This window comes from Eurosta solidaginis, chromosome 5, assembly GCF_040869045.1.
Source record: "Eurosta solidaginis isolate ZX-2024a chromosome 5, ASM4086904v1, whole genome shotgun sequence".
NCBI classification, from domain to species: Eukaryota; Metazoa; Arthropoda; class Insecta; order Diptera; family Tephritidae; genus Eurosta; species Eurosta solidaginis.
Window position 1 is genome coordinate 196,641,990 of NC_090323.1, and position 245,957 is coordinate 196,887,946.

The 245,957-nt window shown below is 37.9% G+C and overlaps 3 protein-coding genes and 1 long non-coding RNA gene across 9 annotated transcripts; 3 read left to right on the forward strand and 1 right to left on the reverse strand.

The window, feature by feature from the left end:
- Positions 1 to 13,485: 13,485 nt before the first annotated feature.
- On the forward strand, positions 13,486 to 33,148 carry LOC137254434 (gustatory receptor for sugar taste 64a-like). Of its 4 annotated transcripts, none has more exons than XM_067792093.1 (9): positions 13,486 to 13,832; positions 17,019 to 17,210; positions 17,279 to 17,473; positions 17,540 to 17,715; positions 21,611 to 21,733; positions 21,792 to 21,946; positions 26,748 to 26,910; positions 27,122 to 27,211; positions 33,004 to 33,148. In XM_067792093.1, the coding sequence occupies exons 1-9, from the start codon at positions 13,514 to 13,516 to the stop codon at positions 33,091 to 33,093; spliced, it is 1,503 nt and encodes a 500-aa protein (XP_067648194.1). In that variant the 5' UTR covers positions 13,486 to 13,513; the 3' UTR covers positions 33,094 to 33,148. The 4 variants fall into 4 exon arrangements, 3 of the variants coding, with proteins under 3 accessions (XP_067648194.1, XP_067648195.1, XP_067648196.1); XM_067792094.1 differs by having other exon boundaries at positions 21,795 to 21,946; XR_010953991.1 differs by lacking the exon at positions 33,004 to 33,148 and having other exon boundaries at positions 26,834 to 26,910; positions 27,122 to 27,146.
- A 517-nt stretch (positions 33,149 to 33,665) lies between these two features.
- On the forward strand, positions 33,666 to 82,125 carry Gr64b (Gustatory receptor 64b). The gene is given in 11 exon segments (XM_067787315.1): positions 33,666 to 33,994; positions 34,059 to 34,267; positions 64,946 to 65,006; positions 65,008 to 65,102; positions 73,054 to 73,251; positions 73,310 to 73,470; positions 73,561 to 73,683; positions 74,708 to 74,862; positions 75,371 to 75,536; positions 81,733 to 81,822; positions 81,906 to 82,125. Coding segments are annotated over 10 exon segments (1,335 nt in total). The 5' UTR covers positions 33,666 to 33,994; positions 34,059 to 34,107; the 3' UTR covers positions 82,032 to 82,125.
- On the reverse strand, positions 74,310 to 224,334 carry LOC137252094 (uncharacterized). 3 transcript variants are annotated; one of them, XR_010953447.1, is made up of 7 exons: positions 224,077 to 224,334; positions 223,954 to 223,987; positions 221,800 to 223,802; positions 221,179 to 221,708; positions 221,023 to 221,119; positions 74,694 to 75,851; positions 74,310 to 74,617 (listed from the first exon to the last, which is right to left on the reverse strand). It is a non-coding gene; the product is annotated as an uncharacterized lncRNA (long non-coding RNA). The 3 variants fall into 3 exon arrangements; XR_010953448.1 differs by having other exon boundaries at positions 74,694 to 74,811; positions 75,776 to 75,851; positions 221,179 to 223,802; XR_010953446.1 differs by having other exon boundaries at positions 221,179 to 223,802.
- Positions 105,708 to 147,419, forward strand: LOC137252093 (gustatory receptor for sugar taste 64c-like). Its single transcript, XM_067787316.1, has 9 exons — positions 105,708 to 105,813; positions 105,998 to 106,192; positions 109,583 to 109,780; positions 113,848 to 114,008; positions 117,481 to 117,603; positions 124,985 to 125,139; positions 126,251 to 126,413; positions 133,668 to 133,757; positions 147,223 to 147,419. Exons 1-9 carry the CDS (start codon positions 105,768 to 105,770, stop codon positions 147,316 to 147,318), a joined length of 1,227 nt encoding a protein of 408 aa, XP_067643417.1. The 5' UTR covers positions 105,708 to 105,767; the 3' UTR covers positions 147,319 to 147,419.
- Positions 224,335 to 245,957: the final 21,623 nt, after the last annotated feature.

Here is a 245,957-nt window from a genome sequence, read left to right on the forward strand (position 1 = left end):
TATACTCAGTTGAGCAGAGCTCACAGAGTATATTAAGTTTGATTGGATAACGGTTGGTTGTACATATATAAAGGAATCGAGATAGATATAGACTTCCATATATCAAAATAATCAGGATCGAAAAAAAATTTGATTGAGCCATGTCCGTCCGTCCGTCCGTCCGTCCGTCCGTTAACACGATAACTTGAGTAAATTTTGAGGTATCTTGATGAAATTTGGTATGCAGGTTCCTGAGCACTCATCTCAGATCGCTATTTAAAATGAACGATATCGGACTATAACCACGCCCACTTTTTCGATATCGAAAATTTCGAAAAACCGAAAAAGTGCGATAACTCATTACAAAAGACAGATAAAGCGACAAAACTTGGTAGATGGGTTGACGTTATGACGCAGAATAGAAAATTAGTAAGATTTTGGACAATGGGCGTGGCCCCGCCCACTTTTACAAGAAGGTAATTTAAAAGTTTTGCAAGCTGTAATTTGGCAGTCGTTGAAGATATCATGATGAAATTTGGCAGGAACGTTACTACTATTACTCTATATGTGCTAAATAAAAATTAGCAAAATTGGATTAAGAACACGACCACTTTTTAAAAAAAAATTTTTTTAAATTCAAATTTTAACAAAAAATTTAATATCTTTACTGTATATAAGTAAATTAAGTCAAAATTCAACTCCAGTAATGATATGATGCAACAAAATACAAAAATTAAAGAAAATTTCAAAATGGGCGTGGCTCCGCCCATTTCCATTTAGTTTGTCTAAAATACTTTTATTGCCATAAGTCGAACAAAAATTTACCAATCCTTCTCAAATTTGGTAGGAGCATAGATTCTATGACGGTAACTGTTCTCTGTGAAAATGGGCGAAATCGGTGGAAGCCACGCCCAGTTTTTATACACAGTCCACCGTCTGTCCTTCGGCTCGGCCATTAACACAATAACTTGAGCAAAATCCGATATATCTTTACTAAACTTAGCCCACGTACTTACCTGAGCTCACTTTTTCTTGGTATAAAAAATGGGCGAAATCTGACCATAACCACGCCCACTTTATCGATATCGAAAATTACGAAAAATGAAAAAAATGCCATAATTCTATACCAAATACGAAAAAAGGGATGAAACATGGTAACTGGATTGGTTTGTTGACGCAAAATATAACTTTGGAAAAATCTTTGTAAAATGGGTGTGACACCTACCATATTAAGTAGAAGAAAATGAAAAAGTTCTACAAGGCGAAATCAACAGCCCTTGCAATCTTGGCAGGAATACTGTTAGTGGTATTGCATATATAAATAAATTAGCAGTACCCGACAGATGATTTTCTGGATCACCTGGTCCACATTTTGGTGGATATCACGAGAACGCCTTCACATATACATCTAAGGGCCACTCGCTTTTAAAACCCTCATTAATACCTTTAATTTGATATCCATATCGTACAAAAACATATCAGAGTCACCCCTGTCCCACCCTAATGGCGATATCTCGAAAAGGCGTCCACCTATAGAACTAATGCCCCTCTCTCTTAAAATGCTAGTAACACCTTTCGTTTGATACCCATATCGTACAAACATTCTAGAGTAACCCCTGGCCCACCCTAATGGCGATATCTCGAAAAGGCGTCCACCATAGACCTAGTGTCCACTCCCTCTTAAAATGCTCAGTAACACCTTTCGTTTGATACCCATATCGTACAAACATTCTAGAGTCACCCCTGGCCCACCCTAATGGCAATATCTCGAAAAGGCGTCCACCTATAGACCTAATGCCCACTCCCTCTTAAAATGCTCAGTAACAGCTTTCGTTTGATACCCATATCGTACAAACATTCTAGAGTCACACCTGGCCCACCCTAATGGCGATATTTCGAAAAGGCGTCCACCTATAGAACTAAGGATTACTCCCTTTTAAAATACTCATTACCACCTTTCATTTGATACCCATATCGTACAAACACATTCTAGAGTCACCCTGGCCCACCCTAATGGCGATATCTCGAAAAGGCGTCCACCTATAGACCTAATGTCCACTCCCTCTTAAAATGCTCAGTAACACCTTTCGTTTGATACCCATATCGTACAAACATTCTAGAGTCACCCCTGGCCCACCCTAATGGCGATATCTCGAAAAGGCGTCCACCTATAGACCTAATGTACACTCCCTCTTAAAATGCTCAGTAACACCTTTCGTTTGATACCCATATCGTACAAACATTCTAGAGTCACCCCTGTCCCACCCTAATGGCGATATCTCGAAAAGGCGTCCACCTATAGACCTAATGCCCACTCCCTCTTAAAATGCTCAGTAACACCTTTCGTTTGATACCCATATCGTACAAACATTCTAGAGTCACACCTGGCCCACCCTAATGGCGATATCTCGAAAAGGCGTCCACCTATAGAACTAAGGATTACTCCCTTTTAAAATACTCATTACCACCTTTCATTTGATACCCATATCGTACAAACACATTCTAGAGTCACCCTGGCCCACCCTAATGGCGATATCTCGAAAAGGCGTCCACCTATAGACCTAATGCCCACTCCCTCTTAAAATGCTCAGTAACACCTTTCGTTTGATACCCATATCGTACAAACATTCTAGAGTCACCCTTGGTCCACCTTTATGGCGATATCTCGAAAAGGCGTCCACCTATAGAACTAAGGATTACTCCCTTTTAAAATACTCCTTACCACCTTTCATTTGATACCCATATCGTACAAACACATTCTAGAGTCACCCCTAGCCCACCCTAATGGCGATATCTCGAAAAGGCGTCCACCTATAGACCTAATGCCCACTCCCTCTTAAAGTGCTCAGTAACACCTTTCGTTTGATACCCATATCGTACAAACATTCTAGAGTCACCCCTGGCCCACCCTAATGGCGATATCTCGAAAGGGCGTCCACCTATAGACCTAATGCCCACTCCCTCTTAAAATGCTCAGTAACACCTTTCGTTTGATGCACATATCGTACAAACACATTCTAGAGTCACCGCTGGCCCACCCTAATGACGATATCTCGAAAAGGTGTCCACCTATAGACCTCATGCCCACTCCCTCTTAAAATGCTCAGTAACACCTTTCGTTTGATACCCATACCGTACAAACATTCTAGAGTCACCCCTGGCCCACCCTAATGGCGATATCTCGAAAAGGCGTCCACCTATAGACCTAATGCCCACTCCCTCTTAAAATGCTCAGTAGCACCTTTCATTTGATTCCCATATCGTACAAACACATTCTAGAGACACCCCTGGTCCACCTTTATGGCGATATCTCGAAACGGCGTCCACCTATGGAACTAAGGATCACTCCTTTTCAAAATACTCATTAACAGCTTTCATTTGATACCCATATCGTACAAACACATTATAGAATCACCCCTGGTCCACCTTAATGGGGACATCTCGAAAAGGCGTCCACCGATAGACCTAAGGCCCACTCCCTCTTAAAATGCTCAGTAACACCTTTAATTTGATACCCATATCGTACAAACAAATTCTAGAGTCAGCCCTGGTCTACCTTTATGGCGATATCCCTAAATGGCGTTCATCCATAGAACTATGGCCTATTCTCTCTTAAAATACTCTTTAATACCTTTCATTTGATACACATGTTATACAACCACATTCCAGGGTTACCCCAGATTGATTTTCCATATTTTGTCTCCATAGCTCTCAACTGAGTATGTTATGTTCGGTTACACCCGAACTTAGCCTTCCTTACTTGTAATTTCTAAAATCTAGTTATTAGATAAAATATGAGCAGCCAGGTAAGCAAACATTTTAAAATATGTAAATAATGCAATGTATCACTCGTCTCCAAAAAAGTTTGAAAAACATTGTTGGCAAATGATTTAAGTAATCGAACAGCGATTGAACAGGTGATCGAGGCTCTTAATATTGTGAACGTTTTTTCCAAACCTTCGCCACTTGTATGAATTCACAATGACTACAGTTCAGAATTTTCATTTCAAATTCGTAAAATCACAACTAAAGTGGAAAAAATTACAATTCAAGTTCAGAATTGTAATTTTAAACTAAAATTCAGTAAACTAAATATTTTAGTACAAGTTCAGTTCAGACAATTGCTACTTTGGTTCAGAATATTACAAATCATGTTTAGAAAACTACAAACCCAGTTCTCCGGCCATGCGTATATCAGCTTCAGCATACCCCTAAAGAGGTCAGCAAACTGGACTAAATTCCAGAACCAGGTAGAAACGAAACTGGGACAACCCAAAGAGGTTGCCAATGTGGAAGGACTGGAGGAGTCTAGTGAATTAAAAAAAAAAAAAAAATCCTAAAGAGGACGCTTATGACTGCGTATAACAAAGCTTGCCCTCTAAGAAGATTCAGAGGAAAACAAAGCCGCCATGGTGGAGCAATGAGCTGAGTTTTCTAAAAAGACAGGTAAAAGAAATGTTTAAACTAGCAAAGACCGCGGAAAGCGGAGCGTGCCGGGATCTTCTGAGGATCTACAAGCGTGAAATTTCCAGGGCGAAGAGAATCTCATGGAAAAGTTTCTGTACGGACATAGAGTGCTCCAGCGAAACAGCACGGTTGAGAAAAGTCCTAGCAAGGGGAAATATAGTCCAGGGACTAATAAAGAAAGAGAACGGGGAATGGTCACGTAATAGTAAGGAATCCCTCGAGGTGCTTCTCGATACACATTTCCCTTCGGGAGATGGTTTAGAAGAGCCAGCAGACAGCACTCACACTTCGATCACGGAGCGGGTAGTGTCGGGCTTGGTGAACGATACCAAGATCGAATGGGCAGTGAAGTTTAAATCGCCGGACTCAGATGGTATATTCCCGGCCTTGCTACAAGTTTCAAGTAGGGCGGTCGTGGAATGGCTTAAAATAATATTCGATGGGTGCATAAGACTGAATCATGTACCGCACTCTTGGATAACTGATCGTGTAGCTTTCCTACCAAAGGCGGGGAAGATCGGTCACGTGTATCGCAAAGACTACAGCCCCATTAGCATCTGCTAAAAACCTTTGAGAGGCTGATAGATGTGTGCATAAAGTCCAACGTGGATGAAAAGCTGCTCTCCACAACACCACATGCGTACACCAAAGGCAAGTCGGTAGACACCGCATTGCATAGGGTGGTAATAAGCGTAGAAAAAGCCCTGGAATATAAGAAATATGCTCTAGGAGTTTTCTTAGACATTGCCGGGGCTTTGAATAATGTTTCTAAATGGGCGATTATGGATGGCCTTAACTACATTAAAGTACATTCAGCCTTAACCAGATGGATCAGCTGCATGTTAAATTGCAGGAAGATTACATCACAATGGGGATTGTACGAGGCCACGAAATCAGTGGACAGGGGAACGCCGCAGGGAGGTGTGCTATCACCTCTGCTGTGGACGCTGGTCATCAACCAACTGCTCAAGCGATTTGGTGAGGGACTCGTAAAACTTACGGCTTACGCGGATGAAGTTGCAATTGTCATAAGTGGAAAGTGCCTTCCAACGATTAGCTCTTTGAGGGATCGGGATATTCATACCTGGGCATCAAATGTCGGGTTGAAAGTCAACGCGGATAAGACGAATATGGTCTTGTTTACAAAGAGGTGCAAGGTCCCAAATAGGATCAGGCCTAAGTTATTCAGGGGGACCCTACAGGAGAAACCTTGCACAAAGTATCTAGGAATTATCCTAGAGAGTAAGCTGTCATGGAAGCTTAACGTGGAGGAGAGGGTGAAGAAGGCTTCAACGGCACTTTATGCATGTAAAAGAATGCTGGGGTATACGTGGGGCTTATCGCCCTCTCTTTCGCTTTGGGTTTTTACAGCGATTGTAAGCCCTATCCTATAAAATGGAGTTCTTGTTTGGTGGAAAGCCACACAAAAAACAACATACCTCAAAAAATTAGAGGGGGTATGCAGACCATCAATGCTTACCATTACGGGAGCCCTGAAAACAACCCCGAAAGTTGCATTGCATGCAATTCTGCACCTTCCACCTGTAGACCTGTTAGCAAAGAACATAGCGTTAACAACTGCAACCCGGCTCGGTGCCTCGGGGCAGCTTGAGCGCTGACCATACGGCCATAGTAGTATAGCGTCATCAATCACAAGATGAACAGAATACCTGATTCCCTATCTGCGCTTCGAGGGCGATCTTAACGCCACAATAGAGGTGCACGGTTGGCACAAGGGTCCTCAAATGGCGGACGAGGCGATACATGTGTACACAGATGGTTTCAAAGTAGTGGAAGGAGTAGGGTCTGCGGTATACTATGCTGATCCGGAAATAAACAGATCGTACAGGCTGCCGGATTACTGTAGCGTTTTTCAAGCGGAAATAGCAGCCGTAACCAAAGCAGTAAAAACCCTGGAAGAAAATAGCCCAAGCTGCAACCGTGTTAACTTTTATATTGACAGTCAAGCAGCAATTAAGGCAATAATCTCGCATAGCACAGCATCTAAATGCGTGTTAGAGTGTAAGCAGTCCCTGGAGAGAATTGGGACAGGGAGAAGCATACATCTATACTAGGTCCCAGGGCATATGGGAATAGATGGGAATGAAAAAGCGGATGAACTAGCTATAAAGGGCGCATCCCTTGAAGCTTGCTCCATAGACGTCCCAATTAGACTGGGAGAAGGCGAGAGGTGCACATGATCGACCAAGCAGGAAAGGCGTGGGTTCAAGCGCGGGGCTCTAAAGTGTAGAAGATTATGTGCAGGTCTTACAACCTTAGACTAACAAAGTTGCTTCTATCATTAAAAAGAGAGGACTGTAGACTCATGACGGGTATTCTGACTGGACACTGCCTTCTGGTGTCACATGTCTTTAAATTAGGCTTGGTCAGTGATGGCAGATGTAGGAAGTGCGGGCTGGAGGAGGAAGCGATCGAGCACGTTCTGTGCTCTTGCCCTGCGCGTGCCAGGCTAAGACTCCAGCTATTAGGAGTGATACAGCTGTCAGATTTGAAGCAACAAGTGGCTTAAATCCTAGGAAGCTTCTAGTGTTTGCCAAGAGGACGGAGTTATTTTATAACATAGGTCCTGGTTTTTATAGGGTTTTTCAGTTTGGTCGTTAAAACAAACTTCTGGTAACACTACGGACTTATTCAGTCTATGTGAGGTCCTCATGGACCAGCCAGTTCAACCTAACCTAACATAACAACTCCAGTTCAGAACTTTGGTCTCAATATCATGAAATTGCAACTCAAGATCAAAAATCTCACACTCCAGTTCAGAATTTTCATTCAAATTCAGAAAATTGCAACTAAAGTTAAAAAATCTAATTTTTATTTCAATTTCACAAATTTGTAATTAAAGTGCGGAAAATTTAAATTCAAGTTCAGTATTATATTTCAAGTTCAGAGGATTGCAACATGCTCATAATAATTTAGTTCAAATTCAGAATTATTAAAACCAAGACAATTGCAATCTGAGTTCAGAATATTAAAAATAAAGTTCAGAAAACTACAACTCCAGTTCAGAACTTTGATTTCAAATTCAGAAAATAGCAACTAAACTTCCGAAATCTCAGACTCTAGGTCAGAATTTTCATTTCAAATTTAGAAAATGGCAATTTAAGTTCAGAATTATATTTCAAGTTTCAGAAAATCACAATTCAAGTCCAGAATTCTCATTTCAATTTTAAATCATATTCAGAAAATTACTTATCGAGTTCAGAAAATTACAAGTCAATTTCAGAATCACTAATTTAATTTAGGAAGTTAGAATTCACGGGATGGTGATGAGCAGGCGCTTATCGATGCACATTTTCCATTGGAGGATGCAGCCTCCGAAGCGAGTAGTGTCAAGATTGGTGACCAAAATCAAAATCAGATGGAAGGGAACATTTTATTTTTTAAATCGCCAAGTGCGGGTGAAATATTCGCTGGCATTCTACAAAAGCCAGGTAGAATGATCACAGTGAGGATCAAGATACTCTTTGATGGGCGGATAAGACGAAATATTGTGCCGCATTCCTGCATCCTAGCAGAACGGCTGGCATTATTTCCTCAGTAAAACGTGCATGCACTAAAGGCAAGTCGAGGGTTGCATAGAGTGTTGCTAAATAGAGAAAGACTTCGAAAGCGAAGAGTACGCCTTAGGTGCCACCACATATATTGTTGGGGCTTTCAACAATAACTCGAAATGGGTCACGATGGAGGTTGCCCCCAGAATTTTGAACGTGCGCAAGATTCGAGGAGCTAATCGCGGCTCGGATCATTATCTCGACTCAGCCAAAGATTATCGAAAATAAAGATGTTGCAGGCGCAAACTTCGGTGGAAAGCAGCGGAGCGCAACAAAATTCTAGTAGGTCACTTTCACCACACCAAAAACTTTAACACAATTTTTAACATAATTTAAGCACAGAAATACATTGATTGGAGTTTTAGTGAGTAAAAGTTAAAATTCTGAACACATTAGCTGAATAAAAAGTGTACAAATAATTATTAAATAACAAATACAGACAGTGGTAGTTTAACAAATTCTGCTGTGGTAAGTGGTGAATGTGACCTACTAGAATTTTGTGAAGCTTGCCTCACACGATTTTTCGTCTATGCAATGTCTCTATATTATATCGTTTCTGATTTCGCCCTGCATAACTTTTTCATTTTATTCTACTTAATACGGAAGGTGTCACACCCATTTTACAAAGTTTTTTCTAAAGTTATATTTTGCGTCAATAAACCAATCCAATTACCATGTTTCATCCTTTTTTCATATTTGGTATAGAATTATGGCATTTTTTTTTCATTTTTCGTAATTTTCGATATCGAAAAAGTGGGAGTGGTCATAGTCGGATTTAGGTCATTTTTAATACCAAGATAAAGAGAGTTCAGATAAGTACGTGAACTAAGTTTAGTAAAGATATATCGGTTTTTGCTCAAGTTATCGTGTTAACGGCCGAACGGAAGGACATACGGTCGATTGTGTATAAAAACTGGGTGTGGCTTCAACCGATTTCGCCCATTTTCACAGAAAACAGTTATCGTCATAGAATCTATGCCCCTACCATTTCACAAGGATTGGTAAATTTTTGTTCGACTTATGGCATTAAAAGTATTCTAGACAAATTAAATTAAAAAGTGCGGAACCACGCCCATTTTGAAATTTTCTTTTATTTTTGTATTTTGCTGCACCGTATCATTACTGGAGTTGAATGTTGACATAATTTACTTATATACTGTAAGGATATTAAATTTTTTGTTAAATTTGACTTAAACAAATTTTTTTTTAAAAAGTGGGCGTGTTCGTCATCAGATTTTGCTAATTTTAATTTAGCTCATATATAGGAATCGGAGTAATGCTCTTGCCAAATTTCATCATGGTATCTTAAACGACAGCCAAATTACAGCTTGCAAAACTTTCAAATTACCTTCTATCAAAAGTGGGCGGTGCCACGCCCATTGTCCAAAATTTTACTTATTTTCTATTCTACGTCATAAGGTCAACCCACCTACCAAGTTTCATTGCTTTATCCGTCTTTGGTAATGAATTATCGCACTTTTTCGGTTTTTAGAAGTTTTCGATATCAAAAAAGTGGGCGTGGTTATAGTCCGATTTCGTTCATTTTAAATCGCGATTTGAGATGAGTGCCCAGAACCTACATACCAAATTTCATAAAGATACATCAAAATTTACTCAAGTTATCGTGTTTACGGACGGACGGACATGGCTAAATAAATTTTTTTTTTACCCAGATCATTTTGATATATAGAAGTCTATATCTATCTCGATTAGTTTATGCCGTTACGGATTACCCCTTATGCGAACAAAGTTAATATACTCTGTGAGCTCTGCTCAGCTGAGTATAAAAATTAATGTCCGTTTGTGTGAGGCTTATAGAATCAAAAACTATCCGGTCGATTTTGTTCAAACTTTCACATATGTTGCGTATACTACACGCCAACATGTGGGCATGTGAACGCATAGACAGTGTTTTTACATTATGGGTATCAAATTGAAGCTGTTGATGAGTGCTTTAGTACAGAGTAAGTTTTACACCGCTGGGTGACTAGGGTCTCGAGATATACGCCAAAACATGGACCCGGATACCCCTAGAATGTGTGTGTGTATTATGGATATCAAATGAAAGCTGTTGCTGAGAGCTTTAAAGTAATTTTCGTTGTGATATTCAATTTAGCCGCATCAACCTGACAAAACTGATAAATATGTATGCGAAGCCGAAATAAAGACATGAATTAATAATACCCACATACCTATTTACATACGTCCTATTTGATGTGCCTGAAATTTGGTATATAAATTTGCCTATATTAGTATTTACGATGCCTTTTTTCCGGGAAGTAGACCTGGGATTAGGACTAGGACTGGGACTGAGACTGAGACTGAGACTTGGAGTGGGACTGGGACTGAGACTCGGAATGGGACTGGAACAAAATACATACCACCCTCTGGGACTGGCAATAAGAGATGAAGAAGAATGAGAAAAACTTGAGAGAAGAGAAAAGAGAGAAGGAGACTGAGAAAGAGATAGAATGAGACGAAGATGGAGATGAAGCGAAAAAGACGGAGGGAGGAGTGAATAAAAAGATTAGGAAAAAGTGTAGAGGGGGGAGGGCAGAGTTAGGCGGAAAAAGCTTATTAAAATGTATGCAGATAGACCAAATTTAGAGCAGAACAACGTCTGTCGGGTCTGCTAGTATTTAATAAAAAGAACTATAACTCTTTTCGATGATGAATCGATAGTGCTTCGATAAAAATCAATTATATGCCAATAACAAATTGGTAAAACTCGATATCTTTTTGGTAACAAATCGATAACTCGTAGATGAAAAAATCGATAATTCATCGATAACCTTTGCTATTGATAGCAAATTAAAACACTTCGATAACAAATCGATCACTAGTTTATATGTATCTCGCCGATAACTCACCTACATTTAACACATCTTTCCATTATCCACCCTGTCGGAAAATAAACAAAACAAAATGAGTCCTTCCTTTCATTTCCTTGTTGACCTAGGAATGTTTTTCACTTGATTTTAGGCAAGTAAACAAACATACTACTACACCACCTAATAGATGCTCCGGTAACCTTAATGAAATCATATCAAAACATTGTATACATAGTTAAATGCCGTTGACGCTTTAAATGCCGCCCATTCATTGCCTTTTATTTACAGTGCCGAAAAAAACATATACTTACCGGCACGCATAAATTGTTTGGCAAATAAATAGTAAAACTACTAAAGTACTAAATCCGTTTATTTGCGAAATGTGAGGATGTAGCGAATAGCGAAGTTTAGACATGCGCGGATGTGAATGCGAATATCAAGAAATTTTAGATATCGTCGGCAAAACCAGGCGCTGAATGAGGTGGGCATCACTCAGCACTAGTTTTTATGAACCCATTTTTCAATGAAGCTTTTAATTCGAGGACGAGGTACATATTTTGAATTTTGAAGTCTTCGTTCGTGCACCTTGCATAATGTGATGTGGTAATCAGCTCGTGTGAGTTATGAAAGAAAGGGCGAGCGCTTCGAAATATCACTCCGGCTAACTCGGCTTAAGGGCTGATCGAGTTTGAAGCGGCGACTGTTCACCAGGATGTTCAGTCGACAAGCAAAGGCACCGAATTGTCTACCCAGGCTTAGCGCTGGGACTAGCTTTAAGCCACCTTCCAGCGAGAGAATGTAACAACCATCGAAACTCTTCTCTAAAGTAATAACGACCACGTCATAATTCGTTGGACTCTTTCAAAGAAAGGTAAAAAAACACTGAAATTATCGTAACACAGGAAACACGATGGAAGAGGCGATGGCCGTGAGAAAGAGAGTCTGCCGCCAAGGCTAAGCTTTATCTAATTCTACTCCAAAATATTAACAAAAGCTAATTGGCTGTATCCGGATCGAAGTGGTAGGAGAAGCAGTGGCACTAAGAATGTTTGACATACGACTAGCTGCTCATAATTCAGACGGCTGATGATCATTCCACTCGGTTCTTATACCTGCTCATCGAGAGCAACTTCAACCAGAAGATGTAACCGTGGCAGAAACATTATCGCTCACTACATATCGCCGTTCTAACAGGGCTTCGATATATCGTTAAGAATATAGCGAGGCACCGGAAAACAGCGGTTAACCCACCGAACCATTCAAATGCGGCGGCGATGACCAGCAGCTCTGCCCAATTCATATGAAAGTTGATGTCATAAACCGCTTATTTTGCCGATTTTATTTTTTTGCTTAATTGGCACTTAACCGTCTAGGTAAACATTTATGGCGGTCCAACTAAAAAGCTATCTGGCGTCATTGGTTACATCAATCTAAAATGTTTTCCAAATGGTGCTTCCAGCGGAGTGGGGCTTGCCCTCTATCTTTGCTTCCATAGGCGAGTTCCGATAGGAATACATTCTTGGCCAGAGCATCATCTTTCCCAAATGTCCCAAATGAGCGAACTGAATGGACCTTTTTAGAACGGTTTCATACCTAGTAAGTGCACTACCGACCATATTTTCACGATATGTCAAAGCCTGGAAAGATCCCTTGTTAAAATGATCCACCATTTTTGAAATTGCCTCTGCTTAAAAGAGTTAGCCTGGTCCACTCCATAACCTTTGCCATCGGTAGCCAGGTTCCGATATTCGTTCTTGCAGGAAGTCTTCGTTTTTTTCTTGCGGAAGCGTTTGCCCACTATTATCGGTACATTCGACCGCAACGTGCCTTTAGAGCCGCGTACATTTTTACTATGTTATTCTCATCTCTGGCTTTGCTGATTGCTACCCACAAATGTCTGATGGGACTGCACGATAAATGCTTAGGAATTCCAGCACATGAGTTCTCTCTTAGCTGCAAGGACTAGGAAGAGATAAAATATGTATAAATCCCATTTTCTACTCAAGACTCATATGCAAAGTTTGCCAAAGTAATTCATCGTGTATTTAGAGGAGTCAACCGGCCTGAGTACCTGAGAAGGAGGGGGGGGGGGGGGCTAAGAAGTTCGATGTGGTCAAATGAAGTCTTTCCAACAACGAGGTTAGTAGCTAATATAAATCTCTTAGTCCGTTCTTTGCGCTGCTTTATACTGCTAGATGTCGGCAGGGTGATTGCATTGCCGCTTATTGAGCTGTTTACTGCGACATCTAGCAATTGACATCAGTAAGAATCCCGGATTAATTGATTCGTGCTATGGCAGCGAACTGTTGTGCTGTGAGTGGAGCTGTGATTGGGCGGTACGAGGCGCTTCAGATATGGCCCCACTGCGAAAGCAGTTGATTTGTGAATACGAATATTCGTAACATCACTTCTATGTACATATTCACGTGAGTGTGGTAGGTCTAAATTGTAAACTCTACAAATACAGATAGATAAACAAAATTACGCCTCCTTTTACCGCTATTAAACTAAACTAATATGAACTACAAAATTGGCTATTTTACGTTCGCATTTCTACCTCCATTAGAGTAACAGGGTTTGGTTGTTTTGGTTGGTCTTTACGGTTTCTTTAGAAAATTAAAAAGTTTCTTGTGAATCACATTTTTAAGATACAAAACAATAAAAATGCTTAATCGTAATAAACTGCGCGAAATTTTAATGAAATATCAAATGGGTATGCCAAGAAATGATGTCGGTCAAACAGTGGGAAAATTTGATAAAGATCGTGATCCTAAAGCGAGTACGATTTTGAAAAGTCCAAATGAAAAATTGGTTGTAGAAAATATCGAAGATACAAATAATGTAGTGAAAGCAGTGGAGTTGATTGGACGTCGTACACCAATCGAATATTTTACTTATAATGAGGAGGATTTTAAATATATTAAACCGAAAGAGCACACGGACTACAGTAAATTGGATATATTTCATCGTGCTATTAGTCCCAGTGAGTAGTTTTGATTCTTTTTTGTAATTTGGTATGAAATAAAGGCGCGAAGTCAGTTATGAAGTGTAACGCTGATATAAGAAAATGGAAAAATAGTTAAGCTTTCGACGCAGTTGGAAGAGTCCTTGACTCTTCTAAAACAAAGCAATTTGTGTCGGTGTCTTTTCAGTTGCAACGATTACTGTCTGTGACTATGACTGTAAAGTGTGATATGCAATGTTCCACCGGTAGATCTCTTTATCAAGGAAACTGCATCTCAAAGGGGCCCTAAGGCTTCGGGAGTTGGGCCTTTGGAGGTAGCGTACATACGGCACGGCCGTATCCTGCTCAATATTAACGACTCCCGAATCTTGTCAAAAACGGACTACATATGTCCAAGGAAAGTCTTCGACACAAACTACACAATTCTCTTCCCCACAAGGAAAGATTAGAAAGATGGGGGGATCACTCAGAGATTTGGCATCTCGGTTTTCACGGACGGATATAAAATGGCTTGCGGAGTTGATGCGAGAGTATTTGCGACTATCCCGCCCACGTCCTAATGTATGCGGCTTCCCGACTCGGCAAGTGTGTTTCAAGCTAAGATTTTCGCTATCCGAGAGGCGTGGAAAGCGTTAATGGATATCAAAGGTAACGGTAAGAGGGTAGGCATTTTCTCCGATAGTCAGGCGGCTCTTGGGGCCCTCGGGTCAGAGACGATATCATCTGACCTGGTTGTGCAGTGTAGGGAGAGCGCCATGATTCTGGCGAGCCGGCAGATCGTTACCCTGATATGGGTGCCGGGGCATCGAAACATACAGGGTAACGAGATGGCGGATGAGCTGCCACGGCGTGGAGCGACTCTTGATGTCTCAGGAGCGAAGGAGGTCCTTGCACCCCTGGGACACATCAAGTGTCGCATCTCCCAGCACTCGTTGGGTGAGGCCAACAATAGGTGGAATCGGTTGCGGAGCTGTAGAGTTTTCAAGAGCATCTGGCCACTATTTAACGAAAAACGATCTGTAGCTGTACTTAATATGAACAGCAGGAGTAGTTGTGGTGCCCACGGGGCATTGGACAATTGGGGTACATGAGGCACGGATGGGACTGGAACACAATACCCCCTGTCGCAGCTGCAAGCGTCCGGAGGCGGAGGAAACGGTTGAGCATCTGCTGCGTGGATGCCCAGCACACTGTCGAAGCAGAATACAGTTTCTTGGAAAGCTCTTTTTCGAAAGCCTCCCAGAATTCAAGGATGTTAGGCTGGGAGAGCTTCTCAAATTCATAAACTCCACGGAATAGACATAGGTGAACGGGTTTTTCCCTGAGGTGTGTAAAAATGTTTATTAGCAATCTTACAACACCCTTCCATTGGTTAATTCACGAGTTTGTGGTATCAAAACGGCGTATGAGCGCTTATTGGAGTCAATTGGGACTCGCCACTCCAACCGACCAACCAACAATGACTGCAAAGTAATAGAAAAGCAATTTGATCAAGGTCAACCCCAATCATAGCTACGTAAGAATAAATCCGAGATGCTTGCTATTATTTACTGCTAGATGTCGCGGCTTTGTAAATACCCTTCCGAAATCTAGCAGTAAATAGCAACACAAAGAACGAACTAGTAGATTAAGATACTAACCTCGTTGTGTTTCCTTTGGCTCTTTCATTCAATTCTAACTAACACTAAATAGTCACAGATCTCTTCAGGAGAAGGCCCAACAGAACTGTATACACTTCATATAGGTTCTCATCTGTAACTGCCCATCGTTATGTGATGCCAGACCGTGCTCCCTGGGTGATCCCTTTCTGGATAATGTATGCCCGGTTGTGGAGTGAAACACCAGAGACTTGGTAGTCGTTATCAGATCCTCGAATTAGATAATGGTGTATTTTTGTGGTGCCACAACGGGGCCTCCTGACACTGGCCTACATATGTGTGCCTCTGCGACAGCCACATCAACCCAACCTAACCTCGTTGTGTGAAATACTTCACTAGACCACATCGCAATTTCTAGGGCATCCCGACTCCTTCTATCGTGAGGCACTCGAAATCGATTGAGCTTCGCCTGCTAAATACGTGTGTGTACATATTCATATTTGTGACAGTATTCACCTCTTGTAGATGAGGTTGATTCTTGAATTGGAAAAGCAGCTGAAATAGCTTTTCTAAATAAAAGATGAATTAATTTTGCAAACTTTTCATGTGAGTCTTTGCACTTTTAATCATAATCTTCTTCTTCTTGTAGTAATAATGAGACTCGCCAAAAGTTTTTGGGGAGTTTTATTGATGTTGGTGGTTCTTTGCTGGATATTAATCTGGAACGTTCCTACCATCTCGAAAACGATTTCATATGCCCAAGTTGAACCTTCTGGAGTACACAACCTTTCCTTCTTTGAGAGGTCAGAGGCTCCCCTGCTAAACAAACAGGGTTCACCACGTGTAGATGAGTTTGACAATTGGGTTTGAGAAGCTGTAAATTACGCTGACAACACAACCCCTCAAATACCTCACACTTTCTATCTTTTCCTAGGCCCTGCAGCCAGGAGAGAAGTCATTTGTTGTGATTACTTTACCGTGCCGTACCTATGAGCAAACGTGTACTGAAAGTTTTAAATTAGTAGAAGGAAGTTGCTTAGTGGTGGGATCTGTTACAAATGGGGCTAAGATAGTTGTTCTAAACCTCCAAACAGCAAAGGTTAACATATGTATTCCATGTGTGGTGAAGTTGGGGAACGTGCTAAAATTGCAGTCTCTGAACATGAATACATTTACTGGCATGGGATTGGAGGGTAGATCGAGTACTTCGATTCAAAGGAGAAGGTCATAGGTCGCGAACCAGTTAAGCGAGCGCTGGGCTGACTCCACCTTATTAAGGGTGTCGGATGACCAAATTCGAAATTGCCTAAGGCCCATCTCTCAGCGGTGAAGGGAAATCCCTGCATTGCGGCTACATAAAGTGGAAATCCCTTACTGTGTTATATGCATGAAGGGATGTGGAGTTATCAAATCACTTCAAGCTTAATTTCTCAGCTTTTGTAAGGACAACGTGTAAATATCTCGGTAGGGATGTATACGATTCACCGGGGGATTGTTCGGTGTTCAAGTGAGGTGTTAGACAGTTTGTCACAAAATTCGTTATAGGTATTATAAAACTTCTACGTTCACTTATGAATTACTAAGTTCAATGATAATTTTTCCTTAGTTCTCATTGTAGGCCAATGCTTCTCGCTGTTGCCAGTTTTGGGTGTTGGGCACCCGAATCCGCGTCACTTACACTTCTCATTCAAATCCATACCAGTACTCATCACGTTGATATTTTTAATAGCCAGCTCTAGTCTTAATCTTGCAACAATGAAGTATTTAGCAAAAATTGGCGTAAACGCAAAGAACTTAGGTAAGTTCTTAAGTATTAATACATTTTTTACACTATTCAAATAAATATTTTCGCTCCATTGTAACTAGTGGGCGTGGTCTTTTTTACATGCGTACAATCATCAACAATACTCTTTTTTGCCTTGGCTCCACGTTGGCCCCGTCTTATACGCTACTGGACACGTACAGAAATGATTTTCGTACGTAAACCATACGAGATGCCGAAGCGACATTTATCTTCGCGAGTTCGTCGTGCTGCATTTGCCATAATTATATTATCAGCAAGTTTGTTCCATAGTTTATACTAATATTGAGTAAGTTTAATTTCTTTTTTTCTCTTCCTAAATGTAGCGGAACATATGCTTTATCTTATCTCAGCGGTAATCAGTCAATATCGTAAAGCGAGTTTCTGTGCCTCAGTTAATAACGAAACGTACCATTTCACATTCAATGATTTTACCTATAAAAACTATGATTACGTCTTTGAGGTGTATCCCAATACTAAATTTGTTGGTGGTTTAATTTTGGTAAGTGAAAATACGTTTATTTTTTGTAAGTTCACACATATATTTGTTTTTATAACCCGATTTCCAATCGGTTTCTTAATCTTTTTGGTTTCTATATCATTCCTTCATCCTTGGTTATAGTTTCATGTTTAAAGTTATCGTTTCTTTATCTTCGAATATTGTATTTTCTGTCATCATTTCGTTATCTTTTTTATCCTTTGCTATCGATTTTTATCCTTCGTTATCTTTTCTTTATCATTTGTTTTCGGTCGGTTATTAAATCGTGATCGTATCTTTGCCACTCTCGCATTGTTAAGTTTTGGTTTCTTTATTATTTCATTATCATTTGATTATCTTTTCTAATTATTCTACCTTTCCTAACGTTTTGTTATCATATCGTCGTCGTTTCTTTTTTAGTTTTATCTCCAGTCTCGTAATTAATTTGTTTTTGGTTAGACCACAGTTCTTTATCGTCAGTTTTGTTATATTTGATTATTGTTCCTTTAGTATTTGTACTGCGAGCGCTTATTTATTATCCTTCTCGTTTATCTATTGCTTCGTTGTTCTTCATTTGAATCTCGTTTTTTAATATTTTAAAAATGTCTTTGTTATTTTCTTTATTGCTTCTTTACTGTACCCTCATCATTTCGATTCGTTGTTTATCCGTCGTTATAGTTTTGTTATCTTGTTATTATCGTTTATTTATCTTTGATATCGTTTTTAATCTTTCGTGATCTTGTTATCACTTATTTATCTTTCGATTTCGTTTTTATCCTTCTTTATCTTGGTATTATAGTTTCGTTTTCCTTGGGCATATTTTCTTTATCCTTCGGTTTATGTTCTCTATCTAGTGATTGTTTATTTGACCATTTTTTATTGCTTGGTTTTGGTTTTATTATTATTTCCTCATTATTTGATTAAATAAATAAAAATAAATGTAAGGCGCGATAACCTCCGAAGAGATCTAAGGCCGAGCTTCTCTTCCAATTTGCGTCGTGCTCCTCTTGATTTTTCCCTACAAATTGGCCGGACGGGACCTACATGTTTTATGCCGACTCCGAACGGCATCTGCAAGGCAGATGAGTTTTCACTGAGAGCTTTTCATGGCAGAAATATAATCGGAGCGCTTGCCAGACACTGCCGAGGGGCGACCCCGCTTAGAAAAATTTTCTTCTAATTGAAAAATCTTATTTCTAAAATTTTGATGTTGCTTTGCCCGGGAGTTGAACCCAGGGCATACGGTGTGATAGGCGGAGCACGCTACCATCTTGATTATCTTTTATTATTTTCATACTCTTATTAAAGTCTTCTTGTCATTTCTTTTTCGTTATATATTCACAACCATTTCGCTATCTTTTGATTATTACTGTATTGTTATATTTGATTTATTGTTTCTGCATCATTACGTTGTAGTTGGGTTATTGTTTCGCGAGCGCTTTATCCTTATTGTTTATATATTGTTTTGTCATCCTTTCGGAAGCGTCTTCCTATACCTTTTTTTTTTAACAATTCTTCAGTTCGTAAGCATTAACACAGACTTATTATCGCTCCGCTTCATTTGTTGTCGTCATGTAATGTTATGATTTTATCGTAATTTCATGACTGTTATCAATTTTCTATTTCTTCTTATAGCTTTGTAGTTATTTCGTTGTCCTGGATTATCATTTCTCTTTCGTTCACCATTTTTCATCTCTTAATCATCATTGTGTTACTTTCGTTATTGTTTATTTATTGTACCTTCATTTGTCAAAGTATTATTTTGTTCCTTGTATTCGTTATTTTGCTGTCTGTTTATCGCTTTTTTTTGGTTCCTTCATCACTTTAGTTATGCCATTGTTACTTTGTTGTTTCACCATCCTACTTTCGTGACCGCTTCTATATTGTTTCGATGGTACTTGGAGCTCCTTAGATGGCAAATTTCAAGTATTTTATTCTGAACTAGCTAATGCCCGTTACTTCGTATGCGAGGAGTTCCAAGTTCCATTATTTTTATTTTTGCAGTTAAAATTGGGTACCAAATATCAATAAAAAAGATTTCGTCACTACAGACGAAAAAAGACTCACAAACATAGTCGGATTATTGGGCAGAAAGAAATCGCGTATAATGTGAAAAGTTTGTCTGAAAATATCCGGAGTACGTCTTTCTTCGCCTGTAGCGACGATTTTAATTGGGCTGCTTAAAATCATTTATATTATGAACATGAACAAAATTTTACGTTTTACCAATACTTCGAATACAAACTATAAACAAATTTACAAAGCTATATTGAAAACTAAAGAATTTCTTTTCAGATAACATTCTAGGGTTACCTCTGGCCCACACTGATGTAGGTGAATATTTTTCGAAGAAAGTAAGATATTGAAATATAAGATATCATTAGTTAATACCCCCGTCAATAACTTTTTTCACAACTATTTGGAGAAAATACATCCAGGGATACCCCTGGTCCACTTTTTTGTCTATATCTCGGAAAGGGGTTTGGATATCGAAATCAGTTAAACTCTTTGAAAGCCTATGTCAGGAGATTTCATTTGATATCCATATCGTGCGAACACATTCTAAGGTTACCTGGGTCCATATTTCGGAGTCTAGATCCTAGTGACCCACCAGACTAAAATGTACCCTAAACTTTAAGTTAGAGCTCTAGTTTCTCAACAGACAAACATTTTAAAATCTGTTGTTTTGAACTCAGTTGCTCTAATAATGGACCTGGCATCAATTTTTCATTTTTACCTTCAATGTACAGACATCGACCTGTTCCAGTTTTGTTATATGTAGAGATTTGTCATCTTGTAATTATCATTTCGCGATTTTCGTTGTCGATACTTTTTTATCCCTATCTTTGGACTGTAGCTGATGTGTTGTTATTCTTTTGTTTCTTTGATTATAATGTCTTTATCAATTTAATTACATTTTTTTATCATGTTTAATTTTTCTTTTTGTTAAGTTATCTTTTCTTTATATTTTATTTATCACCCTATTATAGCCTAGTTTGTTTGTTTAATTCATTGCTTTCATTATCTTGTTGTTTCTTATTCTTATGTTGTCGTTTCATCATAGTTCATTTCATTATCGTTTCTTAACAGTGCATTTATCCTTTCTTTATATTGCTACGAATTTTAGGGATTATTGTTTATTCTGCACCTTCTGTTATCGCTCGAATCGATGAATTGTCCAATAAATAACTCAAATATTCAGCTTAGCAAAATGTTCTTTATTTCCAACACTACTGTGGTAGTAGTACTTCACAATTAAATTACTTGCGTACTTCACTTACAGCGTTTTAAAATCAAACTGGTTCACCATCACTTAAATTGCGGCGCTTCTACATATATTTTCCGCCAGCTTTGTTTACCTATTTCTTTGTTACTATGTTTCTTGAACACTTACTTGTTTATTTCTCGTTTAAGTGCTGATTATATGTATCTAAAATTACGTCTGAGCTCTTATGGGCTCTCACCGTTGTCTTCTATGTATATCTGTGTAGATGGCTTAGTAATATGCGCTATTCATTGGTTCATATATGTGTGTGTGGCTGATTTCTCTTTCAGCGTCATAGTGACGTATCGAAACTGCCAATATTCGTCACAATATTTTAGTTATCACCTCGGTATGATTCATTGTCCTATTGTGTCTCATTATAATCGTCTTATTATTGTTTATGATCTAAGTCGAGCTATGGCTTCTTTACTTTCGTCTCAGTTGCCCCATAATTTCGTTGTTATACCTTCATCATTATCATTTCGATACCGTTTCATATCATTTTATTATTGAGCTTCTTTAGTAACATTTCTTTTTAAATTAACCTTTCGTTTTCCTGGCATTACCGTTACATATTCTTAAGGTTTTCGTCATAAGCTCTTATCGTATTATTATAAAGTAATCAAGTAAACCCATATTCTTTCTCTACTTCAGGTAATAAATTTCTTTTGTACATTCGTGTGGAATTTCATGGATATTTTCATAATGATGGTTGGTAAGGGCATCGCTTATCGTTTCGAACAAATTAAGATGCGTATTAATAAGCTGTTGGATAAGGTAAAATCTTTTGTTAAAATTTGTTTATTCTTTCATAATATTTCCTCTATTCGCTCAGGAGATACCTGAAGCAGTTTTTATGGATATACGTGATCATTATATAAAACTTATTGAGCTACTGGAATATGTGGATGAGGATTTGTCGGGAATTATTCTGTTGTCCTGTGCCAATAATTTATATTTTGTTTGCTATCAATTGCTGAATATTTTCAAGTAAGTACTATTTTCGTGCAAATGTAAAAGATTGGAATCATCTGTAAGTTAGAATGTAAGAGATTGAATGCGAGGATACAATAGACAAGTCGCAGTATACTATCTCAAACAATTATATTCTTATCTAACCTGGGTTTTTTAAACATAAAAATAGGAAAAGTTGTGATCTTAACTGATTTAACTGGGATTTAGTCCATACAGTTCAGAGGTAAATCAATTAGGTAACCAGATCGAAGCAACATGGGTAGTCCACATTCTTCTTCTGCAATAACAGACGAGAAAATGAGAGACGATTAGTTAGTAATTTGATGATCTGTCTAAAAGAAACATCCCATGGTGTTTCTACAGGCGTTCCTCCTGAAAGTCTGCAATATCGTTCGTTAGGTTTTCTTTAATTCTGTCCATCAGAATGACAACCATTCGGCTGATTGCCTTAAGTTGCCAGTAAAGCTTCTGTGGCAAGTGGCGACTTGCTCTCGTAGGAACTGGAACCAACCGAAATTCCAACAAGGACGGTTATTTCAACATATCTTTCATTAATTTTCCACACGCTTAGGCATTTTGGTCTAACGTTTTAACAATTTTCAAACTTTTTTCATCTACATTTAAAAACTATAATTTTACTGTTCTCAAAATTTATAAAACAAAAAAGGTTAAAAAAAACCTCTGGTATTCAACCAGAATCCAAGAGTTTACACTTTTTGGTGAAAATCTAAAAATAAAAAAGTAGTGAGTTGTGAGTATCCAGAATCAGTGTCATTTTTCTTTCACGACCCTCGGAGATTCGTTTTGTTTTCGTAATTTCTTATCAAATTTGGTTTCGTTCGAGAACAAAAATGACTCTGATGACGGCGCAATGTCGGAACTGGTTTGTGTGTAAGCCAAATTTGACAACAGATGACGGAAAATCGTTCCAATATTCATCAATTCCCTATTGGAAAATCAAAAAAAAAAAAAAAAGAACGAATCTCCCAGGGGTTGATGTTAAACCAGATTAGATGTAACCTTATCAGAAACAAATATTTTCCGAATTTTTGAGAACAGCTCGTTATCGATAGTAAATTATTATCGTCGTTGTTATTGTTGTTGTAGCGATAAGGACACTGCCGGAAGGGAGTATTATGGAGTTGATGGTCCTTTGCCGGATGCAGATCCGGTACGTTCCGGTACCAAGCCCGTTCTTCTCGGGAACGATTTGTTAAGACCACATGCGATGCTCTAGGCCATACCGCCTTCCCACCCCCTAGATCCATGAGGAGTTCGGAGTCGCCAGAGCCTCGGCTGTTAATGAAATAGGATTCGCCACGGATAGGTGAGGTTGACAATTGGGTTTGGAGAAGCTATGTATTGCGCTGGCAACCTGAAAGGGCTGCGCTACACAAACCCCTTGAATCCGGTATTTTAGTCGCCTCTTACGACAGGAATACCTACCGCGGGTATATTGTAGCACCCTAACCCGCTGGGGTTATTATCGTCGTATTATCAGTTTGTTATCTGCTTATTATGGCTGAATAATTATCGTCTTCCTATCTTCTTGTTTTCTACGGGATAAAAATTGAAGTTTTGTCAGCGTCCGTTTCACAACAAACTGACGAGTCATTGCCTACAAACCGAAAAGATGCCGATAATCAATTGGTAAAGCAACGATTACAAATCGATAACTTTTAAACACTAAATCGTTAGTTTGTCGATAACATATTGATAGTTTTTCAATAACAAGTCCATAACTTTTCGATAACAAATTGGTAGTCTACAACAACAAATCGATAACTTTTTATTCAAAAATCGATTACGTATCGATAACTTTTAGGCAAATTTTTAATAACAAATCGATCACTTTTTGTTAAACAAGTGGTAGCACATCAATAAGAAATCCAAAACTTTTCGAAGTGATAGTGCAGTATGCAGAGAGGAATTCTGATTTGGAGAACGTGAACTCAAAACCTAACGATATTTTTTCTTTAACTGCTTGTGAATACTTCTCTGGTTTAAAATTTAAACCAAGCTCTGTGCACTCGTATTCATAAGAACGGGTATAACCTTGATTCTAAAGCAAATTTGGTATAGTAAAAAAAGGTTTCAACTTTAGGCTAAAACTTTTAACCGTATGGTTTCGTGCCAGTCAGAAATCAGAATAAGAACTTCTCCAACGGAGATATCTTTAAAATAAGAAATATTCCAACTTAAAGGTAATGAATTTTCATGAAATAAGAAGTTCTTCTTTGAACTAAGTGTATAATTTATCCTGAGGAGCTTTGCTGTTTTCATGGCGGCTTCACTTCAGTAAAAATATAGTTGTGGCATTTTTCTCGAAATGCCTATAAGGTTAAACGGAAATTTCCGAATTGGCCAATAAGACAGAAACGAAAAGGCCGTTAGTTGAAGTAGTCACAAGGTCAATTGATCTTATAGCCATTTGAAGATGTCATACGGTCAATTGATGGTATGACCGTTGATATTATGCCACTCCAACTTCCATAGCTGATCATCAAGGCTACTTCCATCGCCAATAGGTAAAAGGGTATGTTGTGCATCCATCGCAGTGAAGACCAGAGCGCCGCTTATGCAGAGCTTTATACTCCGTTCGACTTGGTTAAGCTGTGTGAGCTATGTAGATTCCTTAAAAGCAGGCCCGATGCTTCATGAGCCACTGTTACCTCTAGGTTGGGCTAAGTTGAGTGGTAGCTATCCCTTTGACAACATGAAGGTCTGTTGTGGTACTACATAATATAACGGTGTCATAACCTATAACTGCTCAAAGGATAGTTGCATGGCAACGATACAGTTTTGAATAACAGCAGTCTTAGTAAATCCAGTAAATTAGGTAGACTGCCTCCCATCTACTTCCGGTCACAAGGAGGTGTTTGTCCAACATTTGATGAGGTGACCCGAATCTCATCTTTACTGGAGCAAAACACAGCGGGGCTTCGATATTCCTACACCTGATTAGCTTCTTGACGACAATGGCTCCCAGGTACTTGACTTTGGGCCCAATCCTAGTTTTGTGCTTCCAAATTTTTGTGATAAAAGACTGGGAATTTTGTACTTCCTTGTCAAGCCAGACTTATATATCATTGTCTTCTATTTGAAGTTGTTCCTTTTTGACGATTTTCAAGTAGAACTTAATAACGATTTTCATTCGAAATTTCTCCTGCCTTCTGTTTCTTCTCCATGTGGCGATAAGCAGACCCCCGAAGGTTTTGAGGTGTTTAATCGGTTTATGGTCCTTCGCCGAATATTCACACGGTACGTCCCATAAAATAGTATCCATGAGGTACTAGAGCAAGTTTAACCTTCTACGTCATTCGGATATTTATCCGGTACGTCCCATAAAATAACATCAATATGGCACTAAACTACGTTGAACTTTGTACATCATCCAACCCCCTCCTTGCGAGAGAAGGAAAGAGCCTCGCCTGCTAATAAACAGCATTCAGCACGAGTAGGAGAAGTTGGCAGTTAGGTTAGAGAAGCTTTGAATTGCGTTGGCAATCCCTTGAAAAGATGCGCTGCACTGCCGCTTGAATTCCAATTTCTCCTGCCCTAACAATCCATTCGCATACACTATGGCACAAGTAGCTTTGCATAAATTACTTTTTATACTCAGCGTGCTTTGCACACAGAGTATATTAACTTTGATTGGATAACGGTTGGTTGTACAGTTATAAAGGAATGGAGATATAGACTTCTATATATCAAAATCATCAGTATCGAAACAAAATTTTATTGAGCCATGTCAGTCCGTCCGTCTGCCCGTTAGCACGATAACTTGAGAAATATTGAGATATCTTCACCAAATTTGGTACACGAGCTTATCTGGACCGAGAATATATTGGTATTGAAAACGAGCGAAATCGGATGATAACCACGCCCACTTTTTATATATTGTAACGAATTTACTGTAATTCTGCTTATTTGCAACCGTCTGCTAACGTTCGAATCACTAAACTGTTGAATAAATAACTCCAATATTCGATAATGCAAAATAGTCTTTATTAGACTACTACAAAATAACACTTATACTTCGCAACTGATAGCTTGCTTAAATCAAACTGATTGTCGCGCCTCAACTGTTGCTGCTTTTTATACTGTTTGGTTTCCTCGTTGACATGTTTCTAGGTGCTTATAGTTCTAGAATTTACCATTTAGTTATCAGCTATAAAATTACCAGCTATAACTACGTTTATAGCTTCTCATATGCGCGTGTATATGTGAGTGATACTTGCACAAATTTTTACCTACTTTTGGGAGTATCTCAGATATATGCCTGTGGTTGTGCGTTGCTCTCCGCTGCTTGTATGGACAATTTTCTATGTTTCGGGAGCCATAACTCGAAGAAAAATTAACGGATCGTAATAAAATTGGTTACATAAATTTTCCCTATAGTAGAGAATATTTCTAGTAAAAATGGACGGGATCGGTTAAAGACCACGGCAACTCCGCTATAAAACAAGTTTAAAAGGGTCGCAGACTATAATAATAAGCTATAACTTAGCAACAAATAGTTTTGAATCAATGATATTTCACTTATCGAGTTTTATTGTAAGAGGAAATGGGTAGATATTTTTTTTTTAACGGTCGGTGCCACGTGTTATGTAGAAAAGTAATTTATCTGATATAAAATGTGCAATTGAAGCTCACGCTAAGTATATAGTGTTTGATTACACCCGAACCTAGACACCTTTACTTGTTTTTATCAAAGATTTTTTTCTCTACGATTTTCTTTACTCATGCTTCCTTGCGCCTTCTGGATTTGCGCTGCTATGGGCTATTTGTGTACACATCGACACCAACTCACCAGTAAATTACGATGGCCAATTAATTACGTTTACTTTTGGTTTTCGCTACTTTTCTTAATCGGGCGTACAGCTTTCGTTTTTCTTACAGCTGCATCCATTAATGATGAAGCAAAAGATGCCCTGAATGTATTGAGGCGAGTACCGGCAACAACTTGGTGTGTCGAGGTGAGCTTATCTACTTGACAATTACTTATGTAAGCAAAATTTACTCAGCAGTAACTCTGTTGAACTTACGGCAAACGTCAAAGTATTTAATTGTTGATGCTGAAAATTAATTTGGTGAAATTTATTTAGATCTAAATATATTCTTCAGTTAGTAGCAATTTTGTGTATTTACCGTTAACTTTTTACCTCGATTTTCTTCTATTCACAAAAGGTTGAACGTTTAATATTTCAAATGACAACATCGACGGTGGCATTGTCTGGTAAGAAATTCTACTTCCTTACCAGGCGGCTGTTATTTGGGGTGAGTATGATTGAAAGATGTGATTAGAGGCGATAAAGGGGGTCAAAAAGTTTCATCATTTTTCAGCTCATATAAAATAAGTTCTAATTAACATAAGTTATAGGTGGGGGATTTGTGTAGGTGGTCAGAGGATGTGTTACATAGTATTTTGCAACAATTTCAGGCTCATTTTTGAAGGCGGAATTATTTCAATAGCAAACGATTATTCAATAGCTTTAACGTGAGTACCTGTCGATGTACAGTGGTTGGTTCCATAGGCCAAAAATAAAAAAATCAAAGTGAAAAATTTGTCATCAAATGTGTCGTTATATCTCATATTAGAACAGCCTTTTAAAAGGTATATTTTTTTTTGTTTTGTTCGATCTGTACTCCTTAAGAATAGCTTCAAAAATGAGGTTATGGTATTAGTTGGTTTTTGTAGTATGAGCAAGTTAAAAATAAAGTGCAAGTTTAAGCTATTTAAAAATACATAAAATATCATTGTATTGAAATAGGTAGAAATTCATATTGAAGTCAAAGACATTTACTTGATTTTGAAATAACTTTATTGTCTTTAGCCTGTTGTGTTTTTTTTTTTGTTATTTAAAATTTCACCATTGCTTTTATTAGTGTTTATTTGCACTAATATTTCAATTTCGGCTAAAGTTTTAGTTGGGTTTCTCACCAATTCTCACGTTGGGACTTATATATTATTATTGCCCAAAGTTTTAAGATTCTAAAGTGTTAATATCAGGAGCCACTTTCTTTCACTAAGTATGTTTTGCGACAGTTTTCTGATAGCGTCACCCTGATAATTTATTGTCGTATGTTATATGTGCTCACATGTAACATACGACATTATTTTATTCAGTCGACGATATGCAAATGTAAACTTTGTTGTGTGTTTGTTGTTTTGTTATTGTTATGTATGCAAGATCCTTTAATAACTGTAATTTCTTTATTTAATCCTATTAAACATTTTATTTGCGATAGAAATTTAAAAATATCAAACGATTTCTTTCTTTGTTTTTTTGTATGCATGCGGTGAAAGTGGGTGGTTCGGGTCGGTATGGAGCTATAACTCCCAATTTTATGAAAAAACAAGTAAGGAAGGTTAAGTTTGGGTGTAACCGAACATTACATACTCAGTTGAGAGCTATGGTGACAACATAAGGGAGAATAACCATGTAGGAAAATGAACCGAGGGAAACCCTGGAATGTGTTTGTATGACATGCGTATCAAATGAAAGGCATTAAAGAGTATTTTATGAGGGAGTGGGCCATAGTTCTATAGGTGGACGCCATTTAGGGATATAGCCATAAAGGTGGATCAGGGTTGACTCTAGAATGCGTTTGTACGATATGGGTATCAAATGAAAGGTGTTAATGAGTATTTTAAAAGGGAGTAAGCCTTAGTTCCATAGGTGGACGCCGTTTCGAGATATCGCCATAAAGGTGGACCAGGGGTGACCCTAGAATTTGTTTGTACAATATGGGCATCAAACGAATGGTGTTAATGAGTATTTTAAAAAGGAGTGGGCCTTAGTTCTATAGATGGATGCCGTTTCGAAATATCGCCATAAAAGTGGACCAGGGGTGACTCTAGAATGTGTTTGTACGATATGGGTATCAAATTAAAGGTATTAATGAGGGTTTTAAAAGGGAGTGGTGGTTATTGTATAGGTGGTCGTCTTTTCGAGATATCGCCATAAAGGTGGACCAGGGGTGAATCTAGAATGCGTTTGTACGATATGGGTATCAAATGAAAGGTGTTAACGAGTATTTTAAAAGGGAGTAATCCTTAGTTCCATAGGTGGACGCCGTTTCGAGATATCGCCATAAAGGTGGACCAGGGGTGACCCTAGAATTTGTTTGTACAATATGGGCATCAAACGAAAGGTGTTAATGAGTATTTTAACAGGGAGTGGGCCTTAGTTCTATAGGTAGACGCCGTTTCGAAATATCGCCACAATGGTGGACCAGGGGTGACTCCAGAATGTGTTTGTACGATATGGGTATCAAATTAAAGGTATTAATGAGGGTTTTAAAAGGGAGTGGTGGTTGTTGTATAGGTGGTTGCATTTTCGAGATATCGCCATAAAGGTGGACCAGGGGTGACCCTAGAATTTGTTTGTACAATATGGGTATCAAAAGAAAGGTGTTAATGAGTATTTTAAAAGGGAGTAATCCTTAGTTCCATAGGTGGACGCCGTTTCGAGATATCGCCATAAAGGTGGAGCAGGGGTGACCCTAGAATTTGTTTGTACAATATGGGTATCAAAAGAAAGGTGTTAATGAGTTTTTTAAAAGGGAGTAATCCTTAGTTCCATAGGTGGACGCCGTTTCGAGATATCGCCATAAAGGTGGGCCAGGGGTGACTCTAGAATTCGTTTGTGCAATATGGGTATCAAACGCAAGGAGTTAATGAGTATTTTAAAAGGGAGTGGGCCTTAGTTCTATAGGTGGACGCCTTTTCGAGGTATCGCAATAAAGGTGGACCAGGGGTGATTCTAGACTTTGTTTGTGCGATATGGGTATCAAATGAAAGGTGTTAATGAGTATTTTTAAAAGGGAGTGGGCCTTCGTTCTATAGGTGTTCACCTTTTCGAGATATAGCCATAAAGGTGGACCAGGGGTGACTTTAGAATATGTTTGTACGATATGGGTATCAAATGAAAGGTGTTAATGAGTATTTTAAAAGGGCTTGGGGCTTAGTTCTATAGGTGGATGCCTTTTCGAGATATCGCCATAAAGGTGGACCAGGGGTGACTCTAGAATGTGTTTGTACGATATTGGTATCAAATTAAAGGTATTAATGAGAGTTTTAAAAGGGAGTGGTGGTAGTTGTATTTGTGAAGGCGTTTTCCAGATATCGACCAAAATGTGGACCAGGGTGACCCAGAACATTATCTGTTGGATACCGCTAATTTATTTATATATGTAATACCTGCCAAGATTTTAAGGGTTTTTTATTTCGCCCTGCAGAACTTTTTCATTTTCTTCTACATAATATGGTAGGTGTCACAACCATTTTATAAAGTTTTTTCTAAAGTTATATTTGGCGTCAATAAAACAATCCAATTACCTTACCATGTTTCATCCCTTTTTTCGTATTTGGTATAGAATTAAGGCATTTTTTTCATTTTTCGTAATTTTCGATATCGAAAAAGTGGGCGTGGTCACAGTCGGATTTCGTTCATTTTTCATACCAACATAAAGTGAGTTCAAGTAAGCACGTGAATTTACAATGGAAACCGAAAAAGACGGAGGAATCAACTATCTAGACCTCACGATAAATATTGATAAAGAAGCCAAAAGATTTAACTATGACATATATAGAAAGTCAACGGCTACCGACACAATAATACACAATACCTCAAATCACCCTCAACATCATAAAAATGCAGCATTAAGGCACTTGGTACATAGACTTGAAAGAACACCTCTTACACAAGAGGCATATAAGAGAGAACTTGAGGTCATATATAATATCGCTGCAAACAACGGATATAAAAAAGCACTAGTAGATAAGCTCAGAAGGACAAATGGAGAACCAAAAAGAAATAATGAAAAAGAAAATAATAGCTGGACGACTATGACATATACTGGAAAAGCAACATATAAATTGGCAAATTTCTTTAAAAAATACAACATTAACACAGCATTCAAAACATCGAACAATCTAGGGCGAAAACTAAGAACTAACATTAACTCAGAGGATCCGTTTAGCAGCCACGGCGTATACAAGCTTACCTGCGGATGCCAGCATAGTTACATAGCACAAACAGGACGGCAAATAAGTACGAGGTTCAGAGAACATATTAGAGATTACAACAAAAAAATACGGAATCCAAACATTATACCCGAGTCTAACTTCGCGAATCACATGGTCGAGAATGAATGTTCCCCAGCAAACATCAATAAAACAGTTAGGGTTCTTCACATACAAGAAAAGGGCCGACGTCTCAACGTACTCGAAAACATGGAAATCTACAAACAGAAAACATTCGACGGTAGAATAATAAACGAACAGATAAACACCATTTCTGACACAATATTCGAGCCTTTAAAACTTGTTTACAGGAAACAACTTAATCACACAGGTACAACAGACAAACGCACAACAACAAATAAACCCAAAACAATTAACACACGAAAACAAAAAACCGACAAAGAAGGTCAAACGACTAAAATCACAGATTTCTACCTACCCCAGTCAGCCACACAAATCGATTAGTAAACCACCCTCGGTTCTGAACGAACACACAGCACATACACATAACTAAATATACACAAGCATCAATTTGACAATACCTGCTCATATACCTACGAACTATAAATACAGGACAAATGACAACAACAGATCAGAACGAAAATCGACACTGATGATGGCACAACGCCGAAACCGGTTTGTCTCAAAACCAAATTTGACAAGGGATGACGGAAAATCGTTCCAATATACATCACGTGAACTAAGTTTAGTAAAGATATATCGATTTTTGCTCAAGTTATCGTGTTAACGGCCATGCGGAAGGACAGACGGACGACTGTGTATAAAAACTGGGCGTGGCATCAACCGATTCCGCCCATTTTCACAGAAAACAGTTAACGTCATAAAATCTATGCCCCTACCAAATTTCGAAAGGATTGGTTAATTTTTGTTCGACTTATGGCGTTAAAAGTATCCTAGACAAATTAAATGAAAAAGGGCGGAGCCACGCCCATTTTGAAATTTTCTTTTATTTTTGTATTTTGTTGCACCACATCATTACCGGAGTTGAATGTTGACGTAATTTACTTATATACTGTAAAGATATTAAATTTTTTGTTAAAATTTTACTTAAAAAAAATTTTTTTTTTAAAAGTGGGCGTGTACCTTCTCCGATTTTGGTAATTTTTATTAAGCGTACATACAGTAATAGGAGTAACGTTCCTGCCAAATTTCATTATGATATCTTCAACGACTGCCAAATTACAGCTTGCAAAAGTTTTAAATTACCGTCTTTTAAAAGTGGGCGGTGCCACGCCCCTTGTCCAAAATTTTACTAATTTCTATTCTGCGTCATAAGCTAAACTCATCTACCAAGTTTCGTCGCTTTATCTGTCTTTTGTAATGAATTATCGCACTTTTTCGGTTTTTCGAAATTTTCGATATCGAAAAAGTGGGCGTGGTTATAGTCCGATATCGTTCATTTTAAATAGCGATCTGAGATGAGTGCTCAGGAACCTACATACCAAATTTCATCAAGATACCTCAAAATTTACTCAAGTTATCGTGTTAACGGACGGACGGACGGACGGTGGACATGGCTCAATCAAATTTTTTTTCGATCCTGATTATTTTGATATATGGAAGTCTATATCTATCTCGATTCCTTTATATATGTACAACCAACCGTTATCCAATCAAACTTAATATACTCTGTGAGCTCTGCTCAACTGAGTATAATAATTCTGACATAATTGTAAAGCCGTGACCAAAGTTTTACGTTGATATCTCTACTGGAAGTATTTTTGGCCACCAACTCCATATAAGACCGACCATTGTGCACTGTGCGATGGAAGACTCAACCCCACGGTGTCAAACACGAATCTAATTGCAAATTGCTCGTAATCGGGTGTTTCAATCACAAAATCTTATCTTAGTATGATAGAGAATCTTCTTTCTGATTAGTTTGATATTTCTCTACGGGGTATCTAAAGAAATAGATTTTTGTGCAAATGCTTACACTTATCACTCAACCACATCTACAGAGCTCACTTCTAAGTAATTATGACCATGCATGTGTTTTATTGTTGTTTTTCCTCTGCAGATGGCAGGCACCATTGTTACCTACGAATTGGTGTTGCTACAATTCGATGAACCTAACCGATCTAAGGGCTTACCAGATTTGTGTACTTAGAGGTGAAAGCAACTAAAGTGTTACATGCAAATGGTGTGAACTATGGTAACATAATACATGTTTACATAAATTTTATGCAAAATGAAATAAACTACAAAAGAACTTGTACATATGTATATATATTTAACATAGTAGGTACATGTATAAAAACGTATTAGTATATATAGCTGCGAAATAGTAGATAGTAACAATTTTTGTTAAATTTCGTCAGCGAATTCAACTTTTTTATTTTCGATAATTTGAAAAAGAAAAAAGTTCTTTCAAACTTTGCAAATCAATCTCAAACATATTTTCGAAAAAGTTCGAAAATTCGAGCAAATTATTCGAAAATTTCGAACTTTTTATTTGAGGTTCTCTGAATTTTTTGAGTATGCAGTTTTATAGCCCAATTAATTTAAGACTGACAAAGTACAAGTTATAGGCCTCTCAAAAGTCGCATTGAATTTTGACACTTTTTTCGAAAAAGTGATTACGAGAAAAATCTTAAACAATCTTGGGTTAAGTAATTGTCAAAAATCAATGCAAATTTTGAAAGACTTATTACTGTGGGGAACTGTATGCCCAAAGAAAATAAAAATAATAAGTAGGGGGAGAAAGGGAGCGTTCTGGGAACGCTCTCTGAAGACGATCTTCTGGCGACGCCAACTAACTCCTGGGGGAGCTGAACCTGGCGGAGCTGGGTGAGGATGGGTCGTCAATCCTCGGAAGGCGAGTCTCATCCCAATGATCAGGGTGGCTCAAATTAACCTGCAGCACTCAAAAGTCGCCTCATATAACCTGCTGGTCCTCCTCAGGGAGAAGGACATTGATGTCTGCCTAGTGCAGGAACCATGGGTCTTGCGGTCACAGGTGATTGGCCTAAAGAGCCGAAACTATAACCTTTATTACACACATGGAGAAGGTAAACCGAGGGCCTGTATCCTCGTTAGGAATACTATTAATGCTTTCTTTTGACCTAATTTCAGTAGTTACGACGTTGCTGTGGTCAAGGTCGAGTCAAGAAGCGGCCGAAGCATGACGGTCGCCTCGGCTTATATGGCTCACGATCAGCCCGCTCTTCCAGAGGAGGTAACGCAAATGGTAGCACAAACAGCCAAGAAGGAGACTGCCATGATGGGCTGCGACGCCAACGCAAGGCATGCGGTTTGGGGGAGCAGCGAGATAAACGAACGGGGTGAGTATCTGTTTGAATTTATATTAGCTAACAACCTTTACGTATGTAACAAGGGCAGCTCTCCCACCTTTAGTTTTCCAAGTACGGCTATCTACCCGGGGTGGGAGGAAGTCCTTGATATAACACTAAAATCTGACTCCCGGGAGCTTACGGTTAGAAACTGGGAGGTGTCGAAAAAACTTTCCCTGTCGGATCACCGGTTGATCCTTTTCAACATAGAGTGGGAAAAAGAAATGATTCAGCCGCACAGAAACCCTCAACGGACGTTCTGGAGCCTATTTGACAAGATAGGAAGTGATAGGCTCTATAGAAGTAGGACGCCTATTCAATCTACAGACAGTCTTGACGATCGAGTCTGGTCTCTGGAGAAAAGTTTTCAGGTGGCCTTTAAAGTCGCCTGTCCAATTTCGAGGAGCGAAAAACCTTCCCACCGTGATGGGACAAAAATCTCAGCGAGCTGAGGTTAAAGCTGAGGAGGGTCTTCAACGACTGTCACTTCAGGAACGATTTCCAGGAGTACAGGACGGCTCTGAGGGAGTATAAGAAAGCCATATGGACAGCAAAATCAAGCTCGTGGCCAGAACACTTCGATTCGATTGAGTCCACGAAGGACTCAGCCAGGCTGGGAAAGATTCTTGCTAAGAGTCATTCAAACAAGACATTTGTCAAGCGCGCCGATGGAACATGGGCAGGATCGGCGGCTGAGACTCTAAACATCCTTGAAGATGCTCACTTCCCGGATGGATCGGGGGAGGGAGTACGCGATACAGAGACGGCACATCAGGAAGTACCTGCTGGCCTCATAGACAACCTTTTAGCGGAGAAGAAAATTGCATGTGCAATAGATAGCTTCTCTCCATATAAATCACCGGGCATGGATGGTATTCTACCTATTATGCTGCAGAAGACTCAGAAATTTTTGGTTAAGGAACTAAAAGAGATCCCGAGGTGGTTTCATCCCTAAGGCCGGCAGAAGGGGGCATGAAGTAGCCAAAGACTTTCGGCCAATAAGGCTACTAGATGTACATATACGGGAGCTCCTAGGCGAGGCTCCACTTTTCACGGCACAGCACGCATACTTGAGAGGGAAATCCACAGAAACCGCGCTACATGAGGTAGTTCGAACGGTGGAAAACTCCCCTCATCACAAGCAGTTCACTCTGGCTGCGTTTGTTGATGGGGAAGGCGCGTTTAACAATGTAAGAGCCGAAGCGATTCAGGCTGCAGGTGGGCACAGGGATGTGGCCTGAGATTAAATCCCGACAAGACGGACCTGCTTCTCTTCACGAGGAAGTACAAGCCACCTGCTTTCAGAATACCATTTTAATGGCCAGCAACTAACCCTGTCATCGAGTACCAAGTATCTGGGACTAACAATTGACAGCAAGTTGAATTGGAAAGTATGCATCGAAAAGCGGGTACGGAAGGCCTGCATCGCCTTCTATGCCTGCAAATGAATGTTTGGTAAGAAATGGGGACTCAAGCCAAGCATGGTACTTTGGATGTACGAGGTGGTGGTGCTACCGGTGCTTACCTATGGTTCCATAGTCTGGTGGGAAGCTCTAAATAAGAGCTACAATTTCATCAGCCTGCAAAAAGGTACCGGACGCACTTGCCCCACAGCTGCTTTAGACCCCATTTTGCACCTGCTTCCGATCGACTTGCATATACTTTGCACATCGTCACAAACCGCAATGAGACTCAGAGAGTCTGGGTGTTGGAAGGATACTAAGGAAGGGCATAGTAGTATCCTAAAGAAACTTCCGGATGGTACATGTAGTACCGAGACAGATTACTACCCTCGCAAACTGAAGTTTGAGTACGATTGTAATACCGCCATTCCAAGCAGGAACGAGTGGAAGAGAAACCCGGGCATAAGGGTCGACGGAATCCAAATCTACACTGACGGCTCCAAGATGGAATCGGGAGTTGGGCCGGAATCTTCTCTGAGTCCCTAGATTTATCTGCATCATTCAGACTCCCATCGCATTGCAGCGTGTTTCAAGCAGAAATCCTCGCGATTTGGCAAGCCTGCAAATCACTGGAGGGCTTGAATGTAGCTGGTAAAGTTTGCATCCTGTCGGATAGCCAAGCAGCGATAAAAGCGTTTTCCTCGCCACACATTAACTTAAAATTAGTGTGGGCTTGTAAGCGACTCATATCCCAGTTATCCACCAATCTAGAACTACGCGTTTTCTGGGTCCCGGGTAACGAGAAGGCCGACGAACTAGCACGGGCGACCAGGGTCGCAGCCATTTCACCTACCTACCTACTAGATAAAATTCGAAACTTTCGCATGACTATCTGAAATTTTCGAAATTTTTCGAAAATATTTAAATTTTTATTTGGCTATAAAACTGCATACTCAAAAACATACAAAGAGCTCAAGTAAGGTGTTCGAAATTTTCGAATACTTTTCTCGAATTTTCGAATTTCTCCGAAAACATATTTAAAATTTGTTTGCATAGTTTCAGTTACAAAATTAATTTTTCTAGATATATATTGAATGGGCTTTAAAAATACCAGCTTAAAAAAATTCGGGGAACTCCAGATAAAATTCAAAACTTTCGCATGAATATCTCAAATTTTCGAAAATTTCCGAAAACATTTTAAAATCTGTTTGGCTATAAAACTGCATAGTCAAAAACATTCCGAGATCTCCAAATGAGAAGTTCGAAATTTCCGACTAATTTTCTCGAATTTTTCCGAAAACATTTTTCAGATTGGTTTGCATAGTTTCAGTTACAAATTTAAAATAATTTTTTTCTTTATATAATATTCATGCGAAAGTTTCGAACTTTTTTCTGGAGTTCCCTGAATTTTTTTAAAGTAAGCCGTTTTAAAGCCCAATCAATATAATATAAAACTGCTTACTTTAAAAAAATTCAGGGAACTCCAGATAAAATTCGAAACTTTCGCATGAATATCTCAAATTTTCGAAAATTTCCGAAAACATTTAAATTTTTTTGGCTATAAAACTGCATACACCAAAAACATGCCAAGATCTCCAAGTAAGATGTTCGAAATTTTCGAATAATTTTCTCGAATTTTTCCGAATTTTTGAGATTGGGTTGCATAGTTTCAGTTACAAAATTAATAGAATATTTTTCTTGATATATAGAAAATCAATACTAAATGGTATAATGGTGTGAGGATGATAGCGTGCGACAACATCGAGAGCTTGCAGTGGTTCCAAACCTCCAAAGGCAAAGCACGAACGCGCGGTTTGAGGTGGTGAATAAAGCACAAATCCCCACGGTACCAAAAGTTAAGGTATGGATACCATGCATGATGAAGTCGGAGGATACACTGCGCCTTCTGCAGAATCAGAATCCGAACATACCAACACAGGATTGGAAGATACTTAATGTATCTCGGCCTACGGAGGAAGGTCAGTTCTACTTCTTCCAAATAAACAAGCAGGCGGAGGATATATTGTACACGCAGCTGGGCAAAATGCCCTTTGGCACAGGCAAAGTCCCGAGGATAAAAATCCTAACACGCTAGAGGTGAGCGAAGTCGAAAGGGACCTCAAAAGCCTAAGAGAAAAAAGCCAGGCGGACGTAGCCGAGGTCACCGCGAATGTGTTAGAAGAATATTAGCCGTAACCAAAGCAGTAGAAACCCTGGAAGAGAATAGCTTAAGCTACAACAGTGTTAACTTTTATATTGGCAGTCAAGGCAATAATCTCGCATGCACAGCATCTAAATTGCATGTTAGAGTGTAAGCAGTCCCTGGAGAGAATCGGGACAGGGAGAAGCATACATCTATATTGGGTCCCACGGCATATGGGAATAGATGGGAATGAAAAATCGGTTGAACTAGCTAAAAAGGGCGCATCCCTCAAAGCTTGCTCCGTTGACGTCCCAATTAGACTGGGCGAGATTAAGCGAAGGCGAGAGGTGGAAATGATCGACTAAGCGGGAAAGGCGTGGGTTCAAGCGCGGGGCTGTAAAGTGTCGAAGATTATGTGTAGGTCTTACAACCTTAGACTAACAAAGTTGCTTCTATCATTAAAAAGAGAGGACTGTAGATTCACGACGGGTATTCTGACTGGACACTGCCTTCTGGCGTCACATGCCTTTAAATTAGGCTTGGTCAGTGATAGCAGATGTAGGAAGTGCAGGTTGGAGGAGGAAACGATCGAGAACGCTCTGTGCCCGCGCCCCGCACTTGCCAGACTAAGACTCCAGCTATTAGGAGTGACACAGCTGTCAGATCTAGAAGCAGCAAGTGGCTTAAGTCCTAGGAAGCTTCTAGTATTTGCCAAGAGGACGGAGTTATTTTATAACATAGGTCCTGGTTTTTGATAGGGTTTTTCAGTTTGGTCGTTAAAACAAACTTCCGGTAACACTACGGACTCAATCAGTCAATGTGAGATCCTCATGGACCAGCCAGTTCAAACTAACCTGACCAAATTTGATAAAAATTGCCAATACTATTTTTCTGTTGGTTGCTGTTCAAACATCTCTTTCAAAAATAGACATACTTTGACCGATAAGCTTTCCTCATTAACTTACTTAATATTCTGGTTTTTGGTTTTTATATGAATGAAAAGTTCTATTAAAAGTTACGTATGTAGTTGGACATTAGGGTGGGTCGATTTGTATGGACGAAAGTTAACCGATATCGCGCCATCGATTTTTCGATAGATTTTGGGCTCAGGAAAAAAAGTTCCGCTACGCATACCCAAAAAAATAATTTTCGAGCTCGAAAGCGTAGTGGAACTTTTTTTTCCTGAGCCCAAATCCTATCGAAAAATCGATGGCGCGATATCGGTTAATAAATCGACCCACCTTAATGGACATACATATGCGTACATATATATATGTATGCTAATGTAAGTATAAATAACATACCATTTAAGAAATCACATATGAAAGCAACTTCTTAAGCGTTGGTGCAAAAAGTTTTTATTCAGAGTGGCATGGGAGGGAGAAGGAGTGTAGCTTTGCAAAAGTCTTGTATTTGTGTACGATATTATTTTTGTAAAGTTTTGTTTGAAAAACAAAAATGTTATGAAGAAAAAAAGAAAATATAAGTCAACCAAGCCCATAGAGCTATAATTACCTTCGATTTGTTAACGAGAAGTTAAAGATTATTTATGGAAAAGTTATAGATATGCTGTAAAAAAATTATCGATTTGCTGTTGAAAAGTTGTTAATTTGTTGTAGGAGTGTTACCAATTTTTCTATTAGCGATGGAGAAATTTATCTATTTGTTTTCAAAAAGTTGCCAATTCGATATCGAAAAGCCATAATTTTCTTAACGATTTGTCACCGACGACTCACCAATTAGTTTCCTGCGTGTTATCGAATCGTTACTGAAGAGTTGTATATTTCTTATCAAAAGTTACCGATTTGTTATGAAAATTTAAAATTTTCTTATCGAAATTTTATCAATTTGTCATCGATGACTCATCAACTTGTTGTGTGCTTGCTATCGACTAATGTTAAAAAAAGTTATTTTCTAAGCGGAATTATACCGATTTGTTATCGTGGTGCTATGCATTTGCCATGAGCTAACAATGAACTCGTTATCACCGTGGTATAGATTTGTTATCGTAAAGTTGTCGATTCGTTATCAAAAAGGTAAATATTTGTTAAAAAACCTGCTGAGACGATTTTGAAAAGTTATCACTTTCTTATTAACGTTAACCATTTCTCATCGACGACTTATTGGTTTGTTATGGGATAGATGCCGAAAAAACTTCAATTTTAAATAGATGACACATTTGTAAACCGTCGATAACAAGCCGATTAGTCGGTCAGCCGATAAGTTGGTGATAATAATTTGATTAAAAGTCGATAATAAAGCAATATATTGTAAAGTTACCTCTTCAATATTCTTCAATTCCTAACCGTGTTCTAGTTAACTAAAAAGATAAGTCTTATAGACCTACACTTACATATATATTCACACATTGGACTTCAGGAGTACTTGGTACTCACGCCTCTTTTTCATTGGTTTCCCTTTTTTCAATTTTCTGCCAAATATGACTTTTTGTTTGCAAGTAGAGATGAAAAATATCGAATGATTCATAGCTGCCAACGAAGCAAGCGCATGCCCACCCACTAAAAAGCTTTCCCTATTTGATCCCGTTGTCCACCCGATTCCGCTTCACATTAATTTGGCTAACCCTTTACTGGAGGGGTGTTTGTCAGTTTTGGCGCCATCGCGAGTATATGGAGAAGGTGTATGACCACGTCCGTATCCAACAACTTAAACAGGCGCGATCAGTATCGTTCTCCATCTTCCACGTTGTTTATATTCCCAGCGGGTCTTGCCACAGGCTAAACGTTTTCTCCTTCCTTAATTGGCTCTTTTTTGCTTGCTTCCTATAGTCTTCTTCATTTCAGTGCTAAAAGATGGATGAGAAATTTTTACGGTGATCAAATGTACGGCGGCGATTCCTTAAAACGGAATTATCGGAACTTCTGTGTGAATGCTGTTGAAGTTTACAGAGGTGCTCGTCTTAATTGTGATTTGTCCTCAGATTGGATCTGCACAGAGTTATAACACATAGCGCATCCGACAAAGAATATATCATCCGAAGGATTCAATGAGTTCTTAAGCGTAATATAGAGCATTCTAGCTTCACAGCTTCTCCAACCCAATTGCCAATCTCACTTAATCCAGGCAAATCCAGTCAAAAATATGAATGTCTCATACAAATATTAAGCAGGCGAGGCAATAGCGACCCCCCATCCTTCACGGAACTAGTGGTGGTTGTTTGGGATGAACTAGAAGCTTCAGCAAGGTGATATCACGTCGTGATCGAAATAGTCGGGATAGTACCTTAATGGTGTTAGTAATCGGAAGTACGGAGTCTTTAGCTGTCAAAGATGCATAACAGCAATAACACACCTCAAAACCTGTGGGGAGTATCTTTATAGTTAAAACTACAGCAAACATTTATCGCCCGCCATTCCAAGATTGGAAATATCACCGAAGCTGACTGTAGAACGTCATACGGCAGTAAAAATATTCCTGTGGTGGTATGTTTGGGACTTTCATTGACCGACAGCCTTCTGAGGCTCACAAAAGGAACAAACCCCTAAGGTCACTTATGATAATACGTTGTAACGTATTGTGATTTGCATTCGTTGCTTTACGTTCATGATAATGAGGAGGGCAGGCCGCATGAGTAACTGTTGACATTTTTTTGAAGCTCCTCCCAATTTTGGTTTTTGCTGTTCATGATAGCGGCTGTGAACTGCTTTTATCTTTTTCATATGACTCGCTTTGACAATGACTTGTCCCAAAATTTTTTTTTTTTTATATACTCCCTCTAAGCAGGGTTGGTTTCGCCTTATAGCTGCTATTTCTTCTGTCGCCCAGTAAACGAAATTTTTGCGCACCCTCCAGCAATTGGTGCTGCCATGTTAAGTTGCTTTTCATTCTCCTTGCGAGTGCTTCTAATTGAGACCGCCCCAAACATAACTCGTAGACCTACTTAGAAGGCGTTGGAGTCGTGTAGCACTTCCCATTACTATGACACTAAATTTTCAAATATTATTGCAGATGCCACCATGATAACTGGTATTGTTTCTTTGCACTTGGTTTGGTGTGCCGGAGTTTATAAATGTTTGTTCCAGTCTGGCCGCCACGTGCAGCACTCGCTTTCGACTTGGGCTAGTCGCTGGCATTTATAACTCAATAATTTGTACATATCACATTCAACTAGTAAGCACTCGCTGGGTGTCAGCTAACAGCTTATGAATGCAGCTTCGCTGGCATTAGGTGCGGGTGTGGCCGGTGAAGCATTACCCTTTTTTGGCAGGCAGTTCGAAAACACTCTATTTGAAAATTCAGCTTTGAATCACAATTAGGCCGAAGAAGGTCCTATTTTCTAAACTTTTAATAAACAACCTCTCTTAACTGTAAATTTATTGAATCTATGCTGAGATCGGGCATTATTCAATAAGTATAAGAGATGAGAGTATTCGCAAGAGAATTGACAAATATTTATGTACCTGTGATTTTGTCACAGTGCACTATGGTCTGGCAAGAACTGTTTGCTGGCCAAAACTCGAGGAGTTATCCGATTGTTTTGAAAATTAGTATACATGGTGTTTCGAAGTTTTTAATTTCGAATCTGATGTCAGAATTTTAAAATTCAAAATGGTGGATCCAATATGGCGACCAATTTTATTAATATATCCGTTTTATTCAAAATTTTGTACAAAGCCAGGGATTTCGAAGTCTCTGATCACGAATATTTCAATTTCAATTTCAATTTCAATATGATGTCAGAATTTCATCTTTCACGCAACTAGATTAGGATGATTCGAATTTTTTTTTTTAATTTACAAGTTATTTTCAAAGAACACAGAACGATAAAAGAAACGAACATGATGTTTTCCATGTTTTCTGTTAACCATTAACTTAAGTCATTTTAAGCACAGCCATTAGTTTCCTAGTAACAATAATAACACTGTCTTATAGAGTTTTGAAAAGTTCAAATACTCAGTTTTGAGATCATACTACCTTTATTGAAAAAGATTGTGAAAATTATGAAAAAAATTTAATATTATCAGATGTGCTTCAATTATGGAGGGAATACTTCTCTGCTCTCCTAAATGGAGGCATCAATTCTCCGCGCAGAGATGAAGAACCCGATCCCGCAATCGATGATGATGGAATATATGTCCCCCCGCCCGATTATGACGAAGTGAGAATAGCAATAACCAGATTGAAAAACAACAAGGCCGTGGGCGCTGATGGATTGCCTGCGGAGCTATTCAAGTACGGCGGCGAGGAGTTGGTAAGGCGATGCAGCAGCTTCTTAGCAAAATATGGGCGGACGAGTGCATGCCCAACGGTTGGAATCTAAGTGTTCTTTGCCCAGTCCACAAGAAGGGGGATACTGCAAAATGCACCAACTATCGTGGAATCAGCCTTCTTAATATCGCATATAAGGTCCTTTCAAGTGTATTGTGCGAAAGATTGAAGCCCACCGTGAACCGGCTTATTGGACCTTATCAGTGCGGCTTCAGACCTGGTAAATCTACCATCGACCAGATTTTCACAATGCGCCAAATCTTGGAAAAAACCCGTGAAAAGAGAATCGACACACATCACCTCTTCGTGGACTTTAAAGCCGCCTTCGACAGCACAAAAGGGAGCTGCCTATATGCCGCTATGTCTGAATTTGGTTTCCCCGCAAAACTTATACGGCTGTGCAAAATGACGTTGAGCAACACCATCAGCTCAGTCAGAATTGGGAAGGACCTCTCCGAGCCCTATCGTGCGATTTATTTAATTTGATGCTGGAGAAAAATATACTAGCTGCAGAACTTAACCGCACTGGAACAATATACTATAAAAGCCTGCAATTACTGGCATATGCTGATGACATTGATATCATCGGCCTAAACACCCGCGCTGTTAGTTCTGCTTACTCCAAACTGGAAAAAGAAGCGGTAAAGATGGATTTGATGGTGATTGAGGACAAAACGAAGTACCTGCTGTCAGCGAGCAAAGAGTCAGCGCATACGCGCCTTGACAACCAAGCTACTGTTGGCAGCCATAATTTCGAAATAGTAAAAGACTTCGTTTATTTGGGAACCAGCATCAACACTAGCAACAACATCAGCACTGAAATCCTGCGAAGAATGAATCTTGCCAATAAATGCTACTTTGGACTAGGTAGGCAATTGAAAAGTAAAGTCCTCTTTCGGCGAACGAAAATCATACTCTACAAGTCACTTATCGTACCCGTCCTGCTATATTGGGCAGAAGCATGGACCATGACAACAACAGATGAAGCGGCTTTGGGAGTGTTCGAGAGAAAAGTTCTTCGAAAGATTTATGGACCTCTACGCGTTGGCGATGGCGAGTACCGAAGAAGATTTAATGATGAGCTGTACGAGCTATACGCAGACATCAACATAGTCCAGCGAATTAAAACGCAGCGGCTGCGCTGGCTAGGCCATGTTATGCGAATGAATGATGATGCTCCGGCCAGGAAAGTGTTTCTATCGGAACCCGCCTATGGAAGCAGAGGTAGAGGGCGGCCCCCACTCCGTTGGAAGGACCAGGTGGAAAACGATTTAAACTCCCTTGGTGTGACCAATTGGCGCCGGTTGGCGGAGCGAAGGAGCGACTGGCGCGCCTTGTTGGACGGCCGTAACCGTTTAGACGGTTAAGCGCCAATTAAGTAAGTAAAGTAAGTTTCAAATAAAACTTGTTTGGTTAGACAAAAATTTCGAGATTATTTGTTTGGATTATATTTGCACAATATTGTTTTAATTTATTCAAAATTACAAACATATTACAATAGAGAAATATTAGTTATAGTAACAAAAATATTACTGTAACATTTTAAATGAGTTTCCATATCTAATTTTCTAACTCTAAGCTATATAGAAGTGCATCGAAGCTTGGATCGATATCGAAATTCTCTAGATCCCGCCCGTCTTCGTCTTGCTCGTCTTCATTACTTGGTAAATAGCAATCCGCACTGCTCAGCAAGGATCTTACATCTGCTGGAAGTTACATACGTGCCTTTTTTTGATCCGTCTGGAAAAACACGCTCGAAATCAGTGGATCTGACGTATCCAAGGCTCTGCAAAATACGTCCCCAAGGTTATTAACTCTGCTGTTTTTTCGAGCATGGTGCATCTTATCGAATTTATAAAGTGTGTGTCTACTCTCTGATGCATCTTCCCCAAAATATCCAACTGGAAGTATTATGTTCCTAATAATTTGTTTCGAGTGAATAAGGACTTTGTGTACGGTAGCTGTCATCGGACACCAAGGATATTTTTGATACATGATTTCTGCTGTTCGGAAACAGAAAAGCTCAAAATTGTTTAAGTATAGCGGAAGTTGGCATGATAAGCATGTCAGCATTATGTGTAAATTATATATAAGCTCTTTGTCAGCACCAGTGTTTTCTGCAAATATTTCATTATTCAAAAAAGCACGTCGTGATGTGTTCCCGTCGTTTGTATTTCCAAACACTCCAACTATCAACATGCAGTTCAAGTTTTTCCCAAAACAAGTCTTGAATTTTCTTTTTGTTTTCTTCAACTATGCGCTTATCTGCTTCATTGCGAATTTGCCACTTTTTTACATCTTTTTTATAACTAAGATGAACAACGAATTCAAAAAACCTTATCCAGGAATGTGAAGAACTTATTCCATATCTAAATTGCCGGTATTTGGTTTGAACTTATCTGACGAGGGGTCTGTTATTTTAAAAAAATTTGCACTGCATATCGGACAAGTTTGAGTTGACTTGGTTTCAGTTAATATATTTAAAATTTTCCATCAATTGCTGTCAAATAAAACTTGCAATTTATTTGGAGTTTTTTCTGAGCATCTATTGTAATTAGGAGAGATTCCGTTTCTTCGATTTCTTTCTTAATATTTTTAACTTCATTCAAGATAACCTCTCTTGTGTCTTTTATATATTCTAGTTTTAGTGGTCGGCAGAATCTAGTGGATTGTGGTGTTCGATTGCACCATAAAATGTTTCCAGCTGCATCTTTTAAATATAATGAAAGCTAAGGCTAAGCTAAGGCTTCATTTCCAGACATCGGAATGGGAGATCTTTCGTTCAATTTATTTTCAGCAAATTTTCTGAGTTTGGAAACATTTGTGGGATTTTGACAAACTGCCCTCAAAGTAGCATCTAAATCAATATTACCTCTTTTTACCGCAGGCGTAGAAGTAGCATGAAGCATTAAACCTAGGTTGTTTTCTTGACTTTCAGCTAGCTTCGAAGCCTGTCTTCTTTGGGATCGGTATTATGATTGTTCATTGAAAGCAAGTGGCTTGCGGCCCATTCTTGATATGGGGCTTAAAGAAAATGATTTCGGTTTTTTATTATAGCTGTGAAGCCATTCGGCGTTTTTCCTCAAAATATGTTCGGGCTTTCTGTAACATTTCTCCCATCTTTCACTCATTTGCAGGCATATTAATCTTGATTTTTCCCTAAGGTATCTGTCATATTCTCCAGTTCTACTTTCCTTAATTATGTTTTTTAACAGAAAGTTGAAAACAGCGGTGTTTTCTTATCATTTTTCACTGCTTCTTTCCAAACATCGAAAAGCACGGAAACACGCACGTAGAAGTTTTCTAAGAAAAAGAGCTTTTATTAAAAAAACGCAAAAAAGCGCAACGTAATAGTCAGCCCTCAAACTCAAAATTGAATGCATTTTATGCTCAAAGATGTTTTAGGTCAGACAACCTCAGACTTTTTTTTATAGCTCTTCCTTAACTAGGGGTATTATCATCAAAATTAGAGCTCTTTTTAAAGGGATTTTATTTTTAATCTAGCAATCAATAGTAATTGTTTTTTCCTTTAGTCACAAACACTTACCTTCGTTATTGACCTCCATTCACTTTTTTTTAAATATGTGCACTATCCGAGGAATTATTAAACTTTTAACCACGAGGAAGCTGAAAAGGAACTATTAATTATAACTTTCATGAACATGAAATGGTATATTAACTTTGGTCCGATTTTTGTAACGTTGAGAAACATAGAAGATAGACTCACCATTAAGTATACCGAATTGATCAGGGCGACAAACTGAGTTGATATAGCCATGTCCGTCTGTCGGTCCGTCTGTCTGTTTGAACGCAAACTAGTCCCTCAAATTTTGAGATATCTCAACGAAATTTGGCACAAGCATGTATTTTTGTATTATATTAGACATTTGTCGGATCCGGTAGGATCGGACCACTATAACATATATCTCCCATACAACCGATCGTTCAGATAAGACGATTTTGGTTATTCCTGCCGCAATTTAGAAAGTATAAACGTGAAACTCGGTGATATATATTCTAATATATCATAGAAGATATCCTGAAAAAATCACTTTGATCGGAGCTATATATAGTTATATCCCATACAACCGATCGCTCAGATAGAAAGATTTTTGGCCATTTCTCCCTTAATTTTGAAAGTAGAAACGTGAAACTAGGTGATATATATTTTAATATATCATAGAAGATTTTTTGAAAAAATCACTTTGATCGGAGCTATATATAGTATATATCCCATACAACCGATCGGTCAGATAGAAAGCTTTTAGCAATTTCTCCCTTAATTTCCAATATAAAAACGTTAAACTGGATGATATTTATTCTAATATATCATAGAAGATTTCCTGTAAAAATTATTTTGATCGGAGCTATATATAATATTTATCACATACAACCGATCGTTCAGATAGAACGATTTTTAGCAATTTCTCCCTTAATTTCCAATATAAAAACGTTAAACTTGGTGATATTTATTCTTAGATATCATAAAAGATTTCCTGAAAAAATCACTTTGATCTGAGCTATATGTATATAGTATATAGAGTAACTTCGGGTATTATGGAATACCTATTTCTTTTTATGTCATAACTCATAAAATACATACCGGGGGCTTTTAAAATTTCGTACACAGTATCGCTAAAATATGGGCTACAACGATATTTTACAATTAGTTCACTAAAGCATATGAAAAAAAATCTTGAGGGAAAATTTGAAAAAAGTCGTAAAGTGTCACTTTGAAAAACTTGCGGGTAATTTGGTATATAGGTTCGTTTAAAATGTTATACTATACCATATTACCAGCCTAATGTTACAATTAAAAAATAAATTACATAAATAATAATACAATTAAAAAGCAAAATATAATGGAAACAATTTTATTAAGAACATGAAATGCATTTACAAATAAAGCCCCCTTGGCATCATATTAATTTCAAAAACGCCTTTAAGGCTAACAAAAAACAAAATTCATTAAAAAAAAAAATATAAAAATTTACTTGGCATCTAGGTCAAAAACAAATGATGTAAAGAACGACAAAGTAGGTAACTATTTGCTTTATATACAGGAGTGGCAAAGAAATATGGCACTTCTTTTCGGAATGCATATGTCGTGAGCCCAGATTACTTCGCACTGCAAACATGAAGTCCATGTTTGAACTTCAGTATGGTCTTCCCAGCTTTTATTGCAGTAATTACACAAACTGCCTTTTGAGGGAGGAACATCATAGAACTCTTCCTTTCCATCCGATTCTTCTAGAACTACATTTTGATCGGAGTCGGTATTAGATTCCCGCCGTTTATTTTTATGAGGAAACACTTTCTTAGGCTCAACTGGTTTAGTTTTTTTGGAGGAGTTTCGTTTGGTTATTTTCGACAAGCTACTTTGTAGCTCGGCTTTATACGGATACGTGGTTAAAACTGTTGGCTTAGACTTCCTTCCTCTATTGCTTACGATTCGTCGTAATTTTGGCGGAGGAGAAATCTCCCAAAGTGTAATGTATTTTGCAGCTGCTTGCAAAGAAATATCGCCGGTAAACAAATTAATTGTTGGGGGAAGTTTGTGGAAATAAAATACTTACCTATATTCACAGTTTTCGTACAATCAGTTGATGAAAAAATACGTGGTGATAATCCGGTGCTAGTAGTGGCCACGTTGTCATTTAATGTGGGCAACAAACTCTGAGTTTCAGGCATAGCATTTTCCTTATCGATTTTCAGGACTGAGACAGATTCTGCCTGCACATTTTCCATTTCGGCTGCTATAAAATCAGCTTCAGAAAAAATATGTTTATCCAACGGAAAGATTCCAGTGCTTCTAAATCCACTGATAGCTATTTGACCACTTTGAACTCGCAAATATGCTTTTGTAAACAGTCCGACCAAATCATATAGTGTCACTTTGCGTCCTTGATCTCGAGTAAAACGCCTTACTTCGTCACTATAATATACTTTAAGTGGGCCCATGAAAGTTTTGTCCAATGGCTGCAATTTATGTGTAGAGTGAGGCGGCAAGGATAATATAACAACTCCGTTATCACGGGCTAGATCAAGTAATTCGATATTTCGCGTGTGGGAATAATGCCCATCTAAAATAAGTAGAATAGGTTCTTCTTTTTTTGGCTTTGTAAACTCCAAAAAATGTTTGAACCAATTTGTGAAGATCGGTATTTGCACCCAACCAGAGAGATGGCATGACGATTTCGCTCCGGGTGGTGCATCCTTCATAAGGAGTGGATGATTGTTCTTTCTTGGGAAAATAAAATAAGGCGGAACAAAAGAGCCACAAGCGCTGATGCACGTAATGACAGTTATAAGAGATCCGCGTTCTGCGGAAGTCATAGCGCCTATTTGCCTTTTTCCTTTTTGTGCAATAACTTTTGGCTGCCGAGACTGCACAACTGACAGACCCGTTTCATCCACATTCCAAATGCGTGTTGCTGAAAAGTTATGTTTAACATACTCATTTTCTAACAAGTTGTAAAACGAAGCCACATTTTCGCGAGTGAATCCTTTTGCTCGATCAAAAGAAGTGCCGGTTGGAGCTCGCAAGCTTAGTGTTTCACTATGCCGTTTACAAAATCCATACAGCCAGTCCTTTCCTGCGCATTTTTTCAAGATACTAAATTTATTTGGAATGTTGTTTTTCATTGCAATTTGGTATTCCAGCGATCGCAGGTCGAATCTTGTTAGCCCCCAAAATCGAGACTCCATCTCTAAAGAGTATCTTACAAGTTCGCTTTCGATTTCTTGGGTGAAAACTGGTTTTCTGCCAAGCTTTGCCGAAAGAAGCTCCTCAACCGGCTTTTGGCTTCTGGCCACGCGTTGCAGTGTAGTGTGTGGGACTTCAAACCTTTTTGATGCCAACAAAATCCCCATTTCGGCATTTCTCACCGCTGCAATGGCCATCCGCATATTTTCTGCAGTCCATAGCCTTCGTACACCCTTTTTTGGCATTCCTGCTGTAAAATTCCACCACTAACTTAACATACTGATCTACGGAACATAGGGAGGGAAATATGGTACACTATACCATATTATCCCGTCACGAGTGTACCATATTATACTCCTCTTTCATTTACACAAATTTTAGACTTTTTTATAATAAAAACTTTATCTAGTTTATAACTCACCTTTTCAAAATAAAATATTGGTTGTATATTATCGATTTAAAAGATATTTGTACTTATCCGTATATTGTTGCGGAATAAAAAACCGTTTCTACTACAATGTCTTAAAAAGTCGTACATGTGCAACCACGTGTTTTCAAGAACTGAAAGAGAACTGGGCAGCTGTCAGCGCTGTAATTTTTTTTCATTTTATTTTTCGTAATTTACCAGCTGTTTTCGTAGCCGGCGTTGCCACAGTGCAAATAGCTCATAAGATAGAGAGGTGTACCATATTAGCCGCCTATACCATAATACCCGAAGTTACTCTACCTATCCCATACAACCGATCGTTCAGATAAAAACATTTTTGGCCATTTCTCCCTTAGTTTCCAATTGAAAAAACGTGAAACTGGGTGATATATATTCTAATATATCATAGAAGATTTCCTGTAAAAATCACAGCCGAAGACAGTCCCGTCCTTACTTGTTTTTTTTTTTTTTTGTTTTTCGAAATGCGAAATTTGACAGCTGAAATGTTTACTGCCAAATATTTAAAGAAAAAACTAAGTATGCACTTTCTTAGTCTGAAGTATTATTTTTGTGAGGGTATAAAAAAAAATTATTTTGGATACTTTAGAAAATGACCTTTGGCCAGCAAACCCCGGTCGCCAGACCATAGTGCAGTGACTGAAATATTACAGTAAATCGCAGTGACCGCTTTCAATAAATCGCGGTGGCTGACTGACTGACCTCAACTGCGACTCATTGTAAATAAAACCTACAAATTATGGTAGTCACAGAAGCAGACTACAGCTCTCGCCACAGAAGCAATTAACTGCGATATTCTGAGTCTGTGATTTGTAAGTATTAGTAACTTACGCACACGCATGTCACGGATTCATTGTTTTTTATTTTTTTAGCAGTCAATTGATGGGCTGAGTTTGAGTCTGTGATAATGATTATTAGACCATGTTGCTCTTCTATATCACTGTACAGTCAAAGTTACTAACACAAAAATCGCTGAGACTGAGAAGTCATGTTGCACCACATCACGTTGCTCCTCGAAAATCGTGCCAACTGTACATTTTATTTCGAAAAAGCAGCTAATACATGGTTATATTCCACTCAGCAGACTGCTAAAATTTGAGTTAAAAACGTATTTGTGCAGTAAAGCCGAGATTTTCCTACAGGGTAACAATGAAGCGCATGCTGTTGCTATGGTTCATTGTCATAGCTGTTATTGTGATTTTGGTTATTGTTGTCATGTTTATCTGTGATTGCCACACGATTTAATTAGCAAATATGGCAAGTGGGTAACGCCTCACACTAAATTGCAACCGCATTCACACACATGCAAAACGTACTCACTCACACACATGTTTAGTTGTATTCCTAGATAGAATTGAACATCTAGTTGACAATCGCAAAAGTACACATGCTTGCATACCCTCAAATGCAAGGACAAATGTGTGTAGATATTTATTTGCAGGTGGGTATGTAGATTGAACTCGTTACGCCCCCTAACTAGTCATGCATACGTACATACATACATACATAATTACTATGCACACCACATTCTACTTCTTACACATACATATAAGTATTTGTAGGAATAAGAGTAACTTAGGGATAGGTTCGTAAGCAACTACGTGTGAATTTACATGCCACGTGAAGAAAAGAACACTTTAAATTGTTTACCAACATAGTTTAAGCTTTAACTAAGACCACCGATGGGAACATTGTGATGCCTTTAATGGTAAGTAGCCCCTACTTTATCAGCTATTGCGGATTGAAACACTTCGTGAAATTAACAAATTTAACCAACACCCTTATTCTTTGAAAAAAAAAAAAAACCGCTGAACAAGGTCAACCAGCCGCTTTCTACTTAAAGCTGGGCTGTGGCACAAAAGATGCTGCTCGCTTTTCTTCTCCTCAATACATCAGAGGCCGAGACAATAACTTTAAGAGTGTCCACTCTAGCGGCGTGAGTACTTATCAAACAGCGACCGGAAGTAACCCTAACTAGGGACGATAGATCTGGCTTATTTAAGGTCAAAAAATTGTTAGTGCGTTTATATTAGGAAAGCCAAACCAACCATGATGACTCGCATGTAGGAAGCGCTGACCAGAACATATTTGCCTGGCTTAAGATGCTCTTCTTCGCACGAAAATTAACACAGACCATTGATAAACCAGCTGCCTTCAATGTCACATCTAATTGAAAGACTTGAAGTAACCAGGAGCCGACTTTATGTTGTCGACACATGAGCCCAAAGCCTTTAGCTCTTCAGGTAAATCCAACATTTCCGCTTGATATACGCTACGATGGTGGAGAAGGCGAAAGGAGATCTCTAGTCGAAGGTGCGGTGATCAGGCTTCCATCTTCGCGTGAAGCGTGAGTACTGGCATTGCAACTCGGGCGTTGTAGCTGAAAATCGTAGCATGACCACTTCCTCTATTTTTTCTTACTGTCGATTTCTTTAATTTGCAGACCTGTGATAACGGGTATTTACTTCGCTACCAAATCCTGTTGTTGAAGCTACAGGATAGTGCTGAGTACCTTCGTCGGAGTAGAGGCATGGGCGCCACTAATGCAGAGCTCCAAACTCCCCTCAACTTTTTGTAAGCGTTTGAATTTCGTGAGTTTTATAACTGCCGGCCACCAAAACAGAACACCTTACAGAAGAATTGAGGGGTACAATGGCTATATAGATCCAATGTATTACTTTGAGAGGAAAACGCCACAAGACAAAAAGTTCCTCATACCTCCATATTGCGGTTGCGTAATTTAGCCTTAGAGAGCTAAGAGTTTTAACCCTTAACTATGGCTCCCAAGGCCTTCGGGGAGTGTCCTTATGGCTACAAGAACAACAACAATCCTGACTGTCTGAAGGACGGAGCCCAAGCAAGTGGAGAATGTTTCAGATATCAAACACTAAGTCCAAGTGTAATCGGGGTAGGTAGTGAAGGTCTGCTGAAACGCACTGGGCAAGGCGAGCTTTATAAGTATAACACACAGCGCAGGCTGGTATAGGCGGATCTCTTAGAACTATACAAATCTTTGATCATAATACAGCGCACTCAATGTTCATTTCCACTACCATAAAACTAAAAACATTTTCGGCTACTCCTAAAAGCTTAGTGCAATTTGTCTTTGGCTTTGAATGTGAAGCTCAATATATATAACCATGCAATGGGCTACGGACGTTCTTACTTCAGGCATTTCATAACTCTTACAAACTTCGACTCCCGTGCCGTTGGCTGCACCTGGCGCAAGCTTCACCTCAGATATTCCTTAAAAGATGAACGGAGAAACGAACTAATCAGCAGCAGTGTTCGGCCGATGTAAGCATCAGGGTTTCTTTCCAGAGAAAGTTACTGCGATGAAAAATGTTGTAGATGGGATGCTATCCAGTTTTACTACAATTTAAAATCTTAACAAGAACTCAGCTAGCCTAGCGGTCATTAAAGCCTTGAGTTCAACTGTGGTGTGTCCGACTATGCGTCGAGCAATTTAGTATTAACAACCTTCACCCCAGTCATTCTTTCATACTTCGGTCGCGACTCACTTGGATCTCCCGAGGATTTATCCAAGGTTGAGATCGGTATCATTCGGAACTTTATCGTTGCTACCCAACGATTCTCTAAGTAGCTAGATCTACGCCACCGTTATTTTTATAGTATGTTGTATCACAACGGACCTCCGTGTTGTCCAAGTGAGCTTTTCTTATCAGGGCAGCTACCACCTAACCTAACCTAACCTAGTATTGACATCGCCGGGTACCGCGATATCGCAGTACCTAGGACAACTGTCACGCTGAATGAAGCAAGCTATAAGACATTTGGCGTTTCAGTGATCAGCGTAGTCTTGTTTTAAGTTCATGGCCCTCGAGGGAGCTAAAAATATGCTGGTCGGCGGTCTGGCGAAATTAAAATAAAAAAAAAAAAAAAAATGTCTGGCGAAATTGTATAATCAAAATTTGAACCTTGTTATTTCTAAATAACATTCCCCTGCCCAGTTGGCCATCACACAACCTAACTTAAAGTGATGAGATGACAAAATGGTAAGACAACTCCGTCTTATGTAGTATCTAGAGGGACAAGAGGCGTCTAGCAGTTGTAAGTAGAAGATTTTTCTCATAAATTGAAGAAAGCAGGTGGAGTTTGAGTCGATTTCTTTGAGATGTGACTCGCTTGCTACATAGCCGAAATCATGATGAAGACTGTACCACTGGTTCGTATATATTATACTGAAAAGCGAATTGCATATAACCTTCAGTACTGGTATTAGACAACCTGAATAGCATCCACCTCTTGCCAAGAATATTCCTTTTTAATATTCCAAAATTGCTTTTCGTCTTTGATTTTTTTAAGAAGTTAATCTAATTAGAAGCATTGAGTTCGACAGACTGAAAAGTGAAATTTGGAAATTTATTTAGCATATCAAGAACGAATTGTCTTAAATGGGAGCGACAGTTGGCGTTCATATCACTGTTAGAAAAATAAATAACAATTATAATAATTAGCAAGACCTCTAAATACTCCTCCCATTTTCGTTAAATATCTGATATTATCTAGTGGCCCTAGTGTATGGCTGTTTTTCGTATCCAATTTCACTTGCAATTAAAATAGTCAGCAATTTTGAAAAGTAGCAGTTACCAACTGAGCAACAATACAGGTCCTTGTATGGAAGTACTTTTGTTTATTTGCACATACTTCAGAAGTACCCAGCAAAAAATGTGGTTAGCTTGTTTTAAGAAAATAGAAATACCGCGGCAGCGCTATGTAATCCGTTAACAGAGCAACCTCAAAAATATTAGTAAAATAAATGTCAATATAGAAGTGAATTACACATCGTTTAATGATGCCTTATTTAAGCTTTATAATTGGTTATGACGCGAACGGCCAAAATCAGTTCTGGAGCAGCAGTGATACAAATACGAGAGGTGAGTCGATCTTTGACTACTTACTTACTATAAACGTGTTTGTAAGTAAATAAAAAAATTTAAAAAAAGTTTTAAGTTTATCGTTTTAATTGAAACAATACTTACATTAAGTAATAATAATACTAAAAGCTAGGAAATAATTAGGTAGGTCCTATGTAGGTAATAGTCATCACACTCCTCATCAATCTAGGGCGTTGATCAGACAATTAAATAAAAGCGTTGGACGCGAGATATTTCTAAAAGTGTGAGGCGTAGCAAAACCTGATTAAGGTTCAGTTGGTCTTACTTATGCCTATCAATTGAAATTTGACGCTTCCAACGCTTTTATTTATTTGTCTGATCAACACCCTAGATTGATGAAGAGTGTGATGACTATTACCTACATAGAACCTACCTAATTATTAGCTTTTAATATTACGAGCCTGAAACGTGTGCTTCTTGCGCAACCAATATAAAAGTCTCTTATCAAATATCAACAGAAATCAGCTGTTCTATTACCTTACAGCTTGCGCTGCCATCTAGAGTATAATATCAACTGCCATCAATCAATTAAAACTTACAGCTTGCCTGTCATCTAGCGCACAAGAGCAACGTCCGGTAATGCAGTGCAAATATTCACAATAGTGCCATAGTACAAATAGATTTCTTTGTGTGCTCACAATCGTTTATTTTTAACAAATTATTTTAATAAAATATAGCTAAACAGAAGCACTACGACCAAAATTGCCCAAAGCTCGCTAATAGTCCGAATCTCCATCTTTACAACCAAAACTTTATTTATAGATTTGGATTCCATATAAGAGCGAAAAAGGTACCCGTACATAAAAACAGCAATTAGAAATAATATATGTGACACTGTCTTTTTTTAGTCATAAGCCACCCTTTCATAGACCGGGTAACATATATGCTTATTACTTAATCTAAGTATTGCTTTCAATAAAACCGATAAACTAAAAATTTTTTTTTTTATTATTTTATTTTCAAGTTTTTAGTCATTATTTAATTCCCTATTATTTCTCATTTTATTTAGTGACTCATTATTACAAGGATTGTTTCCTAACAATTTGTTATAATCTAAGTCATCAATACATAATCCTTCCAAAGACTTTACTCGACTCAGCGCCACGTATGCTTGTCCCTCCTTGAACGCCAAAGTAATTTGATGTCACATCTACCAGACTATATGTAATATTTGTTTCAAATATGAGCCAAATCGGACCACAAATATGATTTTTTTGAATATTTCGATCCCTATCGGCGATTTTTTCATAGGTCGCTTTCTATTCATGTATGCATTATGTGTTCCCAATATGAAATAAATCGGACCACAAATATGATTTTTTTGAATATTTTGACCCTGCGTCACCTAGCGGTGATTTTTTTTATAGGTCACTTTCTATACATGCATGCATTATGTGTTCCAAATATGAACCAAATCGGACCACCAATACGATTTTTTGAAATATTTCGATCCATGCGCCACCTATCGGATCTTTTTTTTTTCTTATAATTGCATTGCCATCGGGTTCTGAACTATATTCCAAGTTTGTAGCTTATCGGGAAGTTACTTAAATTTTAAATACAAAATTCGTAAACCACGGCCGGCCGATCGGCAGTTCGCTCGCTACACAGAGTCAAGCTAAATAAAACTGTTTTAAAAACAACCAGCCAACGTTTAGGAATATAATTAGAGAAGAAGCTTTAGATGTCACCTTGGCCACAGATACTATCACAACCAGAATCGATAACTGAAGAGTATCAGACCACAGTAGGATACTCTTCACCATTGATTTTGAAGTGCAAGTCCCCCGTCCGTTTAATATGTAGAAGTAAATTGAAGTATCGTTAGGGCGGTTAATCTGCTAACAAATATTGGGCCACCCACTTTAATGCAGCTTTAAGAAAAAAAAAATACTGCTTTATGAAGGCAAAAAATGAATCATGGGGAAAATACCTTGAGATTGTGGAGAAAAGAAATGAGGCTAAGGCGAATTCAGTACCAGGTGTTGTTATCCGAACAGCTGATTGCTTCTTCTTGATTATTTTCTATACAACGCCTTGTACTACAATATGCCAGTTAATTGAAATCAATGAAAATTTTCTTTTGACTTGACATTATTCTGCACGACGAATTAGTTGAATTCGCTTTGCCAGCACCTGGTATGAATTCGCCTTGAATGAGGCGTTAGTACTTCGCACCATATTATCTGGGCCAAACCTAGTCCCAAGTAGCATAAAGAAGACTGATGGCTTATAGACCGTCTCCAGCCAGGAAACCTTGGAGACAAAGAGATGGAGGTCACAAACATCGTAGACAAGGATAAAATAATTAGCGCTATCATATCATTTGAACCTTTCAAATCGCCGAGACCGAATGGAGGTATATCAGCCATGTAGCAAGTCGCGGGCGACAAATTGATACCGCATTTACATGTTGCCGAAGCCAGGAGAAGCGTACGAGTGGTGTACATCGTCTCTTCTATGCGTACTAGTAGTTAATAAAATTCTACAATTCTCAGGGCACAAGGAACGAGGGTAGTCGCATATTTCGACGACTTAGTGACTGTGATCACAAGTAAATTCCTGTTAGTGATTAGCGAGCTCATGGATAAGGCACTTTCCGGCACTGCACTATAGGCAGAGCAACACGGGTTGGGTGTTAAGTGAACAAAACCGAACTTTTCCCCTCCACAAGAAAAAGAAAAATTCCCCCTCTAACTTAACGGCAAACTAAACGGTACAACCATAAATCCACCTTATGAAGCCAAATCTCTTAGAGTGATTCCTGACTTCAAATTAAGCCCGAAAAGGAACGTTGATGTGAGATGATGGCAGCGTACTACATATCTAAAAGGACTTTCGGGGGAACTGGGGATAGTAATCGCCCATCACATGTGGCATGTAAAACAGAGTAACTCGACTGTTACTAACTCCTGTCTGTTGGAAGTCGCTAGACAAAAGGAGCAATCAACAGCGAGTTGGGAAGGTGCAAAGGCTGGCATGCTTGCGATTATCAGGTGCATTAAGCAGCGCATCTCAGGATGGGGTAAAAGTGATTTTTCACCTGATGCCTCTACAAGTGTTCGTGTAGGGTTTGGCCGCGGAAATTAACCCAATACGGGCACGCGATAATATTAGATGACATGACAAGAGGACAATTAAAAGGGATCGCAACTGCGCTAATATCCGACAACGATCACATCACAGCTGTTGCTGGCTTCCAGGTGCAGAACATAAGATATTCTTCTAGGGAGAAAATGGCTGCTACTAAATACCGATTGTTACTAAGTTGCTAATACAGCAGAGGTGTTCATAAAAGTTTAGTAGTGCTTTGGAAATCTATTCGTCCTTCACATACATACCGAGTGAGCTCAGCGACTGAGATTCAACAGAGCAAGCCATACATCAGTGTTCGCTTGTACTTCGAAAAATTTATAGGGTGAATTCGAAGCTCTGTTGGCGTTTGCCCTTTACTCTACAGGTTTGAAAACAAAACTAAGCTTAAAAATATTATTATTAGGCCTGGAAGCACTGTGACCTTTGTGCAGATCTATTGTGCATGACCTTTCAGCGTAATTTTGTTTGTCGGGTGGTTTTAATGTATTTAGGTACTTCTTCAGGCTTTTTATTCCATATTACATCGCGACTAAGAGTCACACCACCTAGATGGGAGAGCCTCTGCCTTGCCAGAGCGACGCATTCGCAGAGAATGTGAACCGCCGTTTCATCCTCCAGCTCAAAGAAATGACAAATTTGAGTATCGGATAGATTTAACTTACTTAGTGATATCGTAGACTACATGCTCCCGTATAGTACCCAGTGAGAGTTCGTAGCTCCTCCCGGCTGATACTTTCGTTGCCGGAAGTATAAATAATTTGAGCTGTCTTTGCCCTGGGTAGTCATCACAGTAATTCATCCACTAGCTTATGATTTCCCTAGTGTGTGCTGTTGTGAACCCACAGAAGGGCTCTGGACCATAAAATGCTGCTGTACCACCCTGCTTGGCTAATCTCTATTTTCATTACCTTCATCTCCCTGATGTCCGGGTACCCATCCTAACAAAACCTTGTCTTTGGCTCCCAAGTCATCAAGGATTTCAGTGCAGTCATCCACTAGCTTAGATGTAATTGTGGAGGATTGCAAGACACGCAGGGCCGCCTGGCTGTTTTCTTGAAGTTAGGCCAATATATGTCAGCTCCCGTTCTTCCGTCTTTGAATTTCGATACACCTGTGAACCAGACTTCTGAGTCAGGGTTATAAATAAATAAATGAATAAACATTTTGACCAAACGAATTAGGCTAATATAAGGAGCACGGATTTTTTGTTGGGTTCTTACACACAATATTTATACATTTTCATATCTACGATTATAATTTACGATAAATGCCTTAACCTTCCCCCTAAAAATTGTGGCATTTACATTTGTGTACTCTGCACTCGTAAGTAGTGATTGGGAATCGCACGCATTCAGTCCTTTGGTATGTCGCAGGTGCAGGATCAAACATTTCACAAATGTATCTCTAAAGGTATGTAAACATGTATGTGAGTGTGTGCGTATGTGTTGAACAAAGTCTCTAACAATTGAACATAATTTTATATGGTTTTGGGAAAGTGCTCCTATTCTATATACCGAGATTCATTAAAGTTGGTTTGGCTATAGAAAATTTTCCATAAAAGTTTTAAATTATGTTTAACCCAAAAGCTCTTGTAATTCATTATTTTTGGTTTACTCTCTACTTTTAATTGATCACGAAAAGTGTTGGTGCTTTTAGCGCGAACATAAAATTACTGGGTACTAAATGTAGGATATAGGGCACGTGTCTATAAAGTTGGGGAGTTTTAATTGGTGATACGCGTTAAATTTATGAACTTGCCAAAAAAAATTGTGTACTTCATTACATTAATGTAAAATGTGGCGCGGCTTTGTCTAAATTTAGGAAAGTGCGTATACGTAAATGTTTGAGTCGTGGGAAACAGCCGGATTGAATGTAATGATAAGCTTGAATGGAAGCTTTATTTGCAAAGATTAACTCAAAAGAGTATAGTGCATCTCTTAAGCAGGTCTTTCCATCGACCAAGGGAGATAAGCCAAAGTAATATCTGTGCAACGGTTTTTTTGAGTTATCATTCCGGATTCGATACATTAACCAACCCACTTCCATTGCAGCTATGGTCGGAAAAAGACTCGATCAGAGTCAGTATCGCAAACTTTTCTAGAAAGTACAGCTGTCTCCTAAAGTCTTCCTGAGAAGAAAGGGGGTGGTGGAAAAGTAACGTCGGTCTCATGGAAGACTAAAACATTTCATTATTTTTGTGGCAAACTAACACAATTAATCACTTAGTTGGAAAGACTAGCACTGTTCCACAGTGGTTGGTCTTATATGGAGTTGGTGGCCAAAAATACTTCCGGTAGAGATATCAACGTGAAACTTTGGTCACGGCTTTACAAATATGTGAGAATTATTTTTTCAATAAAATTGGTGCGGGTGATAGCTTCATACCGCCCCACAACCACCCACTTTCACCGCATGCATACAAAAAGTAAGTAGATGTGGGTGCAAAAGTGGTAAGATGTGTCTATCGCAAAAACAATGTTTAATAGGATTAAATAAAGATATTAAAGTTATTAAAAGATCTTGCATACATAACAATAACAAAACCATAAACACACACAAAAGTTTACATTTGCATATCGTCGACTGGATAAAATAATGTCGTATGTTACATGTGAGTACATACGACATAAGACAATAATTTATCAGATTGACGCTATCAGAAAACAGTCGCAAAAGATAGTTAGTGGCAGAAAATGGCAGCTGATATTAACACTTTAGAATCCTGAAACTATAACTAATAACAAGATATAAGTCCCAATATGAGGATCGGTGAGGAACCCAACTAAAACTTTAGCTGAAATTGAAATATTTGTGCAAATAGACACTAATAAAGGCACTGGTGAAATTTTAAATAACAAAAAAAAAAAAAAAAAAGACAACAAGCTAAAGACACTAAAATTATTTCAAAATGAAGTAAATAACTCTGACTTCTATATTCATTTTTATTTATTTCAATAGAATGATATTTTATGTATTTTTAAATAACCTAAAGTTGCACTTTATTTTTAACGTGCTCACAAGTGCAAAAACCAACTGATACCATAACCTCAATTTTGAAGCTATTCTTAAAGAGTACAGTTCGCATACAACAGAAACAACTATACCTTTTAAAAGGCGGTTCTAATAAGAGATACCAACGACACATTTGGTGACAAAATTTTCACTTTGATTTTTTTATTTTTTGCCTAACGCGATTGAAGCTGTCTAATCAATTTGAACCAATGCCTAATAAGTCACGCCAGCAATCCCTGTTTCGCGATAACTTATGCTAATTGAGAGCACCAAGCGAGATCAAATCTCTCTCCACCTTACTCTCCCAAATCAGTGGCGATCTCTCCCTTTCTCTTCTTGCAATAGAAATACCTTATTGGCCGGAACGTTTTCATTCATTCACATAACACGACCTGGTCAGCCGAGACTTTGGGCTTTTTTCTCTGCATTATCTTCATATCTGCGTTAAACTCACACAACTAATTATTATACCTTATGTGATACTCGTCGTTTGCAACATGGACGGTACCATAAATCTTCTGGAGAACTTTTCTCTCGAACACTCCAAGAACCATCTCATTTTCTCTCGACGCCGTCCATGATTCCGTGCCATACATCAGGACAGATATGGGAGCGACTTGCAGAGTGTGATTTTACGGAAGACTTTACATTTCAGTTGCGTTCTCAGTCCAAAGTAGAGCTTGTTGTCAATAGGGATTCTTCGTTTGATTTCTAAGTATTACGGAATAAACTTGAGGCAATTCCCTTACTCCACTATATCACATATGTTTGATGACACTCCACCCAGGAGTCGAGTACCCAAAGCCCGGTCATCGTTATGTTGATGTCCTGCCACTGCTGAGTACAACCAAATGGAATTTATTTTCCTGGTTGTTGCCCTAAACCTTCAAAATAGCAAATATATCCCTCAGATCATCTTTAGTTTAGTTCTATCTGATCCCTGAACATGGGAGGTTTAAGTGGCGGGTCCGTTGAGATAAACTGTATGAGTCCGCAGTGTTACCAGAAGTTTGTTTAACGACCAAAACCCTATCTAAAGCAGCACCTATGTTATATAATAACTCCGTCCTCTTGGCAAATACCAGAAGCTCTCTAGGGTCTATGCCACTTGCTGCTTCTAGATCTGACAGCTGTATCACTGCTAATAGCTGGAGTTTTAGCCTGACAGGCGCAGGGCACGAGTACAAAACGTGCTCTGACTGACCAAGCATAATTTAAACGCATGTGATGCAGTGTCTAGTTAGAATACTCGCCATGAGTCTACAGTCTTCCCTTTTTTTAATGATAGAAGCAACTTTTTTAGTCCAAGGTTGTAATATTTACAGTTTGCAGGCCCGCGGTTAGGCCAACACCTTTCCCGCTTGGTCGATCATGTGCACCTCTCGCCATCTCTTAATCTTGCCCAACCTAATTGGGACGTTTACGCAGCATGCGTATAAGCAGAAGTTTCCTGAACGTATAATACGGCATTGGCGGTGTTCGCGGTTCAGATCGAAACATAACCGATGTTGTCCATATGTTAATAAGTTCTGACTGTTCTACACGCACGGATGTCGGCTGCTTTGAATAAAGCTTATTTCACTGGTATGACAGTTTGGCCTTTACCTCTACATGCTCCATACCCAGGAACATGGCCATGCTCATGTGGGTTATGCAGGTAACATTTTGACCTTTTGGTGCAATCTTAGTCTTTAAGCCCATTTCGCCACATTTTCTTTGTTTGGTACTTTATAATCAACCTTTCGGTGTCCAAAGCCGGTGTCTAAAGCGTCGTAGTAATTTTGCTCGAAGAATAGTAAGTAATAATGTCAATTATGATTTGATGATAATAATGATACTTATGGTAGTCATCATGTTTTCGATGTCAAGGCAATGCATGGGGAGAAACGTACAGGAAAGGAAAACAAATGAAAAAACAGAAAAGAAAAGGAAAGGAAATGAAATGAAGGGAAAGGAAAGGAATTGAAAGGAAAGGTAAGGAAAGAAAAGAAAGGAAATGAAAGGAAAGGACAGGAAAAAAGGAAAGAAAAGAAAAGGAAAGATAAGAAAAGAAAACGAATGGAAAGGAAAGCAAAGGAAAGGAAAGGAAAGAAACGGAAAGATAAGAAAAGAAAAGGAATGGAATGTAAAGGAAAGGAAAGGAAAGAAAAGAAAATAAAAGAAAAAAAAGAATAGAAAAGAAAATAAAAGAAAAGATAAGATAAGAAAAGAAAAGGAATGGAGAGAAAAAGAAAGGAAAGTAAAAGAAAACGAAGCAAGCGAGAGGGAATGAAAGGTAATGGAAGGGAGAGAAAAGATAGATAAGAAGTCAAAATCGAAGCCGAAACCTGACGGCGGGTTATCAATTTGTTATCAAAGTGTTGACAGTTTGTTATCGATGGAGGACACGTGTGTATTATAGACAAGGTATAGATGAGTTATCGAAGTGTTATCAATTTGCTATCGATAACAAAGGTGCTCAATGAGTTACTGATTTTGTGTTTCGATTTAAGTTATTGATTTGACTCCAATTTTAAATAGGAGTGTTACCAATATGTGTTTAGCATATTATCGAGTATCTTCGGGTTTGTTATGAAAGGGATCTGATAAAACTACACTATAAAATCGAGGACAGATCTGTAACGCGGCTATACCAAGCGGATAAAAAAACGTGAATGTTTTATATTGGCAAACATTTTGGCAAAACTAACGTCTTCCTTAAGGAAGAGTGAATGGCATATCTTTTAAACGGTATATTTATAGCCCTTGAACCATTTCAATTACGCGTGGAGTATGCGATAAGTACGAGCAATTGTATTTCTGACATAAACGGATCTCGATATCTATACCCTGGCTAAAGTAAATTCATCTCTTTCTGTAAAAGGGAGGAAACTTCAGTGGGATCACTCTGGCATATTTGATTCGATATTCGAAGGGCGTCATAAATGAGTGTATGTATCACAATGCCGTAGCTAAGGCTGCGAGCTAGATATAAACACATTGGATAGATTTTCTGCGATCTCTTTTCAAAATTGGTTTGCAGATAAATTGGTTTCGACTTTGCGCCATTATCGTTCTCATTGCTCGTTCTAACTAGGTTTGAGATGCCTACATGTAAATCATTTCAGAAATACAGCTAAAAGTCTACGATAAAACCAGTTCCAAGGAAGTTGCAGCTACACCGCTGATCTTCGTTAATGGAAATGCTGACAATGCAAACATTTTGTTGTTCCCAAACTTCTAATATTGACCCCGAGTACCTGCTTGAACAAGTCAATTTACCCACACACTTCCTTTGCGGTTAAGAAGTTGTTGAATCAATAAAAGGATGCTGGATTTTTAAGCAGATAGTTATGTTGCAAATTTGTGTAGCAAAATGGATGGTAACATCACTGGCGGATACATGCGTTTTCTGTAAGTAGCCAATGACTTGGCGATAACAAGCGGTTATGGATAAGAAACCGACGAAACACTTCTTAGAGAGTCTGAACTTATTCCTTTCTGGTAAAGTTGCCTCTGTTATGATATAAATTTAACTCAGAGGTGCGGTATAGTTAACTTAAAAACATTAGATGTGGCTTCTTGGTAGGCCGATGTTTTGGTTTTATGTTCCTCGTATATGTCCTTTAACCATGGTTTTTTAAATTTTTGCCATTGGCTAGTTATATGAAACAAAGTAGCTTAAGGCTTTCTTTTAATTAAAGTTTTTGTTATTTTTCATATTCTTTCTACTCCAGTGCTCTTCGTATCACAATTCTTCGGCTTATTACCTGTATCGAATATATTAGCTAATGATGTCTCTCTATTCGGGAGCAGTAATATTGTTAAATATTTGTGAATTTGTGACAGTTGGCTTTTTGATATTCACATCAGGAATAAGTTTTCATTCTTCAGGTAATTTGTAATTTGTTTATAGAAAAAAACTTTATTTCGTTTATCGCTTAAATATTAATCGTATTCGTATAGCCCTACTTCTGCCACACATATCCCATAGTATGTAGGTTAGGGTGAGCCGATTTGTACGGACGAAAGTTAACCGTTATCGTGCCGTCGATTTTTCGATAGGATTTGGGCTCAGGAAAAAAAGTTCCTCTACGCATACCCAAAAAAATAATTTTCGAGCCTGCGAAATTTCATTTTTATACTCAGTTGAGCAGAGCTCACAGAGTATATTAAGTTTGATTGGATAACGGTTGGTTGTACATATATAAAGGAATCGAGATAGATATAGACTTCCATATATCAAAATAATCAGGATCGAAAAAAGATTTGATTGAGCCATGTCCGTCCGTCCGTCCGTTAACACGATAACTTGAGTAAATTTTGAGGTATTTTGATGAAATTTGGTACGTAGGTTCCTGAGCACTCATCTCAGATCGCTGTTTAAAATGAACGATATCGGACTATAACCACGCCCACTTTTTCGATATCGAAAATTTCGAAAAACCGAAAAAGTGCGATAATTCATTACAAAAGACAGCTAAAGCGACGAAACTTGGTAGGTGAGTTGAAATTATGACGCAGAATAGAAAATTAGTAAAATTTTGGACAATGGGCGTGGCACCGCCCACTTTTAAAAGAAGGTAATTTAAAAGTTTTGCAAGCTGTAATTTGGCAGTCGTTGAAGGTATCATGATGAAATTTGGCAGGAACGTTACTACTATTACTATATGTACGCTTAATAAAAATTAGCAAAATTTTTTTAAAGTAAAATTTTTACAAAAAATTTAATATCTTTACAGTATATAAGTAAATTATGTCAACATTCAACTCCAGTAATGATATGGTGCAACAAAATACAAAAATAAAAGAAAATTTCAAAATGGGCGTGGCTCCGCCCTTTTTCATTTAATTTGTCTAGGATACTTTTAACGCCATAAGTCGAACAAAAATTAACCAATCCTTTTGAAATTTGGTAGGGGCATAGATTTTATGACGTAAACTGTTTTCTGTGAAAATGGGCGAAATCGTTTGATGCCACGCCCAGTTTTTATACACAGTCGTCCGTCTGTCCTTCCGCATGGCCGTTAACACTATAACTTGAGCAAAAATCGACATATCTTTAATGAACTTAGTTCACGTGCTTACTGAACTCACTTTATCTTGGTATAAAAAATAAACGAAATCCGACTATGACCACGCCCACTTTTTCGATATCGAAAATTACGAAAAAAGAAAAAAATGCCATAATTCTATACCAAATACGAAAAAAGGGATGAAACATGGTAAGGTAATTGGATTGTTTTATTGACGCGAAATATAACTTTAGAAAAAACTTTATAAAATGGTTGTGAACCTACCATATTAAGTAGAAGAAAATGAAAAAGTTCTGCAGGGCGAAATAAAAAACCCTTAAAATCTTGGCAGGTATTACATATATAAATAAATTAGCGGTATCCAACAGATGATGTTCTGGGTCACCCTGGTCTACATTTTGGTCGATATCTGGAAAACGCCTTCACACCACTCCCTTTTAAAACTCTCATTAATACCTTTAATTTGATACCTTTATCGTACAAACTCATTCTAGAGTCACCCCTGGTCCACCTTTATGGCGATATCTCGAAAAGGCGTCCACCTATACAACAACCACCACTCCCTTTCGAAACCCTCATTAATACCTTTAATTTGATACCCATATCATACAAACGCATTCTAGAGTCACCACTGGTCCACCTTTATGGCGATATTTCGAAACGGCGTCCACCTATAGAACTAAGGCCAACTCCCTTTTAAAATACTCATTAACACCTTTCGTTTGATACCCATATTGTACAAACAAATTCTAGGGTCACCCCTGGTCCACCTTTATGGCGATATCTCGAAACGGCGTCCACCTATGGAACTAAGGATTACCCCTTTTAAAATACTCATTAACACCTTTATTTTGATACTCATATTGTACAAACAAATTCTAGGGCCACCCCTGCTCCACCTTTATGGCGATATCTCGAAACGGCGTCCACCTATGGAACTAAGGATTACTCCCTTTTAAAATACTCGTTAACACCTTTCTTTTGATACCCATATTGTACAAACAAATTCTAGGGTCACCCCTGGTCCACCTTTATGGCGATATCTCGAAAATACGACCACCTATACAACAACCACCACTCCCTTTTAAAACTCCCATTAATACCTTTAATTTGATACCCATATCGTACAAACACATTCTAGAGTCACCCCTGGTCCACCTTTATGGCGATATTTCGAAACGGCGTCCACCTATAGAACTAAGGCCCACTCCCTTTTAAAATACTCATTAACACCTTTCGTTTGATGCCCATATTGTACAAACAAATTCTAGGGTCACCCCTGGTCCACCTTTATGGCGATATCTCGAAACGGCGTCCGCCTATGGAACTAAGGATTACTCACTTTTAAAATACTCATTAACACATTTCTTTTGATACCCATATTGTACAAACAAATTCTAGGGTCACCCCTGGTCCACCTTTATGGCGATATCTCGAAATGGCGTCCACCTATACAACAACCACCACTCCCTTTCAAAACCCTCATTAATACCTTTAATTTGATACCCATATCGTACAAACACATTCTAGAGTCACCACTGGTCCACCTTTATGGCGATATTTCGAAACGGCGTCCACCTATAGAACTAAGGCCCACTCCCTTTTAAAATACCCATTAACACCTTTCGTTTGATACCCATATTGTACAAACAAATTCTAGGGTCACCCCTGGTCCACCTTTATGGCGATATCTCCAAAAAACCACCACCTATACAACAACCACCACTTCCTTTTAAAACTCTCATTAACACCTTTCGTTTTATGCCCATATTGTACAAACAATTTCTAGGGTCACCCCTGGCCCACCTTTATGGCGATATCTCGAAACGGCGTCCACCTATGGAACTAAGGATTACTCACTTTCAAAACCCTCATTAATACCTTTAATTTGATACCCATATCGTACAAACACATTCTAGAGTCACCCCTGGTCCACCTTTATGGCGATATCTCGAAAATACGACCACCTATACAAAAACCACCACTCCCTTTTAAAACTCTCATTAACACCTTTCGTTTGATGCCCATATTGTACAAACAAATTCTAGGGTCACCCCTGGTCCACCTTTGTGGCGATATCTCGAAACGGCGTCCACCTATGGAACTAAGGATTACTCCCTTTTAAAATACTCAATAGCACCTTTCATTTGATACCCATAACGTACAAACGCATTCTAGAGTCGACCCTGATCCACCTTTATGGCTATATCCCTAAATGGCGTCCACCTATAGAACTATGGCCCACTCCCTCATAAAATACTCTTTAATGCCTTTCATTTGATACACATGTCATACAAACACATTCCAGGGTTACCCTCGGTTCATTTTCCTACATGGTTATTTTCCCTTATGTTGCCACCATAGCTCTCAACTGAGTATGTAATGTTCGGTTACACCCGAACTTAACCTTCCTTACTTGTTTTGACTTTGATTTTTACGGTTTTTTTTATGACGTACTAAAAAACTGTCATATGTATACTCTGTCCGACCCAAAAATGTCCGCTAAAAACGTTGGCGATAACAATTTTTTGAAAAAAAAAAATATTTTTTTTTTAATTTTTCAATGCAATGAGAATTTTTTAGATCATGCAAGAAACCTTAAAAATCAGAGTCGAAAAAAAGTTAAAAAAATTTAATTTCGCAGGCTCGAATATTAGAGTATGTCGTTGAACGAGTAGGACGTGTTTCGCTTTGCTCCGAGTTTTTTCACTTTTCGCTGTGTTTTCCTCGCAATAAAATTACCACTTGTGCTATACAAACGTGGGCGTATTAATTTGTTTTAATTTTCTTAACATTATTGCTGTTCATTTTGTCCAATTGTGCCAACCATGACACCGATGCAACCACAACGAAGGAATCCAGCGCGTAAAGCAAATGCATCTCCTACAATACCACCGGCAACAACAAACAACATGCAAGGGAAAATGGATGAGCTGAGAGTGTCAATTGTCGAAGAGCTGACTGCAATTATAAAAAACTCAGAGGAAAGGGTAATGCAAAGAATCAGCGAGTTAACAGGTGAGATAACCAACATGAAGCTATCAGTGAGTGCAATCGAAGCAAGATTAACTGCAGTAGAGAGCTCTTTCTCCAATAATAATATCGTGCTCAATGAACTTGCTGAAGTTCGTAGTCAAATATTTGAGCTACAGAATAGCGCAGTCGCCACTGACGTCGTTATCAGTGGTATTCCCCAAACGAATGATGAAAATTTTCCTGAGATCTTTGGTAAGCTATGCAGAGTAGCGCAACACAAAACACCCCCGCTGCGTGATGTATTTAGAATACGGAGCAGTAAAGAAAAACAGCAAAACAATAAAAGCGCGCCAATTATAGTCAATCTGTTTTCTTCCAACGACCGAACTAAGCTCTTAAACACAATGGTTGCTCTGTATAAATCCCGCAAGAGGCCTCTCACACTCGCCGATATTGACGTGTCACTTACATGGAAGTGACACGCGAAGTAATGTCTTTTGCATCTGAGCTTCGGAGAAAGAAATTGATAACCTCAGCGTTCCCTATCAGAGGCAAGGTATACATAAGACGTAAGCCAAATTAAGAGCCGCAGCTAGTATGCACAAGAGCAGATGTGAACACTCTTTTGAGCACAAGCAAATAAATATTGGCTTGCTATAAGTAATATCTCCCACATTCTTCAGCTTATTTATAGTTATTGTCATTTTTATTATTTATCATAATTTTAATATTAGCTTTAAAATTTAGAGTAATGGCTTTGTATTCTCTGCATTTACTTTTTACATATTCACGCTATCAATCTGTCTCTATTCTCAATTCGCTTCTTAATCTCCTTATGCCTTCGTTTGCTTGAGTTTCATAAGGTATGTAAGCTTGTTCGCTGTCAAAGCGCAGTGTCAATGTTGTTCTGAGCTGTAACAGCGAGTTTCGGCATATTTTTGAGTCATCAGAAATAGATGTTGTGTGCGTTTCTGAGACTTGGTTCTCTCAGTGGCACAGTGATGCAGTGTTCTGCGTTGACGGATATAAACTTTTTCGTGCAGATAGAATCGGGCATGGTGGTGGGGTTGCTGTATTTGTTAAACATGGATTATGTTGTAAAACTGTTTGTACATCTGAACCCTTAACTTCTATAGAGTACATTTTTGTTGAAATAAATTCCCATCATGACAAAATACTAATAGGTTGTGTGTACAGGCCAAACAAATACGTTGCTTTTGATAACTTTTTAGAAGAAATTCACGACTGTACCTTAAATTATAATAATATTGTAGTTGTTGGAGATTTCAATAGTGACCTGCTTCGTGAAAACAAATTTTCTTTAGCTATGCAAACCCTTGCACTTTTCCCAGTAAATACCATAACGCCAACACATTTCACTCATACTAGCAGTACTCTTTTAGATATATTTTATGTTAATGAACTATCGAATATTCAACTCTACGACCAGCTTTCAGTCCCAAACTTCTCCAATCATGACCTAATTTTTATATCATTTGACTTCGACCGCACATGTGAAGCAGTTGCCTATTCATACCCGGATTTCATGCATATTAATCATGTGCAACTCGAAGAAGCTGTTGATAGTATTCCTTGGGAAACTGTTTATATTTTAAATACTGCCCACGAGCAGATCCGTTTTCTTCAAAATAATATCGCTTCACTTTTTGACCAACATGTGCCTATTGTAGTGAAACACTCAAAAAATCGTAAACGGCCTTGGTTCAACAACTACATAAAGAGGCTTATCCAAAAGCGCAACATAGCTTATCGGAAATGGAAACGATTTAAATGTACTGTAACATACAATGTTTTCAAGGGTCGCAGAAAAGAAGTTACCAAGGCTATAAAGCTGCAAAAGCTGAAATACTATGAGTATCAGTTTAGTACAGCAATAGGGTCGAAGAAGACTTGGAAATACATTCGGGATATTGGCATCGGTAGCAAATGTAACGATATCTTTGAAAATGTAGACGTAAATAAATTAAATGAGCAATTTGTTCAATCACCTAGCTGTGACAGTAACTTATGCCATGAAAGGTATGGCGATTATTTGTGTGGTGCGATACCCGAATTCTCTTTTTCGAACGTTGATGACTGTGCAGTCGTTGAGTCTGTCCTTGGTGTAAAGTCCAATGCTACTGGTCTAGACGGAATTCATCCAAAATTTTTTAAATGTCTACTCCCTAAAATTTTACCGTTTGTTACCTATGTTTTTAATACTATATTGACCAAGTCCGTGTTCCCTGATTGTTGGAAAGTTGCGAAGATCATTCCGATGAAGAAACTCAACGGAGAGTACAGACCCATCGCTATATTGCCATTCCTGTCCAAAGTCCTTGAACGTATAATGCATAACCAGATAAACTCATTTCTGACCCGAAACTCACTTTTAAATCGTAACCCGTCTGGCTTTAGAAGCCGTAGAGGCTGTACCACTGCTTTAATTAAAGTCTCTGATGACATCAGGCTAAACATTAACAACAACCTTGTTACTTTTCTAACGCTCCTGGACCACTCCAAAGCATTCGACACTGTAAACCACAATCTTCTTACTCTAAAGTTAAAAAACTTCCTCCTACTTTACATTTAATAAACTCCTACCTCAGTGAGCGATCGCAAGCTCTCCAAGGGTGTTCCTCAAGGCTCGATTCTTGGCCCGTTATTGTTTGTGTTGTATGTTAATGACCTTCAACGTGTGTTGAGGTATTGTGATATTCATGTTTACGCAGACGATGTGCAATTATATGTCAGTTCTCCTTTTTAGCTGTTAATAGTTGTATTAGTTATCTTAACACTGACTTAGAATATGTAAACAAGTGGACAAGTGATAATGGCCTACTTTTAAACCCAAATAAATCACAGTGCATAGTAATCTATAAGAAAATCATATCGCTTGATAGTTTCAATAAAGAAAAATTAAATAACTCAGTCGTAGGCTATGTAAACACCGCAAAAAATCTTGGAATGATTTTTGATAGGAATTTTACATGGAATAACCACATTTATAGAGCAATAGGTAAGGTTTATGGCATGCTTCGCTCACTTTGGACTACCCAACACTTTACCCCAGTGAAAATTCGACTGCTGTTAGCTAAAACATATCTGTTACCCAACTTATTGTATGGATGTGAACTTTATGCCAATTGCGATAGCTTGTGTCGTAGTAAACTAAATCTCCTCTATAATAATATAGCCAGATATGTGTATAGTGTTGGTCGTTACGAGCACATCTCCATTTTCGCCAAGCGGATTTTTCTATTAAATTCGATAACCTGTTACAATTAAAGTGCCTAACACTGCTTCATAAGATCATCGCATCTCGAGAACCTGAACATCTCATGGACCGTTTAAATTTAACAGATCACCTCGATCGTTCAACTTAACTACTATGAAGTACAATTGCCTAGTTACTGAACGTCAATTTTTTGTCTACGCTGTTCGCCTTTGGAACGCTCTGCCCCAAAAACTTAAAGCCATACAAAATGCGCTGCGCTTCAAGAATGAGCTCATAAACTATTTTCATCAATAACAAGGCAATGTGCACTTTCTCTTACATTCTTCTTCTTTGCATTTTATTACATCCTCAGACTTGTTATTCTCTGTTAAACAAACCTGTTAAGCATATTCACTTGTCAAGTTTATTTTTTAATGTTATTTTTAAGTTAGTTTTAAGCTCAAACACTGTAAATTAACCTAAGGTTGTATGTTTGATTAATGATAAATAAATAAATAAATAAATATGCGAAGTGAAACTTGTTTTCCTGAGCGCAAATCCTATCGAAGAATCGACCCACTCTAATGTAGGTAATTCATTCTTGTCCTCTCAACAGGTACACTTTCTTTATTTGTCGTTTGTATGCTGGAACATTTTTATTTTTGGCGTTTGGCTATAAAATGGCCATCCATCATGCGTGCATGGCGTCAAACAGAAGAAATCTTTCTACGTCCACCCTATCGTAATTATGCCACATATAATATAAAGGCACGGATTTATGGTTTAACTTCAATAGTTATGTTTTGTGCATTTGGTAAGATGTGTCAGTACAGTGATGGCGAATAATTAAATGATTTACTCTATTCCTTTAGCGGAACATTGCTTTCTTGTATTTAATTCATTTCATAAAAGTAATTTGGAACGTGTTCAATGCAAATATAACATTAGTTTTTGGGAGAGCCTTTATAGGCGTGAGAGACCACATTTGAGCACCGTTGTGCCATATAGCCCTTGGTATTTGCCGGTGGTGGAGGTGAGAGGGCTTTTGAGCTTCGTTGTAGTTTTTGTTGTATATTAATTATGTTTTTATTTTAATTTTTTTTTTTCAATTTGCTATTCCCAGTGGATTAATTTAACTTTAGCTTATCCAAGATCTTTTACTGATGCTTTTATAATAATCGTGAGTATTGGATTGGCTACAAGGTTTAATCAACTTTATTTGCGTATTGAGGCGGTTCATAATAAGGTAAGACTCATGAAAGACGCATTTTATAAATCAACTCTGTTATATACGTTTTTATATTAGAAGTCCTTGTTGCTGTTGTTGTTGTGGTGATAAGGACACTCCCCGAAGCTTTTGGGGAGTGTTATCGATGTTGATGCTCCTTTGCCGGATGTGGATCCGATACGTTCTGTGCACCATTGAGTTACTAGTCCGCCCATCTCAGGAACGATTTAGTATGACCACGTGAGGCCATCCCAAGTTCAGCTCATGCCTGACTTCTAATATTTTTACGTTCCTCAAGCCAAACATTTAATTTTTAATTAGAATTGACTCTAGTTATAAAGAAATTTTTCAATGGCTGCCGAAATACGGCGGGAGGCGGGGGGTGTTTTTCAGTAGTAACTTTTTTGTTTTGCTGAACTATATACGATTGTTTTTTTAAAATACGTCTAAGAGACGTATCGTTATCTTTTACGTGACTACAAATTTTATTTGTAATTTTTGCCTAAAATGGTAATTTTAGCTAATATTTTTTTAAGTATAGTTTAAAATAGTTAACTCATTCAATTGAGGTACTAAAAATGTATTTTATTTTAATTTTTTTGCTATAAACTGAGGTCCTTCGAAAAAGACTGATTTTTGTAAGGACAAGTCCAAGACAAGTCAAACTTAATTTTTTATTATTAATATATTAAAAAAACAATATTTTTCTTTAAAAATTATTTAAAACAAGTGAATATATATCAAATAATTAAAAAAATATAAGTTTTTTTTATATCTTCAGCGTCCATATACTTGAACACGTCTCTCTCAGACGTACGTTATCTTTCTAGGGTAAAAAAAATATCGCTATCTTTCAAGGGTTACTTGAATGCCGAGAAGCGTGAGAGCGATGCGAGTATATCGACATCCGGGAAACTCGCGAGAAGCTTAGTTCCTCGATTTCTCGTTAGCTCTAAAAAATAAGCATCATAAAAACAAAAAAAAAATATATATATTTATAAAACTGCAGTAAATCAAAAATACTGTACCTTTATACTTTTAGGTCCTTCCAATGTTCTTTTGGACTGAAGTGCGTGAGCATTTTCTTGATTTATTGCGCGTCATGCGCTTGATTAACAACAATATAGCACCACTCATAGTGCTGGCCTGCAGTAATAATATGTATTTTATATGCTTTCAGCTATTCAACAGTTTTCAGTAAGTAAATATTTTTAATATAAAATCTCTGGGTTATTACTTGCATAATTTATTTACAAATATGCACGTTGTCTTATCAAAAATCAACTAATTACATGCAAATATCGGTATCACCTGAAAAGACGGGTACCGGTGCGTATACGTAACTTTTTTTTTATAATTTTGACTGCTGAGTGGAATATCACCTTATTTCGGATGCCGTTTCAAAAATACCCTTTTTCAAAATTTGTTTCAAAAACGATCTATCTCTTCAGTTCAACATACCCAATTTTGGCATAAAGTCAATAGATTTTGACGTTAGATGTGAAGTTTTTGGAAAAAATACGGATATAGGGTGTTTTTAAAAAGTTTTCTGAGATGGGGCGTTTTGGGTTTTGGAAGCGGCAGCAGAGATAGGGTAATATTCCGCACATAAATCGTTTTGGTATAAAAGTGTTACATACATACAAACACACAGAGGAAGCTAATATAAAATAAAAGCGTATTGAAAATCTTTTTCTAATTCCAGAAATATTGGCGTAGATACTATTGCTGTTTCCGCTTTTTGGTATTCTCTCTTCTTCGCGATATTCCGGACAATATTGACACTTTTTATGGCCTCCTCTGTTAACGATTACAGTAGACGAATATTGGCGACATTGCGTAGTGTGCCAAGTTCATCGTGGTGTGTTGAGGTGAGCTTAAAGTCATGGCAAATAAAAGAAGCTTAGATTTTTGAACTTTTGCCCAAATTAAGTTTACTTTTGCTTTAAAAAGTGATCAGCGTTGCCATGGGTGATTAAAAAAAAACATAAATGTAAGGCGCGATAACCTCCGAAGAGATATTAGGCCGAGCTTCATATACAATTTTCGTCGTGCAAGGCAGAGGACGCCTCCACCAAAGCCATATCTTGTACATCTTTTTCCCAATTACCTTTTGCTGAATATATTTATACTTCAGTACGCTCATATCCTTTTCCATTTGAATTCCCACTCCTGCGATGATCGATCTGTTGAGAAACAGAGAGATTTTTTTTATTAAATACACCACCAACTATCAACTCGTATTGGACGTTATGCTTGGTTTTCATTAGATTATCTGGTCAACATGGTTAACATCAAACAATGCCTCAAATTGACAGGACGATTATTTGCTGCCAAATTTTCATAACCAACGACGAATAGTAATGGAAGGTGTCAAACTGGCGATATATAATTTACCACATCACTATCCGAAGATTATAAAACAAGGCATGAGTACCAAGTACTCGTGAAGTTCGGTGTGTACTTCAACATACAGGCGTGCGTCTAGAAAACTCATGTTTTTAGGTTAACTAGAGCTCGCCCAGGATTTAAAGTTAAACCACGACAAAATTAACTTTACCAAACACAAATAATTTCCGGCCTTCTGAGGAGAGTTTCGTCAGCTTCTAGTCTATAACAGCCGACAGCGAATTTTTATCGCCGAGCTATCGCCTTGCTATAGGCTTGTTGTAGCTAAGTCATCGGCTTCTTATTGGTTTCTTATCGACATGCTATCGATGGGTTACAGGTTTCCTAACGGTTCCTGAGTCGTCGAAAGCAAATCGATCCAAACCGATAACATATTGATAATACTCGGATAAGAAATCAACACCTTTATGTATAGAAATCGATATCTTTTGATAAGTTTTCGATAAAAAATCGATATATTTTCTATAATTTTTCGATAACAAGCCGATGCTTTTTTGATGAAAATATTGATTATTTTTCGATAAATTATGTCAAACTTTTCGATGGTAAATCTTTGTGAAAATATATCGATAATTTTTCATTAAAAATCTATATACCTTTGAAGACCGATACATTTTCGACAGCATATCGATAGCTTTCTGATAGCGAATCGATAACTTGTCGACAACTTTTTGGTAACATATCGATAACGTTTTGGTAACATATCGCTAACTAAATAATCGATAGCTTTTCGTATGTAAATCGATAACGCTTGCAAAAAAAGGTCGACAACTTGTTGGCAATCTTGTGCTATAGATAGAAAATCTATAAAACTTCTATAACAAATCGATACTTCGTCTATACCTCGATCGATAAGCCATCGATAACACATCGTTAACACATCTATATACATTTAATAATACGCCCGCCGCTTTCGGTTCTGGCTTCGGCCTTGGATTTGGTTTCGACTTCTAATCTTTGCTTTCCTCTTCCTCCTTTCTCATTTCCTTTAATTTCCTTGCCTTGGCTTTGCAAACGTGAGGATAACCATAAGCATCGTTATTATCATCCACATCGTTATCGACATTACCAAATATTCTACTATTATTTTTCTTCCTCATATCTGTATCAAATCTTATGCACTAGACCTACACTATAGACTACAGACTATAGACTACGCCTACACCGCACTCTATGCCGCTTCTAAGAACTACACTTAGGCATACGCTTCCAGTCTGGTTGGTTGTTGTTTACATATCAATAAATAGTCCCCTAACTTCTGAATTATCTAAGAAAAAAAGTTTTCACCAGTTGATTTCCGAAAATGTTAGCCTGCGATAAAACTAGGAACGAGCAGACATTTCAAGAGCAAATCGGCCATTTCATATCTTTGAGGATCAAGATCAAGATTTTTTTCTCAGTGAATTCTAAGTTCAGAAAAAAGATGAACTAATACTAAGACTTCTTAAGGGACTATGTAGAAAAAACTACCATTCTTTTATTCTCACTTGCTGGCCTAACTTCGTATAGTGAGCCGGTTTGATAGAAATCTCGATATTTTTTGCCATTTACCTCACGCTTCATGGTAAAAACGGACGGAAAATGTATCCGTCTACGTAGGCTGGGCAGTTTTGATAGAAATCGCGACACCTGCAATCAAGTTTTGCTTAGAGGTAGCCAAGTATTCAAGGAGGTATTAAGAAGATTTGTTAAGTTTCCAAATCTTCAATTAAAGATGTTTGTGCTAAAATATGATGATTTTGAATCAACTTCCTCTGACAACCCTAATTCCATCCCATGTAAGGAAAACTTTATTCTATAAATCAGCCTCAATATTTTGGCTTCAGTTATTTCTACTATTATTATATAAGTGGTGTTTTTTTATATGTATATACATCTATATTTGCGGGTAAAACAAAAAAGTTTATCATCGCTTAGATAATGTTTCGGAGACCCATTTAGCGGCAATTATTGAAGACTCACGGCAGTGGTAAATAACTCGCTGCAAAACGGGTTTTACCGAATAGCGGATACATGCACCTATGTTGCTCCCCTGCAAAAATCGCGAGTACTCCATGCATGCATGTTGTATGGAGTACTCGCTATAGACCAAGCGATTGCTCCAAAATTAACCACAATTCATACAAAAAATATGGTTCAATTAACATTGCGATGTCCTAGGACTGGACCATATACTCCAGCTCAGCATTATATGAGAGTAATCCATGGAGTACTCCAGTATGACACAAGTGGACCACATGATCCAACGATTTTTGCAGGGTCATAGAAGTGGATAATAGTTTAGAGATAAAATGGAGAGACACATTTCAGTTTATAATCTATATATATATAAATCAAATTCTGTGTGTGTGTGTGTACCCTCAGCAAACGTTACTCATACGCCATGTACGTTCTTAAGTGCAGAACTTTTGTTTGGTCATAGCATTGAATTCGCAAAAAGTTAAAGCGATTGCATTGAGTGTTTCAAAAGTTTTTATTAAATTTAAGCATTCCATTGTATGAGATGATAGACAACAAGTAAGGAAGGCTAAGTTCGGGTGTAACCGAACATTACATACTCAGCTGAGAGCTTTGGAGACAAAATTGTCTTTTTCATGGAAACATACAAATGGTAATACTAAAAATTATAATCCAATTTCGTTCATTTTAAATAGCAATCTGAGATGATGAGTGCCCAGGAACTTATACACCAAATTTCATTAAGATACCTCAAAATTTACTCAAGTTATCGTGTTCACGGACAGATGGACGGACGGACATGGCTTAATGAATTTCTTTTTCACCCTGATATTTTTGATATATGGAAGTCTAAATTTATCTCGATTAGTTTATACCGTTACGGAATACCGTTATGCGAACAAAATTAGAATGCTCTGCTCATCTGAGTATAATCATAGCTGCGTTGGTTTCGTAAGGTTTCGTAGATGGTTTATAAGTAGGTTTTATTCCATATTACATACGTTTGGGAAATATCGACCAAATTGTAGACCAAGGGTGACGTTTTTCGGAACGATTTTCCTTCATCCTTTGTCAAATAAGCGAAAATCAGCATGTAGGAAAATGAACCTAGGGTAACCGTGAAATGTGTTTGTACGATATGGGTATCAACTGAAAGGTGTTAATGAGTATTTTAAAAGGGAGTTGGCCTTAGTTCTATAGGTGTACGCCTTTTCGAGATATCGCCATAAAGGTGTACCAGGGGTGACTCTAGAATGTGTTTGTACAATATGGATATCAAATTAAAGGTATTAAGGGGGGTTTTAAAGGGAGTGGCCCTTACTTGTATATGTGTAGGCGTTTTCGAGATATCGACTAAAGTGTTGACCAGGGTGACCCAGAACATCATCTGTCGGGTACCGCTAATTTATTTATATATGTAATACCACGAACAGTATTCCTGCCATAATTCCAAGGGCTTTTGATTTCGCCCTGCAGAACTTTTTCATATTCTTCTACTTAATATGGCAGATGTCACACCCATTTTACATAGTTTTTTCTAAAGTTTTATTTTGCCTCAAAAAACCAATCAAATCACAATGCTTCATCCCTTTTTTCGTATTTGGTATAGAATTATGGCATTTTTTCAATTTTGCGAAATTTTCGATATCGAAAAAGTGGGCGTGGTCATAGTCGGATTTTTAGTACCAATATAAAGTGAGTTCAGATAACTATGTCAACTAATTTTAGTAAAGATATATCGATATTTGCTCAAGTTATCATGTCAACGGCCGAGCGGAAAGACAGACGGTCGACTGTATATAAAAACTGGGCGCGGCTTCAAGTGATTTCGCCCATTTTCGTCATAGAAGCTATGCCCTTATTAAATTTCACAAGGATAAGGTAAATTTTTGTTCGACTTATGGCATTAAAAGTATTCTGGACAAATTAAATGAAAAAGGGCGGAGCCACGCCCATTTTGAAATTTTCTTTTATTTTTGTAGTTTGTTGCATCATATCATTACGGGTGTTGAATGTTTACATAATTTACTTATATACTGTAAAGATATTAAATTTTTTGTTAAAATTTGACTTCAAAAAATTTTTTTTTTAAAAAGTGGGCGTGTTCGTCATACGATTTTGCTAATTTTTATTTAGAGTATATATAGTTGGCGGCCACCGTGGTGTGATGGTAGCGTGCTCCGCCTACCACACCGGATGCCCCGGGTTCAAACCCCGGGCAAAGCAACACCAAAAATTTTAGAAATAAGGTCTTTCAATTAGAAGAAAATTTTTCTAAGCTGGGTCGCCCCTCGGGAGTGTTTGGCAAGCGCTCCGGGTGTATTTCTGCCATAAAAAGCTCTCAGTGAAAACTCATCTGCCTTGCAGATGCCGTTCGGAGTCGGCATAAAACATGTAGGTCCCGTCCGGATAATTTGTAGGGAAAAGCAAGAGGAGCACACGCAAATTGGAAGAGAAGCTCGGCCTTAGATCTCTTCGGAGGTTATCGCGCCTAACATTTATTTTATTTTACATATAGTAATAGGAGTAACGTTCTTGCCAAATTTCATCAAAATACCTTCAACGACTGCCAAATTACAGCTTGAAAACTTTTAAATTACCTTCTTTTAAAAGTGGGCGGTGCCACGCCCATTGTCCAAAATTTTACTAATTTTCTATTCTGCGTCATAAGTTCAACCCACCTACCAAGCTTCATCGCTTTATCCGTCTTTGGTATTGAATTACACTTTTTCGGTTTTTAGAAAATGTCGATATCGAAAAAGTGGGCGTGGTTATAGTTCGATTTCGTTCATTTTGAATAGCGATCTGAGATGAGTGCCCAGGAATTTACAAACCAAAGTTCATTAAGATACCTCAAAATTTACTCAAGTTATCGTGTTTACGGACGGACGGACGGACATGGCTAAATGAATTTCTTTTTGCTTCCAGATCATTTTGATATATAGAAGTCTATATCTATCTTCATTAGTTTATGCCGTTACGGGGTGCCGTTATGCGAACAAAATTAATATACTCTGTGAGCATTAAGTTATGAGATTTTGAGTATGAATTTTGTGTGACAAAATAAAATTTGAAAAATAAAGAAAAGAATGATGAATTAGAGGAATGAGGGATCTAAGAAAAAAGAAGGAGAGAGTTAGAGGGTGTAAAAAAAGAAGAGGGAGAGATAAGGTAATTATAAAGGGTAAGAATGAGAAAAATTGGGTGATGCGTTTTGAAGAAGATCAATAAAATCTTATGTACTGATTGCTTGACTTTGAGTAACGGGAAGGAATACGTTAAAATACACCTTCTTATTTAGATTAGTATCCGCCCACACGAGCAACGCCAGGTACCCTGCTAGTACATACTAAAATTTAGCAGTACTAATTTTTCACACTTGGCAATCCATTTAAAGTTTAAGTGCATATGTATATGGGGTATTCCATAACTTTTTTTGAGTTGGATGAAAAAATTTGAAAAAATTCTGAAAAACGTCTTTCGTAAGCTAGAAAAAGAAGAAAAACTTTCAGCCAATTCTAAAGAGGTCGCGTTCAAAATTGGTTGAAATGGGATGGAATACCCCATATACATGTAAAAAAACACAGCTGTTGTAAAATGTACATTCCTTTTGTGAATTTATCTATAGAGTTATTTGTGTGTGTATCTGTCTTATTCCTTGTGGTTAAAATATATGCAATTTGCACAAATCTTTGGCAGGCACAACGGTTCAGTGAACAATTGGCCTTCGATATAACAGCTTGGTCGGGCTGCGGTTTCTTCTTTATAACGAGAAAACTTATTTTAGCGGTAAATGCGTTGAGTGATTGAAATTTGTCTATTTTTGTTTGGTAATAAATTTTTTATTATTATTATTTCTGATTTAATTACAGATGGCTAGCACAATTTTTACTTATGAAGTTATGGTCGCCGATGTAATTAATAAAGGCGCAATTCAGCAAGTAACCAACTATTGCAAGCAAATTGAGTACGAGATGGACAAGGACGGAATTCTTTGAAGAATTGTGGAATATAAAATATTTATGACTGTATTTAAAATATATTTTGTGTAAATATGCTGTTAATTCATACAAACCAATGAAGCCAAGTTGAATGAAAGGTGTTAAGCTAAATTGGAAGTTGTACTGTGAGCAATATTTTCTGTCACTAAAAACCCTGAATATGTTACTTTAGGGCTTTTGGACTTAGGCAGACAGCATAATGCTACCTTCGTATGGGATGGTGTTTCAGGCAGGGCTGAGCAAGTAAAAAATCTAAAAAGACAAGAGCTCTTTGGGTGAGTGCTTGTGAGAAAACTTGGAAGCTTGTAACGAATCTTCAAGACTTGTAGAAATTCTGTCAATTTTGAGTATTTGAGGGATGTTGGTGTTGGTTGCGCGCTAAGCAGGGAGGAACTATTGAATGTTTTCAAAAAGACTCTTGCTATCGCAGGAACTGCGAAGAATGGAAAGCCCGTACGGTAGCACTAAAAGAAATTGTATCTGCCTAATGTTGTACAAAACGTCATCGATTTTCATATGAATACAGACAAACGAATCGTTCTCTGCACCACCGGTGACAGTCTTTATGAAATTCCCTGAGAGAAAGCTCATTTTCAAGTCCCAAAAGTCTTTGGCGCACATAAAATTAGTATTCTCGCCAACTCTTAAGATTTTTTTAGATTTTCGTGTGCTGGTTGATTGTTGCCTTTGTTTCAAAGGCGGATAATAGCTATCAAGTCTCTGTCAAGTACCATGGACCAACCATTTCGCCGTCGCTTCTTCTAAAGCGGCTTACTTACTTACTTGATTGGCACTTAACTGGCGCCAGTTGTTTTTCGCTCTGCTAACTAGGGCCAGTTGGTCACACCAAGGGAATTTAAAACTTTTTCCCACCTAAAACGTCTGCACCATATAGCAAGACGGGAACGATATGTGACTTGTAGAACATGATTTTGGTTTGCCGAGAGAAGACTATGCTTTATTGGAAAGCGTGATTCTTTGCTGGATTTCAGAGCTGATATTGTTGCTAGTGTTGATGCTGGTTCCCAAATAAATGAAGTCTTTTACTATTTCAAAATTATAGCTGTCAACAGTAGCGTGGTTGCCAAGGTGCGTATGCGCTGACTCTTTACTCGATGACAGCAGGTACTTCGTTTTGTCCTCATTCAAATCCATCTTTTCCATCTTTTTCGCTTCTTTTTCCAGTTTGGAGCAAGCAGAACTTATGGCGCGAGTGTTTCGGCCGATGATATCAATGTCATCACGCACGCTTTTATAGAATATTGTTCCAGAGCGGTTAAGTTCTGCAGCTACATAGTATAATTTTCTCCATCATCAAATAAAAGAAATCGCACGATAGTGGTCACCCTGTCTGAAACCTCGTTTAGTTTCCAACGTCTCGGAGAGGTCTTTCCCAGCTCTTAGTGAGCGGATGGTGTTACTCAACGTCATTCTGCACAGCCGTATAAGTTTTGCGGGGAAATCAAATTCAGACATAGTGGCATATAAGCAGATCCTTTTCGTGCTGCCAAATGCGGCTTTGAAATTGACGAAGAGTTTATGTTTGTCAATTCTTTTTCCGCGGATTTTATCCAAGTTTGCAGAATACCCAATCGTCGCGCATGCACTCCAAATTATTTTGCGTAGAAGCTGATGAAATCGCCTTACCAGCTCCTCGTCGACGTATTTGAATAGCTCCGCAGGCAATTAATCAGGGCCTGCGGCTTTGTTGTTTTTTAATATTGTTATTGCTTTTCTAACTTCTTCATAATCTACTTTTCGTCAAATGAGATGACATCTGTTTAACCCGATAGTGTGAGAGTAGCCATGGAGCTCACGTAGCACGCACACCTACCGGAAGTATTGGTAAATGTTGTTCCAGGTATTGGGAATGGCGCGGGTCGTGGGAAGCTAAGTCTTAGTGGGTAGCCCTTCAAAAGAGAAGGGGAGTCCCATACTTGAAAAATCTAGCAGTGAGGCTGTAAATTTTCCGGTCTTCCTCCTTCCACGAAAAAAAAAAAAAAAAAGCTTCTCAGCAAACGAGAAGATGGATGCCCTGCCCATTAGGTTTAGTAGCCCATGAGCTCACGTACGGAAATAATATTAAATGCAGTGCCAGGCATCGGTAACTGCGCGGGCCGTGAGAGTCAAGGTTTTAATGGGTGCCCGTTCGAGGGAGGAAGGCAGTCCTACACTCGGAGAGTCTCGCAGTAAGGTTTCATATATTTCCAGGTCAGTGCATAAAGCGTTTTCTCCTTCCACGCAAAAAAAAAAAAAGAAAAATTCAAAAGTTTTTGTAAGTAAATAAACTACGTCTTCTTTTAAATATTTTAAGAGCAAATTTCTTTGAAAATAGCACACCCTTTGAAAGATAAATTTTCTTTACGGGAATATTGTGGAGTTTCCAAACCTTCAATTCACTTCACTTAGGTTAGATTGCGTTGAACTGGCTGATCAATAAAAACCTCAGATAGATTCAATGTGTCCACAGTGTTAACAGAATTTCTTTGACGACCAAACGCAAGAACCCCAATCAGGTGCCAGGACATATGTTATAAAATAACTCCGTTCTCTTAGCAAAAACTAGAAGTTTTCTCAGAACTAGCTTAATTGCTGTCTCGAGATCTGGCAACTCTGCCGCCCCTAATAGATGGAACCTTCACCTGGCGAGCCCAGGGTACAATGGATTGGGACGTCTATTGTCTTTTGATCGAGTGTTGCAACCTTCTTTGCCAACTCTTCGTCCTTTTCGGTACCTTCTATCCTTTTATGACCGAGAACACAGTATAGGTATATGGTCCGGCCTCAGCGAAGTCTATCCAATGCTTCTTTGCATTCCAGAAGACTTCTTGATGAAGTACTGCATGAGATTATTTCCTTAAGCGCCGCCTGACTATCAATATATATGTATATTGACACGAATGCAACTTAAGCACGCTTCCTCCAAAATGTCTGCTGCTTTCTTCACGCCTATAATTTCTGCTTGAAAGACGCTGCAGTAATCTGGCAGCCTGTACGATCTAAGTATTTCTGGATCGACGCAGTAAACAGCACACCCTACCCCTTCCATTAATTTGGAAACATCCGTATATACGTGTATAGTGTTTTCTGGCATTTCTACACCCTGACGCCAACCCTCTGGCTCAATTGATCTCTTTCGAAGCTCAGGCCTGGGACCATATATTCCCCTTGGCCGATTTGAGCTGGCGCTATACTGCTATGGCCATATGTTCTGTACTCAAGCCTTCTTTCCATGAATCTGTTATTTTTCGAGATATCGCTAAATATGTTGTACGCAAAATAAAATGAAACACTTAAGCCTATGCAAAAACAATTTTTTCAAAAAGATTGGTATTATATTTAAAATTGTTAGTCGATTTTATTTTTGTTGCCTCATTTTTGAGTGAGTACTAAAAGAATAACAAATTGTTGTTGGTAGAGTCCCAACTTGATCTAATCCCACGATTCTTCTTCTTCCTATAGTTCAATCGAGAAGCAAGTATTGTCGTACATATCTTCACTATCGTCGGAACATATTCCATCTAATTCTTGTAATGCCTGACTTGATGTTGTATGCTTATCATCGCCAAACTCATTAGGAGGAGATTTCAAAAGTGCAACTAATTCAGGTGAAAATGTTTGTTTTTTTGTTGAATAAATCCTCTTTGACAAGTAGATACTAGATAAAAGGAGATCAGATGAATCCATAGCTCTATCAAAGACATCTCTTATATTATTTTCCCAGCTATTTTTTCTGCCATGCGACATGCGATCACTTTTATAGTATTTGTTTTGTCCTAGGCAGCCTAGTGGTACACTAGATGATTGCATAATTTGAGCGGCGTGAACCAAAATTTTGTGTAACGTGGCTGACATAGGATACCAGTCGTATTTTTCCATCTAAATTTCGAATGTTCTCTTACAAAAGCAAACAAAATACAATATCCATTCCTAGCCAGTGATTTTCATACGCGATCATATTTTGTAATCTTCGTCCATTTTTTTCCATTTTTGGGTTGCATGTGAGCAGAAACTCTTAATTAAACGGTTTTATTTAGGTTGACTTGACAGGGTGCACGGCCGGCCGTTGTGAACGAATTTTGTAATTAAAATTAAGTAACTTCCCCATATGCTACAAGCTTGAAACTTAGAATATAGTTCAGAACCCGATGACACAATGCAATAATACGAAAAAAATCGTCGCTAGGTGGCGCAAGGATCGAGATATTCACAAAAATCGTATATGTGGTTCGATTAGGCTCATATTTGGAACACATAATACATACAAGAAAAGGGCGTTGATCAGAAAATCAACTAAAAGCGTTGGACGCGTAAAATTTTTATTGATAGTCATATATAAGACCAAGTGAACCTTAATCAGGTTATGCTACGCCTCGCATTTTTAGAAATTTCTTGCGCCCAACGCTTTTATTTAATTGCCAGATCAACGCCCTAGATTTGTGAGGAGTGTGATTACTAGTACCTAGGACCTACCTAATTATTTTCTAGCTTTTAGTATCTATATATTAATACGCTAGCAAAAGTTCCATACAAACAATTGACAGGCGGTTTCGCATAGTTAGCATACGTAAAATCATATAAAAGTTATATGAATCAATTCGTATGAATCGGCCGCAGTGCATGGGCCTATTTTTGTTAACAAATATTACTTTATTTGTTTATAATTAATAGAAAAAGGTTTTTTTAAATTCGAAAATCTGTGCAAATATCGAAATTGCCATCTGTAGGACGCATTGTTTCGTCTAAATATGTACATATTCGTACGCGCCAAACGGTGAGAGAACTACTGCCTCACTCATTTTCAGTTCAAATAAAATATTGTTTCCAATTGTTGCCACTTACCTATGTTGGTCTGTACAAAAATCCTTTTAAAATTGTTCCAAAATAGCTGTTAGCGCACAAAAAAACTTTAAATAGAAGTAATAACTTAACCGGCCTATTTTTTTGGACAAATTTTACTTACACGTAAATGCATCGGTCTTTATTTAACAGATTCTTTGTTTTTTTTTTAATTTAATGTTGCTTTCAAAAAAACATGAAATCACAAATAATGAGTCAACTTTTGTTCAAACTCACTAAATTTATTTATTTATAACAATTAACTGCAAATTTGCCCGAAAATATTTTTGCATTTCCATTATTATATTATTTATTATTTAAATGCAAGTTGACTGAATCGGAAAATTTCACGTTGTATATTAAACGGAAAAAAAACAAGTAAGGAAGGTTAAGTTCGGGTGTAACCGAACATTACATACTCAGTTGAGAGCTATGGTGACAACATAAGGGAAAATAACCATGTAGGAAAATGAACCGAGGGAAAACCTGGAATATGTTTGTATGACATGCGTATCAAATGAAGGGCATTAAAGAGTATTTTATGAGGGAGTGGGCCATAGTTCTATAGGTGGACGCCATTTAGGGATATAGCCATAAAGGTGGATCAGGGTTGACTCTAGAATGCGTTTGTACGATATGGGTATCAAATGAAAGGTGTTAATGAGTATTTTAAAATGGAGTAATCCTTAGTTCCATAGGTGGACGCCCTTTCGAGATATCGCCACAAAGGTGGACCAGGGGTGACTCTAGAATGTGTTTGTACGATATGGGTATCAAATTAAAGGTATTAATGAGGGTTTTAAAAGGGAGTGGTGGTTGTTGTATAGGTGGTCGCCTTTTCGAGATATCGCCATAAAGGTGGACCAGGGGTGACTCTAGAATGCGTTTGTACGATATGGGTATCAAATGAAAGGTGTTAATGAGTATTTTAAAAGGGAGTGGGCCTTAGTTCTATAGGTGTTCGCCTTTTCGAGATATCGCCATAAAGGTGGATCAGGGGTGACTTTAGAATATGTTTGTACGATGTGGGTATCAAATGAAAGGTTTTAATGAGTATTTTAAAAGGGCGTGGGACTTAGTTCTATAGGTGGACGCCTTTTCGAGATATCGCCATAAAGGTGGACCAGGGGTGACTCTAGAATAAGTTTGTACGATATGGGTATCAAATTAAAGGTATTAATGAGAGTTTTAAAAGTGAGTGGTGGTAGTTGTATATGTGAAGGCATTTTCCAGATATCGACCAAAATGTGGACCAGGGTGACCCAGAACATCATCTGTTGGATACCGCTAATTTGTTTATATATGTAGTACCTGCCAAGATTTTAAGGGTTTTTTATTTCGCCCTGCAGAACTTTTTTAATTTTCTTCTAGTTAATATGGTAGGTGTCACAACCATTTTATAAAGTTTTTTCTAAAGTTATATTTCGCGTCAATAAAACAATCCAATTACCTTACCATGTTTCATCCCTTTTTTCGTATTTGGTATAGAATTATGGCATTTTTTTCATTTTTCGTAAATTTCGATATCGAAAAAGTGGGCGTGGTCATAGTCGGATTTCGTTCATTTTTCATACCAAGATAAAGTGAGTTCAAGTAAGCACGTGAACTAAGTTCATTAAAGATATGCCGATTTTTGCTCAAGTTATCATGTTAACGGCCATGCGGAAGGACAGACGGACGACTGTGTATAAAAACTGGGCGTGGCATCAACCGATTTCGCCCATTTTCACAGAAAACAGTTAACGTTATAAAATCTATGCCCAAAAGGATTGGTTAGTTTTTGTTCGAATTATGGCGTTAAAAGTATCCTAGACAAGTGAAATGAAAAAGGGCGGAGCCACGCCCATTTTGAAATTTTCTTTTATTTTTGTATTTTGTTGCACTATATCATTACTGGAGTTGAATGTTGACATAATTTACTTATATACTGTAAAGATATTAAATTTTTTGTTAAAATTTTACTTTAAAAAAATTTTTTTTTAAAAGTAGGCGTGGTCCTTCTCCGATTTTGCAAATTTTTATTGAGCGTACATATAGTAATAGCAGTAACGTTCCTGCCAAAGTTCATCATGATATCTTCAACGACTGCCAAATTACAGCTTGCAAAACTTCTAAATTACCTTCTTTTAAAAGTGGGCGGTGCCACGCCCATTGTCCAAAATTTTACTAATTTTCTATTCTGCGTCATAATTTCAACTCATCTACCAAGTTTCGTCGTTTTATCTGTCTTTTGTAATGAATTATCGCACTTTTTCGGTTTTTCGAAATTTTCGATATCGAAAAAGTGGGCGTGGTTATAGTCCGATATCGTTCATTTTAAATAGCGATCTGAGATGAGTGCTCAGGAATCTACATACCAAATTTCATCAAGATACCTCAAAATTGACTCAAGTTATCGTTTAAACGGACGGACGGACATGGCTCAATCAAATTTTTTTTCGATCCTGATTATTTTGATACATGGAAGTCTATATCTATCTCGATTCCTTTATATATGTACAACCAACCGTTATCCAATCAAACTTAATATACTCTGTGAGCTCTGCTCAACTGAGTATAAAAACGTCCCTTGGTTTTATGTGAAAATGTCAACCGGCATCATGGCGGCCGTATTGCATAGGCAGTATATTACCCACTATATTTATTATTAGGCCAACTTTATTGGATTATATATCCATTAATCGGATGCTTAGATCCCATAACCCTAATTTGTTTATGTCGCTTAAAGTTATGAAATTAATTTCATCTTAGTAAATATGTTTGCGTGAGCAATTTCAATGTTTTTGTTTGTTTTTTTTTTCTTTCTAATTTATTCTGCCTTGTTATATCTTAGTATTATGTCGTTCACAGACAATATTTTATGGTAGATATGGTCATATATATTCATGAAAAGGAGTGTTTACAAATTTAATACAAATTAATTACGTACATAGATCTCAATGGGAATCCCAACATTAAATATCCGGCAATTGGAATCTTCATATTTCCACAATGATAACATTAAAACCCGGAAAAAAGTCTAAATGCAGTTATTGCGTTTTTATATGGAACGGTTTATTCACTTCACTTAATTTTTTCGCTCTTTAAGTACTTTATTTTTTTCTTTCATTAAAATTTTTTTTAGTAAACTCTGCCTTCTTTCTCATTGCATAATTGTTTTATATTTTTATTTTACTTTTTATGAAGGTGTCCTCTATTCTACTCGAAATTTTTGTTTTGTGCCACACTTACATATTACATATGTATTTATACAAAATTAAACTCGGTATAGCGCCAATTGCATACCTAACGGGTGGCGTGAAATAGGCTAAATTCCTTTAGCACATTTCTTCGTTTTTAACTAAAAGTTCGTGTTGTTTGAATTATGACACTATTGAAGTAAATGGGCGATATATGTATATGGGTGATATAGGCCTACTGGGGAACCGAGCACCCAAAACTAACTGCGGTAGCCCGCCAACGGTGACCTTCCGGGTGGTGTGGAAAAACCTATTTTTCAATTCAATTTCAAGTAATTTCACCATAATTCTATGTCAATTTCATTTGATTTTACATAATTTTTATATTTTTTGTTTAAGGAGCTCCATACCAAAACGTTATTATTACATGTGAAAAGTTTGTAGAAAATTTAAGAAAATATAATCAAAAAGTATAATGTCTTAGCTCAAATTCAAAATTTTAATGAAAAAATTAAGTAAGTTAGACCAGTTTCCAATACTTGATGCATAGACTGAGTTGAAAAAAATACAAGTTGGTCGAATTTCGACCACAGGCGTACTAGTAATACTAAAAGCTAGTAAATAATTAGGTAGGTCCTAGGTACTAGTAATCACACTCCTCATCAATCTAAGGCGTTGATCAGAAAATTAAATAAAAGCGTTGGACGTGGACCTACCTAATTATCTTCTAGCTTTTAGTATTATTATTACTTCATGTAAGTATTGTTTTCAATAAAACCGTTTAACTTAAAAATTTTTTAAAAATTATTTTTTTTAAATTTATTTCTTTCACCTTCTCCTCGTTAAGTCGACTATTGAATTTTCGCATAATCCAGTCGAAAACAGTTTTTTGTTGCTTATTATTTTCCACCCACACATTAAACATATCTCCGTTTTTGATCATGATATGCTCTGAAAATGTTTGATAAGTCAGCGATTAGCAAACTCTTGCAAAAGATATATACCGAATTAAAGGAAAAACAACACAATTTTCTCACAATTAATTTTCATATCACACCCAGTCGGACCCCATAACTTCTACTTTACGAAACCCGAGCAACATTTTTAAACCCACATAATTTTAACCAGCACATAATTGCTGCGAAATTTTAAATATATGTTGTTAGTATTGTTTTTGCACTTATACAAATTGTTATACACATCTTCACGATTATTTTCCATTTAAAAAAAAAAACAGATTTATCTGTAATACTTTTCCTTTCGCACAATTTTTGGCTTAACTAATTTTTGCACAATAAAAATCGCAAAATTGACGTTCAAATAACGGTTAAATTCAGCTGGTTACCTCTTGTACTAGAGTTGCCAGAGACCAAAAAAGCATGTATTCGCAATATAAGGTTTATTCCCTATTCAGAGAAAATATAATTTGCCAAAAATTCGAAACTAAAAAAAATTACTTTTCTATATTTGCGCGTAAAACATAAAAAGTTTATCATCACTGAGATAATGTTTAGGAGGCCCATTTAGGGGCAGTTATTGAAGACTCACGGCAGTGGTAAATAACTCGCTGTCATTTTTCATTTCATTTTGCATTTCAGTTTATAATCTATATATATAAAAATCAAATTCTGTGTGTGTGTGTGTTCCCTATGGATACGTATTTGCCACACTTCAATCATCACCAAATAAAACATATAGGTTGCTTCGATCAAGACGAAGTTTTTCCAGAATTTCAGAACTAAAAATTTTAAATTTAAATTATTTTTGTTTTTTAATTTCACGTGCGCCACTGAGTGGCGAGAAATTTTGTATGCCAGCAAAAGTTACTCATACGCCATGTACGTACTTAAGTGCAAAATTTTTGTTTGTTCATAGCATTGAATTCACAAAAAGTTAAAGCGATTTCATTGAGTGATTTAAAAGTTTTTTTTTAATTAAAATAATTGATTAAGTTATGAGATTTTGAGTGCGAATTGTGTGTGACAAAATAAAATTTGAAAATAAAACAAAGATTGATAAATTAGAGGAATGAGGGATCTAAGAAAAAAGAAGGAGAGAAGTAGAGGGTGTAAAAAATGAAGAGGGAGATATAAGGAAATTTTAAAGGGTAAGAATGAGAAAAATTGGGAGATACATTTTAAAGAAGATCAATAAAATCTTGTACACTGATTGCTTGACTTTGAGTAACGGGAAGGAATACGTTAAAATACACTTTCTTATTCAGATTAGTATCCGCTCAACTTGAGCAACGCCAGGTACCCTGCTAGTACATACTAAAATTTAGTAGTACTGTAACGAATATTAGCAACACTAAGGAGTACTGTGATCTCTAAGCCGATGCTAAGCAGTGACGTGAATGCACATCAATAATTCAATCATTATGTCTACACATATGTACGTACACGCAGCAGAGAAGCAACGCACAAACACATGCAGATATCTTATCTGAGATATGCAATTATAATTGTGGAAGTGTCGCGCATATGAGAGCTATACACGTACATCTGTAGCTATAATTATAACAGATAACCAGCTAGTAGATTTTAGAACAGAAGCGTCTAGAAGATGCAACGAGGAAGTCAAAGAGTATAAAAGGCCTCAACAGTAGAGTTTGATTTAAGCGTTCCATCTGTCGAGTAGTAGCAGTGTTATTTTTTGAAAGTACTTTAATAAAGGCCATTTTGCATTATAAAATATTGGATTCATTTATTCAACAGTTTAGTGATTCGAACTTAGTGGAAGGTTGCAAATAAGAGGATTTGCAGTAAATTCGTTACAGTACTAATTTTTCACACTTGTAAAAAAACACTGTTGTAAAATGTACATTCCTTTTGTGTATTTATCTATAGAGTTATGTATGTGTGTATTTGTCTTATTCCTTGTGGTTAAAATATATGCAATTTGCATAAATATTTTACGGTTCAGTGAACAATTGGCCTTCGATATAACAGCTTGGTCGGGTTGCGGTTTCTTCTTTATAACGAGAAAATTTATTTTAGCGGTAAATGCGTTGAGTGATTGAAATTTATCTATTTTTGTTTGGTAATAAATTTTTTATTATTATTATTTCTGATTTAATTACAGATGGCTAGCACAATTTTTACTTATGAAGTTATGGTCACCGATGTAATTAATAAAGGCGCAATTCAGCAAGTAACCAACTATTGCAAGCAAATTGAGTACGAGATGGACAAGGACGGAATTCTTTGAAGAATTGTGGAATATAAAATATTTATGACTGTATTTAAAATATATTTTGTGTAAATATACTGCTAGTTCATATAAACCAATGAAACCAATTGAATGAAAGATATTACCTAAATTGGCAGTTGTACTGGGAGCACTATTTTCTGCCACTAAAAACCCTGTGTATGTTACTTGAAGACTTTGCACCTTCGGCAGACAGCATAAAGCTATTTTCGTGCTGGAAGGTCTTTCAGCCAGGGATGAGTAACTCAAAAATCTGAAAAGTCAAGAGCTCTTTGGGTGAGTGCTTCTGAGAAAACTTTGAAGCTTGTATCGAATCTCCGAAATGAATCTGATGAAATGAAATATTGCTTCTTTTGGGTATTTGAGGGATGTTGATGGTGACAGCGCGCTAAGCAGCGAGGAAATTCTGAATCTTTCCATAAAGACACGTGGCATTGCAGGGACTACGAGGCTTGGAAAGCTCGTATGTGGTAGCACTAAAATAAATTGTATCTGCCTAATGTAGTACAAAATGTCATCGATTTTCATGTGAATACACACACATGAATTGTGACTCGTAGAGCATGATTTTCTTTTTCCTAGAGAGGACTTAACTTATCGCCGCTTCTTTTTCCAGTTTGGAGTAAGCAGAACTTACGGCGCAGGTGTTCAGGTCAATGTGTACAATATAGTTCCAGCTTGTATAATTTTCTCCAGCATCAAGTTAAAGAAATCGCACAATAGGGGATCACCCTGTCTGAAACTTTATTTAGTTTCGAACGGCTCGGAGACGTGTTTGTTGTTGTAGCAGTGGCTCGGGGAGGTCCAATTCCGACTGGGATGATGGTGTTAAACAACATCATTATGAACAGCTGCATAAGTTTTGCGGGGCAACCAAATTCAGACATAGCGGCATATAGGCAGCTTCTGTTCGTGCTGTCGAAGGTGACTTTAGAGTAGACGAAGAGGTGATATGTGTCAATTATTTTTCACGGGGTTTTTCCAAGATTTGGCGCATCGTCAAAATGGTCGATGGTAGATTGACCAGGTTTGAAGCCGCACTGATTAGCTGATTCACGATGTGCTTCAATTTGTTGCACAACACACTTGATAAGACCTTATATGCGATTATAGGCTGATCCCGCGGTAGTTGGTGAAGTTTGCATGATCCTAATTCTTGAGGACTGGGTAAAGAAAATTTAGTTTCCAATGCGACCTACCATCTCCTCCCCATAGTATTTTAGTAGCTCCGCAGGTTATCTATCAGCGCCCGCGGATTTTTTGTTGTTTCATCTTGTTATTGCTATTCTAACTTCATTATAATCGGATGGGGCATTAATTATATATACTTTTCGGCAAATGAGAAGACGAGTGATGATTGGTGTGATAATAGCCACGGCTGTTCAACGGAATTGCGTGGGCTATGGGAGTTTAATTCTAGTGGGTAGCTCTTCAAAGGGGAGGGGAGTCCTATACTAGGAGAACCTCGCGCTTTAAATATTGTAACGATTTTACTTGCAAATCCTCTTATTTGTTCTTTTGCTAGGTTCGTATCGCTAAACTGTTGAATAAATAACTCCAATATGGAATAATGGAAAAATGGCCTTTATTAAAATACTTCACAATAACACTCAAACTGTGCAACGAATAGCTTAATAACCAAACTGACTTTCAAAATAATACTGCTATTGCTCGCTAGTTATCGTCTTAGTCGTAACTGCTTGACAGCTCAAATCAAACTGAATTACAGCGCCTCTATGTCTGTCGCCTTTTATACTCTTTGATTTTAACATTCGCATCTTCTAGTCGCTTCCATAATCTACTAGTCCAGCAGCTCTCAAACTTCTCAGCTGTAACTACAATTGCACAATTTTATAGTTTTTCTCATTGCATACTTATAGGAGTATCTCAGATATATGCATGTATTTGTGCATTGACTCTCCGCTGCTCGTATACGTACATGGTACATATATGTAGACGCAGTTATTGTTTCGTTTATGTAGATACATGATGATTGAATTATTGATGTGCATTCACGTCACTGCTTAGCATCGGCTTAGAGCTGGCAGCACTCCTTAGTTTTGCTAATATTCGTAACACTGCCCTCCACCTAAGTCTGATCGTCCCGATCAGACAAATCTCTCGATCTAAACGCTGCTAGCATCGCCAAATGTACCACTCTTCTACTCCGTGGTTTCTCAATGCTTTGTATGCGGTATATGGTATCACTGATCTTCTTCACAACCTTGTACGGGCCTTCCCAACTGCAACGAAATTTGGATGGAACACTTTTCTACTGCTGAAACCTTTTTCCAAACTGAAGTTAATTGGCACATCCTGGTTCTTATAATGCACAATCCTTTTCTGCATGTCGATCCTGATACCATAGTCAACTAGGAAATCCACTCCCAAATGACTTCACGAACGATCTCTGCCACAACGAGTTTGTGTAGAACCATGACCTCCCCAATTAAGACTTCACATACCACTTTTCCCTGGACTTGGTTGTACTCGCCAGTAATCGTACGCAATCTTGCTCCAGGTAATGGCTTTACTTTCCTGTTGACCAAATCAGATCGGATCAAGGAATGAGATGCGCCCGTATCTACAGTCAGTACACGAACCTTGCCATCCACATTTCCTTTGACGGTAAGACTGCTCGATTTCCTTCCAGTTTATGAGATAGGTATCACACTACATTCCATAGCTGGGGCAAGTCCTCGATTTTTACATTTGAGTCGCTCTTGTTTATCTCCTCCAGCTTTGCGTTTACGACCAGCCAAATTGGAACTACCAAGACCGGTTCTGCTATGACGTGCAATGTGACTTGGCACTTGAAACACTTCATAACTCCGGCATTATTTTGTTGTAATCCCTTCAGTGCTTCCCAAATTGTGTCTACCCAATCGGGCCTTTCCACTTCCACACGATGAGCTTTGTATGCGGGCTTACTCAAAAGTGACGCTGTTTCCTAAGTCAGTGCATGGGATACCGTTTCAGCAAATCTTGACTTTGGGTTCGCGTATGTGGCTCGCTTCGTTTCGACGTCCCATATGCCGTTACTAAAGCTCTGAGTCTTTAACCTTTCTGTGTATTCCACAGGTGCGTCCGCATTTGCGAGATGAGCCAACCTTTCAACATCCGAGGCAAACTCCTGCAAAGTCTCATTCGCTCTTTGGTGACGGTTTTGCAACTCAATTTGGAATATCTGCTTCCTATGCTCGCTTCCATAACGTCTCTCGACAGCGGCCATCCATGCTTCATAGTTGTTCCGCTCTCCTTCGGGAATCGTCTGTAGGATTTCGGCTGCTGGCCCTTTCAATGCCACGAACAGAGCTGCAAATTTATCTTCAGCATTCCAGTTGTTCGCTGCCGACGTCTTCTCAAATTGGAGCTTAAATACCTGGAATGGAACAGAACCATCACTCAAACACTCAAACTGTGCAACGAATAGCTTAATAACCAAACTGACTTTCAAAATAATACTGCTATTGCTCGCTAGGTATCGTTGTTGTTGTTGTTGTAGCAGTGCTTCGCCCCACCCAACAGACGCGACCGATCACAAACTGTCATCAATATCCTCTAACGGGAGTCCAAGGAAACTTGCTGTTTCAACAGGGGTGGACCATAGGGAAAGGGGTGTTAGAGGCGTTGGTTCCACATTACAATTAAAGAGATGGTTGGTGTCATGTGGGGACACATTGCAAGCGGGGCATACATTTTGTATGTCGGGGTTGTTTCTCGATAGGGAAGAGTTTAACCTGTTGCTGTATCCAAATCGAAGTTTAGCTAGAGTGACGCGCGCGGAGATTGCTTTCCTCAACAGCGAGCTTTGAGTATTTGTCTTTAAGAATGAATTATTAAATGCCGGATTTCTTCATGATGCTTACAATAACTTCTTAAGCCCCTGAGAGGAGGTGCCTTTTCAATCAGATATCTATTGAGGTGTCTATGCTTCTGGGTATTCAACAGAAACTGTTTGTTGAGCACTTCATTTCTCTCCCTAATGGGGAGCACTCCCACCTCACTGCATAGGCGGTGATCTGAGGCATAAGAAGATAAGCATGCAAGCGGCCGGCCAATTGTTTTATGAGTGGTAATGAGCATCTTTTTGTCTCTACTCGAAATGCTGCCGGCAAGAGATTTGAGGATTTTATTATGGCTCTGGGTTTTAGGTACAAATGTTGTGAATGCTCACCAAAATGTACATCCTTATCGATCGTCATAACCTGTATTTTTGGGTGTAAGACAGTCAGTAACGTAATGCCATCGACGTGGTATCGCTCGTTGGTATCGTCTTAGTCGTAACTGCTTGACAGCTCAAATCAAACTGAATTACAGCGCCTCTACATCTGTCGCCTTTTATACTCTTTGATTTAACATTCGCATCTTCTATTCGCTTCCAGAATCTACTAGTCCAGCAGCTCTCAAACTTCTCAGCTGTAACTACAATTGCACAATTTTATAGTTTTTCTCATTGCATACTTATAGGAGTATCTCAGATATATGCATGTATTTGTGCATTGACTCTCCGCTGCTCGTATACGTACATGGTACATATATGTAGACGCAGTTATTGTTTCGTTTATGTAGATACATGATGATTGAATTATTGATGTGCATTCACGTCACTGCTTAGCATCGGCTTAGAGCTGGCAGCACTCCTTAGTTTTGCTAATATTCGTAACAATATTCTATTCAGGCCATAAAGCATTTGCTCCTTCCAAGAAAAAAAAGCTCCTTACCAAACGAGAAGAAGGGTGCCAAACAAATTAGCGTGAAAGCAGCCTTGGAGCTCACGTAGCGAAATAATGTTAAATGCGGTTCCAGGCGTGGGGAACCGCGCGGGCCGTGAGAGGTAAAGCTTGAATGGGTACCCGGCGAGGGAGGAAGGAAGTCCCACACACGGAGAGTCTCGCAGTGAGGCTTCAAATATTTCCAGGTCAGTGCATAAAGCATTTCCTCCTTCCACGCAAAAAATAAAAAAAAAAAATTTCAAAGTTTATGTAAGCAAATAAACTACGTCTTTGTTTTAAATATTTTAAGAGCAAATTTCTTTGAAAACAGCACACCCTTTGAAAAATAAATTTTCTATACGGAAACATTGTGGAGTTTCACAAACCTTCAATTCACTTCACTTAGTTTGATTGCGTCGAACTGGCTGGTCAATAAGACTTCAGATAGATTCAATGTGTCCACAGTGTTACCAGAATTTGTTTGACGACCAAACGCAAGAACACCAATCAGGTGCCAGGACATATGTTATAAAATAACTCCGTCCTCGTGGCAAAAACTAGAAGTTTTCTTAATTGCTGTTTCGAGATCTGGCAACTCTGCCGCCCCTAATAGATGGAGCCTTCACCTGGCGAGCGCAGGGTACAATGGATTGGGAAGTCTATTGTCTTTTGATCGAGTGTTGCACCCTTCTTTGCCAACCCTTCGGCCTTTTCGGTACCTTCTATCCCTTTATGACCGAGAACACAGTATAGGTGTATGGTCCGTCCACAGCGAAGTCTATCCAATGCTTCTTTCCATTCCAGAAGACTTCTTGATGAAGTACTGCATGAGATTATTTCCTTAAGCGCCGCCTGTCTATCAATATATATGTGTATTGACGCGAGTGCAACTTAAGCACGCTTCTTTCAAAATTTCTGCTGCTTTCTTCACGGCTATAATTTCTGTTTGAAAGACGCTGCAGTAATCTGGCAGCCTGTACGATCTAATTATTTCTGGATCGACACAGTAAACAGCAGACCCTACCCCTTCCATTAATTTGGAAACATCTGTATATACGTGTATAGTGTTTTCTGGCATTTCGACACCCTGACACCAACCCTCTGGCTCAATTGATCTCTTTCGAAGCTCAGGCCTGGGACCACATATTCCACTTGCCCGATATTAGCAGGAGCTATACTGATATGGCCATATGTTCTGTACTCAAGCCTTCTTGCAGTTGCTAACGCGATGTTTTTGGGCACTAGGTCTGGAGGCGGAATGTGTAGAATGGCGTGCAATTCACATCACCTGGTATGAATATAAATTTTGCGCTAAATGCAATTCCTACAAAAAAGGTAGAAAGAAACTCAGCGCAAACATTGCTTTGACTACTTCAAAGGGTCACATACTTAATCAATTTAACATTAAAAAAATATTATCAACATCAAAGATCTAACTGTAGCAGCAGTTTGCTAAATATGACATTGCACTATGGCTTAAATGAACATGTTCTGCGGCCAAAGATCAACCAAAGGAGATAGAAGCTTGAAAATTTGCACACAAACATCTTGCATCCCCCTAAAACTCTGACAAAAAATGGGCGGGATTTTATCACTGCCACGCCTTTTATTTTTAAATCAGACTTGCGAGTAGGTATATTATTTAAGAACTTTTTTAACCTACATATTTCGTGAGTACTAAAAGCATAGCAAATTGTTGTTTTTGTGTGTCAGGTAGAGTCCTCCCACCTTGATTTAATCCCACGATTCTTCTTCGTCCTATAGTTCAATCGAGAAGCAAGTATTGTCGTCCATATCTTCATTATCGTCGGAACGTATTCCATCTAATTCTTGTAATGCCTGACTTGATGTTGTAGGCTTATCATCGTCAAACTCATTAGGAGGAGATTTCAAAAGTGCAACTAATTCAGGTGGAAATGTTTGTTTTTTTGTTGAATAAATCCTCTTTGACAAGTACATACTAGATAAAAGGGGATCAGATGAATCCATAGCTCTATCAAAGACATATCTTATATTATTTTCCCTGCTATTTTTTCTGCCATGCGACATGCGATCACTTTTATAGTATTTGTTTTCTCCTAGGCAACCTAGTGGTACACTAGATGATTGCATAATTTGAGCGGCGTGAACCAAAATTTTGTGTAACGTAGCTGACATAGGATACCAGTCGTATTTATCCATCTAAACTTCGAATGTTCTCTTACAAAAGCAAACAAAATACAATATCCATTTCTAGCCAGTGACTTTCGTACGTGATCATATTTTGTAAACTTCGTCCATTTTTCTTCCGTTTTTGGGTTGCATGTGAGCAGAAACTCTTAACTAAACGGTTTTTTTAGGTTGATTTGACAGGCTGCACGGCTGCACGGCCGGCCGTTGTGAACGAATTTTGTAATTAAAATTTAAGTAACTTCCCGATAAGCTACAAGTTTGAAACTTAGAATATACTTCAGAACCCGATGACAATGCAATAATACGAAAAAAATCGGCGCTAGGTGGCGCAAGGATCGAGATATTCACAAAAATCGTAATTGTGGTTCGATTTGGCTCATATTTGGAACACATAATACATACAAGAATACAAAGCGACCTATGAAAAAAATCGCCGCTAGGTTGCGCAATGATCGCGATATTCAAAAAAATCGTATTTGTGGTCCGATTTAGTCCATATTTGGAACACATAATACATACAAGAAAAAAATCGCCGCTATGTGGCGCAATGATCGAGATATTCACAAAAATCGTATTTGTGGTTCGATTTGGCTCATATTTGGAACACATAATACATACAAGAATAGAAAAGACCTATGAAAAAATCGCCGCTATGTGGCGCAATGATCGAGATATTCACAAAAATCGTATTTGTGGTCCGATTTGGTCCAAATTTGGAACACATAATACATACAAGAATACAAAGCGACCTATGAAAAAAATCTCCGCTAGGTGGCGCAATGATCGAGATACTAAAAAAAAATCGTATTTGTGGTCCGATTTGGTCCATATTTGGAACACATAATACATACAAGAAGAGAAAGCGGCCTATAAAAAAATCGCCGCTATGTGGCGCAATGATCGAGATATTCACAAAAATCGTATTTGTGGTCCGATTTGGTCCATTTTGGAACACATAATATATAAAAGAATAGAAAGCGACCTATGAAAAAAAATCGCCGCTATGTGGCGCAATGATCGAGATATTCACAAAAATCGTATTTGTGGTCCGATTTGGTCCATATTTGGAACACATAATACATAAATAAAAAAATAGAAAGCGACCTATGAAAAAAAATCGCCGCTATGTGGCGCAATGATTGAGATATTCACAAAAATCGTATTTGCGCTCCGATTTGGTCCATATTTGGAACAAATATTACATACAGTCCGGTAGAAGTGACATCAAAATATTTTGGAGTTGGAGGAGGGACAAGCATACGTGGCGCAGACGCGAGTAACGTCTTTGGAAGGATTATGTATTGAGGACTTAGATTGTAACAAATTTTCAGGAAAGACTCCTTGTAATAATGAGTCACTAAATGAACTAAATAGAATGAGAAATAATAGGCAATTAAATAAAGACTAAAAACTTGAAAATAAAATAATTAAAAAAAATTTTTAAATTAAACCGTTTTATTGAAAACAATACTTACGTGAAATAATCTATCTTTTATATATATAAAATTCAAATTATGTATGTATGTATGTAGGTATAGATCGGGTTGCATCCTAAACGGATGGACCGATCACAACCAAATTTGCACAACCCACTTGAAACCTTCCACGGATGGTCATAGACTAAAAATAATTGCGATATATAAAAGAGGCGTAGCACCTGCCATACAAATGCAATCTTTGATACTGCATAACTGAAGGTATTCATGCTAGAATATTGAAATTCAGTAAGGAGTTATATGGGGTCATTCCCTAACACCACCAAGAAAATATGAGGTGAGGGAGAAGGGGGCGTGGCACCTCCCATACAAATTGAATATATCATACCTTATATTTCTTGATGTAGTAATGGTAGGATAATAAAAATTTGAAAGGAGATATATGACGTTAAGTTCTAACACCTCCAGTAAAATGTGGAATTGGGGAAAAGCAGGCGTGGCACCTTCCATAAAAATGAGATTTTTGAGACCTATGGCTGCCGTATAAACTTAGGTTATTTTAACAGCTAAAATTTAACGACAGACTTAAGTTTGGCTGTTATTCCGTTTGGACGTTTAGTAATCTGCCGCCGTTAAAATTTTTTTGTTAATTTCTGTCTGTCTACATCTTCTATATCTATCTATATAAAATTCAAACAAACGGTACTACTTATTAATCCATTGACACAGTCGTGGATGAATCGCAAGCTGTGCATTTTCCGGTTGAGTTTTTTAACTCCTTGGAGCCACCAGCAATGTCTCCTCATCGACTGATCTTTGAAAAAGGGTTCATAATATTGTAATTTGTATCCTCCGCGCTTATACAATGCTACAAAACTTATGGTCACAAAACTTCCAATACCATTGAAGCAATGATTTCATCGGGAAATTTCGAAAACAATAAAGTTTTCATACCAAGGATTCAATTAATACCGACAGATATGCCTTTAAATTTCCAACGCCTCAAATTTCCTATTAGGTTGGCTTTCGCAATGTCTATCAATAAAGCTCAAGGACATTCATTAGCTGTAGTAGGAGTCAATCTTACGAACTCATGTTTCACCCATGGCCTATTATAGGTAGCCTGCTCATCAAAAAACCTTTTTATTTATACTTCAAATAATTTACAAAAAATATTCTATATCCTATGATTTCAGCAGTACCTAAATTCGCAAGTACACATCCTTAAAATAACTTCAAAATTTGTGCTATTTATTTAGCATATTTTTATAGAAACGTGGGGTGGAACCCACGGGAATAAGCTAGTAATAATACTAAAAGCTAGAAAATAATTAGGTAGGTCCTAAATACTAGTAATCACACTCCACATCAATTATATTATGGAGGGAACACTTCTCTGCTCTCCTAAATGGAGGCAGCGATTCACCGCGCAGCGATGACGAACCCGATCCCGCAATCGATGATGATGGAATATATGTCCCCCCGCCCGATTATGACGAAGTTAGAATAACAATAACCAGATTGAAAAACAACAAGGCCGTGGGTGCTGATGGATTTCTCGCGGAGCTATTCAAGTACGGCGGCGAGGAGTTGGTAAGGCGCATTCAACAGCATCTTAGCAAAATATGGGCGGGCGAGTGCATGCCCGACGATTGGAATCTAAGTGTTCTTTGCCCAGTCCACAAGAAGAGGGATACTGCAAAATGCACCAAATAAATAAGAAAAAAAAATGCAAAATGCACCAACTATCGTGGAATCAGCGTTCTTAATATCGCATATAAGGTAATTTCAAGTGTCTTGTGCGAAAGATTGAAGCCCACCGTGAACCGGCTGATTGGACCTTATCAGTGCGGCTTCAGACATGGTAAATCTACCATCGACCAGATTTTCACAATGCGCCAAATCTTGGAAAAAACCCGTGAAAAGAGAATCGACACATATCACCCCTTCGTCGACTTTAAAGCCGCCTTCGACAGCACGAAAAGGACCTGCTATGTCTGAATTTGGTTTACCCGCAAAACTTATACGGCTGTGCAAAATGACGTTGAGCAACACCATCAGCTCAGTCAGAATTGGGAAGGACCTTTCCGAGCCGTTCGAAACTAATCGAGGTTTCAGACAGGGTGCGATTTCTTTAATTTTATGCTGGAGAAAATTATACTAGCTGCAGAACTTAACCGCACTGGAACAATATTCTATAAAAGTGTGCAGTTAATGGCATATGCTGATGACATTGATATCATCGGCCTAAACACCCGCGCTGTTACTTTTGCTTACTCCAAACAAGAAAAAGAAGCGGTAAAGATGTGTTTGATGGTGAATGAGGACAAAACGAAGTACCTGCTGTCATCGAGCAAAGAGTCAGCGCATATGCGCCTTGGCAACCACGCTACTGTTGGCAGCCATAATTTCGAAATAGTAAAAGACTTCGTTTATTTGGGAACCAGCATCAACACTAGCAACAACATCAGCACTGAAATCCAGCGAATAATCAATCTTGCCAATAAATGCTACTTTGGACTAGGTAGGCAATTGAAAAGTAAAGTCCTCTCTCGGCGAACGAAAATCATACTCTACAAGTCACTTATCGTACCCGTCCGGCTATATGGGGCAGAAGCATTGACCATGACAACAGCAGATGAAGCGGCTTTGGGAGTGTTCGAGAGAAAAGTTCTTCGAAAGATTTATGGACCTCTACGCGTTGGCGATGGCGAGTACCGAAGAAGATTTAATGATGAGCTGTACGAGCTATACGCAGACATCAACATAGTCCAGCGAATTAAAACGCAGCGGTTGCGCTGGCTAGGCCATGTTATGCGAATGAAAGATGATGCTCCGGCCAAGAAAGCGTTTCTATCGGAACTCGCTTATGGAAGCAGTGGTAGAGGGCGGCCCCCACTCCGTTGGAAGGACCAGATGGAAAACGATTTAAACTCCCTTGGTGTGACCAATTGGCGCCGGTTGGCGGAGCAAAGGAGCGACTGGCGCGCCTTGTTGGACGGCCATAACCGTTTTGACGGTTAAGCGCCAATTAAGTAAGTAAGTAAGTAAGACCTACCTAATTATTTTCTAGCTTTTATTGTTATTATTATTTCATGGAAGTATTATTTTCAATAAAACCGTTTAACTTAAAAAATTTGTTTAAATTCTCCTCGTTAAGTCGACTATTGAATTTTCGCATAATCCAATCGAAAACAGCTTTTTGTTGCTTATTATTTTCCACCCACACATTAAACATATCTCCGTTTTTGATCTTGATATGCTCTGAAAATGTTTGATAAGTCGGCGATTAGCAAACTCTTGCAAAAGGTATGTACACCAAATTAAAGGAAAAACAATACGCTTTTCTCTCAATTAATTTCTATATCGCACCCAGTCGGACCCCACAACTTCTACTTTATGAAACCCGAGCAACATTTTTAAACCCACATAATTTCAACTAGCACATAATTACTGCGAAATTTTAAATATATGTTGTTAGTATTGTTTTCGCACTTATACATATTGTTATACACACCTTCACGATTATTTTCGATTTTAAAAAACGGATTTATCTGTAAAACTTTTCCTTTCGCAGAATTTTAGGCTTAACTAATTTTCGCACAATAAAAATCGCAAAATTGACGTTCAAATAACGGTTAACTTCAGCTGGTTACCTCTTGTACTAGAGTACCAGAGAGCGAAAAAAGCATGTTTTCGTAATATAAGGTTTATTCCCTATTCAGAGAAAATATAATATACCAAAAATCGGAAACTAAAAAAATTGATTTTTGGCCGCAGAACATGGTCACTTAAGCCACAGTGCGTGCATTGGTTGGATTTTTGTGTTTTTTTTGCGCGTTGCATTTTTTCATATTCCCTGTTGCTATTCTGATTGAAATCAGAATGAAATCGTTAGTTTGCTATATTTACAAGAGTAATAAAAAAACAAAAACAAAAAAATTTTAATGCACACCTTAAACATGTTTTGCATGATAATTTTTCTTTTTTTCATTCAGCGAATACAACGGAGTTGTGAAGAATGTAAAAACTTTTACAGCTTGAAACTTTTAACGATTTAAGGGCATTGAATATTTTGAAGTGTTGCAAGTCGTGTCAATGCAGAAAATGGAATTACAAGAATATTTGAAACAGCAAAAGCAAGCGAAAAGTAAGCTTGAGGAGGGAGAATTGCGGAAAGAAATGCGTGTAGAGAATTTTAATACGATGCATCATGCATTGGCGCCGTGTAAGTATGCAAATATGTAAATATGTATGCACACGGTTGAGTCGCAGCAGCTTGCAAACATGTGGCAGCCTTGCTTGTACGTGCCTGCTTTTGCACGCTCGCAGATTCCCAGCACATTTGTTTAGTTATTTTGAAACAATTTGTTTACGAATTTAATATTATACTTTTTTTTCGTTTTTTACAGTTATGATTATCTCGCAAATCCTGGCTGCTTTACCTGTTTCTGGAGTTTGGCTCAAATCGAGTATTGACAAGGTGCACTTTAGCTGGTGCACTCTAACTGTATTCCTTTCACTCACATTGATTGGATTCTCCCTAATGGATGTGGTGCTATCAACGAAGGTTGTGGTGGAAATGGGTCTGAAGCTGTATACAGTGGGTAAATGAAAATAGGTGGTCGCATGCTTAGAGCTTGAGCATCTGCTCGGACTCGATTTTTTTTTATTCCAAATCTTGAATATTTGGGTTTGTAATGTAAACGAGTCCCATAAAATGCTCTTTGTTTTATGCATGGGGTACATTTGCTCCAGAGTGTAGGTATAGAGATATCATTTTATATCTCTAGCTTGGAGAGTACTCTGAACTGGGATATGTAGGCTGCCGAACAGTCGTACAAATTAGGAAGGACTTACTTTTTGATCTGAATCTACTTCTAGTACATTATTTCTCAAACAGAGTGGGATTCCCACTACCAGGAATATGACCGTTGGGCACCAGCCAATAGAAACACTCACTTATTCAACGAAATATCTGGAAGTGAGGTTAGACACCAAACTAAACTTCTGAGACAGCGAAAGAGCTGCGCGCACAATAGAGAATTTGAGTAGAGGAATGGCAAGCACAGGGGGTTCAAAACCATGCACAAGGAAGCCGCTTACATCAGCCTCGGGTTCTAGACTCTTAAACGGTGCAGTAATCTGGGCGAACGTAATGAAATACCGGAAGAACCGAGTCGCCCTCACCTCGGTCCAACGTAGAGGGGCGCTGCGAAAAGTTTCGACTTATCGCACGGTCTCGGCTGTAGCTGTCCTGGTCGTTGCGAGAACCATACCGATATATATTTTCGCTGAGGAGAGAAAACCAATATACAACAACGGATCGTAAACGAGTAGAGCTAATGTTGCCATGCAGGCGCGAGAATAATCGATTTGACGGTGGCAAGAACAGTTGAGCAACAGCATCGTAGAAAAGTGGACTAGGGAACTAATCCCTGAACTGAATCCGTGGTTGGAACGACCACACGGAGAGATACACTTTTACCTGACCCAGTTTTTAACCAGATACGCTTACTTCCCCAAATACCTGCACAGAATGGGCAAGGTTGATAACCCGAGCTGCCTGTACTGTGGGAAAATAGACAATGTACGCCTCAACTTCTTCGAATGAGGGCACTTTTCCGATCAGCGAAGAGTTGTAGAAAGGGTACTTGGCGACCTATCTCCAGGCAGTGTGATCAATAACATGACCTTCCAAAGAGACAGATGGGATACGGTCAGAATATATATATGTGAGTCACATCAGTATCAGTAAAAGAGAAGACGGATGCCTAGCTCATTAGCGTGAGAGTAGCCACAGAGCTCACGTAGCACGCACCCGTAACCGAACTAAAGATAAACGTAGTTCCAGGTACGGGGGTTTGGGCGAGCCGTGGGAGGTAAGGTTTTATTGGGTAGCCTTCATGGAAGAAGGGAGTCTTACATTCGGAGAGTCTCGCAGTGAGGCTTAAATATCCCAGTCAGTGCATAAAGCATTTCATCCTTCCACGAAACACAAAAACAAAAAAAAGTTGAAAAGCCAGCCTGCCAATACTGTGAAGATATGGTGACATATGTCCACCTTAATTTCGCTGAATAATGGATTGGAGTAGAAGAGATACTTGTCAACCTATACGTGAGCACTATCACTCATAAATGACCAGCGGAAGATGCATATGGAGCATGGACTAAAGATATGCGAGGAAGGTATTTTAAAAAATGGGATGGCTACTTAACATATTAGCGCTAGCCGTGAGAGGTACGATTTAATATGGCCTTATACGGAGGTATAATGTAACGGTTAGTGCATTTCTCTCAATACATACTTTTTTTTGGGTATTATTTTAGCCTTTTTAGGCCTATTAGTCAAAGTCAAGCTATTACTTCTTACCCTTACACGTTTCGGTGCTATTTCACACCTACCTAAAGGAGTATTATAAATTTAAAAATACAAGAAGCATATTTTGCAAGGGACAAAAGGTTAAAAACAAATCATCCCGAACTTCATTGTAAAAATGAAAAGATATTCCATTCGTCCTAGAAGTAAAAACACGTGACCAACGGATTCCTGGCAGCCGTGTTAAGTTCGTAGGCTATTGCACGGATCAAGAGATTAGCGTGACAGTTGATTTGGCGAACAGATAATTTTTACAAAAATATAATATGATGGCACTGCGAAGACACTGTAGTATTCGGGAAGAGTATTTTGCCAGCATACATGATAATCTGGCCGAATAATGCCTCCGAAACCTTCCCAGTCAATTAACTATTCACTTCATTCCTCGATTGAATGAGTATGAGCGGTTAACCGAGCAGCAGCCGGGTAAAAGTCGGCACATAAACGCTTTTTCTTCCATGAATAGAGTCGGAGCCAGTCAGAGTAATGAAGATGCTGTGATTCACAAGTTTATATTTCTCGTTTGGAGGCTTTTTTGTGTCGCACGAGTACGAAGTTAACCGGAGTTAGCCGCGGTATCGGGTTTACTGCCAACTTTTTTCAGTTTTACATTGCCTCCATCCTTTTGACCGTGAACGAAATTTTAAGTTGTTTGCACCATACCAAAGAATCTCATAGAAAAGCATTGGCTTGATCACTTTATCATAGGGCTAATGAATTAAACTTGATGAGCGCACTTAGAGTTTGCCAAAATGCCTCTGTTGTTGTTATTGTTGTACCGACAAAGACACTCTCCGAAGGTTAGCAGCAAAATGTCTTCAAGGTTTTCGGTGTAATGTCCTCCACCAATCAAGCTTTCACAACAGTTTGCTATCAAGAATAGTCCAAAAATACTTTACCCTCTCCGACAGCATCAGCTGTACTTCCAAAATTTAAGTCTAAAGGCAAAGATATTGTACCTTGTAGAAAATAGAGCCAGCTTTTTTCCACCACAGTTGTCGCTTAATTCGTATGATATGGTCGGTACAGCCGCATATATACTCCTTTTAACGTCTTTCAAAGCATTCAAATACTTTTCTTTGGCAAGTTTAGGTTAGGTCATCAGCATAGGCCATCGCTTGGCAGTTTCCATCCTCTAGGCCCTGAAGAGGGTCGTTCGCAATCACAGGTCAAAGTAAGAGAGAAAGAGTAAACCTTGACGCTTTCTCTCTCATACCTTTTTCAGGGCAGTTGTTTGGTTTTACCCCTGTATTGCATCTGACATCCAGCACTCTACTAATAAATTCGACCAGAACCGAGTGTCCTTTTTGTGCATCTGTTGGTAAGTCGTTGTGGAAGGTTCTTCCGATGTTAAGAGAGACACAAATCCTTGGCTCTCGAGTAACCCCTCTATCAGTTTGTAGACCTGCCCATAATAGGCAAGTCAAGATGCCGAAAACTGCTTCTGGTGTAAAGCCTGCTGTTGTTGTTGTTATCTCAAAAACCGATCAATTGTAATGACTGGAAATTGGTTGAATCAAACAAATCCTTCAATATTTAGGAATATGTACCAAGAAATTGAATAAAATTTACAATTTGCATATAACGACCTTTTTATTTATTTTATATTTCATCGTAGGTTTTTTTAGTTTCAGCATCATGTCTGCCTTTAGCGTTAGTAGCTTTCTACAACTTGCACGTAAATGGCCAAACATGATTAAGCATATGCACCGCAGCGAGCAGGCTTTTCTGAAGAAATCCTACGGCAATAGAGAATCGCTGAAATATACACAAAATGTGCGCACTTTTGGTGCAATATTGCTTATTGGTGCCGCAGGTAAGTTAATACATACAAATATACCTCCACCTACACACCCAATATTGAGTTTGTGTATATCCTGTGTAGCGAAACTATATTTACACATTCGGTATGTAGTTTAAGGTATACTTCTAAGTTTTAGCAGCTACTTCTAAATATAGCCCAGCATATGGTAATAAAATTTTCCGGAGAATTAAGTTCAAGCACCGTGGAGAATTGCTGCTGATGAAGTTCACGTTGGATATGTATGTACGTTAGGCCGGGTCGATTTGTGGGGAAGCAGAAAAATCGCCCATTGCTCTGTGAAAATCATATTCTAGGGATCAAAATAAAAAACTTTGCCGAAGGAACCATACCTCTAAAACGAATTCTGATGTCCCCCCTTTGGGTCGTAGGAGCAAATTTTGAAAACTCCCACTTTGAAATGCCTATGTTTTTTCTTTTTGGAGTTTATTTTTCTCTTTAGAAGTTTATTTTGTAAGAACATATGTAAATGAAAAAATGAATTTAGCTTAGTAATAGAAAAGAAATTAAAAAAAAATTATTAGAAATTAGCGTTTTTACAACCCCCTTTTAAAACCAAGGCATCACTGTGATGCATTTGCATGTCGTAAACATAGTTGTGTGGGTTTTTTATTCAACCGTTTTAAAAAATGAAGGTATCACTGTGACACAATTGCAGATCGTAAAATTGCTTGTGTTGTTTTTTTTAAGCCACCACAAGACACAGCAGGTAGAATTGAAATTACCTCTACCCAAAAGTTCGATCCAAAGGGGGGGGGGGACATCAGAATACTTTTAGAGGTATGATTCCCTCGGGAAAGTTTCTTATTTTGATCCCTAGAATACGATTTTCACAGAGCACTGAGCGATTTTTAAATCGACCCGCCCTAATGTACGTGTACGTGTATGTAAGAACATTAGACTAGGGTGAAAAGAAAAGTAGCAAAAATGTTATATTAAAATGTGATTGGCACAAATTTTTTTGTATTTTAGCATAATACCAAAAATCAGGATAGAATTCGAGACGGAAACAGAAACTGAGATATTATCCCGAACGAAAACTATGATCAAGGCCGGGACCGAACCCGTTATGAGCTTAACTGAATTCAAAGTGCTGAACGAAACGTGATTCGATACTAAAATCGTTTTCAGATCACACAAAGCCGGAACGGAAATCGGATCTGAAACCGGTTTAGAAACTGAGACCAAAATCGGATTTAGTCCAACAACTTTAACAGGAACCGGCTTGGAAACATTCCAAAGCAAGATCTTGTCTAAAAACGGAAACCGGAACCGGATTAGAAACTGAGACCAAACCCGGATTTTGTCTAATAACTTTAACCGGAACCGATTTAGAAACATTCAAATGCAAGATCTGGACTAAAAACTGAAACCGGAAGCGGATTTGAAACTGTGACCGAAACCTGATTTAGTCCAACAACTTTAACCGGAACCCATTTAGAAACCGTCCAAAACCAGATCTGGTCTAGAAACTGAAATCGGAGCCAGATTATTCTCCGAGACCGAGATCGGATTTAGTCTAACAACTTTAGCCGAAACTGATTTAGAAACAGTCCAAAGCCAGATCTGGTATAAAAACTGAAACCGGATCACAAACTGAGACCGAAACCGGATTTAGTCTAACAACTTTAACCGAATCCGTTTTAGAAATAGCCTGAAAGCAGATCTGTTTTAAAAACTGAAACTAGGACCGGATTAGAAAGTGAGAACGAAACCAGATTTAGTTTAAAAACTTTAGCCGAAATTGAATTAGAAACTGAGACTCAAACCCGATCTAGTCTTAAAACTGGAAAAAGCACCGAACTAGAAACTGGGCCCGGAATCGAATCTGGTATAAAAACTATAACCGGCACCGATTAGAAAGTGGGCGAAACCCGATCTATTTTAAAAGTTGAAGCCCAAGCCGAATAATGGGCTGAGGCTGAAACCGGATCTAGTCTTAAAACTGGAAACAGCACCGAACTAGAAACTGAGCCCGGAATTGAATCTGCTCTAAAAACTATAACCGGGACCGATTAGAAAGTGGGCGAAACCCGATCTATTTTAAAAGTTGAAGCCTAAGCCGAATAATTGGTGAGGCTGAAACCGGATCTGGTAAAATAATAGAAACTGGAGCGGAAGTGGAAACTGAGACAGAAACCAGATCTGGGTTAAAAACTGAAACCGGAACGGAATTAGATTTTGAGACCGGACCCGGAATTGGCCTAAAAACTTTAACAGGAACCACTTTAGGAACCGGATTTGGTCCAAAAACGGGAACCCGAACTTAATTAGAAACTCAGAACGAAGCCGGCTTTTGTCTAAAAACTGGAACCGGAACCGGAACCGAATTAGAACCTGAGACCGGAACCAGATCTGGTTTAAAAACTGGAACCATAACGGAATTAGAATTTGCGCCCGAAAAGGGATTTGGTCTAAAAGCTGGAGTCGGAACTAAATTAGAATCTCAGACCGAAACCGGGTTCGGTCTACAAACTGGAACTAGAACTGAGTTAGAAACTCAGACCGAAACTGGATCTGATATTAAAACTTGAACCGGAACCGAATTAGCAAACTGAGACCGAAACTGGATCTAGTATAAGAACTGGAACTGGAACCGAATTAGAAATTAAGAACAAAGCCGGATTTCTCTAAAAACTGAAATTGGAACCGGATTAGAAACTGAGACTAAAATCGGATCTGGCCTAAAAACTGGTCAGCAACTGAAATGGAAACGGAATCAAAACTGAGAACAAAATCGAATCTGGAACTATATAACATTGAAGTCGAAGCAGAACCGAAGTTCGAACAGCTGGTACAAAGGCCGGAAACGAGTCCAAGTCCAAGTCGAAACCAAAAACTAAACGCTAAACTGATACTGGCACTAGAATAAAAACTAAGGCAGGGACCGATAAAGCGACCGACAAATGGACCGAAATCAAAGTATTAATGGGATTCGATTTGCCAAGCAATCGGAATTGAACTGAAATGCTTAATTGAAATAAGCAGCAACCTTGCTCAAACCTGTTACTTTTTCTCCCGGCAGTTAAAGGGTTGAGAATATTACCGTGGTAGGCATGCCTGCCGTTAGAGTCGACTAAAGTCCATAAGCGAAGGTTTTAGTGGTGAAAAGAAGAATATTTCCAGGGCAGTAAAATTGTAATCAGAAGGAGCTAGTCTCTGAGCGTACCGGACTACATATGTATGTGTAACACACCCCAAGCCTTCGGGTAGTATTTTTGCATTCAAAACAACAACAACGTGCTACTTTTAACGAATTTCAGAAGACTACAAATAAGAGCGACTTGATTTCCAGAACAAAACAGGAAATCCGCATGCTTTGTAGATCATTCTGTGTAGCATCGTTTAAGATGGGTTAACATCAATTTCATCCTCGCGAGTTTTAGGGCGAAGTTCATGCATTTGCCAGATTTAATAAATTTTTATTTATGCAAACTTGTAAGTATCTTAAGCAAAGTTGTTGAAGAGGTTCTGTAGAGCCCCCAGCGGGTTAGGGGACTTCGAATATACCCGCGGCAGATATGCCTGCCGTAAGAGGCGACTAAAATAACAAACTGATTCAAGAGGTTGTGTAGCGCAACACTCTCAGAGCGCAATTTATAGCTTCTCCAACCCAATTGTCAACCTCACCTACCCGTGGCGAATCCTGTTTCTTTAACAGCCGAGGCTACAGCGACCCTAAATTCCTCTTGGATCTAGGGGGTGAGAGAACGGGTTGGCCTTGAAGGTTCCATGTGGTCATGCTAAATAGTTTCCGAGATGGTCGGGCTAGTATCTTAATGGTGCTTGTTACCGGAACGTACAGGAGCTGTATCCGACAGAGAACCATCAACATCGATAACGCTCCCCAAAAAAACAACAACAACGACATGTCTATGCGATTTTTTGGTGAAAAGTCGATCCGCCCTAGTACACACGATACTTCATTGTTTATTTCGCTGCCTTCAAAAGGAAAAGGTTTAAATGTATATTTGGAAACACGCTGCAACTTTTTTCACAGGAATATTATCTCAACTTTTTTTTACCTCGCTTTTTTAAAACTTTTTACTATTCATTTTCAGTGGAGCATTCTGTTTATATTGGCACCGCAATTTACAACAACGACATGCAAATAAAAAAATGCAATTTATCAGTGGATTTTTGGAAAAATTATTTCTTGCGTGAACGTTTGCAGATTTTTTCAATATTCAACTATAACATTTGGTTGATTCCATTAGTTGAGGTTGGTATTTTTACATTTAATCGCTTTACAGTTAATTTATTTTTATCGCATAAACACAAAAGGTTTTTATTCATATAATGTTGGCGCATATACATATGGGACATTCTAAAACAAAAGACCAGCTGAAAGCTAATTTTGCCCGAAACATTGTTAGCTTATATTGAGAAATTTAGATAAAGTCATAAGCTTTTTGAAACACAGCAATGCGTAGATTATAGACGGATCATTGATCATAGAGCTTATGCTTTCTTCTCCAACACAAGCGAAGTGTTTTGAGACCCGTGAAGTCGAGAACTCGGCTTATCGCGAGATTTTAAGTCTCACGAGCATCTCGACATTCCATATAGTCGCTGTATTAGTTGTATTCCATTTCGAAAGGCTTTGTTTTTTAGACAGCGGTGCGTAGGTTATAGATTGCGTTGATCCCCATTCGAAATAAGAAAATTGCAAAATCTGGTCCCTAAATTTGAAATTTGAGATCTACTCTCTACGCTAAAGTTTTCATCTCATACACAAGCGAGAGTTTCGAGACTCGAGAAATCTAGAGCTCGGCTTCTCGTTTCTCGAATGGCTCGTAAATGTGGCGAGCTTCTCGACATTGAATTTAGGTGCTGTATTGACAGTATTGGCGGCCACCGTGGTGTGATGGGTAGTGTGCTCCGCCTATCACACCGTATGCCCTGGGTTCAACTCCCGGGCAAAGCAACATCAAAATTTTAGAAATAAGATTTTTCAATTAGAAGAAAATTTTTCTAAGCGCGGTCGCCCCTCGGCAGTGTTTGGCAAGCACTTCGGGTGTATTTCTGCCATGAAAAGCTCTCAGTGAAAACTCATCTGCTTTGCAGATGCCGTTCGGAGTCGGCAAAAAACATGTAGGTCCCGTCCGGCCAATTTGTAGGGAAAATCAAGAGGAGCACGACGCAAATTGGAAGAGAAGCTCGGCCTTAGATCTCTTCGGAGGTTATCGCGCCTTACATTTATTTTTTTATTGACAGTATTTATGCACTCTGTCTTTCCTTGTGGTTTTTTTTTTGTTTATATGCCTTTCCAATAATATTTTATTTTTTATTGTAACTTGGGTTATTTAATGCCCGATTGTGTGGCTGTATTTTGATAGTTCAAAACAATATTAACAAGTAAGGAGGCTGAGTTAGGGTGTAACCGAACATTACATACTCAGCTGACAAGCTTTGGAGACAAAATAAGGAAAAATCACAATGTAGGAAAATGAACCTAGGGTAAACCTGGAATGTGTTTGTGTGACATGGGTTTCAAATGGAAGATATTAAAGAGTATTTTAAGAGGGAGTGGGCCATAGTTCTATAGATGGATGCCTTTTCGAGATATCGAGATATGGGTATCAAATGAATGGTGTTTATGAGTATTTTCAAAGGGAGTGGGCCTTAGCTGTATAGGTGGACGCCTTTTCAAGATATCGCTATAAAGGTGAACCAGGGGTGACTCTAGAATGTGTTTTTACGATATGGGTATCAAATTAAAAGTATTAATGAGGGTTTTAAAAGGGAGTGGCCCTTAGTTGCATATATGAGGGCGTTTTCGAGATATTGAACAAAATGTGGACCAGGGTGACCCAGAACATCATCTGTCGGGTACCGCTAATTTATTTATATATCTCATACCACGAACAGTATTCCTGCCAACATTTCAAGAGTTTTTATTTCGCCCTGCATAACTTTTTCATTTCATTATACTTAATATGGTAGGTGTCACACCCATTTTACAAAGTTTTTTTCTAAAGTTATATTTTCCGTCAAATAAACCAATCGAATTACCATGTTGCATCTCTTTTTTCATATTTGGTACAGAATTTTTCCTAATTTTCGATATCCAAAAAGATGGATTGGTCATAGTCGGATTTCGGCCAATTTTTATACCAAGATAAAGTGAGTCCAGATAAATACGTATACTGAGTTTAGTAAAGATATATCGATTTTTAATCAAGTTATCGTGTTAACGGCTGAGCGAAAGGACGGACGGTCGACTGTGTATAAAAACTGGGCGTGGCTTCAACCGATTTCGCCCATTTTCACAGAAAACAGTTATCGTCATAGAGTCTATGCACCTACCAAATTTCACAAGGATTGGTCAATTTTTGTTCGACTTATCGCCTTAAAAGTATTCTAGACAAATTAAATGAAAAAGGGCGGAGCCACGCCCATTTTGAAATTTTCTTTATTTTTGTATTTTGTTGCACCATATCATTACTGGAGTTGAACGTTGACATAATTTACTTATATACAGTAAAGATATTCAATTTTTTGGTAAATTTTGACTTTAACATTTTGTTTTAAGTCGGTGTGTTCGTCATCCGATTTAGCTAACTTTTATTTAACACACAGGAGTAACGTTCCTGCCAAATTTCATCATGATATCTTCAACGGCTGCCAAATTACAGCTTGCAAAACTTTTCAATTACCTTCTTTTAAAAGTGGGCGGCACCACGCCCATTGTCCAAAATTTTACTAATTTTCTATTCTGCGTCATAAGATCAACACACGTACCAAGTTTCATCGCTTTATCCGTCTTTTGGACTTTTTCGGGTTTTCGAAATTTTCGATATCGAAAAAGTGGGCGTGGTTATAGTCCGATTGCGTTAATTTTAAATAGCGATCTGAGATGAGTGCCCAGGAACTTACATACCAAATTTCATCACGATACCTAACAATTTCCTCCAGTTATCGTGTTTACGGGCGGACGGACGGACATGGCTAAATTAATTTCTTTTTTCGCCCAGTTCATTTTGATATATAGAAGTCTATATCTATCTCGATTAGTTTATGCCGTTATGCGAACAAAGTTAATATACTCTGTGAGCTCTGCTCAGCTGAGTATAAAATTTTTTTTGAGATTTTCTCAACATACGTTTCTAGTAAGGCGACAACGTATGCAATGCTTTTTTATATGTTTCGGGACCAGTCAATCCTTTACTCAAACCTGATAAACATTGTTATGTTTTTCTCTATCAAACTACTTGTCTTTCCTCTGTCTAACCTTCTTCCTTTCTTATTTCCTTTCCCCTCTTAATTTTTTAGTTTACATTAATTGGCACATTAAATTTTCCTGTGCCTTTCAGTATTCCCTAAATGTTTCTGCTCTTGCTCTTATCTCAGTCTAACTCTAACTATTACTCTTAATCGTCCTGTTAACCGCTATTTACTACTTTGTCTCAAAGCATTACCTTTATTCTTATTTTTACTTTCACTCTCCATCTTCCTCTTGTTCTCTTTACTGTTCCGACTTCCCTCCAACTTCCTCTACTCTTTCTTACCATTTTCTCTGTTTTCTCTTCTATTATCTTTCGTGTCCCCGTCTCCAACATTACCAAAGCAGTAAAAAAGTAGCAAAATAGTACCAACATTTTTCCCTTCCTACTAATTTCTATATTATTGAAATATATTTCGTACAGCTTATGAATTATTATTTATTAACATAACTTTTAACTTCTTTTCAGTGGATTACAATTGCAACAACATTTGCCTGGAATTATGTGGATATATTCCTAAGCTTGATTTTTCGGTGTTTTGCAATACGTTTTCGTCAAATGCATTGGCGGATTAAACGACACGTCAAAGAGGTAAATTTTCGAAACAAAACAAGTAAGGAAGGCTAAGTTCGGGTGTAACCGAACATTACATACTCAGCTAAGAGCTTTGGAGACAAAATAAGGGAAAATTACAATTTAGGAAAATGAACCTAGGGTAACCCTGGAATGTGTTTGTATGACATGGGTATCAAATGGAAGGTATTAAGGAGTATTTTAAAAGGGAGTGGGCCACAGATCTATAGGTGGACGCCTTTTCGAGATATCGCCATAAAGGTGGACAGGGGTGACTCTAGAATGTGTTTGTATGATATGGGTGTCAAATGAAAGGTGTTAATAAGTATTTTAAAAGGCAGTGTTACTTAGTTTTGTAGGTGGACGCCTTTTCGAGACATCGCCATAAAGGTGGACCAGGGGTGACTCTAGAATGTGTTTCAACGTTATGGGTATCAAATTAAAGATATTAATGAGGGTTTTAAAAGGGAGTGGCCCCTTAGTTGTATATGTGAAGGCATTTTCGAGATATCGACCAAAAGACCAGAGTGATGCAGAATATCATCTGTCGGGTACCGCTAATTTATTTATACATGTAATAACACGAACAGTATTCCTGCCAAGATTCCAAGGGCTTTTAATTTCGCTCTGCAGAACTTTTTCATTTTCTTCTACCTAATTTGGTAGGTGTCACACCTATTTTACAAAGTTTTTTCTAAAGTAATATTTTGCATCAATAAACCAATCCAATTACCATGTTTCATCCCATTTTTCATATTTGATATAGACTTATGGCGTATTTTCATGTTTCGTAATTTTCGATATCGAAAAAGTGGGCGTGGTCATAGTCCGATTTCGGCCATTTTTTACACCAATATAAAGAGAGTTCAGATAAGTACGTGAATTAATTTTAGTAAAGTTATATCGATTTTTGCCCAAGTTATCGTGTTAACGGCCGAGCGGGCAGACGAACGGACGGACATGGCTAAATGAATTTCTTTTTTCGCCCAGATCATTTTGATATATAGAAATCTATATCTATCTCGATTAGTTTATGCCGTTACGGACTACCGTTATGCGAACAAAGTTAATATACTCTGTGAGCTCTGCTCAGCTGAGTATAAAAATACCACATACAGTAACGAACACATAAATAGCAGTGCCAGTTATTTTTAAACGTCGCCAATTTAACACTCCTTTTTTATTTTGGTTAATTTAAGAAAAAACTTCCATGAAAATTGTGATACCATGCCCACCATTCTCGAAATATTTTTTAAAAATTCTTAAAATTCGAAAAAGGTACAAGTTAGCGACCTCGCAAAAATCGTATTGATTATTGATAGCCGTGTGTACATAGAAGTCCACGTAAATGGGGAACCCTTCTGACTGCTATTCAACAAGGAATGCCCTCAGTTCAAGCAGCTTAAGGCCAAGTATTCTCTGGGTAGCCACCGAATATCCGTTTGGTGGTGAGCTAATATGAGAAGGACAGAGTGGTATGATGGTAGTGTGCTTCGCTTACCACCCCGACGATCCTTGGTTCCCGCTCTGGACAAAGCAACATCAAAATTTTAGAAACAAGTTTTTTTAAATAGAAGAAACAGTTTTTAAGCGAATACGCACCTCGGCACTTTGGGTGCATTTCTGTCACGAAAAGCTCTCAGTGAAAACTCATCAAAAAAATGGGAAGAGAAGCTCGTCCTAAAATATCTTCGGAGGTTATTGTGCCTTATATTTATTTTTAAACGGTTTTATTTAGCTTGAGTTGACAGGCAAGGCATTTGTGGTCCGATTTGGCTCATAATTGGAACACATAATACATGCAAGAATAGAAATCGACCCGTTGAAAAAAATCGCCGCTAGGTGGCGCATGGATCGAGATATTCACAAAAATCTTATTTGTGGCCCGATTTGGCTCATATTTGGAACACATAATACATGCAAGAATAAAAAGCGACTTATGAAAAAAATCGCCGCTAGGTGGCGCAATGATCGAGATATTCACAAAAATCGTATTTGTGGTCCGACTTGGCTCATGCTTGGAACGCATAATACATACAAGAATAGAAAGCGACCTATCAAAAAAAATCGCCGCTAGGTGGCGCAAGGATCGAGATATTCACAAAAATCGTATTTGTGGTCCGATTTGATTTGGTCCATATTTGGAACACATAATACATACATGAATAGAAAGCGACCTATGATGCCTGATTTGGCTCATATTTGGAACAAATATTGCATACAGAGGTTTTAGGGACATAGAGGTTTTTAGGGACTTACAGGCGCTGGCATATAGCTCGAAAGGGTGGAAAAGAGCAATAATGATTTCCATTAGAGAAAATTAAAGAACATGCCCTAACGCGAATGTCATATTGCAGGACGTTTACATGCTAAGATCGTCAGAAACCATCACGTATTAGCTAAGCACTGAAAGTTCAGTGGCCCATAGGAGTGTGGATAGACGCTCTTCTTTGTACGCGGATTGACACAATCTTAATTAGGGCCATGGCGATGCTAAGGACAAGAAATTGTCGACCCTCTTTCGGTGATTAGTAGTGAAATATATATTACGATATCTATCAAACAATGCAATTCAGGTTAACACGAGTAACTCACGTGATTTTTACAGAAGAGAACTTTAAAGGCAATATAGTCCGGTATAGGACTACTATCAATTCTAGTAATCTAGTACAACAGCCGTTGTGTCGCCTCCGAAAGAGTAACCTCCAGTAGAATAAGAACATTGGTTTTCGATGAAGTGCTGTTGCAGAGTATAACCGAAGCCAAGCACGTCGGCTGACAGTGCAATATGTTTCTACACATTGCTTGGGATGACGACCAAAGGTTATAAAATCGACTGGGTTGGAGTCAAAGCACAGGGCGACATGGAAAGGCATTGTTGGGGAATAAAATATATCGCTAGAAGGGAAGTACAGCGACCTTGAAGCTTTACTTAATAGGAGAATAGCTGGAACCGGCTTAGTAATAATTAAACCCAAAAAAGATTGTTCAAAGGTTAAGGTCCTGTCAACCCTATTTTGATGCCTATTAGTGCACAGTCACTATGAGACCATGAAACCTGCTGTCAGATTGGCGGAGTGGAGCATGTGGGTAGACTGAATATCAGTTGAATCATGATGGCGGTTACTCCATTATCTATATATATAAAATTCAAATTATGTATGTAGGTATAGACCGAGTTGCGTTTTAAACGGATCGTCCACTCACAACCAAATTTACACAACCCACTAGGAACCTTCCAAGGATGGTCACAGGCTAAAAATAATATCGATATATAAAAGGGGTGCGGCACCTCCCATCCAAAATAATATTTGGTAATACATAACTCTGAAGGTATTCATGATAGAACATTGAAATTCATTAAGGAGTTATATGAGGTCAATCCCTAACACTCCCAAGAAAATGTGGGGTGGGGGATAAGGGGGCGTGGCACCTCCCGTATAAATGGAATTTATCATACTGCATATCTCTGGATGTAGTAATGGTAGGATAATGAAAATTGGTAAGGAGCTATTGGAGGTTAAGTTCTAACACCTCCAGTAAAATGTGGAATCGGGGAAAAGGGGGCGTGGCACCTTCCCTACAAATGTAATTTTTAAGAACTATGGCTGCCGCACAAACTTAGATTATTATAACAGCTAAAGTTTGACTACAGAGTTGTTTGGCTGTTATTCCTTTTGGTTGTTTAGTAATCTTCCGCCGTTAAAACTTTTTTGTTACCAAAGTCTATGCACATCTTCAATCTATATATATATATAATTAAAATTATGAATGTTTGTATGTAGGTATAAATGGGGTTGAGCCCTAAACGGATCGGCCGATCACAACTAAATTTGAATCACCCACTAGAAACCTTCCAAAGATGGTCATAGGCTAAACATAACTTCAATATAAAGAAAGGGAGTGGCACCTACCATACAAATGGGATGTTTGATAAAGCATAACTCTGGAAATATTCTAAGAACATTGAAATCCAGTAAATAGTTAAATTGGATCAATCCCTAACACCACTAGGAAAAGAAGGGGTGAGTAAGAAGGGGCGTGGCACCTCCCATACAAAGGAGTAATGGAAATTGGTAAGGAGCTATATGATGTTAAGTCCTTACAGCGCCAGTAATATGTGGAATTGAAAAAAAAAACAAGACAAATGGGACTTTCAGAACTATGGCTGCCTTAAAAACTTAAGTTATTTCAACACGTAAAGTATGATTGCAGATTTGGGTTTGGCTGTTATTCCTTTAGTATTCTTTTATGTTATCTTTAGGGTTGGTATTTTTGGAGACACCTGGAGGAAGCGGAAAAGACATTTCTGTTTAATTTGATATTAATTGATGTAAGAGCAAAAAGAGAAATCACTGTAGCAGTTGCTTTCTCAGATACCGCGCATACCCTTTGTGTGGTGGACGTACAACTCCGCATTTAAATGACCACTGTCTGCAAACATCTGATACACTGATATGCAACATAAGCAAAGGTCAGGCCAAAGTGAGGGTGTGCAATTTGTGCACCATGACTCATAAACAGTCGCTGCAAGTTTAGACCGAACCCTTAAGAATTTAAGGTGTAATGGTCATCACAAAGGTGGCGCTTTCCTGTTAATTGCTGGAACAGCTGCAGTTGAAGTAAATGCGTGCTTTTTCGTCTATAGACGGCTTTACGTACAACAATTTACTCTCTTTAGAAATATGAGAGGGCATTTTGGCGGAAACACTTCAGCAGCAGCTTATGCTAACTAACTTCTTGAAACTAATTATAGCAAAATTCCTATTTCTTTATTAACAGGTTTGATTTCTTTTCCTGCAAGCTTTTAGAAATTATGATATCACCTGAAGCTTTAATAGCTAATGTTTCTTCCAAATATTGAAACTATCTTTACAAACCATAATTGGCTTTGAGAAAAGGCATTTTAGGCACCTCATTATATTAACACAGTCGTGGAAGAGTCCCAAGCTGTGCATATCCGATTGAGTTTATTAGCTCTTTTGAGCTATCAGAAACATCTCCTCATCGATTGATCCTTAAAAAAAGGGCCCATAATATCATAATATTTATGCTTCGTTATTTCACTTCCTCACGCTTATGTAACGGGAAGGACAAGGCTTTTCATCATAAAACTTTTACGAATGTCATTGAAGTAATTCATTTTATCGGAAAATTTCGAAAACAAAAAAGTTTAAAACCAAGGATTCCATTGATACCAATAAATTTGTATTTTCAATTTTAAATGCCTCAAATTTCCTATTCAATGAAGCTCAAGGACGATCATTAGCTACGAATCAAGGGATTGATGAGCGCAATACAAACTTTTATAGCTTCTAAGCTTCTGCAACTCAATTGTCAACCTCACCTACGCGAGGGGAATCCTGATACAAATATGAATATATCATACAACAACAGACATTAGCTGTAGCAGAAGTCAAACTTACCAACTCATGCTTTCCCATGGCCAGTTACGCGTAGCTTGCATATTTTTATAGAAACGTGGGGTAAAACCCATGGACATAAGCTAGTAAATAATAAAATCATTCAGTGGAATGAGAGCAGTTGCTTTGAATAAAGTACTGTCGACGAGTGTGACTGACGCAAAGCTCCTCGGAGCAAGGCAATAATTATTTGAAGATGCATCACTGGCAAAACCTCAGGGTATAGCCTCAAGATCATGGGTACGATATACAGAATAAAAATTAGATTTAGAGTATTTCTGGTTACAGTGCTTAAGTCGCAGACCAATCTTGGACGATTTGCAATGCGCACGTAGGCAACTAAATAAATAAATAAATGTAAGGCGCGATAACCTCCGAAGAGATCTAAGGCCGAGCTTCTTCTCTTCCAACTTGCGTCGTGCTCCTCTTGCTTTTCCCTACAAATTGGCCGGACGGGACCTACATGTTTTATGCCGACTTTGAACGGCATCTGCAAGGCAGATGAGTTTTCACTGAGAGCTTTTCATGGCAGAAATACACCCGGAGCGCTTGCCAAACACTACCGAGGGGCGACCCCGCTTAGAAAAATTTTCTTCTAATTGAAAAACCTTATTTCTTTAGAAATTTTAATTTTGATGTTGTTTTGCCCGGGGTGTGAACCCAGGGCATACGGTGTGGTAGGCGGAGCACGCTACCATCACACCACGGTGACCGCCACGTAGACAACTAATATTAGTAGAATAGACAGTCAGGCACACACTGGCGAGAACGTTTCACAGTAACAAAGTAATTCAGTCCCGCAACAAAGAGAAATCGAGAGGGATGCGAGGATATTAACAAGATAATTAGAGTTGAAAAAAAAGATTTTAAATAAAGTGGGAAGGCTTAGATATAGGTGGCGATTCTACGGTTGAGAGTTTCTATGGGGAACATAGCATCGGATTCTTGCTTCGATTACAGTTTCGAAGTATAGTTCAGGTGGAGGTATTCGCCATAAGTTTTCGCGCGGAGATAAACCTACAACGTGGATACAACAATGAAATCATCGTGGTACTAAAGGCTGGTTTTCTACTGTGCGGAGAGACAGAATTGCCTCTTGGCTACATGCACCATTCGGCTAGCTTGGACTCCGAATGCAGCCGGGTGTATGCAAATAAGCAAGCAGTCGACATGAAGAGAAAGGCAAGTCCTGCAAGGTTCATAAGACCTGTACCCTTTATAGAAATAGCAACTTGGACAATACAGAAAAAGCTCAGTATAAAACAAAGTAATACAAAGTTATGATAAATATGTCCGGAAGCAACATGACAATGATCACAGTGGTACTTATAGCTCACCGCAGACTCAAAAGCGACATGCATAAACTAAGACATCTCTTTGATGAAATTTCAGCGCTTATTTCTCTCGCATACGATGCCATTGAAAGTAGGCGCATATAGTCCTAAAAATCGATTACCATAGAGAATCTACTCTAACTCTACAGGCCTTTAAGTCGCAGTGTTTTATCTAAAAGTTATTATATTTAACCGTATTTATTCAGGCATGCTTAACCAACGAAACGATATCATTTCGTTACGATAATCAACGTTAATAAACGAAACGAAGTCATTTCGTTTCGTTTATTAACGTTAAGATCGTCAAATTAACGAAATGATTTCGTTTCGTTTTCTGCCATATCAAAACGAAATCAAATCGTTTATGTTGATTATTAATTTCAAACTATGCTGGCAAAGCTGATTGATGGCGGAGTCATTAAAGGTGAAAGCATTATCCAAGCTGATTGCAACTTTTCTCATGAATTTTGACGTTAACGTTAACGAAAGCTTTTCGTTTCGGTTAAAAACGAGATACAATTTATCTTGATAATTTCTTTATCGATAATATTTCGAAGTGTTTCAACGGAAACGGTGGAAATTTTTTGATAAACGATTAGCTTAACGTTAAGGTGCATCCCTGTATTTATTTCTTTCTCTTAGTACATGCGACCGGATTTCTGGCGTGAGGTGCGTTACGATTTTATGGCTTTAGTCGATGTGCTACGTCTTTTTGATGATGGTCTATCAATGCTGATACTCGTGTCCTGCTGTAATAATCTCTATTTTATATGCGTGCAAATATTTCACAGCTTCACGTAAGTCTTGGTCTGTCCATTAAAATATTTGATATCCTTACGTTTTTTTACTTACTTTTTTGAAGCAATTGTGGATAAATCATAATTCTGATTTACGCTAGAAAAATTTCCGTTAAAAAGTTTTTTAGCTTTTGACCTTTTTAATGATATTTCATAATTTCTGCATATCTTCACACATAGCAGTAACATTATTATGGCTTTCATGTCTTGCAAATAATGAACAAAAAGGTTAGACAGACGAAATCACTAATGCCGATAACGATTTTAATGCAAGCCAATTTCAATTTTGATACATGAGAGTATCGAGAATCGAGTTATAACTGATTTAAGATTTGGAGTCCAAGTTGACTGTCATGTTGTTGAGATGGATGCAGGGACGGAAAATAATTATTTTTTTTTTAAAATCCGGAAATAATTTTTATCTTGATCCAAACATATTAAAAGTCCAAAATTAATAGTTTTGCAAGGAATTATATTATAAAAGGAATAACAGTTTTGGCGCTTGGCTGGATGTGCTTTCTTTCACTACGAATGTGCGAGCTTAGTATGGTTTCGCAAAAGTCCTTAAAGCCTTGTTCATCTCTTCGGAATGTTAGGCAAAAAACAAGATATAGTCGCAAAGTGCACATAATACTTTTAAAGGACCTCCTTTAAGCTTTTTTTTTTAAATAACTAAAGCTTTGAAAGTTTCTTTATCATCATTAATTGACGCTTAAGCGACTCTGACCTTTTCGTAACAAGTCATGATAGCTAACCCTAATTCGCAACCAAACACTCGGAGTGTTTGCCAAACACTGCCGAGGGGCGACTCCACTTAGAAAATTTTTCTTCTAATTGAAAAACCTTATTTCTAAAATTTTGATATTGTTTTGCCCGGGGTGTGAACCCAGGGCATACAGTGTGGTAGGCGGAGCACGCTACTATCATACCAGGGTGGCCGTTTACAAATTAGTTCCTTAACCTGCATTAATACTGCCGTCTGTTTGGGATTTAAAGTAATTTTATAATACTTTTAAATCTTATTCCTTATTTTCGCTGCAACAGCTTTACTGAGCAATAAATAACATTTTATTTATTACTTTTTTCTTCGACTCCCCCTGCTTGTCAATAGGACTCGTGATAACTTTGCCAAAGAGATTTATTTTTGGTTTTCATTACTTTTCGTATTGGTGCGTATTCTAACGATGATGCTTTTAACTGGCGCTGTGCATGATGAAGCAAATCAAATAATGTCGACAATGTATGAAATACCAACGAAGTTTTGGTGCGTTGAAGTGAGTAAGAACTTTTGCCTTGACTATTTTATAAATTTTTATACCCAGCTGTGCTTGTACACAGGATATTATAACCTTGATTGGATAGCGGTTGGTTATACAGGTATAAATGAGGCGATATAGACTTTCATATATCAAAATCATCAGTATAGAAAAACAGTTTTGTTAGGCCATGTCCGCCCGTCCGTCTGTCCGTCCGTTAACACGATAACTTCAGCAAATCTTCAACAAATTCGGTATATGGGCTTATCTGGACCCATAATAGATTGATATTGAAAATGCACGGAATCAGACGATAAAAACTTCCACTTTTTCAATATCGAAAATGTAGAAGAATGGAAAAAATTAGATAATTCAAAAACTATAGCGGTATTCATTATGAAATTTGATAGGTTGATTGGTTTTATGACGCAAAATATAAATTCCAAAAAATTTTGGAATATGGGCGAGTAGGTAATTATTTTCATATTCTTTGAATTTAAAAATTCAATATCTTTATTTTTATACTCAGCTGAGCAGAGCTCACAGAGTATATTAACTTTGTTCGCATAACGGTAATCCGTAACGGCATAAACTAATCGAGATAGATATAGACTTCTATATATCAAAATGATCTGAGCAAAAAAAGAAATTCAGATAGCCATGTCGGTCCGTCCGTCCGTCCGTCCGTAAACACTACAACTTGAGTAAATTTTGAGGTATCTTGATACCTGGGTACCCATCTCAGATCACTATTTAAAATGAACGAAATCGGACCATAACCACGCCCACTTTTTCGATATCGAAAATTTCGAAAAACCGAAAAAGTGCTATAATTCATTACCAAAGACGGCTAAAGCGATGAAACTTGGTAGGTGCGTTGACCTTATGACACAGAATAGAAAATTAGTAAAATTTTGGACAATAGGAGTGGCACCGCCCACTTTTAAAAGAAGGTAATTTCAAAGTTTTGCAAGCTGTAATTTGGCAGTCGTTGAAGATATCATGATGAAATTTGGCAGGGACGTTACTCCTATTACTATATGTGTGCTAAGAAAAAATTAGCAAAATCGGATTACGAACACGCCCACTTAAAAAAAAATTTTTTTTAAAGTCAAATTTTAACAAAAAATTTAATATCTTTACAGTATATAAGTAAATTATGTCGACATTAAACTCCAGTAATGATATGGTGCAAAAAATTACAAAACTAAAAGAAAATTTCAAAATGGGCGTGGCTCCGCCATTTTTCATTTAATTCGTCTAGAATACTTTTAATGCCATAAATCGAACAAAAATTTACCAATCCTTTTGAAATTTGGTAGGTGCATAGATTCTATGACGATAACTGTTTTCTGTGAAAATGGGCGAAATCGGTTGAAGCCACGCCCAGTTTTTATACACAGTCGTCCGTCTGTCCTTCCGCTCGGCCGTTAACACTATAACTTGAGCAAAAATCGACATATCTCTACTAAACTCAGTTCACGTACTTATCTGAACTCACTTTGTATTGGTATAAAAAATGGCCGAAATCGGACTATGACCACCAATTTTTCGATATCGAAAATTACGAAATATGAAAAAAGAGATGAAACATGGTAATTGGATTGGTTTATAGACGCAAAATAAAACTTTAGAAAAAACTTTGTAAAATGGGTTTGACAGCTACCATATTAAGTAGAAGAAAATGACAAAAGTTCTGCAGGGCGAAATCAAACGCCTTTGGAATCTTGGCAGAAATACTGTTCGTGGTATTACATATATAAATAAATTAGCGGTACCCGACAGATGATGTTCTGGGTCACCCTGGTCCACATTTTGATTGATATCTCGAAAACGCCTTCACATATACAACTACCACCACTCCCTTTTAAAACTCTCATTAATACCTTTAATTTGATACCCATATCGTACAAACACATTCTAGAGTCACCCCTGGTCCACTCTTATGGCGATGTCTCAAAAAGGTGTCCACCTATAGAAGTAAGGCCCACTACGTTTTGAATAATCATTAACACCCATATCGTACAAACACATCCTAGAGTCACTTCTGGTCCACCTTTATGGAGATATCTCGAAAAGGCGTCCACCTATAGAACTATCGCGCACTCCCTTTTAAAATACTCTTTAATACCTTCCATTTGATACCCATGTCATACAAACACATTCCACGGTTACCCTAGGTTCATTTTCCTACATGGTGATTTTCCCTTATTTTGTCTCCAAAGCTCTCAGCTGAGTATGTAATATTCGGTTACACCCGAACTTAGCCTTCCTTACTTGTTTTAAATTGTAATTGTTCCAAATTTTTATTTCTATATTTCTATCTTTTGATATTACATATATAAAAGTAATCAAAAATTTTCTTTTTGATGCAATAATTTAAAAAATAACTTTAATATATAATTTCTAATTTTAAAAAAGTTGGCACGTGTTAATTATAATTATAAACCCTACAGGGCGTAGCACCACCTACAGTTAGAAGAAGATAATTTGGAAGTTTAAAAACCCGTAAATCAAGAGCCGTTAAAGATATTCCTTATTATTTTATTTACTAATATTATAGTTTAAGACCATCAGAACCTCTTAGTAGACTATTTAGAGATGTATCTTAACTAACAGATATTTAATAATCAAATTATTTTATTCAATAGCAGTTTAAACCTAAATTTATTTGACGAACAATCAATTTCTATAGAATACAGGAAATTAAACTCACACATTTCCCTAGCAATTGGAGAAATAGAAGAATAAATCGTTCTGAATCTATCCAACCAGAAAAAATAGTGACATCGAAGGGTTCGCGATGGTATAATGAACCGTATGCATTCTAAAAGATAGGGCGAGTCAGCCGCCATTGATGATATCGTATAAAGATGTCAGTGATAGCATTGATCTTCTGCTAACTAATGATTTCAGGTTAATAAAAAGACACCTAGAACTGTATGTTGGAACAGGATCGTGAAAACGCAAAGACCGGAGAGCAAATCGCGAAAAAATATTTTTTTAAATACCCCTCAAGTCGGCCTATATGGCAAGCATTGTACGGCCTCCAAATGAATAAAGCACATTCTAGTTTAGACCGCACTAGGGTTGTAAATAATAGTTTTAAAATATAAGGAACACTAAAACTCATACTGAAGCGACGAATGAACGCGAGTGTGGAATAAGACTTCGCAATGACATAATTAATCTGACTGTGAAATAGAAACTTAGCATAAAAGACTAGATTAAGATCCCGTATTTTATCAACAACCCTCAGCGTAGAGTCCCCATTATGATTAGAAGCAGGAAGAACATTTTGATTTTCAGCAAAGGTAATACTAAAATATTTACTTATATTTAAAAGCAGATGATTCTCGATACACTAGTCTATTACGTTATCAAGATCCGCTTGGAGCATAGTGGACTCAGATTGAGTCGTGTTTGATTCAAAAATCTTCAAGTCATCAGCATACAGAAAGAATTTAGCATACCTGAAACAATGACGTATGTCATTAATAAAGATAACAAATAATAGGGGTACCAACACACTCACTTGGGGTACACCAGAGATGGCAGTAAACGACCATGAATAGATACTATCCACCACAAAATACAACTACGATCTGCAAAGTAAGACCTCACCCAACATAGTATACTATAATGGAAGCCCAAACCAACAATTTGGATATCAGTAATAAATAGTTCACTTTGTCACAAGCCTTCGAAATGATGATAATACCTAACGGATTAATACCCTCCAAAGGCCGCCCGACCAGCGCGAGGAGCGCATTCGTATAACGCACGTATTTTTTTGTTTTTCGCGAGTTGTTGATAGGCGGAGGTTGGTTAAGCATCGAGATCTAAAACTGCACAACTACAGAATAAAAATCATAAGCTGAGTACTATACATAACAGTTAGAAATTATAAATATAGATACTACATTGCTAAATAAGTGAACATTTTTAGATTATCTGATTTTTTTTTGTTACGAGTAAAGATTGGATAAGACACTTTTCTTTGTGGTAAAAAGAAATACCGGTATATATAGTATTATTTTTATACTCAGTTGAGCAGAGCTCACAGAGTATATTAAGTTTGATTGGATAACGGTTGGTTGTACATATATAAAGGAATCGAGATAGATATAGACTTCCATATATCAAAATAATCAGGATCGAAAAAAAATTTGATTGAGCCATGTCCGTCCGCCCGTTAACACGATAACTTGAGTAAATTTTGAGGTATCTTGATGAAATTTGGTATGTAGGTTCCTGAGCACTCATCTCAGATCGCTATTTAAAATGAACGATATCGGACTATAACCACGCCCACTTTTTCGATATCGAAAATTTCGAAAAACCGAAAAAGTGCGATAATTCATTACAAAAGACTGATAAAGCGACGAAACTTGGTAGATGAGTTGAACGTATGACGCAAAATAGAAAATTAGTAAAATTTTGGACAATGGGCGTGGCACCGCCCACTTTTAAAAGAAGGTAATTTAAAATTTTTGCAAGCTGTAATTTGGCAGTCGTTGAAGATATCATGATGAAATTTGGCAGGAACGTTACACTTATTACTATATGTACGCTTAATAAAAATTAGCAAAATCGGATAAGGACCACGCCCACTTTTAAAAAAAAATTTTTTTTTAAAGTAAAATTTTAGCAAAAAATTTAATATCTTTACAGTATATAAGTAAATTATGTCAAGATTCAACTCCAGTAATGATATGGTGCAACAAAATACAAAAATAAAAGAAAATTTAAAAATGGGCGTGGCTCCGCCCTTTTTCATTTAATTTGTCTAGGATACTTTTAACGCCATAAGTCGAACAAAAATTAACCAATCCTTTTGAAATTTGGTAGGGGCATAGATTTTATGGCGTTTACTGTTTTCTGTGAAAATGGGCGAAATCGGTTGATGCCACGCCCAGTTTTTATACACAGTCATCCGTCTGTCCTTCCGCATGGCCGTTAACACGATAACTTGAGCAAAAATCGATATATCTTTACTAAACTCAATTCACGTACTTATCTGAACTCACTTTATCTTGGTATGAAAAGTGAACGAAATCCGACTATGACCACGCCCACTTTTTCGATATCGAAAATTACGACAATTGAAAAAAATGCCATAATTCTATACCAAATACGCAAAAAGGGATGAAACATGGTAAGGTAATTGGATTATTTTATTGACGCGAAATATAACTTTATAAAAAACTTTATAAAATGGTTGTGACACCTACCATATTAAGTAGAAGAAAATGAAAAGTTCTGCAGGGCGAAATAAAAGACCCTTAAAATCTTGGCAGGTATTACATATATAAATAAATTAGCGGTATCCAACAGATAATGTTCTGGGTCACCCTGGTCCACATTTTGGTCGATATCTGGAAAACGCCTTCACATATACAACTATCACCACTCCCTTTTAAAACTCTCATTAATACCTTTAATTTGATACCCATATCGTACAAACTCATTCTAGAGTCACACCTGGTCCACCTTTATGGCGATATCTCGAAAAGGGGTCCACCTATAGAACTAAGCCCCACGCCCTTTTAAAATAATCATTAACACCTTTCAATTGATACCCATATCATACAAACGAATTCTAGAGTCACCCCTGGCCCACCTTTATGGCAATATCTCGAAACGGCGTCCACCTATAGAACTAAGGCCCACTCCCTTTTAAAATGCTCATTAACACCTTTCATTTGATACCCATATCGTACAAACGCATTCTAGAGTCACCCCTGGTCCACCTTTATGGCTATATCCCTAAATGGCGTCCACCTATAGAACTATGGCCCACTCCCTTATAAAATACTCTTTAATGCCTTTCATTTGATACACATGTCATACAAACACATTCCAGGGTTTCCCTCGGTTCATTTTCCTACATGGTTATTTTCCCTTATGTTGTCACCATAGCTCTCAACTGAGTATGTAATGTTCGGTTACACCCGAACTTAACCTTCCTTACTTGTTATTATTATTATTACTAGGTCTGGTAGCACTGCGACCTTTGTACAGATCTGTTGTGCATGACCTTTCACCCTAATTTTGTATGTGGAGTATTTTGATGTATCTAAGTACCTCCTCGGGCTTTCTACTCCATATCACACAGGGATTACTCACACCACTTTGATGGGAGAGCCTCTGCCTAGCCAGAACGACGCATTCGCAGAAAATGTGAACCGGCATTTTAAATTTGAGTATCGGATAGATTTAACTTACATAGGTGATATCCCAGACCACAGTGTCCCGTATAGTACCCAGTGAGATTTCTTAGGTCCTCCCTGCTTAGATTAATGAGTTTGGCTGATAGTTTCGTTGCCGGAAGTATAAACAATTTGGCGTGGGCTCTGGACCATATAATACGCCTATAGTACCGTGCTTTGTTAGGTAATCTGCATGTTTATTACTTTCATGTCCCTGATGTCCGGGAACCCATCATAAAAAACCTTGTTTTTGGCTCCCAGGTCATTAAAGATTTCAGTGCAATCATCCACTAGCTTATATGTAACTGTGTAAAACTGCAAGGCACGCAGGGCTATATGTCCGTCTGACATAATGTAGACGCTCTGCGCAGACATTCTCTACCACAGACTTCTATTGCATAGATTTCTGCCTGAAATATGGTGGGGTAGCATTCCATATAGATAGTAAATTAAATAATACAGAATTCAAAAAATACTGCTAGATTAGTTACAGTTGATCTGCCAGGCACAAAACAATGCTGATTAGCTGAAATGAAGGCCTTTACTGCGAAGAATATTTTATCCTTGACTACAATTTCAAACAATTACGAGACAGTGGAAAGTTTGGAAATGGGACGGTAGTTAGCAACAGTGCTTTTATTACCACTCTTAAATATTACACGGAAATATGGCAGAGACACTATCCTTGCCAAATTAGATAGACTGAGTGAAGATAATCAAAATCGATTAAAGGCCACGCCCACTTTTCCTAAAGGTCTAACCTTATCTTAGTTTCGCGTTTCAAATGCACAGCTGGGTATGTAATGTTCGGTTTCACCCGAACTTAGACTTTCTTACTTATTTTTTTATTTTTTATCATACATATTTGATGGAGCTGCGCTTCACTGTTGAGTGTGGCGGATGTGGAAGTTTTTTTTTGCATATTTCCTGTGTCAAAGCTAATATCATAATCCGGATTTATATTTAAGATAAATTTTGGCAAAAAAAAAAGAACAAAAATAATGTATTCGTTTCGTTTTTGTTTTATTTTTATTTAATCACATCCATAAAATTTTAATAGCTCAAACGTTTAAATGAAATCATCGTTCATGATTTGATTGCCTTTAGTGGCAAAAGCTTTTTCTTTTTGACGCGACGTCTCACATTTGCGGTGAGTTTCATATTATCATATTATTATTATATATACTTACACATATGTATATTAGGCACAAAATAATATTTGCATAACCACTCAGTAAAATGGCTTAAGTGAAGGCAAGATAAATAGAGATTATATTCTGATTTGGCATTTGTGTTAGAAAATTATTACAATTGACTTTCAATCCATAATATTAAAATGAGTTTCTGAATGTATTGCTAGGCGAAAAAATCAAAAACGGTTGGACCGAATACTTGAAATACGAGGTAGGTTCCAACAGAGGGAAAAGTGGACCCGGTAAGAAAACCAGACGCCGACTTATTCTAAATAAAATAGTGTGTGGTACGATCTGCCTGTAATTTGGTAAAGGGGTACTTTCCGTTGGATTGGAAAATTGGTAGGAAAGGAGATATTATTAGTCAATCAGTTGCGCTCCACCTTTATATTTTTACTGCTCATAAATATTTTTGCAATTTCTATGTCAAAATTTAAAAATCAAAGTTTAGCAAGAATATGTCTTTATATAAGGAGACATTTTCGTTAATTTTTGTCCATTTATATAAAAGAAGTGCTTACAATTTTTTATTTTATTTTTATTTTCTCCTTTTCTTAAATTTTCTCTGTGTCTTAACCTATCTGTTAAGTTTTACGCTTGTAGCTCAATGAAAAAATTCCTTCCGTTTTGTACGATTTTTATAAATATCTCAGTCAGTGCACTCCCTAGCGAAACTTTTTGTACCGTGTAATCGGCTGTCAACGACCTCTGAATTAAGCTCTAAATTTTTTGGCTATAGCTCATCGAGAAGTTACTTAAAACTCGGTTTCAAATTTCCAAATTATTTTTTTCTCCTTTTCTTCCCTTGTCACGGTGTCTTAACCAGTCCCTGAGGGTTCATGTTCGGAGACTGGGATCAAATATAGAAAGATGAGGTTAGAGGCAAGAAGTATTTTTTTTTGCGAAAGTAACAATACAATAAATAGTTCTCTTACTGGAAGAGTAATAATAGAGCAGGGAGGAATATTATCAGGCAGGAGAATAGGTCAGTTATCTATGTTTATCTTATTTATGAAAATTAGAGCGATTATAAAAATTAAAAAAAAAATAAAATAAATGTAAGGCGTGATAACCTCCGAAGAGATCTAAGGCCGAGCTTCTCTTCCAATTTGCGTCGTGCTCCTCTTGATTTTCCCTACAAATTGGCCGGACGGGACCTACGTGCTTAATGCCGACTCCGAACGGCATGTGCAAGGCAGGTGAGTTTTCACTGAGAGCTTTTCATGGCAGAAATACACCCGGAGCGCTTGCCAAACACTGCCGAGGGGCGACCCCGCTTAGAAATATTTTCTTCTAATTGAAAAGCCTTATTTCTAAAATTTTGATATTGCTTTGCCCGCGGTGTGAACCCAGGGCATACGGTGTGGTAGGAGGAGCACGCTACCATCACACCACGGTGGCCGCGTTAGTTTTATATAGTTTCGTAAAAGTCTATACAAGCAAAGATATTAAAGCCGGTCAGCCAGGTGAAGCATGTATTCGATATTTGGTAAAGAAATTTCATATATGAGGCAAAAGCGGTGGGTGAGGGAACGGGAGATGTAGTGGGAGTGGGACTAGAACTGGAAGTGGTAATGGGAATGCGAAGTTTAGTGGAAGTACGAGTGGGTGTGGTAGTGAGAATTGATTGTGATTGGAGGTGGGATTGTGGAGTGGGAGGAAGACAAATGGAACAAGGAATGGACAGGAAAAAGAATGGGATAGATAGTGAAGACGGGAAACGAGGCTCAATTTTTATATGTAGGCAAACCAATTTTCGGGCAGAACAAAGTCTGCGAGGTACTGATGTTCACAACTAAACGATTTTGTTGCTATTACAGCATACTTTCAACGAAATTCAGAGAAATATTCGACTGAAGTGTTATCAGACGGGCCCGTGAGTATCAAGTGCTCATGAAGTTGGATATATAAACATATTGGTATATGAACGTCTAGAAAATTTATGTTTTTAAATAAACCAGGGCTTTCTCAGGGGTTGAAGTAAAAGCGTAACAAAGGTTACTTCACCAGAAATAAATAATTTCCTGCTGTTTCCGAAGAGCTTCGTCGACTTGTTGTGGGTAACAAGCGATATCGACAAATTATTGTTTTACTATCGAAACTATCGTGGAGTTATCGGTTTGTTATCGGCATGTTAACATTGAGTCATCGGTCTCGGATAATTTTCTTAACATAACAATCCAAGGGGTCGTTGATAGTCATTAATAGCCATTCGATAATACGTCGATAACAAATAAAAAGATTTTCGTTAGTAAATAAAAAGTTTTTCCAAACAAATCGATAGCTTTAGGACAACAGCTCGATACATTCTGGAAAAAAATTTGTAAGCTTTTCGATAATTTATTGAGAACTCCCCGATAACCAATTGATTTCTTTCCATAAAAAAATCAATAAATTTTTGTTAAATAAAAGAAAGTTTTTCGATGAAGAAACGATAACAACCCGATAACTCCCCTATAAATAAATCTGTAGCTCATCGATAACTTTTGTTGTCCTTCGCAAAGTTTTCCCACATCGATGACAATTTGATAACTCGCCTATGCCTCGTAGATATCAAATCGAAAACACATTGATACTAAGAAGATAACCCGCTCTTTATATATACATACACATATCCTTAACACATCGATAACATATTGTGACGAATATTACCATCTCTAAGCTGTTACTAAGTAAATGCACAACAACAAAAACATTAAAGCAAGCTACATAAACACATTAGTCATCATTTACCCACATATGTACATACAAGGCAAAGGAGAGATAACTCACACACAGGTGTAGTAATCAGTCGAAGTAGTACTCACATATACACATGCATATGGCTATGCGAGAGGCTATAAACTACAAATACACACGCATATAGCTGGTAACCAAGTAGAAAATTCTAGAAGAAGAAACGTCTAGACATTTGGGCAGAGAATATAAAAGCAGCACAACCTGAGTAGTCAGTAATCAGTTTGATTTAAGCACACTATTGGTTGTGAAGTTAAGTGTTATTATGAAGTACTTTCAAATTTTTGCATTGCTGAATATTGGAGTTATTTATTCAAGAGTTTAGCGATTCGAGCGTTAGCAGAAGGTTTGGAATAAGCGGAATTTCCCGAATTTATTTACAATATTGATAATATGCCGCCCGGTTTCGTATCCGGTTTCATGTTCCGTTTCGAAGTTTTACTTGATTTTGAGTTCTAGTTTTTTTCTTTAAGCCGAACAAAATTAAAAAAACAGTATGATATTGAAATGTTTCCAAGTGTACTTTAATGAAAAACGTGGTTTTACTAAAAATCAACCAATTACACGAAAACATATCCGTCTGAAAGTATGGGCGCCAGCGCGTATACGTAATATTTGTATTACTATTCGGCACGAAAGAGCGATACTCTGTAGAGAAGTCAGTAACTAGTGAAACGAATTTCTGGTTCAGAACTAAATTTAAAGTACCAAATACGTACCACTTCTACAGCAAATAGATTTACTCTAGTTCAAAAATCAACAATGTGGTTTTTTATATTTTATATTTCGATAACTTATATTTGATAAATATGCTATTTACATATAACAACTACTAGCTTTAAGGAGCTTCGAATTTGAGTACGTCTTCCTTCCCTACACTTTAAAGAATTTCTCTAACGTTAATTTCATAGCATATAGATATGCAAATTGTCAGGAAAGGGGTTCTATCAAGAGAATATTTTGGCACAAATTCAATAGAGTACATTTACGCAATGACAAGAAACTTATATTTGAGTCAATTCGTATTAAACATGCCTAAGTCTCTTAGAGGCCAATAAGAAAAACTTCTTGCCTGTGCGCGCACACTAATGGAAGGGTTCAGGGTTGAGATATTTTATAACGCATAGCCGGTGTTGGATCGATCCATGGATATTCTTTTAGAGAACGGCCGAAGGTCGACAATCCAGAAAAGTACCAACTGAAATATTTTGTATTTTCGTCTGGACCGGAGCTAATATATGTGAAAAAGGGATTAAATAAATAAATGTAAGGCGCATTAACCTCCGAAGAGGTTTTAGTCCGAGCTTCTCTTCTAAATTGCGCCGCGCTCCTTTTAATTTTTCCTACAAATTGGCGGGACGGGATTTCACTAAGTTTTCACTGAAAGATTTGCATTAGGAGTGCTTGGCAAATACTGCCGAGGGGCGACCACGCTTAGAAAGATTTTCCTATAATTGAAAAATTGTCTTTCTAAAATGTTTGATGTTGCTTTGCCCGGGGCGTGAACCGAGGATCTTCGGTGTGGTAGGCGGAGCACGCAATCATCACACCAAAGCGACCGCCAGGGGCTAAATAGTTCCAATACAAATATTTATGGATTGGTTTGGAGCTATCGAAAATGGGATAAAATCGTAGCAGAAGCAAGAATTTCGCTCTGGTTCAGAACCGACGAAATAATACCAACAAAAGTGGTAGATCACAACTATACATTTTTCCACTAGCTCGGATTTATCGTGAAAGTACCGATAAGCCAACTAATTTGGAATTACATAAAAGATAATGCAGTGGGGGCAATTTTCACCGTCTAGGACATCGCCATGTTAAATTGAACTTGCATGCGGAAGAGATAGATGGCGAATGCATTAGAAGCGCACCAGTTTTGAACTAGAGGGTGCATACACACATACAATTATAAGCGTTTTGAGCAAGCTTCAATCTATTCCATAATAGAAGATTTTTCTTAACGTTCCTCACAGGTTGTATCTTACTACGGTTAGAAACAGTTTTTGGCTTTTTAAACGGTTTTATTTAGGTTGACTTGACAGGCTGCACGGTCGGCCGGCCAGCGCGAATTTTGTAATTAAAATTTAAGTAACTTCCCGATATGCTACAAGCTTGAAACTTGGAATGTAGTTCAGAATCCGATGACAATGCAATAATAAGAAAAAATCGCAGCTAGGTGGCGCAAGGATCGAGATATTCACAAAAATCGTATTTGTGGTCCGATTTCGCTCATATTTGGAAGACATAATACATACAAGAATAGAAAGCGACCTATGAAAAATAAAATCGCCGCTAGGTGGTGTAAGGATCGAGATATTCATAAAAATCGTATTTGTCGTCCGATTTCGCTCATATTTGGAAGACATAATACATACAAGAATAGAAAACGACCTATGAAAAAAAAAAATCGCCGCTAGGTGGCGCAAGGATCGAGATATTCACAAAAATCGTATTTGTGGTCCGATTTCGCTCATATTTGGAAATCATATTTGACATAAAGAAATAGAAACCGCTGTAGTAAGAAAAATTCACGCTAGGTGATCAAAAAACTCGTACTTGTCTGTCCGATTTGGCTTTTTGAACAAATATTATATACAGTCCGGTAGAAGTTACATCAAGATACTTTGAAGCACATAAGTTCAAATTTTGTTAGTAAAATTTCTGTAAAAGATTCATTTCCCGGTAGAAGTGACGTCATAATACTTTGGAGCACATAAATTCAAAGTTTGCTAGTGAGATTTCAGTATATTAAAAAAAATAAAAAAAAATTTTTACGTAAACGGTTTTATTGAAAGCAATACTTACATTATGTAGTAATAATACTAATAGATAGAAAATAATTAGGTAGCTTCTAGGTACTAGTCATCACACCCCTCATCAATCGAGGGCGTTGATCAGACAATTAAATAAAAGCGTTGGGCTCGTGAAATTTCTAAAAATGTGAGGCATAGAATAACCTCTTTAAGGTTCATTTGGTCTTGTATATGACAATCAATAGAAATTTGACACGTCCAACGCTTTTATTTAGTTATCTGATCAACGCCCTAGATTGATGAGGAGTGTGATGACTAGTACCTAGGACCTACCTAATTATTTTCTATCTTTTAGTATTATTACTACTTAATGTAAGTATTGTTTTCAATAAAACCGTTTAACTTAAAAATTTTTAAGCTACTGCATAGATTTTATCTCGGGCTTGGCGACTAAATCAAAAAAAAAAAACGTAACGGATATTTGGCAAAAAAGGCTCGAAAAAGGTTCGGTGTTAGCAGCAGGCCAAATACACAAAATTGGATCTCTATCATAAGGTTAAAGTTAAAGTTAATTTAAAGTTAAAGTTAAAGTTAAAGTCAAAGTTAAAGTTAAAGTTAAAGTTAGAGTTAAAGTTAAAGTTAAAGTTAAAGTTAAGGTTAAAGTTAAAGCTAAGTTAAAGCGAAAGTTAAAGTTAAAGTTAAACTTAAAATTAAAGTTAAAGTTAAAGTTAAGTTAAAGTTAAAGTTAAAGTTAAAGTTAAAGTGAATGCTAAGGTTAAAGTGAAAGTTAAAGTTAAAAATAAAGTTAAAGTTAAAGTGAATATTAAAGTTAAAGTGAAAGTTAAAGTTAAAAATAAAGTAAAAGTTAAAGTTAAAGTGAAAGTTGAAGTTAAAGATAAAGTTAAAGTTAAAGTGAAAGTTAAAGTTAATGTGAAAGTTGAAGTTAAAGTGAAAGTTAAAGTTAAAGTTAAAGTGAAAGTTGAAGTTAAAGATAAAGTTAAAGGTAAAAATAAAGTTAAAGTTAAAGTTAAAGTGAAAGTTAAAGTTAAAGTTAAAGTGAAAGTTGAAGTTAAATATAAAGTTAAAGTTAAAGTGAATATTAAAGTTAAAGTGAAAGTTAAAGTTAAAAATAAAGTAAAAGTTAAAGTTAAAGTGAAAGTTGAAGTTAAAGATAAAGTTAAAGTGAAAGTTAAAGTTAAAGTTAGAGTTAAAGTTAAAGTTAAAGTTAAAGTTAAGGTTAAAGTTAAAGCTAAGTTAAAGTGAAAGTTAAAGTTAAAGTTAAAATTAAAGTTGAAGTTAAAGTTAAAGTTAAGTTAAAGTTAAAGTTAGAGTTAAAGTGAATGCTAAGGTTAAAGTGAAAGTTAAAGTTAAAAATAAAGTTAAAGTTAAAGTGAATATTAAAGTTAAAGTGAAAGTTAAAGTTAAAAATAAAGTAAAAGTTAAAGTTAAAGTGAAAGTTGAAGTTAAAGATAAAGTTAAAGTTAAAGTGAAAGTTAAAGTTAATGTGAAAGTTGAAGTTAAAGTGAAAGTTAAAGTTAAAGTTAAAGTGAAAGTTGAAGTTAAAGATAAAGTTAAAGTTAAAGTGAAAGTTAAAGTTAAAGTTAAAGTGAAAGTTGAAGTTAAAGATAAAGTTAAAGTTAAAAATAAAGTTAAAGTTAAGGTTAAAGTGAAAGTTAAAGTTAAAAATAAAGTTAAAGTTAAAGTGAAAGTTGAAGTTAAAGATAAAGTTAAAGTTAAAAATAAAGTTAAAGTTAAAGTGAAAGTTAAAGTTAAAGTGAAAGTTGAAGTTAAAGATAAAGTTAAAGTTAAAGTGAAAGTTAAAGTTAAAGTGAAAGTTAAAGTTAAAGTGAAAGTTGAAGTTAAAGATAAAGTTAAAGTTAAAGTGAAAGTTAAAGTTAAAGTGAAAGTTGAAGTTAAAGTGAAAGTTAAAGTTAAAGTTAAAGTGAAAGTTGAAGTTAAAGATAAAGTTAAAGTTAAAAATAAAGTTAAAGTTAAAGTCAAAGTTAAAGTTAAAGTTAGAGTTAAAGTTAAAGTTAAAGTTAAAGTTAAGGTTAAAGTTAAAGCTAAGTTAAAGTTAAAGTGAAAGTTAAAGTTAAAGTGAAAGTTGAAGTTAAAGTTAAAGTTAAAGTTAAAAATAAAATGAAAGTTAAAGTGAAAGTTAAAGTTAAAGTTAAAGTGAAAGTTAAAGTTAAAGTTAAAGTGAAAGTTGAAGTTAAAGATAAAGTTAAAGTTAAAAATAAAGTTAAAGTTAAAGTGAAAGTTAAAGTTCAAGTTAAGGTTAAAGTTAAAGTTAAAGGTAAAGTTAAAGTTAAAGTTAAAGTGAAAGTTGAAGTTAAAGATAAAGTTAAAGTTAAAAATAAAGTTAAAGTTAAAGTTAAAGTGAAAGTTGAAGTTAAAGATAAAGTTAAAGTTAAAAATAAAGTTAAAGTTAAAGTGAAAGTTAAAGTTAAAGTTAAAGTTAAAGTTAAAGTTAAAGTTAAAGTTAAAGTGAAAGTTAAAGTTAAAGTGAAAGTTGAAGTTAAAGATAAAGTTAAAGGTAAAGTTAAAGTTAAAGTTAAAGTGAAAGTTGAAGTTAAAGATAAAGTTAAAGTTAAAAATAAAGTTAAAGTTAAAGTGAAAGTTAAAGTTCAAGTTAAGGTTAAAGTTAAAGTTAAAGGTAAAGTTAAAGTTAAAGTTAAAAATAAAATTAAAGTTAAAGTGAAAGTTAAAGTTAAAGTTAAAGTTAAAGTTAAAGTTAAAGTTAAAGTTAAAGTGAAAGTTAAAGTTAAAGTGAAAGTTGAAGTTAAAGATAAAGTTAAAGGTAAAGTTAAAGTTAAAGTTAAAGTGAAAGTTGAAGTTAAAGATAAAGTTAAAGTTAAAGTGAAAGTGAAAGTTAAAGTTAAAGTTAAAGTTAAAGTGAAAGTTTAAGTTAAAGATAAAGTTAAAGTTAAAAATAAAGTTAAAGTTAAAGTGAAAGTTAAAGTTCAAGTTAAGGTTAAAGTTAAAGGTAAAGTTAAAGTTAAAGTGAAAGTGAAAGTTGAAGTTAAAGGTAAAGTTAAAGATAAAGTTAAAGTTAAAAATAAAGTTAAAGTTAAAGTGAAAGTTAAAGTTAAAGTTAAAGTTAAAGTTAAAGTTAAAGTGAAAGTTAAAGTTAAAGTGAAAGTTGAAGTTAAAGATAAAGTTAAAGGTAAAGTTAAAGTTAAAGTTAAAGTGAAAGTTGAAGTTAAAGATAAAGTTAAAGTTAAAAATAAAGTTAAAGTTAAAGTGAAAGTTAAAGTTAAAGTGAAAGTTGAAGTTAAAGATAAAGTTAAAGTTAAAGTGAAAGTTAAAGTTAAAGTGAAAGTTAAAGTTAAAGTTAAAGGTAAAGTTAAAGATAAAGTTAAAGTTAAAAATAAAGTTAAAGTTAAAGTGAAAGTTAAAGTTAAAGTTAAAGTTAAAGTTAAAGTGAAAGTTGAAGTTAAAGATAAAGTTAAAGTTAAAAATAAAGTTAAAGTTAAAGTGAAAGTTAAAGTTAAAGTGAAAGTTGAAGTTAAAGATAAATTTAAAGTTAAAGTGAAAGTTAAAGTTAAAGTGAAAGTTAAAGTGAAAGTTGAAGTTAAAGATAAAGTTAAAGTTAAAAATAAAGTTAAAGTTAAAGTGAAAGTTAAAGTTAAAGTGAAAGTTGAAGTTAAAGATAAAGTTAAAGTTAAAGTGAAAGTTAAAGTTAAAGTGAAAGTTAAAGTTAAAGTTAAAGGTAAAGTTAAAGATAAAGTTAAAGTTAAAAATAAAGTTAAAGTTAAAGTGAAAGTTAAAGTTAAAGTTAAAGTTAAAGGTAAAGTTAAAGTTAAAGTTAAAGTGAAAGTGAAAGTTAAAGTTAAAGGTAAAGTTAAAGATAAAGTTAAAGTTAAAAATAAAGTTAAAGTTAAAGTGAAAGTTAAAGTTAAAGTTAAAGTTAAAGTTAAAGTTAAAGTGAAAGTTAAAATTAAAGTGAAAGTTGAAGTTAAAGATAAAGTTAAATGTAAAGTTAAAGTTAAAGTTAAAGTGAAAGTTGAAGTTAAAGATAAAGTTAAAGTTAAAAATAAAGTTAAAGTTAAAGTGAAAGTTAAAGTTAAAGTGAAAGTTGAAGTTAAAGATAAAGTTAAAGTTAAAGTGAAAGTTAAAGTTAAAGTGAAAGTTAAAGTTAAAGTGAAAGTTGAAGTTAAAGATAAAGTTAAAGTTAAAGTGAAAGTTAAAGTTAAAGTGAAAGTTGAAGTTAAAGTTAAAGTTAAAGTTAAAAATAAAATTAAAGTTAAAGTGAAAGTTAAAGTTAAAGTTAAAGTGAAAGTTAAAGTTAAAGTTAAAGTGAAAGTTGAAGTTAAAGATAAAGTTAAAGTTAAAAATAAAGTTAAAGTTAAAGTGAAAGTTAAAGTTCAAGTTAAGGTTAAAGTTAAAGTTAAAGGTAAAGTTAAAGTTAAGGTTAAAGTGAAAGTTGAAGTTAAAGATAAAGTTAAAGTTAAAAATAAAGTTAAAGTTAAAGTTAAAGTGAAAGTTGAAGTTAAAGATAAAGTTAAAGTTAAAAATAAAGTTAAAGTTAAAGTGAAAGTTAAAGTTGAAGTTAAAGATAAAGTTAAAGTTAAAAATAAAGTTAAAGTTAAAGTGAAAGTTAAAGTTAAAGCTAAAGTGAAAGTTGAACTTAAAGATAAAGTTAAAGTTAAAAATAAAGTTAAAGTTAAAGTGAAAGTTAAAGTTAAAGTGAAAGTTGAAGTTAAAGATAAAGTTAAAGTTAAAGTGAAAGTTAAAGTTAAAGTGAAAGTTGAAGTTAAAGTTAAAGTTAAAGTTAAAAATAAAATTAAAGTTAAAGTGAAAGTTAAAGTTAAAGTTAAAGTGAAAGTTAAAGTTAAAGTTAAAGTGAAAGTTGAAGTTAAAGATAAAGTTAAATTTAAAAATAAAGTTAAAGTTAAAGTGAAAGTTAAAGTTCAAGTTAAGGTTAAAGTTAAAGTTAAAGGTAAAGTTAAAGTTAAAGTTAAAGTGAAAGTTGAAGTTAAAGATAAAGTTAAAGTTAAAAATAAAGTTAAAGTTAAAGTTAAAGTGAAAGTTGAAGTTAAAGATAAAGTTAAAGTTAAAAATAAAGTTAAAGTTAAAGTGAAAGTTAAAGTTAAAGTTAAAGTGAAAGTTAAAGTTAAAGTGAAAGTTGAAGTTAAAGATAAAGTTAAAGGTAAAGTTAAAGTTAAAGTTAAAGTGAAAGTTGAAGTTAAAGATAAAGTTAAAGTTAAAAATAAAGTTAAAGTTAAAGTGAAAGTTAAAGTTCAAGTTAAGGTTAAAGTTAAAGTTAAAGGTAAAGTTAAAGCTAAAGTTAAAAATAAAATTAAAGTTAAAGTGAAAGTTAAAGTTAAAGTTAAAGTTAAAGTTAAAGTGAAAGTTAAAGTTAAAGTGAAAGTTGAAGTTAAAGATAAAGTTAAAGGTAAAGTTAAAGTTAAAGTTAAAGTGAAAGTTGAAGTTAAAGATAAAGTTAAAGTTAAAGTGAAAGTTAAAGTTAAAGTTAAAGTGAAAGTTGAAGTTAAAGATAAAGTTAAAGTTAAAAATAAAGTTAAAGTTAAAGTGAAAGTTAAAGTTCAAGTTAAGGTTAAAGTTAAAGTTAAAGGTAAAGTTAAAGTTAAAGTGAAAGTGAAAGTTGAAGTTAAAGGTAAAGTTAAAGATAAAGTTAAAGTTAAAAATAAAGTTAAAGTTAAAGTGAAAGTTAAAGTTAAAGTTAAAGTTAAAGTTAAAGTTAAAGTGAAAGTTAAAGTTAAAGTGAAAGTTGAAGTTAAAGATAAAGTTAAAGGTAAAGTTAAAGTTAAAGTTAAAGTGAAAGTTGAAGTTAAAGATAAAGTTAAAGTTAAAAATAAAGTTAAAGTTAAAGTGAAAGTTAAAGTTAAAGTGAAAGTTGAAGTTAAAGATAAAGTTAAAGTTAAAGTGAAAGTTAAAGTTAAAGTGAAAGTTAAAGTTAAAGTTAAAGGTAAAGTTAAAGATAAAGTTAAAGTTAAAAATAAAGTTAAAGTTAAAGTGAAAGTTAAAGTTAAAGTTAAAGTTAAAGTTAAAGTGAAAGTTGAAGTTAAAGATAAAGTTAAAGTTAAAAATAAAGTTAAAGTTAAAGTTAAAGTGAAAGTTGAAGTTAAAGATAAAGTTAAAGTTAAAAATAAAGTTAAAGTTAAAGTTAAAGTGAAAGTTGAAGTTAAAGATAAAGTTAAAGTTAAAAATAAAGTTAAAGTTAAAGTGAAAGTTAAAGTTAAAGTTAAAGTGAAAGTTGAAGTTAAAGATAAAGTTAAAGTTAAAAATAAAGTTAAAGTTAAAGTGAAAGTTAAAGTTAAAGTGAAAGTTGAAGTTAAAGATAAAGTTAAAGTTAAAGTGAAAGTTAAAGTTAAAGTGAAAGTTAAAGTTAAAGTTAAAGGTAAAGTTAAAGATAAAGTTAAAGTTAAAAATAAAGTTAAAGTTAAAGTGAAAGTTAAAGTTAAAGTTAAAGTTAAAGTTAAAGTTAAAGTTAAAGGTAAAGTTAAAGTTAAAGTGAAAGTGAAAGTTAAAGTTAAAGGTAAAGTTAAAGATAAAGTTAAAGTTAAAAATAAAGTTAAAGTTAAAGTGAAAGTTAAAGTTAAAGTTAAAGTTAAAGTTAAAGTTAAAGTGAAAGTTAAAGTTAAAGTGAAAGTTGAAGTTAAAGATAAAGTTAAAGGTAAAGTTAAAGTTAAAGTTAAAGTGAAAGTTGAAGTTAAAGATAAAGTTAAAGTTAAAAATAAAGTTAAAGTTAAAGTGAAAGTTAAAGTTAAAGTGAAAGTTAAAGTTAAAGTGAAAGTTGAAGTTAAAGATAAAGTTAAAGTTAAAGTGAAAGTTAAAGTTAAAGTGAAAGTTAAAGTTAAAGTGATAGTTGAAGTTAAAGATAAAGTTAAAGTTAAAGTGAAAGTTAAAGTTAAAGTGAAAGTTGAAGTTAAAGTTAAAGTTAAAGTTAAAAATAAAATTAAAGTTAAAGTGAAAGTTAAAGTTAAAGTTAAAGTGAAAGTTAAAGTTAAAGTTAAAGTTAAAGTGAAAGTTGAAGTTAAAGATAAAGTTAAAGTTAAAAATAAAGTTAAAGTTAAAGTGAAAGTTAAAGTTCAAGTTAAGGTTAAAGTTAAAGTTAAAGGTAAAGTTAAAGTTAAAGTTAAAGTGAAAGTTGAAGTTAAAGATAAAGTTAAAGTTAAAAATAAAGTTAAAGTTAAAGTTAAAGTGAAAGTTGAAGTTAAAGATAAAGTTAAAGTTAAAAATAAAGTTAAAGTTAAAGTGAAAGTTAAAGTTAAAGTTAAAGTTAAAGTTAAAGTTAAAGTGAAAGTTAAAGTTAAAGTGAAAGTTGAAGTTAAAGATAAAGTTAAAGTTAAAAATAAAGTTAAAGTTAAAGTTAAAGTGAAAGATGAAGTTAAAGATAAAGTTAAAGTTAAAAATAAAGTTAAAGTGAAAGTTAAAGTTAAAGTTAAAGTTAAAGTTAAAGTGAAAGTTAAAGTTAAAGTTAAAGTGAAAGTTGAAGTTAAAGATAAAGTTAAAGTTAAAAATAAAGTTAAAGTTAAAGTGAAAGTTAAAGTTCAAGTTAAGGTTAAAGTTAAAGTTAAAGGTAAAGTTAAAGTTAAAGTTAAAATTTTGTTTCATTATCGGTCACCACGCTTAAAAAGTATAACTTGAATTAATATGAAAGACAAAACTTGAATTAATATCAAAGAAAACAAAATGTTGCATAAATATTATAATTGCATAAGTTGATAATATGCAATAGCTTTACCGCGGCAGTCCCCGAGTGCAACACGTCCTTTTTTTTAAATTATTTTTTTTTGTTTTGAATCTCATGTTATCTTATCTGAACTTTAAGCCATTTCATTTGAAAGATATATTCAAATATATAAGATTTTGTGCATATACACATATATAAATATCTACATATGTAAAAAAATTTAAATATTGCCTACATATGTACGTATATATATTTCCTTATTCTCACCAGATGGCTGGCACTATTATTATATACGAATTGGTGTTAATCGATCAGGTGGAGGACAAGGATGTGAATACAGATTATTGTACGGCACGCAATGTTTAACACGCTAAAAAGAGAAATGGAAGGGAAAAAATATTAATGGGGCCAAAGAATGAAATGATGGCAAAAGTGTGAGAATTAACGTGAAAAAGTGAGACCTAAAATTAAAAGAAAATTATATATTTAATATATTTAATTTATATGCAAATAAAATACAATATAACTATAATTTAAGCATCTTTTATTTATTTAAGTACACAAGTAGAGTACGATGGTATCAACAATTTGATCAAATTTGCTTATCAAATATTCAAACCATACCGAAGCCAGTTGTCATATGAGTATGAAATCTTGCATTTTGTAGAACGTTGTTAATGGTGGAGTGATACTGGCCGGGATAAAAAGTTTTATATTTTCGGGCGCTCAACAAAAAAAAAAAAAAAAAAAAAAAATATATCGGTTTGTGTGTTATTTACAGCCATCAAAAGTTCTCAACAGATATAAACATAAATTTCACATAAGGTCCGTATGAGCTGACGGCGTGACTAGAGCTCTTGATAATACAGTCCAGAAAATTTTATACGCAGAAATGAGTTTATACTCTTATAAAAGCCAATGACTGAATAAGTTTTCAGGATTATTAAATTGGATTTTATTTTTGCGATATATGCACCTGAAACTGCTAAAATACGTGTTTCTAATACACTGCTCTCAAATTCCAACTTTTGCTATTGTTACACCTCCATCGCTAAAAATCTCTAAGGCCCGGTTTATCAGTACAAGTTCAACTCAGTTTGTCACTTAAACTACGTTTAAATTTACTCTGCAGTTTTCAGTCTACTTTAACTGAAGATTAAGCTGAGCTTAAGCGGCCGATCTGGCAGTGTTAAACTCTAGTTAATTCATCAGTCATTTGCGTATGTTCGAAATGGCGTCGAATATACCCAACAAGCATTTGGGCTTGAGTACTATTAGAGCTCATGTTGATAACTGGGCATACTTCTAAAGTCTCAAGAGTTGTTTCGAAATAGTGGCTCAACTCGTACTCAGCAAAAGAGGGAATTTTTTATAAAGCGAAAAATGCTATTACTTAAATTGAAAAAATTTAATTAACAACTTGTGGTTCCCTAACTGGACTCAAATGTATAATTCCAAACTACGGCATTTTCATGAAAATAAAATAAAATATTAGCGAGCTTTGCTCATATTGCTTTATACAATGGTTTTTGTAATTGATATTAGAGAAAAGGCTTGCACTGATATGAATGTTGGAGATTCGAGTTCAACGCTCAGCTCCCGAAAAGCTAGCTGATGAAGAAGAGAAATTTAGAAACATGTCCTAGTAACCAACGCCGTTTGTAAACTTACAATTTTTCTCTAATATCAATTAAAATATATATAATTTATTTTTGATTAATTGCGCTTCATTACTGCTATCAACCAGATGTTTATTTCTCACCATAAAAAGCTGTTGGTTTTGGTGGTACCACTTTGGATATTTTTTTTTCAACTCCACGTCAACTCGATATCCAATGTAGGATATCAACTGGTGTGTTGAATATTCTTTTGAGAACTGCAGATTTCTCAAAATCTCTCGAAAATTGGATAATAAATTTCTCATAAGTTGATTGTGATTCGAGAGTGAAGTTGGATATCAAGTCGAGAACTATCTGGTTTAAAAATAAATAACGATATTGGATATCACCCCCGGAACTAGAAATACAGTGTACTCTCTCTTAAACGGACACCTAAGAGATTGCCAAATTTGTCCGCTTATGAGAGGTGTCCGCATATGAGAAAAGTATTATTGATGAATGTTTAAACAGTTTTATTTCCAAAACAAGAATATTAATTCATACAAATAAGGCTGAGTTAGGAGGTTCATAAAGCTTTGTTCATAAATTAAAGAATAAAGTTTTGTGTACAAAATATTCAAAATAATTGTACGGAAAGTTATATTGTGAAGTTTTTTGTATCTTTTCAGCCAGGCGGATGATGCACTAAAATCGTCGTAATTGAGTCTCACTGCAATTTCTTTAGCTTTGCTCCTTATAAGTGTGCCTAACACAGGAATGCTTTTATTTCGAGCCTTCACAAACCATTCGTACCATAATTTATCAACATTAAGGCCTTTGGGCTTCAGCAGACTCCTTTTTCTCTCCGGGTTTACGTCAGTGTCCCACAAACTTAAAATTTGATCTTTTCTTTTGATAATGCTAGCAGCTTGCGTTTTGCAGATCTTATATTCCTTTGCCAACTCTCGTACACTTTGTTTTTCTTTCTTGTGAATTTCAATGACATTAGCTTTGTCTTTAATACTCACACTACTTTAGGCATTGCGATTCACGTACGTACACACACAAGAAGATATTAACTACGTGTATGCAATAGGTACATACATTTTTATGTCTTTTACTGTATTGAAAACAGGTTCTTCGTATTTAGGAGATTCCCCTACATCCATGCACGTATTAGTGAATAAGCGACATCCGTACGAATACGGTAAAGAGTAAATCAAAAAAAGTGTTGTTATCTCTCCGGTTATGGGAAATTAAAAAGCCCTTTGGGGTAAAAATCAAGTGTCCACGTCCTGTTATGGGAGGGTTGTCCGCTCAAAAGGGAAAAACTTAAAAAATGCTTAAGGATTTTTTGGTACTGAAAAAATTGCCCGTTTATGAGAGGTTTCCGCTTAAAAGAGGTGTCCGTTAGGAGAGAGTACACTGTACATATATTTCGCTGGAGAATTTTTTCTCCATGTTTGCTGGGCAAACAAAATTCAGCTGTTGCCGTATCTACAAATTATCTAGATAATAAAAAAACCAATGTTGCCGCACAAAAGAGTCAACCCTAAAGGCGGCCTTACACTGTGACTGAAAAACTGCTGAGTAGTTTAACTGGAGTTTAAATTTGACTAGAATTTAAGGAAACTTAATTTAAGCTTAGCTTAACCAACTACTGAAAAACCGGGCCTAAAACAGTATCAAGTGCGCAGAAAAGCATGCAAAATTTGGTACCGTAGGATTAAGGAGGTTATTCCTTATGCACACACGAATAACAGCCTAACTACTTTACTTTTACATAGCACTTAGGCTGTTATTCTTTATGACCATATGGTTTTAAATGTTTTTTTTTTTAACTTTTCTGCACACTTGATACTGTTTAAGATATTTTTGGTGATGGAATTTTAGCGTTACTTAAGGTTGGAGACTGACAGCGCTTTTTTATCACATTTGATGTCTACTTTTAGGCACGTTAGTCCCTTAATAACTGCGTAAAAGCGGGTTCAGCATATTCTGCATGTTCGAAACAAAAGCATATTGAACCAAAGATGATAAATTATGATAAGAGACGTCACTCCTTCCTAGTAGCCAATGTGTTCTAAGAGGTAGTCGCTGTTTTTTTTTTAGGCGAGATGTGCATAAAATATTTTCTATACATTTTCGTAGGGCATTTGCGTTTATTTTTCCGACTTTATTTAATTGATTAATTAATTATCTTCCCAAAAATCATGGATAAATGCGAAGCAATTCAAAAATGTCCTCTTAGAAAACATTCGGCATAAATTTTTCGATTTCCAGCGAGTTACTCGCGACTTGTAGCAGACTGTTGGCTCTTATTATATTTATCCTCTTTGATTGAACTAATAAAACAAAACATTAAAGCTAAAGGAATTATGCAGAGTACTCTTTCTGCTATACAAATCCAAATCCAAAATAGGAAAGACTGCGTAAGACTATGTCTGATGCGACATTAAGATTTAATGAATCGAGAACCTTTTGAATGGTGTCAACTAAATTTTGGGTCTGTGCTTTTTTTTTAAATTGTGTCGGTCTGTATAATTCTTAAATTGAATGTGAGTCCTTTAGGAGCTTGGAAAGTCCTTGATATCCTATTGTAACATTTTCAAGGTAAGTTCAGATAAGTATTATACATAAAATGAATAATAAGATCGCGGGTTCGAATCGAGCTTAAGGCCTAACAATAATTATTTTATGTTATTATCGTTATTATACATTTTTTCTTAAATGAAAGAATTGTTTAAATTAGAATAGAAGAAAAAAACTATTTAGACAACTGCCAAAGCTCGTAGAAGCAATACAAAGTTTAAATTTGACATAACTCCGCACTCCTTCGATGATCAGTCTTTTAAAAAACAGACTCGACCAAATCCACGTTTTGTTGTTGAACAAATTTTTCCCTATTCCCTTCTGTTGCATATATTCCCCAGTTGACATAGTTTGTATGCATATACGAAGAATGCATACTATATTCGTAAAAAAGTATGTAAAATTCTAATTTTTATACTCAGTTGAGCAGAGCTCACAGAGTATATTAAGTTTGATTGGATAACGGTTGGTTGTACATATATAAAGTAATCGAGATAGATATAGACTTCCATATATCAAAATAATCAGGATCGAAAAAAAATTTGATTGAGCCATGTCCGTCCGTCCGTCCGTCCGTCCGTCCGCCCGTTAACACGACAACTTGAGTAAATTTTGAGGTATCTTGATGAAATTTGGTACGTAGGTTCCTGAGCACTCATCTCAGATCGCTATTTAAAATGAACGATATCGGACTATAACCACGCCCACTTTTTCGATATCGAAAATTTCGAAAAACCGAAAAAGTGCGATAATTCATTACACAAGACCGATAAAGCGACGAAACTTGGTAGATGAGTTTAACTTATGACGCAAAATAGAAAATTAGTAAAATTTTGGACAATGGGCGTGGCACCGCCCACTTTTAAAAGAAGGTAATTTAAAACTTTTGCAAGCTGTAATTTGGCAGTCGTTGAAGATATCATGATGAAATTTGGCAGGAACGTTACACTTATTACTATATGTACGCTTAATAAAAATTAGCAAAATTGGAGAAGGACCACGACCACTTTTAAAAAAAAATTTTTTTTTAAGTAAAATTTTAGCAAAAAATTTAATATCTTTACAGTATATAAGTAAATTATGTCAAGATTCAACTCCAGTAATGATATGGTGCAACAAAATATAAAAATAAAAGAAAATTTAAAAATGGGCGTGGCCGCCCTTTTTCATTTAATTTGTCTAGGATAATTTTAACGCCATAACTCGAACAAAAATTAACCAATCCTTTTGAAATTTGGTAGAGGCATAGATTTTATGGCGTTAACTGTTTTCTGTGAAAATGGGCGAAATCGGTTAATGCCACGCCCAGTTTTTATACACAGTCGTCCGTCTGTCCTTCCGCATGGCCGTTAACACGATAACTTCAGCAAAAATCGATATATCTTTACTAAACTCAGTTCACGTATTTATCTGAACTCACTTTATCTTGGTATGAAAAATGAACGAAATCCGACTATGACCACGCCCACTTTTTCGATATCGAAAATTACGACAATTGAAAAAAATTCCATAATTCTATACCAAATACGAAAAAAGGAATGAAACATGGTAAGGTAATTGGATTGTTTTATTGACGTGAAATATAACTTTAGAAAAAACTTTATAAAATGGTTGTGACACCTACCATATTAAGTAGAAGAAAATGAAAAAGTTCTGCAGGGCGAAATAAAAAACTCTTAAAATCTTGGCAGGTATTACATATATAAATAAATTAGCGGTATCCAACAGATGATGTTCTGGGTCACCCTGGTCCACATTTTGGTCGATATCTGGAAAACGCCTTCACATATACAACTACCACCACTCCCTTTTAAAACTCTCATTAATACCTTTAATTTGATACCCATATCGTACAAACTCATTCTAGAGTCACCCCTCGTCCACCTTTATGGCTATATCCCTAAATGGAGTCCACCTATAGAACTATGGCCCACTCCCTCATAAAATACTCTTTAATGCCTTTCATTTGATACACATGTCATACAAACACATTCCAGGGTTTCCCTCGGTTCATTTTTGTACATGGTTATTTTCCCTTATGTTGTCACCATAGCTCTCAACTAGTATGTAATGTTCGGTTACACCCGAACTTAACCTTCCTTACTTGTTTGAGTTCAAAACATATTTATTCGCACATAAAATATGCATGCTGTATGAGTGAAAAAGTATGAGCAGTGCATGAGCGCTCAGGCGGACAACGTTTTAGGCATGCTTGCGATATGCATGTTGTATCGATTATATTATATGTTTGTAAAAATACACATTTCTGAATTTTAATTGACGTATAGTTTGAAAACTCATTGATTTTTATTTATCATAGTAAACAATTTCTTCATTTTTATAAAATAAATTGTTTTCAAGAAAATATTCCATCATCGGACATGACTGATTGGTGAGATATGGCATATCTTTGAATACATACATCAGGAACATGAAGGTAATGAACATGCAGATTAGCTAGAAAAGTGGGGTACACCAGCATTCTATGGTCCAGAGCCCTTTTGTGGACTAACAAAAGCACACACCAGGGAAACCATAAGTAACTGGGAAACAAAACAATTCAAAATTCACTGGATTGACTGTCCAGGGCAAACTTTTATATTTCCGACAACGAAAGTATTAGCCAAACTCATTAATCTAAGCAGGGAGGAGCTACGAACTCTCACTGGGTACTATACGCGACAACGTGGTCTACGTGGATATTACCTAAGTGAGTAAATCTATCCTATACTCAAATTTGTCGTTTCTGTTAACTGGAGGATGAAACGCCGGTTCACATTCTCTGCGAATAAGTCGCTCTGGCAAGGCAGAGACTCTCCCATCTAGGTGGTGTGACTCTTAATCCCTATGTGATATGGAGTAAAAAGCCTGAAGAGGTACTTAGGTACATTAGAAGCCTCCACATACAAAATTAAGCTGAATGGTCATTCACAGTAGATCTACACAAAGGTGGCAATGCTTCCAGGCCTAATAATAATAATAATAATAATAATAATAATAATAATAATAATAATAATAATAATAATAATAATAATAATAATAATAATAATAATAATAATGGTGGAGGCTGAGCTCAGGGCTCCACCGGGGTCACAAGGTGGCAGATCGTGAACGGCCTCTAGTAGGTTAGCTGCGAATAACCAATAAGCAGTCCCCGACCAAGAGCGACCATAGAGGAGGGCGTGGCGGAAAAGGCCACACATACCCAATGAATCTTGGTGGCAGGGCGAGTGGGTGCCGCCCTAAAACTTCAATAAGCATCCTCAGGATCGAGCCCAGTAAGATCCTGGCGGCGACAACTGGAAAATGTTAAGGAAAAGATTGCTATGGGCGGGCGTGGACGGTATTCTACCATCTTAGTAGCCGAGGGTGACACCTCGTCGAAACGGCTGGTGGGCTAATATCGTCTTCGTATCCGTCTCGTTAAAACCTTGGTAGGTCTCCAAGTACGTTAGAAGCCACGTCACCATTAAGTTGGTGGTGTAGGCTCAGTTGAGATGACTCCTGACTCACGCCGGATTCTGGCTCTGAACACAGACTCTCATAAGGACCTGTGTCAACCCTCGCGTGGCCTCCCTGCACATGCAAACATAACCACGGGAATCTAAAACGGCGACTGCACATCGGGCGGAGATAGCGGCTTGGAGCGGAGACCCAACTGAAAAGAAATGAGCTAAACAATTGAAACGCGTAAAAGTAACGAGGGTAATGATAGCGGCGTAACCGCTTTTCAAAGGAGCAGCAAGGTGCTCCGATCGCCGGTGTTAAAAGCCGCTAGCAATGCGACAATAGCACCAGCAGAGAAACAAGGTGGCGGGTCAGCAATGGCCAGGGACACCCCACGACGAACGCAAGGGGGGGACAAAAGCTAGGGAAAACGGTAGGAAATTAGATGCCACCCCATCTACGCCTGGACAGCAAGGTGACGGCAATGACGGGCGGGAAACCTCCGTATTCGGTGCAACACCGGGGAGGACAAGTCAAGTTGACCTCTTCGAGTATACAAGAGTTGTACTGCGCAGCATGCAGGCTGCTGCGGCCAAACAGAAAAATGTGTCGATGGACATAAAGAACGGCATGGCAAAACTTGAAGAGACACTGAGTCGCATGCGCTCTTTATTAGAGGGTAAAAGCGCAGAGTACACAGAACCGAAAGCGACTCGTGGGAACAAAAGAGCACGAACGAACTCTGGCTCGCAACCGGGGGCCTCGGAGGCCAAGAAAAAGTGTGATGAGGGTTCTGGGAAGACAATCTCTGGCGAGGCCTGGACGACCGTAAGGAGCCGAAAAGCCAAACCAAGCCCTGAGAAAGAACAAAGGACACCACCTGGGCAAGCCAAGAAGGCAAAAAGAAAAGGCAAGCCCAGAAACAGACGGGCCGCAACTTTCGTAGTTAGACCAGCGCAGGGAAAGAACTACGCCGAAGTCGTAGGAGCCATTCGGGGCGAGCTTCGGCCTGAAGATACAGGGGCCGTCATACGCTCCGTCCGAAAAACCAAATCCGGGAGTGTACTTATCGAAACTGCACGTTGCGGCGATAAATCAGCGTTCATCCAAGCGATAAGAAGCGCTGTTGGAGAAGCGGGCGAAACCAAGCAGTTTACACGACGAATGCGGATAGAGGTGCTGGGCATGGACTGTCTGGCAACCGCCGAAGAAGTTGCCCAGGCTGTTAGGAAAGCTGCTGGCTGGGAAATGACGGAGCAGGTCCGTGTGTCTATTTTCTCGGCAAACCAGCGTGAACAGAAGATGGCAGCCATTAAAGTAGGCGAAGCTGTTGGCGTCCTTTTACTAGCCAAGAGCAAGATATGTATCGGCTGGCTCCAATGCAGGCTTAGACAGAGGGTAGACGTGCAGCGATGCTTCAGGTGTCTAGGCTACGGACACCAAAAAGCAGACTGCAAAAGCCCTAATAGAAGCAGTGCTTGCTGGAAGTGCGGATAGAGTGGCCACCAGGCCTCGGCCTGCACGGAAATTCCAAAGTGCTTTTTATGCCAGTCAGAGAAGGTCGACCACCTTCCCGGGTCTGGAGCATGCAGCACCTTCAGGGAGGCACTCGCTGCCGCAATGGCCAAACAGGCGCGCAAGTGACCAGGTTCATCCAAGGCAACCTGAAGCGAAGCAGGTTAGCCGATAGTCTGCTGGACAAACTGGTTCTTGAAAACAGAGCCAGCTATGCCATCATCAGCGAACCTTATAGAGTCAGGAGTGACTGGTACGTAGACTTAACAGGTGCTGCTGCGATCTGGATCCTAGACGCTGGCACCCACGTACGACGCCGTGTTGTCGGAAACGGCTACGTACGCGTAACAGTGGCGCACACCACACTAGTGAGCTGCTACCTGTCCCCAAACGATCCAATTCAAGGGTTTAAAGATAAGCTAGAACTACTCGAAGACGATTTGCGTGATGAAACCGGTAACGTGGTCGTCGCTGGAGATTTCAATGCTAGGGCTGTTGAGTGGGGAATGCCCCAGACTAACTCCAGAGGAAGGCTAGTGCTAGAAATGGCTGCCCGAATTGGATTGGTCATTCTGAATACCAGCACGACTCCGAAATATCGGCGACTAGGCTTTGGATACTCTATCCCTGATATTACATTAGTATTGGAAAACCTGCTGTCAATGGCGGGTGGATGGAGGGTGATGGAGGATCTCACGGGTAGTGACCATAACTACATCATCTTCCATCTTAATGACTCAGGGCAAAGTCGGACAGAGAGACCGCCCCGTATGGAAACAAAATGGGACGCCTCTAAGGTTGACGCTGCAAAGTTCTCCGCTGTTGTACAAGCGAGCGCACGACAGATAGTCGACAGTGCCGAAGCGGCGAACGCTACGGTAGAAGACACCATGCGTTGCCTGAACAACGCATGCAAGACCTCAATGCCACGAAAAGGGCCTAGGAGAGGTAAAAAACAAGTGCGCCGCTGGAGTAGCGAAATCGCTGAACTACGCAGGGTATGCCACAGAAAGCGAAGGCTGGCAACCTGCGCACGCAGCAGGCCTAACGCGCTAGAGCATGCGGAGGCATTCAAAAGAGCAAAAAAGGTTCTCTGTGCCGCCATAAAGCAAAGCAAACTTGATAGCTGGAAAAAGCTTTACAAAGAGGTTGATCGTGATCCTTGGGGACAAGGGTATAAAACAGTAATGGGGAAATTCCGCCCACCGAACCATACAATGGATGAGGAAAATACGCGAAGTATAGCAGATGCTCTGTTCCTCACTCCCACAAGCAGAGAGGGTGACCACGTCACCCACGAAGGCCACGACGTGCAGCCGTTCAGTGAAGGTGATCTAAAAGCGGCTCTATACAGAATGAAGCCCGGCAAAGCGCCAGGACCGGATGGGATACCATCTGAAGCAATAAGACTGGCTGCTAAGAGCAGTACTGAGTTGCTGTTGCACATGTATAACAAATGCCTGGAAGCCAGGATCTTTCCTACAAGGTGGAAGACAGCGCACCTCGTGCTAATCCCGAAAGGCAAGGGAGACCCGAACCCCCCGTCGTCTTTTCGACCATTATGCATGCTAGACACGGCCGGGAAAATGATGGAAAGCCTCCTTAAACAACGGCTGATAGCAGCCATTGACGATGGAGGTGGTCTGTTCCATCGGCAGCATGGGTTCGGTAAAGGTCACTCCACAATTGGTGCCATAGCCGAGGTTATAAATGCGGTAAGGAAAGCCGAAACCGCGTGCCACCAAGCTAGGCCGGTTGTCTTACTGGTCACGCTGGACGTGAAAAATGCCTTCAATTCCGTCAGGTGGGACGATATGCTCGATGCGCTGAAACACTCTTTCAAGGTACCTCCTTATCTACTAGCCATATTAGGGGACTAGCTAAAAGATCGCTGGCTCACGTACGAAACAAACCAAGGTCAGAGAAAGGTGAGGATAACAAGCGGAGCAGCCCAGGGATCGGTGTTAGGTCCCGACCTCTGGAATGCTTCGTATGACAGCATCCTTCGTTTGCACATGCCAGAGAGTGCTTTTCTCGTCGCTTTCGCAGACGACGTGGCTGCCGTAATTACAGCACGGAACTGCGAGCTGGCGCAGCTTAAATTAAACCAAGTAATGCGCAGTGTAAATAGATGGCTGAGTGACCATGGACTTCAGCTCGCGACAGCGAAAACTGAGATCGTAATCCTCACGAAGAGACGAATTCCCACCATTATGAATATGATGGTTGGAGAACAACAAGCACAAACACGCAGCTCCACGAAATACCTTGGGGCGAGGCTAGATAGAAAACTAACCTTCTCGGAACACTTTCAAGGAGCCTGTGAGAAAACTGCACAGATCATAGGATACTTAAGTCGATTAATGGCAAACACAGGCGGGCCAAGGCCATGTATAAGAAAGCTGCTTGCTTCCGCTTCGGATTCTATACTCTTGTACGGTGCAGAAATTTGGGCGGATGCAATGAAATTCCGAAAGTATTAAGCAGCTATTACTTCTGTCCAACACAGAGAAGCGCTACGAATTGCCTCAGCTTACCGCACGGTATCCGCAGACGCAGTTCTTATTATTGCGGGAACCATACCGATACATCTCCTCGCTGAGGAGAGGAAATCAATTTACCACCTCCGAGGAGAAGTACGTAGAGATGTTGCTGCCGCGCAGGCGCGAAAAGATTCTATCCGACGCTGGCAACAGCAATGGAGCTGCAGTACTGCAGGCAAGTGGACCAGGGAACTGATTCCCGAGCTGGAGCCATGGTTACAACGGCCACATGGAGAGGTCGACTTCTACCTGACACAGTTTTTAAGTGGCCACGGCTTCTTCCGGGAATACCTCCACAGGATGGGCAAGGTTGAAAATCCGAATTGCTTATACTGTGGGCTCATAGACGACGTACGCCACACCTTTTTCGAATGCGATCACTTCGCACAGCAACGAAGAATAATGGAAGCAACACTAGGCGACCTATCCCCGGGCAGTGTCATCCATAAAATGACCTGCGGAAATGACAAATGGGACATGGTCAGCAGGTATGCAAGGAATATTCTCCTCGTTAACGGCAAGATGGTTGCTTAGCCCAATAACGTGAGAGTAGTCAAAGAGCTCACGTAGCGCGCTTCCGTACCCGAAGTTATGCTAAGCGCGGTCCCAGGTGCGGAAAATGCGCGGGCCGTGGGAGGTTAGGTTTAAGTGTGTAGCCCATGAAGGAAAAGAAAGGGAGTCCTACACTCGGAGAGGCTCAACCCGGTTAGTGCATAAGGCATTTCCTCCTTCCACGTAACAAAAAAAAAAAAACAGAAAATAATAATGATTCAAGGTTCGATTCGAGCTCAAGGCCACAACAATAAAAAAAAAAATAATAATAATAATACATACATTGGGTCGGGTCGATTTTTATGGATGAAAGTTAACCGCTATCGCGCCATCGATTTTTCGATAGGATTTGGGGTCAGAAAAAAAGTTCCACTACGCATACCCAAAAAATTATTTTCGAGCCTGTGAAAAAAAATGCCGAAAGGTTCAAGTTTTCCAAATCCTTTCGAAAAATCGATGGATCGATATCGGTTAATAAATCGACCCAGTCTAACATACATATATAAAAATTGAACAAAACCACCAAACTTTTGACATCAGGCTGGTTCATCGTTAATAATCTTATGTGATGAGCTTTGTTAGAAAAGTGGATTCTACTAAATTGACAAGATTTGTGTATATACTAATTGTCCATATATTTCAAGTTGTGCCATATGCCACCCTGTCGGCTGATGTTATGAATGATAATGTTATTTTAAATTTTCATAAAGCTCCAATAACACCAGTTCATAAATGCAGAACTAGCGCATCTGTACGTACAAATCCTGCATATGGACGTAGCATGCCGTACTGGTGCTTTTGAATGCTTTCAGCATCAATACAGGCCTATACATACAAAATTAGTTTCAACGCTGTTGTAGAGTATGCATGCTCCCTCAGAAACTACGCGTGTTAAAAAGAAATGAAAATTCATTACTACTGGGATGCATACACAGCTTCAACTCATGTCTGAAATACTAATGTTGCATGCATATATTTCCAACTGGGTCTATACATTCGTACAGAATATACTTTGTATATTTATATGTACCAAAGTTTGCATTTATTGTTGGAATTGCTTTGCTTCTCAACTACCTCTGAGCTCTTTTCCATTGTAATTTAATATTTATATTATATCTGAACGAAATGTCACTTTGCTCTCATTCGCATATTGTTTCAACATTTTTATTACTGTTTTATTTGTGTAAATATTATTTAAACTAAAAGAATAATTTATGTGTTAAATATGCACCAGCTGTCCTTGACTTTTACTAAAAGAAAATGCATGCCAAAAACTTCAAGAAATTATTGGCGTCAACAGATAAGTGATTCCTTGAAACAATCAGCGACCCAACCGTTTAGGACTTTTATAATAAAAGTTTCATTGGGTTTCTATCGGTAGCAACCAACACTGACCAAATATTGTTTTATAAACGGCCTATTATCGATAATGAATTATTATCATCGAGTAAGCGGTTTGTTATCCGCTTGATATCGTCAAAAAATTGGCTTTTTATTCGCTTCTTATCAGCTTCTTATGGACGCGTTACAGATGTGTTATCGATTTTATATTGAAGTTTTTTCAGTATCCATTGAGTTGTCGATAGCAAATCGCTGACATCATCATCATTAATTGGCGCTTAATCCCCTCAACGATTTTGGTCGTTTCGTAACAAATCACGTCAGTTTTGCTTATTTGGCGATAGCTGATGCTAATTGGCAGCATCAATGGCGATCAAGATCAATATGTACCACCTGCATTTACTAACTCAGTGGATGTTTCCCCTTTCCGCTGTGCCGATTGAAATACTTTCCTGGCCGGAACGTCGTCGTGCATACGCATAACATGTCCTAGCCAGCGAAGCCTTTGAGTTTTATTCGCTGCGCTATCGACATACCTGCATAAAACTCATACAGCTCATCATTATACTCGCCGTCGGCATCAGGGACGAGCACTCGAAGATGGCCTTCTTTTATCATGGCTAATGGCTCATCTTCTCTCGACACTGTCCATGATTCCGAGCCATATATCAGGACAGGCATGATGGGCGACTTTTAGAGTGTCATTTTAGTTCGTCGAGAGTACCTTAATTTTCAATTGCCTAATCACTCAAAGTAGCACTTGTTGGTGAGAGTTATTCACAGTTTCGAATTCATTGTCAACAGTGACGTCGTTCAAGGCGCAAATGCGCCGACTCTTTCTTAGATAACACCAAGTTATTCGTATTGTTCTCGTTTATTGAAGGTCCACTTTTTTTGCTTCTTTATCTTATCCCGAGAGTGCAGATTTCACAGCGTGTTTGTTCAGTCCAATAATATCAATAACATTAGCATGCGTCAATAATTGTACGCTGTTATAATAAGTTGTACCATTATAGATTGTACCATATGGTTTAGTTCTGCTGCTAGAATAATCTTCTCCTATAATATGTTAAAGAAATCACATGAAAGGGAGTCACCTTGTCTGAAACCTAACTTGATTTCGAATGGCTCGGAGAGGTATTTGCCAATCCTTACGGAAGTGCTGGTGTCGCGTAACGTCATTTGGCAGAGCTTTATTAACTTTGCCTTATTAAGTTAGATTCAGACACAACAGCATACAAGCAGTTTTTTTCGCTGTCTAAAGCTGCTTTCAAGTCGACGAAAATATTGTAAGGGTGGATTCTCTTATTGTGAGTCTTCTCAAGGATCTGTAGCATACCATATCCCTGTAGCGACCATATTTAACCTAGGAATTGATGCATGCTTTTCGGCTCGGTTTTTGGATAGCTTGGCGTGTATTCTGTCTTTTCCTGGCGCCTTTTCATTTTTAGCCGGAATATTGCCACTCTCGCTTTGTCATAGTCGGATTGCGGAACGTGTTTTTCATTATCGGTGTTTGGGGTTATTGTGGTGGTCTTCTTCCTCGCTAATTAGCAAAGAGGAGAAATGTTCCCTCCACAGCTTAAGCGCACTCGATATGTCAGTTACGGATCGCAATTATCGTTCCCCGGTCTTCAGATCTTCCTTCATACGCGTAATTTTTTGGTAGAATATTCGTGCATTATTCGCATCAGTCAACGTCTGAAGCTCCTTGCACTCACACCCCTACTGCTTCACGTTTTTCTCCTCCTAAATAGGCGCTTCTCTTCCTTCTTCACATCACGATGACACTGTAACATACTAAGATACTACGTGCAGCGCGTTATTCCTCATCGTGCCAGTTGCCTGCCTGATATCACCAAAAGCCATTCGAAAATTTAATGCTTTTCAGTAATGTTAGAAGCTTGCTGAGACAACGCAGCCTGTAAGAAAATAATTCCCGAAAAGTATTTACATTGACCAACAAAAGCAGTTACATATATACAATGGAAAGCAAACGAAGAGTAGTTGGAGTTTATATAAATATGAATTCAAGGAAACACAAAGTTTATGGCGATCATGTCCCATCGGCTATAATAGAGGTCACTGAGCCATTGCGCGCCGGATGCCACAAATGTTAAAGCAAGAAAGGCGCGAATGTTAAATTTTATTGCCGTTTTGTATAAAACTCGCTTGCCATTAAAAAGTATAAAATGCCAATGGCAATTTGATGGCAAATTAAAAAAAGTGAAATCCAAACAAGTTTCACAAAGTATATGCTATGGTCTTAGTCTTTAGAATGAGTAAACATTCTGACACCCTCGGGACGAATTATTAGCTGCCGCTGCACATTATGACAAAAGACGTTGGCTGCCTTACAGCGCAATGATGTAAAGTCTATGGTAATTTGGCTTTAAGCGTTCCAAATTATGAATGAAGAGAAGAAAAAAGGAAAACCTTTCAACATTTTGGTAAAAGTTGAGTTTAAAGCATATATGGGTCATTATTTTACAAATCGTACGGATTTGAAGAAAAAAAAATTTTCACTTTTTTAAAAGTCACCAAATTTATTTCTGGGAATCTTTTCGTAATTTGAGTTAACACCTATATCAGGATTTTGTGAACATTTTTTTTCCAGAGACCTGCATGTGTTCAGATTCGATGGTTAAGCAAATTTAGGCAAATTTGCCCACACTCAAAATTCCATATCTTTGGTTACACTCATCGCATCTAATTAAGTTTTGTTTCATTTTGAAGGTAACAATATTTACTTTATAACTGCGTATAAGAAATATTAAATTTTACAAAACAAAAATTTTTTTTAAAAAAGTAAAATTTTTTTTAACAATTATGACAAATATGTCCAACGAATATTTTTGAAAAGATATATATAATATGCGCTGAACTTTCATCTAAAAGAATAATTTTTTTCCAGGATGGAGACTTTTGTAGTTAAAAAAAATATTAACTCATTTCTGATGTGACATCGAGCAGCTTGCCTATACTTGTAGCAAGCAATACGTGCGTCACACACATCCATTAATTTTTGCGTCACACACATCCATAAATTTTTTTCTTAACGAATGTATTAACATACATATAGATATAAGGATAAAAATAAAAAAAAAATTTTCTATTCTTTTCGTGATTTCATAAATTTTATTTTTATTGAAAAATATAATAGGGCTGCAGATACATTTGTAATTCAAGTAAAATACATCGAATAAAAAATATTTTTTAATTTACATAATTTAAATTTATATTTCATAAAAACTATTTCATAATTTGAACTTCAATTGAATGTTCATCCAAAGACAAGTGCTTTGCTCTTACTCTTCCTTCTGCCACTAGAATCATGCAGTGGTATGTCAGCGTCCCTTTCACTGCTACAGCTTTTTTAAATCTATCTTCAAGGTTCTTTTCTTCTTCGTAGTACTCCTCGTTTTGCACATATTTAAATGAAATATTAGGTATGGCCCCTTTTGCCCAATAAAATGATTCTTTTGGCGTTTGAATTGGATTATTCACTCTCTGAAGACTTGCTCTAGCAGCCAATCTTTTAAAAGTCCCTCCCAAGCAATCGCATGCATTTTTTCCATGTGAAGTGAGGAAAAAGTGCCACTCCGCAGTCAAACCAAAATCTTTTTGATGATGGGTAAGATTAAGAAAATTCTTTCTGTTTTTATATTGTGCACTTGCTCCATCAGAGATATATGTAATTTTGAAAATATTTTCGAAGGTATTTTTAACATATTTCACTAAGTATTTTTGAAATAAATGCACCGCAATTATGTTGTGATGTAAGCAAAATGACAACAAAGCTTTTCATACGAGTTTCTCCACTTGAATGCCTGTAATAAATGGCAAATGGATGAATTGTTGCCTGGTTGTTATTCCAGAGAATTCCTTGAGAAGCATTTTGTAGGACAAATGCATAGTTTTCGGAAAAATCACAGATAATTTTTTGCCGTTTATAAACCCGTTTTGGCTTTTGACTAGGTATTAAAGAAACAATAAATTTTGCAAACCGGACTCCAATTTTTGTAAGTATTCATCAAATGGATATATCATTAGTTGCAAAGTGGTTCTGTCGACGTTCACCCATTGTCTGTAGGTTATATCCTCAATGAAACTATCTTCCAAAATTGTTCTTATTTCGTCGATCAAATTTGTTGCACCGAGAACATTTTCCGAAATAACAATTTGTTGATGCTTCAAGACATATCATACGTTGTAAACAGTCTTGATAGCTTTTTATTGGGTGCATAGACTCAGCAGTCAGATGCTTGATGTTAGGTCCCTCTACTAATAATTTGACGTTTTCATGTATAGTGCAAACACATACTGAATGTATACCACTTGAACCGGCTAAAACACAATGTTTTCATCGCAAGATTGCAACTTTTGAAAAACTACACTTAACGTTAGGGTATTTTTCCCTAAAAAATTGATACAGCTCGCGTAAGTTTATTAACAATAGCCTCTTTTACATGTGAATGTATTGATTATAAATTTTTACTGAGACGAAATCTTTTTTGCATCGCTTGATCGACTTTTCATCCAGCTCATAAATTTGTGTTATCAAATCAATAACTTCTTTTCTAATGACGGATGACTCTTGGGGTTCGCTTCGGCCAAAATTCCTTTCTTTTTTTTTTCTTCAGCAATTTTCTTAGCAACAGTTATCATATGAACTGTAGCAGTAGGAAAATGATACAGAATTTTTCGAAAAGTCCAATCTTTTCAAATAGTCAAAATTTTCAGTTGTTTTGCTCGATCACTGGTGGCAGTAAATACGTCTTTTAGAGTTTGCAATATTTCATTCCCATCATTTTCCTCGAAGCAAACATTGTCATTATTAGGTATGCCAATCATTTTTCCTGAAATTGCTTTAGAAACGTTCTGCATTTTTTCTGTCGAATAGTCTTTTTGATTAATCTTTTTTTTCTGAATTGGTGAAACTCCGATTATTTCTAATCCTCTGTTAATAAACTCAGTCGCCTCACACACTACTTCTCTGTCTTTCTCAAATTATACAGATGTAGAACATTGTGGATCATAGTTCACGTTGCTATCAGTTTCAGTAAGTGCTTCATTGAATTGAATATCATCTGATTCTTTCCTCTAGAAAAACGAATAAAATGTGTGATAAGTTCCTAATATTTCACGAATTTAATAAGATACAAGTTAAAATATAGAAAACAATATATGTACATTAAGGCAGCAGCCAAAGTCTTAACCATGAGTACCATAAATATTTTATTGTTTCTAAATTTTTATATTCAATTTTTAAACGTATATCAATGTATGCATATACAAACCGCATTATCTTCCTTGAGTTTAGTTAGCTTAAGCCGGCATGTGTTGCAAATTCGTTGATCCAACAATTCTTTCAATAGAGGAATTTTTAATGTCAATAAATGGTTTTTGTTACTCTTCTGAGAGAGCAATTTTTTGTATTTGGGTGCGGAGACAAATTAAGTGGATTAAAGCATCGTAATTTTGGAAATATTTTACGCTGCACAGGCTTCGGCATTTTCTAATCCTATTTATCCAATTTAGAAAATATACTAGCAGTTCTTTTACAACTCACAAAAAATTTAATTGTGGTGCTGGTGATACTTCAATGTAATTCTCCTTTGGTATGATCTTTTTTCAGTTAATATCTCTATTTATATATTCCTATTCCGCACTTTTATTTATTTTTTTGTAACGCATACATGCATTTCATAAGTAAGTATAAGTGTATTTAATTATATCAATAGGCTTATGCGGCAGTTACTCACGAACGTACGTACCAAAAACGTGTCAGCTGACACGACCTATCTTATGAGTGTGCAATGTAAACGAAAACTCACCGACGTGCAACGCCCGTACGTACGTAGCCCGGAACGTAGAAATCAAAACAATTTTGATTTTTTCCGTAAGAACGTGTCAGCTGATCGCTCTCTCACAAGACAGATTTGCCTAGTAAACGTTTGTGTGCTATGTTTGGACCAATTGCAGTTATTAGACAATAAGGCCTAATGATTGTTTAACATTTTGATGAAATATCCTAAAATTATTATATAAAATTGGAGGTTACAAGTAAATGAGCTAGAAATTGTTATTCAGTATGTTTATTACTCGCTGCACTAAACACCTTTCAAAGGTAAAAGAGGGCACATAGGTTTACGTTACTAAATGTATTTTATTCACTCTTCAAACTTAACATGTGGAAAAAGTTATAAAAAATTAATGAACTATATATGTAAACTGAAATGGAAAACTGCGCGACGGCGGGCGGGCGGTAAAAAATAAAAAGGCGAACGTTGCTGGCACGATGATGCGTTTGCGTGGGTAGTTTAAGGTAAACTAAAAAACAATGAGAGTGAGAGCCGTGGTGGCTGGCAAGCCACAGCTGAGCTGCACTGCCTGCGATTGGCCGCACTGGCCGGGTGTTGCCAGACGGAGGGGGGCGGACTTAGTCCGAAAATTGGATCATGTCTTCAACATGCTCCCCCCCCGCCCGACGCGTTGATGGGTTCAGGGCGGCATCAACCCTATCTAAGGCTGCTCGTGCCTCGGCTACTAATTTGCGAAGTTTGTCGTCGCGCTGTCTAGCCGACCGGCTGTGAGTTGCCCGTTGGCGATGTTGGGCTGTTGTTGCGCGCTGTGGGCCGCTGTCAGTGCGACGCTGGTTGCTGGGCGTGCGTCGAGCTCTGTGTAGGAGCGTGTGATGGCCGAGGGAGCATTTGCGGCAGCTTGATTTTGAGTCACATGCCCCGGTGCTGTGCGACACTGCCAGACAGTTGATGCAGTACCGGTGGTTCCTCGCGCACTCGTAGCGCTCCTCCGGCTTCATCGCGAGGAACGCCCGGCACTGCCTTAGCGCGTGTCGCTGGCCACACAGCCGACATTTTGGCATCTCCATACGTCTGCGGGTCCTGTAAAGACAAGAAAAAAATACGTATTTTTCAAAACAATGGGTTGGTGAGGGTAGCTTAGATATCTTTCCAGATTGCTAGGGGCATGAAGCAGAGCGTATCAGAGGTAGGGTTGGCACTACTAGGCAGTTGGTAGCACGCACAGTTTGGCAATATTTCGGGTTATTAGTCCGTTTTGTGTTTTGAGTTCCACAACTCGAACATGTTTATCCGATCCAGGGTGTAAAGTGATTACCCGTCCCAAACGCCATTCGTTCGGGGGTAGTAAATCATCCTTTACCACGACTAAATCTCCAACTTGAATATTGCGTTGAGGGCATTTCCATTTATACCGCTTATGCAGCTCCTTGAGATACTCGCTCTTCCATCGTGTGCTGAATTGGTGGTGAAGCACTTTCAGTTTCTGCCATTTGTTGACCAAGGTGAGATGCTCTGCAGTTGGCTCCGGTAACGACAAGAGCGGCGCGCCACGTAGGAAATGCCCTGGGGTTAGGACTAGGGGATCCATTGGATCTTCGGACATAGGGGAGAGCGGTCGGGAGTTGAGGACCGCCTCTATGCGTACTAAGAGGGTAGTAAGCTCTTCGAAGGAGAACTTCTGGTTTCCTGCTACTTTCGTAAAGTGTATCTTGAAACTTTTCACGGCCGCTTCCCATAGCCCACCCATGTGTGGAGCGTATGGTGGGATGAATTTCCATGAGAATCCGTGAGTCGCATATTTTTCTGCGACGTCTGTAGCGACTTCCTTGAGAAATGTGGTGAATTCCATTTGAAATACGCGTGGTGCGCCGACGAACGTCTTTCCGTTGTCAGAAAATATATGATGGGGTAGGCCACGGCGACCAGTGAATCGGGCAAAGGCTGCGTTGAAGGCGTTGGTGGTGAGGTCAGAACACACTTCTAAATGAACAGCCTTTGTGGAAAAACAGACGAACACACAAACGTAAGCTTTCACATACGAAGCTCTGCGAAGGGGAGAAGTTTTTACCATAAATGGTCCAGCAAAATCGATTCCTGTTGTATGAAAGGGTAGAGAATATGTTGACCTCTCGGGTGGCAAGGCTGCCATTATCTGCGTTTTCATCTGCTGTTTATAGATGGTGCAGGTTTTGCAGTGGAAGACGAGCTTTTTGACCTTTTGCTTCAAACGTGGAATGTAGTACTGTTGCTGTACCATTCGGATCATCAGCTGTTTGTCGGCGTGCAGCAGGTGCGAATGGAGGAAGTCTAACAGAAGAGAACAAAATCGAGAGTTTTCGGGTATGATAATTGGGTGCCGCTCATTAAAGCTATAGGTGGCATATGCTAATCTTCCAGAAACTCGCATGATTCCTGAGTCATCTAGCATGGGGTTTAATGTCAGAAGGGTGTTCTTTTTGGGTAAGGGTCCTGACGTTTGAAGCAGCTCTATCGTGTCTCCGTAATGATTCCGTTGAGTTTGAATGATGATTTTGATTTTGGCATCATTCACTTCGGCGTGGGTGAGGTTAAGCGTGGCTGGAACTTTCAGTTTCCTTGCTTTCTTGATAAACCGCAACATATAGGCCACGACTCTAAGCGCTCGAGAAAATGACGAAAAACGGTCGATTATATCTATATTTTCTTCCTGCAGGGTGTGGAATACTTCCACATGTCGTTGTTCGGGGGGAGTTGGGTGGTGAGAAATATCCTTTGGCCACGAAGTTGATGAATGGATAAGCCAATTAGGTCCTTCCCACCATAATGGACATTGGACTAAATCCTGAGGCTTGCAGCCTCGAGTGCCCAAATCCGCTGGGTTATCCTTACTAGAAACGTGCCTCCAAGTGGCGTTGTCAACGTTCTTAAGAATTTCAGAGGTTCTGTTGGCGACATACGTTTTCCATGTATGGGGTGGTTTTTCTAACCAGGCCAGTACGATGGCAGAATCGCACCAGAGAATGAGTTCGTGTTGGGGTAGATTCAGCTCACTTCGCAGCTGTTTCACTAACTTGGAGAGTAAAACTGCTCCACAGAGTTCCAACCGTGGAAGACTCACGGTTTGGAGGGGTGCTACTTTGCTTTTAGCAGCTAGCAAATGGGATGAAAAACTATTTTCATGGGTTTGTACTCGTAAATATATACAGGCACAAAATGCTTTTTCTGAAGCATCTGGGAATCCATGCAGCTGGATTAGTTTATCGGGGGAATACTGTACCCACCTAGGGATTTTAATGTCTCTGATATGAGGTAAATTTTCATAAATTGAGGTCCATTTTTGGAGAGCTCCGGGCTTCACGTCTTCGTCCCAATCCGTTCCTTCCATCCAGAGTTGTTGCAGCAACATTTTTGCAAGAATCATTATTGGTGAAAGCCATCCTGCGGGGTCAAACAGTTTTGCAACTGCTGATAAAATCTGCCTTTTTGTAGTCGTGTTTTCTGCTGATGGTGGATCATACGTGTAGGTGAAGGTGTCGGTTAGCTCGTTCCACTGAATTCCAAGGGTTTTTGTGGAACTCGAATCATGGAATTTAAGGAAATCGACGTCTAGCAAATCAGGTTCGGGAACGGGTTTTAAAATCTCAGGGTGATTTGCCGACATCTTCCTCAAAGGGAACCCTGCCGATTTTAAGGCTTCGATAACTTGAGTCATAGAGTTCAAAGTGGACTGTATATTATGACCGCCTGACAAAATATCGTCGACACACGTTTCATTCAACAAAATGTCTTTAGCGAGCGGATATTCATCTTGACAGTCGTGGGCGAGTTGGTGTAGGGTTCGAATCGCCAAATATGGCGCGCAATTTACACCAAAGGTAACTGTTTTTAGTCGAAAATCTTCTATCGGTAGAGTTGGGTGTTTTCGAAAAACGATTCGATGAAAATCTTTATCTTCTTCATGGATGAGTATTTGGCGATACATTTTCTCAATATCGCCGTTGAAAACAAACTTATAAAGTCGCCATTTAAGTATGACGAGCATTAAGTCATTTTGTAGAATGGGGCCTGTATGAAGCACGTCGTTCAACGAGTTGCCAGAATGTGACATTTTTGATGCGTTGAAGACGACTCGCACTTTTGTGGTTTTGCTGTCGGGTTTTATGACAGCATGATGGGGTAGATAAAATGATAAATATTTACCATCTCTAATTATCTCTTGTTGGGAGGCGGGTTCCATATGATCCATGGTTAAATATTCATTAAGGACTTCAAAATATTTGTCTCTTAATTCGGGTTTTCTTTCGAGCGTGCGTTCGATGCTGATGTACTGCTGTTGTGCTGCGGGTCGTGAATGACCGAGTGCCAGATTGGCTGGAAATTCCAATTTGAAGGGTAGTTTTACTCTGTAGCGTCCATCTTCCTCACGAATTGTGGTTGTCCGGTAGAGTGCTTCGCAGTATTCATCATCTGCTGATCGTTGTTGGGTTTGGTGAACTTCTTCCTGTTCCCAAAATTGTCTCAAAAGTTGATTGATGGGGTCATCGGTGCATTCCGTGACATGAGTGCTGAAGGTTGATACCTTTTCAGCTACAGGGCCGCTTAATGTCCATCCGAATATTGTGTTTTGGGCAAGTACTGTTCCACTCACATTTCGTAGGAGCCCTTCGGTGAGGATTTGCGGGGTGATATCGCTGCCGATTACCACATCGATTTTCGATGGTATCGAATACTGTGGATCGGCTAACGGTAAATGGGACAGTTCTTCGAGATCGATGCTTGAAACTCTGACTGTGGGCAAGAACTTAGTTAGCTTCGGCAAAATTATTGCTTGTGCGTCTATCATTTGGGTTAAGTCTGCTGAACAGAATGTTATCTGGCAGACTTTATTGGCATTTTTCACAACCGTTCCACCCATTCCAGATATCTGGTGGAGAGACTCTTTTGTGGGTAGACCAAGAACCTTTTGTATACGGGATGATACAAAAGTTTTTTGTGAACCTTGGTCTATTAGGGCACGAATTTTATGAAATTCGCCAGCAAAGTATACTGATACTATTGCTGTGGGTAATAGGGTGGTTCCATGATTACTCGAGAAGAGTGAAGAAACCGGGTTTTTGTCTTGAGACTGTAGGGAGGAGGTGGCTCTTGCGGCGGCTTTCGATGTTGAGGCTCGCTCGTCGTCCGTTCTCCTAGGGGTGCCGGCTTGGGCATTTTGAGCTCTGGGGTTTGGTTGTGATTGTTGGGGTTTGGGCTGCAAATGCAGTAGCGAATGATGACGCTTTTGGCAATAAACGCACGTGAAACTACTTTTACATTCGTTCTTGGGGTGTGACGTAGACAAACAGTTTTCGCAATAACTATTTTCTCTCACAAATTTGATTCGGTCTGATACCGATAAATTTCTAAACCTAACGCAAGATTTGACTGCGTGGTATTGATTGCATAATCTACACGAAGCCGTTTTATTGAACTCCGTGTGATATGCATGGGTTCTATTATTGTTAGATTGGGTCGAGTTTTGATTCACCGTTCGTGGCGTAAAACTCGAAAATTGGGGTTTCGCCTTGCCTGGTCGATAGGTACTTATTCTCTCTACTACCTCGTATCTGCTGGTCAAAAATTTATTCATATCCTCCCAAAGTGGGAGTTCTTTTCGGGAGCTGAGGGATTGTTCCCATAGTGAAAGGCTTTCACTTGGCAGCTTGGATGAGCAGAGGTAAACGAGGATTGGGTCCCAGTCCGTTGTCGGGATTCCTTGGGTGTTAAGGGTTGACATGCAGTTGTTGATTGTTGTCTGCATCTTCTGTATTTGTTCTCCGCTTTCTGCGAATATTGCGGGTAGGTTGAACAGCGTCTTCAGTTGGTTGTCGACGAGTATCCTTTTGTTCTCGTACCTAGATCTGAGCGCTTCCCAGGCAAGCTCGAAATTATTATCGCTCAGTGGGTATTGTTTTACAATAAGCCCAGCTTGTCCTTTTGTTTTCAGGCGTAGATGGTATAATTTTTGAGCGGGTGATAATTTAGGGTGGTTTTTATAGACTGCCGTGAACATATCTCTAAAGGATGGCCAGTCTTCGTATCCACCATGAAATACTTCGGTGTCGCATGGTGGTACTTTTAAATAAAAACCGTTTGCATTTGAATTGTTCATTGGGTGGGCAGGTATTTGTTGTTGGTTGGTGCTAGCAGTATTAAACAGCTGTAAGGCTTCTAAAATTCCTGATTTGCATGTTTGGTATGTTTCCAAGCATTTAGCGAATTTTTGCTCAACCGAGCCGCTAACATCTGTGTAATTATCTGAGAAACTTACTTCTCGATGGGACTCTAGCACCTTTGCCCATATTTTATCAAGGTCTTCTAATTTGACCTTAAGCATACACTCTGATAAATCGGTAGCTTGGGAGGGTGACCATCTTGAGCAGTAAACCTCTACTTGGTTACCGTCATATATGATTTTCTGCAGGCATTTGTCTGCAGGGGTAAATTTTTGGGTTTCGTCCGACGATTTCGGCATTATAAATTAGTTTGGTTTCTTAATAGAAATGGGAGCTTTTATTAAGCTGTGAAAATCGAAAAAAAAAATTTTTTTTTTTTTGAAACCAGCCTAATGTACGCTTGGTTCTTTATACGGGCTTGTCTCAGCGCTTCTGAGTACAAGTAATGTGGGTATATAATAATATAAATATTATAAAATTGTGTTCACTGGGATTTTATTTTTTATTTTTTGAGACCGGCCTAATGTGTCCCGGCTTTTTGCTTTGTTATATGTACTTGTCTCAACGCGTCTGAGCACAAGTAATATGGGTATATAGTACGTATGTATGTATTTATATATATGGGTGAAATATATTTGCCGACAAACTGTGGTGTACCAACAACCTTTGTTTGCTGTGCCAATGCACTTGATCTTTATTAACAAAGTAAATGTATGCCAATATGTGATCGATGATCTTTGTTGCTTCCTTCTATTATGTAGTTACCTATGGTCATGCAATTACTTTGTTGAGGGTGGGTTTTGGCTTATGCAAAAAGATGTACAAGTGCGTGTGGGTGTTATGAGTGCATATACTTTTAGGTTTGTATGCAGAATTAATATTGGGTGCACCGGTAAAATAAACTTTGGAAAAGTGAAAAAAATTTGGCAAAGTTTGTTGCTATGGGTTTTTGTAAAATATATTATGTAATATATGTATATAAGGGTAAACTGGGCAGCGGTACTTTTCACGCTGGAGAAATATGTAGCTCGGGTAATATTACCGAGCTAAGTGGGTATATACATATATTAATTAAGTAGGTATTTAGCGCAACGAACTTATTGGGTATATAGAACCGGGCAATAGATTTTCCGTTGGTACGGGAATGCAAATTTATTTGTTGAAAAATTTATGTGTTTTTTGAAGGGACTGTACCTGTTGGTAACAGTGAGTAAGCAAATGAAAATTCTGCCGTTTAGGCTTTTGATGTGGGTTATATACCCAGGGTCCGGATCTTTAGATCGGAGGGGTATATAAATTTTGGGATTTTAGAATTTCGGGTCCGTGCCTTAGACGGAGGGAATATATATATATATGGGCGTGTATATATTGGGTAACGAGTACTTACTCAGACATTTCTTATTGAAAATGTGTTACTTGTGAGTTGTTTGTGTTGGACCTCCTTGTTGGTGGAGTTAGTGTTAATGTTGTTGTTGGACGTACGTAGATGTTGTGCTTTGTTTCGTTTTACAAAAAATCTTTTCTTAAATATATTTTTCTCTGAATTTTTATTGTTTTCTGTTCACAAAACTTCTTTTTGTTGAGTTCCCGATTTTCCCAACTTTATCTACTTTCTTTTTTTTTTTTTTGTATGTATCTTTTCCGTTTTTTGTGCTTCACCAACTTTTTGCACAAAACTTAATTTTTTGGATTTCTTTTGTACAAAAATGTTGTTCTTTTGTTTTTTGAAAAAATAGACTTTGTTTTGCTTTTTCCTTTTTCAATTGTATATGTAAAATAAACGGTTTTATTTCTTTTTATTTAAATTTTAATATTTTTTTTTTTTTTTTTTTTTTTTTTTGCGGAAAAAAAATTATTTTCTTAAAAATTTTCCACTTCTTTTCAAACTTGTTCCTTTTCACCACCCTATCAGCACTTAATTTTAGCTTTATGCCCTTATATGTTTTAATATGTTTTTATTTTGTGTGTACAAAACTTAATTTTGTGGTAATAAAAAATTTGATGTTTTGTGAAGTAACTCCTTTTTTTTTTTTTTTTTTGTTGTCACCACCCTAACATGCCTTTTTTATTTACGATTTTGTGTATGTATTTTTGGTTAAATTTATTTAAAATAATTTTTGTTAAACACTTTTATGCTTTTTTTTTCGTGTTTTTTGTCTACACTTTATCACTTTATTCTTATTGTGTCCGTACCGACCGCGTTTTTTAATGTATTTATATAAATCAGCTTTTAGTTTTTGCAAAATATTTGTGTTTTTTATTTTACTTTGTTTTTTGCCGCTGGTTGCCTTTTTGGCACAAAAGGACCGGCTCGAATGACCATGTATAAAACTTTTAGCACTAACACAGCACTGTGCATTTTATAATAATAAAGGGGATTTAAAATGTAGTTAACGTATTTATTATTTTCACTTTGAAACCAATATAGCAAACGGAAATTACAAAGTTTAGAAATATATTAAATGAAAGTACTGGATATTTGCGCGACGGCGGGCGGGCGGTAAAAAATAAAAAGGCGAACGTTGCTGGCACGAACGATGCGTGAAGGCGGGTAGTTTTAGACTAAACTAAAAAACAATGAGAGTGAGAGCCGTGGTGGCTGGCAAGCCACAGCTGAGCTGCACTGCCTGCGCTTGGCCGCACTGGCCGGGTGTTGCCAGACGGAGGGGGGCGGACTTAGTCCGAAAATTGGATCATGTCTTCAACACAGTATTTGTTTCTGCCATTTGCACCATGAAAAATTGCAATTCCAAATGTTGATGTTTGCATAAGCATGCATGCAAACTGGTCAATGGCAACAGTGCTTTGCTGTAAACAATACACACACAAATATGTTATGTACATGTACACAGACCCACACATAGACTCCTACGCTCTTGAGGGTTCGGTCAAACGTGTTTCGTACGACAAACGTCCATACGTACGGCACACGTCGGTGGGTAACTGCCGCATTAGAAATAGATAATGGATTGTTGCTAAAACAAGGCCTCTGCCTCTACTATCTTCATTAGCGATAAATCCGCGGCATACATACTTAAGGATCCTTAATTATAGGAAACTCACACATGAATTGAGAATGGTTACCATTGTTTAAGATCGCTGGCTTGGGTTGTCTAATGCAAATAATTTTATGCATGTATGCGGATTTATTAAGAATTTGTATGCATTCTAGGTAAATACATTTTAGGGTTTTCCGCACAATAAATGCCCTTCAGCCTGGTGTATATTCATATATTATACAAATTGATGGTGATTAGTGATAGCGGCGCAACATATGTAGGTATATTTGTAAGCCTTGTTATTTTTGGAAATTTTGTATGAAAACAGGTAGGCAATGCAAACTAAAATAACTACAGTTCATTCATCATGCCTCATTTTGTATTCACATGTGAATGGCTTCATGCAGGCCTCTACTACCTACCTACTATGCCTTTGTAGGTTTAATTACATTAACATATGTATGTATATTGCAGTTAACTAACGTGCACGCGTTGGTTGTATTACCTACTATTAATGGATGTGTGTGACGCACGTATTGCTTGCTACAAGTATAGGCAAGCTGCTCGATGTCACATCAGAAATGGGCTAATATTTTTTTAACTACACAAGTTACCATCCTGGAAAAAAATTATTCTTTTAGATGAAAGTTCAGCGCATATTATATATATCTTTTCAAAAATTTTCGTTAGACATGTTTGTAATAATTGTTAAAAAAAAATTTACTTTAAAAAAAAAATTTTGATTTTGTAAAATTTAATATTTCTTAAACGCAGTTATAAAGTAAATATTGTTACCTTCAAGATAAAACAAAAATTAGTAAGATACGACTAGTACAACCAAAGTTATAGAATTTTGAATGTGGACAAGTTTGCTTAAATTTGCTTAACCGTCGTATCTAAAAACATGCATATCTCTGAAAGAAATTTTTTTTCGACGAAATCCTGATATAGGTGTTTACTAATTTCGTGCTGACAAATTAGAAAAAAAGTTTGAGCTAAATCAAAATTATGAAATCCTAAAAGATGTACGATTTGTAAAATAATGACCCATATAACTATGTTACGCTTGTAGGAGTTTTAGTGGCCACTAGCTCCATGTAGAGTTAACACGGCCTCATGGCTTGGATACGAGATGAAGTTCTTAACAATAATTTTAGACACGCTTATATAAGCTTCACTGGTATGTTTTTTTTTAGATATGGCACTCTGTTATAATAATAAAAAAAATGTTACGTATACGCACTGGTACCCGTCTTTTCGGGTTTTCCTGTAAATGGTTGGTTTTAGATAAAGCATTAAGGGGTTTAATACGCATTATTATTGGTATACACTACAAAATACAGCAGCGGATGAATAAAACAAAGAAACTGGAGATGGAGGAGTCGGGGGAGAAGAATTTTAAGGAGGAGGATAGGGAAACGGTAATTAAAAAGACAAAGAGCAGTTAAGTAGGAAACGGAGAAGAAGGAAAACTTAAGGGAATAGTAGCAGGATGGGGAGAATCGGAAATTTAAGAGAAGCGAGGTGGGCAGAAAAGACATGAAAAAAGGGTCAATGAGCAGAAGAACCTTTCTCCGAAAAGAAATGAATAAAAGAGAGATGAAAACAATTTTTAATAAATGAAAAATTATAAAGATACGGAAGGTGTAGAAAAGCAGAAGAGAATTATAGTTGCGATATAAATAATATTTTGGGGGTGATGATGACAGTTGCTGTTTATTCGTTGTTGAATAAAATTGAAAGCCATTGAGATTTCAAGAGGAGTGGACGCTGACGACGCACGCACAATTCACTAAGCTGATATCTCTTCTCTTAATAATCTATCGGAACTAGCCCCTGCCGCACACGTATTGGATCTTTATTCTTTCTGAGGTGAGCTACTGAAGGATATTCGCTACATTGGAAAGATTCCGATGTGCACAGCCCAAAAAAATTTCGCAGTTTATGGAATTATTTGCCTATATCTATTGATATAGCGATGGCTATCTTTCTTAGTAATGTCGTCCTACATTCGATAGTTCGTAAGTAACCAAATTTTTTCATTCTTTTTATTCAAAGGCATAACAAGTGAATTTCTTAGGCTAGCTGTTGGTTTGGTAACGTCGACGAAATTGATCTCCTCTCTAATTTGGCTTAAAACCCATACTCACTTTAGAAAATAGAGCACATACTTTTGAAAGAATTGTTTCACCTCATTCACTTAGTCCTGCTTTAGCACTTTTATTCATGTCATCCGAAATATTAATCTCACTTATAGAACCAGTTTCCGAAACATTGTTGTTCCATTATCCGGTTATTATCGGGCGGTCGCCGTGATGCGGTAGAAGCGTACTCCTCCTATCGTACCCAATATCCCGGGTTCACGCCCCGGGCAAAGTAGCATCGAAAATTTAGAAAAAAGTTTTTTCAACTAGAAAAATTTTTTTTAAGCGGAATCGACCCTCGGCAGTGATTTCGCAAACCCTCCGAGTGTATTTCTGCCATGAAAATCTTCTAAGTGAAACTCATCTACCTTGCAGATGACATGCAAGTCCCGTACCTCCAATTTGAAGGAAAAATTAATAAGAGTACGACGCAAATTGGAAGAGAAGCTCGGTTTCAAATCTCTTAGGAAACTATCGCGCCTTAAATTTTTTTAATATTAATAGAGAATTATTATCGTAAATTTTCTTGTTTATTATAGCGGATTCATCGGTTTCTAATTGTGCTCTTATTGGTTTGTTACCGACAGTTTAAAATATGCCATAATTTTAAATAAAAATTTTATCGGTATCTGTTTCATAAAAATCGATTTATAACACTGATAACTTTAAGATATCAAATTGATAACTTTTTTCAAGGAATCGCTAACTTTTCAATAAAAAAATCGAAAATTTTACAATAACATATCGATAAATTTTCGAATTCATGTCGAAAAGGTTTTGGATAATAAAGTGGTAACTTTTCAATAGATTGCTAGATTTCAAGGCGAACAGACTACCTGATCCCATATCTGCACTTTAAAGGCTCTTGGAGCCATAATAGATATGGACGGTTGGCGCAAGAGTGCCAAAATGGTGGACGAGTCGAAAAACGTCTACTCTAATGGTTCTAATGTAGTGAAAGGAGAAGCGTTTGCGGCATATTGTGCTAATCCGGAAATAAGCAGATCCTAAAAGCTGCCAGTTCACCGTAGCGTTTTTCAGGCAGAAGTATGAGCCGTAACCAGAGCAGTAGCAGCACTGGAAAAAAATAGCTTGAACTGCAACTGTATCAACTGTTATATCGACATTCAAGCAGCATTAAGGCAATAATCTCGCAAAGCGTAGCATCTAAAATTGTATTAGGGTATAGGCAATCACTGAAAATTATCTGAATACTGAGAAGAATTCATCTATATTGGGTCCCAGGGCATATGGGAATAGATTGGAAAGCGGATGAACTAGCTAAAAAGGGTGGATCCCTTTAAAGCATGTACCGTAGACATCCCAGTTAGATTGGGCGATATAAAGAGAACGCGATAAGTATACATGATTTACCAAACGGGAAAGGCGTGTAGGTATTACAAACTTAGACTAACGAAGTTACTTTTATTATCAAAAAGAGAGGCTCATGGCGGGTCTTATGATTGGGCACTGCCTTCTGGCGTCACATGCCTCTAAACAAGGCTGGGTAAGTGATAGGAGTGATACAGCAGTCAGATCTAGAAGCAGTAAGTTGCGCAAGCCCTAGAAATCGTCTAGTATTTGAAAAAAGGATGGAGATATTTTATAATATAGGTCCTTGTTTTTGATAGGCTTTCGCAGTTCGGTCGTTAAACAAATTTCTGGTAACACTACGGACCAATTCAGTCTATGTGAGCTCCTCATGGACTGGCTAGTTTAACATAGCCCAACTTTAACTTGGTAATATGCTACGAGGTTTTATTTCGGTCTACTTTTATTTCCTCACTTCTCCTTTCTTTACTTCGTTCGATGCCTTACTTTTATTTGTTTTCGGGTTTCGCTCACACTGCGCTTCAACAACATTTCTTTCATATTATGCTGCATTGTAGTGCCTTCATGTAATATTAAATTCTCTATTCTTTCATGCAGTATACCGCTTCCAAAGACTACACTTACACTTACCGAACCCTTATATTAATAAGAAAAGATCAAAAACATTATTCCAATATCATTTCGAATACTCTTAGCAAATCCCTGAAGAAGGAAAAAAAGCATAGAAACGCGTAGGCCATTCCGCACAAATGAGCAGCTGGTTATTTTTTGGCTGAGTGTAAAATGATCATCCAATAATTTAACCCAAATTTACGGAGTATTTTAATTTAAAATTAGGTTAATACATATATTTATTTTTCTTGAAATTTTCCGTATATGAATGTGTGTGAGTTGATTTGTTAATTTGCAAGTAATTTAAATATATTTCATCGGCTAAGCATGTAAACTCGCGAAGTGGCATTTCTGAAAAAAAAAAAAAAAAAAAAAAATGTTCCTCAAGAGGAATTTTAGATTAGTTGTAGCGAACAAGATCATATATTTTGTACGTACTGAAGACAGCCGTTGTATGTTGATAGCATTAGCGAATATTGTGCAGAGTCTTTCTCTGCTGAACTCCAGGTTGATTGCATTTACACTGACTTCTCCTTTGATAGAATTTCTCACACAATTCTGATTAAAAAATTAAGCTGTCTTGGGTTTCATTCAACGTTTTTTTTGTGGATACGTTCTTATTTAAATAATAGATATTGCGTTGTTGTCATTTATGGGAAATTGTCTAGTCCGTTTGTTGCGACTTCTGGCGTTCCCCAGGGAAGTATACTAGGTCCACTTTTATTTATATAATTTATTAATGGCATCAACAGTTGTTTTTCTTTTGCAAATTATTTACTATATGCAGATGACTTAAAAATATACTCAGTAGGGCGGGTCGATTTAAAAATCGCTCATTGCTCTGTGAAAATCGTATTCTAGGGATCAAAATAAGAAACTTTGCGAAGGAACCATACCCCTAAAACGAATTCTGATGTCCCCCAATTTGGGTCAAACTTTTGGGTAGGGACAAGTTTTGAAAAAACCCACTTTGACCCATTTAGAGTGCTCCAATCGAGTCCAAATTTAAGACCGACCCCCACTAACTTTGGAGGCCCGACCCACCGATGCCAGTGGCAATTTTCGATATCGAAAAAGCGGGCGTGGTTATAGTCCGATTTCGTTCATTTTAAATAGCGATCTGAGATGAGTGCCCAGAAACCTACGTGCCAAATTTCATCAAGATACTTCAAAATTTACTCAAGTTATCGTGTTTACGGACGGACGGACGGACATGGCTAAATAAATTTCTTTTTTCGCCCAGATCATTATACTCAGCTGAGCAGAGCTCACAGAGTATATTAACTTTGTTCGCATAACGGTAATCCGTAATGGCATAAACTAATCGAGATAGATATAGACTTCTATATATCAAAATAATCTGGGCGAAAAAAGAAATTTATTTAGCCATGTCCGTCTGTCCGCCCGCCTGTAAACACGAAAACTTGAGAAAATTTTGAGGTATCTTGATGAAATTTAGTACGTAGGTTCCTGGGCGCTCATCTCAGATCGCTATTTAAAATGAATGAAATCGGACGACAACCACGCCTACTTTTTCGATATCGAAACTTTCAAAAAACCGAAAAAGTGCGATAATTCATTACCAAAGACGGATAAAGCGATGAAACTTGGTAGGTGCGTTGATCTTATGACGCAAAATAGCAAATTAGTAAAATCTTGAACAATGGGCATGGCACCGCCCACTTTTAAAAGAAGGTAATTTAAAAGTTTTGCAAGTTGTAATTTCGCAGTCGTTGAAGATATGAAATTGAATGAAATATGATGAAATTTGGCACGCACGTTACTCCTATTACTACATGTGTGCTAAATAAAAATTAGGAAAATCGGATGACGAACACGCCCACTTTTAAAAAAAATTTTTTTAAAGTCAAATTTAACAAAAAATTTAATATCTTTACAGTATGTAAGTAAATTATGTCAGCATTCAACTTTAGTAATGATATGGTGCCACAAAATACAAATATAAAAGAAAATTTCAAAATTGGCGTGGCTCCGCCCTTTTTCATTTAATTCGTCTAGAATACTTTTAATTCCATAAGTCGAAAAAAAATTTGCCAATCCTTTTGGTAGGTGCATAGATGCTATGACGATAACTGTTTTCTGTGAAAATGGCGAAATCGGTTGAAACCACGCCCAGTTTTTATATACAGTCCACCGTTTGTCCTTCCCCTCGGCCCTTAACACGATACCTTGAGCATAAACCGATATATCTTTACTAAACTTACTGCACGTACTTATCTGAACTCACTTTATCTTGGTATGAAAAGCGGCCGAAATCCAACTATGACCACGCCCACTTTTTCGATATCGAAAATTACGAAAAATGAAAAAAATGCCACAATTCTGTACCAAATATGAAAAAAGAGATGAAAGATGGTAATTGGATTGATTTATTGACGCAAAATATAACTTTAGAAAAAACATTGTAAAATGGGCGTGACACCTACCATATTAAGTAGAAGAAAATGAAAAAGTTCTGCAGGGCGAAATCAAAAGCTCTTGGAATATTGGCAGGAATACTGTTCGTGGTATTACATATATAAATAAATTAGCGGTACCCGACAGATGATGTTCTGGGTCACCCTGGTCCACATTTTGGTCGATATCTTGAAAACACCTTCACATGTACAACTAAGGGCCGCCCCCTTTTAAAACCCTCAATAATACCTTTAATTTGGTACCCATATCGTACAAACACATTCTAGAGCCGCCCCTGGTCCACCCTTATTGCGATTTCTCGAAATGGCGTCCACCTATGGAACTAAGGCCCAGTCCCTTTTAAAATAATCATTAACACCTTCCATTTGATACCCATATCGTACAAACACATTCTAGAGTCACCCCTGGTCCACCATTATGGCGATATCCTGAAATTGCGTCCACCTATAGAACTATGGCGCACTCCCTTTTAAAGTACTCTTTAATACCTTCCATTTGAAACCCATTTCATACAAGCAGGGTTACCCTAGGTTCATTTTGCTAAATGGTGATTTTCCCTTATTTTGTGTCCAAAGCTCTCAGCTGAGTATGTAATGTTCGGTTACACCCGAACTTAGCCTTTCTTACTTGTTTTGATATATAGAAGTCTATATCTATCTCGATTAATTTATGCCGTTACGGATTACCGATATGCGAACAAAGTTAATATACTCTGTGAACTCTGCTCAGCTGAGTATAACAATGCGGTGGCATACCAGGCGATTCCATTGAATTCAAAAATTCAACCGGATAATTCACTGCGTCATCCTGATTCATTGGTTTGTATGTTGTCACCACACCTGGCAATTTTTTCGGAATGTGATGATTGATTTCACTGACATGTACATTTTTTGGTGCCAGTATTGCGCGTTCTCTCAACTAATCGTGATTCATGTAATTTTGAACAATATTTGGAAACACTCGTTCAATTAATTCGTATTTGATTGGATAATTGTACACAAATTGTTTGGCAATGTAATCAAACCATTTGTTTTGTGGATTGGAATTTTATCAAACACGATCTCTAACAATTGCTTCGAGAACTGCTCTGCAGACTGATCATTGTGCAACTGAACATGCATGTTTATGTGTAATGTTAATTTTTTCACGTATCGCCACAAAAGGGAAGACTTCAAACATGCATTGATCTCATCTGCCGGTGTTGATCGTGGAATAACGGGCAATGTTTGGCGAAAGTCATCTGACAATAAAATTAAAGCACCACCAAAAGCCTTCGGTTTCCACGTAAATCTTGCATCGTTCGATTTAAAGCTTCCAATGATATTTTGTTTGCCATTGGACGCTCATCCCATAGAATGACCGCTGCTTGTTGCAAAACTTTTGCCATGGCTGAATTTTTGGATATGTTGCAGGTTGGAGTTTCAACCACCTGTATATTCAATGGAAATTTTAAAGCTGAATGAGCTGTTCGTCCTCCATCCAATAAAGTTGCAGCAATTCCATAAGAAGCGAGTGCCAAAGCAATTTTCTGTTGCGATCGAATAGTTGCTAAAATCAATGAAATCACAAATGTTTTTCCGGTGCCGGCAGGTGCATCCAAAAAATATAATCCACCAGTGTTATCAGAAACAGCTTGCATAATTTTTTCATATATATCCTTTTGTTGATTGTTCAATTTAATGATGTTGGATTGAACAAATGTGCGTACATCGTCACAATCGAATTGTTGTTCACGCTGCAACTCTAGATCAAATAAATCATGCATCGATCCAGAATTATTTGAAGTGGTAACAAAAAACATAACTCACGATCCATGCGGTGAATTTAATATGAATTCACCATGTATGATCGATGGGAAATGTTCAAAGCGGTATCCGAGAGCATTAATTTCCGATGCCATAACAGGCAATGACGGATATCCATTGTATCGACGTCGATCATTTGAAAATATTGGTAAAACGGCGATAATCGTTGGGTCGTGCCATATTCACCGATACTGTCGAAAATTTTTCTGGCTCACATACATGTTGAGTACTGTAACTCAGTAATGTCTATCAAATACATTTTTAAATATGTGAATAAAGGAAGTGATATGGCTGTTTTTAGAGTAGATGGTGAAAATAGAAATGATGAAATCACTCAATATCAAATGGGGCGATACATAAGCAGTAATGAAGCAGTTTGGCGTATCTTTTCGTTTCCTTTGCACGAAAGACATCCTGTTGTGGTCCATTTGGCAGTTCATCCATGGTGAGATCAAAGCTAATTTCCCCAATGCTTTATTGGCAATCGCAAGACACATATCTTCAACTATTATCAAAGCTGCATTGTACATTCCCAATGTAATCAACAAATCAGGATCCATTGCTCTACGACGCATCCGAATTAAAATATCTTCAGTCATGTAATATTTATATTTATTCCAAAATTCAATTGGATTCGATGACATACATGTTGGTATTATAATCGAAAATACCATTCGTATTTGCTGTGGATGAGATGAAATCGATGCATAATGAAGTGTTGCGTCCCTATGAGTGTCATCTTCTAACAAATGCAAGAGCTGACATGCTTCGCGATATGTCTGACAAAAATTACCTCGAACTGTTCTTAAATCCTGAAGTTATTTTGGCCCTCGAAACTTTACCAACAACATTTGCAAATAGAAACATTCAGCATTGTTGGAATGTACCGTATACATCCTGCCAAGTTATCTGTTTGGAAAATACCTGGATGACCATCAACCAGGTGTAATATTGCGGTATATCAACATATATCAAATTTCTGGCAAATGTGTCGATTTCACACAATTAAAAAAAAAACAGTTAAAGTAGTTTCTGGTGGTTGTGCTGCTCTCTGCTGTACATTCTCAGTAGTGAAATAAACTCGTTGACTGTTCTCCAGATGAACTGCCAAATGGACAACAACAGGATGTCTTTCGTGCAAAGGAAACGAAAAGATACGCCAAACTGCTTCATTACTGCTTATGTATCTCCCTTCATTTCATATTGAGTGATTTCATCATTTCTATTTTCACCATCTACTCTAAAAACAGCCATATCACTTCCTTTATTCACATATTTACAAATGTATTTGATAGACTTTACAGTACTCAACATGTATGTGAGCCTGAAAAACTTTTGACAGTATCGGTGAATATGGCACGGCCCAACGATTATCGCCGTTTTACGAATATTTTCATATGACCGACGTCGATACAGTGGATATCCGTCATTGCTTGTTATGGCATCGGAAATTAATGCTCTCGGATACCGCTTTGAACATTTCCCATCGATCATACATGGTGAATTCATATTAATTTCACCGCATGGATCGTGAGTTATGTTTTTTGTTACCACTTCAAATAATTCTGGATCGATGGTTTCATCTGGTATTTCGGCTGATATGACGCTATCAATCTCGTCCGATGTTATTTTATGTACCAGCCATATCAATATGTGTGCGTGTGGCAAACCTCTTTTTTGCCATTCAATCGAGTACATCCAACATTGTATCTTTCCAAAAACGCCTAATTTCACAATTATATTCATCAGTGCCTTAAATTTTTGCCGGAATACACGTGCTGTAACATCTTGTCGATCTGTTGGTGACTGACCGTCGAACAAATTATCTTTTATATCGTTCCACATCGTATTACACGTAAAAGTGATGAAAAGATCTGATCGGCCGTATTTTCGAGCATATGACATAGCATCTTGTGCATATTCGTGCATGTGGCGTGGACTACCAATATAAGAAGCTGGCAATATCGTCAGATGTCCGATATCATTCAAATTTGCATCATTCGCTATTTCATTAGCAAATGTATGTACTCTTCAGATCGCAATTTGGCTTGATTGAATCGGATGAAATTGAGATGTTCAGTTTCAATTTTTGTATACATGTCTACAATGTATTGAGTACTTCATAATAACTCTTACTTCACAACTAATTGCGTGTTTAAATCAAATTCCTTACTGTTTACTCAGCTTGTGCTGCTTTTATACTCTCTGTTGCTTTGTCCGCATATTTCTCCAAATGTCTAGACGTTTCTCCTTCTAGAATCGTCTACTTGGTTACCAGCGAGTGTATTTCTAGTTTATAGCCTCTCGCATAGGCATATGCGTGTGTATATATGAGAACTACTTCGACTGATGATTACATGTTTTTGCGATTATCTCTTCGTTGCCTTGTATGTACCTACATATGTGTGTAAATGGTGATTGATTTGTTTACGTACCAAGAGTTGCAGCTAGATTTATTGTTGTTGTGCCTTTATTTAATACACGCTTAGTAATGTGAGTATCACTTAGTGATACTAATGTTCGTCACATTATTAATGGCTTCATTGATTGCCCATATTTGCTGGAAAGGATACGATTTAATGTTCCCCAGAGATCTCTCTCGGAAATTTCTTTCCATTTTACTGCAATTACTTCAGAACAAATTACGCGAATAATTCTCCCATTACGCGTGCTATTCGGGAGCTTAACCCATTAAGTAATACCGCTGCTTTAGAATTTTTTATACAAAGGGCTGAATTTATGAATATTTTGAACTCTCGCATAAGTACTTTGTAAATTTTCTTCGTATTATAGCCTGTGAGTATTAGAATTCGTAGACTTAAATAAATAAATAAATAAATATATAGCGTGCTCCGCCTAGCACACCGATGTTTTGCGTTCAGGTCCCAGGCAAAGATACATAAAAAATTTAGAAAACAGTTTTTCTAAGGAATAGGTCCCTCGACAGTGGGTTGGCAAACAAAAAGAGAGCCTACTCTATATCGATTTCACTTCGTCTAATTTTAATGAAAATTTCAAATAATTCGTTGTCTGCCTCTTAAAGTTTTTGTTAATGTTACTTACCAGTTTTACACTATAAGCCGCCGATGATTTGATAAACAAATAATAATGCCTTAAATATGAGAATTTTCAAAACCATAAATATATTTTTGCATAACACACATAAAATGCGTATTGCATAAATTAAATGGAAATTTTAATTGCAGCCACAGTAAACAACAAAAATCTAGAACAAATAAAATATCTTTTAATAATACTTGCAGTTTTGTATATTGCATATAATGGAAAATTGTCTATGTTGTTTACAATACAATTCATATTTCAAAATTAATAACCATTACTATTTCATTCATAAAACACAAAGTATATTTATATGTGAGAAGCCAATTAAATGTCGATTTGCAAAACAAATGCACCGAAACCAGAAAAGCTCTGAATAATGAGTGACATTATTTCATTAGGGCAAATAAATTGTAATAAAGTTTGATGTATACATATAAAAATGCAATCAATTATAGTTTGTGAATTGTTAAATGTATCGGTATGTAAATATGTATCTGTGGAGCAGCAATATATATGTATGCAAGTAAATGAATATCAATTTTTCGCTACACTGAGTATGAGCAACAATTGCAATATTTTACTTCCTTTATATTAGGTCGGTTGTATATTTGGCCGCTTTTCATACAAAACTTGCAATCGATTTTTAAGTAATTTCTCATTGAGCTACAAACGTGAAACTTTATACATAGGTTAGAAAACCCTGAGAATGCAACAAAAGGGGGAAAAATCCATTAGGAGGCGCACGGATCGAAATAATTAGATAAGAATTTGAAAATTTTCAATCCAGCTTTTAAGTAACTTCGCGTTGAGCTAGAGACTTGAAATTTCAAACTTAATTCAGAGGTCGATGACGGCCGATGACACAATACAAAAAGATTCTCTAGGGGGCGCACGGGGTGAGATATTTAGAAAAATCTTACGAAACGGAGGGAATTTTGTGATTGATTTTTATGTAAGTTCTCATTGAGCTGCAACTGTAAAACTTCACAGATAGGATAAGACGCCGAGAAAATTTAAGAAAAGGAGAAAAAAATTCCGTTAGTTGGCGCACGAAATATCGAAATATTTAGATAATAATTTGGAAATTTGGTGTTTTGAGATCGATTTTAAAGTAACTTCTCATTGAGCTAAAAAAAATTAAACCTCAGAGACAGGTTAAGGCACCGTGACAAAGGAACAAAAGGAGAAAAAAATTCCGTTAGGTGGCGCACGGATCAAAAATATTAGATAATAATTTTTAAGTTTTAAACAGGATTTTAAGTAACTTCTCGATGAGCTAGAGGCTAAACATTTAGAGCTTAATTCAGATGTCGATGACAGCCGATGGCACGATACAAAATCGCTAGGGGGCAGACGGGATGAGATATTTAGAAAAATCGTACGAAACGGAGGGAATTTTGGGATTGATTTTTATGTAAGTTCTCATTGAGATACAGGCATAAAACTTAACAGATAGGTTAAGACACCGAGAAAATGTAAGAAGAGGAGAAAAGGAGAAAATAAAAATAAAATAAAAAATTTTTAAGCACTTTATATGAATTGGCAAAAATCAGCGAAAAATGTCCACCTATATGAAGACATATTCTTTCTAAACTTTTATTTTTAAATTTTGACATAGATATTGCAAAAATATTTATGAGAAGTAAAAATATAAAGGTGTAGCGCAATTGATTGACTAATAATATGTCCTTCTTATCAGCTTTCCAATCCAAGTAATGTGCGCTCCACTTTTATATTTTTACTTCTCATAAATATATTTACAATTTCTATGTCAAAATTTAAAAATCAAAGTTTAGCATGAATATGTCTTTATATAAGGAGACAATTTTCGCTGAATTTTGCCCATTTATATAAAGGAAGTGCTTAAAATTTTTTATTTTATTATTATTATTTTTTTTTGAGTTAACTTTAGAATTTTAATTGCTTTCTAGACAAAGCTTTAGCCCAAAGAATACGTTGGCACGTCTTTAAGACTTATCAAAGAAACCAACAAAATCCCTTATTGTTTAATATGTTAAAATATGATCAGATTTATTATAAAGTAATTACAAACTAATGGCTCCAAATTAAAGGAAGTAATCGTTTCTACTGTTTACTGTGTCGAAGGGTTCAAGAGGTTGATAAACGCAACACAAAGCTATTTAGCTTCCAAGCTTCCGAAAACCAATTGTCATCCTCATGTTTAGCAGGCGAGGCTCTGCCGACCCCAATTTCCCGGTGAAACTAGGGGTGGGAAGGGCGGTATGGCCTATAAAGTGTAATGTGGTCATATAGATCGTTCCCGCGATAGACGAGCTGATATCTTAAAGGACCATCAACATCGATAATACTCCCAAAATCCTTCGGGGAGTGTCTTTATCGTTAGTACAACAACAACACTGTGTCCATCCAAAGGAAGGGAGAAAGCTTAATAAAAGCGTAATAATCTCAAAGAGTAGTAGTTCAACAAGAAGTGTTCTGGAATATAAGGAAACATTGGAGTTACTTTGCCCAAGCTAATATCATGTGCAAATTCTACGACGGACTAACTGGACACTGCCATCTGGTGTCACATGCTTATAAGTTAGGCCTAGTCAGTGACAGCAGATGAAGGAAGAAACAGTTGAGTATTATTTCGGCGTGTTGCCAGATCTCATGGCAGCAATTAAGCTAGGTTCTAGAAAACTTTTAGTATTTGCCAAGAGGACGGAGTTATTCTATACCATAAGTCCTGATGCCTAATTAGGTTGTTGCCATTTGCTCGTCGAACGAATTTTGGTAACACTATGGACACACTCAGTCAATGAGAGGTCTTTATTAACCAACCAGTTCAACCTAGCCTATCACAAACTGATATCGAAAAAGTTAAAAAACTGACTCCAAAATTGATTCCAAATTACACCAGAACGTTGCTTACATATATAGTTGCCAATAGATTTTAAATTTAATGCGAAAATTATCCCGTAATGATCCATAAATGAAGTTGAAATGATCCGGAAATGGTCGATTTCAAAATGAACCTGGACATACTTCTAGTTGGTGCCGAAACAGTTCTGAAATGATCCGAAAATTGTACTGAAACTATTCTAAAACAATAATCCTTAAATAATCCCGAAATGGTGGCAAAATTATTCTCCTAAAAGTAAGGACAAATCATGATAACCATTCAGAAGAAGTCCCGAAACTATCCAAAAAAATTTGTGGAAATTATTCCGGAAAGCACGCTGAAAAAGTTGCGAATTTATTCAAAAATGCCCCAGAAGCTTTCCCAAAATTGTCAATAATACTCCTCGAAATTGTCCCCGACAGTCCTCAATTGATATTTGATATTTAATAACTTACTAGCAGACCCGGCAGACGTTGTTTTGCCCTAAATTTGGCCTATCTGCATACACTTTAATAAGCTTTTTCCGTCTAACTCTGTCCTACCCTTCTACACTTTTTCCTAATCTTTTTATTCACTCCTCCCTCCTTCTTTTTCGCTTCATCTCCATTTTCGTCTCATTCTATCTCTTTCTCAGTCGCCTTCTCCCTTTTCTCTTCTCTCAAGCTTTTCTCCTTCTTCTTCATCTCTTATTGCCAATCCCAGAGGGTGGTATGTATTTTGTTCCAGTCCCATTCCGAGTCTAAGTCCCAGTCCCACTCCGAGTCTCAGTCTCAGTCCCAGTCCTAGTCCTAATCCCAGTCCCAGTCCGTCTCTGGTATACTTCCCGGAAAAAAGCATCGTAAATACTAATATAGGAAAATTTATATACGAAATTTCAGGCAAATCGAATAGGACGTATGTAAATAGGTATGTGGGTATTATTAATTCTTGTCTTTATTTCGGCTTCGCATGCGTATTTATTAGTTTTGCCAGGTTGATGCGACTAAATGCAATATCACAATGAACTTTAGGGCTCTCAGCGACAGCTTTCATTTGATATCCACAATACAAACACATTCTAGGTGTATCCGGGTCCATGTTTTGGCCTATATCTCGAGACCGTAGTCACCCAGCGGCGTAAAACTTACTCTGTACTAAAGCACTCATCAACAGCTTCAATTGGATACCCACAATGTAAAAACATTGTCCAGGCGTTCACGGGCCCACGTTTGGCCTATATCTCCAGACCCTAGTCACCTAGGGGTATGAAAATTATCCTCTACTAAATCACTCATCAACAGCTTTCATTTTTTATCCATATTGTATAAACACTTTCTAGGCGTACCCGGGCCCACGTTTTGTCCTATATCTCGAGACCCTAGTCACCCAGGGGTATGAAAATTATCCTGTACTATAGAACTCATCAACAGCTTTCATTTGATATCCATATTGTATAAACAGATTCTAGGGGTACCCGGGTCCACGTTTTGATCTTAAGACCCTAGGCACGTAGCGAAAAAAAAGGTAGATTTTGGCCGATTCTCAGACCTACCCGATATGCCCACAAAATTTCATGAGAATCGGTTCAGCCGTTTCGATGTCAGAGTATTGTTAAAGATTAGACCAAGATTTTTCGCTGTGTCAACATATTCAATGAATGCTCCGCCCAACATTACCTTGTTTAAGGCATGTGTATCGAAGGTCTTCCTGCGAATGGCAATACATTTTCGATTGGCAGATTCCCATGTACCTATTTGCTTCAAGTCGGAGTTAAGTTCGCTAATACATATATCAATACGATTTTGGCGACAGCATACATATAATTGGACATCATCAGCATAAATATGAACATTACAATATCTTAAAGTATTAGGTAAGTCATTAACATACAACACGAACAACAGAGGCCCCAGGATAGAACCTTGCGGAACACCCCTGAGTACAGGTACGAAATTAGACTTTCTGCCACCAGCGTACACAGCCTGAGATCTGTCAGCAAAGTAAGACCCAATCATAGCAATGGCATGACTAGAGAAATTAAACAAATTTTTAAGCTTACATCATAGAACGTCGTGGTCGACTGAGTCAAATGCTTTGGAATGGTCGAGCAGTGTTAAAAAGGCTAGATTACTGCCATCAATTTCCATCCGAATGCTCTCGATTACGTCCAACAGTGTCGAAGTGTAGCTACGTTTCGGTCTGAAACCGGACTGTCGGTCTGTAAGAAGTTTGTTATCCAGCACATATGACATAATTTCTGTGGTCACAAGGCTTAACAGCACAAGTGTGTCTTTTGCGTTTTTCAGGAAAGCATTTTAAAGATTTAAATTATAATCTGAAAAAAGTTTTCGAGGGAATCGAACAAACTTTTTTTGGAATATTTCAAATGATATTATATGCATCTTACGCTGGCAGGTAACTTACATAAATACAATTAGTTTTCCGAATACGCTTAAAAACGTAATTTATACCTTTTTCCTAAAAATAATTATGCATAGACGAAAGACGTAAGTAAACTTATGCCATTATTCCGACCTAAGAGTCTTACCATCTGGTGACACAATTCAAGTAATGCCAATATGCCGACTACTTGTGCTGTTTTGTCAAAACTGTTGTTATATTATTGAACTCAGTTTAGTGCATTTATTTCATTAAATTAACCTTTTGTGAATGTATGTAATTAATGTAATGCGAAAAATAAGAATGAAACATAGGAACATAACCAATTTTATCATAAAAAGATGAAATAGTAGTAAAAAAATAATGCAATACGAAAGTAAAGAATCTGAAAGGAATTTCAAAAATTTGACATAATGATGACAGCATATCCTATTAAGAGGTATCGTTCTCAATATTTTCAGTAGATGTAGAGACATCGGCAATATCTGGATCAGCATTCCGTATATTTCCCGAGTTCAGATTTGTGTAAAAATTATGGAACATGGGATCGATTAAATTCAAAATGCTTAACAAGTCTTCCTTTTTATACTCAGTTGAGCAGAGCTCACAGAGTATATTGACTTTGATTGTATAACGGTTGGTTGTACAGGTATAAAGGAGTCGAGATAGATATAGACTTCCATATATCAAAATCATTAGTATCGAAAAAAATTCGATTGAGCCATGTCCGTCCGTCCGTCCGTCTGTCCGTTAACATGATAACTTAAGTAACTTTTGAGGTATCTTGATGAAATTTGGTACGTAGGTTCCTGGGCACTCATCTCAGATCGCTATTTAAAATGAATGATATCGGAAAATAACCACGCCCACTTTTTCGATATCGAAAATTTCGAAAAATCGAAAAAGTGCGATAATTCATTACCAAATACGCATTAAGCGATGAAACTTGGTAGGTGACTTGAGCTTATGACGCAGAATAGAAAACAAGTAAAATTTTGGACAACGGGCGTGGCACCGCCCACTCTTAAATGAAGGTAATTTAGAAGTTTTGCAAGCTGTAATTTGGCAGTCGTTGAAGATATCATGATGAAATTTGGCAGGAACGTTACTCTTATTACTTTATGTCCGCTTAATAAAAATTTGCTAAATCGGAGAACGACCACGCCCACTTTTAAAAAATTTTTTTTTTTAATTCAAATTTTAAAAGAAAAGTTAATATCTTTACAGCATATAAGTAAATTATGCCAACATTCAACTCCAGTAATGACATGGTGCAACAAAATACAAAAATAAAAGAAAATTTCAAAATGGGCGTGGCTCCGCCCTTTTTCATTTAATTTGTCTAGGATGCTTGTAATGCCATAAGTCGAACAAAAATTAACCAATCCTTGTGAAATTTGGTAGAGGCTTAGCTTCTAGGACGATAACTGTTTTTTGTGAAAAAGAGCGAAATCGGTTGAAGCCACGCCCAGTTTTTACACACAGTCGACCGTCTGTCCTTCCGCTCGGCCGTTAACACGATAACTTGAGCAAAAATCGATATATCTTTACTAAACTCAGTTCACGTACTTATCTGAACTCATTTTAAATTGGTATAAAAAATTGCCGAAATCCGACTATGACCACGCCCACTTTTTCGATATCGAAAATTACGAAAAATGAAAAAAATGCCATAATTATATACCAAATACGAAAAAATGGATGAAACATGGTAATTGTATTGGTCTATTGACGCAAAATATAACTTTAGAAAAAAACTTGGTAAAATGGGTGTGACACCTACCATATTAAGTAGAAGAAAATGAAAAAGTTTTGCAGGGCGAAATCAAAAGCCCTTGGAATCTTGGAAGGAATACTGTACGTGGTATTATATACATAAATAAAATAGCGGTACCCGACAGATGATGTTCTGGATCACCCTGGTCCACATTTTGGTAGATATCTCGAAAACGCCTTCACATATACAACTAAGGGCCACTTCCTTTTAAAACCCTCATTAATACCTTTAATTTGATACCCATATCATACAAACACATTCTAGAGTCACCCCTGATCCACCTTTATGGCGATATCTCGAAAAGGCATCCACCTATAGAACTAAGGTCCACTCCCTTTTAAAATACTCATTAACACCTTTCATTTGATACCCATATCGTACAATCAAATTCTAGAGTCACCCCTGGTTCACCTTTATGGCGATATCTCGAAAAGGCGTCCACCTATAGAACTAAGGCCCACACCCTTTTAAAATACTCATTAACACCTTTCATTTGATACCCATATCGTATAAACAAATTCTAGAGTCACCCCTGGTCCACCTTTATGTCGATATTTTGAAAAGACATCCACCTATAGAACTAAGGCCCACGCCCTTTTTAAATGCTCATTAACACCTTTCATTTGATATCCATATCGTACAAACAAATTCTAGAGTCACTCCTGGTCCACCTTTATGTCGATATCTCGAAAAGGCGTCCACCTATAGAACTAAGGCCCACGCCTTTTTAAAATACTCATTAACACCTTTCATTTGATACCCATATCGTACAAACACATTCTAGAGTCACCCCTGGTCCACCTTTATGGCGATATCTCGAAAAGGCGTTCACATATAGAACTAAGGCCCACTCCTTTTTAAAATACTCATTAACACCTTTCATTTGATATCCATATCGTACAAACAAATTCTAGAGTCACCCTTGGTCCACCTTTATGTCGATATCTCGAAAAGGCGTCCACCTATAGAACTAAGGCCCACGCCTTTTTAAAATACTCATTAACACCTTTCATTTGATACCCATATCGTACAAACACATTCTAGAGTCACCCCTGGTCCACCTTTACGGCGATATCTCGAAAAGGCGTTCACATATAGAACTAAGGCCCACTCCTTTTTAAAATACTCATTAACACCTTTCATTTGATACCCATATCGTATAAACAAATTCTAGAGTCACCCCTGGTCCACCTTTATGTCGATATTTTGAAAAGGCATCCACCTATAGAACTAAGGCCCACGCCCTTTTAAAATACTCATTAACACCTTTCATTTGATACCCATATCGTACAAAAAAAATTCTAGAGTCACCCCTGGCCCACCTTTATGGCGATATCTCGAAAAGGCATCCACCTATAGAACTAAGGCCCACTCCTTTTTAAAATACTCATTAACACCTTTCATTTGATACCCATATCGTATAGACAAATTCTAGAGTCACCCCTGGTCCACCTTTATGTCGATATTTTGAAAAGGCATCCACCTATAGAACTAAGGCCCACGTCCTTTTAAAATACTCATTAACACCTTTCATTTGATACCCATATCGTACAATCAAATTCTAGAGTCACCCCTGGTTCACCTATAGAACTAAGGCCCACACCCTTTTAAAATACTCATTAACACCTTTCATTTGATACCCATATCGTACACAGAAGTTCTAGAGTCACCCCTGGTCCACCTTTATGGCAATATCTCGAAAAGGCATCCACCTATAGAATTAAGGCACACTCCCTTTTAAAACCCTCATTAACACCTTTCATTTGATACCCATATCGTACACAAAAGTTCTAGAGTCACCCCTGGCCCACCTTTATGGCAATATCTCGAAAAGGCATCCACCTATAGAACTAAGGCCCACTCCCTTTTAAAATACTCATTAACACCTTTCATTTGATACCCATATCCTACAAACAAATTCTAGAGTCACCCCTGGTCCACCTTTATGGCAATATCTCGAAAAGGCGTCCACCTATAGAACTAAGGCCCACACCCTTTTAAAATACTCATTAACACCTTTCATTTGATACCCATATAGTACAAACAAATTTTAGAGTCACCCCTGGTCCACGTTTATGGCGATATCTCGAAAAGGCGTCCACCCATAGAACAAAGGCCCACTCCCTTTTAAAACACTTATTACACTTTTCGTTTGACACCCATATTGTACAAACGCATTCTAGAGTCAACCCAGGTCCACTTTTATAACAATATTCCGAAAAGGCGTCCACCTATAGAACTAAGACCACGCCCTTTTAAAATACTCATTAACACCTTTCATTTGATACCCATATCCTACAAACAAATTCTAGAGTCACCCCTGGTCCACCTTTATGGCGATATCTCGAAAAGGCGTCCACCTATAGAACTAAGGCCCACACCCTTTTAAAATACTCATTAGCACCTTTCATTTGATACCCATATAGTACAAACAAATTCTAGAGCCACCCCTGGTCCACCTTTATGGCAATATCTCGAAAAGGCGTCCACCTATAGAACTAAGGCCCACACCCTTTTAAAATACTCATTAGCACCTTTCATTTGATACCCATATAGTACAAACAAATTCTAGAGTCACCCCTGGTCCACGTTTATGGCAATATCTCGAAAAGGCGTCCACCTATAGAACTAAGGCCCACACCCTTTTAAAATACTCATTAGCACCTTTCATTTGATACCCATATAGTACAAACAAATTCTAGAGTCACCCCTGGTCCACCTTTATGGCAATATCTCGAAAAGGCGTCCACCTATAGAACTAAGGCCCACACCCTTTTAAAATACTCATTAGCACCTTTCATTTGATACCCATATAGTACAAACAAATTCTAGAGTCACCCCTGGTCCACGTTTATGGCGATATCCCGAAAAGGCGTCCACCCATAGAACAAAGGTCCACTCCCTTTTAAAACACTTATTACACTTTTCGTTTGACACCAATATTGTACAAACGCATTCTAGAGTCAACCCAGGTCCACTTTTATAACGATATTCCGAAAAGGCGTCCACCTATAGAACTAAGGCCCACTCCCTTTTAAAATACTCATTAACGCCTTTCATTTGATACCCATATAGTACAAACAAATTCTAGAGTCACCCCTGGTCCACCTTTATGGCGATATCTCGAAAAGGCTTCCACCTATAGAACTAAGGCCCAAACCCTTTTAAAATACTCATTAGCACCTTTGATTTGATACCCATATAGAACAAACAAATTCTAGAGTCACCCCTGGTCCACGTTTATGGCGATATCTCGAAAAGGCTTCCACCCATAGAACAAAGGCCCACTCCCTTTTAAAACACTTATTACACTTTTCGTTTGACACCAATATTGTACAAACGCATTCTAGAGTCAACCCAGGTCCACTTTTATAACGATATTCCGAAAAGGCGTCCACCTATAGAACTAAGGCCCACTCCCTTTTAAAATACTCATTAACGCCTTTCATTTGATACCCATATAGTACAAACAAATTCTAGAGTCACCACTGGTCCACCGTTATGGTGATATCTCGAAAAGACGTCCACCTATAGAACTTAGGCCCACTCCCTTTTAAAATTATCATTAACACATTTCATTTGATACCCATATCGTACAAACAAATTCTCGAGTCAGGCCTGGTCCACCTTTATGGCGATATCCCTAAATGGCGTCCATCTATAGAACTATGGCTTCCATTTGATACACATGTCATACAAACACATTCCAGGGTTACCCTAGGTTCCTTTTACAACATGGTGATTTCCCTTACTTTGTCTCCACAACTCTCAACTGAGTATGTAATGTTCGGTTACACCCGAACTTAGCCTTCCTTACTTGTTCTCTTTAATCTTAAACTTCTGCATTTTCATTAACTTTTCTACAATTCAATTTACTTTTAGCAATGGGGCCAAAATTGTAAAATTTGTCTTCCATTCCAATTACTTCATACGTTTTCATATTACCAACTGAAAGTACACATTGATGCCAATCACGTGGATGGTGTATTTCCATAGTAGTCTTCATTTTTTCGTTCAATAAGGGCGTGAGTCACACCACACTCCATATGTGTATGCCCTGACACAAAGAACTTATGCTCAATCATTTTAATATTATGATTGCTCTCTAAGAAAGCTATAAACATAGAGCTTACGAATGAGTTCTTATTTTGGCCGACGCATGAATCACTGTAAAAAATTATAGAGTCAACATGTTTAACTGCGGACAAGGCCTTTAAGTGTTGAAAAATATATGAAGATATTTCGTTAGCACTTCGCTGGCCAACTCCTTCATGCTACATATAGCAAAACGCTTTATTCGTTTCACAATCGTATATGGTAAGATTGTAAGTATTCAATTGCCTCCTTCAGTAGCAAATGCAGGTTTTCAGGTAAGGAGTTGGCAAAACTTGCTGCAAATCAAATGTGTAAGTGTTTACATTTTTCCACTTTCCAGCCATATCCTTGTCAAAATTCTTAGATATGTACGCTGTATCTGCATCTTTGTGATGCATTGCCTGTTTTTCAGTTAGTATTTTATATGATGGTGTATTTTTATTGATGTGGTCCATTTGGGATCTAAAGTAATCGCATTTACAACAAGTATCAAGTTTGGGTTGTTTGAATTTTAAGTTCATTATGTGGAATATTTCTGAATATTTTTGAATATTTGACGGCCACCGTGGTGTGATGGTAGCGTGCTCCACCTACTACACCGTATGCCCTGGGTTCACATCCCGGGCAAAGCAATATCAAAATTTTAGAATTAAGGTTTTTCAATTAGAAGACACTTTTTATAAGCGGGGTCGCCCCTCGGCAGTGTTTGGCAAGCGCTCCGGGTGTATTTGTGCCATGAAAAGCACTCAGTGAAAACTCATCTGCCTTGCAGATGCCGTTCGGAGTCGACATAAAACGCAATAACGGTACAAGGGGAGCAAGAAACTTATTTAAAAAAAATGTATCGCCAATGGCTGGGGGGATCGTCTGAATATTAACTTTTTGGAAGGAACATTGATGTAGCTCACGAAATTGGGGGAAAAGATGTGTCATAATGAAAGAAAACCTGTGTAATGCAATATGGATGTTGGATAAACTTTAACCTACCTCTTTCTTCCACTGTTTATTAACTTTAACTTATGTAAATATGTATTGCAATAAAAACACTATTCAACGATTTCTTGAATCTAGCAGTTGGAATAAAAAATAAGTCAAGTTACTTTATTTGAGACAAATAAGTCGTTTTGGAAAAATAACATATATCTTATTATGTTTACAAATAATAGGAAATGTGGTGACTGGCAGATAGCCAAGAACAAATTGTCTTTCATTCGTTCAAACCGAAACACTGGTCGATTTCAACGTTATCGATGACACAGGGATCCGATACTTATATAAGATCGCTGACAATGACATTTCCATCTTTCCTTTTTTCTTTTGATCTTAGATCCGATCGCACGTGTAAAGCAAACTTTATAACTTTTCATATATTGGTATTAAATATAATATAGATTGTAAAACAAACGTACGTATACTTTCATTTGGATAAACCAACATCCCCAACAGAAATATAGCATATAACAATGGCATAAGTTAAGTAATGATACGCATTATTGAATAAAACATTGCAAGTATACTTATGTACGTTTTTGAACAAAAAACTTATTATGGAATAGAAGCACAAGTTAGATATGCTATTTTTCCCCACACAAAAAAATAACAGTTAGCCGCTTCGCTTGCTGAATTCCAACATGACACATGAACACAAGTGAAGCGAGAATCAGCTGATATTATAAAACTGAGATGTTGTTATTCCGTATGCAAACTGCAATACTTTTGACTTGAGCTGTTTACCTTTTCTTAATATCTCGTGAACTACTAGAGTGATCTTCACAAAATTTTGACATAATATTAAATCGAATTAGGAGAATTCAACCATGATAATAACTCAATTTGGCTAAAAATGGACTTGTGCTGTTAAGTCTTGTGACCACAGATTTGTTTATGCATGATACGCTCAGTTACTTTTGACAGGAACGGTAGGATAGAAATGGGTCTGTACTCATTATTTTTGTTATGTACAGGAATAATCGTGGCAGCTTTCCAGCACTCAGGAAAAACACATGTTAAGAAAGAATTTATTAAGTAGGTCACATGCGGCAGGATCATAGGTAGTATAATTTTAAGAAATTTTGCACTGATTAAATCAAATCCAGCAGCATTGGATTTTACCGAGAGTATGGCTTGCGCAACATCACAGTCATCAACACATACAAAATCAAGAGGACTGACACAACCATGAACACGATCACAATAGTTATTAAGACATGCACGAGGACTGGATACAGGAAAACTAGCAAAATTATTGTTAAGTTCATCCAAATCAGTGGAAATAGGTACACTTGCCTTATGTCTTCCAATACCAATCGACCTTGGAGGCCGCACATCGGGCAGATTTAAATTTGTTAAATGAATGCATAGTACCGCATCTCTTCCATCGCGAAAAAGCTTTATTCCGCACATTGATTAAGCGTTTGATGTTAGCATTAAACTAAGGCCCACTGGAGCGATTTATTACTTTGCTTTTTACGGGACATAATTATCAAAGAGCCAGTTTATCTTATCTTGCAGAAAGCATGTTCGATCTTCAATAGATATGAAGCTTCGAATGAGGCTCCAGTCCGCCAGATCTACGGCGAGTATAAGTAATTCATAATTGATTCTATTAAAGTCGCGATAAGTTACATAGACAGATGTTCTTGTTGCTTGAAAGTCATAGGTCATAAAGATCAAGTCATGCTTTGAGAAACTAGGGGCTGAAAACTGGTTGTAGTGGAGTGACTTTTGAAGAACACTGACTAAGAATAAATCGAGTACGGTGCTACTTCTTAGAGTAAAATGCGTTGGCGACGAGGTCTTGGTAGGATATAGTACAAGAGATTCCGTGGAAAGTTTTAAACAATTGTCTTCGAACAGGTTGCTGTTGAAATCACCAGCCATTATAATGCTACTGTAGTTATTTAGTAGTGGCTGAATGAATTCTGAAAAATCCAGAAAGTCAACTTGGCGATTGGGACGGTATGCACACCCAATAAGAAGCTTATTTTGATTTGAAGAATCCTCAACAACACATATCCCACGGAGTCAACATCACTAAAAGTACAACATATTCTACAAGATAAGCCGTCTTTTACATATATCTCAAATTATCCAAAAAATATTACCAAGCGAACTAATCCCTAAATAGTTCCAAAATATACCCAAAATGAAACTAAAATGATCGGAACATCAATCAAGAATCAAGAAATCTCCCCCAATAATTTAGAAGTGGAAGCGCAATGATTCATAGTCGCTAATTTATGCAATAACCGATTACGAAGCAGTTCCAAAAAAATTCTGATTATCCTGGAATAGTTACGAATCGATCCTAAAAACGACTCTGAAATGGTAATGGTCTAAAAATGATCTCCAAATAGTCCAAAGACAATCGCGGAACGATTCTCAAAAATTTTGAATAGTTTCAAATTGATTCAGAGATGATCATATAATGTTCCGAAGAAAATATAGGAATGTTCCTGACATGGCTCTATAATGAGCCGGCAAACGATCCTGATATTGTTGACGATGTAAATTGCTGTCTAAATTAAACGAAAAATGTAATTAGGTGACAACTTCTCTAAGTTTCCGCAACATGGTAAAAATACCTAACATACTTGATATATGAAAAATGATGTCCGGCAGCGCATCTTATTACATTCGTTGAAATTGAGAAACTAAAGAGATCATGCACAAACTCCAGCATACAATCGACCAACAACCGACAGTCCAGAGCTGCGGATGAGAAGGCTGAAGTAACTCCGTCCTAATGGCAATGTCTCAATGATATAGCCATGAAATTGCAAAGCGTCTAAAAATATGTCGGAGGATGCCAAAATGAGCAAACTGCGTTCGTGGCGGTGCTGGACGGAATACTTAAGAAATATTGCGGTCGTTCTGTGGTTCGCACGAAAACCTTTATAGAGTACTAGCCTTTACCCCGGCTCCGTTCGCAAGGAGTAAATAAAATATATGGGCTATGAACGCTAGCCTGCTTAACTTGATAAGTTTAAAAATTATTTTTCTCAATGTATTTTATTTTTGTAATAGAGTAAAAAAAAAATAACTGATTGAGAAGATAACCTAAAAAGCACGCATACGTGAATAGTACAATACAATTTTTTCCAATTAAAAAAATAAATTTTCTTTTTGAGTTAAATTAATTGATATGACACGGGTGAAGGAATTACTATTCATAGGACAAAGGAGTGAAACTACAATTAGCTAAAACCGATTGATTCTCGGACGGATCTCAAAAACCATGCAGAAATGATCCCGGAAGAGTCTCCGAATTATCCCGACATAGACCCGAAAACTATTCAGAAATGATGCCGGAAGGGTCCCAAAATGATCCCGAAAGAGTCCCGAAATGACCGTCACTGGGTCCACGACGAATTTCGATAACCTTCCAGAAATGATCTCGTAAGGATCCACAGGTAGGTAGGTAGGTAGGTTAAATGGCTGCGTCCCTGGTCGCCCAAGCAGCTATTTAAAGCCGTTTTGATGCCATGTAACTCTTCTAAAAACCTACGGAATGTTACGGTCAATGTATTAAAACCAGCCAGAGTTGTTGCTAAAATTAAGAATATTCGGGATTGCTATCACAGATAACCCTCTGAGGTCTTCTAGAAACGGGGTTCCAAGGAACCTTAGCCGGGCTCTAGCTAGAGCCGGGCATTTACAGATAAAGTGTTCTACTGTCTCCCTGGCATTTTCATCTTTGCAGCTTCTGCAGTATTCGTTATACGGAATGCCCATCTTTTCCGCATGCGCACCTACTACCCCATGACCGGTGCAGACTCATGCGCGGATCTACGGGGGGGGGGGGGGGGGGGTAATAGGGGACATTCCCCTATACTTTCAGGAATTTTCACTCTGTGTCTTTAAACATAAAATTTATTTACATTGTTATTATTAAGTACATTGTTTTATTAAAATTATATAAGTATGAAATGTACACACCCAGTGATAATAAAAGTACCAAATAAAAAATACAAAAAGTATTCAGGGCCACAGAGAGCTGAGCCGGGCCCCTGGGACAGTTCGCGTTTACGGCCCCCCTGAAAAATATCCTCAATCCAGTAAAAACATAAATTTTTCAATTCACATTGTCAGTTTTATTTCATATAAAATAAGATTTACTGGAGCACTTACATAAATGAAATGTTAGATTTCATTGTTTGATTTGCTTACATTAACTTTTTCTAAATATGTATGTACATTTTAAGAGCTTGAATCAGCCAAGGAAAACCTTCCGTGCTTTTTGGTCTCAGAATATAGAAATTACCGATTCAAGATTAATGCTGCGAGCAAGGCTGGCTCCAACGCCAATGTTTCAAGGCTTGTCAAGCGATTTTGGCTCATAGTAGAACGTACAAAATTTTTCTGGCAAGATAATAGACTAAAAGAACGCTCCCCTTCAGCCACACTGACTGGAAGTGTGCAAAATATTCTTAATGCTATGAAGATGTTCGGAAATAATACCTCCATCTTCAAGTCATGAAATTTGCCCAGAAGTTGAAATAGTGGCAGCGAATTACACCCCAAATTTGCTAAGTGGATAGCTTTGAGATGAATGATTTCATCTATTAGATCCGTAGAAATATCTATACCATAAATCGTACAGAATGCCGCTGCCTTTTCTCTGAGCTCTTCTTCCGTCAGATCCTGATACTTCCACAAAAAACTAAATTTAAGCGCAATGTCATTTACGGCGCCGGAACGCCTTGTCAATTTACCAATCAAGCAGTCCAAAAGAACGTAAAAAACTTGCTGTTTGAATTGAATTTCGGAATCACACTCAGGTGATTCGCCAGGTAATTTATCGAACTGGTGCTTTCTTATCTTTTTTCTTTTCCCCTTTTCTCTGCGAAGGTATTCACAACTCCTATACTCCCTGCCAGAACCTTATATTCTTGAAGTATGATCGACCATTGATGCCTGAACTTCTTTAACTCATCAATCAGGCTACGTATATTTTCTGTTTCCACGTCCTGTGTGGCATTTCTGGCTCGCAGTACCAGATTTCGATGGTTGATTACCGTCAACACTTTGAGCCAAATGGAGGCTAAGAGGATATACTCAAATTTCCCCATATATGCTTCAATACCTTCCGAATACGTTACTGTTTCTGAACTCAGATTCAATATTTGGGGAATGTGAGTTGCGAAATGTTTCACACTATCCACACGAGCAGACCATCGTGTTTGTGACATGCTGTGTAAGGAGCAATTAGTTTTTTCCTTGAGAATTTCCCATCTCTGATGGCTTGCGCTAAAGATATTATACAATTTCTGCGTAATACCGGAAAATGTGATGACTTTTGCACAACATTCAGCAGCTTACACTGCACATAAATTGAAACTATCACAAGCACAAGGTACAAATATTGCCAGAGAGTTATCTCTCAGAATATGACTCTGTTCTCCTTTGTACTGACCGCTCATATTACTGCCATTATCATACCCTTGCCCACGGCAGTCATCCAGGGGAATATTGTGCTTTTTTAGAGTGCTGCGAATCAAGTCAGCGATAGCTTCTCCTGTTTTTGCGTTACAATCGACAAACTCTAAGAAGCGTTCATGGATTTTCCATTTTCCGGAGTCCCTGTCTAATAAAACGTAACGCAATATAAAAACAGTCTGCTCAATATGCGCCGAATAAGGGGTTGCATCCACTGTTACTGTATAATACTTGACGGACTTTCTCTCGCCTTCTATCTTTCTAATTACTTGACTTTCACAGATTTCTATGAACTCATTTTGTATTCCATCAGACAAATAATGTGCTTGGAGACGATTCTTTTTCGTTTGAGATTCCCTCACCTTCTCCAAATGTTCATGCAATAGGGGGTCATAATTGCTGATCAGTTCCAAAATACCAAGAAAGTTTCCATTTTTTGGATTTCCGATCAATGAATTATCCCCTCTAAGTGCCAATCCTTTTTCTTCAAGAAATAAAACAACATCAAGAATTCTGCGAAGTATCGATCTCCAGCGAGCTGCTTCATTTTTAAAGGTTCCGCTAAGAGAAAATCCACTGAAATTGCATTTCGAATTCTCATTTCATATTGGCGCCACTCTATATAGCAAGTATTATGATTTGAACTATTTTCATGTTCAGGAATTTTGTCGTGAAACCTCTTCCAACCTTTTTCTTTAGAATAACCTGAAGATTTTGTCAAAGCTGATCGGGTATTTTCGGAAATTTTGCTGAAAAGCCGGCATGGAAAACAAAAAACGCTTCTTTTGTTGCACTCCAAAGGAGCCAAGCACGCTTTAGTTTTTCTCCGTTTTTTTCAGAGTAGTATGGAGTATGATTTGAGTGAAATGGGGACCACTTAAGTCGTGGGAAATCGAAATAAAATGTGATTTTAAAATAGTTGAAGCATTTTTGAAAGATAGCGCCTATAAAATTGTGTCAAAAACGTTAACTAACTTAAAATCACATTTTATTTCGACTATGACTATGCCCCATAGTATTTGATCGGATGGTTATGATTTTAGTTAAGTGATTTTCAATTTTAAAACAATTTTTGTAGCAACAAAATACGTATGTATCTATGAAATCCTAGTTAGAGTACTGTCAATACTGCTTTGCCCTGCCGGGCCACCAAAAACCTTCTGGGCCCAGGAAAATTGCCTGACGGAATTCCATACGGATTCCGAAAAACATCCAGAACTAATGCCGGAAAGCTCCCCAAATTAAGCCGAAATAATCCAGAAAAAGTCACAAAATGACCACGACGGGATTCCTAAACCGTTCAGAAAGGGTCCCTGAAGGGTCCTCAAATGATCCCTAAATATTAAAAAAAAAATCTGAAATGACCCTGACCCCCCAAATTTTCCCGAAAAAGTCCCGAAAGTACCCTGACGTGGTCCCGAAAACCATACAGTAATGATCTCGGAAGGGTCCCGAAAAGATCTAGAAATAGTTCCGAAAAATTCCGAAATGACCCTGACGGGATCCCGGACTGATATCGAAAACCAACCCGAAATGATGCCGGAACGGTCGGCAAATGATTCTGAAATAGTCTAAAAAACTTCGCGAAATTATTCTGACGGGATCCCGGACGGATCCCGAAATCCACTCAGTAATGATGCCGCATGAGCCAAAAACGATCCCTTAAAAGTTCCGAAGGGTCCCGAAAATATCCAGAATTAGTCCAAAAAAGTCCGGAAATGACTCTGACGGGATCCCGGACGGATCCCGAAAACTATGAAGAAATGATGCCGGAAGAACCCCAAATGATTCCGAAGAAGTCCCGAAAAAATGTCCAAATAACGCTGAAGGGATCCTGAAAGATATCCAGAAATGATACCGGAAGGATCCTCAAATGATCCCGGAATAGTCATAAAAATGTATCGAAATGACCCTGACGGGATCCCGGACGGATCCTGAAATGATCTCAGAAGGGTCTTTAAATCATTTTTAAGTATTCCAGAAAAAGTCACGAAATGACCCCGACGGGATTCCGTAAAATGTCCAGAAAAGATCCCTGAAGGGTCCCCAAATTATCCCCAAACGAACTCGAAATAATCCAGAAAAAGGCATTAAATGACCCCGACGGGATTTCGTAAACCGTCCAGAAAGCATCCCTGAAGGGTCCCCAATTGATCCCGAAATAGTGCCGAAAAAGTCCTGAAATGACCCTAACAGAATCACAGGTGCATGCCGAAAACCATCCAGATGTGATGCCGGAAGGGTCGCGAAATTATCCCGAAATGAACCTGAGGGGATCACAGACGAATCCCGAAAATCATCCAGATGTGATGCCGGAAGGGTACCGAAATGATCCCGAAAAAGTCCGGAAAATACCCTGACGGGGTCCCGAAAATCGTACAGTAATGATCCCGGAACGGTCCTGAAATGACCCTGACGGGATCCCGGACTGATATCGAAAACGATCTCGAAATAATGCCGGAAGGGTCCTCAAACGATCCCAAAATAGTCTCAAAAAATTCCCGAAATTACTCTGATGGGATTCCTGGCGGATGCCGAAAACCATCCAGAAGTGATGCCGGGAGAACCCCAAATGATCACGAAAAAGTCCCGAAATGACCCGGACGGGATCCTAGACTGATATCGAAAACGATCTCGAAATAATGCCGGAAGGGTCCTCAAATGATCCCGAAATAGTCTCAAAAAATTCCCGAAATATTTCTGACCGGATCCCGGGCGGATACCACCCAGAAATGATGCCGGAAGAAAACCAAATTATCCCGAAAAAGTCCCGAAGGGTCCCGGAAATATTCAGAAATAATTTCAATAAAGTCCCGAAATGACCCTGACGGGATTCCGAACTGATATCGAAAACTATCCCGAAAGGATGCCGGAAGGGTCCCCAAATGACCTCGCAATAGTCTCAAAAAATTTCCGAAATGATTTTGACGGGATCACGGAGGGATGCAAAAAACCATGCAGAAGTGATGCCGGAAGAACCCCAAATGATCGCGAAAAAGTCCCGAAATGACCCTGACGGGATCCCGGACGGATCGCGAAAATCATGCAGGTCGCGAAAAAGTCCTGAAATTACCATAACGGTATCTCGAAAACCATCCCGAAATGATCCCGGTAGGATCTCCGAATGATCCCCAAATAGTCCCAAAATGACCCTGACGGGATCCCGAAATTCATCCAGAAATGATACCGGAAGGACACCCAAATGATCCCGGAACTCCGACGGGATCCCTTATGTATCCTGAAACCCATCCAGAAATGATGCCGAGAGAAATGATCCCGGAATACTCCCTAGAAAGTCCCGAAATAACCCCGACGGGATCCCGGACATATCCCGAAATCTATACAGAAGTGATCACGCAAGAGTATAAAAATGATCCCGGAGACGGAAAGCACCACCGATCGATTTTCCAAAATTGTTTAAATCTCGATCTGTATTAGCCAGATACCAAAAATTACTGATTTAGTAGTAAATGTATATTGAGTTATAACAATTTATAGATTTTGCAACAGAGGTGGAGAGGACGGGGAGGGGGGGGAAGGCGGAGTGTGTCAGTTCTCACTTTGTAAGCCGTCGACTTATTTTACCGATTGAGTTTGTTATATTGGTGAAGGTCAGTATACGTAAAATTATAATGTGTAAAAATTATTAAAAAGTAATTGTGCGAAGGGTCGTGGGACACCCGCCTCTCTTTCTATTTTCGAAAAATTTCGCTAGTAGACTATTGTCTATCTGTGTCTCAAATTCCATCAAAATGCGTGTAGCCGTTCTGGCGTGATTCAGTCACAAAGACGAAAAAATACAATAATTAAATTATAACTGTTCCGAGGGGGCGAGGACCTCCAGTTTTCAAAAAAATATAGCTAGTAGATCCTTCTAGACTATTGGCTATATGTGTGCCAAATTTCATCTAAAACCGTCCAGCCGTTCTTGCGGATTGAGGCACAAAGACAAACATCCAAACATCAAAACTTTCACATTTATAATATCAACTAGCTTTTACCCGCGGCCCGTCCGCAAGGAGAAAATAAAATATAGGGCTATTCACGTTAGCCTGCTTATCAAGTTATCTGTTTAAAAATTATTTTTGTCTAATGTATTTTATTTTTGTAATAGAGCAAATAAATAACTGAATGGGCTGATGACCTGAAAGGCACGCATACGTGAAGAGGACAATGCAATTTTTTGGAATTAAAAAAATAAATTTTGTTTTTAAGTTAAATTAATTGATATGACAGGGTTGAAGGAATTACTATTCATAGAACAAAGGAGTGAAAATACAATTAGCTAGCTAAAACCAAAGAGAATTTTGTAGATCAAATTGTCCTGGAAGGGTCCCAAAATGAGGCCATAATAGTCCTGAAATGCCGTCTAATGTTTTCTTAACTTTTTTTATGTTTTCCAGATAACGAAAAAACTATAGTATTATCCCCCAAATCCAAGGCCAACTTATAGTTCAACTCTTTAGAAATATTTGTAATTGGACTGCTAGCCAGATCTGGCGGTATTTAACGATTTTACGCAGTAAAAAGTTTCAATTTTCAGATCTGACGGCATTTAGTGATTGTACACAACAAACAACTCTAATTTTTAAATAATTAACCTGTTCAACAAAACAATTGTTAATTAACCTAAATTAAGCCATATGTCAGTGTGTAAACACTTTCTTCATTAAAAAACAAAAAATATTCCTGGCCTGGTCCAATTTGGGACCTTGTACCTCTTTGTAAACAAGATCATATCCGTCTTCTCCGCATTGACTTTCAATCCGACATTAGATGCCCAGGTATGAATATCGCGAAGCGCCCGATCCATCAAAGAACTAATCGTTGGAAGGCACTTTCCACTTATGACAATTGCGACGTCATCTGCGTAAGCCGTAAGTTTTACGGGTCTCTCATCGAATTGCCTAATAATTGCATATAATTAATTTAACAAATTTTAAACAGAATAAATAGCTTAAGTATAAAAAGCATAGAAAAAGGAAGGTAAGAAGTCAGTAGAGGTGAGGTTGCATTATGCTGATAGTTGGCTTATGTGTTATTAGAAAAAAAAACTATAAAGAACACGTCTATAGTTGTTTTGGTTTAAAGAGTTTCTCACAGTAGACGGAATTGATTTCCAGAGACGTATGGTGCTGACGAAGAACAGCCCAGCCGATGCCACATAATTAAAACTGGGTATATTTAGAGTACATGACCTGGTGGACCTATTAAACGCAAGTTTGTCATACAAGTATGGGGGAGACTTCGCTAAGATTAGTCTGAAAAAAATATGCAACTCCTTGCCCTTTGATACTCAGTTATGTGGCAACCTAATAGACGAAATCTCCATGCAGATACATGATCACATTTGTGCAAGCCATACACATGCCGAGTGACGTGGTTGAACGCAACCTGCATTTTATGGGCAGAGCTCGAGTCTAATGCATTGTACACCAACCCTGAGTATGTTATGATTGGCATAATGAGCTGTATGGCTAGATTTCTCCTAACTTGAAAGAAGTGTAGGGCGCGGACTGCCTCAGATTACGCAAAGTGCCATAAACTTTACCCATCACGGCTTTAATATGGTCGCTCTCATTAAGACTGGAATTAATCACTATAACAAGATTCTTTACTTTACTGACGGTCTTCACGTTAGAGTTGCCAATAATTATTGCAGGTATTTGAAGGCTCGATATGTTTTTCTTAGCAATAGGTAACATGTATGATTTTGAAACATTGAGACAAAGGCCATTGTCATTCGCCCAACATAATATGGATGACAAATCACTATTTACTCGACAACGTAAGTCACATATATCAGTAAACTCACTAGACAAATACAACTGAATATCGTCAGCGTACGCATGCACATTAACAAATTTACACACATTAAACACATCGTTTATAAAGAGACTAAATAACAAAGGACCAAGTATAGACCCTTGAGGAACACCAGCTGTTAATTCCTTTGGCTGCGATACATCAGCACCGTTGCTCACGAATTGTGACCGGCCGAATAGGTAACTTTTTATCAAGTTGTGAGCATTGTTACCGAGTCTAAAGTATCGCTGCAACTTGTAACATAACAATGAGTGGTTAACAGAGTCGAATGCCTTGGAAAATTCGAGTAAGCATAGAAGCGTTAGTTGGCCTTTGTCAAAGGGCACACGTATGTCATCAAAAATTTTTATTAGGGCAGTTGAGCAGCTATGTTCAGCACTGAATCCGGACTGACACGGAGATAATAAGTTATGTTTAAGCACGTGTGTGCCAATTTGTTCCGCTAGTAAACCCTCGAATGCTTTAGACAAAATTGGTAAAATGCTTATAAGTCTAAAGTCTCCCGGCGAGTTTGCCTTCCTATTTTTAGGATGAGGTAGAACCTTGGCCACTTTCCATACATCCGGAAAGCATGAGGTTGTAATAGAGTGATCGATGATATGAGTTATTGTCCCTATAATGAACGGAAAAGTAATTTTCAAAAATTTGATAGGGATTTCGTCCACTCCTATAGTCTTGGTTTTAATTTTGAGGATGCACCTTATGACATCAACTTCTGTCACCGCAGAGAACTCAAGCCTCTCCCCCGAATTACATGCAGATACACAATACAGGTAATTCACAGGACTTAAACTACACATAGGACCACTAAGAAATGCATTATTAAGGACATCTGCATTCAAGGAGCATTCGGAAATGGCCTTACCACAAACACGCAAACTTTTTAAATTTCGCCACGAAACACTGGGTGGAAGATCTGAACCCAAACGTGACGAGTAGAACTTGCACTTTTCCATTTTAATAATCTTTGTGGCTGTATTTCGCGTATATTTATAAAAGTCCCAGTCTGATTCTCGCCTTTCCTTTTTCCAAATGGAATAGGCCTTATTCCTCGTTTTAATTGCATCTATCACTTTCCTATTAAACCAGGGGCATGTTAAGGACTTAACTTCTCGAGTACGCATGGGGACATGATTCTCAAGCGCATCAGTTATTTTGTTGTTAACAAACCCCAGCTTCTCATTTACGGTTGGAAGACGCCAACATTCACACCAATCGACACTAGACAAATGGGAGAAAAGAGCGTTTTGGTCAAGTGAGTATAACTATATGTAGTTCCTATGCTAGGTTGGTCAAATTTGAGGTCAAGTGAACAAAATATAAGATCATGGTCTGAAATAAACGATAACAGGTCAAATTTTAGGAAAATTGTAGGGTCAGCGATAATAAAATAGTCCAACAGGCTAGGACTACAGTTATGAGCATATCTAGTAGGTACACTTGTGTTAACAACAGAGAGACCTGCTCCAGCTACGTTATCAAGGACACATATAACCAAATAATTATAGTCGACTACATATGAAGCCAAAGACGAAAATAGTGCGTCAAGGCTTATCGACTTGTGGGGACCATGTGTGTACCATGAGACAAACATTTTAACAGAATTACTATACAATTCGACAAAGAAATAACTATAGAATGTGTTTATACGTTATGGGTATCAAATGAAAGATGCTAATAAGTATTTTTTTATCAAATTTTTCTGCCGACGATAGTTATCAATCGCTTGATGCCTCCTCGAATCTTGACACTGCTCTAAACTTTGGTGCCCTCTGTCTCTCTTCTGATGATATTAGTAATGCTATTCTCAAACTTAAATCTTCGTCTCAAACAGACGTTGATGGGTTCTCTTCAGTCCTGTTAAAAAACTGCCCGACTCTAGTTCTTCCTTTAAGAATAATCTTTAATAAATCTCTTTCGTGCGGTACGTTCACTGACGAGTGGAAGCTCACCTCCATTACCCCCGTCTTTAAAAGTGGTAACAAAAATGATGTGCGTAATTACAGACCTATTTCAAAGCTTTCTACCATTTCCAAAATTTTCGAGCATGCTGTTAATGCCAAGTTGTTTAGGCAGGATGCCTAACTTTTCCGCAGCTGATTGCGACCCCCCCAATGCAACTCTGCAAATCGATACTCGATACTCGAATTAATTTATAACCACCCACACCATCACCCTCATGCATGTGCATGCATGTACATGCACGTGTATGTGTGCTTTTAGTCAGCACTCATGCATATGCATGTCGGGGTTGATGTGTGGGTGCCTTTCCCCTCCAAAACGGAGGATTTTGCGGGTCAACGGTTGTAGCTTGCTATACGACCGGCCTCTTTGATTTCAACAGCCAACCAGTTAACATCTGCCGCCAGCGATCTCTGCCGTATTTCTGCGTTTATTTAGGTAATATTGTAACTATTGCTAGTTTTACATCTACCCAATAAATCACATATATTATAACGAGAAATCTCGTCTATTTGCTTATTTTCATTTCCAACCCGCTTACTCCCGCTGAGATCGACCCGGTGCGCCCACCTCTCCAGGATTAGACGCACACCGGCCGAACATTTGGTCCTTCTCCCCGAAAAAGGAACCACAGCGATATAAATTACAGTCCACAACATAAGATCATAGCTGACCGCACTAATTTCAAATTCCTCACAAAAAATTCATCCGAAAAAGAAGTTTGCCCACCAACGAAAAGTCTATGATATCATACCAGCGTGAAAAAAAAAAAAAACACTGAGAGATTAAGCCATCTTGCCACATCAGCACCATCGCAAGCTACTTGCCACACCGGAATACAAGTCACCAAAAAATACCTGAGTAAGTGCAATATTTCTTGCCACATTTTTTTTGGTTAAAACAACAAATAAAAAGTGCAAAAAATCAATTTAAAGTGCGTAGTGATTTCTAATTAACCGCGAAAAGTGTAAAAAATTTAGTGCCGAAAAGGAAAATAAGTGCAAACGCGTTGCATAAACGTCGTTTAACATTCCTTGTGACTATCTGGTCTGTCCCCCCACCAGCGGTAAGGCTCTCCGGACACAGCACAAGGAAGAGGTGCACATAACCTCACATTCACATTAAAATCTCACGCCATACGGCTGTGGCAATTTTCATTTTCTTTTCAAGCACTTTAATTTTCACTTATTCAATCGGCACAGTTTTTACAACAGTTTTCACTGAGTTTTTACACTTTTCTTCGAGTTGTTATATCAGCGCGCGCACTTATTTTATAACAAATTTTAACTTGGAAGTGGCGAGTGGCCCCCTTTATTTACACAAAACACATTGGGGTTGCTTCCCCCTGCTCCCTGTTTTACGACACAAATAAGCTGCAAAGTCAGTGAAAAAATAAACAAATTGAAAGCGTTAAATAAAGAGTTTTTCTATATTTTAATCATTGTTGGTTGGGTGATTCGCACAGGTTTTTTTCAGTTTGACAACCCCTTTTAATTTGATCACAAATTTTAATCCATGAACATGGAATCATATATTAGATTGGCCGATCGAATAATCGAATTCGAGGCCGATTTTAATGACATCAATGCGGCTCTGCACACTGTACACACTCTTGCAATACAGCAAAAAGAGTTGCAAGCTAAGTGGGAAAAAGCAGAGAACGCCCTAGAGGAGTTGCTTGGCTCTGACACGCTCGACGCAAAGAAAATTGCAGCGGTCAAGATCAAGCATAAAGCGGCATATGCCGTATTCCTGAGATGCATGTCAAACATGGCTGAACTTCAAGCCAAATTGAAGGAGGAAAAAGATAGGGCAGTCAAACCTGAGGGAGAACGCGGGCGCGAACACAGTATCCGCCTGCCAGCTTGCGATACTGAGGTATTCAAGGGCGACTACCTATCTTGGCCAACGTTTCGTGACCTGTTCACGGCCATCTATAAAAATAACAGTCGCTTAAGCCCGGTAGAAAAGTTATTCCACCTTAACCAAAAAACCCAAGGTGAGGCAAAGGACATTGTCAAGAAATGTCCTTTGACAAATGAAGGCTTCGAAACAGCCTGGAAAAACCTATGTGAGAGATACGAGAATAAACGGATTCTCGTAAACTCACAACTACAAATTTTGTTTAATTTAAAAAAGATAGATAGTGAGTGCGGCAGCTCTATCAAAACCTTACAGCGCGACATAAATAATTGCTTGGCATCTTTAAAAACACATCAGATCGATGTTTCAAATTGGGATGCGATTATTACCTATTTATGTTCGACAAAATTACCAGAAAATACGTTGGCTCTATGGGAGCAGAGCATTGACCACAAGACGGACATATCCAAGTGGGAGGATATGGACAAATTCTTGTCAAATCGTTTCCAGACACTTGAAACCGTGTCTGGTTTTACAGGGAATGCCACTTCTAAAGTGCAAAAATCAAACACGTCGCGCCAGTCGACAGAAAACCCTACAAAAAGACTTGGTGCTTTTCAAACCAAAGTAACCAAGCAAACAACAAAATCAATGTGTAAAATGTGCAAATCTACGGAGCACAGACTACGCAACTGTTCACGTTTTTGCGATTTAAACCCAGTAGAAAGGATTAAATTCGTCAAATCCACAAATGGCTGCCTGAATTGTTTATCCCCAGGACACACAGTGACGAGGTGCACCAGTTCATACAACTGTTCCAAATGCCACTCTCGTCACAACACGCTCCTGCATGCGGACACACTTCAGCAACCGGCGGTACGAAATTCCTTCAAAGATGCGGATAATGCCCCATCAACTTCGGCACAGGCAAGGAAAAGACAGGAAACGGGACAACCACCTTCCTCTGCGAATCAGAATGTCAAATCCTGCCATGCCAATTCCAGCACAGGCGTGCTATTAGGAACTGCTCGCGTACACATTCACCATAATGGTACCGACTTCTCCGCGCGGGCATTAATTGATTCTGGGTCTGAATGTTCCTTTATAACTGAAAGACTGAAACGCAGAATCAATTTGCCAGCGAGGAAAATGCATGCCCATGTTTCAGGCATCACAAATGCGGTGTCAGCTCAGGTGAAAGAAGCATCCAACATCGAACTACGTTCACCAGTGGATCCCTGCTTCAGCCTGACTACACCCGTACTAGTTCTAACGAAACTCACTGGGAATCTTCCATCCTGCCATATCAATGCAATGACTATGCAGGCATTCCCAGACTTAGTTTTGGCAGACAAGAGGTTCTACGTCAACGAAGACGTAGACCTCATACTTGGCGGAGACATATATCCCCAAATTATAATGAGCGGTATAAAGAAGAATGTGTTAAACACACTCTTAGCCCAAGAGACAGTGTTCGGTTGGATACTAACCGGTCGTATCGAATCACCGAATCCAACGAAGAGCATTATGTCTTTCTACAACGAGGTTGCGTTAGACAACCAACTCAAAGCTTTCTGGGAGGTAGAAAATGTACCCAAAAATAAAATATTAAATGAGGATGAAAGGTACTGCGAACAACTATTTAAAGAAACAACGCAGCGAAGTGAGAATGGAAGGTACACCGTGTCACTACCATTCCGGCATGATTACCCTAACAATATTAACTTAGGACCATCCCTGAAGCGTGCATGCTCTCAATTCTTCCGGAATGAGGGGCGGCTAATAAAAAACCCAGACTTAGGTAAAGAGTATGTTCGAGTGTTGTCAGAATATGAAACGCTCGGACATATGAGAAAAATTGAAAAGAATATTCCATCCGACGATTCGGATAATTATTTCCTGCCCCACCACGCCGTTGTAAAAGCAGAAAGTACAACCACCAAGGTACGCGTAGTATTTAACGCCTCGAACCCTACGGCCAACGGCAATAGCTTAAACGATATTCTCCTCCCAGGCCCAGTTCTACAAGCCGATCTACCCATACTTATCTTACGATGGAGACTATACCGCTTCGTATTCAATAGCGACATCGAAAAGATGTATCGACAAATTTGGGTGAACGAAAATCACACCAAATTTCAACGTATTGTGCATCGCACTTCCCCGAATGACCCTATTAGTCTTTACGAATTAAAGACGGTTACCTTCGGAGTGAATTGCGCTCCATATCTCGCGATAAGAACGCTCCTACAACTAGCAGACGACGTCTCAAACTCGCACCCTACAGCGGCTAGCATACTGCGAGAATACATGTATGTAGATGATGTGTTAGCGGGTGGACATACGATCACATCGACTATTAAAGCCAGAGATGAAATTCGTCAAGTCCTACAATCAGCGGGCTTCCCACTTCGCAAATGGACCTCCAACTCAGAGGACATTCTAAGGGACATCCCCAAAGCAGACCTGCTCAATGAAAACTTCCTGGCATTCGAAGATACCAGTTCAGTGAAAGCATTAGGTATTCGATGGAATGCCCTCTCCGACTTATTTTATTTTCAAGCAGGGACGCTGGACAACCCGGAAAATATTACGAAGAGAGCGATACTATCAGCAATCGCCAAACTTTTCGATCCCTTGGGATGGCTGGCACCAATGGTCATTGTGGCAAAAATACTCATGCAGAGTATTTGGTTGGAAGGCACCGCTTGGGACGAACCAGTATCTACCAGTACGCTGGAACGATGGAAAACCTTCACCGACCAGTACCATGAAATCGATAAAATCCGGATACCTAGATGGGTCAACTTTTCTCCAGGAACCGACATCGAGATCCATGGATTTTGTGACGCATCCGAGAAGGCTTATGCAGCAGTCATTTACATGCGTGTCAAAACGGATGATAATGTCTGCACAAACCTACTTCTAGCCAAAACCCGAGTAGCCCCAGTGAAAACTCTTTCTCTTCCACGATTGGAGCTTTGCGGAGCCGTGCTGTTAGCGGAAATCACCGAATCAATTCTCAGTAATCTCAAGTTGGGACCAGTGAAAGTGCACCTGTGGACGGATTCAACGATCGTCCTCGCATGGATAAGGAAACCGCCCTGTTCCTGGTCAACCTTCGTCGCACATCGGATCACCAAGATCATGGACATGGTCGGACATAGGGACTGGCTGCACGTGAACTCAGAGTCCAACCCAGCAGATTTAGGCAGCAGAGGAGTACCTGCATCTGAATTGGTCAACAATTCGTTGTGGTGGCAGGGACCTTCTTGGCTGCAAGAAGACACTTCCCAATGGCCAGCACAAGAAAGTGACTACATCACCTCCGTAGAAGAAAAGAGGGCGAAGACCTGCGCAACAACAACAGTAAATACTATCGATGTTCTGCAACGCTTTTCAGACCTACCTAGGGCTTTACGGGTGCTCTCATACGTAATGAGGTTCTACCGAAGAACTCACCCCAATACAAAAAAATCATTTCAGGTCGAGTCACCTTTAATCTCTCCTGATGAGATCAAATCAGTAACCCAAATCTTAATTAAAATCTATCAGAAACAACATTATAGTTCCGAATATAATGATCTAAAGGCCGGAAAACCAATTGGAGGGAAAAGTGTAATACTCTCACTTAATCCCTACTTAGACCAAGATGGCATCATTCGGGTAGGAGGGCGACTCGGGGCGTCAAAGGACTTAGCTTTTACTGAACGCCACCCAATCCTCCTCCCATACAACTGTCGGTTATCCCGGCTGACAGTCCTAATGTTTCATCAACAAAGTTTGCATGGGGAGAACCAACTCATGTTGCGTCTGATACGCACCCAATACTGGATACCTAACATCAAAACCATGATTAGGGCTACAATTCACAATTGCAAAGTTTGCACTGTACACCGAAAGCGTGCTCAGACCCAACTTATGGGTATTCTCCCTCGCGAACGCACGACATTCAGCCGTGCATTCACGAATACTGGAGTCGACTTTGCCGGTCCCTTCGACATTAAAAGTTACCGCGGCAGAGGGTGTCGACTATCCAAAGGCTATGTCTGCCTTTTCGTGTGTTTTTCCACACGAGCGATTCATCTGGAGGCCACTACTGACCTCAGCACCCCATCATTTCTTGCGGCTTTTGCCCGTTTTATATCTAGACGCGGATGTCCCAAAAACGTCTACTCCGACAACGGTACAAACTTTGTCGGAGCTTCACGATCCCTACGATCGGAATTCAAAACTTTCATGGCACAAGCCCGAGACAATGCTGTCTCGAAGTACAGCCACCAGTCACTCACTTGGCATTTCATCCCTGCGGGCGCTCCCCACATGGGAGGGCTGTGGGAGGCTGGAGTGAAAAGCTTCAAAAGCCACTTCAAAAAGATAGCCTCACCACACAAATTTACATTCGAGGAATTCCATACACTCTTGTGCCGCATCGAGGCATGCCTGAACTCGCGGCCCCTCAGCCCGGCATCCAATGACCCAACGGACCTTGAGCCGCTTACTCCAGGTCATTTCCTCACTGGCGGCCATCTACTGGCTCCGCCAGAGCCGGATGCTAGTGAGAGCCCTGCCTCGATGATCAATCGGTGGCAGAAACTCAAAGCCCTCCATCACACTTTCTGCAAGCGATGGAAAACCGAATATCTATCCGAACTTCAAAAAAGAGTGAAGTGGAAGCATCCCAAACAAAATATAAAAGTGGGAGATCTCGCTGTCCTCAAAGAGGACCACTTATCTCCCAACGAATGGAGGTTAGGTCGAGTTGTCAACGTACACCCCGGCGAAGATGACCGAGTACGCGTAGTCGACCTCAAAACCGAGAAGGGTCAAGTCAGACGACCTTTGGTCAAACTGATCCTTCTTCCAACGGAAGAGACGGATTGCGAGAAGGCTAAGTGCTCCTCCTAACAATCCCTCCATTCCTCCATACCCCTCCCTTAAAAAAAAAAAAAAAATCAAACCCAGCTCTCGTTCACCCGGAACGAGGCCAACCAACTATCCTAATCAGATCGCCCATCTGCCACAACACTATCTCCCCCGACTACCTACAACTAGAGGCCCACGGTTAGTGATAGCATCGAAAGCATATTAAGGAACCCACGTCTTCGTGTCTCTCTATCCCTAAGCTTGTGTTTCTCCCAAGCCATATATTATCATCAACCCCCCGGTCTCGTGAGGGTGCGAGTCTACCGGAGGGGAAACCTAAGGCGTACTACGCGATGGCAATGGGGAAAGGGAGGGCGGGACATAAAGACGCGTTCAACCACGCGCCGTGATGCCCCGCTATCCCTAAGCTTGCGTCGCTCCCGCGGCCCTAATTATAATCAACCACCCCGGTCTCGTGAGGGTGCGAGCCTACCGGAGGGCGATCCTACATCTTATTTTTCTTTTTTTTCTCACCCCCGGTCTCGTACCGAGTCTGCCGGAGGGGGAATCCTACACCTAGCTACTTGTGGGCAATGGGGAAAGGGAGCTAGAGACACGAGGACGCATGGGAGCTTACCAAAAGCTCGCAAAACAAAAAGCAAAACTGAGGCTTCATAATCATACTAACCGGGGGCCCCTTGCAAAAAAACCACCCCAAATTCACTCGCTCACCCAAAGCGAGGACACCAGAAAACACCCAAATTCACTCGCTCACCCAGAGCGAGGACACCAGAAAACACCCAATTTCACCCGCTCCCCGGAGCGAGGACCCAAAAAAAAAAAAAAAATTCCAAATTCAATTCAATTTCAAAAGTTAACCCACATTCACTCGCTCACCCCGAGCGATCACAAAACTCCTACGCCATCGGCCAAATACACGAGGCCAACAATAAAAATAAAATTTGCAATACACATCATCATTCGAATCATGTTGAACATAGGTATCATGGAAAGCACCGATACCAAGCGATCGTGCACTGGTGTAACCCATGGTCATACGAAACCTAAACCGATTCAACGTTCATCGTTCAACGTCAAAAACTCTACCAGTAAATCGACTGCCGAAAAAATTTCATTAGTCAATAATGGAAATACCAGAACAAAATGTACTCATTGCGCAGGTTATCTTACCCATTTAAAGAATTTTTGAAGCCAAGAGTTGAAGCCGATCAACCACTCATTTATTTAATAAGAGGGGGAGTAAAATGGACTGTCACTATTATGGGAGAGTTCATGCAGCCTTATTGAATAAACCCAGCGCATGTTTTTTAATATTAATTTATATAAACTAAAAATGAAATAAGTAAATATCGGAATATCCTAGATCTGTCACGTAGTAAGATTACAACTGTGCCCCCAGAAGTTGGCATACTTCGATAAATTTACATCAAAAACAAATTTCACAACTTTCGGTAGAAATTGCAGCGTGCCCCAATGCAGAGCAGTCACTACCGCATACGGAAGGGAATGAAAAGAGAGCCAAACCGAGGCCGTTATTATATAGAGTCAGGGAAGTTAAAGGGGTAGACTGAATGGCCGTTTCGTGAGGTACTCACATAGACGGAATGAGCTCACATTGTTGATAGGAGCTCGATCAGCGACCAAACTTTCGAATAAACCCGCCCACAAAATGCTTTACGTTGTGATATTACATGAGTCCCACCACAGTAAGCCGTGTCCTCATGAGATTGATGAAAATAAAGCGATTGCCATCCCGATACGTAAATACTTTATTGTACAATAATTAGAAGCACATGAGGTATCGCTTAACCATTTTAAGCTAATCTCGCATAGAAATCCATCCAGAAAGGAATATAAAGTAGGGCAAATCTTTAGGGTTACAATTTGATAAGACCTAACTTTCGCAACCCATACTCAATAAATTTCAAAACCCTCTAAATCAAATTAAATTACTTTATGTACAACAATCAACTTACATCGGAATATTTAAGAAGATGCTGAGGGATTTCTTCATCGGATGGTACGCCTTCATCTTTTACGCTACACAGAGCTATTGCACCAAAGTCCAGATCCCTATTTAAATAATATTTTTAAAACATTACGTTCAATCTTAAATAAAAGTAAAAATATACCTGCTTTGAGCAGATTAAGAAAGCCATCCTGAAGCATTTCACACGGCAAATATCGACAATCCCCCTCTTCAACCAGCGGCTGCTTGATCGGTGTAACATGTCCCCAATCACCAATAAGTTGTTATACATTCTGCGTTCCTTAACTCCTCATATCTTCCATCCATCCCATCTTCACAGTACTCTTTCGTAAGTGCTGCTTTATGGGAAGGTACTTTGGTGAGGAATATATTGCCAGATTGCAAATCCAGGTGCACCAGACCATCAGAATGTACACAACGTAGATTTTCGGCAACATGTAATAACAAGATTCTCAATTCCGATTCAACAAGAAAGTGTGTTCGTATTAGCAATAGTAACCTGCTACAATCACAATATTCATTCTGTATTAACATATGCTTATCTTCTGCCCATGCAGAATAATAACGTACTACATTGTCATGTGTGCCCCATACTGCAGGTGCCCACACTTCGTTTAAAGCCCCCTTTTTCGAAAAAAAAAACTGCCTGCTACCGGTTACCCAAGTTATTCCCTGAATAAATAATTGTTTTACGGAAATTCATCCAGGTAAACCGAAATTCAACCTTATATATATATATATTTTCATCTTCAATGCCACGCACCTTAACACGATGTGGCTTGCGCTCATCGTAATCAGAATAAACGCTCCTTTGGCCCTCCATTGCATTGAGCGATTGTGGTAAGCTGGTGCCATTATCACTTTCACGGCCATCACGGGAGGAGTGCAGATAGGTATGGTGGCTAGCAGGAGTTTCAGTATTTGTTGCTTTGAATCAGCAGCTATGTTATCAGCAACATTGCTACGTGATGTCGCTACAGGGACTGCAGTTGCACCCACCTCAGTATCTGTTGTATTTAAATTAAGTATAGTATTGTATACTGCGTTCACCACATTGCCTAACCGATTGCCAAATACGTTAGGCCGCTACAACGTTACCCTTTAGCGAAGTATGACGCAAAACGTTAAAAGCTCTATTATTTTTAATAAGAAAATCTAAATGTGGTGCATTGTATACCAGCTCAACAACTTCGGTGCTTTCTCACATCATGCAACGCCGTATAATCAGAGGAATATTGAATATTTACAGCGACACCATACTGTAACAACTCGCGTACGCAGTGGAGAGTTTTCTTCGTGCTCATTTCTATATAACCGCTGATATCCAACTTCATCAATTTCAAATTATACCGTAGGGACAAATTCGAAAATTTATGATCTTCCAACTTTTCATTCCCCCACATATCATTCATTGTAATATTTCATTATACAATCTAAACTAGCCGGTGGTATCAAGCCCCTCCCATCCGATTGAGATAATCTGCAAATATAGCGTAACTCTTCTCTATTACGTTCCAAACACCATGGTAGAAGGAAAAATCTCCCTCCATTTGGCAAAAAACATTTCCCAACAAACGAAAAATAAGTTCCTTTGTCGAACAAAACGACATCTCCGACCATTTCTGAACAATGCGTAGTTATAGTAGAATCAAGTTAAGATTTAACTTCTGGTTCACAAACCCTGTATGAATCCAATAATAGAGAGGACTCTTTTCTTAGCATATTGCCGAATTCAATATATCCGCCAGACGAAAATTGTAAATTGATTATATGCTCAATTAAGTGTATGCTATAATCCAAATCATATAGATTCAATAAAACGTTTGGTTCAATTAATTCCGTTAGATGGTCTTACTTATTAGTAATGACAAATAATATTGAATCTTAATCAAATTGTAAATAAATTTCTCCCATTACCTCAACCGATTTACCCAAATCTCTCTTTACCCAAAATGTCCTAACTTCCAAACACCCGCGAATGTAATGTTTCTCTGAGATAATGAAACCCGCATACATCATGATGGCCTTTGCTAAGCGTACTCTGAAGAAAATATATACAGCGCTTCTTGTGCGCGCACATACAACGCTGAATAATGACTTGAATTTAGAGAATTTATATCAGCTCAACTTTACAATAGAACACGCATATTTGCAAGGTTGATTGCCGAAAGCAGCGTAATGAAGAGCAGAACCACCCTCCTTGTCTGCCACATGTTCATGAGCGCCTTTTATTTATAACATATTTCACTCATTGTGCTGCGAAATGTGCGTCTTTGGAACCCGACACTACATACAACTCTACAAACTCAGTCCACAGATACACCTCAGCATTGATGTCACGCGTAGCTGAACGGTTGCGTGCTATCTCGGACTGGGAATCCGTGGCTAAGATATTGAGGATAGTGGCGAAGCCCGATATGGTTGCTTGTTATTGTTAGTGCGTGTGATGATTATGTCAGAATCACAATTCAATTTTTCAGGCGGCAACCAATGGAATTTAAAATTTTTGTTATTGTGTCTATTACACAAATGTTTTGATGGAAAGGTGGAAGCGTTATATGTCTTTAGCTTCTTCGTTGAAGTAAAATTCGTTTTAAATAATTATGCGCTCACCTCACGTGAATGTTTTGACACATTTTGACTGTGCAGGCACATAAGGTAAATCCTAAAAGTGGATATTACAATCCAAGAGCAGGGCACTAATCCTCCATAATATATAAGTAGTATGCGCAAATTATCATCTATTGCGATCGAGATACCAAAAACCTGCAAAGAGAAAATACATTAATATATACGTCAAGGGGCATCGCAAAGGTATGGCAACTGACAGCGCGGCCGACGCCGCAGTTGGAGCACCCCCTTTGCAATGCCGGTAACCTGAAAAACACTAAAAACGGAACGATACCGGCATACTTACCCATCCACTGGTCTGGATCTCCACCACCCGTCACCTGAAAAATAAAAGAAAATGCATTAAAATCTGAAATAACATAAAAATATTTATTTCAGTAAAATTATTGCAAAATATTTTACCACTTACCTTTTTTGTCCAGCAACGCGTAAAATTCCACATGAATTGAAGCAAAAACGGTAAAATAAATCTTTCGATTCATTTTTGTTTTTGCTTCATTCTCTATAATGGAATGTTCAACCAACGTATGTATGTATGTATGATACATACAAGAAAACGAGAAACGACAGAGTTGCCATGTTACCCAACTCGACCACCCAATGGTGCGTTTCTTGTTTGCGTCTGTCTAAGAGTAGAGAAGACAACACAAGGTTAAATCACAAGAGCCCCCCCCCCCCCCCCCAACCTAACTAATCAGGCCGAAATCATATGAATGATAATATAAATCCATTTATTATTTTTTTTTCAACAAATATTAAATTAAATTACTTCACAGCCGTAACTGAGTGGCACAGAAACCCACTTCAGTGGCGAAGACGGCGATGCACGGAGAGCGCTGCGGACGACGCATACCGCTTGGGGCAACTCCAACACCGATACGGGTAAAACTGCATATGCCCATTAAGATGGGCAATCAAGCCTCCAAACGACCGAAGATGCCGTTGGCACACACGACATCGATACCCCCCCTGAGGCGTTGAACCCTGTGCTGGCTGCGGCTCCCACAACACGTTCTCGTGCGCCTTATGGAACCTGGCGTACCAGGCGGTGGTGCTCCCGCGTAACTTAACCACCAGAGGCGTCTGCAGGGCCCGGAGCACACAGGGCCTAACTTGTCGCAACACCTCCTCCACCGCCTGCTGCACCAATTCGTCCGGCGCGTGGCAAATGTACGAGCCCCTCCGCCGCTCCGGGTATTGTACATCCGCCACCACCTGGATTGGCTCCTCTCCCCCAGTCTCCAAACACACGAGAAGCATTTGCATCGGTTCCATCTAAAAAAAAAAAAAAAAAACCCATTAGAAAAAACTATTAAAAATCAGTGAGGAACCCGTCATACTTACATTTAAACAGCTTGAAAATCCAAATAACAATGTGGTGAGGGTAATGTATCCACCACAATCCTGCATTCATGTATCCTGGAAAATTCCTGTTACGGGAAAACAACTGGATGGCAACCCGCAATAACCACGGCAGCTTCATTAGTGCTGTCAGACTAAGGGCGGATACCGAACATTAAATGGACAAAATAAGTACCGAAAACCACACAAAACATCTCAATCGGGACTGACGCGTCTTTTGTATTTTTGCCAATACGGGCATCGACTGCAGTACCAAGCAGTCATCCATAACAAATGAATTCAAAAAAAAAGAGGAAAACAAAACAAAAACAAACCTCTCTTTGCACAAAAATTTAACATTTTTTTTACAGAGACATTTTTTTGTTGTCGTTGCTGTTACCCTTTCCGTTGTTTTTTGGGTACTGTTTATGGCTGGGGGGCAGGACTTGTTGTTTTTCAACAACAAATATCACAAAAGGTCATTATAAGAGCTCGGTGCAAAAACCATCCGAGTCCCGAAAGTAAAGAATCCCGACACGACAAAGTCCCGAAATTGGGAAAAGTCAACCTTTTCTACCGGCCTAGTGTGCCACTACCCCAGTGACCTAGTTTTTGTTTCAAGGGCAAGCAAATTCATATATGTATATATATATTCGCACGCCACAAACTCACCATACTAGCTGTCAACTAACCAATAAATACATGACAGGGCTGCATGCAATCTAATAATGATACGTGCAGATAGAACGCGTCGGGGAGAACGCATCGCCAATCTGCATGTAAGCACCGGCAGTTGGTACATGTTCCAATTTAATTATGATGTTCTCTTTTCTTCATGAGCTTGCGCACAAAATTAAATACATACCTTCGTCAGCCTCTACGCTTCGGTTTAAACTCGGTTTATTCATACATTTTAACGTACGTTTGTTAATAAAACGCCACGCGTATCACGAAAACAAGTCATTTTGCGCGGGTGGCTTGGAATCACGTCCGCTCCAACCTCCCACACACCGCAATCTTGTCGGTTATGTTGAAATATATAAGCTGCTCGAAATCACAGCCCTAACTATTCTGCAAAAACGCTCTCGTCACTCCACGTCATTTGACTAGTCATTTTACGGTGACAGGTTACATTCGTAGTCACATTTGCATGGGCGTGGGTAGGTTTGTGACCAGGTGTTTTGTAGGGTAATAATATAATACACAACTGACGAAATACATGCGCTGCGGCGAAAACGCGCATCACCCAACCAACCTCACGGCCACTCGCCCTGGCACATCCATAAAATTCCACAGTCGCCCTGAGAGCGACACGACACGTTATACGCTGGAACGGAGACCTCGGCCTCTTCGTCCAGCCCAGAAAAACCTCAAAACCTTCGAGTCTGGAACGGAGACCTCTGCCTCTTCGTCCAACCAACAAAAAAAACCGCAAATCTGGAATGGAGACCTCGGCCTCTCCATCCGGAACGACAAAAAAACCAAACAATAACAAAAAATGGTGCCACTCTGGAACGGAGACCTCGGCCTCTTCGTCCAGCCTTACTGGCCATCGACAATACAAATGTTACATTCTGAATTTCTATATTTAAGAATTATGTATAATTCAATGGCAAGAAATATTCACTTCACTGTTCATAACCGCTAATTCTTTCATCTTAGCTCAGGTGGCATGCTAAGCAAGTCGGAAAGGATTCCCGGCCATTTTGCATCGCAGACGAACTCCTCATTTAGATTAAGTTTAGTGTGTAAGTCTTATAATAATTTTTCTCATTTCAGCGGAGGTCATTGGCGGACAACGATGTTGCGTATCGCAAGGGGGGCCGGCATGTTTAGGCAGGATGCCTAACTTTTCCGCAGCTGATTGCGACCCCCCCAATGCAACTCTGCAAATCGATACTCGATACTCGAATTAATTTATAACCACCCACACCATCACCCTCATGCATGTGCATGCATGTACATGCACGTGTATGTGTGCTTTTAGTCAGCACTCATGCATATGCATGTCGGGGTTGATGTGTGGGTGCCTTTCCCCTCCAAAACGGAGGATTTTGCGGGTCAACGGTTGTAGCTTGCTATACGACCGGCCTCTTTGATTTCAACAGCCAACCAGTTAACATCTGCCGCCAGCGATCTCTGCCGTATTTCTGCGTTTATTCAGGTAATATTGTAACTATTGCTAGTTTTACATCTACCCAATAAATCACATATATTATAACGAGAAATCTCGTCTATTTGCTTATTTTCATTTCCAACCCGCTTACTCCCGCTGAGATCGACCCGGTGCGCCCACCTCTCCAGGATTAGACGCACACCGGCCGAACACAAGTTGAGTTTTGTGGTTAAGTCTTTAATATCTCCCTTCCAGCATGGTTTTGTCGCTGGTAGATCAACAGTTTCAAATCTTGCTGTTTTTAGTGAATATTGTATTGAATATTTTTCTGCAGGTTATCAGGTTGATTGCATTTATACGGACTTTTCAAAAGCTTTTGACAAAATCCATCATAGTGTTTTAATTAAAAAATTAGGTTGCCTTGGTTTCCACTCTTCGTTTCTTTTATGGGTAAAGTCTTATTTAAGTAACAGACAGTGTGTTGTTTCCATTGATGGACAATCGTCTAGTCCGTTTGTAGCCACTTCTGGGGTTCCCCAAGGGAGTATATTAGGTCCACTTTTATTTATCTTATTTATTAATGACGTAAGTAGTTGTTTTTCATTCGCGAAGTGTTTGCTATACGCCGATGACTTAAAGCTATTTTCTGCCATTAAGACGCCAGATGATGCCTTAATGTTGCAGAATGATATTAATAAATTGCACCAATGGTGCCTGAATTCCGGTATCTCTTTGAATCCGTCCAAATGCTTTCAAATGACCTACTCGAAGTCAATTAATCTTCTAACTACAAATTATAGTATCTCTAATTATGAGCTTCAATGTGTTAATGAGATTAAGGACCTTGGTGTTGTCTTTGACAATAAGTTTTCTTTTAGTAAGCACATAAATTTCATAACCTCTAAATCATATTCTATGCTTGGCTTTGTAAGGCGCAATGCTACCAAATTCTCTGATCCCTACACGTTTAAGCTACTTTACACATCTTTTGTTAGATCTAATCTGGAATATGGCGTATTTATTTGGAGATCAAGTAGTCAAACTGCTATTACCAGAATTGAAAGAATACAAAAAATTTTTCTCAAATATGCCCTTCGTCCATTAAACTTCTCTGATCCTATACCCGCCTACTCTGCGCGACTTATGCTTTTAAGCCTTAAGTCTTTAGATAATCGCAGATCAATACTCTGCTTGTCATTTACGTATGATATTATTAATGGGTTCGTTGACTGTCCATATTTATTGGATAGGATTCGATTTAATATTCCTCGGAGGTGTCTTCGCAGTTTTTATACATTTTATTGTGAAAATTTTAAAACCCACTATTCCAGTAATGCTCCAATTGCTCGTGCTCTCCGTGAGTTTAACTCTATCAGTACTGTTGTAAATCTAGACTTTTCTGCTCCAAAAGCGAAACTGCTAAATATGTTAAAATCTGCTTTCTAAGTATTATGTATTATTTTTCAAATAACTATCTCTTAACTTTAGTTTGTATCATAGTCTGTAAGGATTTAAGTCCATTGACTAAGTGAAATAAAGAAATAAAAGGCAGTGGGCCTTAGTTCTATAGGTGACGTCTTGTCGAGATATCGCCATAAAGGTGGACCAGTGGTGACTGTAGAATATGTTTGTACGATATGGGTATCAAATGAAAGGTGATAATGAGTATTTTAAAAGGGAGTGGGCCTTAGTTCTATAGGTGGACGTCTTTTCAAGATATCGCCATAAAGGTGAACCAGATGTGACTCTAGAATGTGTTTGTACGATATGGGAATCAAATGAAAGGTGTTAATGAATATTATAAAAGGGAGTGGGCCTTATTTCTATAGGTGGACGCCTTTTGGAGATATCGCCAAAAAGGTGGACCAGGGGGGACTGTAGAATGTGTTTGTACGATATGGGTATCAAATGAAAGATGGTAATAAGTATTTTAAAAGGCAGTGGGCCTTAGTTCTATAGGTGACGTCTTGTCGAGATATCGCCATAAAGGTGGACCAGGGGTGACTGTAGAATGTGTTTGTATGATATGGGTATCAAATGAAAGGTGTTAATGAGTATTTTAAAAGGGAGTGGGCCTTAGTTCTATAGGTGGACTCCTTTTCAAGATATCGCCATAAAGGTGGACCAGGGGTGATTCTAGAATATGTTTGTACGATATGGGTATCAAATGAAAGGTGTTAATGAGTATTTTAAAAGGGAGTGGGCCTTGGTTCTATAGGTCGACGCCTTTTCAAGATATCGCCATAAAGGTGAACCAGATGTGACTCTAGAATGTGTTTGTACGATATGGGAATCAAATGAAAGGTGTTAATGAATATTATAAAAGGGAGTGGGCCTTAGTTCCATAGGTGGACGCCTTTTGGAGATATCGCCATAAAGGTGGACCAGGGATGACTCTGTAATGTGTTTGGACGATATGGGTATCAAACTAAAGGTATTAGTGAAGTTTTGAAAGGAAGTGGCCCTTAGTTTTTTATGTGAAGGCTTCAATAAACCAATCCAATCAACATGTTTCATCCCTTTTTATATAGTGCCAAATTTCATCATGATATCTTCAACAACTGCCAAATAACAGCTTGCAAAACTTTGAAATTACCTTCTTTTAAAAGTGGGCGGCGCCCCACCCATTGTCCAAAATTTTACTAATTTTCGATTCTGCGTCATAAGTTCAACCCAAGTTTCATCGGTTTATCGCACTTTTTCGATTTTTCGAAATTTTCGATATCGAAAAAGTGGGCGTGGTTATTGTCCGATATCGTTCATTTTAAATAGCGATCTGAGATGAGTACCCAGGAACCTACATACAAATTTCATCAAGATATCTCAAAATTTGCTCAAGTTATCGTGTTAATGGACAGACGGACGGACGGACGGACGGACGGACATGGCGCAATCAAATTTTTTTTCGATACTGATGATTTTGATATATAGAAGTCTATATCTATCTCGATTCCTTTATACCTGTACAACCAGCCGTTATCCAATCAAAGTTAATATACTCTGTGAGCTCTGCTCAACTGAGTATAAAAACAAGAAACAAAAAAAATATTTTTGTTTTTAAATTCTACCCAAAATTAAAGTGATTTGCAATACTAAAAAAAAAAAAAAAAAAATTTAAATAAAAAACGCGAACCTTTTCGAACAATGAAACTGAATACATTGCATAGCATATAACCCTAACTATATAAATAAATTTATCAAGTTTTGAGGAAATGTGAGGAAAATGAGTTAACGGTAAAAATGTGATTTTTCTCGTACATAAAATTTATTAGACTTAAAATCGATCCGCATCAAAATGTTTGTGTTATTAACTTTAACTTTTTTCATTTCCCTAAGTCCCCTGAAAGCCAAATCCAGACCACTGTGCGACGGGATCCCAGATGGATCCCAAGAAATATCCCGGAATTATCCCCAAATGACCCTGGAGGGAGCCCGGAAGGATCGCGAAAATCATCCAGAAATGATGCCGGAAGGGTCCCAAAATCATGCCCAAAAATTCCGAAATTACCCTAACGGCATCTCGAAAATCATCCAGAAATAATTCCGGAGGGGCCCCGAAATGACCCTGCCGGGATACCGACCGTATCCTGAAAACCATCCAGAATTGATCTCTGAAGGGTCCGCAAATGATCCCGAGATAGTCCGAAAAAGTCCCAAAAAAACTCCGACGGAATCAAGGACAGATCTCGTAAACCATAGAGAATTTATCCCGAAAGGATCTCCAAACAAACCCAGAATAGTCCCTAAATAACTCCGACGGGAACCCTGACAATGTCCAGAAAAAGTGTCGAAATTACCGCGACAGGATCCCAGATGGAACTCGAAAACTTCCCCGAAATGATCCCTGAAGGGTCCCAAAATGACACCGAAATAGGTCCCAAAAAGTCTATGACCCGACGGGATCCCCAAAACCATCCAAAAATTATGCCGGAAGGGTTAATAAATGATCCCGAAATAGTCCCGAGATGACCCTGACGGGATCCCGAATACCATCTAGAAATGATACCGTAATAGTCCCAAAAAAGCCCCAAAATAACCCCGACGGGATTCCGGACGGATCTCGAAAGCCATACAGAAATTATTTCGGAAGAGTCCGAAAATGATCCCAAAATAGTCCCGAAAAAGTCCCGAATTGACCCCGACGGGATCCCGGACGGATCTCGAAAGCCATACAGAAATTATTGTATGAGCCAGACACCAAAAATTATTTAGGAGAAAATTTGCAGTGAGTTATAACAATTTATAGATTTTGTACTAGAGGGAGTGAGGAGGGCGGGAGGAGGAGGGTCACGGTGTCACTGCTCACATTGTAAGCCCTCCCCTTATTTGACCCATTGAGTTTGTAATATTGGTGAAGGTCAGTATACCTAAAGTTATAATGTGTAAAAATTGTTAAAAAGTAGTTATTCGAAAGGTTGTGGGACCCCGCCCTCTTTCCGATTTCGAAAAAATTTTGCCAGTAGACTATTGTCTACCTGTGTCTCAAATTCCATCAAAATCCGTGTAGCCGTTCTGGCGTCATTCAGTCTCAAAGACGAAAAAACACAATAATTAAAATATAACTGTTCCGAGGGGGCGGGGACCCCCCCCTTAAAAAAAATATAGCTCGTAGATCCTACTAGACTATTAGCTATATGTGTTCCAAATTTCATCCAAATGCGTCCAGCCGCTCCTGCGTATTGAGGCACAAAGACAAACATCCCGTGGAGGTTGAAAGCTGGCTGATTCCAAAATTGAATAAACACCGCAAATATTTAAGTTGATGGTATTGGGTATTGCATATTGAGGGTTTGGTATGGTTTATTCTCTAATAATTAAATCGAGATTTATACATACATGAAACATAAAATTAGTTTTGTTCGAACAAGAAATAATCATGATTTACAACTTACTTGATATTGGATTATACCGCTCCACGGCCAGCAACGATCTCAACTTAAGTTAACTTGTATGCAAAAATTACTTATACAATGTAGAAAATTTCCAGGAAAGATAAACAAACGGTTGCGGGCAGTGTTGCGTGTATGCATAAAACAAAAGGTATACATAAAACAAAAAGTACTAAAATAGTGCTGCCACAGTGCACGACACATCCAAACATCAAAACTTTCACATTTATAATATTAACTAGCTTTTACCCGCGGCCCCGTCCGCAAGGAGAAAATAAAATATAGGGCTATTCACGTTAGCCTGCTTATCAAGTTATCTGTTTAATAATTATTTTTGTCTAATGTATTTTAATTTTGTAATAGAGTAAATAAATAACTGAATGGGCTGATGACCTGAAAGGCACGCATACGTGAATAGGACAATGCAATTTTTTGGAATTAAAAAAATAAATTTTGTTTTTAAGTTAAATTAATTGATATGACAGGGTTGAAGGAATTACTATTCATAGAACAAAGGGGTGAAAATACAATTAGCTAGCTAAAACCAAAGAGAATTTTGTAGATCAAATTGTCCTGGAAGGGTCCCAAAATGAGGCCATAATAGTCCTGAAATGCCGTCTAATGTTTTCTTAACTTTTTTATGTTTTCCAGATAACGAAAAAACTATAGTATTATCCATCAAATCCAAGGCCAACTTATAGTTCAACCCTTTAGAAATATTTGTAATTGGACTGCTAGCCAGATCTGGCGGTATTTAACGATTTTACGCAGTAAAAAATTTCCATTTTCAGATCTGACGGCATTTAGTGATTGTAATCAACAAACCACTCTAATTTTTAACTAATTAACCTATTGTTATAGAGCCATATGTCAGTGTGTAAACACTTTCTTCATTAACAAACAAAAAAAATTCATAACAGTAAACATAATATATTTCCTATTGTCTTCTTTGTTGTTATTCAAAAGTGTTAATTAAAATTCGGCAAGTTTTATTTGATTAGTCAAAAACACTTGAAGCGCCATAAGTCATAACTATGATTATAGCCTTTACCCGCGGCCCCGTCCGTAAGGAGAAAATAAAATATATGGGCTGTTCACGCTTAAAAATTATTTTTGTCTAATGTGTTTTATTTTTATAACAGAGTAAAAAAAAGGCACGCTTACGTGAGTAGGACAATGCAATTTTTGGAATTAAAAGAATACATTTGGTTTTTAAGTTCAATTAATTGATATGACAGGGGTGAAGGAATTACTATTCATAGAACACAGGAGTGAAACTACAATTAGCTTAAACCAAAGAGTTTTTTTAGATGAAAATAGTGTTGCATTTTCGGGTATTTAGTTGGTTAAAATATTACAAAAAGTGTAATTATAGTTACATATAACAGTTTGTTACAGGATTCATTTAAAAAACTCAAAAAGAGAACGGAAAGGCTGTGTTGTATATTAAAGATAAAACGTACCGAATTTTAATTACGAATAATTTGCAGTAAATCCGTTGCCATAAAAGCTCATAATTTAAACTGCCATCTGTGCTGAACTACCAGTTTCAAAGAGTCCTCAAATGATCCCGGAAGGGTCCCAAAACGATATCAAAATAGTCCCGGAAATGATCCCGACGGCATCACGGACAAATCCCGAAAACTATCCAGAAATTATCCCATAGAGTTCCACAAATTAACCCGAAATAGTCCCGAAATGTCCCTGAGGGAATCCCGGACGTATCCTGAAAACCAGCCAGAAACGTTCCGAGAAGGGTAATCAAATGATCCCGAAATAATCCAGAAAAAGTGACGAAATTATCCCGACTGATTTCCGGACGTATTCCGAAAACCATCCAGAAATTATCCCGGAAGGGTCTTTAAATGATCTCGAAATAGTCCCGAAATGATCCTGACGGTATTGCGCGCGAATCCCGAAAACCATCCAGATGTGATGAAGGAAGGTCCCGAAATAGTCCCGAAATTATGCAGGAAGGGCCCCCAAATTATCCCGAAAAACTCCCGAAATTACCCTGACGGGGTCCCGAAAACCGTACAGTAATGATCTCCGGACGGTCCCGAAAAGATCTAGAAATAGTTCCGAAAAGTCCCGAAATGACCCTGACGGGATCCCGGACTGATATCGAAGACGATCTCGAAATAATGCCGGAAGGGTCCTCAAAAGATCCCGAAATAGTATCAAAAAATTCCCGAAATTACTCTGACCGGATCCCGCGCGGATCTCGGAAACCAGTCATAAATGATGCCGGAAGAACACCAAATGATCCCGAAAAAGTCCCAAAGGGTTCTGAAAATAAAACTTTAGAAAAAACTTTGCAAAATTTGTGTGACACCTACCATATTAAGAAGAAGACAATGAAAAAGTTCTGCAGGCCGAAATCAAAAGCCCTTGGAATCAGGGTGGGAATACTGCTCACGGTATCACATGTATAAATAAATTATCGGTACCCGACAGATGATGTTCTGGGTCACCCTGGTCCACATTTTGGTCGATATCTCGAAAACGCCTTCACATATACAATTAAAGGCCACTCCCTTTAAAAACCTTCATTAATACCTTTAATTCGATACCAATATCGTACAAACACACCCTAGACTCACACCTGGTGTAGCATTCATGCATTCACCCATTCATTCGTTCATTCGTACAAACATATATTTGGACTCTTTTTAGTATGTCTTGAGATACATTGACTCTTACATACATATTCATTCATTTGTACCTACATAGTCCGACACGCGCTACGACAAGTCTACGACTCGTAACGTCAGGCTTATTCTATTTCAATTTAAAGCTGACTAATTGCTCACCACAAACCTTTCCCTGCACACAATTTATTTACACGACTCGTTTACACTTAACTTGCATTTTCCATAACTAGCATTTCCCACAACATATTTTTGTTTACCTTGCACCTCCCATCGGACTGAGTATATATGTATCTATGCGGTTCGCTGGCAAAGCGCCTAATTATATTTTGTACGCATATGTATTAATATAAATATGTAATATAGGTAGCTCATAAGAATTAACTAGAATAATTAAGTATAAATATGAAGGTGCTTCACTAATAAAGACAATAATTGTTTTGTCACCAAACAAGAAACAAAGTCCTTCTTTTTTATATTATATGGCGATCCTGCCAGACCTGCTTAATAATAAGCAGGCTGCTATTTAAGAGGCAGTCTGCTAAACATCTTAAGCAAGATATAATTTTTTAATATTAAAGTTCTCCTTTTTTATATTATACTGGCCCACCTTTATGGCGATATCTTGAAAAGCAGTCCACCTATAGAACTAAGGCCAACTCCCTTTTAAAATAATCTTTAACACCTTTCATTTGATACCCATATCGCACAAACATATTCTAGAGTCAGCCCTGGTCCACCTTTATGACGAGATCTCAGAGGCTTTCACCTATAGAACTAAGGCCCACTCGATTTTAAAATACTCATTAACACCTTTCATTCGATACCCATGTCGTACAAACACATTCTAGAGTCACCCCCGGTCCACCTTCATGGCGATATCACGAAAAGGCGTCCACCTATAGAACTAATGCAAACTCCCTTTTAAAATACTCTTTAATACTGTAATATGTTCTAAATACAATTAAATACAGAAGAATTTGGATGTGCGTTAAGTGCAGCGTCGAAATCAGATAGTTCTTTACTACTGAATACTTTCTCTTTTATAGTAAAATTACTTACAATACTATTGCAATATTTACATACAATACTCATACACTAAAAATAATTACATTCTATTTCTATATACCTAGTCAGTATAATATTCTTATTACCTAACTACATAATAATATTTGGTTGGTCGTTCTGACAAACCGACGCTGTCGATCAGGCATGCTGATCGATACGTGAGTTAGTGGTGTGACGCTTATGGGTTAAACAACTGTAAACGGATACGGCTCCCCGCTGGGTTCAATATAACTTATCTATGCCGCTATGACTATGTAGCTATGAGTTATTTGTGTGTGGTCGAAACTGAAATTCATTTGTTTGTGCATTACAAGCTAGACTTATTCTGGCATTTGCATAAATACATATATCTTGTATTGTGGTAATGCCACAATACCTTTCATTTGATACCCATGTCATACGAACACATTCCAGGGTTACCCTAGGGTCATTTTCCTATATGATGATTTTCCTTTACTTGACAAAGGATGAAGGAAAATCGTTCCAAAAACGTCATCCTTGGTCTACAATTTGGTCGATATTTCCCAAACGTACGTGGTATGGAATTAAAAACCACTTATAAAGCATCTACGGAGCCCTACGAAACCAACGCAGCTAAGCTCTCAGCTGAGTATGTAATGTTCGGTTAAACCCAAACTTAGCCTTCCTTACTTGTTTTTGTTTTGTTTGTTGACAATTTAGTTTATTGTTCTGTAAATTTAATAGAATTTAGTTCGTATATTTAATGAAACTTTCGTTTAAAACATTTTACTATTGTATGTTATTGTGGTGCAAGTGGGTACACAATATTTTTGGTTTTTTCGTTCGGTGCAAAGCTGAACAAATTTTTTGGTGTTCCAATTCTAGAGCAAGCAAAATATAGCTGGCCATGGGCAAAGCACGGACTCTCTAAATTTAATCCTGCAAGAGTAAGCGATTGTCTTTGTACTTTGTTGATTGTAATTGCAAAAGCAAAGCGTAAGCGCTTAAAATTGAATGACAAATATATAGGAATCTTTGGGATCCGTGGTACGCTTTTACCGCTGATGATTATTGCTTCGATTACATTCGGCATTAATTTCTTAACGCAAAGTGTGGTTCCATTGCACAATTTGTGTGGGTATAACTTCCGAAGGAGCATGATTGGTGAGCCAATTTTTAAAGTTAGCATATGCGCAGGCATTCCAGATGGTTCTAAAGAGTTTAGAAATTCAGTTGGATAATTCACAATTTGACCTTCATCTGTAACTGTGTATCGATTTATATTTAGTCACTTCACCAGGAATTTGGTTTTGAATGCGATCATTGATTTTTTTAGCATGATCATTTTTGGGAGCTAATATTGCTCATTCGCATAGCCAATTATGATTCTTGAAATTGACAGAAGTATTTGGAAAAACCATTTTTTTCCATATCTTGAATGCACGATTGCATTTCGCAAAAATTTGGTGGGAATGATATCTCATTTGTTGTACGATCGATTGGAATTTTTATATATAGAGATTGTGGCGTCTATTAGCAGTTCTATACATCACTATGCTGCTAGTAAATAAATGCACAACACAGCAAATTAATCTGACACACATACATGTAAACCACTAAGCTAACAGCAAAGAATGTTAGGGGGTTGAATACCAAATTAACGGAAGTTTTTCTACTGAGTCATGAGAGTCCTTATGATGTATGATATGAAATCTGTGTGCTGCACTGCCAGGGCCTGTGATTCTGTCACTGTACTTGGCGATTTTAATCTGCCATGTGTGTCATGGAGTCTTATCGACGGGAAGCTAGCCCCTACTTCTTCTCGCACTATCGACTATGATTTCCTAAACGAGTTTGCAGATGTTGGACTTTTTCAAATTAACAACATTCAGAATAAATTCGGTAAATGCTTGGATTTAATTTTCTCAGACGATTCAAATTGTTTTGTAAATCGATGCGATCCCCTTGCCCTGCCTGAAGATGTGTATCATCCTGCTCTCGCGATGTTTATGGAATCTCATAATTTATCTGAGCGTTCCTCCAACGTAGTGCGAAAGACCCTTCACCGGTTTCTGTTTAGAAAAGCCAATTGGTCTAAAGTAATACTCGAAGTATCGAGAATAAATTGGCCTGAGTACGATGGGGATATTGATGAGAGTATATCCCATTTTAATGATGTACTATACGGAATATTTAAAAAATGCATACCTACGTCCGAAACCACTGCTATATCATCATCGGCTTGGAGCACTAAAGAATTGAAACGCCTGAAAAATCAGAAGACGCGTTCATTCAAATGCTGATCAATGACTGACTATGCCGCCTACTCAATTTTACGTCACAAATATAACACATTGAACAGAATTTGTTATAGGAACTTTATCAGTAGGATTAAAAGCCAAATTTTTGTCAATCCCAAGTCGTTTTACAGCTTTGGGAATTCAAAAAGGAAGATAGAAGGGTTTCCTTCTACAATGAAGCTAAATGATCAGATTTCCAACGATAGCTTCGAAATTGCTAACATGTTTGCGGATTTCTTCGAATTTACTTATTCAAACACCTATGATTACCCGCCATCGAATTATCCTTTCAGATTGTCTCCTCTGTACTGATGATGTTTTAACTCATCTGGAAAATCTAAAAATTTCTTACTCTAGTGCTCCGGAGCAAATTGCGTCGGTAGTGCTGAAATCTTGTGCTCGGTACTTATATCGACCTCTAGCCTGTTTGTTTAATGCGTCCCTGAAGCAAGGGGTATTCCCCAAGAAGTGGAAAGAATCATTCATTATACCACTGCATAAAAATGGAAGCAGAACGTGTGTTATAAATTATAGAGGAATAGCCAAACTCAACACTATTCCTAAGCTATTTGAATTGATTATCACAAAACAGATTGCTTTTAGAGTATCTTCATTAATTGACTTTTCACAACATGGATTTTGCAATGGTAAATCAACGGTGTCCAACTTGCTTGAGTTTACAACCTTTGTATCCAACAGTTTTAAGACTAATTGTGAAGTTGATGTTATTTATAGTGATTTTAGTAAGGCATTTGATAAAGTTTCTCATTCTATACTTTTACTCAAACTTGATCGGTTAGGATTTCCTCCTTTGTTTCTATCTTGGGTTTCTTCTTATGTGAAGGAAAGAAAACAAACAGTTATATTTAATAATTGTCGGTCTCGCTTATTAAACGTACCTTCTGGTGTTCCTCAAGGCAGCAATCTTGGTCCGGTTTTGTTCCTGTTGTTCACTAATGACCTTCCTAGTGTTTTGAAGAGCTGCAAGCCGTTGATGTACGCTGATTATGTCAAACTTGTAATGCCTATCCGCTCACCCGTGGATAGGGCATGTCTTCTGGCTGATCTGAATAGTCTTGATGATTGGTGTAATGTAAATGCATGTCACTAAACCTACCTAAATGTAAGTTAATGTGTTTTACAAGCCCTTCCAATCCCATGGTTATGTTATTGGCGACTATGCAATCAAGCAAGTCACTAAGTTTATTGATTTAGGCGGTACTATGGATCCAAAACTCGATTTTAAACTTCATATTGAATCTTGCGTGAATAGAGCTAAAGGTACTTTGGCTTTTGTTAAACGTTGGTCTAAAGAATTTAATGACCCATGTGAAGGAAAGAAAACAAACATACGTTACAAAAACTCTTTTTACATCATTGGTCAGACCTACTTTGGAATATGATTCAATAATTTGGAATCCGCGTTATCAGGTTCATTCTGGCAAGCTGGAATCGGTCCAGAAACAATTTTTGCTTTTCGCTTTAAAACACTTACCATGGGATCCTTCTAAAAATCTTCCCCCCTATTGCAGCCGGTTAAAATTACTACAGCTGCCCTCATTGCAGAGCCGCAGGGAGATGCTTGGAGTCTTATTTATTGTTAAATTAATAAGAGGGTCAATAAATAGTCCCTTTTTTACTTGGCGAAATTAAGTTTAACGTTCCTATTAGGCCATCTAGACATTTTCAATCAATTTTTGTAGCTACGTGCAGGTCGAATTATGAAATGCACGAACCACTTCACTGTTTATGTCGTGATTTTAATAAACACTGTAAAAATTTCGACGTCTGCGGCTCGTTTCTTGGTATTAAAAAATACCTTTTAACTACACTAAATTTGTAATTCGAAATGAAGCAAAGAACGCTAAACCGTGATACACTGTTCAACCCTCTATTTCAAATTTGAAGTACCAGTTACTTGAAACTTGTTTGCAAAATTGCGTTGTGATCATTACTTTTATATGTATGTAATGAAATTCTGTATAAATTCTATTCTGTATATATTTTGTCTACTATTAATTTGCTTTATTGTCAATTTCAATTATTATTATTTCTAGCTCCTTCATAATTACATTAACAACATTTTATCCTTTGCTTACTTCTAAGTCTTTAATTGAAATTGTCAAGCGTTTGGTCAATACTATTTAAATATTACTTTAAAATTGATGACTGCTTATGTTGTTTATATCATGTATTACATGTGAGATTTGAGTGTCGGTATATTTGGTCTGTATAATTGTTTAATTTGTAGATTGATAAATAAATAAATAAATAACCTCCGAAGAGATCTAAGGCCGAGCTTCTCTTCCAATTTGCGTCGTGCTCCTCTTGATTTTCCCTACAAATTGGCCGGACGGGACCTACATGTATGCCGACTCCGAACGGCATCTGCAAGGCAGATGAGTTTTCACAGAGAGCTTTTCATGACAGAAATACACCCGGAGCGCTTGCCAAACACTGCCGAGGGGCGACCCCGCTTAGGAAAACCTTATTTCTAAAATTTTGATGTTGCTTTGCCCGGGGTGTGAACCCAGGGTATACGGTGTGGTAGGCGGAGCACGCTACCATCCCACCACGGTGGCCGCCAGATACATAAAGAGACATAAATAAGCAGCTGTTCGCGAAAATTCTAGACCTTAGGAGGAACGGGTGAACGAGGTATCCGAGGGTATAAAAGCAGCGCAAGCTGAGGAAAAAAGAATCAGTTTTGATTTTAACACGGTTTTAGTGAAGTACGCGAGTATCGTAAAATACCACTACTACAGTAGAGTTTTAAATAAAGGAGATATTGCTATCTGAATATTTGAGTTATTCGAAAATACGAAAAAAGGGATGAAACATGGTATTTGGATTGGTTTATTGACGCAAAATATAACTTTAGAAAAACATTTTGTATAATAGGTGTGACACCTGCCATATTAAGTAGAAGAAAATGAAAAAGTTCTGCAGGGCGAAATAAAAAAACCCTTGAAATCTTGGCAGGGATACTGTTCGTGGTATTACATATATAAATAAATTAGCGGTATCCAACAGATGATGTTCTGGGTCACCCTGTTCCACATTTTGGTCGATATCTGGAAAACGCCTTCACATATATAACTACAAACACTCCCTTTTAAACCCTCATTAATACCTTTAATTTGATACCCATATAGTACAAACAAAGTCTAGAGTCACCCCTGGTCCACCTTAATGGCGATATCTCGAAAAGGCGTCCACCTATAGAACTAAGGCCTACTCGCTTTTAAAATACTCATTAACACCTTTCGCTTGATACCCGTATTGTAAAAACACATTCTAGAGTCACCTCTGGTCCACCTTTATGGCGATATCTCGAAAAGGCGTTCACCTATAGAACTAAGGCTCACTCGCTTTTAAAATACTCATTAACCCCTTTCATTTGATACCCATATCGTAAAAACAAATTCTAGGGTCACCCCCGATCCACCTTTATGGCGATATCTCGACACGGCGTCCACCTATGGAACTAAGGATCACTCCCTTTTAAAATACTCATTAATACCTTTCATTTGATACCCATATCGTAAAAACTAATTCTAGAGTGAACCCTGATCCATCTTTATGTGCGATATTTCGAAAAGGCGTCCACCAATAGAACTACGCCTCATTAACATCTTTCATTTGATACCCATATCGTATAAACAAATTCTAGAGTCAGTTCTGATCCACCTTTATGGCGATATCCCTAAATGGCGTCCACCTAAATAACTATGGCCCACTCCCTCATTAAATACTCTCTAATACCTTTCGTTTGATACACATGTCATACAAGCACATTCCAGGGTTACCCTTGGTTCATTTTCTTACATGGTTATTTTCCCTTATGTTGTCACCATAGCTCTCAAATGAGTATGTAATGTTCGGTTACACCCGAACTTAACCTTCCGTACTTGTTTTAATTAATTTTCTTGTTTACAATAAGCGTCGTAACTTAAACATTTATCAATCGATTTTGATAAACCATAACTTTTCTTACTCGGGATAAATAGTATGATACGTTAAATAAAGCCATAATTCTTTTTGCCCAATATTAGGTGAGGTTATATTGCTATGGCCATACGCGCTGCACTCAAGCTTCCCCAAGGCCTTGAGTCTTGTTGCAGTGGCTAACGATACATTGTGAGATATAGTATGAGTTTGACAATTGCCGCAAGAGAGGTTGGGTTATAGGCCACATGTGCATCCTAGCATCCTCTTGCATGCATACAATGTCGCGCAGGCTTTCTTCGCTCCCTCTTTCACAGAAAACATGCTATTCAGGGTGACTCCTAGAAATTTTGGGGGTATATTTTTCTTGTAGCGTTACACCTCCAAGCATAGGCTTAGTCCAAATAGGGACCTTGTATTTCCTAGTAAAGAGTACTAGGTGAATTTTTTACGCGATGGTGGTTAACTCGACGCCAGGTGCCCAGGCCTGTAAATCCTGAAGTGCCTGATCCAATTAGTTGTTAGTCCAATTGTTGTTAGGCATATGCCGCTTATTATTATTAATACGTCATTTGATATGCAGTTTGACTGGTCCTCCTTCGAACCGTCTAAGCAATTGGTTGATAACCACCATCACCAATGCTGTGGGCGGCCCTTAAACCCCATCACTATTTACAGATTTTCTTACCTATACCCCATTGAGACGTGATCACTCTGCAGCTTATATTCGAGGCGATGCATTTTGCAAAGGCGTAATGAACTTTAATTGAGTTGAGACTGTCCATGTTTACTCGCTTCGAGATATTGTTGAAAGCTCCAGAAAAACACCTAGAGCATATTTTTGGTGTTCCAGGGCTTTCTCTATATTTATGACCACCCTATGCAAAGCAGTATCGATTGACTTGCTATGGTGTAGGTATGTTGTGCTGAAAAGATTAACTCCTCATTCATATTTGATGTCCACACAGAAATTTTTCCATGAAACCCACTTCGACATGTTGATTTCACATTTAAAGATCCACAACAGATCTCTATATTCGTCCCAGCACTCCTTGTTTTCCGCAACTTCTGCCAAATTAAGAATCTCTTTTACTTTACCTGTAAGAAGAATCAACTCCTTGCTCCACTATGTTGGCTTAAATTTGCTTTTGAATCTTTTGGGAGTTGTTGCACTCCTAAACGGTGCTAACCTCCTTTGGCTGCCCAAGTTATCCTGATACATATTTCTGAATCTTGTACCAGTCCGCTGCCAATGAGTTTTAAGAGAGGAGTATCATATTTTGTAAACTCATAATTGGTGAAATAGAAATAAATTTACGAGTTTGGCGGAAGCCAGTAAAGAAAATAACAACTTAATTTATCATATTTTCAATGTATATAACCAATACTTTTTATTAATTTAATTATAACAACCCTTATGAACATCTTGTAATTTCTTGTATATATAAAAAAGCACGACTTCCAACAAATAAATTTGTATATAACTTTCCATAAGGACTGGGAGAAGATCCTGCCACAGCACAAAGAGCGCTGCCGACAACGCCCGGTGCTCCAGTGTGTACTCTATTTGTGGGACCCGCACAAATCGATGTTGTTGTTGCCCCGGAAGAGTAACCAGTACAAAAGCTCAAATCTAAAATAGTTTCCTGAGTAGAAACGATTTCATAACTAGATCCTTTTCGTGAATACCCTCCACTAACTTCCATGCCCGAGCCCACTTGTAATTCAGTTTTGCAAAGATCTATTGTTCCTATTTTAGGACCTGGGATAAAGGGGTCCACTTTAATTATACCTAAATCCATTTCGTAGCGTCCCGCGTCTGTCTTTTTATAGAAAGGACAAATCATAGGGCGAGTTTGCCGTCGTCTCTTTTCAACAGTTTGAACTGTGATCGTTTTCTGTTCTTCTATGCCCAGGCATTCTACAGCTGTAACCACGTATTCCATAGTGAGCAACGAACCAATGCAAACATCTTTTCCGTTTTGAAGTACTACCACCATATGTTTATTCTCTGCATTCACAGAATTGCTAAGCGTGACCAACAAGAGTGCAAAATAACTGCTGAAATTCATTTTAGTATATGACTTTTACAGACACTTGTTGAATATTAAATAAATCAAGATAAGTTTTGTGGCCGTTATTTATACATTCGTGGTTGTGTTAATTAAAAAATAATTAGAAACTTCTAGATTTCAGGAAATAGGCACAAAAATATATTTGGTTGTTTTCAAAAGAAAATTTCCATGCAATTTGTTTACATATTTGCACAGTTTAACTATGCTATTGAATTTAGAAAGGCCATGTGATATAATTTTTGTATTTTTAATGAATAAACACAGAAAACTGTAAAAGGTACACTAATTAGTTTTATCTGTTTTCAACTGCAAACTAGTCCATTTTATACCACCACAAAACCAGAGTTGGGAGCAGCGCACAAAGTTTCGAACAGCAACATTGCTCTAAGTTAAGTGGGCTGACATAATCAAGATCCTGTGTTAAGTGTTACTTACTTACTTAATCGGCGCTTAACCGTCTAAACGGTTATGGCCGTCCAACAAGGCGCGCCAGTCGCTCCTTCGCACCGCCAACCGGCGCCAATTGACGGAGTGGGGGCCGCCCTCCACCTTTGCTTCCATAGGCGGGTTCCGACAGAAACACTTTCTTGGCCGGAGCATCATCTTTCATTCGCATAACATAGCCTATCTAGCGCAGCCGCTGCGTTTTAATTCGCTGAACTATGCTGATGTCTGCGCATAGCTCGTACAGTCCATCATTAAATCTTTTTCGGTACTCGCCACCGCCAACGCGTAGAGGTCCATAAATCTTTCGAAGCACTTTTCTCTCGAACACTCCCAAAGCCGCTTCATCTGCTGTTGTCACGATCCATGCTTCTGCCCCATATAGCAGGACGGATACGATAAGTGACTTGTAGAGTATGATTTACGTTCGCCGAGAGAGGACTTTACTTTTCAATTGCCTACCTAGTCCAAAGTAGCATTAATTGGCAAGATTGATTCTTCGCTGGATTTTAGTGCTGATGTTACTAGTGTTGATGATGGTTCCCAAATAAACGGAGTCTTTTACTATTTCGAAATCATGGCTGCCAATAGTAGCGTGGTTGCCAAGGCGCGTATGCGCTGACTCTTTACTCGATGACAGCAGGTATTTTGTTTTGTCGTCACTCACCATTAAACCAATCTTTACCGCTTCTTTTTCCAGTTTGGAGTAAGCAGAACTAACAGAGCGGGTGTTTAGGCCGACGATAGCAATGTTATCAGCGTATGCCAGTAATTGCACGTGTTTATATAATACCAGCAGACCCGGCAGACGTTGTTCTGCACTAAATTTGGTCTATCTGTATACATCTTAATAAGCGTTTTCCGTTTAACTCTGCTTGTCCCCTCTTATATTTTTCTTAATCCTTTAATTCACTCCTCCCTTTGCCTTTTTCGATTCATCTATCTCTACTTCGTCTCACTCTATCTCTTTCTCAGCCTCCTTCTCCTTACCTCTTTTCTATTTTCTCAAGTTCTTCTCATTCTTCTTCATCCCTTATTGCCAGTCCCAGAGGGTGGTATGTTTTTTGTTCCAGTCCTATTCCGAGTTCCAGTCCCACTCCGAGTCTCAGCCCTAGTCCTAGTCGTATTCCCAGTCCCAGTCCGTCTCTGGTCTAGTTCCCGGAAAAAAGGATCGTAAATACTAATAAAGGCAAATCAATACACCAAATTTCAGGCAAATCGAATAGGACGTATGTAAATAGGTATGTAAGTATTATTAATTCTTGTCTTTATTTCGGCTTCGCATGCATATTTATCAGTTTTGCCAGGTCGATGCGACTAAATCGAATATGACAATGGAAATTACTTTAAAGCTCTCAGCAACAGCTTTCATTTGATATCCATATTACACACACATTGTAGGGGTATCCAGGTCCACGTTTTGGCCTATATCTCAAGACCCTAGTCACCCAGCGATATAGAAATTACTCTGTGCTAAAGCACACATCAGCGGCTTTC

Bases quoted from the DNA above. Each gene is read 5' to 3' on its own strand.
- LOC137252093 (XM_067787316.1), top strand. From the start codon at position 105,768: ATGCGTGTAGAGAATTTTAATACGATGCATCATGCATTGGCGCCGT. The intron at 109,781-113,847 runs GTAAGTTAATAC...ATTCATTTTCAG, and splicing joins ATTGCTTATTGGTGCCGCAG to TGGAGCATTCTGTTTATATT. The intron at 117,604-124,984 runs GTAAATTTTCGA...TCTTTCTCTTAG, and splicing joins TTAAACGACACGTCAAAGAG to TACATGCGACCGGATTTCTG.
- LOC137254434 (XM_067792093.1), top strand. From the start codon at position 13,514: ATGCTTAATCGTAATAAACTGCGCGAAATTTTAATGAAATATCAAATG. The intron at 13,833-17,018 runs GTGAGTAGTTTT...ATTTTTCCTTAG, and splicing joins TCATCGTGCTATTAGTCCCA to TTCTCATTGTAGGCCAATGC. The intron at 17,211-17,278 runs GTAAGTTCTTAA...CATTGTAACTAG, and splicing joins CGTAAACGCAAAGAACTTAG to TGGGCGTGGTCTTTTTTACA.